Source organism: Cyanistes caeruleus, chromosome Z, assembly GCF_971803275.1.
Source record: "Cyanistes caeruleus chromosome Z, bCyaCae1.hap1.1, whole genome shotgun sequence".
Lineage (NCBI taxonomy): Eukaryota > Metazoa > Chordata > Aves > Passeriformes > Paridae > Cyanistes > Cyanistes caeruleus.
The window spans coordinates 39,768,137-40,001,816 of record NC_141732.1 but is presented as its reverse complement, the minus strand read 5'-3'; the positions used below and the strand labels follow the sequence as shown (position 1 = coordinate 40,001,816).

General features: G+C 40.8%; 4 protein-coding genes and 6 long non-coding RNA genes across 19 annotated transcripts; 7 read left to right on the top strand and 3 right to left on the bottom strand.

The window, feature by feature from the left end:
- Nucleotides 1-33,197: 33,197 nt before the first annotated feature.
- On the top strand, nucleotides 33,198-36,286 carry CKS2 (CDC28 protein kinase regulatory subunit 2). Its single transcript, XM_023944953.2, has 3 exons — nucleotides 33,198-33,738; nucleotides 34,543-34,670; nucleotides 35,839-36,286. Exons 1-3 carry the CDS (start codon nucleotides 33,680-33,682, stop codon nucleotides 35,889-35,891), a joined length of 240 nt encoding a protein of 79 aa, XP_023800721.1. The 5' UTR covers nucleotides 33,198-33,679; the 3' UTR covers nucleotides 35,892-36,286.
- Nucleotides 36,287-37,142: 856 nt separating this feature from the next.
- SECISBP2 (SECIS binding protein 2) lies at nucleotides 37,143-63,335 on the top strand. 2 transcript variants are annotated; one of them, XM_086869129.1, is made up of 18 exons: nucleotides 37,153-37,243; nucleotides 38,379-38,524; nucleotides 40,359-40,551; nucleotides 42,494-42,620; nucleotides 43,030-43,184; nucleotides 44,298-44,385; nucleotides 47,592-47,725; nucleotides 48,248-48,406; nucleotides 51,050-51,151; nucleotides 52,434-52,553; nucleotides 53,730-53,862; nucleotides 56,365-56,534; nucleotides 57,294-57,432; nucleotides 57,883-58,012; nucleotides 59,741-59,961; nucleotides 60,703-60,857; nucleotides 61,290-61,491; nucleotides 62,246-63,335. In XM_086869129.1, exons 1-18 carry the CDS (start codon nucleotides 37,202-37,204, stop codon nucleotides 62,353-62,355), a joined length of 2,526 nt encoding a protein of 841 aa, XP_086725255.1. In that variant the 5' UTR covers nucleotides 37,153-37,201; the 3' UTR covers nucleotides 62,356-63,335. The 2 variants fall into 2 exon arrangements, with proteins under 2 accessions (XP_086725256.1, XP_086725255.1); XM_086869130.1 differs by lacking the exons at nucleotides 38,379-38,524; nucleotides 40,359-40,551 and having other exon boundaries at nucleotides 37,143-37,243.
- Nucleotides 62,385-70,983, bottom strand: LOC147648376 (uncharacterized). Its single transcript, XR_015280974.1, has 4 exons — nucleotides 70,900-70,983; nucleotides 68,887-69,096; nucleotides 66,656-66,753; nucleotides 62,385-66,141 (listed from the first exon to the last, which is right to left on the bottom strand). It is a non-coding gene; the product is annotated as an uncharacterized LOC147648376 (long non-coding RNA).
- Nucleotides 70,984-70,993: 10 nt separating this feature from the next.
- LOC147648375 (uncharacterized) lies at nucleotides 70,994-74,852 on the bottom strand. The gene is made up of 3 exons (XR_015280976.1): nucleotides 74,814-74,852; nucleotides 71,269-71,290; nucleotides 70,994-71,054 (listed from the first exon to the last, which is right to left on the bottom strand). It is a non-coding gene; the product is annotated as an uncharacterized LOC147648375 (long non-coding RNA).
- A 374-nt stretch (nucleotides 74,853-75,226) lies between these two features.
- Nucleotides 75,227-76,934, top strand: LOC111941750 (uncharacterized). The gene is made up of 3 exons (XR_002870235.2): nucleotides 75,227-75,296; nucleotides 75,848-75,890; nucleotides 76,853-76,934. It is a non-coding gene; the product is annotated as an uncharacterized LOC111941750 (long non-coding RNA).
- Nucleotides 76,935-80,798: 3,864 nt separating this feature from the next.
- SEMA4D (semaphorin 4D) lies at nucleotides 80,799-164,360 on the bottom strand. Of its 9 annotated transcripts, none has more exons than XM_086869125.1 (17): nucleotides 164,270-164,360; nucleotides 109,507-109,569; nucleotides 102,061-102,169; nucleotides 101,778-101,925; nucleotides 99,396-99,541; nucleotides 98,120-98,182; nucleotides 95,622-95,720; nucleotides 94,449-94,542; nucleotides 93,392-93,505; nucleotides 92,336-92,487; nucleotides 90,434-90,609; nucleotides 90,146-90,302; nucleotides 89,158-89,380; nucleotides 88,624-88,739; nucleotides 84,639-84,811; nucleotides 84,360-84,403; nucleotides 80,799-83,248 (listed from the first exon to the last, which is right to left on the bottom strand). In XM_086869125.1, exons 4-17 carry the CDS (start codon nucleotides 101,869-101,871, stop codon nucleotides 82,332-82,334), a joined length of 2,568 nt encoding a protein of 855 aa, XP_086725251.1. In that variant the 5' UTR covers nucleotides 101,872-101,925; nucleotides 102,061-102,169; nucleotides 109,507-109,569; nucleotides 164,270-164,360; the 3' UTR covers nucleotides 80,799-82,331. The 9 variants fall into 9 exon arrangements, with proteins under 9 accessions (XP_086725251.1, XP_086725250.1, XP_086725249.1 ...); XM_086869124.1 differs by lacking the exon at nucleotides 164,270-164,360 and adding an exon at nucleotides 164,112-164,263; XM_086869123.1 differs by lacking the exon at nucleotides 164,270-164,360 and adding an exon at nucleotides 163,815-164,036.
- A 128-nt stretch (nucleotides 164,361-164,488) lies between these two features.
- Nucleotides 164,489-167,422, top strand: LOC111941745 (uncharacterized). Its single transcript, XR_002870232.2, has 2 exons — nucleotides 164,489-165,012; nucleotides 166,161-167,422. It is a non-coding gene; the product is annotated as an uncharacterized LOC111941745 (long non-coding RNA).
- Nucleotides 167,423-178,484: 11,062 nt separating this feature from the next.
- LOC111945900 (uncharacterized) lies at nucleotides 178,485-183,542 on the top strand. The gene is made up of 3 exons (XR_002871869.2): nucleotides 178,485-178,748; nucleotides 179,221-182,436; nucleotides 182,676-183,542. It is a non-coding gene; the product is annotated as an uncharacterized LOC111945900 (long non-coding RNA).
- A 766-nt stretch (nucleotides 183,543-184,308) lies between these two features.
- On the top strand, nucleotides 184,309-203,902 carry LOC147648374 (uncharacterized). Its single transcript, XR_015280975.1, has 4 exons — nucleotides 184,309-184,582; nucleotides 185,069-185,247; nucleotides 197,205-197,265; nucleotides 203,092-203,902. It is a non-coding gene; the product is annotated as an uncharacterized LOC147648374 (long non-coding RNA).
- Nucleotides 203,903-206,410: 2,508 nt separating this feature from the next.
- On the top strand, nucleotides 206,411-208,171 carry GADD45G (growth arrest and DNA damage inducible gamma). The gene is made up of 4 exons (XM_086868033.1): nucleotides 206,411-206,644; nucleotides 206,774-206,875; nucleotides 206,982-207,195; nucleotides 207,500-208,171. Exons 1-4 carry the CDS (start codon nucleotides 206,592-206,594, stop codon nucleotides 207,608-207,610), a joined length of 480 nt encoding a protein of 159 aa, XP_086724159.1. The 5' UTR covers nucleotides 206,411-206,591; the 3' UTR covers nucleotides 207,611-208,171.
- The last annotated feature ends 25,509 nt before the right edge of the window (nucleotides 208,172-233,680 follow it).

Sequence of the window (233,680 nt, the reverse complement as noted above, 5' to 3'; positions counted from 1 at the left end):
AACTTAAATGAAAAAAGCCTATGGAATTCTTTCCTTCTCCCACGACTAAAGGCTGCAGTATACGAACTGCAAATACAGTGAAACAGCCAGCTTAAATACAGGTATTTAATTAGTATATTCATGACATACTGAATTAAGTCAGCACCTCTTATCCCAGCAGTGATGAATAATGGCAATGTCCTAGTCAATGTAAAGCAGTTTTCTACTGATCTGCAGAGCAGCCTTTCATCACCACACTGCAAACCTGCTACAGCATCCTCACAGCATTCATTCCTCTCGTCATCCTCCTAGCACAGCAACAGCAAATATACACACCATAGCCTATTTTTACGTGTCTCTACTGCCCAGAAAACCCTACTGCTCCCGAACGGCTCTCCTCATTAGAAGCGGCCAGAAGGACTGCAAAATGTGAATGAGATGCCGCGCGTGTGAATGAAAGGGCTGGCTAGCATCCCCACATTTCTGTGAATGAAGCGAGGCCTCGCAGCCTCTGCCAGGCAATCCCTTGGGTGCTCACCAGCCCAGCCAATACCAGCCGGCTTTGATGACTCATTCAGCAAAGCCTTGCTAAATAGTGGAAGATCCCATTTCCAGCACAGGCGGCACCTTTTTTGCTGCAACACCAGAAAATGAAGCCGGCGTGTCAGCAGGCAGGAGTGGGTCGCGAAGCCCCCGTGGAAGACAGGGTGATGCCAGAGAAATGCCTGGGGTGTCTACAGGAGTAGCAGGTGAGAAAAGCGGTGGAGTTAGATCTGTGTTTCTCCCCGACTGTGTTCATTCAGCCAATTCATTTACATCCAGGATAGGAACATGAATGTGCACATTTCGTTTGATATTCGATTGCTCTCTGTGCGCCCGCAGATTCACAGATTTTGCGGGTTTGTCTTCAGAGACCTCTGAGAAAATCAAATCAAAACAAACAAACAAAAAACCCCGCAACAAACAAACAAACCAACCCCAAACAAAAACCTCAACCAACCAACAAAAACCCCCATAAAAATAACCACAAAAAAACCCCGAAGCTGTCCTTGAAAAAAAATTGCATATACTTATTTCTCCCTTATTTATCCTGTTAGCACAGTAGATATATAAAAAGCAGTATGATCTTCACTCCAGGGAATGGTAGGCAAAGGGAAAGCTAGAGGATAAAAGCTTCCCAGAGCACCACCAAAAGATTTTTCACTAATTTTTGAAACTTTCACTGGATAGAGAAATGCTTCCAAGGCATCCATTGGATGCAGAGCTCTCCTGCAAATCTGACATTAGACAATGCAGAGGGGTAGACACCACTGAATTGCCCAGTGCTTAAAATCCAGTGCCTATTCCAGTGTCTGATTAGGAAACTGCCTCCCTTACAACAAATCCAGTCCTCGGGCAGGAGACCTGAACATCTCAAAACCTTGCCTTTTATAGTTCCTGGGACTAGAAACAGTACATAATTTTGCCCTGCAGGCAGCAGGTTCAAATCCAACTCCAGGAAATAATGAATGAAATTAGGAGATTGTGTTATAGGCATAAACTGCAATTTAAATTAGGATCTAGCTCATTCTAGCTATTGCCAGAGCATTTATAATGTCTTCTGCATTTCCAGCACTGTGTCTGGAGTTTGCACACTGACTTTACCATGCCTGCCTTAAACAAGCTTGTTGCTGCTATTATCATAGCAAGACAGCAAGACATTCAGAGCATTATTTCTTTCTTACTTCTATTTGCAGCCCATGTTAAGTCAGCACGTAAAGTGGATCCAAGTTAAAAATGAGCTTTTGCTTCTTCTCCTCTTTTTTTCTTTTTGCAGGCCTGTGAGCCAGACACTACAACATGATTAATAAATGGCCATGGAACAATTAGTTCTTTGTCAACCCAGTAATAAAGTGGCAGGTGGAAATTCAATGTCAGTAAGTGAAAAATAATATATAATCCTAGAAATATATACACAGTGAGGGGTGTACACTGCCTCTGACAAAATACAGCATTTCTTACAAACTAGTGGTAATTTTGGCATCTTGGACCATTCTTCTTTTTTTTGATTTTTTTTTCTGTTGTTTTTTTCATCTCTGGATTTTTTCTCATGGATACCCTTCTCACCCTAATTCAGTTCTTGTTTCATGTTACTGTTCCTCCTTTTCTTCCTCCAAGCAGCTCTTAGGGGCTTATTCTTAGCTGCCATCTTATTCCTTCTGTATCTAAACTACCTCTGCAGCCTGTATTTCAGAAGCTACTAATTTTTATTAACCACAAAGGGTAAGAAGAGAAATTATGCTGGGGGCATGATCAGAGGGAGAAACTACATTTTGCTGAGATTTAAATGGTTTTAAATTGCTGCAAATGTAGGAGACATTGCCAATACAAAAGCCAGATCAGGTAGGATGATGTGATCACCATAAAGAGGAAACACAGGGAATACCACAATGTTCCCCAGCCTATAGTAAGAAACTCTCCAGAATGCAAGCCAGGTGACTTTCAGTGACCATATTCAGAGAAATATTAATTATATAATCAGGGTCAGCAAAAATACCTCATTCCAGTAACACACTGTGGTCAAGTATGTACTCTATACAAATAAGTGCTAGAAAATGTTGAAATTCTGCTGAAATATTTGAATTTATAGAGTTATTGCCTGGTAGCAGCAAAATTGCTTGTTGACTAAACTGAATATAAGACAAATGAGAAAGACATTGACTTTGGACCAAAAAACCCTTCAAACTGAATTTGGCTTAGCTAATTTATAAGAAACACTGAATTATGTCAGACAAACATAAATACAGATGTTGCTAAGTACAAAAGAATTAGCCATAGGGCATCACAGTTAACATTCCTCTTTATGACAAGTCCTAAACAATTTCTGTTACTGTGATGTAACATTAAGCCATCAGCAAATAGGATGCTATTCCTCACGTTGTAATATGATGGACACAAGTGTTAATGATCTGCTTTAGTAAATATTCTTGTTCAATCTTCAATATTAACAAATGGTCAATTTCTGAAATAAAAAGGTAGCATGTCTATAGTACAAAGATTTCTAATATCCTGTGGGGACATTTCTTCTTTTGATAATTAAGAAGGAAAAATATCAGCATTCTTTGCACAACACAAGATAAACATATATCAGAAATCCCTTACCCATGTATTTATTAATCAGGCTAATCCAGCTTTATATGAGGCAACCTCAGATGACGTAGTTAACTGAAAATCAAGATAACATCAGGGTAAGCTAAAAGGCATTACAATCTAATCTTCTTATGAAGCATGTAGCTTTTAATTAAAAAACAATGAATTCTAAACAATTCTGTATGTTCTGATGTATATATCATATTAGGTATTCCTCTGTTTCTCTGATCTACCTGCACACAAACCTCGGTTACATCCTATTGTGATTTCAAGGGTGGCTCATACCATAGCTTCTAAAATACAGCCACATAATAAAAGCACTGAACTTCCTCTCAGTTCCAGGACTATATACTTCTACTTCAAAACATTTTTCAAGAATCAAAGCATAGACTGGATTCACATCACTTGGAATTTTTTTTCCCTAAAGGGTGTTGGAGTCCAACCTCAGCTTACTGTCCTATGCAAAAAAACCTGAAGGCCTGTAGGTAAAGGGTGGTGTTTACCCATAGCAGAAAAACCAATCACACAACCAAAATCCAAGGAACGTTCCCTTCCTCCAAAAAACCCAACCTGAAACCAAAAGTATTCTAAAAACTTCTAGTTCATTTATTAAAAAAAAAATAAAATAAATTGCCCCCATCTCCCTTTCATCCTCACCCCTTTTCTTTCACTGGATCAGAGTTTTGCTGTTTCCGTGGCAACATTATTGCTAAGGGTGGGCTGCACCAGGAGATGGGAGCATAATCTGTGGTTTTGCAAATTACTTGTCTGGAAAACAGTACTGTTGAAAGTGTTACTATTCAAGATCAGTTATTATTAATCATTAATCATCAACTTTCAACTTAGATTACACCAGTGGAGTATAAAATTAAGTTCTAAAATATGCTTACAAATTTTTATGCAGATGCTTTTATTTTGAACCAGAAGCTGACCCTAAACAATATTCAGGATGCTGTTTTTTCTGTTAGTTGGAAATACTGAAACCATTTTTTCTTAAGACATGTTCACCAATTGAAATATGACATGAAATATTTGGAAGCAAATGAAACTTGTGATTCCTTCTGCTCCATTAGTAGTTCCTGAGAGCCTACTGTTAAAAGTCAACACACTACAAAAGTTCACAGAAAAGACGGATCTGAGATAATACCCAAATCTGAACATGACACTGAGTTTTGTGAGGAAGGATCAGACAAGGAAGTGCATTAAAATCTACAAACCAACACTAAATCAACTCTTGCAAACCCCCAAATTTTAATTAATTCTTTCTTTCAGCCAGACACTGAAATTAGCATCAGTGTGACAGAACTGTATATCCTAAAAACCAGACAGCCTAAAGCTCTGCCATGTCTGTTTGGCTGCCTGCATTCAATGCAGACCTTGGTATATAACAGGTCTTTTCCAACCTAAATGATCCTGGGTTTCTATGTTTTTTCTTCGTTCTCCCTGTCCCAAGCTTCCACTCTCTGCACCAGGAGTCACACTGCAGCTGGAGTCTGACCCTAGAGAGGGACTCTGCCCTAAGAAATAGGGCACATTTTCTTTTGTGGCATGGTGTACAAAATGTACCAGATTGTGAATAATGTAATGAAAGGCCCATAACATGGTCCCATGATTCATTCAAACTGATGGAAATGATGTTTCTCATGGGCATATATGCATTAATGTCCATGTGTCTCCAAGTGTTTCTATTTTAAGCAACCAGAAGAACCTGTGATTTGGAGGAGAAAGCAAATAGCAACCTAATTCACTGACAAATTATGCAACAATGTTTTTTGCTGCCTTCTTCAGATTGAAAGCCAGTCACTTACTTATTTGTTAACCTAGCATCTTTCTGGTTCTCATTCATTAAATGCATTTAATAATTCAATAGTGTTCTTTTCTACATTGTAATAAGGCATCTATTTTTTGGTTTTGATTGGTTTTTTGAGTATTTTATTTTTATTTTGTTCAGATCTTATTTTCCTAGGAATGGTTTGCAAAGTTGATTTTAAAAACCTCCCCATATATGAAATCTGACTTCACTAATTTCCTATTGATTCCAATAGAAGTCAAATTTCATTCTCCATTTCCAAATCCAAATGGAATCTGGGAATTTTAATTGTGTGTGACTTTTTGTACAAGATTCCTTAGGCTATTTGCCACTCAAAAAGTATGTTTACTTTTATGAAAATGTTAATGGCTTTATTTATACTTTACTTTTTAAAACCATGAAAAAAATATTTATTACTTATACAGTAAATACTTATATAGATACGTTCTTTGCCACCATAAGGAAATTTATGCTCTAGTATCTATTCGTTTGTTATGATAGCTAAATACTGGCAAGAAGAGCAGCAATGAAAAGGATATGTGAAAAAATGTATAGTGCACTTTGTTGTAACTCTTGGTATCAAGAAGGCCTAACTATACCTTGTCTGAGCAGACAGCAGTCCATTAAAAAAATCCAGACTTTCCCAAACCCATTAGTTTTCCCTCCCCTAATTAAAAGGTTATCATCAAAGCTGTAAGAACCAAACACCAACAGGGAATATAAATTACCATCTTAGTCTTATGTCACACATCAGGACAAAATTCTGGCAGTATGTGTAGAGATCTGAGGACAGCAGAGCCATTCAGGCTGCATCACCTTTGCCACGTTGCCATAAAGTACATGCTGTGTGTGGCACTTGGCTGAAGAATAACACAGAAAAAACTGTTGTGGGGGTTTTGCAGGTTACTTTCAGCTAGACCAGTTCTAGACTCCAAATTACTTCGGTCATGAACAGTGAAGAGGGAGAGGAAACTAATTGCATAGGCCAGGACAAGTGTCTAATACCCACTTGCATCCATCCTGAAACAGAACCCATTAACTTGTGTCACCGAATGATACAGATGCTCTTGGCAAACATGGAGCTACACGCAAAGCTGTTATTGATCAGCTTCAGTACTAAAAAATACTGGCAGTTCTGCAGTAGTGGATAACAGCACCAGTGGAGGGTTATTCATATCAGCACTCATAGCACTCATTCCCAGTGAATTAAAAATAAGGACTTCTCCATTATCAGTACATATAGCTGATATGAATCACCTTACCTGTTTATGCTAATGCTACTTGTTATCTGACCTGAAGTGATGGTTCATGTCTTTCTGGGTACAGTCAAATGAAAGAGGCATCTGCAGACAAGTTATGTGCAGGTATGCCCACATGCCTGCTTGTATTAAGGATGCATTCTTTTCTTAGCTGGGTTGCTTTTCTTCCTTGCACTTGGCCTACCTTAGATACAACAATACATATGGAAAACAGGATGGCAAATCTGTGAAAGACATGATAATGAGGCAGGGCTGGATGGAGGGATTTAAACATCTGTTTAAATGTTCACTTAACTGGATTGAAGTTTACAAATTACATTGCTAGCAATGTAAGGAAAGGCACTAAGTGAAACGGCTGCAGGTGTGAAGACTGAGAAATTCTGTTTTAAGCTCCATGAACTGAAGCAGAGAAGAAGGGAGGCAAGCACCCTTAACTCCAAAAGGGACTCCAAGAATAAAAAATGTTTAGAATGGCAGAGAAATGGAGATAACAATGTGTTTACCACCCTACTGTCATACACAGCAACATGAATTAGGTTGCTATTTGCGTTCTCCTCCAAATCACAGGTTCTTCTGGTTGCTTAAAATAGAAACACTTGGAGACACATGGACATTAATGTACAAGAATTTATTTCTTTGCTGTAGCAAAAATATACAGTAACTTTCTCTAGGTACCCTCAGAAAATGTGTTTTGTTTGCTCAAGCAAGGCAAGCTCCTGAGAAGCTTCAGTACAATTAAGGTTGAGTTAGCATAAAAACTATTGGTATTCTGAAGGTCAGTAGCTCTCCAAAGGACTTCGGGCATAGGCACTAGGACCAGACTTCAGTAAAAACAAAGACATGTAGCAAGGACGTACAGCAGAAAGGCTGGAGCAAAAACATGGTAAGTGCTTGAACAGACATGCAGATGCCAGATTACCATTATTGGCTTTGCCTGGCCAAGCACAGGTAATTGATGGGTATCCAGGTCAGAGGAGATATTGGAATGGGGAAAAATGGTCAGCTATGAGGGTCTGTGGGGAAATCATGCATCAACATCCCAATCTCAAAACTGCCCAGCTCTCACTTGAATGGGGTTTTAATGAAGCACTGGTGCCAGGATGAAGAGGTAGAAGATAAATTACACTGGCAGAGACAGATACAGCTCACAGCTCCAGAAAAGAGAGAGGAAAAAGGGATGCTGAAGCCACCATACAGCCTGAGAAGGTCTGCTATGGCAATAAGTAAGGCAGAAGGAAAAATCCTGCCAGGTGCACTGAAAACAGTCAGCCTTACTACCCAGTGGCAACAGTAGTGCTGTTGTGTCCAGTTAGCTCAAGTTTAAATGACAGCACATCTGAGACTGACTGAACACTATCATTACAGTCAACATGTTCACATTGCATGGATATTGTCTGCTGTTATTACTCACTTTGACTAGGATATGAAATAGTAAGGATCCACACTGTCATGAAATTATCACATGCCACTGAAGCAACCTGTCACGTCCTAACATTTATTATTGACCACCATGAACTGCAATAATCCTTTAACAAAGACTTTTTTTTTTTTAAAGACTAGCAGCACTTTATCTGTCTAGGACTACCAAGACAGTGTCATGGCAATGCTTTCTCCCATTAAAGCTGCTCCTCTAACCAAGAAACTTTTACCAGTTTTTACTAGTGAAAACTCAACTTTGCACCTAACAGTGTGCAAATACTAAGCCTGCTTTTGAACAGCACCTTACCAACATATGCTTGATTGGAATATCTAAACCAGAAGAAATCTGTTGTTTAGCTACAAGCATGAGGACAGCATGCAGCAACAAAATCCTTAAGTGCAATTAAATTGAAAACTCAGCAGTCAAGGCAAAAATAAGTCTAATACATAAGATTTTGTATCAGAATACATATACATGTCTGTAATGGAATACATATACTGACCACCATTATGAGAGTCAAATTAGAGAACAGGAATATAAGGTTTCAGTATAGTGATGCATAGGTCGATGGTAATGTTCCTGGACTGATATTCTTTCTTATCTTACCAATACCATTTAAATTTTGTGTTTACATTTTTTTGGCTAAAACAATAGTTGCATTTTTGTTTTTCTCAGAAAAAGCAAAAGAATATTCTGCTAGAAAAATACTTCCTACATACACAGAAAAGCATGATATTTATTTAATTGCTCTATACTCCATCTTCCTAACCCTTTCTAGTATGCAGATGGAAATGCGTATACACAACCATTCCACACAAGGTTTCAGATACACAAAACTAACACCTGCCCTCTGCTGTTGGAGATGCAAAGCTGGACGGAGCTCTTCCTTTCTACAGATCACATTAGTTCTCTCTAGAGCATTAGCATCTACAGGCAGCTACACAACCTTCCAGCAAATCACACTAACAAATGGAACAAGGAAAATTAAAAACTTGCAAGTTCCTGCAAGGCCACACGTGCTGGTTTTGGCTGGGGTAGTTAGTTTTCAACACAATGACTAATATAGGGCTGTGTTTTGGATTTAAACACAGGATTGATGATATAGACTTGTTATCGCTGAGCAGGGCTTACACAGGACCAAGGCCTTTTCTGTGTTTCCTGTGGCCATGCTGGTGAGAAGACTGGGGGTGCTTGGGAGGTTGGGAAGAGTCACAGCCAGGACAGGTGACCACAAATGACCAAGGGGATATTCCAAACCATATGACATCATGCTTAGGATAGAAAGTGAAAGAGAAGGAAAAAGAGGGGAGATGCTTGGGGTGATGGAGTCTGTCTTCTCAAGTAACCATTAAATGTAATGGGGTCCTGCTGTGCTGGAGATGGCTGAACACCTGCCTGCCTGTAGGAAGCACGGAATTAATTCCTTGTTTTGCTCTGCTTGTGTGCACAGTTTTTGCTTTCCCTGTTTAACTGTCTGTATCCCAATCCACAGGTTTCCTACCTTTTGCCTCTCCAATTCTCCCTGATCCCACTTCTGGGGGAGCAAGCAAGCAGCTGCGTAGTACTCAGTTGCTGTCTGGGGTTAAACCACACTACCATGTGTGTACCACACTACTACAAAGTGAGTGTAGTATCTCATGAAAAAATAAGACCACAGTTTAAGAGAGCAGAAATGTCCTGCCTGAGTATCTCATCTGTTCAGAAGCACACAGTAATGATGAGCAACCCAATTTCTATTGCTGCTTCAGCTTTTTGTGCTCATGAAAGAAAGCAATGCATAAAATGTCATCAGTAGGTAAACCATCTTGCTCAGCCTTGGGGTGTTCCTTTGCAACAGAAATTATCTCTCCATCACTTAAGGAAAAGAAGGGATATATACTGCCAGAAAAGGTGATGCAGATGACATATGAGCAGTGTAGGGAGGATCATATGGCTAGTCTTTCTGTAATTAAGCCTAAAAAAAATCTTGTAGTTATGAAACTGCAAATAGATCAAAAGGATGACTGAAGAAATCCCCAGGTAAATTCTTGTAACATAGATAATAAAAAATGAAGAGGCTGTTTCAAGTTTTCCCTTTTATCGTTAAATTTTTACTTCAAGACAAAAAAATTTGAAACTTCTCAGTACAGCAGATGCCCATAATCCTATTAATAAATAAGCACTGGGTTAAATCAGCAGAATATTCAGTTAGCATCACTAGAGATGTAACTGAACTTCACTAAATGAAAATACTTTTTAACAGCTGTTAAGTGTCTTTTTGGGAAAGATATTGATTTTCTAAACTATCATTAATTTGTTCATTTTGAATAGAACTTCGGTCTAAAATAAACTAAAATTAGTTCCTCCCATAAAAGCATCCTTTACATATACACTGTGACTATGAGATTCATGGTCCTTTATCCTGTTTTCCATTCCTTGGTAACCTCTGAAGCTGCTCAGTATCCTCTGTCTGCATATCATTGTCAGATCAACAACTAATGAAACCACTGACCAAATTCAGCCTGAAACTACAAAGAAGGGCGAGTTTGGAAGGTGTTAAATAACAATACACTCATGGAATATGGAGGAAGAGGAAAAGGTGAAATTATATCTCCAGAGAGGGAGACATCATAGTATTAGCCTGTATTTCTTAAAGCCTAATGTTTTTAATAAACATGCTTTACATATTATCTGAATCAAAAAACTTCACAGATAAATGTCAAGACACCGGCAGTATAATCCACATGGTTAGCAGGAGTTGTTTTGCTGTCATTTAGTTGGACCAAAAAGATTTTGTATACGCCACAGAGCAGTGTTTACATTTGTGATTAAGAATCATAGGCTCATTAATGATTTTCCAATAAAAGTTTGAAACTTAAGACTACATGTTCCTTTCTCTGAAATCCTAAGACTCTTCATAATGCCCTTAATCTATCTCACAAAATATGTGAATCTGCCTATCACCTATATCTTTGTGCAGACTGGGATAAACCTGTTAGAAATGCTTAAAACAGACACTTGATAGCACCTTGGTACATCACCACACTTCAGCACATTTGTTTTTATTGTGGTTATCTTATCTAATATCTGTCATGCTAACACTCAAAAATTTAAAATCTGAATTTTCCAAGTTCCATACAGAAAAGCAATTAGAACAGTTCAGTTCATCCTTCAGACATTCATCTCACAATGATTGTGATTACTGTCTCTCGATATACATCTCATGATTTCTCACTAGTTAGGCAAACCTCAACCACTGGTCCAGGTGTTCAGCTGCATATTCATTTCAATAAAATTAAATATGATACCGTGCAATTTGCAGTTTACCAACTGGTTTGAGGTAAGCTTAACAGTTAATAATTCCTAGAACAAAAGGTAAAAAGAAGCTGCTGTTAGTATCTTCTCAGTGCTTTTGTTTAACACAAGGAACATGTCTTCTGTGAGTGAATTCTTCATTAGACTAGTCAGTTACTTTCAAGGAAAATAGGTGGTGTTTATTTAAACTTCAGAGAGGCTGTCACAACTCTGGGTGAATTGCTGCTGTAATCAGTCACCCGATTGCTTACTGTTTGTAAGCAAAAGCACAAAATAAAACCACTGCACATTACACTTCCAAGTCTGTTCTTAGCATGGGGAGATAAGGTCAGTATTAGGTATAGTTTTTCTGGGTAATTCTTAAGGCTTAAATCAATCATTAGTAGCTACCAGTGCTGGGCATACTCCTACATTATGCAGTCTGATGATGCAGACAGATTTGCTCCCACCTGCTGTGATTCATGCGGTCCAGTCAGATAATACAGTAGCATTATTCAACAAGCTGCAGCAAGGTAGTCTAATACTGGCCTTTCTGACATTGTCTTCTAAAATACAGCCACATAATAAATATTTTTAGTATAAAAGAAAGTCACATGAAAAATTATCTTACTGTTTCTTTGGTGAACTTCTTGCACTCACAGCAAGTAGACAAATTGTTTGTAGATTTAATTATATACATACACATGCACACACATGCTTTTCTCCCTCTTGCTGTCTCAGTGTCTAGCCAATATAAAGAAGTTACAGTTTATTTCCAAGGCTGTTTCTCCTCTTAATGTATATAGCTATACTGACTCCTATAATCCCTGCAGTTTTGCTTTTATTTGAAGATACTTTGATCAAGTAGCAAACACTGCAGGTATCTTATGTAATTAATTTTTTTTTTCCTCATCACTATGCAATACTGCATGATGGGAAACCATGCACATATTTTGGTTTAATAATTAATTAATAAATTTGGTTTATTTATTAATTAATGTTGCTTCCCCCAATTCTCTCCTGAAAATGTATTTCCATTGCAGAATGCCTGTGTCAGTACTTAGAGCATATCACACACTCCAGACTACCTCTTGAAATTAGCAAGGATATTAAACCAACTTTAATTTCATTAAAGACAGTGTTAGATTAAAAAATATGCAGCAGTTAGGGATTCCTTTTTTTTCCCTCTTAATTTGGAGTCACATCACTTCAAAATCAACATTTGATTCCATGAGACATTTGAGTGTACTTGACATGGAGATTGGTTCTGGTGTTTGTATGGTTAATCTGCTGAGTCGTGACTACTTGTAACTGTCAAATTCTCTCCAAGGATAAATAATTAAAGCTTCTGGAAGAATAAGCACACAGGAAGCAGTGGAGATTGGATGTACGTAGGTGTTGAGGGCATTAATTTTTATCCAATCGCTGAATAAAAAGCACATTATTCATGCAACCTTGTTCATTCACTGCTACGTGACCTGCACCACAATAGCAGACTGCAGCATCCAGTGCTGAATTCAAGGCATTCAAGGCAATGAGGAAAGGACTCCAACAGTACCAGCACAGAAGAGCAAAATGCCACACTGTAGGTGTAGCATGCAGCCTTTGGTTAATGCTTTAGCTCTTATGACTAATGCTAGAGTGACACAAAAATACTTTTTCTCATTGAATAGTTTTCTTTAGGTACAGTAAAAATAGCGAATATTAGCCTTAAGGTAGAAGGACATTTTCACTTTCTTTTCAGCATGTATCTCCTGCATGTCAATGACAACTATCAGACAAAAAATCCAAACTCATAGCAAACAACAAATAAAATAATTCATTAATTGGTGAAGCAAAACAAATGCAATGTCTTGTAGTATCTCTGGCACAAAACTTTTGACACAAAGTATTTCAAAAAGTGAATAGTGAAAGGTGTAAAATCTACAAAGCAATTTTAGCTGTGAAGCTCAAAAAAAGCCTGTTTTAAGATCCTGAAGGTTTTAAAAGCACAAGAACAACTCCCTGTTCCAAAATAGATTCCTCCACCTTCACATTGCTATTCCTGTCCCATGTTAACTCACTAAAAATTCTATCTTTGCCTTGATGCCTCATATGCCTGTTAACAAACTACTTTTACATGTAGCTGTTTATTTACTTGAATATTTGTATACCACATACAAAGGTGAAACTCAAACAAGACTGGTGAAAAAATCAACCAATAAATGCTAAAACTTCGAGTATCTATGAACATACATTAAGGTCCATGGTTACTGGAAAGCAAGGCACCTGCTAAAAGTGTTCATATCATCTCCCACAGCTACCTACTCACTCTGGCATTTTTAAATACCAGATCAGTTACATCACTCTTAGTAGCAGATGTAACAGCTTCATATCTTCTATCCAAGCACAGGCACAAAAGATTTTAACTCTCATTTATAATGAAAAATAATGGTCTTTTAGAAAGGCTTGAAAGCTGCAGCATTCCCTAATGACAAATTCGGGTGTTTGAAATGTTATCAGAATAAAAACTCATTTTATTTTTACATAAAAACAGAACTCTCCACAGATTTCAAGCATGAGGGAAATTAATTAGTTTTCTTTATCACAAACCAAAAAAAAAATTGAAAAAGAACGAAAGGGGATTTAAAAACTAAAACCTCTGTCATTTAAATATATAAATAATGTAAATATTAAAATTATATATGTATAAAATACATATTTCTGCTACATCTGCAGAAAACAATGGAGGCATGTGTGGAAAAAAAATAAGGTCCTCACCGTAAGAAAAGAGAAAATCCTATCTAAGCAGTCAAGAAGAAAATGAAAACAGAAATTTGTACATATATTAATTAATAAAATACATGTATATATATTAATTCATATAATAAATATATTACTATATTGTTGTAATAGGACAAATTTAATTTAGAAATAATTGGTAAATTTGAAAATAGCAAAGTCCTCAAGGAAACACATTAAACAATTTTTTTGGAAAAACACAAAGTATTTTATCCTACTGCCAGATTTAGAGAGTTTGGATAAGCTCTTAGAGTTGAGAATAGTCTTTTGAAAAGCATTGCTATCAGACACACTGTGGACTCAGCATGGATGTTTGGATAACAGGTCACTCCTCCTCTCCTCCACCTGCATTAAAGCTAAGGAGAGCATTTCAGAGCACATGAAGTAGGAAATTGAAAATGGCAAAAATTGTCCTTTGTGCTCTTCACTGGTCACCCTCTTCACTGAAACCCTTAGTACAAAAATATATTGCTAGGACAGGACAACATGAGATGTAATTAATCAAAAGAACATAAAATTGCCCTGTGTTGCAATGATGTAGTACTAATGGTTACCATTGTTGTAAAACATTTGCCTTACATTTTGAAGGAAATTAATCAACATTGCGATAAATCATATTATATAATTAAACATTATTAATGCTGGGAATCAAGATTACTGAGCTCCTAGGTAACGTCACATTTGTGTGATGTTAAGAACTGTGTGACATTACTCAGGAGAAAATAGCTTTCCTAATGTCAATAAAGAATGTAATATAATCTCCCTCTGCCGTTTCAAAATTGAAAAATGATTAACTGAATAGAAGAGTAACACAGGACTAATTCTCCATTTATCATGACCAGGTCATAAAATGCTGGTCATATCCACGATAGGTTCAATATCAGGGCTTAGCTCAAGAAAGGTTAGTAACTTGGGAAAAGGGCACTCCTGATACTGCTGCAAGGCAGGTTTTTTGACTGTATATCTTATGGGAAAGAGGATATTCTCTCAATGTTCATGGCAAAGATAAAAAAAAAAAAAAAGAAAATAGAAGATTAAGATTTTCAATTTTTAAAAACTGGCTAAGATCATACGGCTTTTATAATTCACTATTGTAATTTGTGTTATTTGTGAAAATTCAGTTCCTAGTTATGAAGAGGTAGACCAACCTAAGTCTTTTCTGGGCAACAAATAAAGGTGATGAATGAAATCTATGAATGTTCGCCTGCAAAGTTCAGACATACCAATGAAAATTCAATGTGTTTAAAATAGCCACAGAAAGCTATCTCAAGTATAATTATGGAATCTCAGCAGAAATGCAACGTGTCCATAAACAGTACAACTGTTTTTATCCCGCCCATATATAGCACATGTTTCTGACACGTTAATATGCAGATTGCAGGTGGGAGTTTCCAGGTTCAAAGCTAATTTTTTCACTGAGTGGCATGTTCCCAAAATTCATTTTCAACCCACCTAATTTTAGGCACTTAGTGGAGGGGCTAAAGTTAGAAACCAAGTCATCCTAAACTCTCTCTACAGGCTGTGGAAAGATAGTGATAAAGGGCTGGTAAGATTTTACTGCAGCTGAATTACATCTAGTGAATGCCTGTTCAGCATTCAGACTGAACCTATCTGCTTATTAGCAGATCAAATGTTTGAATATTGTTCAGAATAAACAAATTCCATCTAATCATTAAATGAGCTGTATACTTTCTCCCCTTATTCAATCTCCTCAATAGCTACTTCTGTGAACAGCAACTTGCTGGCCTTTTAATCATCATTCTTTCTCTGTTTATTATTTTTCTAAACAGGTAATTCTTCCTCTTTTCTCCTCTTATTTCCTTAGGTAGCAAATAAGTAAAATCTTCTCTCTAAGATAGTAGCACAACAGAGTTGGGTTATTTTTATAACTACAGGTGAAATGAGAAACTCATCCACATAATGGCTTATATTACTTTAAAATTACCCATAGCTCCCTAATACTTTGATTAGTGTTCAATAATTTTCTATTCTCACAGCCAAAACCTCTGCTGGAAGCCTGCAAAGGTATCATTATTTATCAATTTCACTCAGAAAAGCAGGATCTCTGACAAAGAACGTGTTGACAGTCACAGTTAAACAATTTTACAGGATGAAACAGTAAGTATTGGAAAATGGTAATAGGAAAAATAAGGGTATTTATTGCCTTTCGCATTTCAACAACTTAAAAATATGAACACAGGAAACCATATAGTCAGTGTACATAATGTAGCGATACATTTTCCAAGCCAAATATAGATGACTAAATCAAGGCAGAAACATAGGCTGCAACTGCAAAAATAGAACAAAGGAAATGTGGGGGGGGAAAAAACCCAACAAACTCAAATGTACTTGAATTTTAAATATCTTTATATATAATTATCTTCTGATTACTAAGTTCCAATATATACTTATTAAAACATTTGTTTCAGGAAAAAAAAAAATGAAAAAAGGACACATATCCTGAGATTAAAAAAATATATTTCTACGGTTTCAACCTACTTGCCATTATAACCACTCAGAAATCTATCTGTAGAGCCTTACTCGTTGCCAGTTTCAATATTCTAGGAAGTCCATACATAAGATCCTCCAGGTATTTGCCTTGCATATTGAAATATTTGTCATATGTGCAATATACCGCTTTCGTTTGGGGGAGAAAGAAAACAATGAAACTTCTCCTTCTTTATTACATCCTATGACAATATGAGAGGAAACTCCACAATCAGCCAGGCAGCAGACCTTTTTTTTTAACCTGTGCAAGGCCCTACCACATTTACCAGGACTAACTGTGGGTCTATACAGCTACAATAAACACTATTGTAAACACTTCAGAAGATGTACTATATTTTCTTGCTTTCATTGTGAGAAGAAACCAAAGCTTTTGCACATGAACCAATACATACATCAATAAATTAATTAATAAAAATACATTTAATGCAATTATAAAATGGAATGATATTTTAATTCTCTTATGAAACTTTTACTGTTCACTATTCTCTAGGATAGGGTATGCTTTGTAGAATTATCTAAGAAAAAGATCACAATCAAGTAAATACATGCTTCTCTCATTTACAATATTTTTAAGGAGTAAGTTCAGTCAAGCAAATTAATTAATAGTATGGAATAAAGCAAGATTACAGGACTTCTTCTCACCTGCTTTATAAGGCTTGTTTTAAACTCTGCAAAATAAAACATCCAGATTCATTTAACACCAAACTGAAATCCTGTTACCATTATCTTCCTTCTAATTCTCATCATCTATGCTATTCATATTTCAGTGACATATGCCATGCACCATAATAACAGTATAAAAGACACTGCATGAAAACAGAAAAAAAAATAAAACACACACCCCCCCCCAAAACAAAACAAAAAACCCCAAAAACAACAACCCACAAATAAAAAAAAACACCATAGAAACTTTGCACTCAAAGAAAATCCCATGCAGCTAAACCCTCTTGAAAGTATACCTGAAATGTATGGAAAGTAGCAAGGAAGTAAATCCACGTTTTGACCTATAGGCTAAAACACGAACATGTTCTTATTCACCCTTATGATGTGTATACTCTTTAGCATAAAACTAAGAGAAATTCACTGACATCTAAGAATGCAAGGAATTTATGCATATAACCCCTCCCAAACATGAATCTTCTTTACACTAGGAAAAGTATGCTAATATTTCATACATGCACCAAAGCCAGGACTTAATACTCTCCTCAGTATTGTGTATAACAGAAGAACAGAGAGTATCTGCAGGAACAGCATGAAAGCTATGTTTTTCCTGATTTTAAAAGCAGGAGGAGAATTTAATTCAAAAAGCCTTTTCTGTCCCTGGCAATTACTTGCACTGGGAAAGTACTAGACAGTTGCCTTCCCAACTAATAGGTCCTGAGAATATGGTAGCATGTGTGATTGCACTGGAGCACTCCTGATTGAATGACTAAAGAGAACTTGACCTCCTCCCCACTCACATTTTGAAGCTGCAGAAAGAGCCATCCTCCAATTACAAGTAGGGCAGATTGAGATACAACAATTGAATGGTAAGGAACAATCAGCCATAGATCTCACTCAGAGTGCCACAAATATGACATTCAACCATCTCAAAGAAACTCTGCTCATGCTTACCAGATGCTAACACATCCATTTCATTTAGTTTTGCCTTCTGCACAGTGAAAAATATTGTAATTTTGTAGTAATTACTGTCAAACTCAGAGCTCTAATTATATTCTGCCATTTTAAAGTGCTTGCATATGCATTTAATGCTTCCAAAGATGTCACCCTAAATACTGACATTTTCTGCTCATTCACAGAAGATATGCTGCATTAATAGCCAATGGAACAGCACTTCAATGTAAAACAAATCACCAAGGAAAGTAAGGTTCAAGAAGACATTTTTGCATTTTAAAATGTGAGGTACACTTATGTATTTACATTAGCATTGTTGCAAAGTCCTAGCTTCCTCCTTTTAATCTGCTTCATGAAGCAGGAAGAACTCTGACAGCACCAAAATGCATGTTTAAGAACTGCTGAGTTTAGATTAAGCTTCAGGCTCTTCCTTTCTATCTTTATTTTGGTCACCATAAAAGTGAGCCAAACACAAGGGCGAAAAAAATTTGATCCTCTTATTGCCTAAATTCTCTTGTGCTTTGAATTGCCATAGTAGCATAGGTTCAACATTTGGTTGCTGGATTGTACAATCTGTACAGAAATTGATATTCTTTTTAAAAACTTCATCTTGAACAACAGTTGGAGCAAAACACATCCTTATCCTCTAACAAGTTGCAACTGGAATATACAAAACATTCCCTATTGATAAAACCATGTGTTCAATTAACACGTTGCATTTATAAAAGCTCAATCACATGATTAATTACAAAAAACAAACAAAACCAACATATTTAAACATACAAACATATATAAAACCTTCTACCAAACTTATCTCCTGGAAGTTTCACAAAACTCACATTTTGTAAGGTGCTCTGAAAGAGGGCAAAGTGCTGTATTTTGGCAGTTATGAGGAATACATGCTTCAGAAAATATGGGTAAACTATGGATTTTTAAGCACTTCTATCAGTCTTCAACAGGTTTGCAAGGAGCCTTGCAACCACTTAACACCTTCAGGAAAAGGTTCAGGAAGACCTTTTCCCTCTTGCACCCCACATCTTCAGGAAGGAGCTGACTGCACTGGCAAACCAGTTCTATGACAATGTTAAACTGTCACATTCCTAATTCCTACAATCCATCCAGTGGCTCCATTTTAATTTTACCTTTTGAAAAAGTACAATATTGAACACTCTTAAGGTTAATTATTTTCCACTTTTCCAGATATTGGGTTGAGGGCTTAAATAAGGGGATATAGCTTCGAGTTAATTAAAGGCTGTCATTTGTTGTTGCTAATTTGTAGTAATTGGCTTTGGTTATGTACTGATTAGATAAATGAGAGCACATGTTTAACTAACAGATGATACATTACAGGACTGTTTCCTTTAATTTATCATCAATCATATGGAGCATTTTTTATAACAGGTTTATTTTAGTATTATGCCATTCCAAAATTCTTCTCTCAAGTCTTTTTTCTCCCCTTGTGGCTCCATATGCTGATTGAAAAAATGTTAAAAGGTACCATGGTAACGCTTGCTATGCTATAAGACATATTGAAGAAAGTTTTCAGACTCCTCAGGCATAACTAAGACATTAAAAAATGCACAATAATGTCAGAAAAATACTCCAGAGATATAGTGCTAGTATCCAGAGATACAATTTTGAGATTTCATAGACTTGTTAATTATATATATATTTTGCATTCAGAAATTATAATACACAGAGAGTGGAAAAAGTGTCCCTCATGAGAAGAAATTGGGCATTTTACAGATGCAACATATTTTCTGGTTTAAAATACAGTTCAAGTGCTATCAAAGTATGAACTGGCAATTTTGGAGCCTAAACTTTACGTCTACTTCATGCATAGCACGCAATTACTGACGTCAATGATCAACGTCATTAAAAAACAAATGATACTCATAAGGACTAATTTTGAAGGACAACAGGTTGAAAATTCAAAAGCATATACTGGTTTTGTCTTTATGAAAATCCACCTCTATCATCAAAGACCTAGATGACCAGCTACACTGTTTAGACTCCTCTTGTTCCCTTAAAAATCAAACCAACCCTTATCTTCACTGGGGGCTTCCTTGCAGCACCACAGATTAGTAGCTGTTATCAAGCAGGAGAAAACAATATGATCAAGCCAGAGCACTAATTCCTTTCATGGGTGCAGCCTTTCATCTCACAAGAAAAAGCACACATCTAAATTCATACTCTGCTTACATATTTCTGCCAACTGGAGTGCACAGAGAAAGAACTCCATCTCCTGCATTCAGGCTGGATATTGAGTCTGAGTTCACACTTATTATTTAATTTTCTTTCAATCGCAAATCCATCCCAGATATGATAGCAATATATAATAGTAACAACACAGCAGTGTCTTTTGCATTTTTCCAAAGGGGCTCATTTCAGATTTGTTTTGCATTATGCGTAAGTACAAAATGGTAGACCTGAAAACACAAGGTCTGTGAAATCCACTTCTTAAATGAGATTAATTGTTTCCTATCTGTCAAGACTCAAACTCCAAGCAACACTGTCTACCCAAAGCAGAGTAATTTTTGTAAGCATGCTGTGTAACACTGAAAACACTGAACAAAAAATTAAAGTGACTTCATCTCGAGCAACAATTAGATAACTCAGTGCCCCAAAACACACCCCTCTTACTCCCATTTTCATTTCTTGCATCTTCCCAAAACAGATTTTTAAGTCCAAAACATTCTGAAAGCTGTATACATCATATGACTTCTTTAAAAAGTACTGTTCCAGACTTGTAGCCTTACCATACTGCAGTTGCAGACCAAGACCAGTTAAAACATCTAACCCAGCTCATTCTGCATACAGCTGTACGATTTGATAGTAAAGTTGTACTCCATTGGAAAGCTACATCAACCAAAGACTTAGCAATGATCTTAATATGTCAATTTATAAGGTAATTTATCTATCTTATGCGAGGTAAATAAATAAGGTAATTCATGAGGAACTTGAAAGGGGAAGCTCTGACTATGTTTTCGTGAGTACGATAACTGTTGCAAATCGCAGTTCAGTAAAAATGTGTCTGCCATTTCCACACCCACTGTCATTTCCACAGAAGATAAATTTATGACACATTTTGGCCAGTCCTTGGTCTGTACCATACAGGAATGTAGAGCCCAGGATGCATTCTGGCAGGCACATCCCACGGGCATAGATGTACATACAGTTCCACAGTGCAGATTCAGTTGAAAATGTGAATCAAGTTTACACATCCACACCCCTCCGCCTGTCAAACACTTGCACTGCAGTGGTTATGTTAACAAGCACCTCATTCCAGAAGACATGTAAAGAGACAAACTAACATATTTTTTTGGTGTCTTCACAAAGAATCAAGCCATTGTTTCCCACAGCCTTTAATGTTTCATCTAAAATTGAAATCAACAGGGCCAACAGCAACTAAAGGATTTTGGGCGCTTTTTTTTTTTTTTTTAAATAGACAATTCATGAAATCTGAACTAAAGTCTTTTGAGAATCAGTGCATCATATAACTTCTGTCCTGAGCCTGAAGTGAGAGTCATGAGGGTTCTAGCTCTGTGCTGAACAGATGGTGGAATGAGTGGGACCAGTGGGTTTTAAAGGAATTCTGGCACATGCTGTGCCAGAAATGCACGTGATTCCAGCATCTCAAAAGGGAGATTGAATTGGGAAAATGGTTGGGGGACAAAGGAAACAAAAATCCCTCTAGCACCCTCTGTAAGATGTTGGAAAGTTCTGGCAGAGATTGAATTTACAGTAAAAGACCAAAAAGGAGATATTACAGACATTACAGTTCTAAGATCCAGCTGAAAAACGTTAGTGTCAGAGAAAAACAAGGACCAATAGCTCCCTATGGGAAAGAGTGCTGGGAGTCCCATGTGGTGACACAGACAGCAGGTTTAGGGTCCTGGGCCAGTCACAGGCATGCCTGTGGCATAGAGGTAATCACAGCTCAGGCCTGACCAAGCTTAAAGCAGTTTCTGCAGGCTAGGCTTGACACCAGGACATTCTCCCCATGGTGCTGCCTGGGAGCCTCTTCCCACCACTGTCACCAGTGGGAAGGGGTCACCAGCAGCTGCACTCAGCCACCACAGCCAAGTCCACCCAAAGGGGGGCATATTCCCCCTACTCACAGACCATGATGGAAACACCAGCAAATACCACTGTATACAAGAATGGTTTCCAAACCTGCACTTGGTCCATATTTTGAACCTCTGACAAAAATATTATGCCCCAAAACAAAAGTTTTTAAAAAAATTTTCAAAAAAAGTGATGTCTTTTAATATTTAATGTATTTAATATTTGGAGCCTGCCTGCCTCACTTATGGGTTCGTGGGAGGAACACCAAGGTGCAGGAGCTGCACTACCACACTAAACCAGCAGAAGCTTGCAGTTTGGTGTGCTCCAGCATAAGGGAAAGCTCACAACATGCATCTAATTTTCCAACAGTGGAATAAGATGAAAAAATACTTGAAAAAAAATTATGAAATAAAGCACGTGCTGACATTCTATTGTTCACTTACATCTTAGTCCAACATCTGCTGAAATGTCTAAAGATTTTTCAATTATTTCAATCAAGTTCATATGAATAGTTAAGAGGTGGGATGGGAAAATCCCATTTTTAGCACATCTGCAAGATGGCAAAACAGAATATCCATGACAACACCACTAATATTCTGCTAAAAAACTAAAAATGCTAAAAAGCATTGAGTTTTAATACCTGTAAAGCAAGATGAATCAGTTTGCCTGTTTCTCTTCTGTGAATTGCCTGATTTTTTTCTTTTTTTAAAAAAGGTAAGCCTGCAAATGCATGGATGTAATCACCTAATATTCAAGTACAGCTGAGGAAGACTTCAGTCAAGGATATTCTTAGGAAAACTAAATAGTTTAGGACAGATGAAATCCATTCATTACATAAAGGGATATGGCTGTAAAAACAGGACAACATTTCAAACTGAGTATATTTCCAATATGCCATTTTTAGAGATGAAGTTACCTGAAAAGCTCGTTTTGTTTCAAATTTGTAAGATTTGCCCCATGAACACACGTCCTGAATGAAATGCAGAGGTAAATTTGATCACGGTTTCTAGTCTGAGAAGGAGGAAAGACAGATTCAGACAAAACGTATTTCCAGGTAGAATCTTCTTCCTATCTATGTTATAACTGTTAAATTATTTTCTGTATAGATACTATATGAAAATGTATAATGGAGGAGTTTAACTGATGGGTATTTTTCTTAACATGAATGATTAAGAAGCTGATGGAAGGTGGACGGAAGATGTGTTGAGAACTAAGAAACCAAAAATATGCATACTTAGTCATGAACAATAAACGACCCTGCCAACAACAAAAAAACTGCCAAGACAAAATCAAAATTTTGTGTATCCCCTGCAATAGATGAATTTTCAGTATCTAAAACAAAGGAAAAGGGGAGTTACGAGGAACACTCAAAGTGGACACATATAAGCAGGGAATAAAAAAAAAAATAGAATCTGCTTGCAAAATGCAGGATCCAAAATCATGGGAAAGAATTCAAATAGTTACTCAGTGCAAGGCAAATATTTTGAAATAGGTTGAGAGGTGAAAATGACCACTGGAGGGCAACAAATGAGATGAGTTTCCTCAAAGTAAAGCAGACCGAGTGAAGTTCTGGTATAACATATTCTCACAGGAACAGAAAGAATAAGATAACCACAAATGACTGGAAAAATCACTTCAGGAACAGTGTACTTCACAGAGCACATGCATATGCCACAGAACAGTCTAAGTACTGCTGTGAACTTAAGGAAGCCGTTCAGAGTAAATATAAATAATTTAGCTCCATTCATTTATCAGTGATAAGACAACCATCACATATCCAGGAAGGATAATTAAAACCCAAAAAGACAAAGGAAAGATTCAGGCTGGGGAAAATACAAAAATATTAGTGTATGAATTAATTGTTCCCAAAGTTTCTGAAAACTAAGTTCTGTTTAACTCCAATTAAATAAAGGCTTGATTCAAAATGCCAGGAGAAACTGACACTAATTAAATGTGTTGCATTTGATCCCAGTTCTCCCAGTGGTCCAAAAAGACCACAGCCCTAGGTCTGACTCATCACTGAAGCTTTGGTGCCACACACAACAGAGAAGGGAAGGGAAAATCAGTCACGTGTGTAGGTGGCTCCTCAAAATGGGGAAACCCTGCTGTCTGACAGGAAGACATTTTACATTTTTTTTGGTAATGGAGTGGGAACTCTGGTCCTTTATGTTCATTTTATGACATTTAGATCCTCCTGCATTCCAAACCTTTGTAAATGTTCCCACACTGTGACACAGGTAATAAGCACAAGAATTGTCATTCTTTGAGATTAAAATGTAGGTGTTCCCTGCGCATTATCTTCAAAAATTCTGTTATTTCTCCAGTCTTCTACAAGCGGGAGCATACCAATTAATACTGCCTTAACCAAAACCTGCAAGTACGGGCTCTGAAAGACAAGTTCGTCATTTACCATAAGATCAGTGAGCCCTCCAGTGGCTATTTTAAACTTTATATTGTAACAACAACCATAAGAAAAAATAGTTCTATGTATGTGATTGCATTTGATTTCATTTGTATTCTATCATCTTTTACCACTTTAACTAAACAACACAAGGTAACCTTTATAATACTTGCTAACAGATGTATTTTCAGCTCACAAACACTTTCAATCCTGTGTATGTACAAAATTTAGAAGTGATACATTTTAAACAATTGAGTAACTTCACAGAAGTCAATGAGCAATATTTATGTAATGGGGGTGGGGAAATATCAATGCATTGGGCTCAAAATCAAAATCTGAGCCTATAACCCTGTAGGATATATAGCCTATCTCTTGAAGCTACAAACATCTGGGACAATGAATAAACATTCACAGGCTTTTTCAATGTAAAACTCAGCATGTAGCAGATTAAACATAAATAAAAAAATACCACTTCCCATAAGGGAACTTGTTCAGCCATGGAACTCCTTGCAACAAGATACTGTGGAGAGAAGACATTTGGCCCAAAGACAACCTAAAAATTAATGAAGCAAAAATCCATATGGGCAAAGAAATCCCCCATCAGAATCTAGACCAAACTAGGAATGTGTCATCAAAATACTTTTCCAACTCTTACGCTCTTCCATTACAGAAGGCAACCACTAGAGAAAGCTGCAAAGATAAGTTTGGCTAAAAGGATCTTTTTTCAGGTCTAGCACTGATATATTGAAGTTTAAATACAACCTTACTTAAAGTATTTAAACACTGTATAAAAAATATCCAATAACTGAAGAACTCTCCACTACAGATTTTTTGCCCTAAGACACTGCCATGTTGCACAGCCTCCAGGAAGAATATGAGCAGGACTGTGCCTCATTTGACAGAATCTTCTTCTGCTTGATTTTCCAGATATTATACAGTATCATCCTGAATGTGTTATATGAGCTTTGGTTGCTATGGAAATCATCTGCTAAATTCTGCATTATTGATTTTGTTTAACATGGGAATTGAATCATAGAACCATTAAGGTTGGAAAAGACCTTAAGATCATTTAGTGTAACCTTTGACAGAATTTGATGTTGTCAACTAAACCACAGAACTAAGTGCCAAGTCCAGTTGTTTCTGTAACAGCTCCAGGGTTGGTAACTTCACCACCTCCCTGGACAGCCCACTCCAAAGGCTAAATAACCCTTTCCATGAAGAAATTCTTACTGAACCTCACCTGGAACACTCTGAACCTATGTCCTCTTGTCCTGTCGCTGGTTGCTTGGGAGAAGAGGGTGACCTTCATCTGGCTATAACCTCCTGTCAGGCAGTTCTAGAGAAGAATAAAGCCCCCCCTGAGCCTCCAGGCTACACAATCCCAGCTCCCTCAGCTGCTCCTCACAGGACTTGTGCTTCAGACCCTTCATTAGCTCTACTGCCCTTCTCTGAACATGCTGCAGCCCCTCAATGTCTTTCTTGTAGTCAGGGGCCCAACTGAACACACAACTTAAGGTGTGGTCTCATCAGTGCCAAGTTCAGGGGGACAATCACTGCCCTGGGTCTTCTTGGCCACTGTTGCTGATACAGGCCAGGATGCCATTGGCCTTCCTGGCCACCTGGGCACAGCTGGCTCATGTTCAGCCACTGTTGACCTGCACCCCCAGGTCCCTTTTTCACTGAGCTGCTTTCCAACCACTCTGACCACAGCCAGTAGTACTGCCTGGAGTTGTGACACAGAGACCCATAACCTCACCTTGTTGAACCTCACGGAATTGGCCTCTGCCTATCAATCCACCCTATCCAGATTGCTCTGCAGAGCCTTCTTACCCTCCAGAAGATCAACCCTTCTGCCCACGTTGGTGTCATCTACAAACTTACAATTCAATCCCCTCCTCCAGCTCATTGATAAAGATGTTGAACAGGAGTGGCACCAATACTGAAATCTGGGGAACCCCACTAAGTGACAGGTCACCAACTGGTGTAACTCCATTCACCACCACTTTCTGGGTTCAGTCTTTGCTTTAACTCAGCAAACACAGCCTTTGTCCAAGCCATGGGCTGCCAGATTCTCTAGGAGAATGCTCTGGGAGACAGTATCACAGGCTTTGCTGAAGTCCAGGTAGACAGCATCCAGAGTTTTTCCCTCATCTACTGGGTAGGTCATCTGGTCATAAAAGGAGATGAGGTTGATGAACCTCATCAGGACCTTCTTTTCCGAAAGCCACGCTGGGTGGGGCCAATTCCCTGGTTGTTCTCTATGTGCTCAAGATAATCTGTTTCATAAACTTCCCAGGCCTGTACTCTCTGGATCCTCCTTCTGAACCTTCCTGTAGATGGACACCACACTGCCCAGCCTCCATGCCCCACTAGGGCCTCCCTTGTTAACCAGGACTGATGATACTTACTGATGGTGAGCAGCTTGGTGAGCTCGTCCTCCACTCCCTCAGTATGCTTGGGTGAATCCCATCCAGCCCCACACACTTGTGATTGCCCAAGTGGCACAGCAGGTCATTAACTACTTCCTCCTGGACTGCATGGGGTCTGTTCTGCTCCTCATCCCTGTCTACTGGGGCTGGCTGCCCCGAGGATAGCTGGGCTTTCTGTTAATAACTGAGGCAAAGCAACCCAGCCTTTTCCTCATGCTTGGTGACAATCTTCCCCCTCTTCATCCAATACATAATGAAGAATTTTCTTGGGTCTCTCTTAGTTTTAATGTATTTATAAAAACAGTTTTTATTATCTTTCACAGCACTGGCCAGAATGAGTTTTAGCTGAGCTTTTGTCTTTCTAATTTTCCCTCTACATGACCTAACAACGTTGTTGCACTCTGAGTTGCCTGCCCCATCTTCCAAAGGTCATAAAACCTCTTTTATTCCATGAGTTCCCATGAAAGTTTCTTCTTCAGTCAGGCTGGTCTTCTTTGCCACTGTTACAGGGATGGCTTGCTCCTGCACCTTTAAGATTTCCTGCTTAAAGCATGTCTGGCCTTCCTGAACCCCTTTGTTTTTAAGGGCAGTTTCCTGAGAGGCTCTCTGAACTGATGTCCTGAATGGGCCAAACTCTGGAAGTCCAAGGCAGAGGTTCTGTTGATCCCCTTCCTTACCTCACCAAGAACAGAGACACTCTGTCATTCCATGCTCAGTGTGCCCAGGATGGCCTCTGACCACCACATCTCCCACTTCCCTCCTCTGTTTGGGAGCAGCAGGTGTGGCAGGGCATGCCCTGGTAGGCTCCCCTATCAGCTGTGAATGGAAGTTGCCTTCCACACTCTCCAGGATCCATACTGTCTCCTCTCACTGTGTTGAGTTTCCAGCAGGCTTTTGGCAAGTTAAAGTCTCCCACAAGAACAAGGGGTAGTCATCATGAAACATCCACTGATAGAAGATTTCACTTCATCCTGGCTGGGTGGTCTGTGACAGACTCCCAGCAGGATCTCTGCCTGGTTTGCCATCCCTCTGACTGTCACCCACAGGCACTCAGCCTTATCCCCACTGCCCCTGGGCTCTGCACAGCCAGAACCCTCCCCAGTGTACAGAGCCACCCACAGCCTCTCCTTCCTCACCTGTCCCTTCTGAAGAGCTTGTAGCCACCCACTGCAGCACTCCAGTCATCCCACCACATTTCCATGGTGATAGCTACATCACAGCTTCTTGCTGCCAATGGTTTCCATTGTTTGTAACCCATGCTGGGTGCACTGGTGCAGGTGCACTTCAGCTGGGCTGTCCATGTCACCCCCAACACTGGTGCGTCACCCCAGGCTCATCAGTGTCACTTTTTAGATCTAAGCTGTAGTCTTTTGAGGAGATTCTGATCACTGCTTCCAAAAGAAGATCCATAAAAGCAGAATGAGAGAACTGAATCTCAATGAAATGACAAGATCAACATCAGCCTCCAAGCTCTGCAACAATCTGAATAGATCACAGACTTTCTGTACTTATATACTCATCCTGAAAGCTGGGCACTTCTATGACTTGGGAATAATTTATTCAATAATCTATTCAAGAATGCCTTCAAAATGCAATTGTTGAACTGGCATAGGTACTGCATGGAGCATGCATCAAACTTGGCTCTATTTTTCAAGTGAGTTTATCCTCTCTCAGAGGGCAAACCCCAGCAATTCAACAGGATTATTTTCAATGCTCACATTGTGTTATTCATAGCCAGCTAGACCATCAAAACATAGCATCATTCTTTAGTCTCTCCACAATTCTGCATGAACCAAAATAAAACAAAAACAATCCATCTTCTGCATTTACTAAGGGGATGTTAATTAGCACACAACTCAACACTTATGATAAAGTCCTCCAAATTAAGTAAGGCACTAAACTCAAATTTAACTATCTAAATTGAGGTAAATTCTGAAGATCAAACCTTCAGAGACAAATACTGTTAATATTACACATACAAGCAGTCTGAGAGTGCTTTGGGGACCACTAGTGTTGTGGAATACTAGGCAAACACCATATAAAGCCAGCAAATAAAATCAGCAAATAGAAAGTTACCTTACTGAACATAAGAATTAGGTGAGACTGCTCTTCTACTGACTCATGGTTTGTGGCTCTACGGTCTCAGAAGGCATGTACACCAAATGCTGAAAGACATTTACTTCTAAAGAATTTATGCAAAGCTTTTTTTCCCCACGTAGATTCTCGGTCTAATAAGGTGCAAGTTTAACTGTAACATCATCCCCCATGAGAGTTCTTCTGCTCTATTGTCTGCCTGTTACCATGAAACGTGCAATCATTTATCAGCCTTTGTCTCAAATTTGAGCCAACAGGTTCAAAAGCTAGTTTAGGATCAAAACTGATGAGAAGTACAATTGTGTATGCTTACTTCCATAAGAAACACTGAAAATCTAAAACCACAGATAACAGTTCATCAATATCTGCTATGAAAGTGATTCACATTCAAATTACTCAAAACTTATTAACTGTGTATATGATTATGACTCATGAAGACAGTACAAAAGGTTCCTTGACTCTGATCTTGCTGTTCTATTCAGAAAAATACATTCAAGCATCTGACACTAGTGTTTTATAAGGACATGTTTGAAAACTGAAGCTCAGTAAAACTACATATAACTTATTAATTTTTTAAATGTCTCACAGAACTAAACAGGAAAAACTGCAGAAACTTTTAATCAGATACTGCTATGCACAACACAGATGGGAAATTTTTCATCTCCCCTTCTGACAAAAAGCACAGAAAATATTTTCTTGTGCCACAGCTTACATCCTGAACTCCGTATATGCAATAGTTAAGGTGCATATGGGCCCTTCATTGTAACAGATTCATCATAGCCCACATATCTCTGTGGATGGCCTTAGTCACAAGATAACAGGTTACACAGAGGATTTAAATCTGCTTCTGTCCAGATACACAAAATAAACCCCACAATAATGTTTATAGCCCATCTTTAGTTCTGAAGAGACTCTATGATGAAGAGACTACAGTCATGCTGTTCACATACCGAGTGTAGAATACCAGTGTTCAATTTTTTATGTGCCTGTGCTATAGCTACAGGAGACAGAAACGAAAGCTCAAGAATATTCTCTTTGTGTTCTGCCATTTCATCTTGTGTTTCAATAGCAACTTAATCACAGCTCCCCTAATCAGACAGGTCTCTGAGCAGGAGCTTACATCCCAGTTGCACAGCTCACTGAGATTTCTCCTAACAAACCTGTATCCCTAAAGCTATGGGGAATACCTTTTAGTCTGTCCTATGGTAAACTTCTTTGATAAATGCTTTAATACATGCCTTCAACATGCTGAGGCTCAAGTGTATGATAAAGCTTCTCAGCAGCTTTTCTCTTTAATAAACATGGGTGTTTGTGGTCTCACTCACTTCTGACCTGGTTCAGAAGCTTTGGAGTGAGGATTCAATTCACCACTTAATAACCTTAATTCCAGAAACTAATTTCTTTGAATATGAAAACATATAACAACTACAATTAAAAGGTTATTCTAGAGCACTGGAGAGAAAAAAATTACCTTTGTTCTGCATTCTGTATTTGCAAAAGTTAGAGGAAAGCATAACTGACACAACCATAAGAAAGCAGGCCTCAAAGAAACCACTGATCACAGACAGGATCAGCTTGACCTGAAATGTTACTGCAGAAAGCTTTTTTTTTTTTTTCTGAAATGTTCTAAAACATTTAAATTATGTACTGTCAGGAAATGTTTCCTAAGGTTTAGCATAAAGCTGCCTTGACAAAGTTCAAGCATTTTTGTTCTTTCCACACAGTACAGAACAGTTTATTTCCTTCTTTGCAATGTGACTAACAGCCTTTGTGAGTAACAGCAGCCTGAAGACAGTGATGAAGAGCCCTGTTTCACACAGTATCACACAGAGTGGCTGAGGCTGGACCTCTGGAGGTCACGTCTCACATCCCTACTATCCATTGCCCAGAATCGTGTCCAGATGGCTTTGGAGGTTCCCCAAAATTGGAGACCGCAGCAGCTCCCTGCCAATGCCCCATCTACCTCACAATAAAAAAGGCTTCCTGATGTTCATAAGGAATAACTCAGGTTTCAGTTTGTGCTTCCTGTCTCTGGTCCTGTCACTGGGCACCACTACAATGAGCCTGGTCTTCTGAGACCTGCCTTCTTTGCTCTGGTCTTCTTCGTATCCTGTCCAGATTTTCACAAACAGGTTTTCATCTATGTAGCCCTTCACTGAACTTTTCCTAGCAGCTCCACCTTTCTCTTGCACTCAGGAGTGAGCAGAGGCCTCATTTGTGCTGTAGGGGCAGGATCACGTCCCTCAATCTGCTGGCAGCACTTGTCCTACTGCAGCCCAGGGCACTGCTAGCCACCCTTACTGCAAGGACACACAGTGCTGTGTCACATTCATCTCAGTGTTCATCAGCATTCCCAAATCCTCTTTAAAAAAAAAAATACAATCTCCATCTGGGGCGTTCCCACCACATACTGGTGCCTGTGGTTGTTCCTCCACAGGTGCAGGACTTTGCTCTTCACCTTGTTCCAGTTGTTGCCCTCAACTTCATGAAGGTCCTCTCAGCCTATTTCTGCAGTTCCTTGACCTGGCAGCACAACCATTTGATTTCTCAGTTACTCCATGCAGCTAGGTGTCACCAGCAAACATACCAGGGGTACACTCTGCCCCACTGTGCACTGATGATTATTAGTTATTAATGAAGTTATTAATGAAGATGTTAAAAAGCCTTGGCCCAGTTTGACCCCTGCGACACACCTCTACTCACTGGTCTCCAACTAGACTTGTGTCATGTGTCACCATCCTCTGGGCCTGGCCACTCATCTGAGGTCATTGTCTGCACATTCAGTTCATACATCAACGGCTTCTCTTTGAAGGGATTACCTGGAGCCAAAAGCCTTGCTGAAGTCTATGTAAACAATGACTGCTCTCTCCCTGGCTTTTTAACAGGGTGGTGAAAAGCACGATGTCCCCATTCACTTCTGAACAAACTCAAAGCAGAAAGGCTTACACACAGCCTTACATAAAGATCAATTTTCTCTCATGTTCAGTAAAACAAACAGAAAGCTTATAAAAGACACGGCAAGGAAATGTATTTCATCCAGTAGAACCCACCATGGCCGTTTAATATTTTTTTCCCATTATTACACAGTGACATTCCTAACAAATCATTGTGCATGTTCTGCCTCAAGTATTTAAAAATAACTGTTGTGCTGCCTGAAATTAAGCTAAAAATCTCCAAACCTCTCTATTTTTTAATAATCTAACTAAAACTTTAGAAAACTTGCAGGTGGTTTGTACTTTCACAATTATACTGGAATATATATTCCTTTGTTATGTGAATTTCACACATTTAGCTACACCAGTTCAAAAACACTGACTTCATGTGGCCTTTAAATGACCTGTGCCCAACAAGCTCTAATATGCAGTCAAATTAAGAGAAAAATATTACTGCTAAATTATAAGCACTCCTTTTAATGGTTGCATAGTGAGACGGGCTTAAACTTTATTGTTTAAGACAAGCTGTAGCGCCAGTAGAAACAATGCTGCTAAAAAAAAATCATACCTATTACCCACGCATGTGTATCAGCTGTCATGCATCACATGGCTTTGGTTGTTTTTTTCCTCTGTTTTCAGACAGATGCATTACATAACCACGGGCAGTACCCACGTTTCTGGCAGCACCAGAGAAGCAGAAACTTCTTGAAAGACTTATCTCCTTTTTTCGGCAGAGGCCTAGCAAGGAGAGGAGCACACTACAGGCAGGCGGCGTGGAGCATGAGGGGACATTTAGGGTTGACATTAAGAAACTCTACTGCGAGAGCGTGAAGCACTGGACAGGCTGCCCGGGGAGGCTGCGGATGCCTCATCCCGGGGCGTGTTCAGGGCCAGGTTGGGGATGAGCAACCTCATCTGGTGAAAGGTGTCTATCCATGGTGGGTGGTTGCAACTACATCGTCTTTCAGACCCCTTCCAACCACTGTATGGTTCCACGATTCTATGAAAGCAACCGTGAAATCGCTCCTTCTGGTCACCTTCGCACCGTGCTCATCTCATCCCACAGGGCAGACACAGCACGCTTATGTGGGGAGCTGCAGCGCCTCGTAGCAAACCCTGGCGACCTGCTGCGCACGTATTCCCAGGGAAGCATTCGATGGTTTGTTTCGGTGGGTAAGGATGTTTGTAAACTGAAATCCTGTCCGCAGTTCCCACCCTGCTCTGGACACATCTGCAACCTGCCTTTTCTAAGTTTTCACCCTGAGCAAGTACGACTGACGGGGCGGCATTTCTGACAGCGCCACCCCAGGCCACCACGGGCTTACAGCAGCTACCCGACAGCCAGGGGACAGCACAATTTTGAAGTGAACACTACACTTAATTAGAAAGACGAAGGCATCACTTTCTCGCTGTCCTGAAAGAAGCAGGTCCCCCGGACACCGAGGACGGAGCCGACCCGGGCCCCGCCAAGCGAGGCAAGGCAAGGCCGGCTGAGGCCGGGCCGGGCCGGGCTGAGTCGAGCACTGCGAAGCAATGGCGGAGAACGCGGGGCCGAGCTGCGCATGTGCGAGCCCGGCACCGCCGCCCCTCACCCCGTGCTGTGAAGGCACGCGCCCGCCCCGGCCGCCGCTGACCAATCAGGCGCGCCCGCGCCTCTTTCCCACCCCCCAGCCAGCCCCGCCTCTCCGCTTCGTGTCGGCGCCGCCGCTCTGCCCGACCGCCACCGCCCGTTACGTAACGCTCCCCCACCCGCCGCGGCTGCCGGGGATTGGTTGGGAGCCGCGAGCGCGCGAGCTATGCGACGGCGGGCTCGGGTGGGGCGCGGCGGCGCGGCACGAGATTGGCTGGCCCTGGCGAGAGCCAATGGGAGCCGAGCCTCTGGATTCAAACGTTTCGGGGCGCGGAAGGGGGCAGTTAGTGCGCGAGGAGTCCGTGAGGGGGGAACCGGAGGTTACTGTCTGTGCCGCTTCTCCAGCTCACCATGGCCCACAAGCAGATCTATTATTCCGATAAGTACTTTGACGAGCAATACGAGTACCGGTAAGAAGCTGTAGGAGAGAGCGGGAGGGCCAGCTAGAGCCATTAGGAAGAGCCGTTCCGTAGGAGGGCGGCTCGTCCAGGTGCCTCGGCTGAGGTGTGCGGGCTGCTCTCAGGGAATGAGGAGGCTCCGCCGGGGGAACGGAGCCAGAGAGGGCGTAAGGCCAGCGGGGAGGGGCTCTGCCGAGCCTCCCCATGGGAGGTTTCCGCGTGGATTTGGACTGGTGGGGCGAAGGGAATGGATGACCGAATGCTGTTATCGGTTGGCCCAGGTTGCTCGGTGAGCGGCCAACACAAGCCCTGGCCACAGGGTGATGGCGGAGGGGCCGTACCGGCTGTGCTAACTCCAGGTTGTGGCAGAACCTAGAACCCCTAGGCCCCTGCTGATGGGCGACTGTTGAAGTTTAACTTTCCTAGGCTTAATTGAAAGCGGTACTACAAATACTTCACAAGTCCAAATTTCTTATCTTTCAAGTAGCTGGTATAGCAGCCTGTTGCCAGGAGCGCATGCTTCTCTGAGTGTACCGTCATTGGAATCTGGAGGGGTCTAAATACCTTCTAGAAGACAGTTTGGCTCCCAGTATGCGGGTGTTTTACAGATGTAACGTTTAATAGTCGCAAGTGATTTAAAACTGGATTCTGGCACGCGTTTCACAATCAAATTCATGCCAAGAATCAGTACTTTTGTTTTCTTTACAGGGAAAGTAAGTATTCACAACCGGCTTACTGTCTTTCAGTGCTGATCTGTTCGAATTGTCTAGTGTACAGTATTTTGTGTGTGTATGTTTAATAAGTACATCTCTACAGACATGTGATGCTACCACGAGAACTTTCAAAACAAGTGCCAAAATCTCATCTGATGTCTGAAGAAGAGTGGAGACGACTTGGTGTTCAGCAGAGTCTTGGCTGGGTTCACTATATGATCCATGAGCCAGGTGAGCACATTTGAACAGAATTAGACAAACAAAAAAGTCAAATATCAACTGCCTGGTGCTCACTTGAAGTATGTGATGTGCAGCTCCTCCTGTGGAATCCATCTGGAATTCACTACTGAATGTTACTCTCTCTTTGCTACTTTAGTCCTTTGCCAGCAAAGGTGACATAATCTTTATTTTCAACCTTCACATCCTGCTTCCAGACTTACAAAATGTGAGTCTTGTCCTAGATGTGTATGGTTTATCTATAGACAAAAAAAACCACACTGAAAGTGTTCCTGTCTCTGCCCATCGAAGCAGGTTTTTTTGTAAATTTTTCATGTGAGTATGCAGTGAGTGAACCTAAGTTAATGTAGTGTATCTCTAAATCATAAAGCTGACACACCTACTCTTTTGTACAACAACTTAATAGATGCTCATGTAGACAAGGTCTTGTATTAATCCTCTGAAAATTCTAGATAGTTTCAACTATAGCTGTAAAGCTTCTTGAAAGATCAGTAGTTCTTCAGTTAATGGGGTGCAAAGCCCTAAAACTCTTTACTAACTAGGATGTTGGTATTGGGGAAGCAGGTAATCTACCAATGTCATTCCATGTAATCTACCAATGACAGGCCTAACTAAAAAGTAACAGGTGGTTGATGAATTGCATCAGTATGAAGTTCCAAGTTTCTGAAGAAATTAGCATAGCCTTCCAGTGTTTCCCTTATGTGGGTACCTTTGATACTTAAGACTTTCCTGGAGGCATTTAGAATTAAGATGGTTGATAATGACATAAGCTGGCTGTGTTAACTAAAGTGAATTTTGTTGGTGTTTTATTTGTGCCTAACAGACAGTATAAGTTATAATAATATTTATGAGTTATAACTAAGTTACAGTAACAGTGTTTGTCAAATAGCCTAATGTAAAGAGACATTATAAAATACTCTATATTTTCCCAATAGTTTCCTCCTGTAAGGATCTTAAGTTTATGATACTGCCAGCATTGGGCATAAATACTTGACTGTTGTAAAGATACTGCAGACTTGATGTGTTAATATTACATGTGTGCGGCCATACTTAGGCTTCCTAATAATGTATTTGAAACTAAGCCTCAACTGTTCAAGATTAAAGAAATCCCTTTAATCAAGACTTGGACAGACTGACATTTTGTTCAATTTTTGTTCTGCAGAACCACATATTCTGCTCTTCAGAAGACCTCTTCCAAAGGATGAGCAGAAATAAGCCATGGCCTCTTGAATCTTCTGGAACTGTATATGAGTGTATATATGTTGGTGTAGTATTCAGTGAATACTTTAAAATTTACAAAACATACATCCAAACCTGTGCATGAGCTGTATTATTCACAGCAACAAAGCTCAGTCAAATGCAATTCCAAGCAGGCTGCTATGATGTTCTATGAGTGATGACTTTATCTTTTACTGTTAATGTAAGTGCCTCTCTGACTTAAATTGTGTTGATGTTTGTGTTGCATGTTCTGATTAGCTCATCACTTGTTAGCGTTCTGTAACTTTTGCACTCATATTTTCTGCTGTACTGTAGTATGCTTAAATTCAACAGTTCAACAGTTTAGTAGTAAGAAGACTTAAGAAATAAAGCATTTTTAATGTTCTATGAAATCTAAGTGTCTGGAGTTGTAATTTACTGGACAAAACAAATATTCATTCTCTAACATTTTTTAAGAGTACCTACTTCAGAAAAACAAATACTTCAGTGAACCTGGTATTACTTGGTATATGCTTAGGGTTGAGTAGTACTCAGAATTTCAAAGGTCTTTATAGGCTCCTTTGTCTAACAATAACAGTTAATTTTTAGGCTGGGGTTTTAGCCTGCTCCTCCTGACTTGCATCCAAATTGTCACTGGCTTCTTGGGACTCTGTAGCAGTAGCCATACAGACGTTTTTCGTAAGAAGGTGCTTCGGTATACTGAGTAACTCTTAAGAGTAGCAGGTTCATTTCAAAGACGAATTGCATTATGGTTGCGCACAACTCGTAAATGCCAACAAAAGCAGGGTTGAAGTACATGCTCTGCATGTGTAATGTGTGCTCTCATGGAGACAGACAAAGTAACCTGAAAAGTTTGGTGAGGAAAAGAACCCTTTTACTTTTTCCTCCAAAATCTGCCAGAGGTGTCTGTCTCAAGTGCTGGTCTGTACTAGGCCTGGTTAGAGCAGGACTCTCCAAGTTTTGAAGCAAGCACCTTCACTAAGAATCCCGCTGACCTCTGCTTTCGTCATGCTTTTCTCCAGCACCATCGGAGTTCTGGGTGGCTGTGACGGTGCATACCTGCCTTTATTCCGTGCCCTCCTTTCTCCTATGGGACAGGATCGGCCGCACCTGCGGGCAGGGCAGCTCGGCCGGGCCCGAGCCCCCGACACAGCCAGTGCCGCTTCTCCCGCGCCCTGGGCCCGCTCGGTGGCTCCGGGCCCGCCGGCCGCGCGCACAGCGCCCTCGAGCTGGGGCGGGGCCGTGCGTCATCGCGGCGCGCCCTGCGCCCGGCCCGGCGGCGGCAGCGGGGCCGCGCCCCCCGCGCCATGTCGGCCGAGAGGCGGCCGCGCTCCGGCCGCGGCGGCGAGGTAAGGGCGGCGGCAGCACCTGCAGTCCCCTGCCCCTCCCCGGCTCTTCCTGGCGTGGAGTCGCTCTCCAGGAGCCGCCTGGGGCGGGAGCTGTGGGCCTGAGTCCGCACCTCGGTGCCGCTCCCCGCCCCCGGGGGCCGCTCACCAGCCCGGGCCGAGCGCGGCGGCTGCTCAAACGCTTCCCCGGGCAGGGTTACTCCCACCGCGCCTTGGATCAGCCTTTGGTTCAGGGCTGGGGGAAGAGGCCTTCTGGAAGGTCAAAACCGGGCGGGAGGGGTCGCTCAGGTTGGAACATAGCGAGTCGCTTCCCACCGCTTGGGATGGGAAACTCCAAACAGTACCTTCCAGTGAGCTCTGGAAGTGTGGGAATCTATTAATTCAGAGTGGAGGGCCTGCTGCAAGGACTGGTGGTCATCCCAGACGTTTTAAGCCTGGGTGCCCAGATTCTAACCAGTAGTAGTAGTGTCACGCACATGGACCTATCACCTGGTCCGGTTCGGGGGTCTCAGTGATCAGGCTACAGTCACCTTTGCTTCCTGCGTGTTTTGATAACATGGCAGTAAATATCTTCAAGTCTCACTTCATTGTCCTTCCATATATCCAGTGTAAGTCGATGGTAATTCAGAACAAATGAAGAACTTAATAAATTTGTGTTGTGCTAGAAACAAAAAAATTATAAAATTAAATGTTCATTTCAGATTGACTGCCTTAAAATACAGATGTACAAAGTTATTATTGTCACGTACTTTCACAGTTTGATTAACAGCAGTGTTAGTATATTTATGAATTTTAGTTTGTACTGTTCAAATATAAAGTAAGAATTAATATATTTTCATTTACTGCATCTTGTTTTAAGCAGGCTTCTGTCCTTTACATTACTGACCTTTGTGTTTCATGATAAATGAGGGTTTTAAGTGACTTTACAGAGCAGTCAGATGTTTCTTCGAATTCCTTGGTTTTGTTTTCCCTTTATTTCTCCATTTCCTTTTGGTTGAGCTTCGTTGTTTTGCATGTTTTGTTAGAAGAGAGCAAACTAACACTTTCCAATGACAGTTAAGCTCACGAGACTGAGTGTTTTTCACTTAATAACATTAATCTCCAAATGCATGTAGCCAAAAAACGTTTTGTTTCTCAGGGCATCAAGTTGTCAGCAGAGGTCAAACCATTTGTTCCAAAGCATGCGGCGGTAACTGTGGCATGGTCAGAGCCCTCAGAAGCATGTGTCTTTCCTAGGTACTTAACTACATGCTACCCATTTGTTCAGGAACCATCTTTGGATAAGTATGTATATTTTCTGAATCTTATTTCATGGGGGATTTTATCCTTCGGGTTTTGGACATTGAGTGCTCTTACAAAGTCAAGGCTCCAATACGTTATTAGTCCAACTGTAGAAGTGCTTCTGCGTTATCTTTGTGATTTAGTTTTTTATATTTATGTTCATATATTAGGAACCTTGTCTTTTTCTCACGAGGGCCCTTATTATTAAGGAGGATTTGGTGGTCTGTAATGATTGGTCTGGTTTTTGCATGTTTTGGAAGGAGCTGAATCCAGTCCTTGGATGAATGGTTGTGTTGCAGCCATGCTGAGGTAGATATAGTTGTACACAAGGAAAAAGATTCTTCAAGGAGGTTTCTCATCCTGTAAAATATTTAGTATATGGGCCTCTCCTGGATCTCCTCTCCATAACGTGCATATCCGAAAAGGCAGTTTTACTAAAAATGCTACAGGTTTCCAAAAGTTTTAGGGCTCTTCTGTTAGAGCCCAGGAATGATATTTGTGGTAGACTTATCAAAGTATTTTTTTAACCAGAGCAAACTAGACAAAAGCCTACATAGTAGGATAGCAAGTAATTGAGTCTTGTTAGAATCTGATGTTGTTACATAGTTCTCTCATTGCTTCTCAGGACCCTAAGCATTGGATTGATTATACAATTACTGCAAAGTTATTGGTATTTCTTTAAGAATTCAGAGCCTTAGTGAACAAAATCATTATAGGCCATCATTTTATCCTACAGGAAATCTTAGTATTTTAAACCTATTTTCATTTGTACTAGAAATTTAGCACTGAGGCGAGTATGGCTTGTTCTGTGCATCAGAGAAAGCCCACAGCATTAGCATTAAATCAATTGCTATTAAAAAAGACCCAACCCAGACAACAGTAGTCTTCTAAGGAGTGTTTTGCCTTGTTGGGACCAAACATAGTTATATTTGAGTCTCATTTGGTATATTTCTTCTTTGTGTGCGAACTGATTATAAGCATTGTTTTGACTGCATTCTGTCAGAATTGCAACAGGTAGTGTGAAGTGTGTTAGCTGAAGTCTCTTGTACTAAGGGAAAGTTTTTCTGTCATTATCTACACAAAATTCTGAGGTTGGCAGCTTCATGGAGAACAGCTTTAAAAACTGAGTGCAACTTTCTGAAGCTGAGAAATTTGTATTCTCCCTCATCAAATCTGGACTCTATATATTTTCTGGACAAAGTGTAGAAGGAAACTGAAAGTGAATTTTTTGAGCATATGTTTGAAGGAAAGAAGCGTTCCCCAGTTATGTTGTGTTTTCGTAAATTTTCACATAATTGTGATGGTTACATGCAGGTCAGTTAATTATTATTTTATAATTCTACACTGTATTTCATACAGGTTTTATACTCCATAAAATACTCCCACTTTGTTATTGTCATTTTAAGACAGGTTTTAATATTTGGTTTTTTGCAGTCAAATATGTGATGCATGTCATGTCCTTACACTGTGCTTTTGATTTGTTTCATAAGAAAAAGCTTACTGAAAATAAGCATGAAGGATCCCAGTAACCTTAAACAGGCATGAAGCCTATTACTGCAAGGCAGACTAGCTTTGAAACTTGGAAATGGATAACATGTGTTTTAAGATGTTTGCTTAACTACATGTTTTCCCAAAACAAAATTAATTGTTTTTAGAGAAGTCTGTAGCAGTAAGTAAATACTTCATTGAAATAACATGGAATAGTTCTCTTTTGAAATAGAGCTTTCTTGTTAAACAAATTCTTTAGACAAGGAGTATGTTTGTCTAGGCAACAAGTAGGTGCTGAAGACTTTTCCCCAGGATGACTTTCATTTCTTTCTCAATGTTCATCACGTAGTGTTCTGGGAGATCCTGCCTTCCGTGAATACTCCAGCTGCTCTTACTCACCTGATGTTGTTGCAAATGTGTATCCAGTAGCTGGCTCACAGTATCAGTCTAACAACTCAACACACTATAATGGTTCAGGAATAGGCAGTGAATCTACTGAGCAAACATACCCAGTCAGACAAGAAAGTAGGAGTCTTTCAAAGGTGAGCAAATTTGTATTTTTTAAAAAATTAATATTAATTTTTACTTTAAGTCAATATTTATAAATGTTTGGTTCATACTTTTAAAGTGAATCTCTTTCTTCTCGTAGTGATCATGAATGACATTTAAAGAGGATAGTAGTAGAGTGTGCCCAGCTTCAGAATACCAAAAAGTTCATGGAATTAATTCAGATTAATACAATTTTTCAAGCATCTTTTTTGGAACATGAGAGGAAATAATTTATTTTTTTTCTCAGAAAGAAGCATCTAAAGTGAGAGGGGGAGGCTGTGTGGGGAAGGCCATTCATTTGTGAGCTGTGCTTTCTTTTTTCTCTCTTTGGACTTGGGGGAGGAGAGAAGGGCTTTTTTTTTTTAAGCCCAGTGGCAGCTTCCATTAACCTGACTTAATACAGGCCTGGTGTCTGTAATCATCTCTTTGATTGATAAGTGGTAAAACCACTTCTGTTGTTGAAGGATTTTCAAGACTTGCTACAGACTGAAGATGGTCCACAGGAAAGGAGGAACTTGGGCTGCTGGGGAGAGGGAAGAAAGGTTCATGTTAGAAATACACTCTTTTCAGTCAGTAGAACCGATGTTCAGTAAACGTCTTCAGTCATTTTTGTGTGTGTCTGTTTGGGGATAAATTTCCTGAAACTTGCAAAATATTTTCAGACAAAAAATACACAAACTTCTCAAAATGTAAAAGGTAAAAACCCTAATGTATTATAAACTCATTTTCCTCTGGGGTTAGATGTTGTGTTTCTTAGATTTGTAGCAGTTTCATCTGATCTATTCTGCAGTCACATCCTTCTGGTGGACCTTACTCCCTAGGCAGAGACCTGGTGACTTCACTGTGGGCAAGCCTAAGTAGAGGAGTTATGAGACTAGGCATTACTAGACATAAGATACAAAGTTTAGACATCTAAAATTATTTGTTTTCTTACTAAGAGGAGGATTAAGTATTGAAGCTGTCTGGGGCGAGGATGAGCTCAGCATTATAAGTGATGTAATACAAAGAAACTTAGTTAAGCTTCTGGGAGGAGTTCTGTGATCTTTGTAGGGGCCTTATACTATTTTATAGTGTTTTTATCATTTTTCCCCATATTTTTTTGTGAGCTTCAGAGAAGTGGTTGTTCTTGCAGCTTTACAGTAATTTGGTCATGTGTCATAACGCTTTAACAATTTGCCTTTGGAGATCAACAAATGCTTTGTCCTCCCACCTAAGAAAATAATTTTGCTGTCAGATATACTTTGAGTTTAGTTCAGTGTCCTGCAATCAGAGGTAATTCGTTTAAGCTGGTATAGTAGAGTTTGCATAGATGCAAACCTTGTGCTTGTTCCATGCTTTCTGGCTCCTAAGCCCTGCTCTGCCAAACTGTTTCATGGAAACATGGTAAGATTTTCATGACTGTGCAGTATAGGTGAGTGTGTATCCTTTACAGGGATCATGCAGGTGTATTAACTACTTTACTCCAAGTTTTTGGATGTTGTGACACCAGTCTTACACAGTTTGCCCATGATAAGTAATTTAGTCAGAAGATTGCATGTTTTTAAGATTTTAGCACTGTTCCAGAAGAAATTTTGTTTTGGAGAGTCAGACTAGATGATTTAATTCCAAATAATTTTAAACTATTGGAAATGCTCTGATTAATGAGATTGCAAAAATGCTGTTGTCTAGAAGCATATCCATCTTACTTGGGCTATAATATAGGCTAAAAATGTCACAGGGAATAAGGCAGATGAAATTAAATAGCATATCTCTAAATGGCTATTCCTATTTTTATTGGCTGCTTGTGTATATGCTTCACTAACTGTTTGTTTTGTATTAACTTGATGGTCAAACTCTAGAAACTTCGGAGGTGGTTAACTGTAACTCATGGCAAACTTGCTAGCTTTACAAAGTTTCACTAAAACGTACTAAATATGTCACAAATATTTGCTGCAGGGGAGATCAAAAGAAGGTGAAAAAAAACTGGACAAGAAAAGGCATGATGGAGGTGAAGCTTCTGTCAGAATTGTGAACAGGACTTCATTCCAGACTTCTACATGCAGGAGAGATTCCGTGAAGCCAGGTACAAATGTTATTTGGTTATAAGTGCATGTAATAGATGTGGAATGGGTGTCTGTGCAATGTACTGCAGTTTGTGCCTGTTTCTAAATCTAGAATAGTTAAGGAAAAAGATATCTCTTCTGTGTGACTCTCTTGAGAAGGAATGGTGACCTGTCTTTTCCTGATGGAATAAATCTCATAAAGCAATACAAAAAAATTTCTAAAAGGAACATCTGAGTTTATATTTGCTTGTTCAGTCAGTCGTGTTTGCATGCTGATTATAATTGCTAGTTTTTTTATTTAATATGAGCTGTGTAAAGCAACAGTCCTCACAATGATTGCTGTAGTTATGTTAACTAGTGTACTATATAATGTACCTAGAAATGAGCACAAACAAGTTTAATTACTTAGATTTTACATGCTTTATTTAGACGGGTTCAATAAAACTGCAAACAAGAAGTCAACTGAAACTCCAAAAGCAGAATCTCGTCCTGTACCCACATTTGAAGCTAGCGTTCTGGATTTCCAGAAGTCACAGAGTCTGGGAAACAGTGAGGTACTGAATGTACGCCAGAAAAGTACACCAGTAAGTTTGGTGGACAATAACACTATGTCCTTATTCAATCTCACATGTGTCTCTTCTGCTTAACATCAAGAATAAAACCCATGTTGCAGAATTTGTAAAAATAAAACTTGTCAAAAGTACAGGCATTATTAATGCAAGTATTTTGCATTCAGCATGGCAATTTAGGACCTATTTAGGTTCAGAGCTAGAGGTTTTAGGGCTCTTCTTCTAGGTGGTGGTGTCAGTGCTTGCTATATCCTACTCTTCCTTACTGTTCTTTCTTTGCCTATGCTGCCCATAGATAGAGGAAAGCCAGATACCACCAGAATGTAAATTTGTGCTGGTATGGTCTAGATTGGTCCTGTAGGAACCAGATATGTTCCTGTACTTAGCAGCTTACCATTTTCTCCTTCACCTGGAAATAATAAATAAGCAGTCAGTTAGTTTCAACACATTGGGGAAAAAAAAAACCCAAAAAAAACCCCAGTGTACATAGTTGTACTTGATTGCTTTCTGCCAAAGGTTAAAAGTAAACTGAATTCCAGGAGGAGAAAAAATTCAAAATTCAAAAATTGTTGAACGTTACTCTTTATTGTTTTGGCTCCCTTATTAGTAAATAAAGTACTTAAGTATTCAGTAGTATATCACATATATTGAATCAAAGTTTTCAGTAATGATTAATGATTAATAATTCTGAAGGATCCAAAAAGAGTAATGTTTCTGATACTTCTGAGTGGAAAACTGTCTGTAACGAAAAAAGATCTTTCTGCTAATCCTAGAGTGTCATTTTTCATTATTTGTTTGAGTTTGATGATAGATTTTGTTTTAAGCATATATGAAACATCAAAGTATTTTCCTGTTTGTTGTTAGATTATTGTTTTGATGCTTTTGTAAAATATAAGAAGGTATAATCTTGCTTGTACAGCAGTGAAGAGATACCTGCTCAACTTTTGTAATACCATAGGGCTGAAATGATGGTTCCACTAAGACAAGAAACAAAAAGGCTGAGAAGGTCCCTATGCCCTTATCTGTAGATGGATTGAGGATTTTTAGTTTATGGTGGTTTATTGTGTTTAGCTGTGTTTATGTCACTGATTTTAATCCTTTTATTATACCTGACCATCTATTTTGCAGGAAGATACTTCAGCAAAAATCAGTGTTTCACCAAAAGCTTCAGATGAAGCAGGAGCCAGCTTAATTCCCTCTTCACTTGATGGTAGGGGTAAGTTCTCTAAGCAAAAATTATTTGCCTGCGTTTTTAACTGCTTGTATCTCAGCCGTTTGGAAAATGAAAGTGTTCTGAGGAGCTGTTGATGTGTAAAGTAAAAAAAGAATTTAGGAACAAGCATATTATAAAAGAAAAAAAGAAACAAAAATAATGCTGTATCAATTTCTTTCAAATAAAATTACCACGTATTGCTCATTCTTCCTCATATACTTCATCAGCTGGGATTTTAGAATTGAAGAATTATTTAGTTTGGAAGAGGTCATAACCCTAACACTGCCAAATCCACCACTAAACCATTTCCTTAAGTGCCAAGTCTCTACATGTTTTAAATACTTCTAGGAACAGCAAATTAACTACTTCTTTTGGTGAAGAAATTTTTCCTAATGTGCAATCTAAAACTGCCTTGGTACAACTGGCAGCCGTTTCCCCTTATCTTTGTCTCTTGTTACCTGAGAGAAGAGGCCAACCACCACCTGGCTGCACCCTGCTTGCAGGTGGTTGTGGAGAGTGATAAAGTCTCTCCTTAGCCTCCTTTTCTCCTGGATAAGAGAGAACTCCCCCAGTTCCCTCAGCTGCTCCTCACAGGCCTTGTGCTCCACACCCTTCATCAGCTCCATTGCCCTTCTCTGGATATGCTCCAGCACCATAATGTCCTTTTTGTAGTGAGGGGACCAGAACTGGATGCAGGATTTGAGGTGTGGCCTCACCAGTGCCACATACAGGGGGGAAATCACTGCCCTGATTCCGCTGGTCACACTGTTGCTCATACAGGCCAGGATGACATCAGCCTTCCTGGACTCCTGGGTGCACTCTGAGTCATGTTCAGCTGCTGTTTACCAGCATCCCCAGGTTCTTTTCCTCTGGGCAGCTTTCCTGCTGCTCTTCCTGAAATCTGTAGCACTGCATGAGATAGTTGTGACAATCTGAAGGATGGAACGTATCATTTCAGCTTGCTGAACCTCATGCAATTGGTCTCTGCCCATAAATCCAGATCCCTCTGCAGAGCTTTCCTACCTTCCAACAGATAACACTCCTGCCCAGTTTGGTGTCATCTGTGAACTTGTTGACTTGATCCTGGTCATTGATAAATTACACAGGACTGGCCCCAATACCAAGCACAGGGGAAAGTGAAGAAAACTAGCTCCAGTATTAAGTCCTATTTTGTTATGTCATTGATGCTCAAAGGAAAATATTTCTGTATTTGCCTCTCATGTTGTTTCACGTGAGAAAAAGAGCATGTATTGGTTATTGGAAGTCTGTTGAGTCATATGCAGATTTTTTCCAAGAATAAATGATAGACAGATATTTGGTTCGTCTTTATATGCAGATTTGTTCTAAATAGCTGGCACTCCAGAGTTTAGTATGTACCTAAAATTATTTCTGTTAAGAGAAACATGATGCTGAAACACTTCCCTTTTTTTATGTTTGTTCATTTTGTTTGGAAATTTGTGGGGGGAAGAGGGGGCTTTGGGCTTTTTTTTTTGTTTACCCATTGTCTGGCTGTGGGGATGAAGAGCTTTTTTTTTAGGGTTTTTTGTTTGTTTTGGTTTTTTTTTTTAATTGCCACAAGCTCTCACATGGCTAGTTTAATGTGAAAAGAATTCTGTTCATCAGGACCCTGTCTTGGAGGCATCACATCCATTAAAATTGAATTGTCTGATTGCTTCTCACTGGATTTCTGTGCATGCACAGACACGCACCAGTCTGAACAGTTTGGTCCTTATCTTCCCAGTAACTTCAGTGAGGATTCAGAAAGGACAGGTTAATGTGCTGGAATGCACTGAAGGGCCTTCTAAAGATAAAGTTACTACAGAACTTTTAAAGTCATGTGATAATGAGGGGTTTTGGTTAAATACTATTGTCAATTCCTATCCCTGAGAAAAAAGTAGTAGTTTCTAATGGGTTGACTGTGGCAGGCAGTCAGATTCCCATAGAGCTGTTCTCTGGGTCTCCCTTCTCAGCAGGACAGGAGAAGAAAATAAGATAAAAAAGCTTGTCAAACAGAATAAGGACAGTGAGATTGCTTGTTTATCAAGCAAAATAGACTTAACTTGATGAAAATTGACAATTTATTGACGACAATTAAAATAGTATCATATGGTGAGAGGCAGAAACAAAACTAAAGCAACTTTCCTCCAATCCTCTCTTTTTCCTCATATCTCCTCCTTGCCCTGAGTGACACAGAGAAGCAGGTGCCACTCTGCCACTTCTTTCTGTGTACAGTTAAAAGGGCACAGCTGCCGCACCATGGTCGGCACCAAGGGCTGTCGGGAAACCTCTGCTCTGGTGCCTGAGCTCCTCCTTCCCTCTCTCTCCACTGATCTAGGTGTTTGCTGGGCTGCTGCATTCACAGTTTTTCTTTCCAATTTTTCTTTTCCAACTCTTGCCTGTGTTTTTCATTCTTTCTGAACATAGGCACCATCAGCATGGCTGATAGGCACAGCTTAGGCTGGTGATGGGTCTGTGTTGGAGCTGTCTGGGGTTGGCCATGTCCATCTCTTCACAGCAGCTACTGCAAAATCCCCCTGCTAGCAAAATTAACCATCTAAACCCATTATGCTGTTTTACTGTTCAAAGGAAGTTTTTTTCATTCTTAAGAAAAATCTACATTTGTGTTCTGTATTTGCTTCATGTTAGGAATATTTACAGAGTAATTATGTCTTTCAAAATACTTTTCAAAACACTGATATAACTCAGTGGTAGTGAGTGACATTCTTGTACACTGAGACACTGGGAAGTATTTAATCTGCTATGTTTGCCTAAAACACTGGGAAGTTCTCAGAATGTAAAAAAGACTGATGTGGCCTTGTGCATGAAAACTGCATGACTTCTAAAAGGAATATTAAAGGAATTTTGTATATAATCATAGCAGAATTTTCAGTATTTTGAAGATGATCATGGGAATATGGAATTAGTATGATACCGTATGGATTTCCAAATATCAGGTAATTGTGTTTTTATATATAATGTTGTATTGTGTTTATGTATATAGTGTTGCACAGTATATAGAATAGTTAAAATTCAGGAAAGCTTGCTGTAGAAATAAAATGTGTGTTTTATTTCAGTCCTTCCTCAGAAAGAATATGGCTCTGCTTTATTTACTAGGCCTTGTCTAATGAATTACGGATCCTTTTGAGTATTTGAGGACTGTTTTTGAGTCATCTTTGTGTTTACTTTTTTCTCAATGTAATTTCCTGAAGCACCAGCAGATGGCTCTGCACAGCCACATGTGTCTTGGGCCGTGGTACTATCGCAGCCCCCAAAGAAAATTGTTTCATCACCAGCATCTGAAGGTCTTTCCAGAGGCAGAGGGAAGCAGGATAGTGAACCAAAGGTACTTGAGAATTCTCTGCTCTCAATTAATACCTGTCACTGTGTTTGTGTCTCTTTATAGCCTTTTTTCCACTGGGCTTTGTACAGTATCCACTTTTTTAAAGAGATTATATGAAGTCAGCTTGTTCTTACTTAGAATTTTTCATGTCATGAAAAAGAATTATAGGATATCAAAAAGGCAGTGCTAGTCCAGGAATAAGAACTTTCAACTTTGAGGCTGGGTTTTTTTTCAAATTCCTGGCCCTCAGAATGCGACATGAAGCAGTGAACTCTTGTGTTATTTGGCTCAATATTTCCTAATTAAATCCCAGTGGTCCCAGTACATTCTGATAAAAATGCAGTGTGTTAAAACGGAAGAATTCTTGCTGTAGCTATGAATTTCAAAGAGAAACTGAATTTTCCTTGTCTGCTTAATGTCCCAGTCTGGATTAAGATACCCTTTAGTAGTGTAAGGCTAGTCACTTGCATGTATTTTGCATAAGAAGATTAGTTTTTAAAGGTCATGCCTCATGGTCTTTCGCAGCAGTCAGAAACAAAAAATACTGCGAGTGAAACTGAGCCTGAAGAAGGGTCAGAAAAGAAGAAAAAAAAGAAGAAAAAGAAGAAAAAACTAAAGTTACCTACTGATGTAGAAAGACCTCAGAGTGAATCTAACATAATACAGGAGCCACCGAAAATTGAGGTAAACTGAAGAAGTTTTTGTTGCTGTTCTTTGAAGTGTTATGAGTGTACTAGAAGACTGAATATTAGCACAGCTTTGTACAAATTTAAGTTCAATAATCCTAATTGTAGAGGATGTTAGTACAGTTTTTTTCAATTGACATGTTTGTCAGAGGTTACTGGTAGGAAACATGTAGTTTTTAAATTATCCTGTTTGGTGAGCACAGTTTCCTAAATTAGAAATATTCTGTAGCAGCTGTTGCTTGGGGTATGGGGAATATACTGGGTGCTACAGTGTGCCACAGTTTTAAATATTGTGGTACAGTATTGCAGTTCTAGTTGTCTCACAGATGGAAGCAATTTCTGTGTAACACAGTTGACAGTGCTTACATTTCTGATTTTTAATTTCAGTTTCCTTCCAAATTCATGTAACTATAATTGGCATATTAGTATTTTGATACTTCTGTGTGTCAGTATTGCAAAGGCATGAGCCTTTTCCACAATAGAGGAGTGTTGTCTGTTATGTGGTTGAACAGTGCTTCATTGAAGGCCTAATACTGTACAGCATGTGCATGTGTTGAATTACATGTTTGATCTAGTGTACAGAATACTCAGTCTCTGAAATGACAGCATAAAGAAGCCTTCCTGGCTGGTTTCTGTTCTGTACATTTTAATGTGGAACATGTGAAGCAGAACTGTGTTTACATGGTTTCATTGTGTGGTTCCTTGTCCAGTAATGGCACAAGAAATGAGTATTAACAGACCTCTTTGTTAGAGAATTATGGGTAAAATCAAAGATCTGCTATGCTACCATATATGGTGTATGCTATGAATAGATGTTGTCTAAACTACAAGACATTGTCTACTAAAAAAGAATGGCAGAAGTCATGGAAAATAGCAGAATGGTAATGGGACCATTGAAGTAAAAATTTGAAAAAAATTGCATAGAAGCGGGGAACAAGGCATACACATTGCACTGAAATCTGTGATGTGGATGCAGCATCCATTGTGGCAGTGGGGGAGAGCTTTCTGACCCTCCTGGTTTGCTGGGAATGCTTGTGTCCTCATCAGTTTGAAAAATGGGTGAGGTGCTTGTGTGATGCTCTTGAAATAATAAACTATGAAGAGATTACACACATGGAGCTTCTGGGCACCCAGGAGGTTTAAGAAGGTTCTGTTTAAGTGCAGCAGCTCAACAGAACAATATATTGGATGGCTCTCTTACACAGGTTAGTCATTTATATATTCTACTAATAAGCACAAATGGATACATCTGGAGAAAACCAATCCTGTCTTTTCATACACATTGGTAGGTCCTGACCTCAGTGTCTTACTTGAGTTAAATACTGAAGCTGCTATTGGCAGACATGTAAATAGTGCCGTGAAATACTAGGAAAATAACAAGGAAAATGGATTATGACAATTCAGGGCACATCTGATCTAAATATAGTGTGGATTTTGTTTTCCCACATTCCTCCCATTCTTTAAAAAATACACATATTTGAACTAAAAAAGATAGACAGAAGGCTCCAGAAATAATCAAAGGTATGAAGCAATTTCTGTGGGAGGCAAGACTGAACAAAATTAGGACTTCTTAGTATGTAAAAGAGATGGCTGAATAAGAATATAGCAGTAGCAAGAAAATAAAAAGGAAATCAATTGACCTTTCTCCTAATGTTTGATGTTCTTACAGATGGCAAGAACAAATACAGGGAGGTGTAACCTCACACTGAGTGCTGTATTTTAATTATTCAGTTTACTTCAGCATGTTGCAAATGTCAGAAATTGCATTTCAGGAGCAACTGGACAGACTTAAATCTTCTAAACTGAAAAGAGTGTATTTGTGAAATATTTTTTCACTTCCTTGCAGTTGCTTTTTTGGCTTACTTGCAAGCTTCTTTAAAATTTTCATTGGTTGAAGTGTGTCAGTCCCTGTGCTAGAGCTTCCTAGCTTGGGGTGCTTAAATAAAGCTTTTCAGGCTGGAAAAAGTCTTGGTGTGTTCAGTGCTACTGTACCACAATTAAAAAGGCCTCTCAGAAAGTTGGAGGAGAAGCAAAAACCTGGCTGGTGGATTGGAATCATTAGGATGGTGGCAGTAGGTATAGGGTGACAGGTACAGGGTAAACTTCAGCCTGCCTGCACTTGATTAATTAATATTCTGCAATGGATCCTCTGCTAGTAAAACTTACTCTTGTGTGTAAGCCATAATAATTTTGAGAAATTGCTGTGTTTACTTCTGTACTCTAGTAAATACTGCCTGTTTTGTTCTCTACCACTCACATGTTTAAGGCAGAATTGCACAGCTGGAGACTGTACTGGAAGAAGAGGGAAGTTGTTTGCAAGGCTTTTAAATAATTTAAAAAACACTCCTTTAGGAACCTCTAATGATTTCTATCAGCTGACAACCATAATAAGCTGCTTTTGGAAGCATTTCTGTTACAAGCTGTTTCAGCCCTGAATTAGCTGCTGTATAGAAGATTTAACCATTGTTATACTTGTCATAGCTGGTGGCACTACCCTTGGCTTCTGAATTTTCATACAGTGAAACATAGTATGATGAATGTTTGATAACCAGGGAGAAAATGTTTGGAGTGTAGGAAAAGGACTTTTGAAAATATGGACTTGATTGTTCTTATGAAATCATCGTCTGGCTTATTTGTTTAGGATGTTGAGGAGTTTCCTCATCTGGCAGCTGCCTCAGATAGGAGAAACAAGATAGGACCTCAGAAACCATCCTTTACTTCTGCAGTCAGAAAGCAGTCTGAAGTAAGTAGCCTTGTGATATTATGTGATTCACATGTCAGTTATGAATCCAAGTTGTTTGGGGTTTTTGGGGTGTTTTTTACATGAGTGAGATAAATCTCGGGAATTAATTTAGAAATGCATTCAATATGTGAATGAATCCTATGCATAAATCACAAGGATTAAAAACGTGATTGTTCTGTGAAAGCAAGTAAAGTAAATAAGGGTAAAATTCCAGTTTTCAGTTGCTTTGAAATTAGTTTTGCTACTGAAAATTTTGGTCCTTGGCTTTATTTCCCGGTGAATTTTAGTGGTTTAAAAACAATCCCAAAACACAAGAGAAGAAAACCATTGTTTACTTTGTTTGAGGGAGTAAATAGCTTTGACAGAGAGGGGTGAGTAGCAAAAGGCACGGCAATTGCTTAAAAAAGATTGATTACAAAAAAGGTGCTGTACACAAATGCAGCTGAGATAAAAGCAACCCCTTAGCTTTGTAGATGTAAGTGGGATTAGGCCATTCATATGCCTGTAACAAATATTTGAAAATCAAGCTGCCTTGCTAGTTTTTTCTTCTAAATCTGAAAAAAATCCCACGTGAATTTAAGTAGTGTGGCAGTCAGTAAATGGTTGCCCTTCTAGAAGGCCATGTATGGTCTTCCCAGAGCCTTCTCTTTTCAAGGCTGAACAACCTCCTCAACTCTCTCCACCTTTTATCATAAGAGAGGTGTTCCAGCCCTCTGACCATTTCTGTGACCCTCCTCTGGACCTGCTGTAGCATGTCCATGTCTTCCTTGTGCTGGGAATCCCAAAACTGGATGCAGTACTCCAGATAGGGGCACACAAGAGCAGAGTAGATGGAGAGGATCACTCTTCTCAATTCATGGGCCACACTTCTTTATACACAGTCCAGGGTATGTTTGGCTTTCTGGGCTGGGAGTGCCCATGGCTGGGTCATGTTCTCTCACCCACCAGCACCCCCAAGTTGTTTTCCCCAGAGCTGCTCTCCATCTGTTCATCCCCCAGCCTGTGTTGGTACTGGGGGTTGCTCCATTCAAGGTGCAGTACTTGAACTTGGCCTTGCTGAACTTCCTGAGTTTCACACAGTCACACCCTCAAGCCTCACCAATGCCATCATTTTGGATGGCATTCCCTTCCCTGAAGTGTACTGCTCAGCTTGGTGTCATTCACAGATATGCTGAAGGTACACTTGGTTTGAATTTAGTATCATCTTCACCATTTTCTTTGTGTCTTGTTTTAAAATATTTTTTTCTTCCTCCCTGTCACTTTTTGTCTTTACATTTCCAAGATCCATCTCTCTGAAGAGCCTTGTGATAGTCGGTCTCCCTCTCTGGATGAAATTCCCAAGGTGGATGGACTGTCAGGGAAACAAGCTTCATCTTCTGTTTTGGAAAGAAAGAAAACTCAGGTAAGTGAACTCATGTTTGAAGAGAAGATGACAACTCAAATGGATGAAAGAAATGAGCCTGTTTAAATATAAGACTTAAGTCCATGCTCATCTGGAATTCTGCATTCATACTTTGAGAGAAGTATGGTCCTCTTGATTAGAAGCAATCAGTGGTAGCAATTGCCGGCCTCCAGAGTTTGATACAGTGTTCAGGGGAAAATGCAAACTTTTCATTAATATCTGTGGGTTTCAGATATCAGGAATTTTTTTTCATCTGTTTTACTTGATCATGGCATAAATCCAGTCCAAACTGATTGTCATAAGGAGCTGGGAACCTCCTAAAAGTGGTTCTGATGGAACAGGGAGACAAGGAGATGCCCTTATCTTGGAGCAAGGAGGAGGAAGAATGCAGAGCAACAAGTGAGGTTAGGAAGTAGTTTTGTGTTGGTGTGTAGGTTCTGGCACAGCTCTGATGCAAGGTGAGATTGCAGTTGAAGACAGAGGGCATCATGTTCTGTAACCCTATTGTAACAGAAATTAAAATTATTTGGTAAGACCAGATCAGACTTCTAAAAGTGCCAAATCTGGCAGTCGTTTCCTTTGCATGTTTTGCTCCGGTAGTTTGTTTGTTCATAGTCTTTTCCACACTATTCATTTGTAGTCTTTTTATTTTCTGCGTTAAATATGGCTCATGGCTTTTTTCTTCCCTTCAAAGCACAGAGCAAGATGAGTGCTTATGAGAAGGTGGTGCAGAAATGATAACCTCTATTTATCAGAGACATTGGAGATAATGATTTATGTGTGTTGCAATCACATACCCTGGAAGAATCACGGTAGTTTTTCTATACCTTTAAGGAAACTTTAAATTTTCTTCTTTTAAATGAGCCTTTTATCTCTTTCAAAGATAGATGACATTTTGACCAAAGTGGGACCCTGACATAAAAGCCTTCTTGTATTGAAGACTTTGTACTTTTATGCTTTGTTGCAGTAGCATTTTCAAAAGTTGCCTGAACTGTTTCTGGGTTTTTTTTATATTTTTGACGTTAAAGTTGATGTTTATTTGAAGATCATTGAGTAGTATTAAAGATCAGAAGTATTGTGGATAAAGATGTTAAAAGAGTATATTACACCATAAAAAATAACAGCCTTTGTATTCTGAAGTGGAGGCCCTTACTAACTGGTGCTGAACTTGTTCAGGAATCATCCAGGAGCAGTGGTAAGAAGAGTCAAATTCCAGTGCAGTTGGATTTGGGTGGCATGCTTGCAGTCTTGGAGCAGAAGCAGCAAACAGAAAAGTCAAAACAGTCTCCTAAACCTGTGGTATTTTCAGGTATTGGTTACTATGAAATTTCCTTTCTTTTACCTTAAGCTGTTTTTAAGTATTCAGCAGGCATTAAATGTAGTCTGATTTCTGATCTGCAATGATCTCTGTGCAGGCAAGAGCACAATTCACCAGATACAACAGAAAATGAAGGTTCTTTAAAAAGAAATTTAAAAAGCACGGCAGTCTCAATTGTTTGACAGAAGACTTATGGAAAGAGATACCTTAAGGACACTGATTTGTGAAAGAGTGCCTTGTATAAATCTCAGGCATGACTGAAAATTTGCTTTGACAGAAATACCAATGTTTGGAGATTTTTGCTCTCTTGTTGAGTATATGTGTTAATGTTCTGATCTGAAAGGGCAGGAAGGGGCTACACAGTAACAAAGGCTTTCTTAATTTCCTCTGATGCTAGAAATCATGGAGCTGGGGCTTGATTGAAAACTTTTCAAGCCTTTTCTCATATATGAGAGTGAGGCAGCTCAAGCTAAAGGATGAGTTCTGACATACCTCTTAATTGAAATGTTTACAAAATGCTAGGTTTTGTTCATGGAGAGGATCTTTCAGTCCTTTATAGTTTATAACCAGGAAGCAGAAAAAAATAGCTCATTGCCTCTCTCATTATAGGTCAAAATTTAATCTTGATTATGCTGTTGTAGTATATTTGCTAGCATTGAATTTCTCTTATTTCAGCAGAGATTTTTTTAGAAATTATTTCAGAAAGAGAAGTAATCACAACAGATTTAATCTCGCAATACTTAATGTGATACCTGAGATTTTAAATACGAAGCTCAAGATGCTAAGCATTGATGAGATTTTCCTTCACTAAGCTGAGAGAACTTACAAGATGCTTTTTTAGAATATTTCTTTTTTTTCAGTTAATCTCCTTTTGTTTTCATTTGGGTCAATCAGGCTTAATGCTGCAGAGGTGCTAATAAGCAGTTTTGTTTCTATAAAATTATACAGTGCATAGATTGATGAGTAGATGGTGGGCCACAAAGGTATGGGTCAAAATACTTGTTGTCAAATACTAAGTTTCCTGTGCCTGAATCTGCTGTGGAAGAGAAATTGCTGTGTCATGTTGGTATCCTGGGAGCCATAAGGCAGATGCTACCTTAGCTTTGTACTTCTTTAATATTCAGTACACCATTGATTTGGTGTGTACCAAACTACAACTTCAGTTTGTGAAGTGGGATCATGCTGGCCTCTGTTACCAAGAGGACAGTGACCAAGATTGGAAAGGAGCGTGACCACAGACAGTTGTTTTTATTCCACTTCCTACTTTGCATGGTAGATAATATTGGTAAAGTCATCAAGCTTAGTAACATGAAAACTGTGAACTTGAAATGTTGATGTACACATGAAGGAAATATGTATCTGCAGGGTTATTAAATGCTTATTTTTTGCTGCAAATCCAGCTTCAGTTTTTGTAGCCACCTGTGCTGCACATTCTTGGTAGTGTTCTCAGTTTACCTTTGATATGCAGAGCCAAAGAGTAAACATAGAGTGTAGCAGTTTTATGATGTAAACTGTTTACAGTAAAAGTACTGCATGTCATGTGGGAGGATCTGCATATAAATACTGTGGAAGCATTAAATGAAGATGGCTTAAGACAACCTGCCAGAATACTTGACTATTCAGTATTCAGGGGAGAGAGGTTGCCTGAGTCACAGAGGGAGGTGTCAAGCTGGTTCCACTGATACTTACTTAGTCATCATCTCCATTGACTTGCTAATGTGAACTGCTTTATATTGCAGGAAACTGAAGTTTGACAAAGTGTTCCACAGAATACAGCAGTTCCTGCTGATAGTGAGAGAGCTTAGTTTGGTTGGTATGAGGTCATAGTGTGGAAGACCCAGGTTTAGTCATTTGTCCAGTCATTTAAAGCTTCTGTGCTCTGAGCCCTCTGAAAAGTGCAAGTGAAGTGGGCATTTTCAGCGATCTTTGCAGGTTAAGCAAAAGAGACTTTGCTGTAGCTTTGCATTACTCATGACCCATTTGCAAGTGAATTTCAGGAAGCTCCATTAAGGTGTAACAAAAAGTAGGCATAAGTGCTTAAGTTTATTTACAGAAAGTAAATCTAAAATCTGTAATACTGCTACTCAGTATTTATCTTAATGCAGTACGGAATCTGTGGAGGAGGAAATGCCACCACCATGAAACCTAGAAATTCCTGAAGCCATTCATTCGATGAACCAGCATGGCATGGTTTTGAAGGTAGCTTGGACTGCAGTGTTTGGTCAAGTTCTGCTTTCTTTTGAGGCAGAGATTGTGATTCCAGGGATAGTAGCAATTTCCAGTAAGGTTCCAGGTAATAGAAGTAGAGGACACAGCAGTCTTTTGTGAGGAGTAAATCTTTTAAAAATAACATTTTTCAGTGACACACAGTTGTCTTAATATTCTTAAAAGCAACACAACAAAATTTTAGTATGTGTATACCAGTTTTGAAATTGGATTCTAGTTCAGGTATTCATTTTACTCATCTGATGCAGTTTTCTGCTTAAATCTCAGTTGGTGGTGCCATACCATTGTTGTCTAAAGACCCTGCTACAGCCACAAGAAGTCACCGTTTAAACCAAGGAAAGATGCCTCATAATCCCTTGGATTCCAGTGCTCCTTTGGTAAAGAAAGGGAAACAGAGAGAAGTACCTAAACCAAAGAGACCAACACCTCTTAAAAAGGTCCTTTTTTTTTTATCTTAAATAGTAAAAGTATAGGGTAGTATATTACTCTGGGAGTCTGCTAAGCCCTCTCATCTGCATCCCAGTGTCCACTTGTCTGAAATCAGTTTTAGCTTTGCTTGGTTTCAGAGGGGAGGGGTAGAAGAGGGTAATTTGCTAAATGGTATACAAATTACCAAAAAATACACTTTCTCCATTGAATCAGTTGATAGCTGATGAAGTGCCACTGTGGAAGTGTCCACATGTAATTGGTACACAGGGTACCAGTATGCATGCAAAGAAACATTACTTGGTTTGGCAAAGATGACCTTATTTGCAGGACTGGGGAAAATGGATCAAACGGAGTTAATATTTAATGTTTTTGTGCTCTTACAAGCCGGAACTCCAGCTGATTCTTTAGCAACAAGTGTTAGGTACAGCTGATGATTTCTGTTGTATCTTCCCTCTTTTCCCATTGACATTGCTTCCTGTTACATCTTCTATACAGAGGATTTTTTTAATTTTAGTTCTGCCCATGTAGTTTATCCCTACTAAATATTTTCTCCACCCATACACTCACTGGTAATCATGGTGAAAGTCCTTTTCTATGAAAATTGAGGAATTATCTTTCCTTCTTTTAATGTGCAAATAAAATGTTGTAAACTTCAGATGCTAGTGCTGAACCTCTTTATAAATGTTTTTCGTGTAAATATGTAGCAAGAGTAATGCTTTGTTATCTGCATGACATCAAATTGGTTTGGTTTTGATATATATTTTTAGATAATTTTGAAAGAAAGAGAACAAAGAAAACAGCAGCACCTGTTAGAACAGAAAGCAGAACCAAAAGATGAAGATAACATTTGTCAGACAGCAGGAAATGCTACTGAAAATGCAACAGTTCTACAGGACAGTCAAGCAGGTATCTTTTGGGAGAATCTGTAATACAGTATGTAGCTGGAAATTCGAACACATTTAGCTCTTTAGAAAATAAGTACGAAATACTGCCAGGTGATAGCTGCAACCTTAGAGTTGTCTGAGATTCACCTCAGGCTTATCTTGACTGTAAAGCAGGCCAAAGCTGAAAGTCAGTAACAGGGATTCTGATTACTGTTCCAAACTTCTATGCCTGTTGGTTTTATGATACGTGGTGAGGAGAGTTCCCAGCTACCTCTGGCAATTAATGAGATTTGAAATGAGAAAAAAAACCTGTGAGATTAAAAGAAAAAAAAAAAGCTAGATGTATTTCCCTATTACCACAGACTGTTCTAATACTAAAGTAGTGACTCTTCCATACATGCTTGACAGATTAATGTCTTCACAATGCTTTTTGAGCTGTCTTTTCATTGAAATATCTTGGTTTACATGATAGTTGTTCCGGTAACACAAGTTGCTGAAGTGTTTCCAGAGCACACAGGGATCAAGGAATCTAAAGAAGGTCCTGTGACTTCAAAGCAGCTAACTGCCACTCTTCCAAAAATACACAGCAGGAATTTTAGAGAGTAAGTATTGATTTTATTGATGGCTCATTTTGCACAGTACCACCAATATGGCATTTTTCAAACAAGGTAATTCAGTTGCATTCTCTGCAAAAGTAACTGTAGTTTAGACTGAAGGCACTAAATGTTTTTCTTTTGGTCTTTCTGTAAACTGACACACAAAGAAACTATAAGCTTAGTGTGTTTTGTGATTCTCACTTGAAAATGCATGTTCCTTGAAGGGAAAAAAACAAAATTCACTAGAGGCTAAAGGAAGAAAAGAAGCTGCTGTTAAGGTACAAGTACTTCAAATGATGGGCTAACAGCTTAAATAAGATGTGTGCTACGTTATTTCTTAAAAAATATTTTTAGTTGTAGTTTGGTTTTATATTGCCAGACCAAATGGCAAAAATGTAAAGAAACCAGATGACATTTTCATGTTGTGGCCAGGCAAAGAAATAAAGGTAATATGTTTGAGCTATTGTGTGCAAACAGTTTCAGCTAAATGTTTAAGATGATGTGTGTACACGTTTCTTTATAAAAAAGAAACAGCCATTACTACATTTGAAGAAGTCCAGTAATGAGAGGTTAAAACAGTTTCCTGGGGAAAGCAGTGTTTTAACTTCTAGTTCTCCTCCCATAAAACAAATCCACAGCTGGTGGGTTTTTTGCAGTTCATGTCATAGTAATGGTTAATAGTGATACAAACATACTTTCTGTATTAACTCTTAATTTAACTTCTAATTGCAATAAAAATTGCTTAATTTGTGTCTATGCAACAGTGTTTTACTGAGAGCACACTTTGGGTTGAATACATGAAGGATGACTCAGTTTACAGGATGTAGAGCATTCAGCAAAGCTTAGATTATTTTCTTTAGATTAGGTTTTTTAGTGTTCCAGTAGATCTGTCTTCAAGACTTAGTGAAAGCAATAGGAAATAGTAAGTAAAAATGCTTGTAAGCTAAATAAATTTTGGAAATAATTGTATCTCTAAGATTCAGGATAGATGTTGTGATCTTTTCTCATTATCTTAAGTGAATTTGCCACTAGGAAATCCTTCTGTTGACAATGCAGATGATACATCTTTAGTTTTTCTCTTTGATACCTTTCTTCACGGAAAATTCTTTGTGTAAAAGTGGGGTGGGGTGAAATACTTTTAAATTCTGATCTTCCCCAGCCTGTACTAGAAGGATGAATTACATTGTTTTGTATCCTTTCCTTATGAACAACACAAAACCATAGTCAGAATATGTGAAAAAGGATACAGATGAATGGAGGGAGGAGGAATGTAATCCTGTTTTCCATGTTTTTTACACATAGCCTTGAATTTACAGAAATAAGTTAGAATTTTGTACTGTTGCTGTACTTTGATTTATATACATCAAAGTAAATGCCCTCAAAAATGCTTCAGAAGAAAAAGATATGCACATACCTATTTGTTGGGATAAAATATATATTTATATAGAGATATATAGATTTATTGTACATGTATCTATTTTTAATAGAGTTTGATTAGAAAGCCAGGTAGCACAAGGAAAGAAACTTCTTCCTCTTAAGTTCTCAGACACTGAAAAGAAATCCTAAGTAAATTTTTGTTTCATGTATATAACAAAGTGTGTTTGGAGTGGAAACAGAAAAAAATACAAAGACATAGAATAGAATTTAAAATGTATATTTAATGTATTACATATTTAAATGTTACATATTTGTAATTTTAATGAGTCTAACAATTTGATTGCTCCTTTCTTCCAGTTACTGCAGCCAGGTACTTAGTAAAGAAGTTGACAGTTGTGTGACAGATCTCTTAAAAGAATTGGTTCGTTTCCAAGATCGCTTGTATCAGAAAGACCCAGTAAAAGCCAAGATAAAACGCAGGCTTGTTATGGGTCTTAGAGAAGTTCTGAAACATCTGAAGCTGAAAAAACTGAAGTGTGTCATCATCTCTCCTAACTGTGAAAAGATTCAGTCAAAGGGTAAATAAGTTCTTAACGGGAAAAAAAAGTCTGTTTAATAAAAGAAATACAAAAGAGAAGGTTCAGTATATTGACAGCAATATTATTACTGGAGGAATTTATTTGAGTATCCTTTGAAATCCAGCCACATGTAGTTGCCTTCCTTGCTTAGATTGTTTACTGCTCTGCAGCTGAACTGTGAGCTGAGTCAAGACTATCTGGGGTGGGAGAAGTTACCTGAGATTAGGGTCTTTTTAGGTACTGATTGGCTGTGCTGCTGCATAAAAAATTGCACTGCACAGCTGAGACAATCCAAAGGCTTCTGATGCCAGATCTGCCATACTCACAGGGGGTCCCACTGTATCAATATCTTTAGGACACGGAATGACAATAAATCACTAGTGATAGTTTCCTAAAAGTTGTCATTATTGGCATTAATTTATTGTAATTGTTGTAATTATTGTAATTTAAATAATTCCTTAGCAGCTGGATCTTTTTTAGACTAGATTAGACTGTACTTCATATATAGTAAAATATAGTAAAATATGGAATAGTAGCAGTCTAAAATTAATGCTAAGAATTAAGAAAAAAATGTCAAGTTGTCCTTTAAAAATGGATATTCACTGGTATTATTGTGATCTCTTGTTTATTTTTTCTATAAGGTATAGTTTCAGAATGCACCCATAATCTGAGGATATTTTTTGCCTTGTGTTAAGTATGGCTCTTTAACTCCAGTCATCCTGATTGTATTGTCTGTTTCAGGTGGGCTGGATGAGACTCTACACAACATTATCGACTGTGCCTGTGAGCAGAATATCCCGTTTGTTTTCGCCCTTAATCGCAAGGCTCTGGGCCGCTGTGTGAACAAAGCAGTGCCTGTGAGTGTGGTGGGAATTTTCAGTTATGATGGGGCTCAGGTAAGCTGAAACAAGGCACTTCATGTTTTTGTTCAGCTTCACTTCTTACTTGGAAGAGAAGATGAAAATACTGTGATTTTAAGGGGTTTTTTGTTTGTTTTGCTTTTGCAGACTTAGATGCCATCACAGGTCATACACACAGCTTATGTGAAAAACAGATTTTAGAAGTACAGGCAGTTAGCACTGTTTAAAAAAATTACTCTTGCCTTCTCTTCCTGATATCCTCTTCATCTTTATCTCCCTCAATATTTCAAGAGAACTGCTGTTTTTATAAATGCTGATAAATGCTGCGTTTTTCATGTCGTCATACATACTAAGCTGCTCAACTTTTATATATGAACCTACACATTCTGAATAAGGAATATTCATTAGATTTTCAAGATGTTAAAATTTACTGTATGATTTAAATTCGATTATTTTATATTGCCATAGGACCATTTTCATAGAATGGTACAGCTGACAGCAGAGGCTAGGAAGGCCTACAGAGATATGATAGCAGCTTTAGAGGAAGAAGCTAAAGCAGGACTAAGAGAAACCCAACCCAGCATCTTAACTTCTGAACCTGAAAAAAGTAGCCTGTTAGAAACTTGTAAAACATCTTCCAAAGACTCAGATGAGGATGTACCAAATTACAGTAAGTATTTACTGACTTGTTTTTTGTTCCATTTTCATTCATTGTGCTTATTAGTTCTCTGATCTTTCACTGAAATGAATGACATCTGCTCTAGTCATTATTAAGGAAGGAAGGAGGGGGAAAATTCTTGTTTTTTTTATAAATCTGAAGTCAGGTTTTGCTGAGAAAGTGTTAAAGAAAGTTCCTCCCTGAAATCCAGAAATGGCATGGAATACTCATTGCTTTGATCAAGGAGGTTTAACAGAGCTCCTAATTATACTGCTGTTAGTTCAAAAAATCCTTTTAAGATTAATTGTAGATGTCCATCCTCTATGACTAGGGTAGACATACCTTTTGTATTGAAGCATATTTGAGATGCATCTTCCTATCCACAAGCACTCATTTCTAGAAACATTTTCCACCAGCTCTGTTCTTAAGTCACCAGACAGTGCAATGTATTGCAGATAGAAGGTTTTGAAAACTTAGAGGTTTTTTTTAAGTTGGAACCATCTTCAGCATTAGCCTTGCTTGAGTAGGATGTTGGGCACAAGGAGCTCGGTCACTCATGGGTTATTTTTTTGTGTGTCATCTAATGTTGCATAATGTAAATGCCAGCACGCCTGTGTCAGCTTATCTCAGCTCTTATTTTGAAGGGGAAGTAAAGAATCAGGGTTGACTTTTCATTTTAAATTTTTCCTCAAGTATTATATGGTAACATGTTGGGTTTTGTTTTTTCTTTGTTGTTTGCTTCTTTTTTTTCCCCAATATTCTGTAGTTAAAGTGTGGAGGAGAAAACTTGAAGAAGAATATAACCCATATGCACTGGAATTGGAAAAGAGTGCAACTGCTGACATGGCAATATTGAATTTGGAAGACCATCAGTAAATCCACATCCAGATCTGTTGGGCTTTTAATTTTTATTTTTTTTTTTTCTGTTAGATTCCTAGGAAGAAGGTAGCAAAATTACATTCTCTAAAGAAATACCTGAAGTTAGCTAAGCAACTTGTTCTGAATCCCTTTAAGCAAAATACACACTGGAGCACATGAGGCACTGGTTAATTTTTTTATGTTCTATTTGTTTATCTGATTATTATAGCAGATGACCACGAAATTGCTGTAGCCCCAAATCACTTCAACTGGTTTGGCATACTTTAATGCTTTTATGGACTAGCATTGATTTCTTGGGGTAGAATATACCAAAAGAATCTGATAGAAAAATAATTTTCTTCTGGAAGAGATTCCTTGAGCCAGAAGGGGCTAAAGGTGAATTGCCCTTAATTTTTAACTCCTGTATAAAAAACTTCAGTTCTTGTTTGATTATGGGTTTGTTCTTAAGTTTTTCTTCTAAATAAGCATGCTCAGAAGGGCAGGCTGCTATCAATGTCACTTTATTCTAGTCATCAACAAATTAATTTGGGTCAGGTAGCTTGATTTAAACTAATGAAGGAAGGCCTTGATGACAAAGTTCCTAGCTAGGAACTAGGAGTTAGGAACTTTTCTGTGTTGTTCTTTGGGGATCATACATCAGGTGTGAAGGAAATAGCACAGACTACAAGGGTCTGAAATTCCTGAAGTGAATGTGCTCTGTTTAGACTTTTTATAAATTTGATGTTTCTGTTGCTACTGAGAGTAGTTTGTCATACATCCTGCTTTGAAAGTTCGATGATACTGCAGGACAGCAAATGTGCTAGCCTGCTTCTTTGTACCTTCTCTTTGCTGAGACTTCATTCCTTCAGTTTGGGGTTGTGGTGGTATGTACATCTATGAGTTTTTGAGCAATCTCAGTTTGTATCTAAATAGAAAAAATTTATATCTTTTACGAAATGAAGTTTGTATCCTAGAGGAAATAAAATTTTAAAAATGAACTGTGCTTATAGTAGTGGTGGAGCACCTTAGTAGGAACGGACTATATAAACACTGTTTTTTGAGGACAAGCCTAAAGGAAGTAATTGGTGGGACGCACATAAAACTTGTGTCAGCTTTTCTGAAAGGTGATACAGATAGCATGTGTTGCTCAGCATCTCTGAGGTGTGTCTGCAAGTGCTTCACCATACTGAACATTTGTAGTGCAATACTTTGGAAAGTAGCTGCCTTGTGATGATAGAAGTGATATAAAAAAACTCTAATTTTGAAATTAAAACAATTTTGTAGAATATGGATTGTATAAAATCTGATACAATATATTGATTCTATAAAGAATGCTTGTGACTTAAGTAAGCTTGTCTTGTGGGAATTTAGTGATACTTGAAATGTCACTTTTGGGAAAGACCACTGATAAGGGGAGCTGGCCTTATGCTGAAATACACTAGTTATGATGATGATCTTTTTTGGATTAGGTCCTTCTAATATTAAATGGAAATTGGGGGTGAAAGGTCCCAGTAACAAAACATGCTTCTGGCCAGCATAGATCCTTGATGCAAAGGTAAGTTGTAATTTATTCATTTGCATCTGTGCCACTTGGATACAAAATTAAATTAATTTGGATATAAAATTCTGGAACTGCTAAACCCAGTCATTGCACAGAATGAGGACCAGTTGGTAAGGAAGTTTGGTTTTGACCATGTTTTCTATTTCGTCTTACTGTAGAAAAGCATAAAACTTCAGAAACATTATTCACAATCTTAGGAACTTATTTCCAGTTCTTAGAGAGTATAAAACAAAAAATTACTGTAAGGTGTCCCAGCCATGGTTACTAAGGCTGGTACACACAGATTTTTCTTCTTCTCCTTCTCCCACCCCCCGCCCCCCCAGAAAACTGAACTAAATCAAAAATTTGGCAACTTTTTATTACTCACAGTAATTTCCTGCAGAAACAAAGCAAAGCATAGCTATGCTAACCCTGACCCCTGTCTTTATATTCCCACTCATCTTCACAGAACAAAACCTAAGTGTGCTCCAAACTGGTTAACAAATGGAGGAGAGACAATTCAAGGAAAGTCTATTTACAGTTGTCTTGAGAACAAAAAGATGAGAACAAATGTGAAAAAAAAAATACCTCTGGTGGTGTCAGAAATCTGCATCAGCATTAATAAAATGCCTGTATGAAAAACTGAGAAAATGGTTAAGAAAAGTAGGGAAAAAGTTAATTTTGACCCTGCGTGTGTGACAAGGTGGTCTGATACTGGAAAAAAAAGGATCATTCAAGTCTTAGCATGGAGAGACTGCTTTCTTTAATGTGGGAAACACTAATTTACATCTTAGCAGTTGGGAGAGATGGGATGAGAACTTAGGGATGAGAATGAAGCTTTCTGATACTGCTCAAAGCAGATCTCTGCCTGGGCTGATTGATTATTTTAGGGAGCATCTTACTTGCTTCCAGATTGTTGAAATCCATTGAGCAGATAATAGAGAAAATTTAATTTATACCTCAGACTTATGTTTCTTAGATGCAGAAAGACAAAACTCTGAGCAGTAATGCAGTAGAACACTTTTACTGTGGATAGTGTAGGTCCTCACATTTTCAGTCTGCCCTTGATCATCATAAGGAATGGTCTTTGAATCATTCAGCATAGAATTTTTAATCTGCATTATCTCAAATATAGAAGAATTTGCAAAAATTAAAGAATCTTCTTGCATACTTTAAGTATTAGTCAGAACTTCTTTATTTGGTATAGAAACTTTATTACTGTCATGGTTTAAGCCCAGCCAGCAACCAAGTGCCACCCAGCCTCTCACAGTGAGAGCAGACTGGTAGGGTAAAAGCCAGAAAACGCGTGGGTTGAGATTACAGTTGAATAGGTAAAGCAAAAGCAATGCACAGAAGCAAAGCAAAACAATTAATTCAGAGCTTTCCATGGGCAGGCAGGTGTTCAGCTATCTCCAGGAGTGCAGGGCCCCATCACACGCAATGGTTTCTTGGGAAAACAAATTACATCACTCCATACATATCCCCCTGCCTTTACATCCTGTGCATGATGCCATGTGGTCTGGAATATCCCTTGGGTCAGCTGGGGTCACCTGTCCTGGCTGTGTCTCCTCCCAACCCCCCATACACCCCCAGATTTCTTGCCATTGTGGCAGTGCAAAAAGCAGAAAAGGCCTTGGCTCTGTGTGAGCCCTGCTCAGCAATAACAGAAACATCTCTCCATTATCAACCCTGTGTTCAGCACAAATTCATACCAGCCACTGTGAAGAAAATTAACTCAATCCCAGCACAATTACCAAAGGAAATGTGTTTCAACAAATGAGCTTGCTGACACTAGAAAGGAATGCTCTTCAAAACACTGGCAACATAAGGGTAAACATAGTAAAAGAAAGTGTACAAGTTGAAATGCCTTTAAATAAATGTGATGCCAAGATCCTCAAGTCCAAAATTACCTGGTTGGCTTAATAAACTCAAAACAGAAAACACCATGTTCTTTGAACAGCACAAGTCTTGCTGAGACTACTTTTTTCCTTTATTAAGCTGAAATAGCTGACATCAGAAAACCAGAGATAGTTGTGGCATGGGATGGGTGGCCTCTCTTGTACCATGTATCTCAGCTTAGTTATTCTTTGGTGCAGTAAGAATATCCCCTTCTACTTCATGCTTGAGGTGGTTCTCCTGAATATCAGTTTTAATGTCGGCACTAATGCTTGCAAAGACATCTCCAAATGCTGTAATATTAACAGTTACTCCTAACTTGCATACATATCTCCTTCTTAGAGGCCGTTTCTCTTGCTGCAGGTCTCCTGAAGAAAAATTTCAGAATGATGTGTTAATACCACCCTGAAAATGAAAATGGGGCTTAAGGTTGCCTATACTAACTGTTCCACAGGCAACAAGTGCATAATAGCTAAGGTTTTCAAAAGTTATCTTCGTTCTAACTGTTGGAGAAAAGTATTAATAGATGGGTATGGATTTCTTTTTTCTTTTTTAAAAAAAGTCAGCTTTCATGAACAGTATAATTTCTGAAGTCCAGTAGTCTCTGTAGTCCAGCTAGTCTACTGATGTGATGATCCTGATCTACTCTATTCACTGTACACAGGCTTACTGTTTTGAGCAGGAAGAGAACTACTGACCGCTGAGCACTTGGTTAGTAGACCGAAGGAACAAGCTGACATAACTGAAATGAATGTCATACATAGAACAGACTTTACTGCTGAGGGGGTCAACAGTGATGACACGGACAGGAACACCAATCATTTTGTTCTATTAATACATGCAGCTGCAGAAGTGCAAGAGGCAGTTTATAAAAGGTCTTACCCATGTTTTCCTCCAGTTTTGCATCATTTTGTCATGTTCACTGATGGCACTTCTCCAGCTATCAAATTCTTTGGTCCATGCATCCTGACCAGCATTATCTGAGAATGGAATGGGATGATTACATAAGCATGTAATGGCACAAGTCAGTGTGTGATCAGATTCGGGACTGCCTGTCCTGCAGGAAGGGGACTAGAAAGAATCCACGTCTTGTCCTTCATTTTGCTGTACATCCTTTAATGTTATTTGTCAGTAAGTTCTGGTGAAATGGTTATATCTCTTACACAATGCAGCAAACTTAATAGCCTCCAGAGGAAACAGGTTTAGTACCATTATCTGTGATTTGAGATCTAGAAGGCAGGACCTACAAATGAATAGTTCAAATCCATCTAACAAGCACAGGAATGCTCCAGGTAAATAACAAGCCTGGGGAGAAGGAGTTGACATGTTGGAGAGGACCGGTTAACATGAGGTACCAGTGACACAATGGACATGTCCAGCTGGTATTCCTTGTTTTTCAATAATCATAGGATCACAGAATCAGAAAAGGACCTCTGAGATCATTAAATCTAACCTATGATCAACCTATCTTGTCAACTGGAGCACCCAGCTCCACAACCAGTCAGTCTTTAAACACCTCCAGGGAGAGTGACTCCACCACTTCCCTGGGCAGCCCATTCTAATGTTTCATTATCCTTTCTGTGAAGAAATTCCACCTAATTAGTCCAGCCTAAACCTCCTCTACCACAGTTTAAGCCTGTGTCCTCTTGTCCTGGGAAAGAGGCTGACCCCCACCTGGCTACGCCCTCCTGTCAGGTGGTTGCAAAGTGTGATAAGGTCTCCCCTCATCCTCCTTTTCCTCCAGGCTAAACACCACCTGCTCAGTCAGCCTCTCCTCACAGGACTTGTGCTCCAGACCCTTCATCAGCCTTGTTGCCCTTCTCTGGACATGCTCCAGCATCTCAACCTCACACACCATCAATTTCCTAAAGTGAGGGGCCCAGAACTGCACATAAAACTCAAGCCTCACTAGTGCTGAATACCAGGTACCATCACTGCCCACCTCCTGCTGGCCACACTGTTGCTAATACAGGCCAGGATGCCATTGGCCTTCTTGGCCACCTGGGCAGAGCTGGCTCATGTTCACCCACTGTCACCAATACCCCCACATCCCTTTCTTCCTGGCCACTGTCCAGCCACTCTTAGCCCAGCCTGTAGCATGGTATGGGGTTGTTGCGGACAAAGTGCGGCCACAACACTTGGACTTGGTCCAAGACCCAGCACTTGGTCTTGTTGAACCTCATACTGCTGGATATGGTCCATCAATCCAGCCTGTCCATGCCCTTTGCAGAGCCCTCCTACCCTCCAGCAGATTAACACTCCCTCACAACTTGGTATCACCTGCAAATTTGCCAATGGTGGACTCAATCCTTTTGTTCAGATCATCAATGAAGATATTAATTAAAGAGTACAGACCCCAGCACAGACCCCAGAGGGGACTCCACCTGGTGCCCAGCCCCCAGTTAGGTGCAGCACCATTCACCACCACTCTCTGGGCCTGGCCATCCAGCCAGCTCCTAACCCAGCACAGAGTGCTCCTGCCCAAGCCAAGGGCTGCCAGCTGTTCCAGGAGTGTGCTGTGGGAGACAGTGTCAAAGCCTTGCTGAAATCCAGACAACATCCACAGCCCTTCCTGCATCCACCAGGTGGGTCACCTGGTCATAAAAGGAGATCAGGTTGGCCAAACACGACCTACCCCTCCTAAATCCATGCTGGCTGGGTCTGATCCTTCAGCCATCTGTAGATGGCACATAATTTAATTCAAGAGTTCCTTGTACTTCCTTACATTGATAATTTAAGAGGGGCTATGTTACTTGAGCTTGTTGTATTTGTCAGCTTTTTTTGCAGAATGCAAGACTGATGGTGACATATTTTCTATTTATCTTTTGCTAGCAACAGTCATATATTTTTAGAGCACAGTGAGAGCCCCTCTGTCTGTTTTACATTTACATTGGTTTGGTTGAGATGCTCTTAATTCTGCTTCTGAGATGGACTTCAAAGTAACTGGAGTGATGGCATAACTCCTGTGGCTTTTCTCTGTCATTGAAAAAAGCAGCATTGAGCATTCCTTAACAGACTCAGGTTACCATCTTTAGATATGCACATTTTATGGGTGGATATTGTAGAGCTTTACTCATATCGGGGTCAGCAGCATTCACTTGAAATAAGCCTACCTTTATCTTCCACTGTGATCAGCACTTCAGATGTTGTGTTCCCAACTTTTGAGATGAATGAACATCTGTATTCTGTGTTTTCTGATAGTGAATCTTTCACCCAGCTGAGAACATGCACTCTGCCATCAAGCAGCGTGTGAGATTGCTCTGTGATGCATGCCTTCATCTTTTGTCCGTTCTTCCTCCAGAGAAAGTAGGAGTTATCTGGACCTGTAAAAATGTCAGGTTATTCTGTAAGAAAACAGAAGATGAGTCTGAAAAGAAACCCCATCACGTCAAATTAAGGCTTAAAAACATAAATGGTTAATTGAAATGTTTCTTAGGTTTCTTCAGCTGAAATTCTGGGTACAAAAAGCCTGGGATAAAGAGGAGCTAGCACTGGAAGTTTAGGTTTAAGCCAAAGTTTTGGTTTTGTATTGAGGAATTCTGTGTTGAGGGTTCTTACAACGGGGGGCTTGGCACACGTAGTAAGAGCCAGTGATGAACACCAGCACCATCTGCCTGTGTGAATTCCTGTAGCCCTAGGACACATTGCCTACTGCTGCCCAACAGAGGTCCTGGTACAAAGCTGAAACCACCTCAGACGTGCCTTGCAGAAGCTGAAAAAAAGGCCAGGAGGGGAAAAGGTCAAGAACTCAGTGCGCTGAAGATGCTGGAACTAGTAATGAAAGAGGCAGAACTGGAAAAAGCACAGAACCAGTAGTCACAGCAGGCACTTAAGCAAGACAGAACTTGAAAGAAGCTTGGATCAACAACAAAGAGCAACCTAATTTTTTTAGCCTTGTTACTATTATTTGTCTTAACCTGCAAGGGCAACATTTGAATAAATCAGAGATTGACAGTAGCCTGGAGGACAGAACAGCTGTTCCCAGAAAACTAGCTAGCAAGGTTGGCTGAAGTGCACTTGGCAGCATCGGAGCCTTTCCATTTAAAATACAAACATCTGGGCCAAGCTAAGAACTTTGTAATTCTGATGTTTAAAACATGACTATTTCTCCCTCTGGGCCTAGGATCCAGACTCGCCTTAGCAAGAGAAGATGTGAAGAGAAATTGGAGGTAAAAAGAAAATGAACTGTTGTTGCAAATATGTCTTGACAGAACCTGCTACAGCTTTTACTGTGAGCACTTCATATTGCAAGTTGATATGGCATTCTTTCCCTAGAAAAATACAATTCTATCATTAAGTTTTAGATAGTCATATAGAAAAACAACTAGTTTTTACAGTTGTGTACATATTACAAATTTGTACATTGGCATTTTAACATTGTGTATCATATTAAGTTCTTAACTCCTAAGTTTTATTTCCAAATCTCCCACAAATATGGGCACATAAATTAGCAGTAAGGGTAAGGGTGAATGACAGAGGACATGATCTAGTTAAAGCATTGTAGAGTTTCTCTGAGGGAAGTGGCACAGTCTGAAGGGCTGACAGCAGCTCTAACAAAGTAGAAAGAGCAAGCATACACTGGATTGAAAACAGCTGGTCTAGCACTTTTTTATTTATTTTTTTTTTAAAGGTGTTTTATGAATGATTGTAATCATTCAAGTTAACAGCAGATAGGTTACATGTCACTAAGGTCATGGGAAGTCTGGAACCAGGGGCAAATTACTTCAGTAACATAAAGCTGAAGTTGGAATTTGGACAAATGGGAGGAATAGTAAGTGCAAGCACAACAAAAAAATCAAAATCCCTAAGTGCCATTTTAGAGCCACGCAAGGAAGTGGCATGTTTAGTGCAGGACACTGCCCTAAACTTCAGATGTACTCAGAGAACCTGCTCTACCTTTCAGTGTTGAAGATCCCAATTGTGCTGGAAATCCAAAATTTCAGCTTACATCCACATTTCACCAAGAGATTAAAATGCAGCAATTTCCTTATATATGAAATTTTGAAAGCTGTGTTGGTTCAGATTGGTCCCTTACCAAGTGCAACTAGGCAATTTTACCCTTCCATTGTTTTTGTGCAGTCAGAAGCACTGGAAATCCCCAGAGATACACACTCATCCCCACTTACACTGTTTGACAGCAAAATCTAGGTGCAAGCAGTACTCAGGGTTTTCCTGATCCTGTTGCAGTGCAGCTTGTTTCCAGTTTTCAGGTAATTACCTTCTCTGATTTGATTTTCAGGATGGATCAATAGAAAAAAAGGACACTGTGAAACAGTTTTATCTGCAAAAATTTTGAATCACATTTGTTAAATGCAATTTTTTTACAACTCTATGGTGAGAAATTCAGATTCAGATGTAATGGTTAGAGAGTTTTTGAAGACAAAAAAAATAATAGAAACATACTCTGCTTTTTTTTTTTACTGCCACAATAATACAGATGAATTCCATATCTAGTGCAATCTTTTAAACAAAAGTTTCTGACCTGATCTACTTACTTTGCCATCCATGTTAGGAATGCTTGAAAGATTTTAAAGAAATAATTTTATTAAAACATAATAATCAAGGAGAGAATTAAATAGCATACCAGGCTAGGTACTTAAGTAACTATGTCTAAGCAGCCATGAAATGCATTTCAAATAGTTAACTTCAAAAACATTGCTTCAATAAACTACATTAATTACATGACTAAATAAAATCAACTTCAACACCTTGATGATTTTAGAAGGGGAATTAACAGTTATCTAACAAAAATACAGGCAGCTTTGTGGCATTATCTGAACTACACCCTTTTCTCTGTGTAAGCCCTTCAAAATTCCCATTGTCTGTGGAAGTGTTTGCTTCTTTCCCACACAGATTTCAGTAATTTGGATGAAATTATAATGACCAGGTAGTAATGACCACAGTAGTAATGGCCCAGGTAGCTACTGCCAGCAGAATGGGTTCTCTAACCTATATCAAATCAGGCTGGGTTACAAAACTCACATATTTTATACCCAAGTGACTTTTTCTCAGTATTTTCCATGAGACAAAAAAACCTCAACTACCATTGTGAGCACAGAAACTCAAACCACTGCAATTTTTGTAATTTTCTACCCACAGTCTGACTGCATTCACTGGGCTACTGGTGTAAATTTGACCTTGAAAGAAGTAAATAAAACCATATAGATAAATATTTAAAATAAAGAACTGAAGTATGCACCTACAGATTTAGAGCAGCATGGGGATGCACCCTGCTAAGTTGGACCAAATTAAGCATTTGCCATACACACATCACAGCCTAACAGACAAACAGTTTTCAAGAGGGCGTGGAGACACTAATTTAAAAGGAGTAGATTATGGATTATAAGCAGAGCTCGGTGACATAAGGCAGGGGGAGCAAAAGGGAACACTGGCCAAGCTGGCTCCTCGTGCCAAACCCTGCCATGTGCAGAGAGCTGTGGGGACATTTCAAAAGCAGCCCAATGAAGCTGCACTGTAAAAGCTGAGCAGTGCTGACACTGGTGGTGATCCAGCACAGGGTCTCCCTCATTTCTAACCCAGTTCTTGAAGGGGGGGAGCATTTGACTAAGGCTTCCTTATATTCACAGAAACACTTCCAAGACAGGGGAGTTGGTACAAAAGCAGGAGCCATCAGAAAACCTACACCCCAGCTAATAATTTCTGCAAATTGATAGCAAATTGAAATCCAGTGAAGATACCAACAGGTGTACCAGAGAGAAATTCTACCAGGGTAACAAAATGTCTTTTACAGATATTCCTATAATCTAGACAAGGAACTGCTACCAGAGGCTATCCACAGGGATGGGAAGTTCAAGTTTATGGAAAAAAAAAACCTCCCTTGTAAACCCAATACACACCAAAACCTCTTTCAAAGCTCACCACGTGCATCAGATTAAGGACAACATCTGGATTTACTGCTTGTTATCAAGCTTGTGGCTTTGCTGAATGCTACTGAAGCAAACATCCCAGATTTCTGAAAACCAAGATCATACAGGAAGCTCATCTGGAGCAGGGATTAAGTTTTAAAAAGGCACTATAAACTGGATACAGGAAGGTTTTTTTAAAAATCAGACATCAAAGTTAGCCCAGGAAGAGGTTAGTCAATCATTAATATGAAACATTACCACCAGCACTACTCAGGATGGGAATGAAAGGTTTAGGGCTGGTCACAGTTTCTTGAGTTGTAATAGTCTGAGTCATTGCTGCTGGTAAGATACCACAACAATTAACCTGTATGAAATGAAGCCATCAGAGGGTAGCTGACTGGAAAAGTGGGGATTTTTTTTTTTTTGTAGTTTTCTGAACAATGTGCAAGTTACATAGCCTGTACCCCCTACAATTAATTACACCCCTACAACTGGGGTGCATTTTTTTGTAGTTTCGTTGGGTGGTGTTTTATTGTTGAACTAGGCCAATTCATTCTAGAAGACAAGCTTGACAGCAGTGGAAAAAAGTCCCCTTAAAAAGCCAAGAAAACAGACCTCTCTGAAATGCCAAATATTACTTCCAATAACAAGTATTTCATACTGAAGAAATTATGTCCTTCAGACACCTGGTGCTTCATTAAATTACCCATTCCCTTTGTGTATCATCAACACCACAAGCTGCTGCAGCCTTATTATGGCTGATGAAAAGCAGGATGTGCTTCCTGCGAAATGTGAACCACGTTAAGAGGTGGAAGCAGCAACCAGTCACTAGAGGTGATGCATAGCACATGTAGGTGCAAGCAGGACATGGCATCTGTCTTCTCCGAGTGGAATTTAAAAGCAGGTTGGGAAAGTGGCTGACTGACCCATTAAATAAAAATGCAACTGGTAACTCTTCATGCATTTATTCAGATGCTCTCTGAGGGTGTCCAGAAAAAGGTTTTGCAATTAGAACCTAAATAATTGTCTCTAAAAAAAACCCCCAAAACCCAAAACTATGAAGCACTAGTAAGACAGAACCTGGGACTGTCACAAAAAAAAAAAATTAAAAAATCAAAAAAATAAAAATTAGGTTTCACTTTCACAGTATCACAGAATTAACTAGGCTGGGAAAGGCCTTTGAGATCCTCAAGCCCAACCTACAACATAACTCCACCTTATGAACTAGAGCATAGCACTGAGTACCACATACAGTTTTTCCTTAAACACTTCTAGGGATGGTGACTCCACCACCTCCCAGGGCAGCCCATTCCAATGCCCACTCACTCCTTCTGTGAAGAACTTTTTCCTGATGTCCAGCCTAAATTCCCCCTAGCACTTTGTGTTTGCCCAATTATTTCTGGCCATTCTATCAGCTAACAAGTCTACTACGTTAAGTTTTAAAATAAAGTGAAGAGAATTGGAGAACATACTTTAAAGAATAACACTCCTGTTCTCCAGAGAAATGTACTACTACTACTGCATTTGCTTTGCTTGTCACGTAGAAGAGATGGAAATGAGATTTTCATCTCCACTCTGGGGACAATGCACACAACATGCTGAGATAGTTCTGGTAGCAGTTCCTGCTGAAATAGTTTAAAAAGGATGCTTTGGTCTAAATTAGTGCTCAGTTCATCAGCCACCACACCAATAGATACTAATTACAAGTCTATAGGCTGCAGCTCTCATGGGGCAGAAACACAAGTGTACAGTAGTCAGGTTGCAATCCTGGCTGCCGGGGGGGTAACAAGATGTTCTGAGAACGGTGTAAAATCGTGGCTATGGTCCAAATTCCAACACCAGTCCAAACCCATCACACTTCACTAGGCAGGGCTGGGAAATAGAGCTGCTCAACCATGGCTGGGGTGTAGCAGTTATTACCAGTATGCTGCTCAAGCTGAGGCATTACTGAATCAAGAGGTCCACGTTAGCAAGGAGAAAGAGTTTAAATATTTCTTCTGAATTGCAAAAAAGGAAAGACTAAACTGGGAGCAAGTAAAGTCTTGTGAGCAAATGGTACGGAGAAGAAAATACACGCATAAGTGAATCCCTCTCCCTCGTAAGAGAAGAAATCCCAAAAGGCATTCAGGTCTCAAAGACCCCAGTGTGAAGCAAACTTCTCCTTTTAAAGCTACCTAGTCACACTAAAAAAGCTGATGCAGGTTCTGTTCCCTCGTAGTCTCCCAGAACCGCGTACATTGAATTCAAATGGAGAATACTGCCCGCTTTGTGACGCAGGCAGTTAGTCTCTGCTGACAGCCCATGCAGCACCCAGTCCCCTAGCACACTGAAAAGCTGAACTAGACAACTAAACAGCAAAGCTGCTCCTGCACAGAGGTGCCAGTTCTTATCCTTGGCCTCAGCAGAATTTGTTACCTTCATGCCCTATTGAGGGTGTGAGGGTAGCAGTGGGAAGCTCTGGAAACCATGCAATTCATGGTCCGTTTCCCCAGTCCCTCTGCTGACACGAGCTGCAGCCTGTACGACTTTGTGGTGAGGGTACAAAACACCAACTGATGTGCATGGGACACGCTGCAGCACACCTGCAGCCTCCATTACAACAGCAGTAACTACTGCAGGCCACCGCCGCTAATCCTAAGTGCTCTGAATCTCCCAAGGTATTTTAGGTGCTTCTTTATGTTTTTATCGTTTATAAACTACCAAAAGCCACACGTTTCCCAACGGCATCTCATTATTCATCCCACGGGAAAACCTGTACGAGTGCCGTCAGCTGCACACTGTGAAATGTAGGGAAATGATAAATCAACAAAATCTTCTGAGGAAAAAATAACAAGACACTTTTGGTTCTACTTACTTTCCTTGCTCTCACCCCTTTTTTAACTGATGCTTTTTAATTTGCCTTATGCTTAAATTATTTTTACACTGAACTTATTCTAGTCTTTACTGGAAAACTAATGTAAAGTTAAAACAAAACCCCAAAAATCCCAAACCAACCAACCAAATAAAACAAAAAACACAACAGTAACACCACCACCCTGGAAAGGCATTCTCGTTGCACATCTTTGCACATGTAGCTTGACCACAGCCCTTACACATAAAACTGCACAGCAAAGGTAATCTCTACAGAAATCTTTCAAAATCTGCCACTGATGCTGGAATTTAAGAATGCATCATCCACATCACAGTCCTAATAAAAATTAATTTTCAGTTTTATTACAGAAGTCACTATGAAGGAAGCCACCACAGCTCAGGTAACTGCAGCACCTAACAAAAGTGTTAAATGCTGTTATTTTTGCATGCAGACTTAGCTATGAGGGTCTCAGCAAGGCCCCATGTCTGAGAAAAGAAATGCCAGCATTATGGTAAGAAAATTACACTCCTAAGATATTACAGTCTAAAGTAACAAGGGTATCTTTAATGTCTGCAAGTTTTATGTAAAGTAGATCTGGGATATTTGCTCAATTTTATAAAATTCCAAGTCCTTTTCTGTTATATACTGAAGGAACAATCTTAATTTTACAACTTGTCTTCTAGATGTATCCCAAATAACAATAAACAGGAGGCATGTCAGAGATCTGCAGACAGGAAAGATGTTATAGTGCCATGGTGCTGTTAAGCAGCGTTTAGTCAGTGCAGAAGTAATTGAAAAAAATGGTACAAAACCACAAAATGACAAATTAACAGCTACAAGATAACTGTATCCAAAGACAGTGAAATTAAGTCAAAGAGCATGTGATAAAACCACAGGTCTATTGAGAAGGCAGTTCATAAAGTGGGATATGAAACCGTTTAACAAGTTGCAAACTTACCATTCCCACAGGAAGGTAAATCGACCATTTATTAAGCATACAAATTACAGTCATGGGTATTGCTTCAGGAAAGCATCACTGTGTAAATATCAAAATATACTGCATAAAAATCTGAAAATTTTATAAAGTTTTGAAATATTTGTGCAGTGGATTCATTTGTCCTGGAAGATGCAGAGCTTTTCCTTTCAAGGCTTCCAATTAAGCCATTATCACATATCAAAGACCAACGCTGTATCTGTCCATTGCCATCATTAAGAGCCACTTCAACTGGTTACAAAACACAAGTGTATGAAAATTTGCTATTTGGTATTTGTGTTCTTCTAAGAACAGAAAATAACAACCCAAGTAAAATCCACTATAAGATACTGACAATGCTGTAATTTAAGTGCTGTCATTTTGTCCAGCACAAAGAACATGCCCAGGCGGTCTCATTTTGCTCCGGATGCTGCACACCTCCATGCCTCTCCTGGCTGAGCTCTACACCAGACCAGACCACCCCAGGGCACCGTGGCTGATGCAATCATGCAAATGATGCAAAAAAAACCTCACCCAAGAATGAACTACTCATCTCCATCGGTAAGTCAGTCTCTGACAGGCGACTTCCTCCTCCTGGGGGGAAAAAAGATCAGGCACAGCAAGGTATGTGGGCTTTTGAGCCCATCTGCAGAGAGAGACCTGCCATGCACCAGCACGTGCTGACACCCTCACAGGCAGCCCTCAGGCACCTGGACAAGCCTGGGGCTGGTCTCTTTCACACCTGCTCTGCAGGTGCCTAGTCAAGAGTTCTGGTCTGCAGCCGTCCTCCTGAAGTGCAGTGCACTGCATCTTGTACTTCCACTGCACTCTATTTTGTATTTTCCTACCCTTCTGCACATCTTTCAGTGCAACTTCAGGCTTCACCAAAGAGGAATCTCTAGTGAACCACCTGCAATTCTGATTCTTGCAATTTATGGATCTTTTCTTCCACAGATATGGGAAACTTTCTTGTATGCCTTCTAAAATAGCATAACCACAGGGAACAGGCATTGTATGTGGGTATCATCAGATCCCCGTATCAGTATCTCCACAAAATAGTAACTCCTTCAAAGTGTATTCCCAAGTCCACAGAACTCTCATGCTCACGTTGCTGGAGTTTTTTACCAAGACTATATGTAAAATCTCCAGCTGCTCATGAACTAAGGGAGGGAGTCATCTTGACACCACAGACACAGAGAAGCTCGACCTGCAGGTGAAGCACAGCGTTTTGCAGCACTTACGATTATAAAAGCATTTAAACTGCCGCAAAGCACACTCGACGTACTTTAAGTTTTGTCCCTGAAGTTATGGACGTGGATTCTAAAGCTGGGGGAGGAGGTGCCAGTAAAACATCTTCAAGCACAACCAAAACTCTAGGAAAAAACCTGTTCCTACTATACTTAATTTCCACAGAGCACACCAGAGAAATTAGCAGGTGTGTATATTACCAACTCACTGTCAATCTCCTGAACCACATGGTGTGGTATTTTGTTCAATTTACTTGAAGCTTGCCTGAACTGCCTCTAAAAGTTTTTAAAAATTCTGTAATGGGAGAGAAAATTTCTTTTAGAGAAAGTGCACAGGAAACCTAATGTTTGCTCATGAACATAGAGCACAGGCCTCTGGAGAAATGGGAAACTCTTTGGAAGAGTTGAGAGAGACAAGCTGGGAGAAAATTTGTGAAGGGAGATTTATTCCTCCCTTTTCCAAAAGGGCAGGGGTATTCTATGCTTGAAAAAAATTATTTTTTCAGAAAAAAAAGTAGCAGTTTGCCACAAGTGCTGTTTGTGTTGTATCCACTTAATTTTACCTTATGGAAATGAGCCAGTTATAAGGTTGTAAAGTCTTATCCTTAGGCGAGGTTTCAAGTTAAAACATGTAGGATGAGTAAGAGATGAGCAAAAGAACTCACCAACTCCTGCTGAGTTTCCAGACAGCTTGAAACAGATACTTACAATTAAAAAAAGGAAGAGATACAGCAATTCTGATAAAATAACAATTATGCTAGAAACTTAATTAAAAATAAGCTTTGAGGTTTTTACTGGATGATGTAGCAATCCATGTATTTGCATGATACATTTACTGATGCCATATCCTTTTTTGCAGACAACCAGGCACAACATTTAACCCTTTTGCTCCTTGGAAACACGTTTTACCTTATACTCATAGGTGAGAGAAATCAAGTTCCACTAAAGCTATGTTAATAAAAAAAAAAAATAGCGACAGATACTGAACAAATTTGAACAAATCCAAACAGCAACCTTCATTGCAAAAGCAATTTTTTAGCCACGCCCCCCACCCAAGATGAATGAATATATCCTCATATGCAGGACCCAGAAAGACACAATTATCTGCACCAGTTCAGTGTGCTGGTTTGCATTTGCTGGTTTGTTCATTTATTACATCAAGAGACTGAAATCATAATTCCGGGTAAGAGAAGAGTGTGAGGTGTCAGCCAACAGCCTTGCTTCCCAAAGGGAGCAAAAACTCTTCCCATACTACAAGTACCAGTCCTTCCCAGCTCTGAGAGGCATTACAAGTGCCTCCATAGCTGGGTCACCTTGGCCCCATTGTTGCCATTACTGCATCCCTTGGATGTCAGGAGGTTGTGAGAGTTTCTCCCACTATTCACCCCTACACCTCCTGAGGAATGGAGTGCACACACTGACTTTAGGGACACTGTGCCTTCCTTAAGTTCACTGACAAAGCAAGTACAATTACTGACAATTTTTAAGAGCAGCATCAGCATCATATTAAGATGGGCACTGCTGGATGAAAAGGAAGTAATTCTAAAATAAAGTCTAGGTCTGTAGCACAACTATCAAACTGTTAAAGTCTTTTGTGCTATTGTAACTTTTTTTTTTTTTTCATGGTGGACAACCAAGTTTCTGAACTGCCTATTGCAAAAGTGAACAGATTACCTCTGAAAAGTGCGTTCAAGTCTAAATTACTCTATTCTATGAGAGAACCTTCATCTCTCTGCTGTTCCTTTTAGCCATGGAAACATGAAGACTGCCTTTGTTAAGATCTATGCTAATAAAGACATGCATTTTGATCTGAATCCACAAAACACCAACAGGGATGCCAATATTGAACAATAATACTTTTAAAAATTATTCAGTCTATACAACTTGTTCTTTTAAAGAATAAGGTTACATATGAAGACCTGTTTCGATCCATTAAATCATTCTTAGTTTAAACCAGCAATTACAAATTGTACTTGGTAACAATCCAAACAAAAACCGGAAAAAAAAGCGCAGAACTGCTATGGAAAAAATAGCTTTTTCCTCCTGTACACATCAGAAAATGTATCTGTTAAAAATGGAAGCTGTTATCACTGTATGTACTTCACCATTTGAAGTAAGATGGAAAAAGGATTGACTGACCTGGTCCAGAAAATAGGCTAAGTTCAAATCCAATAAAAGTGTGTTTTTTAAACTGCACACACACTGGCAATGAAAATATCTACCTGCTAAACATCCGTATGCAACCCTGATTCATTTAATTCCTTCAGCATGCAAATGAGCCTAATAAAATCAACTACTAACACACTGAAGTGGGTTGCTGAATCAAAACCTCCACCATACAGTACAGGACTTGCAGTGACTTATTCTTGCTAAGAGCATGCTGGCATCCCGACACTGTCTCTCCGTGCTCTTGTTTTTCCCCCCGCAAACATCACAAAAATAAAATGTATACAGTACATGGTGACACAGCTAAACCTTTAATGCAGAAAGTGCTGGCTTATACAGGGGTCCTCCAACTTACCTGTGGCTTGGCAGAAGAGGTGGAAGGGTTCCCGGACACTAACATGCTGTGCCTGGTCACTTAGGAAAGGTGGCAACAACATGACCTTTATGGGGTCTTTGCTAGACCAAACATCAGGCTGGGTACTGGTGGGTGAAGGAGGTGAATCACTTCCCACACAGGACAAAAAGGAGGTACCAGTAGGAGGGAAAGGTATAGGAGATGAGGCTGTATGACAGAAGAGGACAGAAAAGAAAGTAAAAGGGTACTAAGGAAAGAAGTTGCAAGAAATACATCACACAATGAAGAAATACTACAAAAAGACAAATGAGTTTCAGAAAGGTAGTAAGACAAAGTGTCCCTAGGCCCCTAGAGGAGAGCACTTTTCTCCTTCACCCATGCTGTTTTCCTCCCATCCTTCCCATCTCCCCGCCTGGGTTATAACCCTTTCAATTGAAGCTGAGAGGCTGCTTCAAATTAATTAAAAAGTTTTTAGATTCCCCCCAAAGAAAATCACAAGGAACATTAGTGCCTTGCCAAATGGAAAGCACTGTCATTGTGTCACGTTTCAGAAAAGCCAAGATGTAATACAATTTATTTTAATATTTATTCTGTAATATGTACATAATTAAAAATAGAAAAATAAAACCAAACTGAATCTTATAAAATATAAACTGTTTACACTAAGATGGTCTAAATTATGTTTGCATGAAAGTTGAACACAGAAAAGCAGCCCAGGCATACTGCTGTTTACTGTTAAAATGTATTCTACTTCTACCAATATTTACAGAAAGAAGCAGTGAAAGGAACAATTCTTCAGGACTGTACTGCACACATAAAATGCTTTTACAGACAAACAGTGCTGCTGTGAACCAGGCTGAGAACAAATGCACACTTTCACGTTAGCAGGCATGATTCACATAAAAGAGTTCAAAGGACTGATTGTTTAAGCAGCTCCAGTTTCAGTCTCCAGTTGCATAGGAGAGTGAAGGTATCATCCAGAAAGGGTGACGCTGCAAGTATTTGTCACAAAAAGAAGCTGAGTTATTTCTGAATCTGAAAAGAAAAAAATCAGCAAAGTTTTCTCATCAGGCTGTGTCCTAACAGTCCATTCCAGTGAGTCACCAGCTGAATTGTTGGAGTTAATTCTTCTTGATTCCTGTTTTGCTTCCATAATGCAAGAAATCTCTTTCCGTGTCACTGCTAACTGACAGTTGCTTGCCTGTACTGTTCTATAAAACTAAAGAAAAAAAAAAAATAAATCCAGTTTTGTATAGAAAATAAAATGTGACTATGTCCAGCTGGCTGGCTGGTGGGGGGGAGGAAAAAAAAAATAAAAAAAAAAAAGCATTTGTTTCCTCCTTCCCCATTCCCCACTTACTCCATGTTTTGTACTGATATTGTCGTACCTACATTTCTAGAAAGCAGCAAAGAAAAGAGCCTTTAAACAAGATTATCCCTGAGTCTTACACAAATCAAGGCAATGCTATCCCCATTATACCTTAAAATCTAAGATACTTATAGAGTAGTTAAAATAATTAACTTTAACCAACTAAAGAGATCTAGTGTGCCAAAACACAAAGCATAAAACTAAAAACAATCACTAGAAGCAAAGAAAAAAAAAATGTCCCAATCTGGACAAAAGTCTATAATTTACCAATCTGATAAACTAAACTCAATTTCCAATTTGGAATTAAAATGAAACTAGATCTTTTTTTAATGGCAACTAAATATATGTGAAGACTGAAGTACTTTTTAAAGCCAACTGAATTATAAAGTTACTTTTACTCTATCGAAGAATATGGCCAAAGAACAAGCAAGTAGCTTCACTAGAGCAAAGTGCTCAGTGGGGGGAAAAACTGGGAACAAACAAGTGGTGATCTGAAACTGGCCATTTGAAAAAAACAGAAAAAAACACAGTACAACACAAGATGCTATGGTCTCCAGACAAGTACACCACTTCTCTAATCTGCTGAGATCCGAACGAAAATTGGCTTGCTGTACAGCTTAAGCGTGTAACCCCTGCTATGGCTTAGCTGTCACACCCAGGCTCTCCGTGCTCAAATAGCCAGCCGCAGGACCACAGCTCACTTCCGCCACTGAGAGGGACGGTGGGCTCCTTCAGTCCCCCTCCACGTCCGAGTCGGCGTACTTGAGCTCGCACTTGACGTCGAAGGGCTTGTCCTTGGCCTCACGGGACGCCTGCGAATCCCCAGCCTGCAGCTGGCTGTTCCCGCAGTCGGGCTCCGTCTCGTAGCCGGTGTCGTGCGCAGGCTTGGGCTGCTCCCCGCTCTGGTGGCTGACACTGCCCTGCTCCACCAGCGTCTCTTTCACGCTTTGCTCGCAATCAGAAAAATCTGACTTCGTTTTCTTCTTACCGAGCAGCATCACAGAGCGAAATTTCAAGCACTGCCCTGGCAAGTACCCTTTGTAACAGTTGTAGGAGAGCAGGCACAAAAAGAGAATGAAAAAGAAGAGGAAGAGGAACATCAACAGGAAGTTATCATTTGACTTGAGGAACATCGTCTTTTCAGGGACTGCGTCAGGAATTGAATTGAAGAGCTCTGTGTTGGAGGCTACACTCGTTAGGACAGGGCCAATGGGCTTAGTTAATATCCTTGCTGTTGTTACTGGTGCCGTGTGAGTGGTCGAGATGTGAGCAGTGGACCCCTCGGTTGACACAGCCGATACTTTTGGCACATCACTATTACCTTCTGTTGGTGCGGCTGCCGTGGTGGGGCCCACTGTGGTATGCTGCATTTTTTTCAGTTCCAAAACATGCTTAGCCAGCACTTGAGAAAACTTCTTATTTTTCACTTTTTCTTCTGACAAACACTGGTAAACACCACTGTCTCCTTCTGATAAATTGAAGATGAGCAGTGCCTTCTCCAGCAGACGGTACTTGGGGCTCTCCACTCTCAGCACATCATCTTTGAACTTCCAAACTACCTGTGCCAGATTGGACTTTTGAGAACACTTGAGTTCTGCTGTGCTCCCATGCTTGAATGTATGCTGTAGGGGATTCTCTCTTACTTTATCTGGAACATCAAAATAAACGTGCAGAGTATCAGCAATGATTCCAGTTTGCTCTAATCTGTACAGCTTCACCAGACTGTGTTACAGTCTAACTGGAAGCATGAAGACTTATGGCATTCACCTCACAAGACCGGGTGGACAGCATGCAAGAATCTCAGTGGAATACCAAGCTGCACGTGGAACATCAAGACAAACTAAGAGATAGGACACCTCAACTCTAAGATGAAGATAAAGGTGAAACCTCACTGATCCACAGCTGAGTGTGCACCTGACAAGTCACTGTTCAGGAAAGATACTGTACTTGGTCTCACTTTATAGCCAATTAGTGCATTTTATGTAAAGCAGCGGCTACAAAGTATCCAAGAGGAAACTGAACTTGGAAATCTCTTCTGAAAAAAAGGATATTTGCACTTATGGCATGCCCACAATTTATGGCACCCCATAAGTTAACAGAAAAATAACAAGCAAAGCTCTCATGGCGGTCCATGCTTGGCTTGGATTAGAAATAAAAAGCGAGTACATCAAACTCTTAAGAGCTTTTTTTACTGGAGCTAAAATCTCCTGTAACTCTACTCTACACTTTATGATCTCATTGATCTGGTGACAGCAGCACACTAGGTAAAGAAAGGACCTGTGGTTACTTGTTTTAAAGCACTATGGAAGGTACTTCAGAGCTGCTCTACATCATGTTCTGAGTTCCCCCTTCCCTCTCACCATAAAACCAGCTTTTTTTTTCAGAATAATTTAATCTGATCTAGCAGCTATAACCAAGCACTTGTCAAAGCTCACAGTAGAATGTCAAATGCTGCATCAAAGAGACAGAGGCCTCTGCAATAGAAGTACTTCTGGTATTGCTTTCATTCACAAGTCACTGTTGAGGTGCCCCCATTCATTTCAGGGGGTTGTGCACTGCACACTGAAATGCATACAAACACAGACAGTTTTTAAGACAACATGCAGGTTGTACAGATGCTCAAATATTCAAAGCAGAATCCCATACCTATTAAAATGTAAATGAATGTCTAGATAATCACAAAAGCAAAGCTGAACTAAATAGAATTCTTTCATCACTCCACCTAGGCATATGAAGGAGCTCTTCAAAGACTAACTCACCAGAACAAGAAGATGCATCTCCACCTATGTTTTGAATCCAGTTCCTGTAAAAGGAAATCCAATCATTACAATTTCAAATCTTTTGTTTCCTAAAATCTGCCCATCCCTTTGTACTAATAAGTCATGTAAGCAGCACTAGCAGACATAAATGGATAGGAAAAAGTCTGTATTTGAAATTTCAATTTTTAAAATAAAAAAAATACTCGATTTTTAAAATTCTAATCATCAGTAAGGGACAATATTGATTGTAACTGTAAGGTATTTAAAGGATACTATTACCTTTCCATTTCACCTTCTTTAAAAATATCAATGCAGGAAGCTTCAAGAGGTTTCCAAGCACAGTAAGGATCCCTTGCTAAAACACAGTCAACACAAGTGGTATACTTGTCACAGAATGCCACTGGAGACTGCACCACACCAGAATTTGAACCAGCAAAGAGGTATCTTCTGCCCTAAAGAAAACAAAGCACAAAAAAAAAAACCATCATAGCCAATCACTTTCTCAAACCCAAACTACCCAATTCATGGAAAAATTTAAATGTTATTAAAGAGCTGCATACATACAGCCTTTTTTGTAAAAAGTGGTGCCTCAGGAAAGTAAGCATTTGATTAACTCTTATTTCTAGAAAGTTATCTTGGAAATACTACAGCAATGCTGAAAGTGTAAAAAGACAACAAAAGACTAGAACAGGTATGTGGAAAGTAACCATGTCTCACTAAACTTTATCAATTTTTCCAGAAATATGAATGCAGTAATCCTTCTATGAGGCAAGGCAAGGCTGTGCTGACAACAAGGCTGCAGTTGGCACACTCAAGACTGAGTGGGCAGTAGGACTGCTCCTGTTAAGCCAAAGCAGCCCTACTGCCTTCAGCTCTTTAGCCAGCCTGTCTCTGCAGCCACATCAGCATCATCCTTATGAGAGTCAAATGCTTCTTAAGGAAGAACACTGTAGTATTCAAAGGAAACAGCACTAGCAAGACACCCTAAAAGAAGGGGGAAATAATCACAGTGGCTGTTGAACCATTGCTGCTGGGGATCCCAAAGTAGTCTCACTCTGAGCACAGGAGGAAAAGACCACACTCACCCTTATTATAAAAGGCAGCCAGCTGCCTGAGTATTTCACTCATCTGCTTTAGAACTCAGGGAAAATGATGGCTAAAGGTATAGTGTGACTTTATATATTATCAGGCAAAGCCTCAAGAAAGGGGCCTGTGCTGCAGCCCAAATCCACCATGACTGACTCACTACTCCTTTTGAGAGGCTCTGCATAGAAAGCTGAATGGCACACCCCACCTCAGCAGCGGGCTGGCTTCATCCTGAGCAGAATACTGAGCAGGTTTATCAGCACCCTGCTGCAGCTGACAGGCAAGCGAGCTGGATCCAAGCATGGAATGGCTTTTCCTGTACAACTGTACAGATCTCGGTGCACAGAAGTGTACTCTGTCATGCCTGCAGTGACTCCAGCAGTGTGAGTACAGTCACAAAGTGACGAGCAGACATCCAAGGAAAGATTTAAAGCACAGAAACATTCCTCAAAAATCTCATGTTCAGGTGCACACATTTGGTCCTGACATCACAAACACGCTCAAGAAAAGAACTGACAGAGCATCTAAAGGCTGCATTTAGGTTTTGGGGTTCAGTGATGCTCTGCTCTTTCAGCTAAGGATGTAAGGAGGTTCTGCCACAGGAACTCTGAACAGGTCAGTCTCTTTAATGCAATGATCATCAGGAAGTCTCTAGAGGAAGCTGCAAGACCCAGCACAAATTAGTTTGAATCCTTCTCGCATACATAAAGTGTGCAAACAGCTTTCAAGGGAACTCTTGACACTGGAAAATGTAAGATAAAACACAATCAAAAAGGAATCTGCTGGCACTGCTGGAAGTTACAGTCTGAATTACAGTCAAACAAACATTCAAATGCACTCTTCCATCCTGAAATTTAACACAGATTAGTGTTTGACTATGCTGCAGTACTCATAGAAGGAAGTCTACAGTGCTGGAGACTTACAACTTCCTAGGAAAAGCTTCCCATTCTGCTCAAAGGTCTCCACGTTGCACCAAGCACTGCTCATCCTTCTAGTGCTCTGCTGGGTAACTCTGCAACAGTGCAACACTCTGTATGGGTTGTAGTGTCCCGGCTCACACATCCAGGAGTTCAGAGAACATGCAGTGAGCAGAGCAAACCATTTGAATAAAACATCCAGACACACCTTCCAATCAAGCAGGAGTTAAGATGATCTACTGTAGGCTCTTCTCACTGCCCACCGCACCCCACACCACACTATGGGGAAGAACCTAGAGACCACTTAAAAATGAGCTCAGAAAGGACTCTGACTCCAGAGAGGTCTAAAGCCCACCATCAGGGCAATTACTACCCTTCTGTGGTAAGTACCACTACTGTGGGATGCCATGACACGTAACACAATGCCAGCTCTTCGTGGACTTCAGTAGCCACTGACTGTGGAGGCAGAAACTTGTGTTTTCAGGCTGGGAAGCAGCAGGAATCCCTGCCTGGGTGGTATTGTGACTGTACAGTTACCATGACTCTGGCAGCCAACCCAACCTCCTGCTCCCCCATCACTGAAAAGGACCTCTGGTTTTATGGGAATGTACTGGGCAGCATTATTTCAGCAAGTATGTGGCAAATGGACCCGGAGTGAATAAATTCAATGCCATTATTCCTACAGCAGCCTTTCAACTGCGTGTTTAAATTGCTACATGATGTGTATTTGGCATCAGGCTTAATGCCCATCTCTTTCCTTGCATTCTCCTGAAATACGCAAATCACAATCAAGCCAGTGTAGGAATGATCCCACAATTAGAGGAATGGCTATTAGCATATATATTAGAAGAGTTATCTATCATTATCGTCTATGAAAGGGCAAATTCCAGAACTTCCTGTCAAAGCAAGTAATTTGAAACTTATTTTGCTGATTAAGCAAATACTTTGTGTGTATGTATATATATATATACATATATACATATACGTGTATAAATATATATATACATATATGTATATATATGTATACACACACACATAATACACATCTGCACAGATAAGTAAGTGAGTTGTCAGTGTGATGAATCAGACAAAAATAATACAAACATGTTTATGGAAAACTAAGCACAGACGTTCTTCATCCTGATTTTTGTCTGTCTAGCAAAAATATATTCTGTCCTGTCCTTCTATTATAAACATGAAAGGACAAATAAGCATGCAGGATGAGCTTGTAAAAATTATGGCATAAAGCTCTGAGCTGATCATGTTGACATGCAAAATTTTATTAAATATCACACAAAAACAAAAGCTGTTTCAAAGTATTCCTAAGTCCCTAAGCTGCAGAACACTTATTGATCACTAGGGTAGCTACTGAATGCCGGTAGTACTACTAGGTACTTCAAAAGAGGCACTCATTCTTTATGAAACACAGAAAATCTCACTGATGCTGCAAGTGACTTCAGGCATACACAGATATATTCACAGATGTGAAGGTCTGAGTTACTAGGGGCAGAAACCTAAGTCATACACAAACTACAGTGACTATCCTCCTACTGTCACAAAAGCACTCTAGGATTGAATTAAGCAACTGATAAACAGTGCAGGAAAGCTGCCAGGTTTGGAGCGTGCAGCAGCTCTCATTCCACCCAGCTGGAGCTGCAGCTGGTGCTCCACTGGGCAGACAAGACCTCACCAGAGGTCTTCACCCACAGCTGCAGCAACTGCAGTGGCTGCTCTCACAACACAACCAGCATGCAGGAGCCTGCGAGATTTGGGTCTGCAGAAATCAATCAACTACACAGTTATGAGACCCTGTGCTAGAAGACTGTTCTCTCCTCTTAGGTCTATTTCCCCAGAACCACACACCACTCCTCTGCTAACCTCAAACCCGGAGATTTTTCCTCACCCATCTGCAGTGGCCACAAGGGGTCAGGTTTTTTACATCACGCTAAACCTGAAATTGGTTTCTTAAAACACTTTGCAGTTCCCTGCTTCTGCACATGGAAACCAAGTGAAGACCTGCATACCTGTGCTCCCACAGCCATTCCCCGTGAAGATCTAAATGCCTTCACAAGTTTTCCATCTACCAAACATACTGAAATGCAGCAGGCGATATGTGAGGCAAACGCAGCATGGTGAGTTACAAATGCAGCCTCTGCTCCACGCACAGCAACAATCTCTTGTCACAAGGTCACAAAGTGGTATAGAGAAAGTTTTGTCAAAGAACAAAAGGAGATGAATGCTGCGATGCTTGTACCACTTACTGTTTTGGATGAAAGCAAGAGAGTTTGGACTGGTTCAAAATTTGGAAAAAGCTGCGTTTCTTCAATAATATGCATTCCATTTTCATAGCTGATAGCTTTGTGCAGGGCTCCTTGATCTGAAACAACAGAGGAATATGCTTAAGTAAGATCCTTTAAATAAAAAGGCAGGAAAAAAGCCTTCACAATTGCTAAAAATTGTCTTAATAATCTGCTTGCTGTTCACCAGAACAACTCCACGTTAAAGGTAACCATTGAACTTGCCATCATCAGGACCTCTGAGCAAGAACATTTTGGTACACAGAATGACTAGTTGGGGATTGTATTGTGTGGTTTTGCTGAACTCACTGAAGCTTTGCAGTTCTTTTTCTGCAATACTTTTTCAAATCACCTAAGACTGTACACTTACTGTGGCACTTTACATTTTTTTTACACCAGCTGGTCTAAAAGCAATGCAAATATAGAAATCTCAGGAGTTTCTCTAAGAAAACTAGAGAATCAGTGCATAACCAAAAACAGGTGTTTTGCAGAACTCACCTGTACCAATGAACATAACATCATAGATGGTGCCGTTGAGTGCTCTGACTCTGTCAACTACAATCTGTGTATACTTCACATCTCGCTTTACTAGCCGAGGTCTGTCTCCCATTGGGGTCACTGAGTCATCCATTAGAGGATGATCTTTAACAAACTGCAACGTTTTGTCTGGTAAATTCAGAGAACTCATGTAGTTTGATGCTCTGGCTTCATTGTTTATACACTAGAAGTGGGGACAGGGAGAGGGTGAAAAAGAAAAAGGACAATCAAATTGTATCATATACTTGTACAAAATGAAGACAATTAAGAGCAGCTGCCTCCATTTTCTTCTTCACATTATTCTGGCCAGTAACCACACCTGTACACCATACTCATTGTACCCAGGAAGGTCCTCAGGTCTTATAGCACTTCGGCTTCAGAGATGTACTAATCCCTGAGCTTTGGACTACATTTTTGTTTGGGTCCAAAATACGTTCTAGGAAAAAAATTCCTTCTCTGGTCTCATGCACCCTCAATACTTTTAACCATCACCTCCTTCAGTACTAGCAGTAGTATGACTATAAGGAACATAAGGAAGTAAAAAAAAGTCTGAAAGAGACCTCGTACTAGGACAGTTTTGATTTGCAGAGCAGTGCACTACATTAGAAAGACACGCTGATTCTACTGAGACAATGCAACGCTTGCTATACTCCTTTCCATCTGAACTAAAAAGTGTATGTTCTATTTCACAATGAGAAAGTTATTAACAAAATAATGAATTACAAACTCAGCAAATAACTTCAAAATTAAAAAAACTCAAAGCCCAAAGACTTTGATTCCCAGATAAAACGTTCAGAACGTATCACTTGAACGCTTTTCTAGCAAGTTTTTACAAGAAGTAACCACGTGAAGGCGGACAAATGAATCGTTAGTAGGTTACCAGTACTCCCTAGTCTGTTTCCTCCGGAGCATTAAGGAAGTCATCAGATCCAAGACTAGAGAAACTCACCGCACCAGGTCGAGGATTAGGAATTTCCCCATTGTATCGCACCCACTTTGTATGAGACTGTTCCACTGTAGCACTCTGCATGTATTTTCCTTTTGAGAAAACCTCTTCTACAGTAGACAGATTGTATGCACACACTGCTGACAGTCCCACATTATTCCTATGAATTCAGGAAGATATTAGGGGAAAAAAAAATAAAACCCAGCAAAACATATGAGCAATTATCACTTTCTTCTAGCAACCAATTGAGATGAAAGGTATTTATCCAGGAAAAGGCTGTACCACACTTACAGTTGTGGGGTGAAGACTCCGTATATCACTGGTTCCTTCAAAGTCGGAGATTTGAGAATAAAAACATCATTGATAACATTGAAAATTAAATTCTTATCAGGGATGGTACAAATCAGTCTGGCCTTGAGAAATGAAGTCCATTTTTTCTGCAAGGTCCTTAATCCTCCTTGGTCCCTCTTATGGCATTTAAAAAAAAAAAAAAAGAAAAAAGTGTTTGTGAGGAGAACTAGCAGCGTTTTTGCATTTCAGAAGCACTGCTATATAGCATGCAATTACTAAACCCTGGTGTTTTATATTATTTCATCTACAACAACATCAGTAAATGCTAACACACTCACAAACACAACAGTATGAAAGCCACAGGAAAATCAGTTTAACAAAAATAATGCAAAATTGTTTCTGTCACACATACAGGGAAGATGAGAGTTAATGAAGAATCATACTTCAGCATCACTCGGAAAAATTGAGATGGGCAATGTATCATTAGGAAAAAAGTAAAACGAGTATGGAAGTACTATACTGTCCTTTAAGAGAAGTGTGTTGCTGCATTTGTTCTGTGACACCAAAACTGATTCTAACTGATTTAAATTCTAACACTGCAGTATGCCTTAAGACTTGCCTGACACTGATAATTTCATCAGAAGAAATCCAGCAATGGTTTAACCCTTCCAGCAGTTACTACCTTTGTTAAGGCTTTGCAGGTACCAGGGTTTAAGATATATTGACTAGAAATGTATTTCAAAATATTTGATAATTGAGCTGTAGCTTTGCTACTTCTCTTATAAAAGAGCATATTGAAACAATATTAACATTTCCATTTATTACCTAATGGTGTATGCAATGTATTAAAGGAAATCTGCAAAATTATTATTAAAACAATTAAGTATAAATGCTTATTAGATTTGCAACCCACCACTGATTTCTATTTCAAACAACAGTCTGAAATATATAATAATGTAATAGATGAAGCTCTCATATTCCACAATACTCCCCTTTTGAAGTGTGCATGAGCTGTCAGTGGGCAGAGTGCCATAATAGTAAGCCCCATCTAAACCTGCCTCCAGCTCCTTGTTTAATGGAAATCGCAAGGGCACTAACTTGTTATTGATATTTTGACTTCCCTCTTTAAATACAAAAACAGTAAAGTCAAAATAAAACTTTCAACCTCATAAAAATGAAACAGACAGGTAAACTTCCTGCTGGAAAAAAAAGGAAATTGATACATTCCACTGAAAAAGTTTTTGTTAAATAAACATTTTCTGCTGAAAAAACATCCATCAGGCAAGACTTTTAACCAGCACTCCTGAGGATGTGTTTGAACCAGCTTAACACACTGGGGTTTAAGCACAGTGAGTGTGACAGAATCAGGCTGCTGGTGACCATTTCCCTTCAGGCTCTGGCAGCTGTAGCAGCTTCACAGAAGTCCCATCTGCTACACCACAGTCAAGAGCTATTTTGCTGTGGACACAGCTACAGTTTTGCTTGCATACAGCTAATTCAAAGTCCCTTGATATACATCCTATCTGCTCAGCTCCAACAAAAGTCACTTCCTCACAGGGGGCTGTACTTTTTAAAAAAATGAACAATGAAAACTGGAGCAACACTTTTTCTACTGCTGGATTTTGTCATGGTTGTTTTGTTTCCTCCCAGACAAAAAAAGCAGAACCCCCAGATATACAGAAATTTTACAACAGTGCAAAATTAAATCAAGTATTTATTTACAAAGCAACCATTAGGCCTTCTCAGTTCCGACTAACTGACTGGAACTGCTTATTCATTACGGTTTACTAAACTCAACCACCTCCATTTACCTGGCAGTAAGTCCAGAGAAATCAATGTTTTTTAACATGCACACACAAGATTCTATGAGATACAGTAAAAGTAAACCGAACCATCTCCCACCTTGCATACTCTAGCTATTCTTGGAATCATCAATTTTCCAACAAATTCATACTCCACAGACACCTCAGTGAAAAAGAAGTATATCTTGTCGTCTTCTCCATCTGTGCTGTTTGGATCTGCTCTTATCACATCAGCAAAAACAAAGTTGGGCTCTACAGACACAAACAGAAGAATTTTCCATTATATATGTGACTACTAACTTGACTCCCTCAAAGACCCTCAGACACTGTCCTTCACCCCAGCTCCCCACTGCATTTACCTCCTCTCCGCTTGCTGACCTACTTACCCAGTTGGCTGCTCATAATATGAACAGGATTTCTAAAAAAAACCCCAAACCACAAAACACTGACCAGAAACAGAAAAAAACCCAAACAGAACCCCACAAAACTTACGTTAAAGCACTATGATACCCGAGAGATCTCTATGATCTGACGGCTCACCAGTCCACACTCAAATGTGGTTTTCTAATGGGCCTGGAGAGGTAAATCCCTCTTGCCTGCCTCTCCTCCATTTCAGCTGTGTGCTAAAGCACTAAAATGACAGTCCCATTATAACACGTATTACAAATTCAGAATCCTGTACTTTTCGGACAATGGTCATGATATTGGTCCTTTTCGGCACAAATCCTCAAACCTCTGGGAATTCACGAAATTCAGTGAATTTTGAAATTCACAAACTTAAAGTGTCAATAATGGTGATCAGCTCAATTTAAGAACCAATTCACGACCAAAACCATTCCATTCCTTGCCATTTCATAATTAAGCTGCATTACTGCAAGGATGAACTAGCAGACAAGAAATAAACCATTAATGTCAAGTTGAAACATGAATATTCTGAAGCTGTTTTCATCATCAGTGCTGATGAAAATCCTGAAATTTCCAAATGCAATCTCTTTATGACACGCATGAGGGCACACACTCACAGAGTATGCCGGTATAACGAAATCCAACTGTTTGAGATATCAGACAATTGCTCCACACCCAGGTATGACACCCAAACTCAAACCCTGTACGTGTGATGGTGGAGAAAAATGGGCCAGCTTTCATGCCCACTTACCATTAAGCCAAGGTATTGCATACTCTGTTCTCAGAGGGCTCTGATGAGAGTGCCGTGAAATAATAGGCTCACTTCCCAAAAAATTGTAGGAAGTCCCAGAATAAAGCTCCTCATCTTCAACACAAAACCAGATATATTAGAACTTATGGACTGGATACCAAGAAGGGTACATAAATACTTAGTGAATCTATAAGTTTTAACTTCCCACAAGAAAAAGTAAACACAGATTTCCTCTGAATTGCCCTGGACATGTCTTTTATGTTTACATTTCTGTCAATCATTCTCAAGCTAACACTTCCACACTTGGGTTTATTATTACTATTGTTCCTCTAACATGAGAGCTGACAAAAGTAACATCAATTTTGTGCCATTTTAACATTTAACATGAAAATCTACAGTTTATCTTAAAACATGCAAATTTACTTAAATGCACCAGAAGTCTGGAATTATTTTCTTCTCTTTCTATGCCACCATTACTCAAACTCGATTTGCACAGATTTAGGCACAATGCAGGGACCGTTTTTTTTTTTTTTCTCATTTCCTGTTTCATATGATGTTAAGCTTCTCTTTTATGATCTTGAGACACGCAGGTAGAAGTCACAAATTTTGGCTTCCCCAAATTAAGACTGGGTGGTGTGTTTCCATGCAGTAAGTACACTTGCAATAAGTATCTTGCTTCCCTATTCTCGCTTCCCCCACTGTCTTCGGGACAGCTAACAATACTGCTTTTTATATTTACTGAAATTACAGTAATTGATAGTACAAGGGCAGTCTGAGCACATTTACACTATCCAGACTACATATGTTTAACATTTAGAAATACAGTTTGAAAATTGGTATTTTAGAAATTACTTCCAAAAGAAACTAGTTTGAAGTTCTCCATTTAAGAAGCATGCTTAGGTTGACTATGTAACTATTTTAACAACTATATGGATACACAATACAGACAAAATATGGATGCAAACCAACATTTTGATTATGACAGACTGGAGGGTGACAGTGGAAAAAACAGAACATTTTTAAACATAAGAACGAGGAATGCAAAGTCTGAACTTACCAACCATAACGGATGTGTAGCTTTGAGCAGGATCAAATGGACATCTGCCCTTACCATCTTCATTTTTACCCCCAAGTTCAAATGAAATTAAATTCTGTTGAAAGCCACAAAACCACTATTAGCACTTTTTCCTTCCAGCCACTCAACCTGTGCAAAGTTGGCTAAAAACTAAACACTAAATAATGGGCTACATCATCAACTTCCAGGATCAAAGGCATTTTGTATAAAATTATAGAAGGCGTATGTGTTTTCAGAAAATCTTGAGTCCCAAAGACAGAGAAAAAAAGGGATCCTATAATTTGTGAGGGTGGAAGCAGAAAAGAGCAAAAGATGAAAAGTTAAATCCAGACAGACCTCAAGAAAGAACACCCAAAAAAGCAAGAAAGGCAGGGATGTTAACTGATACATAGAAAGAACTGTCAATTATTCAACTGTCTTAGAAATCAAGAAGGCCTTCTGAGGTGGATTAAGCAATTTTTGAGATGATGGCAAATTTGTGAGATAGGGCATAATCCAACTAGCAACAGAGTACTTTGGCTGCTACTTTATAAATCCCTTACCAACCAAGAGAATGAGGGTCAGAAAGATGAAATGTTGTCACAGTACTGGAGAAGTAATCAGTTATACTATGTAATGAAAGCACTGGAAGCTAAAGGCATAGAGAATTACAAGATTTCTCAATTTTCAGTTTGCTAAGAGCTGCAGTAAGGAAAATTATACAAGAGTCGGTGGCAAGAAAAAGGAGTTTTAATTCTGTGCCAAGACTTCACTCTGAAGGGTTCAGCACTACACATCTTTGGCACAGCCAGGAGCAGAGACAAGCACAGACAGGAATCTGAGAAATTTCAGGAGATTCAGTAATGAGTGCAAGTTTCAAACAATGTAATTTCAGTTTTAGTCACTGGTTTCATGCTAACACACAATACATGGAGAAGTATAAAAGCCAAGAAAAAGTAAATCTGCAGTTAGTGATCTGTGCAAATCTGCAAATGTGCTCTGAAAAAGGAGCAGTATACTCTGCCATTATGATGGGACAGTGCCACAAATGCTCATAAACCTTAAAGCCAGGAGGGAAGATGCAACTGTTTTGGGAAAGGAGAGTAACTCATTGTTTACCTGAGCTGCCCTTAAGTTACAGCTGTTTTTGCATCAAAGCATGTGAACATATCTTACCAGGTAATCACAGGTTGGCTGAAATGCATTAGTTCCGCACACATAGAGGAAAGTATCATTCAGCTGTTGCAAGACGCGCACGTAGTTACGACATTCTGTCTGTAACAGAGGATGAGGAAAGGACTAGTCTGATCAACCATAGCTTCTACATTCCAACATAAACAAACAACATTGTCCACTGCCACTACTTATGCCACATCACACTGGCAAGCCCGGGAAACGCGTGTGACACTGGGACACCATCTCCCTGCAGCCTCCAGGAGCTCCAATCAATCCTGCAGCAGCTGGTTTCCTACGGCCAGTACTGCACAGCTGCCTCAGTGTCCTAGCAGGACAGCATGCTCAGCAAGGCCCATCCCAAGCGGTTTTATGGAAGGACAAACCCCAAACACACCTCCAGTCCATGGGAACAACTAGTTAAACATGAAGTGAGTTTTAGACCTTATCATCCCTCGTACATCTGTACGAAACAGTGACAGCCCAGGTTGTTAAGTGCAAAACCTCTAATACCCTCAAAATAGCTACAAAGCTTTACCGCTTATAGCCATCATTTTTGGTTTTTTTCCAGTCCTTGATACTGTCCAAGGAAGCTCCATAACATTTTTAAGCTCTGAAACAGAACAAGGAGTTTGACCAAAATCCTTAATAAAGGATACAGTGAAAACTCAAAATAATAATCAAGTAAAACAACTCTAAACAACCACTTAGAGAGGGAGAAAACCAGTATCAGTAAGACTCCTTAATTCTTGCTGGTACACTGCCAGATCCCTCCACTGAACTGCTGTTCTGTGAACTTCTTAGGCGAGTTTAAGCACTTGCACTACTATTCCTTCTTACAAGACAAATTAGATATTTCTGAGACTGTATGGGAGGAAAAAAGCAAGGGGGAAGAGTGTAAAACCAGTTTTCTGCCAGGCAAGGCCCTGGAACAGCTGCATGAATGCTTTCTGCTGGCATTATAAAAGTTGTTATAAAAAAGTTATAAAAGTATCACCACATTGCTGATGGGTGGGGGACAGAACTGCCCATTTACATGTAAGAAATAGAAGTAGCAGTTAATACATTAACCCTTTTGAAACTACTGCGCTGTGCAGAACATCATAGCTACAACGTATATGTGACTAGTAGAAGGTTAGAAGTAAAGTGAGGAAAAAGTGTGGCTGGCAGTAACTATGAGTTTACTCATAATACTTTAATAATGCTTTACAATAAGTTAAGCAATGAGTTGCTAAACTGGGAGTAAGAGATAATATAAGAAAAATTCAGAGGTCAATCAATGTACATATTAATGGGGTCTAATATACCCCACCAGTAATTTTTGAGAGGACTTGCAGAGACTCACACACAAGTCTGCTAAACACATGCTAATGCACAAGGGAAACTTATATCACATATTCATCATGGCTGTATATCAGTATTATTAGCAGCAATCCCAACTGACCAAAAATAATATTCTCTGATCCTGTCCTGCAGAGGTAGACATGGACAACACACACCTTAAATATCTGTCACACCTCACGTTCAAATAATGCACTGATGATCATCAGTGGTCAGTCAAGGGAAAGAAGCAGCTAGTCAAATGGAGACAGCCCACTCCCATCCTGATTAACCACACAAATGCAGGGTAACTATCAGCCCTGGATGCAGCATTTGGGGTTTTTAACTGTGCAAACTAAAGAGGCTGCACATTCAAGGATCCAAGTGCAGAGTAGATCTGCTTTCTGTGTGCACAGGACTTCTACTTTCAAACCTGTGTTAAAGGCCTGATCAGTCTTGCCTAGCAAACCCCTGCTTTACTGCATCATTAAATGAAGTGGTGTTACACAAATGGAAAGGTACAGCCACATACAGTCAACTACCTCAAGTAAACATTCTCCCCAGAGGGACAAGAGGAGCAGGCCAGCCTGTGCCCTGGCAGCCATGAGGAGTGGTGGCTCCCAAAAGCACCAGGGGACCCTGCCCAAGCTTACAGGAGGTCTGGCTGCCTGGGTGCTGTCTGAGCTCTCCGAGTCACACAAGGGGCACACTCATCGAGCAACACAATACACATATACAGAGTTCGAGAAAAAAATACACTGGCCTAATAAAAAACCCCCATGCCCCAAAGCAAAGCACACAAAATTAATCATTCACTCTGTTAAAATCAAATGCTGTGAATGAATCATTACAATAACAAAACACAACAGTTGCTATCAATTACTTCAGTGAAAGCAATATTGGTTTATCATCCTAATGGAAAACCATTAACATTAAGCACACGTCAAGACTGTGTTCAGATTTTCAAACATTCAAATAATATTCAACAACAAAAATAATGAGCTAAGAAAAAAAAAAGACTGAGCACGCTGCAGCTTCTAATGCTCAAGTTAATGAAAAAGAAATTAGGTGATGGTTTTGGAATTTTAATTTCAAACAGTTGGAGACTTTCTTCTTTTAATGTCACTCCTCTTTAAGTAAAATGCAGAAGATCTTTCTCGAAATTCAATAAAAGTACATACCTGTTCTGATTTGCCCTTGACTGCACATTTAGTCCTTTTATCTTCTGTGACCTTCCAGTGTAACTAAGTGAAAAAACGTGCAGCAAAAAAGCACATTGAAATATGAAACACTATAATTCAATGCAAGGTCTAAAAATCTTGCAGTAACACACACAAGAAAAGGCAATCCTATCTAGAGCAAATGCAAGACATTTTGCAACTACCATTCAAAGGTTCGAAAACATTTTTTTCTCAGGGAGAAAAATCTGACATTTTCAAATCCACGTGCCTTAAGCAGAACTAAACTACCATCTTCTGCGTTCATAATGATGATTCCCCACAAATGACTAATGAACTTTTCATTACCACAAGCATTAGGGAAATGCAACTGTGACTGGCTTAAGTATTTTTTCAATCTGAAGTACTTCTCAATTTCATTAGCACTTGAATAAAAAACAATTGGGGGAAAGGAATCAAAGAAAATTTACTGGACTAATTTACACTATACTGAGTAGAACTTTACAACTATGTTTCATATGCTGGTAGAAATGCCCATTACCACCACCCATGAACATGTTCTTCACATTAGAAATCATATAAGCATCTTCTAAAGCACCCTGGGTGGTAGTTCACACTGCACATCTACACGTCAGCTGGTGTGGCTGATGGGATGAAAAGCAGGAGCCTGGGAAGAACCTGGAAGCAGTATAACATTAGCAGACTTCTGTCTGGGCTAATCTACTCTGAGAAACCAGCACAAACATATTTAAAGTACTTCTCTGAGCAAGCTGATCAGACCTGTCTGCAGCACCACTTGTGTCTGCTGTGCAGACACACCTAGACACAAAATAGAAGATGAGACTGACAGGACAGTGCCTTCATTTGCAGCACATCTGCAGCCTGCTGCAAGCAAGCCCCAGCTTTGCCTCTGTTTCAGATTACTTATTGACTCAGACTAACAGAAAATGGCCCACTCCTGATATTAGGAAAACGTGGAAGAACTACAACTACAGATGATACCCACACAGTCCCTCTCATCCAGCATCCTGCCCCCAAGAACAAAACACCCAAGGAGATCTCTAATTACTTGTTTATATACCCAGCTTCTCCTTTCTCATTCTCTTTTACTCTGTAAAATCTTCCAGAAATAGTACTGGAGTAGACCATACAGAGTAATTTCTCTTTTAGGTACCTTTTCAGGTATTTTTTACTAAAATGAAATGCTGCTGGTATCAGGAAATTAAGTCAAATTTGGAGTAAAATTTTTACATGGAGGATGATGTACCAAAAGGCATACCTCGTGCTGCTTCTCAGCAATATTCACGGCATTTAAGGCAAAGATCACTTCCCTGGCTCCTACATAGAGAATGTTCTTGTCTTCACTTAACAGCAAGGTTGAATAGTTTGACACTTTTGATTCATTAAAATGTATTAGCTGGACCTCTGTTGAAAAAAAAAAATAGCACCTCATGAAGATACACAATCACTTAGGGTCAAGCTCATAAGTAATTTTTTTTGAAGTTGACTAACAGCTGCTGGAAAACTTGAAAACAACAAAGGTTAGTTCAGAGAACCTGTGTAAAAGACAAGGGACCCTTTAGAAGCTCGATTCAGCAGAAACAGAAGCTTCCACCAACACTGAAATCACTTGTCCCGACTTTCTCATTGAATTTCAAATGCTTGAGTACTTCCTCTTGTGGTGATCCCTGTAACTCACTTATTCCTTCAATCTTTTTTTTGTACTTGCTTTTTCTAAACTTCTATTTTCCACATCCATGGTCAGACTGTTCCTCACCTTTTCCTTTCCATATACCAATCTACTGTGGAAAATCAGGCCAGTCAGCACATCCCTTGCAACTACCCTGAACAAATCTTACAGAATATCCTGAAGACAACTTTTCAGCATATTGACATAAGACAAAAAAGCAAGTAACAAACAATTTACAGCTGACTGTGAAGTGAAGACCAGAGATGATATACACAACATACACACAAAATAACAGCATGAGGGAAAAAATCAGGAAGAATATAAATAAGATAATAAGAAGAGGGAGATACAAGAGAGCAGGCAGTGGAATGAGGAAGTGTGTAGAATGGACCGGATTAGCTTGAAGAAAAATGACAAAAACTATAACAAGAGTATTTTTTCTGAATGTATAATGTAAAAATGACTGAAAGCTTTTGTACATGAAGACACAAGATTAATTAAACATGGCTTTTTACGATACAGATGAAAACAATATACTATTACTTCCAATTCTCTCATTAGTAATTACACATTTTCAACTATAACACTCCAGAAACACTAATTTTAAACTAGATTCTCGAGCATGTAATTTTGCAATCTTTTACTTGGCAGGAAAATTTTCCCAAAATGGATGAACTGGTTCATACAACTCCACTGAACTAAACTCCCTCTCCTATTCAAAGTAGGTTTCCAGCATTTAAATGCAACAATCTTTAGCAGACAGAGAGAGAAACAGCAGGAATAATAAACTCCATTTATTTTGACTAATTTGGATGTGAGTGGGCAGTACCTTACCATACCATTAAATTGCAACTTGCCAAATTTCCACTACAAGATAGAAGCATCAAGGAGTCTAAGCAGGAACTACAAGCCTTGTCTAGGCTGCCCTTCCTGAAAGCCTGTATCAGCAGCTCACTAATTGCTATACCAATAATCAGGAAAAACACTTCTACACTCATCTCATAATCTGCTTATTCCTACTACATTCTTAATCTCCATTTATCTTTTCCTTCAGAATATCTGCTCAGAATTTAACATCCTTATTTAAGATTGCTTCATTATGCAGCCAGTGTATTTGTTTGGGTTTGTTCAGTTACTGCACATTTGGGTAAGGACTCCACTGCTGCTTACTAATGTTAAAGGACCCAAAGACAAAATCTCTTAAAACATCCATGCCACATGGGTAATGGGGGGGTAGCAACAGAAAAAAGGAAAAAAAGTGCTTATATTCACAAAAAAACTACTCTATAGACACGGCTCTAAAGTTCTCTTCAGAGCCAGGCTAAGTTATTAAACCAAAAGCCAGAGGATCCTCTGATTTCTGTTACTTCTTTTTGCACTTTTATTTGCAGACTCCTGATTATTGTATTGGGAGATTAGGAATATGTGCTGCAATTTCAAATTGCAGATTCAAATGCAAGAAAAGCAGTGTTCTGTGAAAGACTTTCATCTCTAGACACCATAAAATGCTGTTGGAAGAAGGCCAAATCCTTATTTTTCATTTGCCTGTTGATTTATTTAATGCTCAGGATGGCTCAGCGTCAAAATAGATTATTAGCTGGAGAGGTGCATTTTGCTAGCGTATTCAGACTCCAGGTAAAAGTAATTTGATTAAAATAAAATACACCTACTGGGGTTTTCTCTTGAAACAAGTTTCAGTTGCAATATCCTTCAGCTGAGAAAGCCAAATTTGGAATTTCTCCTCTGCTTTCAAAGCTGCTTGAAGAAACCAAAATCACTTAACCAATGCCCGAATGATTTTTGCATATTCTGGTCCTAAGCATTTCATAAGCTGAGCCAAGTAGCAATACCTGACCAAATTCACAGCAAATTGGCTGAAAGAACCTAAAGCCTCAGTGAGTTTCAAAACCCACAGAAACCCTGAGGATGAGGTAATGTCCCATATTACAAAACTTAAATTTCTGTTCTTACCTTTGTGTTCCCAAGTGATCCTCGGTACTGGGCCAAATGCTATTGCCACTTCTAGCAACAAGCCCCAAACTGCATAAAAAGCAGACAGGGCCATCTTCAGTGTCCTTGCTCTTCAGGGTTCAATGGGTAACTGCAGCAGGTAGCGTTTCTTTGGCAGATGAAATAGAGACCCCAGAGAGTATTAGAGACCAGGCATTTCAGCCTTTGAGGGCAATGCAACAAGGGAGGCTGGAACAACTGTACAAGTACGTGCTTTTCAGCAGATCACTTCAAGAGAACGCACATTTTCCAGGATGCTGCATACAGAGACTGCCCACACGCTCCACAGGCTGCAGAGCTGCTGAGAAGTGTGACTGAGTGCATTCTTCTGTTTGCCGGAGAAATAAATGAGGCTGTGGAGAGAGGAGGGAAGTAAGAAGTAGAAGAGAAAGCAAACCAAATACTGCCAAAAATAGCACTGATCTTGCAGTACTTCTATAGCTGTCTGCATATCTTTTGGATATACAATACATTAACTGGTAGAAGTCACATTCTTAAAAACAAGACACACATTACGTGGCAAATGGGAAATAACTGAAAGCAATCCTTTAAATCTAGAATTCCAAGTGTAAACATTTTGAATTGTCAATTATGCTTAATGCACATAACTTGACTCTAGTCTATTCTTTCAACAGCGTGGCAAAGAAAACCCCACCTCTCTAACAAGCAACAAAGATCACAAGATCACTATAACTAAGATCACAGACCAAAGAACACGAGAAATACAGCATTAATAGTAAGTATGGTTACACAAATCTGCTGTAGCTCCCATACTTGGGATCTCACAGAAGTGTCTTTTTTTAGTGAAGTTTCCTATAATGCTACTAACTCACCCAAAGTGTGGAGTGTGCAGGGGATAGAAATACAGCTACAGAAACCAAGAGCTAATGGACTGCATAAAAAAATTAAGGGAGTAAACACTTCAATAGTGAAACTGCTAGATAGACAGTCTCATGAAAGTCATTGTGTCTCTGAGTCAACTATTACTCTCAGACCCAGAAAGACCTGTCCTAATAAACAAAACTGTTCACTGCTTTCTACACCATCTTCCAGAAGTCTCCACTCCTCCCACCTTCCTACAACCACTCCTAGGTGAAGACTCCAGAAGCAGTGAGTACATTCATCAATTACCCGATCGTAAATACCCATCACATTTGGGGTGGTGATGAAAAAAACACATCACCCTTTGCAGCAGGGCACAAGATGCCAGATAATCACTGTGCCACCACTGCCTGAGACACTGTAACTCTAGTAAGAGACACGCAACAGTACAAGATAGCGTCATACCTAGAGGTCATCCATTAGGAGGGCAAGTGAAGCTGTATTGATTTTGCACGGTCTGGTTTTGGTAGCAAGTGGGCTACAGGGGTGGCTTGAGGAAGAAGATGCTAGAAGCTTCCATCACATCCAGCAGAGCCAACCACTGGCAGCTCCAAAGACAAATGTGCTGTTGGCCAAGGCTGGCCCGATTACAAATGGTGCTAAAGCCTCTGTGATAATGAATTTAGGAAGAAATCAAACCACGGGTGGTGCCACAGTTTTAGCTGTGAGCAGAAAGAGCAGGGTGAGAACAGCCCTGCAGACAGAGGTCAGTGCAGAAGGAGAGGCAGGAGGTGCTCCAGGCACCAGAGCTGAGACTCCCCTGCAGCCCCTGGTGCAGATCGTAGCGAGGCAGCCGTGCCCCTGCAGCCCGTGGAGGTTCGTGGGGATGCAGAGATCCACCTGCAGCATGTGGAGGAGCCCCGTGCCAGCAGGTGGATGCTGTAGGAAGCTGTGACCCTGTGAGAGAACTGTGGAGAGAGCAGCTCTGCTCCCATGCTGGAGCCATCTCTCCTTGAAGGACTGCACCCCATGGAAGAGTGACCCAGGCTGCAGCAGCTTTGGGAGGACTGCTGCCCGAGGGGTGGACTCACACTGCAGCAGGTCACACGGAGCTGGTGCTCCTGAGAGGGACTGACATCAGAGAAGTTCATGGAGAGCTGTCTGCCAGGGGAGAGACCCCACAGTGCAGCTGGGGAATGACTCCTCTCCCAGCCTTGGATAAACCAAGGCTGAGGAATTGACCATAATCCCCATTCCCTGTCAATCTGCACCACTGGGACAGGAGGTAGAGCTTGGGAAGGATAGAGGGGTGGGGTTGAAGTTGTTTTGAGGGCTTTTTTTATCCTGCTCTGACTGCATTAGTAATGTTTACAATTCAGATCTCTAATTAGAGCCTGTTTTGCCCATGGTGGTATTTGATGAGTGATCTCTCCCAGTCTTTATCTCTACCCATGAACCCTTTGTTAAATTTTCTCTCCCCTGTCCAGCTGCACATGAGAGTGTGTGAGCAGTTTTTGTGGGTTCCTGGCATGCAGTCAGAGTCAATCCATGACAGAAGGTTATAAAATCATTAGAAACATTAAAAGGAAGAGGCCAGAAAAACTCAGAGGTAAAAAGACTAAGGTGAAGCTGCAGCAAGATCACCTCTAACCACAAGCAAGATGCCTCTGGGAGGACCTGGGTTTAAGCAGGAAAAGGCAAGGAATCTCTAGTAAGTGTAGCCAGTGGATCTTAAGTAAGGCGGCCGAGTAGAAGACAGGCAACTACATTCTAAGTGTTTACACCTGCTTTACTAAATGTTCACAGGCAAGATTAAAAGATTTAGACATCTCATTTATTTCTATAAATCTTTTATCTAATAAGAAACAAATCCACACGACTGTAACTTGCTTAAGCTGAACCTGTAACTTTATTTGTTTTTCTATTTTTTTTTTGTCTTAGTAAGTAGTTTGGATCAAATTCAACTCTTTGCAGAAGATCATAAAAATAATTTTGGTTTATAAGGCATCATATTTTCAGTTAAGCTTATTAAGCTTTTTTGTCTTTCATCCTTCCTATTTATCATCATATACAAGCAATTCCAGGTTTTGCTCTCCAATACATTAAAGGTGCCCACTCATCCAAGTTACAAGGCATGACATATTCTGAGGCAAGCAAACAGCTTTACAGGTCAGTGTTCAAAAAGGTAACAACAGTTAATTATTAAAGTTCCAAGCAAATTAGCTATTTTATTTTAAGATAAATGTAAGGAGGAAAACAGCAGTATGAAGAAACATCTTTGACTCATCGTTTATACACACAGCTAATCCTTTTCTTAATGCTACGTCTTATTACTTAAAAGACTGCATATAAAAATCAATTCCCTGTTAATTCTTGATTTTATTTTTTTAAAATTTCTTTTTTTTTATTTCATTTTAAAGAGACAGCCAGGACAACTTCAAGCTATCAGTTATGTACAATACCATATAGCAGAGATGACTCCAGAAGAGACTTCTGAAGTCCTGTGCATTTTTTGAACTTTCAAATAGGATTAGCAAATATAAGCCCTAGTAAAGGAAAATTCTGAGTTTTCCTACATTCACATTACATTCCTAGTCTAGCTCACCTATCTTGGCAAATGCAAAATGACAGTGAAACTTGAAACAAATTACATTACCTTTTGAAGGAAACAAAGAGTCTAGCTGGATCCTTTAGTGCCTGTTTTGCTTTGTAGACTGAGAACTGCCCTGGCTATACAAAATGGAAACCTGTGATTTCACTCCTATTGTACAGCGTTGCAAGAAAGGTCCTTTTTTCACACTGATAGGTTTGACTTGCGTGACATTACTTGATAATCTAAGGCAAAATTTTGGATGTTACAAAAAGGAATTAAACAGTCTACAGTGAACATTACATACCCAATTGTGCAAGATCCACTTTGTTCTCATTTTTATAACTTTAAATAGAGATGAAAATGCACTCAGAACCTTGTCCTCTAATTTAGCCTTCAATTTAATTACTCTCCCCTGCCCCTCCCTTCTCTGTGCTGAAAATTATCTGGAGTAAATCCTTCACTGACATCCACTGCGAGGTCATTCATAAGATAATATGAACCTCTTTTTATATAACACAAGGGGTAAAGAAGAAAGAAAGAAAAGAAAAAAAAAAAATTAAAAGGCCCAGACAATGGCCTGATTTCCAGATTAACTTCAATTTCATCAGTGTTCACTAGCTTTGATTAGATCTGAGTGCTTTGAATTTCTGGAAAGTTAGGTCTCCTAATACTTTGAGCATTACTCCCAAAAAATAAGCCGCAGCTTGCTTGGAAACAAGCAAAGTACACTAAAGAAGTAAATTTGAAAGAAACCTGAAATATTTGGTTACGTGATTAAATTCTGATTAAAGTGACCACTGGTCATCTTTTCTGTAAAACTGTTAAAAATTTTCTGAGGTAAGTAATCAGTTCATCAATGATTTAGGAACTCTGATGATAATTTTGCATCACTGTATAATGACAAAATGGAATAAACTTGAGTTTTCTGTAATGCCTATTATTTATGGTGACTAAAACCAGGGCAACTGGAGAAGCAATCAATGCAACTCCTGTCAATTTGGCAGAGCACAGCTGGAAGCTCAAAGCTGTGAACATTCCCCTTCACATGTATAATTGTAACGCATGGACAGAGAAACGGGTAGAAACAATTGTCTGCTCTCTTGAAGGACAGAAATTCAAAGTTATTAGAAAAGAGGCTGCATAACTGCTAGTAAGGAATACAAGTTCTGAAACCAGGGAATTGCAATGGCATATACTGACTGCTACCAAGATCAGAAACCATCTGTCTCTCGTGTCACCTGTGTCACTGGGCAGCAAAGAAGCAGTGTTTTCGTCCACCTTCTGGAAAAATGCAAAATCCTAGTCATGCCATGTGAGAAGCTGGAAAACCAGCCATGGGAAGGGGACTGTCACCTTTCTCATCCTCCAGGACACGAAGGCAAAGTATGCACAAAGAAGTACTTGTGAACACCAAGTTTCATCTTTCAGATACGTCAATTCCACAACCCTTGCCAGTACCCAGGTTTTTTCTAAGTAATGCAACCCAGAGGAGAGTGTCATCTTCCCCAGTCAGCATGGTACGGCTGGATCCAAGTGTGTGCATCTCATATGAGCAAATGCCGCCTAAGTTAGCCAAGTTCTGGAATTTTAAAGCTAGGAAATGGCCAATTTTGCAACATGTGCTTTTGAAATATCTTTTCTTCTGAGAAACACTTAGTTGAATTGTGCAGCCTAGTTTGGCTCAGTACTACATAAACTGCTAAGTGGATCTAGTTTTATTTTGTATATGAAGGTCAAAACCAGGAGAATTTACTAACACACCAGAAACGGTCAGCATCATAGCTGGGACTCTTGTCATTCCCAAGAAATTATCACTACCATCACAGAGGATCCAGCATCTCCCTGAAGAAAGCCAAAGAAGCACTGGCCATGCTGGCCTAATTCCATCACTCTTTTCATGATTCCCCAGCCGTACTAAGTGCCCCCATAATTTTCTTCCCTTTTTGTATTGCACTTTACTCTCCTCCACAGGGTGTATCTTTCCTTGCAATCCCTCATCTAGTCTGTACTTATCCTCCCACCCACAATGTCACCCACTTTTCTTGCCCAACAAAAGCAATGCATAGCTCCATGACCACGGGGTGATGCCAGCCCCGCCACTGAGGCTGCCAGACAAAAGAACACTTTTCTTTAGGCTTAAAGGCCCTTTAAAATACATACTTCCCTATCTCTCTGTCAAATCACTGTCTCATCACTCGCTGTCCAGGGACAGAAAAACGAGGACGTCACAGTAAGGAACAACTAACTGCAAGACACCCTTCCTTCCCACTGCCAGGAGCAAAACCACCATGGCAGGTTCAGCAGGCAGTCTACCGTGCTATTTTTAGATAATGATAATAATAATTTAAAAAAACAACTAACCCACACAGCAAAAAACCCAAACACATTTGCAAAACTTGCAAGGAGTAACTTGTAAGTCACTGTGATAAGGGATATGAAGCTCAATATGTGGAGACAGGCAAATTTATGAGTGAATTGCTTCCACCAGCAGAAAAGGGTGAGTTAAAGGATTCAACTGTCAGAGGGCATAAATTCCAAGTTCTCCCTAAATAACTTCCTTTTGAAGCTTTAGCAGAACACAAGCCTGCTTTAATATTTATTGATGCCTATTTTAAAACAGATTCTAAGGTTCCATGCATGGAAAAAAAAACAAAACAGAGAAGTAGAACTGTGAGAGATTTTGCTTAAACCTCTTATTTTTCAACTTTGTTTCCAAAACTGAAAGGCAAAGTTAGCAACGTTTGTATTTTAAGTAATTAAAATTACACAGTGAGAAATGTACAAATTACCTTCAACAGCTTGAGTTTTGATTACAAAGTTTGTGAGTTTCAGAACATTAAAGACAGACTGGTTATACCTTTACTTTAGTTCTCAGCCTTTTAAAAACCTCGGGCACAGTACCATTTTTATACAGTCTCATGAAAAACATCATTATTTACTATGTTTTTATTATAAAATACATATGGATTAATTTTCTCCTGAGATAAGGTACAGCCTCAAACTAGCAGACCAACAGCCCTTTATGATTAATATACATGTAGAGCATGGGACTATTTGCATTTCAAACTATAACCAAAATACTTTGTAGTTGCTAGATGATTACAAATTAGATGAAGATTCTTAAGATAATTTGGTGTGGTCTTTATCTCTACCACAAAACCTGCTAGAGGATGTGCACTAGTGCTAAAAGAGGATATACAAGCCGAGAAAACAAATTCCCAGTTTTAGGCCAGAAATCAGTATTTTCTGTTTCTGCCTGATAAATAAGCCATCAAGCAGTCCTCAGAAAACTAATTTTTGTGCTTAAATAAGAGAATTTATCCTCAGACAGGTACTGCTAAAGACCCTTTATTTTTTTAAGCTTGTATTCCTGTTTCTTTTACTACTACATTCTTTTTCTGTGGGCAAAGATGAAGTGTTATGCAAAACAAAAGATACGTACAAGACAGATAAAAATCCTTATTTTTAAGATTATTGTGGGTAGATCACAATAGTCCCTAACCTAAACTTCAACTTCAAAGAGCAATAGGAAAGAGCTAACTTGGATGCTGAGCTATCAGAATACAGAATTCAAGAGCTACCCTGATCAAAGACCCTTTTCTGCCTGACTGGGCACTCCCAGATATTAAACCTGGGTTGTGACAGTGACAGAGCTGCAGTCAAAACCAAGCAAGAATGGAAGTCCCTGAAATTTGTCTTCTCTTACCTGTTAAAACATATTGTCACAATCAAAAATAGCACTCAGTTTCTTTCTCATTTCCTCTTGGGCTCATAGGACTGAATGAGTCATTTGAACATGCCTCTTGGCAATTAATGGCACATGTGAAAGTACCTATGTGTCTAAATTAACAGGTATGTGTGCTTTAGGAAAAAAATTAAAAACCTTAGGTGTCCAGCAACACTTCCAGAGTCAAACATCTCCAAATGCAAGCCCAGTACCCTTTCATGCACATAAACCAAGTAACAGGGAAGGTGACACTCTGAACAGGACCTTTTAGAGACAACTGAAGAACAGGTAAATACAGAGTATGTTCCTGAATAAAGAAAGTCCTTTCCTGGTAAGTTTCCTGAGTGTTTAGTCTTGAAGCAAAAGAATGCAATAAATCAAATCGTAGTTCAATCCTGACTGACATTTTTCAATACGCACCAAGTCCCTAGTATTCCTACGGTATATTTATTTGTTTTGCTAACAAGGACACCTGTAACAGAGTCACCACAAATCCAACAAAGCCCCCCCTTGCTGTGGGGATGTACCTCAGGTTTCAATGTACGTACCTGCCACCCTTCGGAGCCTCCTGCACACGCCAGAGCTGGGAAGCCGTCAGAAACGCGTCCTTTCTGAAAAGGGATAAGAAACAAGCTTTGGCACCAGTACCACATAATCCTGAAGGGCAAGTTCTGATATGGGAATTATAATAAATCCTCCCCCAAAAGTCTGACTTTTATTTTCCAGATTACCAGGGAAGAACATTCCTGACAAAATACAGAACTGCTACATTTGCATCCAATGAGCCAAGATCCTGACATTGCACTTAACACAAAAAATATTAAGCAGACCTGATAAAAAGCAGACACATCAGCCCTTCTAAAACTCAGTTTGTTTCTCCTATCCCAAACTGGCTGATACCTACCCAGTTCAAAATTATTCCGCACTTGCATTGCAGCAGGAATTACCGATACTGGTAAGAGTCTGGGACCCCTCACACGCTGGTATGGGATGTACTAGAGAGAGGTTAGACACCAGCCAGCCCCACAAACAGCTACCTTTACTAAATTCATATCAAGCAGTTCCAACACTTTCTTGCATTATTAAAGAACTGCACTATGCACAAGCTTAGGAAAGAGGAGCTGGACACAGTGAAACCCTGCATGCTTGTATTTGATTTGCTGTAATCACAGGGGAAGAGCGGGTCACTCTGAAACAACCACAGCTGGGCACAACAAAGCATTTATCCCAAGACTGCTGCACCTAACACGCTTCCAATATGCAGACTCAAAACACTTTTGCAATAGATCGTATTTAGCACAGGTACTTCCTAATGCTCGTCAAAGCACTTTTAGAAGGGTCTGAGCCATGTGAAAAGATAGTGTTTCTTAAATGCAAGTCACTGAGCGTCTGAAGTAGATTTCACATCAGTCAGTGGGAAAGGGGTTCCCACAGATGCAAGTGGTAAGATGGTGCACCTAACATTGCACTTCTCAAGGCTTCCTTCTTGTTCCAGAAGATTATAATGAGTCAGAAGATGGAGGCCTCATAAGAAACAAGCTAGAGAAAATTAGAAGACGCAGCTCATTACTGCAGGTCTCTAAGGGAGAGTCTTTACAGAGTCTTTTCCAGAGATCTTCAACAGTGCATGTTTTGTGGCTACCAGTATTGTAAAAGGCATCAAACAGCTAAATCAAACTCACTTTTGCTAACAAAACAGTATTTTCAGTATCTTTTGGGTATTTTGGGCTGTATAAAGAGGGCAAGGTAGTCTGATTCTCCCCACAATCATTTTTCAACAAGATACCCCATGAAAATCCATTACCCATCTATTTTATTACTAGACAGCTGCTTTTCACAAAACAGTAGCCGAATGCAACTGAATTTTGATGTAAAAAACCCCATCCACCTTTAATTCTGTTGAAAACAAACCAGAGCAGGCAAACCGCAAATCACCTGATCAATTATGAATTTCTCCACAAGGCATCTGAACACCAGATCATCTCTATGGCTGTAGCTACTCAGTATTTAAATGAATGGGTAAAATTTACAAAATATTCCAGACCAAATGATAATAATCTAATTTAGCTGCAGGTACCTTAAGAAAATTTTCTTTTGCCTCTCTTGAGAAAAGAGCTTCCAGCAGCCTATAGTTTGTACAAGCACTTTCACTGTAACAAAGCACTTGCATCTAAATTAATATCTACAGTAGGTATGAAACTCCTCTGAAAAGCCTAGCAGCGAATCAGCTGACCTTTATACTTTCCTGGCTTACTTTAAACAGCCTGACATGGAGGTTTTCAAGTCTCTGCAAATAGCTGTGTTTCTGAACTATGATCTCAGGTCACTGGGAACTGAAAGACAGATGGCAGATGGCTGGAGGTCAGGCCACCCCTCCGCCAGCCTCTGGATCTCTATGGAGATGGTAAGAGGCAGATGAGCTGCTAGGACTTCCAAGCTCTGCTCCCAAGAGCAGTCCATCTCTCCTCAGTGTGGTCCTTGGGAAGGGGCCACTAACCATCATTGTTTCTGGCAGAGAAGCCCAGGGGCTGGGTGAGAGGGTGGCTGGGCTAAGGTGCAGTGTGGTTTGCAAGGAGGGGCTCATTCTTCTCCTGTGGTCATACCGCCACTGGCTGCCTGTCAAGACACCACCTGTAGTCATGCTACACACATGAGTAACTGCTCCCAGCTTGCCAGAAGCAGTGACATAATTAAGCCTTTTAATCCAGCTAGGATTTGAGTATGAAATTAAACATCCATGTAAGCACTGCAGGTTGGCAGACATCCTTCAGGTGCTCTTGTTTGACCCAAACCTCACAGGTGATCCTTTACAGCAGGCACTGCAGGAGCTCCTTAACAAACCTTACACCCTGTCAGGTTTTATGAGTACTTAAGTTTAAACTTATGGGGAAAAAAAACCTCTAATTGTTTCTTCTGGCAACAATTACTTAAGCTTGGGGAGAAAAATTACACCATGAACAGCTCATTATTTTGACAACTGTGACTAAGTCTTCAAAGATTAAAGAAAACACCTACTGGATTATAAATGAAAGACAGCCTGGAATACATTATGTAGAATAAAAGGATAGTCACCTTAACAAAATTTTTCATAAAAGATCCACAGTCCTTCACATATGTGTCTTTGTATACACTTTATTTATTTGAAGACCTTCTAATCTGTCAAATTCCAAACCACATTAATGTATTATAAGGTACTTCTGGCTGTCACATCCTACTTGCTTTTAAAAAACAAAAAACAAAACAAACAAAAAAAAAATCCAAAGAACAACTAACATACTACTTTTCCTTCTGCACATCAATTTCCATCCAGATGAGAAGCATTTCTTTCATTTTCTATTCAAGCACACACCTGCTGTAATCAGGTCCTAGTGATTCTAAATGAAGAGAAGAAGAAAGGAAATTCGAGAGAACTAGATTATAAACAAATTTACTTGGAAGTCTTTTTGGGAGCCCATGGAGCCAAATTATAAGTTCGGGAACATTTCTAGTGTTACAGCACTATACAGCAGCCTTAGTGAAATACCATTTCCAGGTAAATACCTTGAAGATCACAACTAGAGCTGTATTTGCTACCTCTGTCTCAAGTCAGCCGCAACCTATACATACTGTCTTAGAAAAACTATTTTAAAACATGGAAGCCGCAATAAAGCCAACATATAGCTATGAGTAAGACTGCACAGACAGTTGGCCACAGACAGGGTCTGTCACTAAGAACTTTCCTGTAAATGCTATGTGTGTTTTTAGAGTTTTCAATTACATGAAAAGGTAGGCCAGACTACAAACTTCAAGAACAGTGCATATTACCATCACTATATTTAAATAATTGATCTGAGACACTAAAATAACTGCTGCTGACACTGCCTCCACCCACTCTGGATGGGGCTGGTGATTATACCTGCTAACCACCTATGCAAGATACAGCGGGTGAAAAATTAAGTAACAAATGGGATAAAATACTTGAGAGCAAAGCTCTTATGTTTTTTGCTCTTTCCTGCCTTCAAAGTTTATTTTTCATAAAAACATCTTTATTTCACAGACCCACCCACTGGCCTATCAACACCCCTCTACTTTTTCTAAACATTACAGGAAAAATAAGAACATGAGCTTCAAACTGAAGTAGAAGCCAGTGCTAAACCTTGTTCTGAAATAATGAAGTAAAAAAAGCTCTGTTAGGTCTTGAAAAAAACATCTCTATCTAGCCCAAACTCTGCTGGGATCTTCCATTTTAATTCCTGTCACCTCAGCACTCCTCAGATCTCACAAGCATCTTCAAAAAAGCCAAGAAAAATGTAGAGACTAAACTGGTGGCAGAGAGCTACAAATGCCTCCTGTATCCCAATGGCAAAATAAAAATATCAAGGCTGGGCCCAGCTACTGCCATGATGAGAGCTTCTCTGTTTTTAAGGATATTGAGAAAATCTGTAGCTGAGCAACTTAGCGTCCATAAAACTCAGCAGGAGCTTTCATGATAGTATCTGTGCATCCCAGCCCTTTTTCAGGAAAGGGTTTGAGTGGGTTTCACAATTTCAGCCTTCTTCCAGTTACAATACTCAACAGTATTACAATGTACAAATTACTGTACAGTCACAATACCGTACAAATATCAACACAAGAGTATTTTAATTTAAAAAAATGGTAGTGATTCTAAATCAAATTCCAATAAAGCAAGAGAACACCAACACAACTTTGTGAAACCAACAGCCACATGTGAGAAGAAACAAGGATGCACAAATTCAAAGAGAAAGTAACAAGTAACCAGTACTTTTGCTTCAGATTAATCTTTTTAAGCCACCACTTCAAGGATACGTAGAAATCTTTATGTATTCACACAGCCTTTGCTTAGGGAAGAAAATGCAAAAGCAACACTAGAATATTCTGGTCAATGAACAAACGTAAGTCTTGGGAGAGCAGAGATCACTGCAACCCACCTCCACATTCAGTAATTTTTCTACTTCAACAAGATCAATATTAAGGAGACAATTACTGCTCCTCTTGTTATAAAATCCCATGTAATCCATGTCTCCTTTTCCTTCCATAAGAAAAGGAGCAATCCCGGAAATTATTTGCTGGTTAAAAAACCTGCACATGAAGAAACAGCAGATAAGCCTCCAAATCTTACTCTTGGTATTCAATGAAAAGTAACAGAAAATGAAAGTCTAGCTTCTGAATTAATGTTCTTTTTCATTAATGTTCTTTATCAGATGTTCTTTAAGGTCCCTAAAAGAAAATCAAGGGCTAAAAAGCCCTCAAAAACCCACAAAAACACATCTTACCCGAAAGACCATCAGCTGCCAATTATGGGGAAACTCCTCCTAATATTAATAAGTTACCTATTTCCGTATTCATTCTGACAACACGCCAACCCAGGAAAGCTAAAACTAAGACCAACATGCTGTATTATACCACCTGCTTTCTTAATAGCTTAAATCAAATATTTTGTCACTTTCAGAGAACTTTAGTTGCTTTTCAACTATTTAATACTACAGTATTTCCTGGTTTTACTTTTCTGGATTCTTTACATAAACTGAATTAGCAGTGTTTACAGGTGACAGTCTGAACATGTTTAAGAGTTATCTGAACACAGATTACAAAACACCTACATTTCACAATGTTTCATATTTACTGTTTTTCAATGCTGCCCTGATATTTTTCTCTCTTGCCTTGGGAAAGAAGGGAAAAAGGGGAAAATGGCCCTTTCTCAAACAAAACAACAACAATGAAACAAAAAACAACAACAAAAAAAACACCAAACAAACAACAGCTACAAAAAAAAACAGGCAAGGAAAGGACATGAAGACTCTTGCACATTCTTTAGAAATTACAGTTTAGATTATTTAAATTTAGAAAACAGTGCAGAAAAACCCAGTTATTCAGTATCAGATTCTAGTTTTTAAGGCTTTCAAGCCAGTTTTTAACAAAATATGCTAGCTACTGGCAGGTTCTATACCCTGAAGTTTCATGACTCTCAGAGGAGGCAAATACAACAACTACCTTTTCCACACAGCAGCAGTTTTCAGTACCAAAGCATCTTTGGGCCAAGCTTGCCCACTGAGAACACTGTCAACGCCATGCACTGCTGAGGGACACTAACAATGAGAAAACACCATACAAAAACAGCTTTAAACTAGCTTTAAATAAAAACATGTTCAAAACACTGCCTTCCTTTTTTTTTTTTTTATTTACCATTAAGTGGAAGAGAAGGAAGAAGGGGAGAAATTTTCACCTCAACACATAAAATTACAAACCAGTATTTCTTCAACTGCTCAGCAAAACATTTTTTGCCCTAAAGAGAAGCCTTGGAAGAGGTTACCTGTCCATCATAAGAATATGTTCTTATAAGAATATTCTGTGCTGGAAGAAACAGGCAACTTCAGTTCAAGGAGGCAGAGCTAGCTCCCTAGTTGTGTAAGACAGCACACAGCCTCCCTGAGGGAGCTGCACAAGGTTGCTGAAGTAGGGAATTTGAACCAAGTTATTCAAAACAGTGAAGAAGTAACAAAAACAAAACTTTACTGTCTTTGGCTATATAAAAATCAGAAATTGAACCTTGCAGCAGTATTTACTATTAAAAAAATTCCAATTAAAATTCACAGGTGGAATGCAGCCATTTTTTGTTAAACCAAAACAAAACTGTTCATGTCCAAAAAAAACCCCTAAAACGCTATAAAAAGGGATTTCCTCAAGCATCACAAGTTATGCAAGGGCATTTCTGACTTATGAACAGGTAAAATTTGTTCTAGTTCTGAGTATATTTATCTTGCTATAATGCATTACAACTCTGAAACATTACACATGCCACTTTGAAACTATCTTCCCATCTTTCCCATCAGGAGAGTGTCATTAGAACTGGTTAGGACAACACTTGATAGCGTGACAAAAACATGCCCATTCAATACAGCAAGAAGACCAGAATGGATCACAAGAAATTCATACATTTTTGAATCTACCCACACCACATTCCCAGTTGCATTTGGGATGAAGAACTACAGAAACAAAATGCCAAACGGGTCTGTGATAATAATTTTGAGTTCTTAGTTTTGGATGCAGTGAGGGGATGGAAGCATCACCACTCCCAGTGCTTTACCTGTCCCTCCACAGAGCTGCTTCTACTGCCAAAAACACACATCCAGCACTGCATTTGTCATGAATCATGCTGCCTGAACAGTAAAACCTGTACAATTTTCTCTCCATCTGGCATTACATGCGTTGAAGGTGGTGCAGTAAAAACATCCTTCAAAATGCTTTTTCCTCAATTAATTGTATTTCTATGGCAGTTAGCTGAAGAGTCACTATCAAATGCTCTCCATTCTCTTTCCACAGCTCCAAGCTGAAGCCAGTGCCTCTGTGCATGTGCTGCTTGTTTTATTAGATGCTTTTTCAGCAGCAAGTTTCACTGTTCAGGTTTCCATATGACAGAGACCGGGATGTTAAGACTAACACAAAATATCAATTCCTTTTTTCCTGTCACTTATTTATGAGACAAAGTCATATAGGGAATCTTTTCAAAGCAAACAAAGTCTTGGCTTCTAAACTTATTTCTACTGAAAACCTGATACAGAAGAAAGAATTAACAACAACATACTATAAAACTGGTAATTTCCCTCAGGTCTCCTTACCCTTGCATTAATGAAAAAAACAGAAACATTTTTACTTTCCATACCCATTCTTTCTTAGTGACTTTCAGACAACAAATGTGAAGCTCTACTTTCAGATACCACATCAACAGCATAAAGAAGCAATGCAGTTTTTCAAGTTCCATTGCACTGACACAAGTAGAGTCTGACATTCTCAGCTCTCCAATCTGGTCTACCACAAGGTAACAATTTTTTTCCTCTTTCTCCAGCAGTATCCCACTTGCAGGATGAGGTAACTCACACTTGTTTAAACAGCTATTTAGGCTCTCTAGGTCCTAGACACCAGCTGATGAATTACATGAATGTCTGAGTTTTAAGACACTTATGTCTGAGTTTTAAGACACTCATCATAAATTTAGCAATGTGCCAGGATGAATGGCTTAAAACAATCATCCTCTGGGTCCCCAAAATGGGGCTGGGGAAAACAAGCAAGAAAAGTGCTCTTCTTCCTCACAGATTCAAGGCGTCCAGCCTGCTCACTTAAACCATCCTGCCTCTGGCCACTTGTGTCCTCTGGTCTCCATCTGCAACTCCCCACCCAGACCTACACCACTGGGAGGTCAACTGACCAACTTCCACAGGCTAAAAATCCACTTTGGGGAGGTGCTGGATCAAGGGAGTTTAAATCTACACATAGTGTCCCTTTCAGCAGCCATGCTAGCTGGTGGCAGATGGAATGTAAGCACAATACTAAGGGAGACATTAAGTCTGGGCCTTCCTGGGGCAGAGGAAAAGAAAATGGGAGTGGCAAGTGTTTGACTCACTCCAAGTCCTCCTTGCTTTATTTCAGGACCAAAATTTAAAAAAAAAAAAAAAAAAAAAAAAAAAGTGAGGAAGAGATGATGGACATCTTGGTCCATAAAAGAAAACCCTGAAAGTCTGAGGGCTGTGTAAGACCAGGCCTGTGACAAACACCGTAGCTCTCCCCTCTAATGCTGTACAGCACCCACCAGGTACAAAGCTTTCTGCAGGACTGCCTGCTGGAAAAGATGTTGAGAAGACAAAAGTCCACCCAAGGGTAACACCACTTCCCCTAGAGTACATACTGCTCTTCTGCTGCAAACGTCATTATGAACACAACTTTATTCTGCCAGTGGTAAGCACCCGCAATTCCTTCTCATCAGCTTAAGCCCTGGCCACAAGCATGCTGCTGTTACATTTGCTTGCATATTTACCAAACTCCACTCTCGCTAAGGACTGGCAAAGATCACATATCATGGCACTGTCGTTCCGATTGGGAACGGCTAGAAAGAACGACACAAACTCTCAAGGGAGTCTCAACAGGAGAATTCCTCTAGTTTATTGCTTCAGCCTGTCTTATAGACAGATACGTGGAAAGTACAGAAAGGAAACTCCTATTGGTTAGCAAAGTGCTACATCACCATCATTGGTCAGGGCCACTCTGCCCCCCTGACTCCCTCCTGCAAGGAGAAACAAGGAACAGACAAACAGCACCTGGCAGTTGTTTTCTGTCTCTGAGGATTGTTTTGAAATCCTCCTTTGAATTCTCAGGCTAGCTTCTCAGGCAGGACTGAGAGGCCATGGGCCTGCAGTTTCTGCAGCTCCCTGCAGCCTGTTCCAAAGCTAGCATCCACATGGCACAACTGCATGTCCCAGCCTATCTCACTCAAAACAGGACATATGAGGTCTAGGATCAAAATTCAGAATTCACCACACACAGCAAAAGTAATTTTAAATAGCTGAGATCTCGTCAAGAGATGATCTCTTGCAAAATCCAATGCTTGTTTTCTTGTCAGCACCACAGAAATACAGTAAAATAGCCTTGAAATTTAAGAAATCAGCATTTCACTCTAACAGATATAGCTAATACAGGCAGCTTCAGTAGCAAGCATTTTAAAAGGTTTGGGATTTAGCTGTATTTGAGATTCTGCTAGGTCAGAAATGAATTATCATTTTTACTGTGTTAAAACCCCTGCATCATTTTTTATGCTGAAAAGTAACAGAACCATTCTTCTGAAATAAGTTGCTAGTGCTTTTCACACACAGCACAGACATGGATTTTACAAATCATCCTTAGATTATTTCACCATTGCTCACTACTAACCTTTGCTGTTTTTTCAGCTATAAGATATACAAAGAAATTATAGATACCAGCAAATACAAAAATATTTGCTCAGAACAGAACTTGTTAAACATAAGCAAAATTCAGTCAGCAACAACTCAACAATGACTGACTCTGGAGTTTGAAAAAAAAAAAACCCCAAACCAAAACAACTAAATCCTCTGACTTTGGGATGTCTTTCACAAATGCAGTGGTTAATCACGTGCTGTTACATCTATTCTGTGGGGTTATAGAGCATCAATCATAACTGCTCCTGCCTCAATACAACCCTTGTGTTGATATTAATAATGCAAAGGTCATTTTGACCTTTACCTAGTAACTGGGTTATCAGTTTGTGCCCGTATTACTGCTTTCTGTACATCTTAAAACACAGGTGCAGATCTTTCAGTGCAAGTGCTTCAGGTTTCACATCAAATTATGGGTGAGCATGTCAGGAACAGGATTAATAGAAGCTTTGCTTGCAAAACATTCTCATGAGCATTACTGGGATTTTAACTCCTGCAAAGCCTAAAATGAGCTTTTTCTTATGCCAAATGAAATGCTGCAGAGAGAGTCATTATAATACTCGATGATTAACTTTGGAAACCTTGTTTGCACTATCATTATAGATATTTTAACAGGAAAGATAGAAGATATGTACACCACAGAGGTTCTGCCTCAAACTTCGTTGACGAAACAGGTAATTACACGTTTCTAGCCATTGAAAGCTAAATTTTGAGGGGTTTTAGTATTACAGAAAAGCAGAACTGGAAAATTACAGGGAGGCATTATGGGCAAGATTAGATTTATGTGCTTCCTCCAAGGTTTAGGGCTCAACAGAGAAACAAAGCCTTCCTTGGCAACGCTGACCTCCAAATTCCACAGCAACCACCATTCATGTCTTATCTCAAACCAGAGATTCTCACCCTAGAACACTCAGAGCTTTCACATTTCAAATGTCAGAGTGGAAAAATTAGGTTAAGCTAAACCAAATGCAAAAGTTAATCCCAAACAAGATAGATATGTCAGAGAATTCAGTGGCAATTAATGTTACTTGTGAACCAGATTCTGCAGAGGTGTTCAAGCTGTTAGCTGCTTCTCTGTATCCTTTTCCAACTTTCTGAGGTCATCAAGATATTGGTAACACATTGCCAGAAAGTGTGCAAAGAAGAATATCCTTGAGACTTCTATATCCCTTTTCTTTGCTGCACCACCCAGAACAAGCAGAGACAGTACTCAAGAGATACCTTGTCTATATTCCCAGTGTCATCCTACACTGCAAAATATCCTTTTCTTCTAAAGTGTGCTTAATAAAGCAAGAAACAAACAAAAGCCTCTATACAGCCTATAAAATCAATGGGCCCTTTCTACAAAGAAAAAAAAAATCATCCTTCTACATAAATTCAAATCAATTAAACTTTCAAGGTTAAAGTTCCTTACAGATGTATTAATTTTCTAAATTTAAAGTTTGATTGTTATGCAGCTCATTTGCTAAAAGTCTAGTGGTTTGTTTTGGGTCTGCTGGTTTTGATTTTTATTTTTGTTTGATAAGAGAAGACTTAATACAGAAAACAAACAAATGATTCTTACTAACCACTGGCTTCCTTCTCCTTCTCCCAAGACATTTTCCCCAATTTTCTACAATTGGAATATTAGATTTCAAGTATTGCAAGACTTTGTAACAAAAAAAACCAAAACAATGTCCCATTATCAAAATGTGAACCCAGCCAGGTAATGTTATTTATTTGTGGAGTGACTTCTGATATACAGTTTTCTTTCCAGCAAATTATTATCTAGGCTTCTTTGAATTCAAAAAACATTTTTTAGAAATTGGAAATCACTAATCTTCAAGTTTCCTACAGGATGTGCACACTTGCACTGAGAATGTGTATCTACTAACAATCAGCTTGCTCTTCATAAGTAGCTTTTGCAGATGTATTAGGAGTCATCCAAGGTAACCACAAGTATACACACTGACTGAAATCAGTACTCCAGATTAACATCCATGTATTAGCTGCTTTGCTACCGCTCCTCTACAATTTAGGCCAGAATGACAGTTCTCATTATTCTTGTTGCTAAGAATTCTGTCTCCTGCTGGACTGTTTGCTAGCAAGCTTCATTTAAGCTTCCTTATTCTTACAGGCTGCAGACATATTTCTGCTTGGCAAAACACTGTCTTTAACAACAGATTTGTTGTTCAGTGACACATGAGAAACTGCGCTAGTCTGCATGCAGTAGCCTAAGCTGCTCACAAAGCAAGGTCAGCCAACTGCACACCTCGAGGCACAACACAAGATGCTCCTTATTGATCACAAAACTTCCCCTGAGTGCTCTCTGAGAAAGCCTAAAACTAGCACTCTGCAGAAAAAATATAGGTACCAGAGTATCTATGCTCAAACAGCTTCTCTATCTTTCTAACACAATGGGCATTATGCACTTCACCAGTAGCTCTTTTGAGCCATGGCACTTTAAAAGTATCAGAATATGCTAAAGTTTTTTGAATTCTAACATGCTCTGAAAAGCTGGTGACATATCCGACGTTTAAGTGACAGAAAATGGTAATGCAATTTCACGACAGCTGACCCCTCCCTCAAGACTGCTGGCAAAACACTTGTCATGCTGTGTCACCTCAGATGATGTTAAACGGCATCAACCCCTCAGCAGGAAAGAAAGCCCTCCCTTACTTACCCCCTTTGTGTTAGAATGAAACAAAAAAATTAAAATGTTAACATTTGAAAGTACAGCTCAAAATGAACCTTCAAGACAATGAGAAACTTACGACAAACTAAAGAATTAGGCTTATTTGATATATGTTTCAGCAGTGATATAGAAGTTTCATCTTGCAGACAGTCATGTAAATTCTCCTAATTACTAGTGGTGCACAGGGGACCAAAGGTGCATCTCCTGCTGCTTCTCAGAGTATGGTTGTTTCATTCTACCTACTACAGGATTTTTTGTAAGATTTCCTAAAGGAATCCTTCCTGTCTAAGGAGAGAGAGGCTTCATAGGATAGTTCCTGAGAAAACATGTCCTGAAAACAATCTGACCAAGATGAGCTGCTGACTAGAAATTGGTCAGACCAGTCCATGGGTGATGGGTCTTTTTTCATCCATGGCCCAGAGCTCGTCAATGGCATTTATCTACTCCCCAGGGCTCTGGGACATTTCCAGCTCTCAGAGACATGCACTGTGTTCAAGCTTCACTGATACATGACAGTGCAGTTGCCAGTTCCACGTCGGAGTACAAGAACCTGGGATCAACTGCTTCATTTCTGAAGGACACGGTAACTGCAAAAACAGAAGGTGACCATGCCTAGGAAAACAGCTATTGAGCGGAGCACTCCACCAGCTGCTGTGGCACACTAAGGCTGGTGCTGAAAGCCTGGCTCAGGAGGCATACTGAAATGTCACAGTGGACTCAAGGAAAGCGTCTTCTTGGTGGGGTACTTCAACAACAGCTCAAAAAACCCCAAATTTTACTAATCGGAAAGACTTGAAGACTTCAGTATCCCCAGCAGAGAGAAGGTGAGAAGCCTGTCTAGTGAGGATTTTCACGTCGCTTGTAAAAGTTAGAATTTCAACAATTCAGTGAAAGTTTGCACTACTTTCAGCTTACACATCTTAATGCTCATGTCACTTGCCAAATAATTCTCTCCTGCTGAGCCACTTCATAAGGTTCCAGGGGGAAAACAAATTTAATAAACATCCCATTAACAATCTTAAACTATCCCATTAACAATCTGAGGAGCTGGTAGCATAGCTTGTGAGCACTTCCCACCACTTTCCAACCACCTCTGTGAGGATCTCCCAGACACTCACCACACTCCTTTCACAGACACCTTGACACGTACCAAAGCCATGTCATTCTAGCAGCCATTCCTTCACCACCACAAGACTCTTCCAGCTGCACCGAACGACCCACACCTGCCACGGGGGTCGTACAACCACACTTTCAGTACTTACACTCAAGCTTAGAAAACACCCACCAGCAGAGACAATCTCATGCATATGAATGCAGACAGACTTGGAAAAAGTGCCTACTCTCTCAGCAGCATTCTATCTGTTCTTCTAGCAGCCATACTCTGTGCCCTGCATAAACCCATTTCCATGAGCTGCTGATGAGAGATGCGAGCGCAAGCAAAGACCCCATGCCAGACCATCCACTCTCTTCTGTGCTGCCAGAAAAGGCAAGGGTCAGGTAGACTTCTCTCTCCCATTGCTATGCAGGGTCCTGCTTCACAGTTTTGCCTCCAGGACAACTGCTAAATTTTCAGACCAACAAGCATCAAGAAGCACTCTCTTAGCAGCAAAGCACATATCCTGTTCTTGGGATACCAGCAGCAAAGATGCATGATTTCAAGGAATAAATGTGCCATTATTTGGATCACCTCAGGGAGACTAAACAACCTAGAGGTGAATGGTATTTTTCAGGTGAAATGCTCATCCAATACAAAGCCTGCTGTCCTCCAATCCTTGCCCTCCCAGCTTGAAATTGAGACAAATAAGATTACAAGATTTTAAAGTGATCTATTAAAGCAGATAAAGCGAACACTTCGGTGTGTTACTGCAGCACACTGGAAGAATTAACCAAAACAAAAACTCAAAGGAAGAGGTTTACATAGCAGCAAGGCTATGGAAGAACATGGAGTTGTTTCTGCTGCTAGCTTCCCGAATTTAAACAGAAAATAGCAAATAAGAATGCTTAGAGAATATAAAATATTGTCAAACCCCATTTCAATAATGTCAATTGTTCGTAGTCCAAAGATTAAACTCTATTGGATTAAAAAGGATAACATGTCACTTTTAGAAGGCTATCTATGACAATTTTATCCGTGAGACTGCAGAAGGCTGATCACCACCAGAGGGAGGACAAGGCAAGTCTATAGGCCTGAAAGTCAAGTTACCAGTCCACTCTGCAGACAATACAATAGTCAGGCCAGGGTTTACACAGCTTTCAGACTCAATCTACGCAGTGGATGCTGCCAGTCAACCAGGACTTGAGGAAGCTAGTGTAACAATGACTCAGTGTTTTGTACCTGAAACAGAAACAACCACCACTGATTAGCAGGATTTGCATTAAGCACTACAGAGAACAATACAAGAACAGAACAGGCACAGCTTGTTTGGGCAAGTAACACCCCACATAGTACAGCAGAAACAAAAAGTAAAAATGAAAATCAAATTTAAAGATCAGACAGCTGTTTTAGAAGAAAGCTGTCTCAGGGGAATATGAATAAATTTTTAACCAGGACACTCTACAGTCCCATCATCATAAAGATCTCACTCAAGAGAAGCTGCACCAGTAGCACAAGAGGTCAAGGAAGGGAGCAAAAGGACAAGGAACAGGCCACTGCAGCTATTCAATTACACACAACCCAAAGCCATGACTTAAGGCTGCATCCTTGGAGTACTGGCCTTCCTCCCACCCTGCTCCTGGGCAACTTTCTGCAGCAGCTCGAGTAGTGTGAAGCTGTTCACACCTATGAACCGCAGCACTGACAACTAGATCAAAGTTCCAGGAGCGCATACAGGAAAACCATATTCATTCTTCTCTGCTGCACATTAGGAAAAATCTGGAAACAAGGCAGACTCCAACTAAGAATTATTTGCACTCTAGTCTTAGCAGATGTTTTATCCTCTTAACATACAGATCATTATTACATCTTCAGTTTCAAGGAAGCTGCAAATCGACTCCACCAGCAGAGAAAAACATTACCAAACTAGCAAAAACGTTTTCAGATGTGTACTATTTGGCTCAAACCAAAGCTGACCAGACACTAGAAGCATCTGATATGCATGCAATATGTCTGCAGACACCCTTTCCTTTGCTTATTCTTATACAGGGTCTGTAGTTGAAAGAAGCTAAACAGAGCAAGAGCAAATGCAGATAATTTCCATGGGTCATAAGATTTAAACCTAGACTGCAAAGTGACAATCATTTCTGCCCTTATGAGGAAAAGGCCACAGTTAGAACAAGCTGAATGAATTTAGTTAAATCGTAACAACATACAGCCATTCATCTCTGTGCAGAATATCCCAGGCTTTGCAGCTTACGTTTCACTACGTGAATGGGTAGAAACATTTGCTCACATAAGCTGGTTAAATGTGATTCAGCCCAGATGTTCAAATGGCTTAGCAGCCTTTGTTTGCAAAATATCAATAAAGACAGACACAAATATAGGACTGAGTTCCTGTCCAGAGGATGTGCAAGGCCTGACATTTAACAAGACTACTTTTCATTTAGCACATATTGCTAACACTCAGTGATGTACCAGAACTATGGTTATACAACATTCAGCTCTTGTTCAAATGAAAGGTGAAAATGGGTACAATCCAGAATCTGAAACACCTGTTCATTAGGGTCCCCACAACCTTATGAAGCATCATTGCACCTCTCAGCAACAAAGAGACAGAGAGGAAAAAAGAGGTAAGAAAAATGCTGCCAATCTTGGCAAATACCTGATACACCATGGGCTAGGGTGAAGTGCTCCACTTACAGCCATGGCTGTTTTCATAAACACGTAAGGTTAAGTCCAAAAGCTTTGTCTTATGGACAGTGGCAGGCATGAGATAGCCAGGGCCACAATTGCATTTACAGTGGATCTGCTCAGATACTTCTATCACAATAGCAGCACTGTCCAGCTCTCCTACTACTGCATAGAGTTCTGGAAAACACACACATAAAAAGATAACATTTTAAAAGCATGTATCATAGATACACAAAGCTTAACAGGAGAATCCAGGGTGCAAAATAACACACTTCAAACAAGGCAAATAACATGCCAGTAATTCATCCTCCCAAATTCAAGGTCATTTTCTACTCTCGTTGTGGAATGTATTGATTCTAATTAAGCACAAAATTTCCTCCAGCAATATGATGTCTGGCTCAGTCAGTTTCCACAATGCATGTGTACTTTACAAATTTACCCTTAAAAAAGCAACCTGGTAAAAACCATGGATTTGATCTATTATGCAAGTATGTGTACACATTCACAACAAACTTCCACACAACTACCACACTGAGGTATTTGGTTCAGTATGGTGAAACAAAACAGTGCAGAAGCTTCTTCATAAATAAAGGCATTTTGTGCGCTTTCCCTGACTCAATCACAAACAACAAATTAATCCCAACACTACCATTCCAGATTATCTGCCAGCAGCATTTTAACAGAGCTGAAACCAACAAAGAAGCTGTTCAGAGCTCAAGTCTTCCCCAGAATATACCATGTACCAAAAGAGAAGACAAGACAAGGAGTTCAGACCTACAAGAAGCAGGTGTACCAGTCCTCCTTCACTACATAAAACAAGCTAATATCTAATTTCTAATAAAGAGGCATTTCACAGGTAAAAGAATGGATATGCTACAATCAATACCAATAAATTCAGCATTACATCAGGATAGTGTCTTCCCAGATACCAGGTTTATTGCCTTTAAATTTAAAGACAACAAATTAAAGGAAACACTCAGTTCTGAAAGGACCTAACAGTCCTTCAAATCCTCCTCCTTAAATCTATCCCCATCTTTGAAGCTCAGTAGACAATCTGCTTGTAGGAGGGTATTCAGATATTGTGAGTTGGGAGTATTTGTCTTGACCAAACTTTATAAGTTTTTTTAACACTGGGGCTGGAAGGATTGGGCGAAAATTGAGCATCAAGTACCTAATTACAGCTTAGATGTAAGGAAAGCAAAAATTTGTTCACACTGTACACACAAAACTTTGATCAACACAAGAACATTGAAACCCTTAGCAACCATGCTCTTGATATATTTCTGCCAGAAGTCTTTGCATTCTAAAAGAAGAAAATTACCTTTCAGGTATCACTCTCCTTTGAAAGCCATTTATAATTCTATTTTGTTAATTTAGTTATAAATGTAGTTTTCCACTGTGTCCTCCAGAAAGCAAGTAAAAAAAAAAGGTAAAACAAAGGATTTTGTGGTGAAGAACAGAATCCTGGGGTCAAGGAGCAAAAAATCAACTAGAAGAGATCCCCCCCGCTCAATATTTTAAACATGCACAGAAAGTTTACTGAGGAGACATTCAGTCTCTTGTTCTAATTCGTATCTATCATTTCAAAGAACAGAGGCACCACTCTCCTGCATCTGTATTTTGAAGGACCAATTGTTTTACACCAAACTGTACAAATATTCTACCTGCCACACACTTACGATGGCAATGTACAAGCAGTTGCTCCAGCCAATTTTGTTCCAAAAGCAGCAACCACTTTCCTTGCCTAAAAAGAATTTAATGAAGCCATCTGCTCACAGTTCAGTCTATTCTAAAAACATACTGCATTCTTTATGCTCTCTTTTACAGTTCAGAGTCTGGGTAGCATCCCATGGCTACAACCTCTGCAAAAAGCAAAACAAGATGCATAAAAAAAGTCCCAAAAATATTTTGTTCATATTTACATTAAAATACTGCAGTATCTGCATATCTCATACATTAAATATTTAAATGAGGAATATTCCAATCGAGGAATCTAACTGATCGACGGTATAAAAATACCCCAGTGTTACAGCCTCATAAGCACAGCAGAGAAATTAAGAACTTTCGTTCATTTAAACTCTATCCAGCACAGCTGTAAAACAGCTATCAGGAAATACAAATTTAAAACAACTGCTGTAGGGGCTGCAGGAAAGTGCCATGTTTAACTGTCACACACCTGTGACAGCTGGTTTCAGCTGTCAGGACATTGCCTGTCCATGCGGGATGTACAGGATAAGAGCACAGGAAGTGGCACAGCTAGGCAACAACGAACTTGAGGTCGGTTTCCTATGTGAAGTTACTGCTTTTACACATAGTACAGATAGGGAACATAATATATTGACTTTTAACACTACAAACTTACAGGCACATTTCTCCAGTTTCCCATCTGTTAGCATGCCTCTGGCAGCAGCTTAAAACATTATTTTTCAAGGAGATATATTGCAGCAAAGGATTAACTTCCGCTGCATCTGGCAGTTCAAATAAGAATAAGCATGGTTTTCCAACTGGAAAATATTCCCTTTACCCACAAATTCAAAATCTCTTTCATTGGGCATCCAACACAATTCTGAAATTAACAGTGCTGCAAATCCATCAGGAAACAGAAAATACATTCATCATGGTACCAAGTACAACAGAACCTTCAGTTTTGCCTGGCTCTTCTAAATCACTTGCAAACACAACTAATGGTTATGCTGAATTACAAACAAAACACCACAAGGAAAAAAAAACCCACCAAAACCTGTAAATGGCACAATAAAAACACCTTTGTTTGCAGGGAAACAGAACCTTCAGACACCAAGAGCAATAGCCTAAATATACAACAACATGCATGTTTTGAGTTTTATTGTTTCCACAGCAAGACTTTCTGGAAGGCTGGGGACAAGAAAGGGAAAATAATCTCTTTCAAATGCTTTTTATACCAGTTTCCAAAAAGCACGTTTTTTCTGTGGAACTCACATTTAATGTACTAAGACTGCATATCCAAAATTTCAGTTATCATCTGGTGCCCAGGTGAGTTATGGCCGCAACACAGGCAAAAATCAGACCAATGCTGGTGTTTAAAATGAAATAAAAAAAATCAGCAAAATTCCACACCAAAACCTGAGTGTGAACATTTGCTGTGTTCTCACAGCACTGAGTGTCAAAATTCCATGCGCACAGTTCAGAACATATTGTCAAAGAGCTGCTTCTTCAAAGAGCCAAGGCTGTTATAGCATGAAGAGGAAAAAAAAAACCAAAAAGCCTTCATTTACAGTTTCTTCCCCCAGATTTCTCTGTAATAAAACCAGAATTGCACCTTCCAAACTTGGCCTTCTGATGATCATAAGAACAAGGAAATCAAGGTTATCATTTTGGGGTTTTATACATGGAGAAATTGGAGTAGAACTCCAATGTTCTGTAATAATTAGGCAGGTTTGTTTTTGGTTTTTTTCCAGTGCTGGGATTCTTCAAAAGCAATCACATGCCTACTGTCACAGCCATAGGTAACTCATCTGAAATAACATGTGGCTGACAGAGACAGCTTCCAAACTAGGCCAAAGCTATCAAAGGGCCTCCATAAGGCCTCTTCTAAACTTCTCTTAGAAGCCAGATCTCCTGTTTCAAATGGTGCCATTCCTCATTCTGCATGTGTTAAGTGACTGAAGCGTAAGATTCATGAAAATCAAATCAGACAGCAATAAGACAGTGCCCTGAGTGTTGACACAATCTCCTGTTCTAAGAAGCAAAACCAGACCATAATTCAAAGGAAAATGGTGTAAGTAGGGTGTTTGCTACACTCACTGATTTAAAACACACAAATATACCTCTCGTCCTCTGCTCTGGTCTGACAATTTCTGTCATGACAGCAAAATCTTTACTAACTGAACGGCATCAGCTTCACCCTCTGTGCGATAAAAGAGGGCACATCAAAATGGGCCTTATTGTGAACAGACTCAGAATAGTGTACCCTCCATCTCTACACACCCCTGATCTCAGGCCAGAAGACAGGCACCCAAAAACACATCACTGAGCAAAGGGAAAACAAAAGACCTCCCCACCAAAGGTGGCATCACTTGGCTGTCAGTGGCTACTTTGTAAGACTGCTCGAACAGCACCATCATCCAGTTCCTTCTCACAGTCAATGAAAATTCCCAGCATCGTTCCCCACTACATACTGAACCAGCCTCGGCCATATGGAGAGAAGACTGGCATTCCCTACCAACACGGCAAGCACAGAAACAGCATCCCCCCACACACCATTCCCTTGACCAGGGATCCTAGCTGGAAGAACTAAGGCAGGGATCCATACTGCTGCTTGTTTCAGCGCTTCTCAGACCTGACATGCTCTGGAGACTATACTTCTGGGACATACAATAAAAAGTTCAGCAAAAATATATTTTTTAGGTTATTGCTAGAGACATACCTGCACATACGCCTTTTTTCTCTCCCCTGTTGTCTGGTGTCTGATTAGTGTTACTTACCGCAGATTAAAGAGAATGTAAACTACCAAATGTTTGAAATTTGCTCCATTGGAAAAGCCCCCCAGTTCACTTGTTTGAAGAATATCAGGCACAAGATGGAATATAATTTCAATAAATATTAGTAGTGCATTAATGGAGACAGAGATGTGCAACAAACACAATCTTCTCTCCACCTCCACCAACCAGAAACAGGTGGGGACCCAAGGGACAAAATTACCCAAGGGACAAAAAGAATAGCCAGAAAAAAAGAATAGGACCAAGCACTCAAGCAGAAAAATTCAGACTTTATACAACCACCAGACTGACAGTGCTTGAAACGACACCTTAACAGCAGTATATATGCAACATATCTATTAAAGTCAGAGATGCAGAAAGCTCCACATGCATAGGTTTCTTCCCCTTGTTCTTACAGATAAATGAAAACACTAAATTTGAAGTTTCAAAAAACTTATCCAGCAAAAAGACTACACCATTTGCTTTTATGGGGAGAAATGGAGGTGTGACATCACTTTCCAGTCAGATCAGTTTCTAAATGCAGCACAGTATAGAGCCGGACAAGTTTCAGTAGTAATGCAAGGAAACAAGCAAAAGCTCATTTAACTGCAGATTTTCAGGAAGAATATGCTCTCTTTCACAGTGCAGAGCTACAGTTATGGAAAGTGTTAAGGTTTTGACTGAAATTCTGCCAACCAGAGAAAACACATTGGAAGCTACCAGACCAGCTGCTGACATGGAACCAAAGCATCTTGAATGTGTTCCTCACAAGTTCGGGTTTCCACTGATCCACCTGTCTCTTCAATTTCTAATTGCATGTGTGTATCTTTTGAATCTCATTTATGTAATTTTCCTTCTGGCATCTCCACCAGAGACTCGACAAACTGTGATGCATGCCTCTTCAGCTCACAGCACACACAGGGTTAACGCTCTTGTTAACCAAGTGAGAAAACACTGTACAATACCAACGTGTTTTATTTGAAGTGTGTGTTAACTTGTGTTTGAGCTACAGTGAAGGTGAGAAGCATACAGAGAGGCCAGACCTCTGAGGCTCTGAAAACCCTGTGCTGATACCAGAGGACTGAGAAAGCGTAAGTGCAAGTGCACAAGCTGTGCTTCCGTCACACACACACACAGGAGAGCACTTCTCGCTGAAACACACAGCCACAAGACAGGATTCTGATCTACAATAGTATTAACAACATGTCAAAGCTTGTAATGCAAGTACACTAAAAAGTTGAAGATCTAAAGTTCAGAATAGCAGGACTCAATGCAGATCCCACCACCTTTGCTCTCTTCCTATCCTAGACCTTGTTTAAGTTCCTTAAGCAGACAGATAATGTGGGCTTCAGCTGCCTCCAAAGCTTCTCTCTACAGCAGCATATGGGGGATGCCAAGCCCACATTACTCTGTTCTCACTCTCAGCCAAAACATGAACTGCTCCCAGAAGATTAATAAATAAATAAATAAATAAATAAATAAGTCACTGAATGACAGTGGTCCCACAGTCCTCTTCGGTTCCCATGCTGATGAAAACTAGCAGACTGTGGCAAGGACATAATGATTTAGCATTATGAGAGTATAACGATGCATCACAAATGGTCAGCAGCAGGACCCAAAAAACAACAACTGAGGAAGAACAGAAAGGGACAAGTCACCTATGCTGAAGCCTGTTTATTTACTTTTATTTGTCTTCCAACTTCACTAACTGCAGAATGCCAAAAGCCATTTTGAGTGTTGTGAGATAGAGCAGATAAATGCCCAATGACAAGTTCAGCAAGTCTAATTTGTACCACAAGCTGGTTTCACTACATGGATAGCACAAAAAAAAAGTATGAACAAGCACTGTGAGCACATTTCAAATTTACTTGCCACATGCTGAAGATTGAAAATGTCACATAAAAGTTCACTTAGAAAACCAATGCAATCGGGTATAGCAAGCACAAACCAACGACATTCACAGTTCTAACACAAACTAGCACAACCCTGAGCTTGATGCAACTTCGGGCAGCAAACAAAGGCTGCAAGAACAACAAAAAAAACCTATCTGAAAGACACAGTAGAAACAATATGAAGTAATCTAATTTGAAATACACTGATGTTTAACTAAATTCTGCCCTCTCACTCTATCAAAGTTTGAGTGGTAATCTCATGAGAAGATCTTAAAAGCAACACTGCTACTGCTAGAGAAGCAGGTAGTGGAGTGAGTAATTAATGGCTACCCCCCTCCAGATCAATGAACAGTGACAGACTGATCATGACACACGGTATAGTCACAACAGCTGCAGCAGACAGAAAATGCTTTGTACAAAAGCTGTAATCAGGATAGTTGAGAGCTGCCAAAGAAAAAGTTAACATACAACTAAGACTTTCACACGCTGGCACTTCATTAACCTTTGCTTTCCATTCTGTTACTTTTCATACCCTTGAGTAACGGGTATGTGAAACTTTGTTTTAAAGGGTTTGTCTACCTTACTGTAAATGCAAGGGGGTCCCAAGGAGAAAGCACTGCAGTTATTAAATCAGCTTGGATGGGTAATGCCATCTTGAGAAACAGAATCAGGTCTGTGATTAAAGCCCTGCCTAAGCATGATGGCATCCACTTGCTTCCCTGTCTGAAGAATGGGACACTAAGCCTGTCACTCTCAGAAGCAGAACTTCAAAACAGATAAATCACAATTCACAGCTACTGGCTCAAGTCTAACTTTTCTGCCAATCAGCGAGTTTTAGATGCTGCAATTCATACGCCAGTCTGAAAGGTTTCCAAGGCAGACAATTAAACGTTCCTGTAGGTTAGTGTACCACTGAGCAATGGGCCTCCTAGCACAGTTCTAACAAACAAACTGTACTAACAGACTGTCCATTAATTAAAGCTGACGCTTCCTTGCCCATCAGGCAACAGCATTCAGGAGGCATCACATAACGAAACCATTGTTACTCAGTCTTTTCTATATTCAACTGGAGAACAAAAGGTGACTGTTGTACAGTCAACAACGACTTGAACTTCTGCAGGTAGCTCCACTTCTCATCTCTCAACAAACTCAATAGTGAAAAAAGATTTTTCTGAAAGAAGGGGTGAAAACTCTCAGCAAAAATAAAACAAAATGTTTAATTTTCACTAAACAACCGTTTCATAACAGGTTTTCACTGAACAGCACCTTTTCATAACAGCCATCAGATTTTAAGTTCAACAACAAGCCACTTAACTACTGCCAGAAGAAGCTAGAAAAGATAGTACAAACCCCTCCCCCAGGACGGACAGTTTATCATCCTTCCATCCTCCTTGGTCACCATATTTAGCACTCTTCCGAAACTTTTTAAACCTATGAAAAAAATACAACATTTTGATACTCAAATATGAGACAATTTTCAGAAGAAAGGTGTCTCAGGGGAGTAAGACAAAAAGAATAAAAATCAGATACTCACTTCTTCCGAAACATTTGTGATATGACACTTATTATGTCTATAAAAATGTGACATAAGAAATTGCATAAAGAAAGGGTATGGAGATGATTCCATAAGGAAAGGGTAAAGAGAAAATTCCTTTAATAAAGGAAGGTAAGAAAGATCTTGAGCTTCTGGTGGTGTTCCATGAATACACACAATACACTTAAAAATCCATCACATCAATATTATTTCTAAATTGTGATGTTTGATCAACCACACTAACCACAAGCAGCAATCACAGGTGGCACAACGTGAGGACCAGCTGAAAAGAATAAATACTTTCACCCCAATTTTCATGAGAAGAGAAAAATTATGAAACAACATACAAAGCTTCAGAAACAAGTGAAGAAAAATCTCAGAATAAAATGAAATAGCAGACTGAGACATATAAAATACCTCTAATGGTAGTGATTTATTCTATCACAGCCTGTTAGTGTCAGGTTATGTAATGAACCCACATGATTTAGGAATTCACATAGGGAGAAAATGTTTTTCAATTAAGAATATGGATCTGAGTTGGCTGATGTCAAGTGCCTGTAAGTGATAATCTCGTGAAAATGATAGATAAACACTTTAAACAAAGTCTTAAAATTCATTACTTTTTACGACCTTAAGTTTATGAAGACATGCTTAATGCTATCTTCAAAATTAACCAAAAGAAATTAGATAGTAGATATAAACTGTAATCCTCCCAACTACCACATTTCTCTTGTTTTCAGGTATCTCTGCTTCCACACCAGGATACAGATGAAACAATGCATGAAGTCAATATACAAAAGCCAGTAAACACAGCACTGTGAATTAGATTAGGTGAAGCCTGTAAGAAATGAACAAACTCACAAAGAAAATTACTACATGACAAGCATTTACAGAAAGGAAGATATGGATGGGGGTAAAAAAACACACAGCTAACAAAGTCAAAGCTGCCACTGAAAATTGGTTTGCCCTTCCACTTAACAGAGGCTGCTAAACACCTCCACAAGGCACCTGGGGTAAAAATCTGCTTCTAGAAAAGCATTTCCCAATATACAGCCTCCTGCAGAGGTAGAACCTATTGCCACTTTTCTTTTATGGAAGTGTGCTTTATTGCTGCTCTGAAATACCCACCTTCAGTTTCCAAACACTCGGGTTTCACATACATAAGCCTAAGGAGTCAGCTAAATTTTTCTTCCTCATCATTTGTACTTACCCATTTACGCCCATTACCTTTTCTTTGACACGCCACAAAGGTGGTGCTTCTTGAATTTATCCCACTGTAAACATTTTTCTAGTACTTATCAAATCTCTACAACTGAGATAATATCTTGTACTCCCTCACAGGCAAACAAGATTATGGAAGAAGACAAAACCAAGCTTTTGTGAGCTTTGCTAAACTGTTATGCATTATAAGCATCACAAATTAAAAACATATATGGAATCTGTTCACAGTTGCTAAGACTTTTACAATAAAGCTCCAAACTTTCAAACGAATCCTTGCAAGTGTCTTTTAAAACGGTTTTTCAAGACATTCAAACAAGGTCTGTCCAAAACCCTGCATTTTCAAAGCAACCAAGTTCAGAGCCAAAAGTCATGACTGAGACCAGCAGCCTCTGGGGGCTGTCAGCACTGGAGTCCTCAGATGTCAATTTACATAGCTCTAGAGCTACTGAACAGAGAAGCCTACAGCAAGCATTTACTCTCCAGAATCTCTAAGACACAGACACTCTTTACAACATAAAGGGCATAGGTGAAGCCATTTCTTGGTGTTTGTTTTGGTTTTGCTTTTTTTCCTTTTTAAAACAGTTACTTTTCAGTACACCAAGGTCTTTCATTAAGTCACACAACTTCAGTCAGCGCAGTTTCAGGACACAACTTTCAGCACAGTTCCTAAGGTTAAGAAGCAAAAAGTTAAGCTTTAGTGCACTTCTGCAGTCCTCTTCCACTGTAGCTACATCACTTCATTGGGGTAAAGGAGGTGTGTCAGGTAGAAACCCTTCTAATCAAGTAGGGAGCAAAGATAAGCTGCTAAAACACAACAGATTTGTCTTGTGGCATAACTTTGGTCATGCCATGAATACATGCATTTCTCTTCAATATGAGTCCAATTTCTAAATTGCTATTAGACACAAAATCCCCTTCATCCTCTTATTCCCATCAACTAAAACCTACATAAAAGTTTGCAAGAGGAAAGGAAACAAATGGGATTATAGAAACAAAATTAGCCCTTTTGACTTATTTCCTTCTTCCCCTTTCATTCACTACAAACCAAAAAAACCTCTTGCCTTCATGTTTTAGCAGTAATCATTCAGTTTAATCAGCATCTAAACTTACCTTCTTCAGGCAATGAGAATCCCAATGTCTTCCTCTCAGCTGAGCTTAAACCTTACATGGATGGGAGAAGAACAATTTCAGGGTGGGTACAAAGAAGCAGCAAGGGGAGGGCCACCCAGCTGCACTGCCAGAGAAGACAAGAGCTCCCTCACACTATAATATCCAGTGCAGTCCGTGCCCCACAACACAGCTTTGCTTCCCCATGTCCTGCAGCCAGCCTGGCCACCACTGCCTGGCTCCTGTCCTCTCAGACGTGAGTGCCCTGCTCAGCTACAGGGAGGAAAACAATGGGGAAAAGCAAGGCCAGAGAAAGGGTCCTGTGTTTTCCACCAGCTGGCTTTCTGGTGTAGGGGCCCATTTTTGTTGAGAATTTGACTTAAGTGGGAAGCAACTGATGTAATCTCGGTTCAGTACTCACCAGGACAGCAGTGGCCATGGGAATTTAAGGTAGTGGCTACCACATCTGCTCTAGAAAGCTCTTCAACAAACAGACAAAAATACTTTAAAAATTGATACCTACAGAATGGAGAGAATTACAGAGAAGAGTTCAGCAACACCAAAACAGGAAAAGAAGGGAAAAAAAAAAAATACAATCAAATAGTGTGTTGTGAGCCCTGGAAATCTCAGAAACCTGATGACCCAGATGGCAAGAGTTAGCATCCAGACAAAACAGACCAGTTTGGACAAAGAATACACCCAGATTACACATTAGAAAACTTATTAAAAGCATCACTACCCAGAAGAGACAGAGACCAACCCTGACAATAGGCCCTGTTGTCATCACCAAATACAAAAACCCTAGAAAGGCATCTTACTTGTTGAACCTGCCATTTTTGCTGAATCCAACATCTACAGATACAAAGAGACAATTCACAGCTCTTTACCAACATCAGCTGGGGCATGGAGCTGGTGTGGCAGGCGAGTTTCACCTCCCAGGGTCCACAGGAAAGCAAGTCCTGTGCCTGAGTGTTTTGGTTTGCCCTCCCTCTCTCTGGTGCTGGATAAGAAGCCAGTCTGGACCCATATCCTCACAAACCACCATTTCAACTGTCTGCAACATAAGCCAAACCATGCCACACAGCGCTGCTCCCCAAAAACCACAGGGAAGGTAAAAGTTGGAGGATGCTCTTCACAGAGGTTCAGAACCTGCTCTCTCTGGCCGGCACTGGGAGGCAGGGAAGGGAGCAGCCAGGCAGACAGAGCTGGGCAAGAAGCTGACAGAGGCAGTGATCACCACGGAAAACAGTGACTGGACAAACCTGGTTAAGAGGCATAAATTAGTTACTAGAAACAGAGGCCATTTTTGTAGCGCTGCCGACAGGAGCTGTGGCACTGAACCTTTCTCAATCATTAACTGAGGGCAAAGCAAAACAATGTGCTTCCAACCCATCCTTCAGAGCGGGTTCCTCCTGGCCCCATTCAGCAGCCCTTCCTAGAGTCTGGTGCTGGACAGGGATGGCTCTCCTGTCACATTACTTAAAAGCAAGGAAGGGCTTGGCAGCTGCTCCTCCTTTTCCCCTATCCTTGCCCCATGCCTTCAAGAAAGGCATTAAAGGCCTCCAAGGACAGCCCTGCTGACACCAGGGCTGATCTTGCTATGCCAGACTCCACATACTTACAACAAAGGGGTAACAAAAAAGTTAACATAAAGATACTCAAAATAAGAACCACTGTCAAACACAAGAAAGATAAACTCCACACCTGATTTAGAAAGAAAATTTACACTCTTAACAATCTTCAGATGACATAAACTTGAAGAGCCTGACACCCCAGCAGTAACTACCCCTCCTTAATTGATGCCCAGCGGTGTTTCTGTTTGGTGAAAAGTTTGGGTCAGAGCCTCCCTGGATCCCTACCACATCTCACATTCCCCATCAGCCTTCGGCTGCCCCAGAAGACTCTGGTCTCACCAAACTGGCAGCTGCTGGCCAACACGGCTGCAACAGCCAGAGGGCCCCTACACAACAGACACACTAAGAAAGTCTTTGTTCAATGTTAAAGCACACAAATGATTTATCAGATCCTTAAAATGCATATTAACCATTCTGAAAAACATCAGCTGATCAGTCTGTTTCATATTATGGGTCAACCTTCTTTCCTAAGGCATACAAAGACAGATTTCACCAATTCTTATTTTATACCTTGAAAGTCTTGCCCAAGTTTTCCACCTAGAACCTGACTGTCAAATGATCTGTATTTTAACTAGACATTTTAAAAAAATCCCAAACACTAAACTCCAAACTTTTACCTATTTCTTGCTTTGAAGAAACTCTGTTGACATGTAGTATTCTAACCCATGAGCACAAAACACCACCATATCACCCTTGTAAAGGGAGAAAATAGCTTCTCCATGCCTAAACCCTATTCCATAGTCAAATGTGTTATCTGAAATAAATGCAGTTGAAACAATATGGAAAATTAGGAGTTTGGAGTGTTAGATAAACACACACAGCATGACTACGTACATTTTTTTCTCCAGGCACCCCTCAGCAAATAGACTAAAGATTCTTCATGTCTGTAGTAACCGTTCTTTCAGGAAGATGATTAAAAAGGAGCAGCACAATATACTGTCCCTATGATGCAAGTTTTTATACAGAAAGATTTCTGCATATTTAAAAATTTAAACATCAAATCAATGAGTAAATTAAGACCTGTCATTAAACAGCTGTGTTTTCTAACACACTTTTCTTAGAATTTTCCCACCATTCAAAAGCAAACAATACTCCCATAAAAGATTAACCACATGCTATATTTATGTACTGTGTGATTCTCTGCAAAGTGTATCAAGCTACACAAAGTTAACAGTTTCTAAATTAAACAAAAATGTCTGGTTTCAGCCTTCTTACCTAGTAAGTAGTCTGCTGTTAAGACAACTGGACCAGCAAACTTAATGGCAACTGTCACATACGGGTAAGCTCAAGTGAACCAGTTTTGTAGCAAAACATCGCCTACAGCCTGAGAAGTCATTACTAAATGAAGATTCCATATTAAAATCAGCATCTTGCTCAACGTAATTAAAAAATATAAGTTGGAAGCAGCATATTAAATCATAGGGAACCTACTTAAGCAGAATGCAAGCTGTGAAAGAACACCAATCACTGACAATAACAAAAATGCAGAAAACATCCCCCAATTCATTAGTAGCCAAGTAATTAATCACAGTGAGCTGGTCAGTGCTGGAAAGTGTCCCCAAAAGCCTACAAAGCCAGATTACACCACCCTTACACACTTTTAAGGAGAGGTCTCCCTCTACACTGAAAGTCTGGGCTTAAACTAAGCCCACAGAACAAAGTATCAGTTATGAAGAGTGAACAACATGGTGAAAATCTGTGCCTGCACAAACAAGATCAACTACTAACCTGAATTAAAATCAGAGAGGGAAAAAAAAATGCAGCCTGGTCAAAGAAACTGGTAAAATTAGAATGCCAGATGCTCTTATTAAACTGACACAGTCACACAGAAGTCAAGGTGAAGAAAGCACTGAAACATGAGGCAAAGGCATCAGCATCAAAAGAAGAGGACATTGTGCAACAGGTCCCCAACATTCCATCCTCTGCAATTCTATCCTAAAACTTGGGGGGGAGAAGAGACAGCCTAACAACCCATCATCACAGAGATCATAATCTCTTGCGTAAGTGAAAAGCATAGAATTAAAATAATTCCCTCCTTTGGTGGCTGCCAACAAACATGACCTACAATTCCACACTAAATAGTAAGTGAAAGAAAGCCAAAACTTATGAAATATTTTTGTCAGCTGAAAGAAACTGTCACTTCAGTCAAGTCAGATTCACCCTTAATTTGTTGATGCCCACTTTCATGCTCCAGCTCACCACAGCACATATCACACCACGGTTTCACCAACACTCCTCTTGCTGGCAAAACCAGCTGAGGCAGCTCCTGGTCCCGCAGCAGTGCTGCTTTGTCACTGGAGGAGACACACCATCAGCAAGCAGCACTGATGTGGCACAGCATCAGGCCTCTAAGCAGCAGCACTACCACTTCTGAGGAAACTGCATGGGAGCAAAGAGAGAGAGTGAGAACTAGCAGAAGTAGCTCTGCCTGGATTTTCTGGCATATGCAATGGTCGTGGCACAACAACACGGAGAGGCACAAGCCTCCATGAATGCCATGAACCATGAGAAACACAAAGCACCATTAATGCTGCTGCATTTGAGTTGATCTTAATGAGCAAGTGGCGACACTGGATATTTGCATTTGTATTCATAATAAGGAGTTTTATTGTGCAATTTTCAGGCTACATTAAAACAATAAATATAATCATGGAGGAGAAAGAGGCAACTTTGGTTTTGTCCATAGTAAAGATGAACCCACAGGCAAGTCTATGCTGGGAACAGCCACACTGTCCTGCCCATAAGGACTTGCATTTGTGCATCACATATCTCCAATCACACTGACTCTTCTTTCAGGCAGGAGGACTGCAGCACGGACACATCATCATGCCCAATGACATGGATAGGGAACAACACCACTCCATACTCTATGCCCTGTGTGCCCTGGCAGCACCATCATACCTCCACAGCTAACTAACCCCCAGATCAGCTAGCTCCTCAAAGAGTCTTTCTTGTAAAGGTGCAGCACCTGTGTGCCCTAAGGGCCACTGCCATACATCAGCAGCTCAAAACTCAGGGTCCTTTGCTACATGAAAGCCAACTCATCCCAAGGTGCAGGCTTTCCTATACAACTAAACACTCCACCAACCTCAGCATGGCTTTTCTGCCCATAGTGCACTACAGATATCAATTACCAACACAGCAGCACCATGTAAAAACCTGCAGTCACCTTTCTTGTGGGCTTTCATGCATGTGTAATCAGAATGCACAAATAACTATCTCAAGGCAAGGGACCCGATTCTTGCAACAGTTAAGGTAAAATGTCTGAGTACCACTGCTAGTTGAGAAACTACACCATACCTGAGTAATCTTTGCAAACAAAACAAGCCTCTTCAATGCATACAGTCTGGGTAGACACTGTTAATGAAGATGAAGGACAAACAAAGCTCACAAAGCTAGGAGAGTTTTAAATACCTGCTTTACAGGAAAAATCTCAGCAAAACACACAGGTCTAAAAAAAAAAACCAACCAAATGTATTCTTTATTTGCAAAGTACCGTGAGATCTTCTGAGCTTCTATACCTTTACCTCAGTTTGTAATTAGGACTCTCTCAGTAACATGTGCATGGGATTATAGATTTCCTTCCCTCCCCCCCAATCAAGTTTCAAGTTTGTGGACCAGATCCAAGGAGCTAGTTTCTATGCATTCCTGAGGGAGAAAGGGCTATAGAAAAGTCTTTTATTTCTGCATGTATTTCCCAGAAGGCCCAACTAATGCAAAAGGAAATGTATCAGGCTTCTTCAATGGGGGGAGGGCAGGAGGGGATTAACATGTTTCACGGGCAGAGTGTGTGCAAGCCAGGAGGGTTGAGTACTTCAGTCTGAGCAATTAGATGAAACTCTTTTGTAAACCTTACGGTATGATAGCTGAAATACCCTTTTCAACAGAAAAACCTACTCAAGTAAACGTCAAAGTAAATTGTGCTGAAAAACAGACCACGTCACAAAAGGCTACTGGAAAGGGACACGCTTGGGACCGAGTATGTACACCTCGTGAGAATCACCACTGAAGCACATCAGCATCGTGAAGTTAAGGGTATCAGCTCGGGAGTGTATATTTCCATTGCAAGTCAGCATCAGCTGCATGGTTTCATGTAACTGCTAGCAACTGTTTCCTCCTCCTAAACTGATTTTGTACATACTTCTCTACAAAGCTTTTAAAGAACTTACCTAGTTTGGGTCCAGTTTCAGAAAGATGAACCAAGATTAAAAAAAAACCCACAAAAAACAAGCAAAAAAAAAAACCACAACAACCAGGAGCTGAGCAACTGTTCCCTATACAAAATAAGTATTACAGGAAACTAGATAAAAGGTTCTTTCTCCAGGATTGTGACTCCAGCTGCTATTTCCCTGGAAAAGCCAGATCGGCAATGTAGAGAGCAGCTTCTGCCCCACCCCACACCTCCAAGGACTCAAACTGTGACTCCAACCACCAGGTACACAGCTGCAGTGTTCCCCAAGCCTCTGCTGTTCCCCTTAGGACTGTTTTTTCTTTAAAACGGCCCCCTTCCACTTGCTCGCAAAAGTAGGACTTAAGGCAGACATAGCCTAAATTTGATGAAGGTAGATACTGCTTTCATTTTTACAGAGGACAGGGAGCAGACCATGCCACTCAGGTTAACTTACTAACATGCAACTAATTGAACAAGAAGCTCAGTTCAAATTTTACTGCATTTGCTGGTCCAAAAATCCCTATTCCACCTGTATTTAAAAGCTATTTGCAGTTCAATATAGCATGCTACTATTATAGCTGTCTACTCAAAGTAAAAACAAATTCACTCCCAGAGTTAATCAGCATTTTTGGTTACAGTGTAAACAGCATAGGATATTTAACTATTTGTACTACTATATTGTACATTCAATAACATAATCACTAATCCTCCTCTTCAACTCTCACATAGAAAAGTAAAAGCAGTCAAATTATTTGTTTACTTAAAAGCAAATTATCAGGTTGATTGTTCCAGGACTGTGCTTTTAGACGGTGAACTATCCAGAACTGTATTCATGATATTTAGTAAATCAGTTGGGATGAGGGGGGGTGGGGGGTGGAAAGTGACAAGATTCAGTACTGATTTTGCTCAGTAACTTCTTCTCTATGATCTCATTTTACAGTATTTGAAGGCTTTCACTTTTGCAAAACTATACTCTGGAATTTTAGCACTACAAATGACAGCCTCTCTGTCCACAAAGACCAACACTTCCAACAGTAACCCATTTGCCTATGAAACACCTACTACTAAAAAGTATGCAAGCAATTTAAGACTTTATCATGTTGATAGAAGGTGATATTGAATAGCATGATGATTCACTTAACAAGGTATGAAAATATCCAGCAGCCAGAAACTGATGATCAACAAAAAAATGTGCAGGGTCTCACAGAGGAGAGTAATTAATGCTTGGAAATAAGATGACATAGGGGATTTGCAATCATTAGAATCAAAATGAGGAGAGATCCATTTTGTGCAGAGGGAACATGAGAGTAGCAGACAAGGCTCACTACAAAATTTCACACAGTCATTCCAGAGGTCTGTGCTGCACTCAGGAGCTATGGCAACACCTTTAATTTGCTTTACTTCAGGGAAGCACAGGCACACTTTTTTCATCAGGTTATCTTTTCAGTTTTAGCTGAGCTCGCCAACCTACCCACTCCCCCCCACTCCTCTCTCCTGTCTCAGGCAAGAGAGAGGGCATTGAAAGGGTAGGCAGAACCAGATGCTGTAATTCTGGGGTGATACAAGAAAAATGATTTTGTGGCTCTATCAAGAATTTTACTATCTTTTACATTTTTTACATAGTTCTGCAACGCAGCCAAGCCACAAAGCTGCAGAAGCAATGAAGGACAGAGCACAGCTGCAGCAGTAGCACGCACAGCTCTGTAGCACAGCCCCTTTTCAGTGCAAAACCCACTGAGCAGTCTGCTGCTATATATGCAGCTGCCTCATCAGAAAGACTTCATGTGCATATCTCTGAGAGAGACAACAAAGACCAAGGCAGCAATCAGTCTTATGGCTCTTATAAATAAATTTCTTTCTTCTTTCACCCAAAATCAAAACAAAACACAAAACAAAAAAACCCCACGCCACACCAAAAAAACAGTAATTCATAATTACAGCATAGATTTTTTTCCATTATGAATATGCCCATGTGGATGTTAAATGCAAAAAGAAGGGAACAGAGCCTGTGTGAAACTAAGTCACAGGCTTCTCATTCTGGCCTGAGAAAGCATGAGAAAGAATCCAAACAGTCCTTGGTAAAGGACAACAAGCTTTGCAGGTGGTGTTTAAGAAAACAGTCAAGGGGTGATGTTACACTTAACCAATTATGGTAGATGTGTTGCTTTAATGACCAATGAGAGTTTTACGTCTTGGACTTTCTCAAACATGTCTATAAAAGAAGATCAAAAATAATAAACTTTGCTCTCCTGTTCAACACACAAGAGAGTCTGTGTCGTTCTTCTCACCATTCCCAAGAGGGCAACATGCCCAACCCATTATCAAGGTAGAAGTGAAACCCTAGCATCAGGACTTGTGCAGACCAAAGCTCTACTCAGTGACCTACCTGAAAATTATTCCTTATTTCTCTTTGGCTGTATACATAGGTTTGAAAAATCCCACCTAAATTTTTAGAATGTTTCTGTCACAGCCACACTTCTCTAAGTCTGTTCTTATTTGCCATGAATCATTGCAATGCAAATTCTTCATATTAACTTCTTCAACCTTGCATGGCATAATTACAAATGTTCTCTCTGTGTATGTTTACATATTTAACCGAGAGATTTCATACCATGCAAAGGAAATGTCTCAGTACACATTTATTTCGTGTTATGCTTACACAGTGCTACATCATTTACTTCTCCATTTCTATATAAACTCTAGCACAGCGCAGTTCATAAGCAGCTATTATAACACTAAATAAAATACAATGTAACAACCAAATGGAACTCCCCAAATTGCACACAATAATTAAATGCCTTAATGAGAATCCCACGTGAAGAAAAATTTTATTTTAGAACTGGAAAGTGACAGACCGTAAAATCAAATAATGGGAAAGTAGGTTTCAGCCTCAAGATACTGTGCATTCCACATATATGCCAGACCCCAGGAAACTCTCTTGAAAGCTGACATGGGACCTGAAGCTGTCTGGGACAGACCAGGGCAAAAGCAAAGCAGCATTATGTCAAGTTTTGCCTATGTTAGCAACACTGTTTGGAGAAACTCTTTCATCCCTCTCAGTATCACACATCTTATCCAAATTATCATTTGACCAAAGCCATTTGTGCTTCTACTGTTACTACCCTGAAGAAGGCATATAGCCTGAAGGGTTTAGCAGAACACCTTACTCGGCCTATCATCTGCCAAAACTGAAGTCAACAGCAGGTGCCAGCACAACTGGGGATCTTTCCTCCTACAGCAATCTTTCCCTTCACAAGACTGCCAAGTTCTCAAGCAGAGGAGGACCACCGATCTAGAGCCTGGAGTTTAAGACACAGAGTTAAACATACTCCCTTTCCCAGAAGCCCTGTATATCTGGAGCCTCTGAAAGCACGGGTGGTCCCTTCAGGAAGTAATGAATCCCTACAACCCAGAAAGATGGACAAAACAGCCAGCTGACACCAAGCTCAAGCAGCCTCCCTTCTCCATTCTTGACTACTTCCTGAAATATCTCACCTGCTTCTGTCACCCACAAATCCAAATCAAGAAGGCAGATTCTATAGTAAGAGCAGTAAACACTCCTGAGCTTGTAACTAGTAGCTTTTCAATCAAAGAAATAGGTATAACTTGTTTTTTCTTCCCAAAGTTCCTCATCCACCCTCAGAATAACAGTGAACTTCAAGCAAATAGGGCCCTTCGGGATCCTGACCGGCACTAGATTTCCAGACAAGAAAATCTGTATTTACATGATTAATAATGTAATTACTATAATTACTTATAATAATATATTAGTATGTATTATAGGTTAGGTACTACAACACATATTACTACAATACTATAATTACTTATATGTAGTAGAAGAATTTTGAGGAATACAGACTTCTTTCATTGACTGATGTCTTTAAAGTTTAAAGCAACATTTAATATAAAAGGAAGAAACAGTCATGAAAACTGGGCTATGCATTCATTTTACTTTGGTCTCTCAAGCAAATTCAAGCACCTTACTTTACTGAGCTTTTTGAAATCCTCCCAGTTGTAAAATTCAAACAGCAAATTTATACTGCCCATATAAAGTAATTTCAAGATCATGAGGCCTTCACCCAAAGTCACTTACAACATTTTAGAACTAACTACTTTTTAAAACAAACTTCTTTCAGTTACAATTCATACAGTGACTTTCCCAGAGGGCAAACAAAGCATGGCAACTCAGTTGCTGCAGCTCTCCCAAACCTCTTGACTGTCTGCGTCCCTGGTAGCTCATGCAATGGGGTGACTTTGTCAGCATTATTTCTGCAAACCATTTTCACTGCAAAAGCCAGCATGCACCACTGGCTTCTGCTCTGGCACGCTATGCTACATACCCCCAGTCTGGTCCTTGGTCACGCTGCTGAAGCAGCCGCACTAATCCCAAACATTTGTGATTTTTTTCAAAAGAAATCATTAGTTTCACAGCAGTTTTTGTGGACCTTATTTTACACTGATGAAGGCTAACAGCAACAACCAGAACAGCCACAGCTACTTTGTTCACACAGAAAACAATGTGAAACTGCCAGCATCATTCTGAATTGCCAAAATTGCTGAGTTTTACTGCACTATGTTAAATAGCTGGTCTACAAAGCAAAGTCACAAAACTGATGGTTGGTAATTTCCCTCTCCCATTCACCCTCCCTCACAGCAGATGCCAACTAATCAGCTACATTTCTTTAAGAATAAAAACATATCAGTCAGCTGATACAAACATGGTAACCTGAAACCTCTCATTGTTCTAAGTATTTAATTCTTGACAGAATGAGAAAGAAAACCTGAACACTGTCAACTTCTAATCTGCAACTACACTTCTTCAGCCGATTCTGCAGCACAATTCTGCAAGTAAAAAGCAGTAATTCTCAGCACATGAATACAAACTGCATTATGAAAAGTGATTGGCAAATCCATAGTTTTTTGGGCTAAAAAGGAACTGAAACAACGCCAAAATGTGATTTGTGTAAAATGAGGGAAGCAGTGAAGAGGGACACAACTTTCATGTGAGGAAGGCTCTCAGTTCTGCTTGCTAGTACCAGCTGTAGTTTATGCCCTGACACCTTGGGCAGCCCAGAAGCTCCCTCTATGAAGGTTCTGTAACAGCCTGTTCCAATGCTTTTATTCCTGGAGAGGGCAGCCCATGGCCAGGCTGCAGTGGAGCCCCAGTGAGGCTCCCACAGCAGCAGACACCACTGCCAGGTCAGCAGAGGACCTCCCGACCTGCCCCTCAGCACTGACACCTCTGCCCCTGTCTGCTAGCACCTGCACAACTCAGGGGAAAACTAACTACCACATAAGCAACAGGAACAAAAGCAAAGACCAATTCAGTCAGTACTGAAGTGCATCCTAACAAAGCTGTAGAGAACTATGCAAGACAGCAGTCTTGGGACATTAGCTTATTAAAAAGGGAAAGCGACATGAAAAAGCAGACACAGCTACACACCCAGGCAGAAAATGGAGAGAGCAAAACACCAGTGATAGCTACTGCAGACCAGAAGTATCAGCTTACCATTGCCCAAAGAAAGTTATGCCATGTGCCAGGTTTCAGCCATTCAGGAGAGAAGCAGGTCTGTATCACACACATCTGCCACTGATAGATGGGACCACCCTCTCAAATCACTCCAACTGACTGCAAAGAAAAACCACCTGCACCCACAAAAACAATCCTCATCTCCCAGCAGCCTCCAAAACTAAACCAGAACCAGGAAAACCTGCTGTGGCAAACTCTTCCTGAAGGACCTACCACCACAAGGCCAAACTCTACTCCTATGCCTGCAGCCATCCATTAGTGTGCTCCCTGCACACTAATCTATGCACACCATCTACCCGGCCACATACCTCAGGAAAGTCTCCCCTCCCAACAAAGATGGGCTTCCTCAAGAGAAGTACCTAATTCCTTGTGTTTACCACCCTCTCACTCGCTGCAAAATCCTTCCCCATTTTGCACACTATGTCACCATCTCTATTTAGTCTGCTATCTGCTGATCTCCCTGGGAATAAACACACACACCTTTTCTGTCATAGAAGGGGAAAAAATTTCAACATGCCAAACTTCAGATAGCACTGCACACCCAACCACCACAGGACAACTCAGTGACAAGCATTCCTTCCTCTGAATCTGCTTTTTTGTCATTTTTACAATTTTGGTCTTTTTCTGACCAAATTAAAAAAAAAACCTAATTGGCAATTCATAGGTTCAGTGAGACCTTGACTAAAGGTCATATTAAAACATATTAAAGCAAAAATTTACATATTAAAGAAAAAATTAACGTATTAAAAAAATATTGAAGAAAATATACATGCAAAGTGAGTACCAGGTAAGTTTCTTCTCAAATTATTAGCTTCTCAAATGCACAGATTCACTCCCACATACTTTGTTTTGTTTTTTTTTTATTAGACAAAGCATCAATGTCGTTAAAATGTAACAGCATCTTTTCGGTAATTAATAGATTCTTGTTATTAAAGAAAAGAGATCCTTTAGAAGCATAAAAGATTATTTGGATGTCTTCTAAAAGGCAGATTTTATTCTTGGTTTTCCTTTTGTTTTGCACGTATTTCCAAACAACACCCCACTGATTTTGCATTTGTGTGGAATGCATCCTGTTCCTTTATTTAAGTGTGTTTCACTGATGATGATGATGATCAAGGTACAGTTAGACTTTCAAAATCACAAAACCAGAAAAAGCAGATGCTAGTTACGCAATACATACCAAAAGTTTTAATAAAAAAGCAAAAGCACTGGCATGATTCAGAAGCAATAACCAGAAAATGCAATAATACATTCTAGAGAACAAGCACAACTGATGTGTCTGTCATTCCATGCCCCATTTATTCATCTAACTTCAGCATGTCTTTGGGCAAAAAATACTGATATGCAACTGCCATTCACTTTTGTAAACAAAGAGTATTCTGTATATGTTTCTACAAATCACATCGAAGCCTGATGTCTTCAAAATAAATCCCAAAATTCAAGTTTAAGTTTTGCACACTTATAGTGTAAACAAAGCAGCCAGTTGTTCAGCTACAATTTACACAAAATAGGCACCTTCACATTTAAGCTGTATGGCAGTAGAAAACATGCAGAATGTATAAACAATGTACCAAAAAAAAGGAAAAAAAAAAAAAAAGAAAACAGCTTTTCCCAGTAGTTTCTACTAGACCACACTGAGGCACTTACTCAGCCATTGCTATTCTTTGGGGCTACACCTACATATGTCTCCAGCTGAACCTGAAAGCTATTACAGAAATTATGAAAACTAGTCACAGAAAGAGATCCCAATGCACACATACACGTAAGAAAACTTACAGTTAATCTCCACACAGGCAACATGACTCAGTTCGACTTGAAGTTTAGGAAACTTCAACCTGCTAAGAAATTCAGCTTCATTGTTAGTTAACGTTAATGTAATGACACTGACCAGTCAACAGTGACAACACTATGTAAACCTCTCCCATTTGGAGCCTAGATTACACCATTTTACAAGTTAAAAAATTCTTTTCTGCTGCCACTAAATTATTCCCTATTGTGACAACTTATTTACTAGAAGCATCTTTAAATGAGCTTTCAGTTTACTGAATCTAATGAAGTATCTAAAATTTAATTTCTTACCTGCAACTGAAGCTGCATGGCTGTTCTCAGAGCCCTATTAGAAGGGCCGTAGCAAAAGTTTCCCTTGAGCACTTGGCAATGCCCTGAATTTTGTCATCAAGTAATGAGTCTGCCACAAAAACAATGACTACATGGCAGCAGCCTGCTGGATATAAATCACTTTGCTGCTTAAAACTAGATTTGGGATCAATATTAAAATAAAACCAAAACAAACCCCCTAATACTATCTGAAATGAGTAGAAAGAAAAAAGCATCATCTGTGCTGGTCTCACTGACAGGATGCAAATTAGCATTAGGTTGTTCCACATTTGAGCAAGTGTAAAGATAAAGAGTATGAAACAGAAGACATTTAGCTCTTCACAGTCATCTCACAAGTGCTAAATGCTTCACCATGCAAATGGAAACCCTTTCTAAAGGGAGACGTACTAAGAAGCAGCAAAATAAATGTTTTACAAGTAGCCTCTCCCCTCTCCAGCCCTGCTTACCCTTTGTTCCCATAAGGCTTCAGTTCTTGGTTAACATCTCTCAGTCTGAAAATAATTGCCTGCCTCCTAAAGGCATCTTGGACAGTGTCACTCCTTAATCAGCAGGAGGACAGCTGAGTGATATGAGGCATTTCCATCTTCTCCCTGGAGCAATTGCACCATCTCCACAAGGCACTACTGCAACATCAAGAACTAAAATGACTTTAGATGTGGTACTCTTCCATAATGAGAGCCATATGCCAATAAGGCTGCCCTCTAAAAACCCAGTTCTATTAGGCTGCCTATTAGGACTTACTCTATTGATACGGCCATGCCAAGGATCAATCAGTGCAGCCTGAATTCAAACCTCAGGGAAAATCCATCTGTAGAAATGAACTCCCAACATGTCTGGTATACCTAGATTCAAAAGCAATAATCAATTGCATAATCTTTAAATTTTTATCATGGTGTGAACATGGTAATCAGTAGCAGTAGGTTTGCAAGTTCTAATGCTCTGGTATAGGAAGGATACCAGTAAAATTCTCCTAGATTTACAAAATGAATGAATTTACTTCTCTGCACAAACACCTCGGAAAATAAAACTAGTATCTATTTCTCAGTAAATTGGAGAGATAGAGAAGAAAAACGTGATCATGGGCTTTGTTACTATACTTGCATTGGGTGTACCAAGAAGGTAATGAGCAAATCAGAATAATATGTATTTCAGCTTTCATCAGATCAGTAGCACACGCTATAGTTTCACCCCACAATGAAACAGCAACATCTAGAAACTGCATGGATGCATTTCTTCAGAGCAAGTCACCTTCTTTCTTCACACGACACATTCGCTTGAAAATCTAGACAGGATCCTCCACATCTTCCTTCTCAAAGAGACACCAAAATCACCTTTTCTGTAAGAACACATACATCTTTCTTTTTATCCAGTTTTCTATCCTTCCCAACTCCACACTCTTCCTAACTATCCACTCTTGATGTCCGTCCCACACAGCTCCGATATGTGGCTGATGCTCATATCCCCTGCCCCACACTCCTTAATTTTGCTGTATATTCAATAAACTAACAGCTACTGCCACCTTTCCCTCCTCCAAGCATTTGGGATTCACTTCCGCAGAAAGACTTACTTGGAAAGCATTTTCAGATAAAACAGCCAAAGGCAAAGTTGAGTAACTCAAAGGAGCAGGACCTCTCAAAATCCAAAATTCTGCTTCCCCTCCTTCCATGAGGCTCACTTTCTTCTTGTTTCAAACTATGCTGTCAACTGCACATGGCAGTGACCACTGGTGTTTAGACACCATAAAGTTTTAACACACCTGCCTGTTTGGGGCCCTCAAATGCCACCAGAATATGACAGCCCTGGAAGCACTATAAAACCATCAATTACACTTGGGCCTGAAGTCTTTAGATTTTTGCAGAAAATGGAACTTATTAATTGTGAAAGTGACAAACACCATCCTTTCACAATCTCCAAGTCCCTCTTTTTTACATAAAGGAAACTACCTAATTTGGTTTTCTCAGGCACAGTTTGACTCCTGGAAGAGAGTTTCCGAAACTTCCATAATCACTTCCCCAACCTCTCAAAAGAATCACTTATATTTCTTCTGTTTCTTGAATGTTTTTTAAAGCTCACATTTTCATCAGCTACAAAATATTAAGCTGTCCTTGCTTCATGTAACACAGAAAACTTTCAACATTTTCACACAAACTCCAAAACTCAAACAAATAAAATTAGGAATTAAAATTAAAGCAAAGTTCTGAAAATGGAGAAAGAAACCTTTGCTGTGGGAGATCCAAAAGTAAAATACTTTTACTTTTTAAGTAAAATTGATTAAAAAATTATTACAATCTGCTTTATATACATATGATGATATATATGATATATATGATCATTTATATAAATGATCAAGGCATCCTGAGAAACTTGAAGAAACATGGCAGCACTGTAAGCAGATAAAGAAACCTTGTGTACAAGAAAGTTTTGCCAAATGTTTAAGGCATTCAAGTCCAAAAGTAAGTAACTCCCTGTATTTCATCATACAGACACTAGACAGGGAAGGGGAAGTGCTAATGAAAACCTCAGGTTTTAAAGTGCTTCCTGTTCACACTAGAAACACTTCCTTGATTAATCAGTGTATTCAACTATGATGCATGTCTACATGAGCCCCAAGTACAAAGCCATTACACAATGAACACTGAACCTCACCAACACGTTTTCAACTCTGCAGATGGCCACAAGAAGAAGCATTAAGCTTCATTACTGATCCTCCCCGCTAAAACAGCTTCTCCCCCTTTAGAATTTTCAGAGCTAGGCTGTTCCACATGCCTCTCAGAGATGTAAAAGCCTGAGTAGCTGACCTCAGGCTTTGGACCGGATCACACTGTCCTCCTGCCAAAGAGCTGAGCAGGGGGTTACAGCCAAAGTCCAGACACATGCCACAATTACCACAGCACACACTCAGCTGTTTTAGTCAACTCCAATTGCCACCTGCCACAAAGCTGAACCCCAAAATAAGCACAAGTACTTTACTCCTAGGGGTAACTCACTGGCTGACAGGCTGCAACAGAGCATCTCATGAATTCTGCATCTTGCTGTGCATTTTATGAAAAGTTAACAGCTTTTACCTTCCTACTCCTTGCCTCTGTCACAAATGCATGCATACCAAGTACTAACACAAATACAAGCTTTTGAACAATTGCTACACAGACTGTACAAATCACAACAGAGCCCCAGAAAATACCATCATCACATTGCTGGTGCTGTCCTGGACATTGCATGCCTTGCTTCTTATTCTATACACTTAACCCTTTGGCACAAATCCCACTACTGGTTCAGCATGATGAGTCTGGAAAATCTGTGCCAATGTGCAAAGAGAACAAACAGCTATGTGTGTAATTCATTGTACATGATAGTATTAGGAATTTTAGGCAACTGAAAAACAAGCTTTATATACAATATGTCTTTGTCCTAGGTACTAGAAATACCTACATACGTAACCTGATTTATATAACCAGATAAATTTACCAGTCACTAAAAACACACTACAGCAACTGTAACTCCCTATGCAGTCTTAATCTAAAATTTAGATTAAAACAATTTCTAACCAGGTAGATATTAAAATTTAGACTAAAGTGATCTTAATTTTTAATGAAGCCTGACTTCTAAGTCCCATGGAATATATTTGTCTCCAAATTCAAAGTATCCGCTATTGTTTTTATGAACTCCTTTGGAGTAAAGGAAATTAAAGAATTTAAACTAAACTGAATTTTAGCTACAGCTTCTCTTTCAGTGAAAAGCAATAATCATCCGTTTTTATTACAGTTTTGTCCTTCACATTCCTCTACTCAGGATGATTCAGGAAACACTAAAGTTGCTTGTTCCAGTACAGTCAGTACCCACCTGACATTGTTCTGGCTCACGACAGTACAAACAGTTCCATCAATGCATTTAAAAAAAATGGCTTGCCAAAACAAACACAGTGGCTCAAGACTGTAGTTTCCCTCTCTGAATGCTAAAATTGATATCCATCATTATTGTCAGGATCTCAGCAATAAAACTTCATTTTTCTTGCTTTCCACAAGAATCTTATTATATGACACCTTCAGATAGTATGGCCTATAAAAAAATGTTTGTGGCTTTACTGTTAATATTTGATTAATTTTAACCCTAACCAAAGGTTCACCTGTCTAAACAGAGGGCATTCTCAGGGGCAATGTATAAAGAAAAATACTAATAGCATGTTGCCTAAGTAACCAAATACAGAATCTCAGCTACATTTACAATTTTCAACTCTATAAAGTCTTAAATCTCAAGGCTTGAACATCTTGAACTCATGCAACCACAAAGGATTTTCACCACCTCAGGAAGAGTCTCAAAAGAGCCTGCTGAAGTCATTTGATCACATCTGAAGAAGTTTTGAAGTTACAGCAGCAATCCTGCAAGGACATCTAACCAAACATTTTTATGGTGCTACTGGCTGTCATGTGAGTACTACATTAAAAATCCACACTGCTCCTCCTAGTGAGATCATTAAAACATTTTTCAGAAGCCCACATAAAAACCTGCAAATCCTGAACAAAGGCTGCAGTACTACCTTCTATTCCTTCTATCCTTCCTGAACAAAGGATACAGTATTATCTTATCTATTATCTTCTGGCATATCTATTCCAGTGGAGCTTTATCCAGGCAGACATTTCAAGATCAGGGTGAACTGTTCAAAGACTGCCCAAACATCATGGTCTGAATACTCAAGTTCAGAGCTGCCACAGCACCTCTCTAACCAGAAGCACATGCTCAGATCATCAGTCTGTTCTGCATTTTATATACCCATCTTCAAACTCTAACAAAGGCTTTCAGTATCCTTTAGACCACTTGATTCTCACCTCTACACATCTCTGTCTCACTTTTATGCAGTTTCAAACAATGTTATTTATTTGGATATTGCTTGGTTTTATTATCTCTTAGTGACACAGGACATAAACTCTCACAAAGCTTGCAAACAAGTTTTCAGGACCCTAAAATAGTGGTTAGAATCTTAGCTGAAACTGACAGAAAAGCTAGCTAGCAAATAATGTATTCTGTTCTCGAGCATTACCCCAATTGACTCCTGGCACTGTAACACTGCTATGGGAATGTTCTGCCACACTGTAGAAGCTGACAAAAACAGCACAACTTTCTTCCCATGTGGTTACTGCCAGAACAAAACCTCAGAGAGGGGGGTTGTGATTTTGGTGTTTCACTGACAGCACTCTTCTCTCAGAAGACAAATGATCATGCTTCTTCATGGATGTAACTATATTCACTTGCATAATGTCTTGAATTCAGGTGGTAGAGTAACTTGACCCAAAAGTTATTTTGGCCTTGAAATGCATCTGTTTAACTCTGGTTAAAACCAAAATTTGCCAAACCAATGCCTAATCCTCTGTCTACTAAAAGAAGACCAATCCACACTGACTAGTGCTAAACCTCACATTTCCAATTCATGAAAATGGATGGAAATGCTCTAACTATGCTGCCATGTCCATCTGATATGCAGTCCTGATATCCCAGAAACCTGTTTTCTGCTTTTACTTGGATCCCAAGCAGACAACAGTTATCTCTTATTTCAGAGTGACCAGAACTACTTTCTCATATCACAACAGTCACTGTAAACCATTCCCACTACACAGGAATTAATAAAAAATTACACAGATTAGTAACAGTATCAATATCCTTTGCAGCCTAAATGAAAAAAAGTAGTTTGCAATACCTTCGAATTTTTCCTCCAAGTTTTCTTTTTCTTATCTCTTTCGTAATGGAAACTTCTAAATTTCCCAGCATCATGAACTTTCCAGTCCTTTTTGCATAGTCACTATGACCTTTCCACAGTAACCAACTTTCAGTACCAAAAGCTCTCTCAATGAATGTTAGGGATCTGTACAAGAGCAGCATGAAAGGTGCTTTGCTGCATGGTCAAGGCAGAAGCAGTACATGAGGCTCTCAGTAACCACAGAGTCTGCTGAGCCTTAGCAATTCGGACGGAACAACACATCTGTAGCACTAAAACTCCCTGTTTTGGAACCCTAGGCAATTCTGTCCATTTAAACTATCAAACACTAAGCTTAGTAGCAGCTATGCTATACACTTCTTCCTTCCAAAAGGAGTGACGGCAAAATGCTGGAGAGACTCTGCATGCAGTCCCAGCAAAATATCTGTCATTTTCCCTCACCAAGACAGCAATGGCCTCACATAGAGTCAGCCCTGATTAGTCCAAAGCAAAAAGAAAGCCTAACAGTATCTCAAAGTAAAAGCACAGAAGAAACAGTTTTATTTCATCCCTCTGCAAATGTCCCACTGCATCAGTCCAGGTATTATAGCTCAACTTCTAGCACAAACATGAAATCCAAAAGCAATTCACTGTTTCTTCACAAGGATGATCTAAGAAAAGTGGCAAAATTCTTTTGCTTTTCAGTAAAAAAATATTCTCAGGAAGTGCAACATGCTGCACCTGGGAATTACAAGTGGACAGAGAATACTCCATTCGCAGTCCTGATACCTGGCCACGAAGGTATCATGAAGAAAAGTACTGTTAAGAACACAGGGGTGGGTAAAGGAGGGAGGGATGTGAAGACGCAGCAAGCATAAATATGCCCTTCCGCACAGCTTGCAAACCAAGAGCAAGCCTAAGTTTCTGCAGGAACAGTTTGCTCTCCCCACCAGTGTTAGGTTTTTGTGCATCAGCCGCTATACTGCTTAAGAAACTACAATTTAGGGTATCTCATGTTCCTCCTCTTTGAAAATAAGTCTTATTCAATAGAGAATTAGGGCTTTTGTTTCCTCAAACACTTTTATCAAAGTAACAAATCCCCTTGCATAGTAAACTTAAGAGTACAATTTTGGAACAAAACATACATGGATGTAAATAAATAGCAACTAAATCGGTGCATGATGTTAGTGCATCTATGATCCAAGTCAGATAGCCATCTCCAGAACATCACATATGCCCCCAAATGTCATCTCGAAGTCTACCAAATGGGGAAAGGACAGCTGTGTTCCTTATAAAATCTCCACACTCCAAGGAATGTAAATAAGGAATACTGTTAAAATGAAAGATCTAGTTAAAGCTATACATTTATAACTTTTAAAAGGTTTTCCCCTCCTTTCTGTATCTTTAATCAAAGGTTATAAATGTGTAAGGGATGGCTGTTGCCATGGAAATATTCAGGCCAACATCTCTCTGTGGGAACCTCAAAGCTCCCTTCACTGTCGGGCGCCTTGTAATGACAGGGCCACATCAGCACCTTTGACTCTCAAAGCCCATTTACTGCATAGAAATTAGCACAGCTGACTCCATTCACCTTCCACAGACAAACAGTAACTACTCCTGCTCAACTGACTTTCTGCTGCACTCGCCCATTCTCCTAGGACATGCTCCCAAACCTGTTTCAGCACCATCCCTCACACTACAGCAAATTCATCTTCAAAGTATACTGCCTTCTCAGCTAAAACTAAGCAGAAACCAGAGGTTACACAGACCATCAGATGCTTCACCTGATCAAGAGCATCATTTCATAATCTGCTGAGAAATTTCTTTTTCCAAAGCAATTGACATATAATAAATCTGCATCCTATTCCAGAAGATGGAAAGCAGAGCTATGAAGAAAAACAGAGGCAGACATGCAGCGACAGGAACTGAACTCTCATAAAAACCAACAATTAAATTAGAGAACAGAAGACAGCTTCTGAATAATGGTTACTTCTACCTCTGGTGATTGTCAGTGGTAAAGAGAGGTAAAAAGGGGTCTTAAAAACCACAGTGGAATTCCTGGATATCAGCATGTACCATTTGATGCACAATCAATTTATGCACATAGGAGGCCCATTTCAATGCAAATGCAAACTGATGCCTTTTTTTATTATTTTAAATCCATTCCAAAGAGGCAAGTCCCACCATCTGAGAGTGTGTTCTTACCAACAAATGCACACAAGCCAATATACACATTTAATTTATGCAGTCACATGTTTGCATGAAATAGATTTGTGTCACATACCATCTGATATTGCAGTAATAAATCCCTTAGACACATAAAATGTAAGATTCAACATACATTTAGAACAAAGTTATCTACAAATTTGAGGAAAGAAACTATTTCAGTAGAATCCACCCTCATTAAAAATAGCCAGTCAAGTATTTTAAACAGGTAATATACTGTGAATGTATACCTATGGGCTGGTTCTTTTATTTTTCAATTCTTTAGAGAGAGAAAATTGCAGAGATAAAAGCTCTTAAGCCTATGGAAAGGTCTCACATATTTATCATACAATCCTTCACAACTAGTTCCAATACAAAGGAAGTGAAATGACTTCTTAAGTCTCACCTAGAAGATAACCAGGGTGACCTTTCAAAGAAGTTTATCAATTTCATTGATGGTGAGTAAAACCTAAATCAGATTCAACTGAGCAGTAAATTTATTTCCACAGGGGCAAGCACCTAAATATTTAATTGTACATTTTTCAACAACCCAAATAATTTAATGAAGAAAAAGGCAGTCATTCTCTCATCTAAATCAAGAAAGAAAAACTTAACTCCTACCACTGAGCAAAACACAGACACTTTTTAATGGCTTTGCAGTGTTTTTGTTGTTTTGCTTTTTTGCTGGGGATACTACTTCCATCAAAGGTACTTATTTTCTTTACACCTACAGCTCTGATCAACGAATAATTTTCTGACAAAGGGACCCTTCAGGTGGGGTACATCTACAACCACACACAGATGGGGATTTGTGCACGCACATATATCTCTTGCAAATCCTTAGTAATTATATGCAATTGCTGAGTGGAAACAGGAATGCCTGAATTTCTTGCCTCTGGCCATTTTAGACACATTTTGTGAAAAGAAACAACAGATATATGGGAGGGGAAAAAAAAACCAAAAAACTGAGCACAGCATTTGTCTAGCAGACTCCTAGAGCTTGTTACTGGGAGCTTTTGTTTTTTGGGGATTGTGTGTGTGTTTCTGGTTGGATAGTTTTGCTGTTATTGTTGGTTTGGGGGGTGGGGGGGGGGTGGATTTGTTTGGTTTGGATTTTTGTCGTTCTTGTTCTTTTGAGAGATCAGGAGAGTATACTTGTGCATGTCCCTGTACAAGAGGGCAACCTCGGCAGGCATACGCCCACCCTCAGCTACGTTCCAGCCACACAAACCTGACAGGTTTCAGACCAGGGCCCTGATTATTGACTTCTTTGTGCAGACTACTCTTCTCTTCTTAAATGCCTTGCAGACAATTCTTACCATACAGATTAGACACAGCAGTATCTCGTGGCCCACACTGCAGTGGCTTGAATTACAGAGTCTACTGAGAACATCCAAGATGGGGCTCAGAAAGAAGGGCAATTTTGTAAGATTAGGTTGAGAGAATATTGATTGTCCCAAAGCCTGTCATTGGATCAGCTGGTCCAATGATCCCCCTTCCACAAACTGTCTTCCTTACATCTGCAGACAAACAAAAGGAGTCTCATCTGATTTTATTGAACAGTCAGATGTTCTGCTTGCATTAACAACTGGATTTTATTTCTTAAGTGTGACTTAATAAATGTCTTCCAAATAAATTCAAGCATTACTAGATGAGGTGAAAGCACAGAGAAGAATTATCTGTAAAATACTGTACTGACATACATTCTTACAAGTTACTGTAACTCTAGAAAACAAACCAGTGATATCCATGTGCAAATGACAGTCCCAAACACCACAATGTATTGCCAGTTTAGTCCTTCCTACTGTCACAAGAAACGATCTGCAAACCAGAAAGGTAAGGTAATGCATTTTCTGGAGATACATTACAGAATTAACTGTGTCCTCACACAAACTTTAACCAGACCACATCAGGCACGGCAAAACAAACAACAGCTCCTTTTCAAGTATTCCAGAATTATGAGTTTAATTACAATAAACCTAACCAATGTCAAGCACAACTTCAATGACCTGATTTAAGACATCGATTGAATGTTCATTTTGTTTTTTAAAGTCTGTATTGCTCCATTCTCCCCAGAACATATAAAATTTACACAGAGAGAGAATTCAAATCCAAGAGCTTCCACATCTCTAGGTCTCTTCCCCACATCCTGCATTGTTCTTCCAGTAACACACAATCATAACTCATTATCATTTTCAGTGGAAATGAGAACAAAGACATTCTATAAAAAAACAAAAAGCCTCCACATTTTTGTACATCTCTTTGTATATTCAATGACAAAGTTCATACATTATCATTTGTTTATTAAAAAAAACCAAGCAACTGAGCATACACTTATAAATCAATTATTTGGGGCAAGAAGAAAGCCTGCTTTACATTGGGAGAAGGAAGAAAACTCAGAAATACTGTTAAAGCCTGGCTTTAAAGTGAAAAAAAAAAAGTGGTTTAAAGTAGTGAAAACTACTCTTCAACAAAGCAAGAACTATAACCACATTTCATGCATTTTTCCCCCCAACTGCTTGGCTTTGCCATTTGCAAGGCATGCAAATCTTTGTGGACCTTGAGGTTTTACTCAGGCACAGGGAACACCAGCCGCCCCCACTTGTCTCGCCTTGCTGCGGTTCTGTCAGACCTGCTTTAGCTTCCAGACAACCTTTGGTCTCTCTGCTGCACACCAGCAAAGAGCTAACCAAGTCTGTAAAAGTTTTTCCTCTCCTCCTTGCTTTCCCAGTAGAACTGGCCATTTCCATAACCTTCCCCTGCTTTGCCTGTTCTTTTCTGTCTCCCAGCTAAGCAATCAGATGCACTAAGATATCACAATTTTCCAGTCTGCTAATTCCATATATTTCCAAGTCACTTCCATACCAGTGCTCTATCACCTACACATCTGCTCAGCCTGTACAACCCTGCAGAGAAACACACAACCAGGCTCTGTGCAAGAAACAGGGAACCTGCCTGTCCTTGCAATGAGGCCAACAGGTACTAATTTTGCAGCAGTGTTCAATCCTCTTTAGCCTGCCTCATATATAGGCTAATACTAATTTTTTAAGAGGATCAATGCAGAAAATGCCTAGTGGATTATGAGCTCACTGCTGTACATGAACAGAGAAAAAAAGAAATAGGCAGAAGAGCAGAGAAAGACAAAAAACGTGTGTCCACTATTTCTTGTACCAACAAACTTGGTTCTAAACTTCATACACTGTCTTCAATTAACTATATGTACAGTCTTTACAAAGATTCCTAAGTTCCTTATCTGCTTACATCTACAGATTATTATTATTTATCTGTTTACAGGTTTTTTTTTTTTTATTTTACCATCTGTTTTGTTTCCCCCCACAGGCCACAAGAACCAGCCACCTCAGTACAGAACAACGAAGTCTTGAAGTAAAGGCTGCTGTTTGGTGCTTTAAAAGACTTACGTGTCTAAAGTCTCAAGAGTTACAGTACTGAAAACAACATTCATGCTCCTCCATTAAATACAAGTCTTTTTTTCATCCTCCATCCCACCATAAAAAAAAAGAGAAAGCCCTACACCCAGTAAAAGGAAGTTCTGGTGTATTTATTAATTTTGTTTTCAGAAACACTAACATACCCAGAAGCTTGCTGCACTACAGCTGGGTGTTACAGGGAGCAGGAGGAAACAGAGCAGCTCTTGCACACTCTTGGCTAGAAGCAGAGCTCAACACACTTACTGCAATATCCTCCCTCCTCATGGTGAAGGCAAGCTACAGCAACACCTCCAGAAGCTAAACAGGACTTTGCATTCCTGGAACTTTACGGGCAAATAAAAGACTATAAAAGCTTTTTGGCCAAAATACAATTAAATGTAAGACCTCATTAATCCAGTTCTGGACAGCAAGATCTGTAACTTCCCAATCCAAGATGACAGCACACATTAGTCTGAAATAGGAAGTTCTGCTTTGTTCTTTATAGCTGAACAGCTATGGGAACATAAGTAATTTTTGGATCCTTTCATTAATTCATCTGAGAAACAAGGACAAAACCCTCGTATCAGAAGGGAAACAAAACAGCTTCTACATCTAGCCTGCACAGCTATATACAAGTTAACTGCAAACGGAAACTGCAGCAGTGCCTTTTGGTTTTCCCAAGCTCTTTTTGGTACTCAACCAGTTGTATGCTTCACTGAAAAGCTACTCTTCAGCCACTTCAGCTTCCAAAACTCAAGACACAAGTAAGGTTAAGTGGGACTTTTATCATTCTTTTCAATACGCTTCTTTTATCTATCTACCTAGACACTCAAGCACAAGACTGCTATGCAAAGCCAGATGAAGAAGGCCTTATAAAACACTGCTTTATCATCAGAGAAATGACTAGTTAGAAAAAAGGAGACAGAAAACTTCAGAGAAAGAACAACCAAACAAAAAGCCAAAAGCACTTCCCAGCTCCTTGTTTATTATGCAGGTTCCCAATTGAGCATACCTTTCTTCAGTTAATTAACATGGCAAACAGCAACTGAGTACATGGCATAACAGAGAACACTCTCCCACCAAACTGTTTAATATTATCACAATGAAAGTTTACTATCTGCTTTACTTGTTTTTGTTGTCATCTTTAAATCTTCAACATTATTCTCACATGCTACCCAGAATTTAAAGCACTGTGAAACACTGTCTCAGTCACGCCTACAAGTACTTGATTTTTAGTTTAATAAGAAACAACAGATCACCACCCATTCATGAATGCTTTCATGGTCATATACATTAAGAAACTGCTTTTCAACTAATTTATATTTTTAAAAATCAGATTATGGCACAACCACCTATCAACTTATCCAACACCTTTTGCAAACTAGGTGGCGTATGCAAGTATTACATCTAATGCTAGCAGCTCAGCACAAGAATTAATTTTGACATGATTGAAAGAGACCTCCCACTTGCCTTACTGCAAGAGAACAGCTAAGAAAATGTATTTTAAAACTAAAAGATTCATTTGGCACACACCCCCTAAGACAGCTGGGAGAGAGGGCAGGAGTGCACTGCAGAGCAAGCACAGTGCAGATTTCAACTCCACCCAAGTGGCCTTCAGCAGATGACAGATCCTCTCAAGTTCTCCAGCTCCTCCCCAGAAAAAGGCTGCGTGAAGCAGAGAACTCTGAATCTCAGCTACTCATGAGGCAGGCCAATATGGGATGTGCCAGGACAACCAAAGGTGCTTCCTGCAGGATCTTTAAGTGATATAAATCCACATATTTTGGCAGGGTATTGCTGTATCCACACAAGGTTAACAAAAAAGGTTATCAAGTGTTCAGTGTAATAGCTGTTTATGCAGGGACTGGGATGGGGGGAGGAGAGGGGACTGAATCATTATACTAGCAAAGAGATGGCAACACAATGTATTAAATCTGTGGGCACACCTGTACTTAGAGTGTCCAGAAAAACCTATGAATCAGTGTTAGTTTTGAAATAGAACAGTTAACATCTAACACTTCATTTGTTGTGGAAGTAGCTACCTCCCTCCCCATTAGCTACAATGGCTTTTGTTTCTTACAAAAAAAAAAAAAAAAGAAAAATTTTAAAAAGTAAGAAATTTAAAGAATAACTATAGACATATTTTGGTAGGTATGAATGCAAGCAGCTTTTGTCAGCAGACTGTAGCAATTCTTGACCATCGAGAAAGGTGTATAAAGTAATTGCTTCAGGCGAGGAGGGAGAGATGGTAAACTACTTCCTCTGCAAGCTAAGAGATCATAGTAAAGACAGACTTCATCAGTCAAACCAGCTCCCCATTTACAAAGCCTTTTTTTTTTTTTTCTCCCTCTAAGAATATACATGCAGTAACACATTCCCATGCCACTCATTTGCTTCCAGTGGAAAAAAGTCACCTATACCTCATCTCTGCTACCGGAAAGAATGATGAGTGGCCATCCATACATAGCCTGCTCACCCCAGGCAGCACACTGTACTAAGGCTCTTCCCCGCGCAGCAGGGAACATGGTACGTACAGTGTTTCACCCGACAGGAGCCACTCGGGTCTCTCTTACAATGCCCCTTTCTAACTCAGTTTGTAAATGATACTCCCACTCCGGCTCGGCCTCCACATTCGCCATCCATGAAGCCAGCACAGCTTCCTTTAGGCGCACTTGCGTAACTGCCTGAGCTCGCACTCTTTCTAATAAAAGAAGTCATTAAACAGTTCTCTAACAAAACCTCCATACAGGTATCCAAAAGGGAGTATGACATCAGTAGCTATTTCTGAGCCTGATGGGCACAAAGCAGCCAACAGCCGTGTGCTAATTACTGTAGGAATTTTCGTAAAAAAATAGGCTTTATTATCACACTGATTTCCAGAGCTACTAGAAACACCTGGGCGCTATAAACTTAAAAGGTGATGCTTCACATTTTTCAGCCGAACTAACTCCCCACAAGAGGTACATGATAATAAAGACATAAACGAAGATAGGAAAATGCTTCAGCATTAAACCAAAAAGCAGACTTGAAAAATCCCTTCAACCAACAGATCCATCAGGTTCCCTCCCACACCAGGGCAGCGATCAAGCTCCTGTTCCCCTCCCTGCTAAAGGCAGTCACGTAATAGAAAGGAGCTGCAACAAAGAAGTTACCACGGCTGCATTCATCCACTCAATCCTTCTCCCTTAAACGCCCATGATGCGTAGTTTTTTGTATACGCGGAAAATACCATGCAACAGCCCACACCTCCGGGAAGCGGTGAAGATATCCCCTCAGAATTAGCTGAGGGGCAAACGGGGACAGAAAACTCTCTCTTCACCAGCACCCTGTAAACTCGCACCTCTCTGGAGACCTGATTTAAACTCTCCTGACAGCTGAAAAATAAGGCAGCACTTAACAGCTCTTCAGAACACATGCAGCCGGTCACCCGGCAGCAAACACCCAGCACCGCGTCCTGCTCTTCGCTGAACGCGCGACGCCGGCTCCCAGCAGACAGCGGCCTCCCCGAAGCGCCCGGACACGCTCCTGGCAACCTGGGCTGCTGGCCCTTGGAAACCGACCGCTTCTCAACCGGGCGAAAGCGCCTCCCATCCGTCCTCAGCACCCTCGGGCGCGCCCCCAGCCCCCGTCTGCCCGGCAGGTGCGGTCAGCACGGGCGGCAGGGGCCCGACCGCCGCCCCGGGCACGCACCTGGCGGAGCCGCAGCCGGCGGCCGGGCGCTCGCTCCCGCCGGACTCAGCGGGGCTCGGTAGCGGTGGGAGGAAAATCAGATTTATAAACCTGGCAGCCCTCGCTCATTTGCTGCTGCTGCAGGCTCCTCCTCTCCGTCTCGCTCCGGCCGCGTCGCGGGCGGGGGCTGCCAGCGCCCTCGCCCCCCACCCGAACCCAGCGGCGGCCCGGGCCCCGTCAGGCGGCAGGACCGGCTGCGCTCCGTAGGTGCGGCCCAGCCGCCCACCCCCACGCCGGGTCCCCCAGCCCCGCACCCACCTCGGCGGGAGAAGGCGCGGCGGGCACGGACGGTCGCTGCCCCGGTGCCGACCGATCCCTCGCCGCCGCCTCCTGCTCCCTCCGCCCGCTGCCCGCCCCCCGCCGCCGTCTCCTCCTCCCCCGACCGGCGCACAGCCCGCCCCGCCGGGCGCTCCTACCTGCGGGGGGCTGGGGGGCTGCGGCGCTCCCCTCGCACGGCCCCCGCCCGCCTCGGCGCCGTCCCCGCGGCTGGGGTTGGGCCGGCGCAGCCCCCTCCTCCCGCGGCGGCGGGGGCAGGGCGGCGGGAAGGGCAGGCGTAGGAGGAGGAGTTGGTGCCCGTGTGTAACAAGTTTGGGTTGCCCCGCAGTATGGCGGCCGAGCGGCGCTGGGGGGCGGACCCGGCTCTGGCTCCCGGCGGTCCGGCAGGGGGGCTGAGCCGCCCTCTCCTCGGTGATGCTCGTCCCTTTCCCCGCACCCGCCGCAGCTCCGTTAACGGCAGCGGCCCCGTGGGGCGGCCGGAGCAGCAACGGCGCCGGGTGACATTAGCCCGGTCGCGGCGCCGGCGGAGCGGCTCCTCCCGCGCCACCTGGCGCTGCGTGGCTTGGCAAGGCAGCGAGGCGCCTCTGCCGAAAGCAGGTGCGGTGTCCCGCAGTTGAGCCGGGCCGTGCGAGAGCCGCCGCAGCTCCTCGCACCTAGTGCCACTTGTCGCGTTCCGCTGCTCCTCCTCCGCCTCTGTTCGTCTCGGCCAGGATGCATCCGCTCGCCGCAGACCACAGGGAAAACCGCACCTGGGATCCCGCTTCTCGGCATCATGGGACTGGAATAACGCGTGTCGAAAGCAAACGTTACTGGAATTATTGCACCTTAAAGCATAGGTTGGCTTAGGTGACTGCTTGGCGGTATATAGAAGGAGAGAAAATAGGTCAGTAAATGCCCAGATCTCACCCGCGATCCTTCTGCTGAGTCACTGATGAGTTATTGATTACCATCATGTCCGTGCACGCTGGTGTGACTGTTCAGACGAATGACACGGACCAACACATGGCTGTCGGGGTTTGGATTGGGGTTTGCTTTGGGTTTTTTTATTGCTGTGGAACAGGTGATACCAGTGTCATGAGATTGCCGTAGCTTGGTTAGCAACAGTCATTGAAGCAAGACCGAACAAAACGTTTAGTTCGTTAGATACTGGCACTTGCTTTACTGTCTGACCTTTAAATTCCAGCATTACACAACATTGTATTTTTACAATAACATGCTAGTCAATCTCTAATAATTCACGTTAGCCGTAGGCAAGGAGTACTGTCAAAAAGAAATGATAGAGGAAATCGAGCCTCTTAAAGACATAGAGACATAATGATAACCTCAGAGGAAGGAAGTTTAGATGCAAAGCATCCTTGATATTTCAGGGTCTATGAAATGGTAGAGTGTGAAGGAGGGTATTAGCATAGCCAGCAAACAGTCTGTTGTGTGGAAAACAGTGGGAAATCAGTTTTCCTGCATTACATTTTCAGAATGGTGGTTTAACTCAGTCTAGCTTGACATGGGGTAACCAGTGTTCATCACACCATTGACATCAAATAAGGTCATAATGCTATCAAAACACTGGGGAAGAAAGTCATACCCAGCTCTGGGGGGACAACAGCAGTGGGGAGCAGGAGGGGCTGAGAAGCCATGGTCTGCCAGGAAGGAAGGTGGAAAACCAGCTCTGATGATTAACCTAAGTCTTACAGGGCCATAAAAAAGGATCAGATGAGCCCATGCCAGAAAATTCTTGCTGCAAATACAGCAGCATGATAAAAAATCCTTACCATATTTTATTTGTGCAGTTGCTATAATTTATACTATCAGAAGATTAGCCTGCATCTCCACTGGGGCTGACTACTGGTATTAATATGCTAGCAAAACCCTCTGGTATAGACAAAACTAAACATCTCCTGAGGGATATGACTATGAAATGATATTCCAAGGGAAGAAACAAAGATTTTTTTTTAATCATTAACAAAATCTAGGGCTTGGGCAGTTCTTAGCTCTGAGTACGAAAATCACAGGAATTTTGTCATGTTTCCCCAGCGAGCCTGCAGTTTGCACACATTTCCAAAAACCTGGAGTGGCACAAGGGAACTGGACCAAAGACTAGCACCAAGATAAAATTTCCATTCTTTCTGACTCTATCCAGGTTAGATGTCTTGACCTCTTAAGAATTAAATTGTTAATTTGTATAATGTAGTTTTCAATCTCCATTCTCAGCAAAACTTGGAGAGTCTTGCAGACTTGAAGGAATTGATATTTGTACCTTTTCACATGGCAGACTCTCAGTCACATTTAGAACCTTCTTTCAAGTATAATATATTACCAAATGGGATTTGATGTCAAAAAGAAAACACTAGTAATAATAGTGTTGGGGACATACAGCTAGTACCATAAATTACACCACTGAAAATTCCTTTTGGTTCCAGTTACAAGTCATGTCTTTCACAGGACTGTAAAACAAATGGCCTCTGACACAAATTTGAGAAGTTTTCCAGAGGCCTGTAATATTAGTCTAGGTTGTATGTGAGCTAGTGGTGTAGGGCTGAAGACACTGGTCCTCACAGTAATTATAACTGATTTTGTTTTTCTAAAAAAGATAATAATCTTCCAAATACTGCATGCTGTGGCAATGAGATCATATAATGAACGGTTATTAATACATGTCCACATCAATTCCATAGTGGGTATTCCAAGGACATGGAGGAAACATGCTTTTAAAAACCTCTACTATAAGCATAATAAAGTCTAATCTTCAAAAGGACTTGTAATGCTTTCTGCAAAGTAGCAATATGTAAAGGCTGCCTCAGTCCTAGTACACTTGCTTCAGACAATGTGTTGAGGTTGAATATACACACGGGTATTTTAAGTCTAGGCAAGCTGTATCAAATCTCTGGCAGGAAAAAAAAAAAAAAAAGAGCAATTAAGCAAGAAAAAGGGGTTAAAGAAAGCTGTAACAACTGACGGTCTCTTAAACCCTCAGTCCTTAACTAACCTCAGGAACAAATTAGCTACAGGGTAGAAGATACAGGAGCAGAGTAAGGAATGAGAGGAGACCAAAACTGTCTCAGAAGCCAGGTCTGAGACCGAGGGCAGATCTGTCCAAGAGTGAGTGAGTGAACAGGTGGTAGGTTTTTACTAAGTCAGTGAAAAGGGCAGTGAACATGCCCACAGGTTTGCAAACCAATTTATAATGCAGGAAATAAGTCAGTAGCAGAGTGCATGAAAGAGAATAAAAGAATAAATAGTTGGGTTGAATGAATGCAGCTGTGGACAATTCTGAATAAAGTCAAAGTTTCAAGCTATACCTTTATATTGTTGTAATGGCATGATTTTCAGTCATTGACTTAAACCAGCTTTAGAGGAAAACAGCACACATTGCTGAAAAAAAAAAATCTCTTTTCACTACCAGCTGTGGGAAAATAACATAATAAAAATAAGGATTTAAAGTACATTTTACAATCATGACAATAAAAACAGTTTTGGAAACATTAATACAGAAAAATAAGCACACAGAAGGCATTTAAAAGCATTGCTCAATAAATTAACATTGATTAATGTTATTAAGCTACTAGAATAGACATAGACCTAAAACTATTTGCAGAGCAGGAAGATGCCATTAACTATCCTGGTTAGGACCTGATACACAACAGCTCAAAGTGATTTGTGCAAGATTATACACTAAGTCAGTGGCAGAACCACAGATGGATAAAGCCTTGACCTTTTACTTTTGTATCTTCCCCATCAGGCAGAGAAAATGCATTGACTTCACTTTTGCAATTACAGAGGCAGTGAAACTAAATTATAATATTCAAAGGGTTTTATCTCCTAACCTTGGGCTTTTCTGGGTTTTTTGGACTGAACACTTCCTATATCATTATGGATAAACATGGCAATTATGTAGAGGATACACTCAGGGACTTTAAAATTGTCCCTGTATTTACCATGTTTGTATGCCTAAAACAGAAGAAGAGAGAGCTTAGTAAATGCTACATAGACATCTGCATTTAAATGATGTAGCATAGGGGAAGTGCATGTCTGGATGACGTGGCAGAGGAAGGTCTTTTTCTCTGTCTTTGGTGGATCTGTGTGCCTGAGAACACTGTAAAGGTCACAGAGAATATTTTCATTTTCTAATCTGGAATAACAGATTTAGTGGAGTTACACTGTAGGTTGGTGTCTAACCATGGAGTTACCCATAATCTAGTGTCCATTAAATCTCACAGCACAGCCTGTTAGAGAGTTTGATAAAGGGAAAAAGAACACGGTGAATTTAGGGAAGGATAGGGATTCCCCTCATCCTGGTGCTGTGTCAGCATTCGTATTTTAAAATGAAATATTACTATCAAATTACACTAATAACATACTTTCCTCCTAGGCAAAACAGCAACAACAAATATTTTGTGTTTTCACTTATCAGTGTCCACATACAGAGCCTGTAATCTTTACACAAACAGCTAATATATGTGCATGGGAACAAAATTAAGAAACTATCCACTCCAATGGCCTTTTCATAGGAAGATGGCATGGAAAGACTTAGAATCAACAGTCAATGAATGATAAATGAATGATAAAAGACACTTTATCCACTCTACATGGTGGAAGTAGTACATGGGCTAGTGAAGGAGGCACATGTTTATTAATGAGAAAAATAATAAAAAAGGTGTCAGCAGTGCTTACCTCAGGGGACAAGGTCAATGAGGCAACATCAATAATATAGTACATTAAGAATAATGAAGAAACTAAAACTCAATATATTGTTTTCATATTTTTTGAAAATGCAATTATATTTCCAAAGAGATCAAATTAATGAAAATTGTTTAAGGTAGTCATCACCAGTCACAAGAATTATTTCTGATTACATGTTTTTCTCATGTAAAATATCCATCAAACTATTGGTGTGGGGTAACATATGCTAGTCATGAATAAATATGACACCAGAGAGGTGACAAAGGTGTTCTGTTGTTAACACTGGAAAAGCAAATGTAGGGTTTGACAGTAGTGGATTGAAACATTTAAAAACTTTATACTAAGCTTGCATTCTTCCTATATGAACCCTACGTTTTTATTGCCTGCACTATTACAATATTTTAGGATGTTTTCTTATTTCTCTTGCTTCTTTTTATAGACTAATAACTTCATATGATGCTTTACAAAAACAAATTAAGAAGTGGAATTATAGGCGATCTTTCTGGTGACAAACTTGATTGTAAAAGATAGTAACCACAGATCTGTTTCCTTTATGTGCGCATGTCTCAGATCATAGTGTGGCCTGGGAAGAAGGAAATGCATTACCACAGTATTGAGTGAAGAGTCTGCCTTTTCATCATTCAGCATAGCATTTTAATTCCATTACTTTCCATGCACACAGTTTACTCAGAGAGGATCACAATACTAGGGAGATTGTTTGACATCTACCAGTGCCTGTAACTACCTTTGACTGTAAGTTCTGCTGAATTACCCAGCTAAAACCTGTAGGCTCCCAACTTTGAACCTTGATAGAAAAACAGTGTTAAAGCATGTATGTCATAGTTGCTCCTGTTCTTGTACAGGAACATTATTTCTCAAATAATGACGATCCAATTGATTCCTGTCAACATGCAGAAAACCATGAATCCACAAAATGAGAAGTCAGCAGTGGAAATATACTGTGAATAAAAGGTGAAAGCAGACTGCTTTCCTCTCCTTGTGTAACCTTTTTTTTTTTTTTCCTTTTCTTTTTTTGTGCTGGCATCCCTTGTCCTTCTCACTCCCAAAGAATGCAAAAGCCTGATGTAACTTGCTTCTTGAACTAAGTTGCCCTAATAACCACCTCTTTGGTTGAAGCTAAACCAGGTCATGATTTCCCAGTGTGATGTCTGTCACAGGGACATTTTTTTTCCTGCCCTAGAGTAAGGTTTTCCTTTCCACCAGTTGCTCCTATTAGATTTCTGTTACTTTATATGGAGAACAAAGCAAAGGATCCAATTGCCTCACTATTATAAATTAAATAAAAGGACATACAGTACAGGAGAGGATGGGTTTTTCTAAGCTGATATGAGCAATTTGCTACTATCAAAACCCTCTTGGGAACAGAACTCTGTTCCAGGGAGTAACAAAAGGAAAAATGAATAGATTGGAAGGGACCAAGGCTAGTCTGACAAGAGACTCACAAAGATCATTTTAAAAGGTCATTTTAAGCCTGCAGAAATTTGGAACATTTTATAGCTTCTCTAAGACTTGTGTAACAATATAAGCGAGTAGTTGTGCACAATATCAGAACTCATATCTGTATCTTGCAGTCCTCCCTGAAAGGGAAAGAAAAGTGCGAAGACTGATGATTACTGCCTTTAATGTGCATCGAGCAGTTCGGCTATCAGGAAAAGATGCCTTTTATCTCTCTAAAGCAGTCCCCTCCTTAGAAATGATTTGTGTTTCTGCCAAACTGCCAGACCATACAGGAAAATTAAAAAAAAAAAAGAAAAGAAAGAAGTTTGGGAAGTAGAGGAAGCAAAAGTTTTATAGTAGAGCAAGTTTGAATTATTTTTATATAATCCTGAAAATTCTCCATCGCTTAAACAAACATTATTTATAAGGAAAGAGATTCAATCTCTGTGATTAAACACTCTGTGATTTTGTAACTAAAATTATCATGTTGATGAAAATTTTTATCCATTTGCAAAAAGTTTTTATCCTGAAGGTCTTCTCATTTTGGAAATTAATGTTTGTTAACTAACACTGAAAATACATATATATTCAATTACAGATAAAGCAATTTGATTAAGCATTTCTCTGGGAACAATTTATCGGTATTTTGGCATAAATTTGCAATGTTTTAATATCAAGGAAAATTCTAAGGCAAGAAACGAGGTATCCAAAATTCTTGGTAGTCTTCAGGGAAACAGGACATGGTAAATAATGACAGCAGTAGAAGTCTGTTGGTCACTCAGGTTTACATCTCATGACCTCCTTGCATCAGAGATGTGGGCTGTGGTCACCCTTGCAAGCTGCCGTCCTGCAGCTGCATCCTGGTAACTTAATTTACCTGTGCTGAGCCTGGCAGAACTCTTAAGGAAAACCTATTAGCTCAGATTTTGGTTCTGCATTCTTTTGTGTGACACTGAAGTGATTTGTTACCCAAACAGCTGTCTGTCTTCCCTCTGCCACAGCATGGTCACTGGCAAAAAAAGGAGGCAAGGAAGGTGCATGGGAGGGCTGAACTGCACATTTGGGCTTACGTCCTGGACAAAAGTGAAACCTCTTCCTTGCACCTTGTTGCTGAGGAACCGACTCTGCTACATTCAATTAAGTATAGCTGATATAGCTACTAACCTTAGGAGTAAACTAGGAGAACTGGGAAAACATAACGTACCCTTTGTTTTTCCTTTGATTAAGGCTTAACATTTCTATTTTAGGTTAAGAGAGGTAAAAAGAAGACTAAGAAAAATGTCAGCAAAGGAATTATGAAGGACCTTAGCTGATAGCCACTGCTCTTTGTTTTGGCTTTAGGAATGAAAATAGAGAAAGGAAAGTCAAGTAGAAAGCAAGTATCTTTAGTAAGAAATAGCCAAGATAAAGAAAAAAAAAAAGAAGTAGAGAAAAAAAGGTCAGAGAAAAATATCAGAAAAATGTAATGACCCGGCTGAGCCTGTTATTTATATGTTTCTCACATTTAAAATATGTTTTTCCACTGAGATAAGGAGAAAGATAAGAAATATTCTGTAATTAGGAGCAATAAAGAAAGTCCACTCCCAGACTTCCTAGGGTTTTGAAGTTGCTTTCAAGGCCTGTTGTTTCTGGTTGTTATGTATCTTCAGTGTTAGGGCAGGTCTGGAGTTTCCAGCTTCTGGGATTCGTTGAGTGATATGCCTAGGGGCAGACATTTTAAAGCAATGCTTTTGAGACTCACTGGAAGTCTACTTCCATTGTGTAGTCAGTCTATATCTATTGTGTACACTCCTTTACTGGAAAAAAATACCCTACAAAAATACCCTACAACAAAAAATTACTACAACAAAGGATAAGGAAATGATATTTACTTCTTTCTGTGCCCACTTCTTTGACCTTGCAGCTGCACAAATAGCTCAGTCAAAGACTGTCTGAATAGATTTCAGGGATCAGAATCATATCAGCACCTTCTGCTCACTGTCACACTTCATACAGATCCTCCTGCCTTTTTTCCGCATGAAGTCCCATTATTTTAAGGCAAAGACAAACACAGTGCCAGACTCCCTGGCTGGTGCTCCCTTACCTGGTCCAGAGCCCAACCTCATTTGTTTGTCTGCAAGTTAGTCACTTGGAAATCATTTTATACATAACAGCCAAGGAAGTCTGGTAGTATGAAATTAATAGATAGAATATAATGTCAAAAAAGCCAACAGCATCAAAAGAGCCGCTCATGAGTCTCTGTATGAAGCAAAGAAACAAGTAAGCCTAGCCCAAATCCAAACATGTTAAGCTACCTACTATTTTTGCAAAAATAACAGATACTTTCACAAACGGTAAGTGATAGATCTTCCAGTGTCTAAATACAGATACAAAATACAGATACAAAATGCAGGCTAGGATTGCCCATTTGTGCAGGAAATTACCAGTGGTAGGAGCTGAGGAAAGCAGTGCCGGTGGTACAGTAGGCTGAGTTGAGAAGCCAAACTGTTCCCAATCTCAATGCAATGGACTGGTGGCACAGCATGCGCTTATACCATGTATCATTAAAGTTTCATGCACTGACTTATTTAACACATTTAAAAATGGGATAAGCAAGTGCTCTTCCGAGGTTTTTACAGCCTATTAAGACCATGTCCTAGTTGTGAGGCATTATTGTCTTGTGTCCTTGCTGAATCTTGCTAATTACTTTGTTTTCAATTAAATGGAGAAGGCAAATAGTAGCATTTACGCAAGGCCCCTTTCTGGACCTTTAATCTCTTCAGAAGTGAAAGACTGTCCTCTTCAAACCTTAGTCTGAGCAAAAATTTCTGTGGGATGTTCTCAACTGTTCCCAGCTGTCTGATCACCAACTGAATTTGATCAGAGGGTGGTGCAAGGCAACTTGCCCCTTCCATGCTACATTCTGTGGGTGTAGACACGGCTACACGTGTCTACTACTACTAGAGACACGGCTGCCCCTCTGTGTCATCACCTCTCTCCCCTTTTCCCTGGGTTTTATAGCACCACAGCCCCTCTCCTCTTTTCCCAAGTGTCAAAAGTGTGATGTCAGCTCAGCTTGGCACCAGAGCAAGTTGAGCAAAATCCTGACCTGATGGGGAGGAACAAAGTTTCAGGGCAAATTGCTTCACCTCTAGCAAAAAGTACAGATGTGGAGGACAGCATGTTCTTCCCAATAACACCTCCCTTCTCAGAAGGATTTGTGAAAATCCCTGCAAACACAGTCCTCGTCACAGAGCTTTCCCACAAAAGGAATGACACTAGCAAATGCCACTATTTAGAATGCTCACTGTTTTTTTTTTCCTTAATTTTGCCAATTCTACCTCTATCTGGGCTTTACTGGTAATTCTTGCCCAGTTTCCAGTCACTTTATGATAAACCAGATGTAGCCGGCACTCAAGCAGGAATTGTTCTTCTAATGGCCAGCTGAAAATATAGTTAGGGTAAAAGGCGTATAGTGATTTAAAAACATGTATTTAGGTCCTGATAAAACAGAATAGGATATTTGTCCACGTAGTTAACACTCCTTTTGATGTTTCAGACCAAGAAAATTAAATCGCACAAGATTTTTTTCCCTGTGTTCTGCCATATGTCTGGCTGACTGGCTTACAGCAACGAGTGCATGAAGACTTCAGGGTAGTTTTGGAGTGCTGATTAATGATAATTTGAAGCTGACTGAGCACAGGTCAGTTTAACTCAAGTTTTAACTTGAGTTTAAAAAAAGGTAAACACATTTCTGTCAGTAGTGTGTGAAATAGCAGGTTTTATGGGGGTGCAAAAGAGCCTGTCCACAGCTCATGTAGCTTGACAGCCCTTGTGCAATGTATGGGACTCTACACTTACACCTCCCTTCCTCCTGTCCTCAGGCATCCAAGTGACCTTTATGGTGACACATTTCTCAAATGACCAAATGCAGTACAGATACCCAGTCAATAGGCATGTTTGCTGTGCTTGTTTCATAATGTGACTGGAGGTAGGACCTGCTCTCAGATTCACAAAACACCTAAATGTATCCACCAACCAGAACTAATTCACAGTATGAATTAATTAACGAGAAGTAAAAGTTCAAAAAAGGTGAAAACTGATGATTTTCACCCTTTATTGTGTATTGCTCCTCCCTGTTCTAAGAACAGCTCAAAATGAGTTGCAGGAACTGTGATTTGCATTGCTTGGTCATGTTTATACATGTTGTTAAACCACTCTCCATGCTGGTTTAGTTACACCCAGTACTGACACCCGTGATAAATGTAGGATTTTATGAGGCAGTTTATAAAGCTCAGATCCTCATGTACTAGGGATTCTGCTACAGATAACAGAACAGCTCATATCGGAGGGAGCTGTGTACTTTTCTGTTGGTAGGTTTTAAGGATTGCAGATGATTGATCATTCAGTCCTAACCTGTGTAGCACAGAGGTCAGTGAATTCAGCCAGCTTTTTCTGCAGCTAGTGCAAATGATAAGCATCATGGTTTTTTTCCTGGAGCACAGTGCAGTAATCTTATTTGAAGACGAAGTAAAGATGGCAGGATGCAACTCCTCCAGGTTCAAAATTAAATATGGTGTTTTATGGTGTGGGAAGCTTGTCCAGCTGGTATTCAAAGTGTATGTAATTGCTTCTCACAGTTCTGCTTTGAAGGAGAGACTGTCAAGTTTTCATGATTATCTGCCCAGCACAATTCACAGACATGAAAGTCACATATAAATGTTTACAGACAGATATACATACCCACCATGCAAGATTGTTATTCATCCTACTCTCTTACTTTCAAAGAGCCAGGAAGGAGAAGAAATGCTGTACTGGTATATATAGCCTCATGAAGAACAAAGGATTGCATACAGTAAAATAATGCAGCACAGATCTCAAGGGAATTAATGATGGTTTGGTTGTTGGTTTTCCCCCTACCCCACCATGGAGCCTGTAAGTCTGAAAACCAAACACATGTGGGAATAAAACAGATTTCCTGTGTGCGTGGTAATCCTTCAAGAGCAAGTCTGTAACAGCAATGCTGCCTAACCAGTGTGTTTTCAGATCGCAGCAGTGTGTGATCTGTTTGAACCAAGAGGTGATCAGTTAATGACCGCTTGGACACTTTTTAGGCACTTGAGAAAATTGTAGCAACCCTCAAGCCTTTTACATCCTCCACTGCAGCTGCAAGCCGACATGCTCCCTTGTTGCTGAAGGCAGCAATAAGCTTAGGCAGCTTAGCCCAGCCAAAGTAATGAAATTACATGTCGCAGTTCAGTTCGCCGTGGTCAGTGCCCTCAGCCTCCATTTGGAGAATAATTTTACTGATAGCAACTGTTCTCAAAGCTTGGTAATACCAGCTCTTGCCTCCTGCTAGTCTTTGTGGAAATAAAATCCCTTATTTTCCTTTTTGATTAAATAAAGTATCTCACAAAGCCAAAATGACAAAGCTTTAATGGTATTACGAAGAAAAAACAATAAATTTGTCTGTAACCTCGGAGAAAGAAATACCAATCAGACTGGAGAGTGCAGAATAAAAAGGAGCACTGATTGATAACTCTCTGGGCATAAAGCTGAACACAGATGCAAACACATCTTCCCTAATGGAAATATTATCACATTTGGTAGCAATTTTATTGCTGGCCATGGCTGTCTCCTGGCATACAAAATACAGTAAGTTCCTCTGGGAACAGAAATCTCCCTGAACATTCATGTGTATGAGGCTACCAAGTGTTTGGTGATGATCCAAGCTTGAGGCTTGCTTCTGTGTCTCTCCCCTGAAATCAGCTTTCATTCCTAATCTCTGCTCTGCACATGCATGGATCTGTTTCAGGTGTGGTGTCTGTTTGTTTGCAGCTATCTTTTTTTTTTTTGAAGCTGAGCATTTCCTCAAGCAGCTTGCAGCAAGGCTGCTGGAGTGGTCTCCCAGAAAGCAGGCAAGGGTAACAGGAACACCTTCATGCAGTCTTGCTACCAAATGCTCCATACTATAAAACAGCAGCCCAAGTAATTACACTTTTGTCAGCACTTCTCTTGATTCCCTGGATTAGTACAAGGAAGACAGGCCATACTAGAAAGATCAAGGGCTGCGATGACTAAGGAGTTAATTAGGGAGGTCTGTACTTTCCTGGCTCTTGCTAGACCTACTGCTGCTGTAGAGATGTGAGTAGGGCCATACAGAGAAGGCCAGAAGGAGAAGGCCAGGTGTGAAATCAATGACCTGCTGATGTGGCATTCAGGGCTCGGGGAAGCTGTTCCTTGAGGAGCCTTTCCTAGGAAAGTCGAAGTGTTGCTCTGACAGCCCTCCCGCTTTAGTCTGCCGACTCAGCCGTCCTGTTTATGCATTCCTCCTGGATGCCTTTATCCTGCTCTGCAAGGTTTTGGGTGGCTTCTTATCAAATTAATTTCCCATCTTTCAGAAGTTGTTATTCATTAGTAATGCAGAAAAGCTTCCCATGCACTACAACCTTGTAAATGGAATTGGCGCTGACAGCAGTAAATGCCTTATAACGTTCCCTTGCCAGGAAGGCGGTATGTTGCCCCACTGCCAGTTTTCAAAAACATTTTAATTTCTCAAGTGAAATGTAAGAGTAGGAAGATGCAGTCTGAGCTCAGAAATCAATATCTGCTGCTAACAAAGCTGCTCCTTTGGGATCTTATCGGTATGAGCCAGCATGATAAATTGAGAGAAATTATGTGTGATCAGGTTTTGTAGAAAGCAGTTACATTATGATATTATTTACCATTTCTGCAGCACCATAAAATGGTAAGAATGACTTGTCCCCACACAAAGTATTTTGGTGCAATTTAATTTTCCTCAGCATGCATACAGTTACTGCTTAAACCAGAATTAATATTACAGAAATCCCTTGTTTATTGTTAGCCTGTGGAGTCTAAAGTATTTGCACTCAATGGTTTATTTATAAACATTCTTGATCCTTTTTGCTCAAATGGGATAAAATCCTTACTTAAAATAAGTATTCTGCAATACTCCATCTTTGTTTACTTTACACAATGTCAGGCTTCCATCCTTGATGTAGACTGGAATATGTTCCCAGCCTGACTCCTCAGTCCCCACTGGGTTAACTATGAAAATTGATAGTAGGTGGTAAGCAGCCAAAAAGCACTTTAACCCTTTCAGAGGAGGTCTATGACTGTGTTTCTTATGAATGAAGATGTCCATTCATTAGTAATGTAATTTTAATTTATTGCATGCTTAGTGAGTCCCGAGTCAGTTACAGAAGGAGAAAACATGAAGCTTAGACTATAAAAAAAGGAGTCATTGCAGCATGCAGAAAATACTGCTCTTGGTTTTGCCATATTCATGAAGGAAGTATGTGGCAAAAAAGTAGCTTTTTCGATCAAAGAGTATAACATTTTGGTTTTGGGAGTTTTCTCTTTGAAACAAGGGTTCCACATAAAAACTTTGAATTTCCTCCGAGATGTGCTGGGAGCCTGGTAAAGTGCCCTTTCATTTGTGAATCATGTTTCCTTGTGAGCCAAAATGAGAAAGAAAGATCTCCAAGGTAGATGTGCACTATGTTGTGCTGTTGTTGGCTGGCTGCCCTGCAGAGGTGTATGTACTCTCTGGAGAAAGGTAGAGAGATTTCTTTTTTCAAGAGCTTAATCTGTGTAAGAGGTCAAGCTGCAGGGATAAATGAGGTCTGTGGCACCTCCAGCTTGTGGATTGCCCAGAAGGCCCCTCGGAACAGCTTCTGGGTCGTCCGAATGTCGGCAATTCTGCGCCACATCCCCGAGCCCCAAATATATTTTGTGGTATCTGTTATTTTCTGAATTTCGGTGCTTCTGCGCTGGTCTTGGCCACTTTCCAAAAAGGCAGCGTGGAAACTATCGCATGTGACAGGGATTGCCACCTGCCCGAGTCTTGTCAGACCTCCTGCGGATCGCTGCTGGAATAATCAGGTAGGAGTGGAAGTCTGAATTTTAATGAAGCTTTTAGACTAGACAACAGTGCTGTGAGGGATCCGATGGAAAAAGAATCTTCCGCTATGGCTGGCATTTATGGAAGCATCAGGGCTTAACCTTCAGCTATAAAAAAGAAAAGGAGAGGCTGATAACAGAGACATTGTCCTCCCTTTAGGAGGGCATTGGCAGTCCTGCCGGCTTGCATGAGAACAGGCAGTCTGCCCTGGCATTTTAGGTTAATGGTTATGCATACTCCACACCGAATTCTTTCCTTTGAGATTAGGCATTCTCAGCTCCAGCCTGAATTCCCGGAGCCCGCTGCGGAGCAGGGACGGCTGTGCCCGTCGGTGCCCTCCCTCAGGCCGCGGGCGGGTCGGGGAGCTGCGGCCCGCGGCCTCCGCTCGGCGCGCAGGCCGCCCGCCCGCCGGCAGCGGGACACCGCGGCACCAGCTGCCGGGGCCTGCTGGCCTCCGATGGATCTGTGCTCGCAGCCTGCCTCTCTTGTGCAGCCAGACAGACCGCACCGGCAGAAGCTTGGCAAAAGCGTGGGCCGCGCTCGTTCTCGTTTTGGAAGAATTAACTGAAAAGCCTCCCTAGGTATATAAACGCCACGTTGAGGAGGAGGGGTGGTGAAACACGGTATTACAGGAAGTATCGGCTCAGTATCAGTTGTGTTTTGACTAAAATGAAAAAAGAAAACAGGACCTACCAGATAACCAGATGTAAATCCACAAGAATTGGCAAAGATAGTTATGCTTAGGATGATTTTAACGGGTCACAGTGAGGCCCAGAGTCAATGACACCTAGCTAACACATGAGTTCTTCTATTTGGAAGAACTGTTAGAAGAATAAGGCTGTCAAAGTGCAAGGAAGAAAAAATTATGCATATATGTATACACCTACATCTGTATATACATATACAGATACATGTTACATCCTTAACACTTCGTTCTCCTGAAAAAAAAAAAAAATCAGATGCAGATTTTTTTCTCAAGGTAAGCCTGTCACAGGTGTAGGTCACATACTAGCTGGAAGCTTTTTGATCTCACAGGTTCCTTTTGTTTCCCAGCTGCCCTTTGAGTGTTATGGAGCGGAGCCATGAGAACATATCAAAAGCAAAGACGGGTTTGAACTGAAGACACAGCCATCAATAAAACTAACTCTGTACAAAACCTGGGAAAATCCAGAGAGATTTCCTGAAACGAATTGCACAAACCAAACACCCTGCGGCTGAGGAAGTTTCTGCTGTACCCATGCGTTATGAATCCACAAATATCACGGCAAAGATGGTGCATTAACTGCTGCTAATGAGTGCAAACATGAGTATAAACACTGGGAAATACTGATGGTGTTTAAAAACAAACAAAAACCAGAGTGAAACAGAAAAACTCTCTCCCTTCGCAGGACCTGTCTGGACAGGCTGCCAAATCCCTGCCTGCAGCAGCTCCCTATGGGAGCCTGATCCCTCTTTGTCCCATCCCTCTCCAAGGCAGGAGCTCAGACACCCTGCCTGACTTCACTGATTCCCTCTCTGCCACCACTTGAGATGCAAGTGAGTGGCAGAGGGAGGATTGGGGGTCCTTTTTATTTCCCTTGTGTCTGCTAGCTGGGTGATTCAGTACATTCACTTTTTTTTTAGTCCCTGGATGTTAGCCCTGCTGTTCTCAATAGGATATTCTTCATTTCTACTTGCAACTGGTTTTTTTCCTCCTTCATGTTATTACTATTATCTCAACTGGGTTAGATGAAAAACTGTTTTCGTACACTGAGGAAATATCTCTTTCCCAACAGTTTAGTTGCTACCCCCACAACAGACTGGAGTTTGCTCTTGTGGATTTTAGTTGTCTTTTCTCCCCAGAGTCATCCTGTAGATGCTTGCATTGTCCCTAAAGGGCATTGTGACTTTCCTTTATTTTTTTTCTTTTCTCCTTACTGTCCCCATGATATGGCAATAAGTTTAAGGGACACTATTTTTTTTTTTTTTTTCCCTTCTACATCTGCCATAATGACTCATACAGCTCCTGAATCTATAGATGGTGCATTTTTCACCCCCTAAGTAGGACATTCACGACAACCTTTCTCCTGACAGCAGACCACTGTGCTAAGCAGCAATCTGTCATCTGCTGCTTTGGGCAGCCATCCTGAAGAAGTGCTCTTGTACACGCTGGGAGCAAGGACAGTGATGTGCAACTGTTGGGATGTATCCTACATGGGGTTTGTCCTGTGGAGAGCTCTTCTGTGTGCCCATGTTTCTGAGCACTCTGGGATGTGCTGGCCTTGCTGGGAGATGCAGCTGCTCAGGTGTGGGGCTGCCCTCAGACTTGGCCAGCATGGATGCATCTGTCAGGATGATGCAGTTGATAAGGACAGAAATAAACCCATGAATCAAGTGGTGTTGGGAAGTCTGCAACAGGCTCTGGGAAGGAAACTCACCCCATAGCACTGCAGTAATGGCTTAAACCAGGTGTGAGTAAAAATCAGATGTGACCTCACCTGAAAACGTGTAAGGTACAAAGAACTCTGGTTCTTTCGTCATCCTTTAGTCTCCATTGCCTCTACTAGGACTGGCCCAAAATCTGTCTGAAAACTCTCTTTCTTTGAGTCTCTTTCTGAAAACTACACAGCTGCCCAATTACATGATGGGACACCTATGGACATGCCTATTTTCATGTACTTCTAGGTCTTTGCAGGACCAAAATTCTCTCTAGCACTTTCTTACCATAAAGTTGTTGCACAGTTTTGGTAGATTGTAAACCATTAATCTAATGAGGTCTAATTACAAAAGGAAGTAATTTTAATATGTGTTGAGTGAAATCCCCCTCCCCTATGTTACACATTTCTAGATTTACTGCACCCAGTTTTCAAGTTTCTCTGATTTCTTCTTTTTTTTTTTTTTTACTATGTGACAATTTAACCAAGAATGCAATGCACTTCAGATTGCCTACCCTTATTAAAAATCAGTAGATTTTTCACCCACACTTTTTTTCCCTTGCTTATCTGCAGAGCAAATGCAGACCTATTTGCTTAAATCAAGGCTTGCAATTCACCAGAACATCAAAAGAGCAGCCCCTATCAGTTCAGTTGCTTTTATTATTGCAGCTTGTCTCCATGATCTCCACTGCGTTCTTGCTGCAAAAGGAGGTCTCTTTATCACTTTCCTTCTGCTCTTAGTGGAATCTGCCTTAGCAATCAGAATAATAATGATTTATCTCCAAGGGAATGTGAATGCAAGCCAAGTTCCCTTGGTATAGGGAAATCAGTTTGGTATTGTTTACTCATCCCCTGTGGATTCACCAGATGGCATCAGACAGCATAATTTGGATTCTGTGCTCAAAAGAGAGGGAAGGCTGGAGCTGCAGGAATTGGTAATGTGAAATTACCAGGAACAGTTCTGATCTTTTTTTTTGAGGATATGGCATGTCTTTCATCTTTGTTATAGAACATTCAAGGAACCAAATTGTAGCACACCTGGACTCTTAACATCTTAAGTAAACCATTTTTAGCATGGTCATTTATGAATTATTTTGGCTGCTCTTCCAATAACTGCTTCCTCTGGAGAGGATGCTTTTCCAGGGCTGGGTTGAAGGTCCTGAGCAGGTCAGCAGAGAAGAGGCAGTGGGAAATGAGGTGTTGCAGCTGTTTTCTTCTAGGCCAGCACTGCTTCAGTTCTGTAAATAGAGGATTTAGGTTTCTGTTCTTTAAATATCCCAAGCATAAATTATTCACTCAAAATACATTTGTCAAAGAAGAAGCACTAGGAAAACAGAAGTGGAAAGCCTTAGCAGAGTCTGAATGAGCTACAGCTTTACTGACCACAGCACAAAGCACTCAGTGTAGCCTGACGTCCCAGCCCTGAGGGATGGAGAAGATGATCTAATCATTCTTGTCCATCTTGTTTCTACAGTTTTATTATTTGAATTATTTTCAAGCCAGATACTAAACGGACATAAGCTTTTCTGTAGTGAATCTTGCTGCACTGATTTATAGCTGCTGAGTGTCTGGCCTTTGCGGACTGTTTTAACCTCTAGAATATTGATTTCTCCTTTTATTTTCCCTGGTGCTGCAAGCAAGCCCCTTGGTCAGGATCCTGGGTTGTGCAATATACAAAAGTGTGATGGTGCCATGATTTGTAAGAATGTGCAACCAAAAGGGTGAAAAGTTCAGCAGTCTTAGCTGCAGCGCAGCGTAATCACCGTAAAAGGGGCCACGGCCTCCAAAAATCACTTGACAGCAGTGTTTGCTGTGTGGAACCCATTCTGCTGCAGATGAAGGACCAGAACCAGAGGTGAGTAGCGGGTACAGGGAGCCCAGAGGAGTGGGTCAGAGGACCCAGTACAGGGTCAGGACATTGAGGGGAAGGACATGAGGACATTTTTGGTAGCTGTCCACTCAGGAGAGCAGCTTTTTTGGAGCTGTTCACTCCCTGACAGGTCTCATTGCCTCTGACCCTTCCTTCCTGGAATCACTGCTCACCACATCCATTCTCTCTTTCTCCCCTTCTCCCTGCTGCTGTCCTCCTTTCAGAGCAGGGCTTCAGCTCAGCCTCAGCTGTCAAGACTCTGAAGGCCCCTGGTAAGATCAGAAACTCTAGCTGAAAGGATTGCTTGTAGCAGAGGACAGTCTATGAAGGCAGAAGAAGTGTGAAGTTTGGGAGCATAAAAATAGTTTGCAAAGCACCAGTGGTGCGGATCTGCCAGCCAGATCACTTACCAGAAGGCATCTGAGAGGGTGGTGGATGCTGATACCCCAAAGGTGAATTTTGGTTCTTGAAGGATAGTTCTTCCTCGTTCTCAGAGGGACAGTGCCAAGCTGCATCCTTGCTCCTGAGATACCCCGGAAGAGCCACTGAAGGGAAAGAAGAAGGTGAGGGGCAGACCACCCACTGCACCTTCATGCCAGCAGCTACAGAAGGTGTTGAAAACTTCTGGAGACCCAAATGATACATGGGCTTATCATGTGACAGAGCCACCAGTATGAAAGAGTCCAGACCAGGAGCTTCAGTCAGTCCCCAGTCCTTCTTGTGACTTCAAAGATGGCTGGGCCAGTCAAAGGGGTGTCTGTCAGGATAAAATATGCTCCCAGTTTTAGCTAGGCCTGATACAGATATGCCTTTCTTGAGGAGGCTAATTAAAGTGATAGAGTATCTATCATCTTCGCCCACACACATGCTCTGTCACGAGTGGTTTGCTTCCTAAAAGGAATATACACCTGCCTATGATACAGCATCCCAGAGGAGACTGTTGCAGGAGCAAGTATTACCTTGTGCTGTCCCTCCTATGGTTATCTGTGTTAATGACAGTGGAATTCAGAGCTAGGAGTCTGCCTGCTGTCTGTACCCTTCTGTATCTTTATTTTGTAACTGATGAATAAAAAAAGTGAGCTTTTGCTTGATTTTAGTGCTGAATTACTGTTCATTAAAAGCTTATAAAGGAGAAAAAAAACCCTGGAAGATCTCATACATTCCAAACAGTTTTTGAAATATTCATTAGGCATACGGTGACATACATATTTATATGTAAGCACAGTACATATTTGGGTATTTAGCTGCCAGGGAAAGGGTGTGATTTTATTCACATGCAGTGGTTGCCCCGCATGTTAATATTCAGATTTAAGTAATGGAATATCATGATGACTTTGAAAGACTTGTATGGTATCTACAGCTTGGTTAACCATCACAGAAAAACTGCTCTTCTCCCTGTGGGGAGAGTGTGCCAAGGGTGCAGGGCTCATACAACCTTCAGACATCTTTTCACTGTGTTTTTTTCAGCTTTTTATATCCTGGTGGTCTTGCAGGAGCAGGGTTTGCCGTTCTAAAGCCAATGCAGTGGTTATTGCCATGGTCTGGATCAGGTTCCTGCTGCAGATGGCCAAAAAGGGGGCAGTGGCGTGGCAGGTCCTTCCTCAGTGCTGTGCTGACTCACAGTCCGTGGCAGTGGGGCTTTCCGTGGCTGGCAGGCTGGTGTGGCGTTCCTGCTTTTGCAGGGCACAGGGTAGTGAGGCTGCCTGGCAGCACTGCAGCTGCAGCAGGCTGGGGCTTGGTGGTCTGAGTCAGCAGCTGCCAGCCAGCCTGACAGTGGGAGCCTGGGAGGGCAGTCTGCCTCCAGCCTGGGATGCAGGCACCCATTCAGGCAGTCTTCCATCCTGTACTGCTTTTTAGGTCTTAGTGCTTTCACCAGCGTTTCCTGTCCCCTCACTGCGGCCTCCAGTGTCTGGATGCACTCAGCTACATCTTTTTTATGGCCTTTCATCTGCAGGGTAGAGCAATGCCCCACTCATTCTGGCCCACTTGTGCTCTTGACATTTAAGCGTGTGAGTGATGAGGCAAGTGAAGCACTGCATCAGGGTGAGCTCTGACTGAACTGTGGCAGTGCAGGTCTGACTCATAACTGCAGGGAAGACGGTCCTTACCACCTGGAGCTCTTCCCAGCACGGTGGGTACCAGTTTGCAGTGGGCTCTCAGGGTTTAGGAGTAACCTGGGGGATGCTGTGAAATAATCACACTCTGGCACTTCCTTTCAGCACTTTGAGATACCCAGTTCTCACAGAAGCCAATTGCCTTTAATGAAATGCAGCTGGGAATCTGGAAATACCTCCTCTAATCTTCTCCCCTATTCTAATGTGCCCCCTAGCAGAAGAAAGTCCAGAGAGGCGGGTAGCCCAGAGTGTTGCGCCAGTTATACACTCCCCAGAAATTCCCCACTGCTTCTTGTATGGCAGCCTTCCAAGCTACTAGTTCCATGAGACTAATGCAAAATGATCCTCTTTCCTGTTTGTTTTGAAGTTAGGGGTGGATTGGTTGGTTTTTTGGGTTGATTTTTGGGGGGAGTGGTGGGGGGAATGGGTTTGTTTTGATTTGTTTTGTTTTTCATATTTGTCTGTATATTAACCTGAAGCAAATCTCACGTTAATTTATCCAGATTCCTCATATGGATATAAAAAGAACCCCAGCTGCTTTTTCCCACCCTCTGTTACTCTTGATACCTACAGTAGTGTCCTGTTGGCATCAGCTGCAGCTTGCTTGATGTACTGTTTACACCCAGGAACTGCAGACTGTCAGACAAGTAGAGGGAAAAGTATTGGCCAGCTATTTGTTCAGGTATGTCGTTACCACCCAACCGTTGCATGAAAATCATGTTACATAGTACAAAATATAATACATTTAATATTCCTGTTACTCCCCATTAAATTGTCTTTCCACCAAAGCTAAGCACTTATCAGTAGACTTGCTTTTTTCCTGCCTTGGTATTAGCTGGTGCCCTCTCAGGAAAGCTGTTATCCTCAAAATGTGCCAAAGCATATTGGTTCCTATCACAGGTACATTGTTATACCACCACTTCAATGCAGCCAACATGAAATAAGCAAATGTGTTGGGAAAGACAGCTTGACATCTTGACAGATAGACTACTATCTTATAGATACATTCTATTCTGTAAGTATGTCCACATTTCAAACATTTTAGACAAGAGAATGAATACAAACACAGACAGGTGTGGATTGCACTCAGAATTGCATTATTACAAGACCTCTTTCCTATAATTAAATCTTTTCTATAACATTACCCACAAGAAAAAAAAAATACTATATACTTATTTCATTTATGTCTAAAATGCAAAGATTTATAGCAGCTGTGACAACCTTAAATTATGTCTTCCAAAAGCATAACTGATTTTTATACCCAGTACTTTGGAAAGTCTTACTAACATAGTCAATAATCCTATCAGCAAGAAGTTCATACCCAAGCCTGAAATCAGGAGGAGAAAATCTACTCATCGGCTTGTGTTGGTGGTTTCAAGATTGCCTTAATTATTTTAAGTTCAGTCCTAGAAAAGGCTGAGAATTTTCAGCTTGCATTAAAATCTGAGAAGTCAGTGCTCAAGGCTGTGCAAGAGCAGGCCTGAGAAAAGAACAATTACAAATGTTGAATGCCAAATCCCTCGCTGCAATAGCTGATCTGGGATTGAACCTGCTTGCACCACACTTCGGTTTGGCTACAACACAGTAAAGCAAAAGAGCTTGTCAAGACAAATGTGCAGCAATATGCCATGTGAGAGAGGCCAAAGTACGTGTTAAAACACATCTTTCTGGCTGCCAGGAGCACAGCATAATTATTTGACTGTGCTGTAAAAGTCTCGCTAAACAGGTCTCTCTGATTTTACCCATTAAATACAGTGAGTCCCATGACTGGGCTCTTTGCTGCTTTGTAAAATGCAAGGGTCTGTTAGTGAAATCTGATTTATCCTCTCCTTCTTGGCTCCAGACCATGTCTTTTACATGCTCTGAAGCAAAAAGACACAACTAATTCTGTATTATTTGTAATTACTGAGGGCTCTGCTTCTGTGAAATCAGCTCCTCTGATTACAATTCTCCCTTCAGCTGCTGTCCTGGGTATTTCATGGGATGTGTCAGCAGTCAGGGCTACCTGGCTCTTTGAGGCATCCCTTGTGTCTGCACAGCAGCAGTTGCATACACCTGAAGAACAGTCTTCAGCTTTACAGCCAAGAGCAGGTTGCAGCTCCTCCCATAATCATGTCTAGGTCAGCCACAGGTCTGGAGTTTCTCTACAGGGAGTGGCTTTCCCCCACACTTTGCCTGAGTTTTGTCTCTTGCAAAAAATTGACTTGACTGGGATAAAAAAGTGATTTTCTTTACTGAAAGTCCTTTGACATTAATATCTAATCCAAAACAAGAATGAGAAGAAGGGAATTCAGGAGGTGACATAATACAGACCTACCTGTAAGGGAACCAGGCAGCTCTGTATCCTGGTCTTGTGATTAATGTCTCTTGTATCACACACAGAAACATCCTCTGGAGTGAGGTCTGCCGCTCAGGCCTCCCAGATTTCTAAGCTTAGGTCTTGCATTTCTTTCTGTACTGTCACTAGTCACAACATTGCACCAAGAGACGCTAAGTTGAACTGTTTTTCAGAGTAGGATTGAGGATGGTGGATTCTGGCAGCCCTGACCAAGATTTAGCCCCTTGAGTGGGGTGACATTTCATACGTATTCAGTGCTCAGTGCTTGCTTTGGTGCCTCTGTGAAGTGGGTGTTTTGCATTGCCAGTCTGAGGCACTGAGCACTTCCAGTAAGCTGTTTCAGCAGTCGTAGGACGTAACATAAAGCTATTGATCTTCTTTCAAGGTTCGAGTATTTAAAAATCATTGAAGCACTTCAGTTCTGCATGTCTTTGCTGCATTTGGCCCACAGCCTTGTCTTTGCAAACTTACCGTTTTCACAGAATGATTTCATTTGCTATGTAAATTATTAAGTAAAACAATTAATGATTTCTACAGTAACAGTCACTGGGTAAACAACCCTGAATTGAAATGCGCTGGGGAAAGCTCTCATGTTTCTGTAGGTTCCAGTTTTCTAGTTTTTCATAAGATTAGGTGACCACAAAGCACATAGATTAGGTGCATGATGGGCAGTTCAGCTCTGCTGGGGTTCAGGGCCGAGCATCCATGCCATGGGGAAAATAATATGGCCCGTTCAGATGTTTTCAACCAAAACATGTGTTTTTAAATTCTGATATGTAATTCTTAATAGTCAACTAAGTTTGCTTGTAGTTTCATCACTGAAGCATGAACTGATACCAAGAACATAATTTTCACTTTACATCAAATGGAGAATTTGCCCTCAAAGCAACAAATTCATCTACAAAAGTGTTTGTAGTTCTGTGTCCTGCTTAAATGTCTCTGCTGTTTGGAGGAAACTTTTATTTCCCATCACCTAATTTCTGGTGTTTTCTAGCAAAGTCTGATCTCTGTGTAGAATTGGAAGGTTTCCTTAATCCATGTTTCTTGGCCACAAGGAGACTGATTTCTGGTCAACTCACTAACAGTTTCACACCTGGAGGGCTAGGTATGTTCACTACTACCATCCTTAGGGACTGCAGAGATAGGTAGCAAGCAGAGCTGGAGTGCTCCATCTGCTTTGTGAGAAGAAGCAAAGCGTGATGCTGATGGACATCCCACCATCAGGAGTCTCAGCAACAAGAACCCTTTCCTAACCAGCTCTCGTGCCCTAAGGACAATGTGCAGTCTTCAAGCTGCTCTGTGGAAATGAATGCATTTTGCCACCATCGGTGCCTCACACTGTGTATTAGAAAGCTTCTGTCATTCTCTTAACAGAACCAGCCTGCTACAGCATTGAAAATGTGTGTCAGCAGGCCTGAAATTAGTGTAACTAACAGTAAAAGCTTATCTCTGTTTCACAAGGAAGCTGAATTAAATGGATAGTCAGGCACTATTGGAAAATCCCTAGATCTCTGTGGGGTTCTTTGATGGCTGCTTGAGTCCTCTCTGTTGTACTGTCTGAGTTCAGAAACACAGATCTCATAGATCTCTGCAGAGAGAGAAGGGCAGAAATAGACTGCATTTAAAAATAAAGTAGTGATTTCCACTGTCTGTTGGTTATCCATTGTGTGACCTGTCACACAAGCACAAGTTTCTGTAAATAACCTACTTCTGTAGGCAGGTTACTGGCCACAAGATCTGACTGGAAACCAAATGACTATCTACCTTCATCAGAAGCCAAATGAGTGACCTCTTGGCCTTTCTGTAGGGTAGTTCATCATTTTGTAACATAGGAATAATGATGATGATCATGATCATGATGATGATGATGATGATGATGATACTTGTCTCCTTTGTAAAACGCCTTTTAGATCCAGTGATGAAAAACATATTATCCAAAATTACAGATGATTGTTTCTTAATGTCTGAAAGCAATCATATTTCTTCATAGCTTTGGACAATCAGAATATTTGTAGCTTTAGTGAATTACTTTCAAGCAGAAATCCCCTTATTTATGACACTGTTTTTGAAAATGTGTCTACATCTGGTTGACAGAAGCCAGGATGTATTTGAGACCACAGCCAGTTTAATCCAGGGTCTAATCCAAGTTCACTTTTTATAAAAAATGGTGGTTTGGGGCATTGGTCATTTAGAAGAAGCAGAGACCTCAGACACACAAGAAAGGAGGAGGAAGTACTGAATACACGTTCAGACTGTTTATAGAGACCACTTCCCTGTGTGCCATGTGATTCTGACTTTCCCCTTTCTGGCAGTGTCCTGGTATTGTACTTTGCTGTCCTCAGATCTAAGGTACCTGCAGCAAGGTGAGATTAGATGAGTTCCTTGGGACTGCTCCTCTTGTCTGTGGAGGACTATGCCAATGACACTGCTCAATCAGACCCAGCTAGGATCTACTGCTCTCCTCTGGGGCTAGGTCCATATGACTCTCTTAATCCAGTGTTTAGTACAATGCTTCCTGGATCCGTAAGTGGACTACTGGAGGACCTTGCAAGGAAATTGGGCAAATCCCATCCAAGGGTGAAAGCCTGTGGGGGCATTGGCTTGCTCCCTGGTGGTACCAGCAAAGGCAGGGCTTCTTTCCGTGCAGCTGCAGAGAGGGATACATGCATCTCTCCTTGGATAACAAGGAAGGCCTGGACAAAGATAGGGGATGCAGGAAACAGTACAAGAAACCATGAAATAAGTAAGTTTGGAGCTTAAGGGCTCTCCTTATACAGGACTTCAAGGTGTCAGTTTGGCATGGCTCCAGCCCTGCCTTCATGCTGCCTCAGGCACCTGGCTGTAATGGGGAGGGCCACCAACACAGGCAAGGGATTTGAAATGGCTTCTCTGTGGAAGAGACATTTTAGTCTTTGATGGATGTGTGAAAGGTATGAGGATACGGTGATGATTACCTTCTGTTCCATTAGTGAGTGACTAGGGAGGATATTAAATGGCAGATATTAAGCTTAAACATTTAAATGTCTTCAAAATTGGATAACTTCCAGGAATTGGCCAAAGAGCTTTCTGAACCATTAGTGTCGACACAATGAGAAATAAAATATGGAACAGTGAAGACTTTGAAAAGGGTTGGAAAAAAGCCAATCTTTTAAAAGAGTAAATGGAATGAGTGGGGCAGTAAATGCTCCTGAACCTGACATCCATCACAGGAGGGAATGGAGTGGCTGGTACAGGATGCAATTGACAAAGTGAGGGGTCCTAGCCTCAATCACAGGTTGATTATAAACCAATAGTAATTGGTACTATACAAAATGACTGCAGCCCCCTGCTGAATGAATTAAGAACTGGGGAACCGTGGATTGCAAAGGTAACCGTACACGGGAAACTGTGGTTTATTTGCAGCTAAACCTGAAAGATTTTGCTGTACATGTGGCACTTTTCAACACAGTGTTTCTCTGAAAGAAAACCCTGAAATTGTCACAATTCAAGTGTGGGACTGACTTAGTTGCTTGGTGTAACACTAAGTGGTATGAACAGGTTAGCTAAATGTGTTGAGCTAGGCTGTTTGTTTGTCACTGAAAAAGCCACCAACTGCCAGATCTTGAAATAAGAATATAGGCCAGCAGGGAGGCTGATCATTATGGAGTGAGTGGTTCCTAGAAGAACAGGAGCGCTCTATGAATATGCCTAACTGAATGTAGGCTCCCTGTGCCATGCTCTGCTTGGGATACCAAATATGTTTCTCAGAGACAGAAGGCTATATATTTAAATGTACAAGTCTGTCTGATCTCACTCATAAAGCAGAAAACTAGTGCAGCCGAATTCTGCCTCCCACACATAAGTGTGCCTCCATACCTAAGTGTGTCATGCATTTTTAGAAATAGATAGCTGCTACTATATGTTAAATACTACCCTATAGATGGCGTGAATCAGCCAAAACTCTTTTAAACTGGGTTAAGACAGTAATTTGTTTATTCCCATGACGCTATTCCTGCTGTAGATTCAAGAGCTATGGCAAATTAAAAATCAAAGCCGAACAGCCCTTCCTGTTATGCCTTGGACAAACTACAACTGAGGCTGCTAGTGGCTTACTTTTTATTTGCCTTTTGCTATTGCATAAAAAGATGAATGCTCTTTTCAAGGGGTAGTGCTGAGTTTGAGTTCTAGGTGGTTTGGTTACATGTCTTCCTCGTAAGCTATCTTTCTTTGTTTAAACTGGTCCAAACAGCTACAAAATGGTTAAGTCAGACTCTTGCAAATTATTTAGTGTATGTCCTTGGGCTGTCTGCAATTCTAGTTTAACAAAATTATCTGAATTCATTACAAGAAGATGAGTTCTAATGTTCTGTGAAGGCTGTTACATCTGAGAGACTGTGAGCAGTGCACTTTGTTAAGTAACACAAGGGACTTGACTTCCAGGCTCAGGTTGCCTAAAATAAACTCAACATCTCATACATTCCCATCTAATGCTCCCCCAAACTCTGCCTCTAGACAGAGTCAGTCTGTGTATATGCAGTGTCCGTTTTGTGCAATCCAGCAGCAGACCTCATGTTAGATGGGTGAGCAAGGAGTTGGCTCTCACTATTTGCTTGCCAGCAGTGGACTCTGCTGTACTTACAGAGCAGAGCCTGTGAGGCCCAGGTGTCACAGGGACATAAAGCAGGGCACAGCTAGCCCAGGTCTTCTCCCCCAACAACTTTCTTGTGGCCAGCATTGACTGGGATTGTGGCAAGAGGAATGAATTCAGATGAACTCCTTGCAAGCCTTCAGCTTGGCATCGCAATGGGCATTTTGAGGTCACAAATATTCTTGAAAAGCACACAAGTAATTGTGAGGTTTTATTCCTTTTGCACTAGAAATGGGATGTAAAAGCAGTACAGCTTTTGGTGTGGCAACAAACTTGATCTGAAGAATCAGTGCAGATTTCTCACAGCTTTCTGAAGGTTTTTTTTTTTGTGAAACAATATTGTTATATTTTGAAGCATATCAGTGCATTAATGTTATTTTTTGGTCACAAGCCATATGCCAGAGATCTTCCATAGGACCAGCGTGCAGCCAGCAGAGCTGTGTATGGACTCCGGGTTATACTGTACATTAAAATATATGACAGGGTCGAGACCATATTCTGTCATGAAGAACATGCTGCCAAAGGGTGGCCTCAAGTTTGCAAAAAGAGAGCCTAAAATACTTTGTTTCTGTTTTGCTGCTTCAGGGCCCTGAATGAGAAAGCTGAAGTCTTGACATTATTCACTTCCAGTGTGATTTCCACCCCCGCCTCCCCTTCCCCATTTCTTTTCTTTTGGTCAAGCCGCAAACTTCATTCTCAATTTCCTGAACGCTGATGCAAGGTCGGTGCTTCGCAAATGGTGCATTTACAGTGTGTCAGCCAGCTGTGCAGGCAGGAGTAGGGACATGCAGATGATGAGTTTACCACGGAAATTAGGGGGAAGGGTATTAGAGTGTTTCTCTGGGGAGCGGAGAGACTCCAGTGAGAGCCTAATGACCCCTGGAAGAGGCTGGTGCCTCTGTGCTTGCCAGGGGAATTGGTGCGAGCAGAGGCGGAAGGAAGAGTGGGAGACTCAAGGGAGTGCGTGTCTTGCAGGGGGGAGGGTGCACAAATGCGAAACTTGTTTTTTCTGCCTTCGAGTGCTGCAGATGTTCCTTTCCTAGGAATAGGCGCTGGGAAAAGGAGCAGTGTGTTAAACCTTCAGCTTTATTAATTATTACTATTATTATTATTATCATCATAGTCATCTAACTGTTGTGTAAAATTGCAAATATTTATTCAGTTTTACTCTAGTATAATTTTAACCAGACTTGTGGGTTTGCAAATTAGTGAAATCATAGGATCAGTCAGACATTTTACAAGCACAAATGCAGTGATAACATCTAATTGCAGGGATCTGAGACTGTCTGACTGCAGATGGGATGCTATTAACCTCTTTCTGTCTGTTACGGATGTGTCAGGAAATTGTCAGGACGGTGCTAAAGACACTCCAAATCTGTGTGAATGTAGCAAACCCTTAGGTCCTGACTCAGCAAGAATTTAATCCACACTTAGGCCGATGCATTTGCAAACAACAGCGCTTTCAAGTCACTTTTGTGTGTAATCTAAACCAGGCACAGAAATGGTTGAAGGAACAGCATCCTGAAAAGTAGCAATTACCTTATTACACCTCTTCACAACATATGGAAGGCTTCAGGTACTGGAATACTATGTTTGGCTCTAAACTGTGACAGTCAGACTGACGTTGTTGGATGGCTGATTTGCTTCCATTGTGGTTGTTTGTTCGTTCATTCCCAGGCATGGCCACTTTCTTGCTTCCAAAGTCCTGGGTACTTTCAGCTTTCAATGGTAATACTTCCTGTATTCCAGAGGAATCCTCAGCACAGGCTTTGCTCTCTGAAAGTCCAAGTGCTTTATAGGTGAAACGGGGAACCTGTTTTCCTTATTTCCTACTGGTTCTGCGAAGCATTGTTTAGGCTCAGGTATGCAAAACCATTGTATTTTGACTACTTTTTATGCAGACAATAAATTAATAAGAGTAAAAAAGAAAGCTATATAATTAATTCCGAAAAGTGACGTCAGTGGAAACTTTTTATGTGCTCTTAGTGAAGCAGTGACCAGTAAGCACACGTTCAGTCTGGTTTCACCGTGAGACATGAATGACCTGCCCGTCCGTGCCTGTAAGAGAAAACCCAGCGCTAATGGAAGTCTTCCCACCGCTTTCCAAGAGTCACCGAAGGAGCTGCGCTCAGCAAATCTACAGGAGTGTAACCCGTGGGTGACACCTTGTGAGCAGAGATGGTGAAGTCTCTGCTGCCAGCTTCCTTACTCGGGCAGAACTGCAGGTGCGCGGAGCAAACCCTGCGGGAGCAGGACTGCCTCTTCCTCTTATCTGCCCCCCGCCACGAGTGTGGGGAGAGCAGCACTGGTGAAAACGAGGGCATGTGCACGCCGACCCTGAGCCGTGGGCACATGAACTGGAAGAAAACGCTGCCGTGACACCCAGTGGCACCCAGCGGCAGAGAGAGCCTGCGGTGGCACTGCCTGGTCGCGGTCATCAGTATCCACTGATGAAAAACCAGGAGCCTGACTTTGCTTAGAGCCATCCTCAGCTTTTCTCATGAGTTGCCTGGCAGTTTAGGGTTAGAGCAGACTTTTTTCAGGGTGGTCTTTCCCAGTCATTCGGTGACGATATTTGTCACCCTTCCTCTACAAGGCTGAAAATGTCAATTCTCTGCTCTGTTTTACTAAATACCAAGCCCCCCCCCCCCCCAAAGAAATTTGGTTTAAAGATGATGATGATTGATTGATTGATTGATTGATTTAAAAATTTTACTGTCAGTCTATATATTTCATTCACTTCCAAGATGTGAGGGTCAAAAAACCTTAATTCAAAATACGAAAAGCTTCTATTCACTAGCATGAATCCCGGAACTGAGAGATTTAAAATTGCAGAAAACATGCGGGGTTTCAGCCAGTCTGCTAATCCTGTTTTGCACATGTAGAACTAGGCCAGGCACAGAAATGTACCATTTTGTCCAGGGTTACATATACTTTTTAAACAGTTGTATGTGCTGATATCCAGATTACTAAACGAGTCTTCCTCTCCTGAAAAACAGAGATGACTAAATTCTCTCAGCATATTCCCTATTTCAAGCTACTATATGAGGTTACTTAGCCACCACTCTCTTTAATCCTTTCTAGCAAACACTAAGCTATATGTATGATTTCTGGACTTTCCTCAGCAATTGTCTTACTGTTTTGTGGTTGCTTCTGTGTTCTGAATGACAACTACTCATTGCAAAATGATGCACAATGGAAAAGATCTCTGTAACAAATATCGTATAAATGCTATATAAATGTCATTGCCAGACTTTCTTAATTATCTGGGAGTGGGCTACTTCTCCAAATCTGTGTGTCTTGAACACAAAATGGAAACAGTTAAGTTGAATAACGGGTAAGTGAGGTTCACATCTTCCTCCTCTTGTATCCACAGAAGCTGGAGCTAAGGCAATCTGTATTTCTAAAAAAGTGATGTCATTCTTAGATTTTGAAGTACACATTCAGGATCCCGGATGGGGGATTTGCCCAGAAAGGTGGGAGCCACCTCGTGGGTACTGAGGATTTGAAGACATACCCATTTTAACCACTAGAGGTCTGCTTCACACAGGTCCTTTTCGGAATACAGACAGTATTTTGTATTGCTAGCAAAATTTTAAACTATTGCATACTATAACAAATATTTAAATAGATATTTAAACTATTTCGCTTTAAGTAGTAGGAAAATGTCACCTGAAAAGATAACATGTATTTTTTGTTTTCTAGTGTTTCTTGCAGTAACAGGTAGATCTTTTGTTCTTTTAAACACTCATCTATTCAGCAGATTACTGAAGGAAACTAAACAAGAAGATACAATAGTGTGTATCTGCTGGTAATTTGACAGATTTCTCACTCCTAAATATGGACAATGAAGTCCCTGTGCAAGATAAGTCACAAAAGCCTGCTTTGGCATCCTTATCTTTTTCTCAGAATGTTTGGAGGCAGAAGTCAAAGGAGTTTGCTAAAGATCCCTCTTATCTATATTAGACAAATTACAGAGACAGAGTACCATACTGGGAAATGAAACACTGTGCCCTAAAATGAATTATCAAATGAAGAGCTGTGAGGAGAGGAGTCACTATTCAATAAGTTTGTCTGTGACTCCAAAGAAGCCTTTCCAGTCAAAGATATTGTGCTTGGCAACTACAGAAAGAGTCTGAAGGGCGCAAGTTAAAGGGCAAAGATCTAATTCCTCCAGCATGTCCATATGTGTGCCTCAGCTTCCACTAGGCACTTAACCCAAACTGAATTCTTGCCAGTGTGAGTGCCTAGAGCAATCTCAGAATTTCAGTACTGCTTTTCTACAGCTCAGCCAAATCTGCCTCCTGTAACTAAGCCCTGAGAGTCCAGAGTGCACAGTCTGCATCTTTAAAGCTGGATTGAGCACCAAATGCAGCTGTTCTGCCTGGACAAACCCAGAACCAGGGGCAGAGCTATTGCTTCTGCCCCTGTTTATTCAGCTGGGCAGAAAAAAAACATGCTCAGTGTTGTCCTACATCCCAGTTTCCATTCCCAGGGCTATCAGAAGCTCTCCCTGGGCATATCTTTGGTTGAAACTACATGCCACTGCCACAGGCCATGCTTGACACCCTCTCTCTTCAGGCATTACAAGTAGGGAGCTCCACTCCCCACCAAACCCCAGTCTGTGTTGCACTTGAGAGAGTCCTGCTCAGACACTCGGCCTCTACTGCATGTGGGAGGTAACTGCGACTGGGGAAGCTGCACACTGGTTTCATGTGGAGGACTGTTGCATCTTTGACGTAAGGCTTGTTGATGCCAAACAACATCAGGTGTGAGGGGCTGGGCATAAGTCACAGCTGGCAGAGCTTCTGCTATGTTGGTATGGATACTGAATTTTTAATTTAGTCAATAAGAATGTCTACCTGATGTCCAGGGTCATATACAAGCTGTCTGGAATCAGAGAAGTTTTAGATGTTTACACTTTCTGGAAACAGTGTCATACCTATGGCCCAGACAGTAACTGATCATAGCACATGCCTCAAGAGTAGAGTATCTGCCACCCCACTTCTTATGTACACCATCTGTGCCCCTGCCTGCCACACCCACATCAGATGAACAACTAAGGTCTAGGAAACCTTTGATTTAGGTTTGAACTAAAATCCCATACTCAGTAACTGAGGTATTGGGCTATATGGGAAAATGACTAGGAATTAAACATAACAACATGAGAAAGTAAAAAGCAACAGAGCAACCACAACAACTTGTTAGGTGGCACACACATAATTTAATTAAATTAGTTAAAGCCATCTCAGTGAATTTCAAGATGGCAATTAACTCGTAAAATGTGAGAGCAAGGAATAATAGTCCTGCAGTTTGTACTCAATAGCTCTCCACTGGCCTTTTGTTCTATACAGTGTTAAACTGCATCTGAATGTTATGTTATATTTCTGCACATTCATCAACTGTCACCACTTGCTTTTTGTAACCTTATCCATCAATGAGTGCAACTGGATTTCACTTTATGGGGTCATTCATGGCTCACTTCTCACTATGATATTTGGAGCATTTGATTAACAAGATCTTGAAGAGGAAGTCTGAACTTTTAGACCATTACATAGTAGTTTAATTAATGTGCTTCTTTGTATCTAAAGAAAATATCTCTGCTTACCTTTGTGGGTGAAAAGGAAAGAGAAAAGTTGTCTGTTTTCTAAGTTTAAACTTTTTCTATTTTTAGGATTGTAAGATAGTTGGATTGTTGGAATGGCAGTGAACAGATGTCTCAGCAAATAACTGAGGTCAGTAAAGATTTTTGATGTTCTTTCCTTTCATCTGTTTTAAAGAAAAGGGTGAAGGGAAGGTAACCCTGCCCCTATCAGATGTCATTTCGTACCTTTTTAGACATAAGCCAGTTTCGTAGATTTTCTTTTTAAAGGCAAGAAAAAGTGTATGAAAAAATTCAGAGTTACACATTCAAGGGTCTAGGCCGACCATCTGAACTTTCATTCTCTGGTTGCCCATTCTGTTACATGTACAACAGAAGACATCAAAGGATTAACAAAGGATCAGAGTATTTTGCTCAGATAGGCACATCTCCGCTGAGATATGAGAGGCTCTTGACATAGCGTAACATATCTTCAATTTACAGAATCACAGAATCACACAGAATCAATTAGGCTGGAAAAGGCATCCACAACCATCGAGTCTAACCTTTGACTGATCACCACCCTCTCAACTAGACCATAGCATTAAGTGCTACATCTAGTAATTTCTTGAACACCTCCATGGTGATTCCACCATCACCCTGGGCAGCGAATTTCAATGTTTAACAACTCTTTCTACCCTGAGTTTAGCTCAGCTGGTTAGACCGTAGCACTAATAACACTAAGATCAATCCCAATATGGACAATTAGGCGTTGGAACTGATGTTCTTTGAGGGTCCCTTCCAACTCAGCATATTCTGTGAACAAATTTCTCCTGATGTCCAACCTGAACTTTCCCTAATGCATCTTGAGACCATTTCTGCTCATGGTTGCCTTGTAAAGAGGCTGATCCCCAACTTGCTAGCACTTCTCAAGCAGTTGTAGAGAGCAACAACATCTCCCATGAGCCTCCTTTTCTCCAGACTAAAGTCACCTGAAAGGTTGGGCAGAGAAGGGACTGAGAGCAGCCCTGTGAGAAGGCCCTGGGGGTGTTGGTGAGTGAGAGGCTGGACATGACCCAGCCATGGGCACTCCCAGCCCAGAGAGCCAAACGTGTCCTGGGCTGCATCCAAAGCAGTGTGGGCAGCAGGGGAGAGAGGGGATTCTGTCCCTCTGCTCTGCTCTGCTCTGGTGAGACCCCACCTGGAGCCCTGCATCCAGCTCTGGGGTCCCAGCACAGGAAGGACAGGGAACTGGGTGAGTGAGTCCAAGAGAGGGCCACTAAATTGATCAGAGGACAGAAGCACCTCCCCTATGAAGACAGGATGAGGAAGTTTGGGCTGTTCATCATGGAGAAGGTTATATGGAGGCTCCATAGGAACCTTTCAGTACATAAAGGGGGATACTGGAGAAGTGATCCTTTGTCAGGAGCTGCACGGGTAGGACAGACAGTAATGGGTTTGGACTCAAAGAGGGGAAATTTAGAATTTAGGTTAGATATATGGAAGAAACTATTTACTGTGAGGGTGGTGAAGCACTGGAACAGGTTTCCCTGTACAAGACCAGCTTGGACGGAGCTTTCAACAAATTGGTCTGATGGAAGGTGCCCCTGCCCATGGCATGGGGAGGTGGGGATGGAACTAGATGGTCTTTCAAGCCAAACCATTCTATGATTCTATGATCTGCATTCTTTGAGAATTACATTTCTTCATTCTGTAGAACTACCCAGTGAAATGTATAATTCTGACAGTACCTGGGCTAAGGGAAGATTTTGCTCTTTTTTCCTTTTAGCAAACAGACACCTCTTCAGCGGTCTTCTTAAGCAGTTGAATTTTAACTTTTCTGGGCATCTCTACAAAATATCAGTACACAACAAAAAATTGTTGATCAAGTTATGTTCAGCTGTTAAAAAATTCACTTTGGCATTGTATGGAGCCATTCACTGGGAAAACCAACATCATCATTCAAATCTCTCTTTAATGTCAACTGGTTGGATCAGAGAGATAGAAAAACAAGGCTGTTTCTCAGCAGTTTTATTCTGCTGAAGGACAGGGGCACATATGCAGGCATACAGCAGAAAAAAATTAAGAAACTAAGGTAACTGGGGATGAAAAACAGCTACATTATGATAAACTCCCATTTTTATTTGCAACTGAGCCTTACTTGAGATTATTATTGGCAGCATCTGGAAGACTGTGAATTGGCAGCATCTGGAAGACACTGTTCAGTGAATGGAGAGGTGGAATCTGTGATTTTTTATTTTTCCCCCTTTCTTCTGGCTTGAATTATTAATAAGTATAATCTTCTGTGTCACTTATGTAATTTTCTAACCTTCCATCTGAAGCCATCCTATTAAGTAAGATTTCCAGGCAAGGTGTGTGCTCAAGAATAGTAAATCTGACACTGCAGACTTCCTGGCACAGAGGCTTCAATTGAACATGCGTGCACAATCTGTCCAATTTGGCCAGAAAACATAGGATTTACTGAGCTGGGTGTTATGCAGCCGTAGTGCATATGGGCTGTGAATGTGTCTAGGATTACCAGTCACACAGCAGTCAGCCAGAGCTGCTGTGAATGCAAAATGAGGTTTCAATTGCTGGACTTATAAGACACGCAGAAATCCCTGGAGAAAATCCTGAAAAATCTACCCTGATAAAATTCTGATCTGATAGAAAGAAAGCATTGCCAAGAAAACCTAGCTTTCAGCAGTTATTAATGAGAAACCAAAAGAAAAGAGATCATCGTGCCTTGCAGTGTTTCTGAGAGATTTCTGAACTGGGGTGTTGCAGAAGGTTCCCTGATGTGTTATCAGCTATCCCCCACAAACTGCTTTACTGCTTTGGACTGCCCTTCTTACCTCCAGTAGGATGTGAATTTTGCAGATTTTAGCACAGGGCTGAGGAGGGAGCTCTCTCAGACACTTGCAGCTCACTGTAGTCTGTCTTTTTTTTTTTTTCTTTCAAATGCACACTAGAGTGCGTCTCTCAGGAGTGTAACAGTGGAGATAAGCACGAAAAAACTCCATCTCTTCTCTGTAACTCCATTAGTTACTCCTGGTGGAGACGGTCTTGTTTAAAATATGAAACCCAAATATGCAGTGCTACAGCAAAAATTATATTGCGGTGCTGGAGGGTGTCCGAGGAAGGACAATGGAGCTGGTGAAAGGTATGGAGCACAAGTCCTGTGAGGAGCAGATGAGAGAGCTGAGGATGTTCAGCCTGGAGAAAAGGACTGCCTAAAAGGAGGCTGTAGCCAGGTGGGGGTCTGTCTCTTCTCCCAGGTAACAAGAGATAGGACAAAGAAGAAACAGCCTCAAGTTGTGCCAAAGGAGGTTTAGATTGCATATTAGGAGACATTTGTTGATCAGAAGGGTTGTTAAGCACTGGAATAGGCTGCCCAAGGGAGTGGTCAAGTCACCATCTCTGGAAGCATTTAGAAGATGTGTGGATGTGGAACTTAGGGATGTGGTTTAGTGATGAACATGACAGTGCTGGGTAAACTTGATGATCTTAAAGGTCTTCCCAACCTAAATGATTCTAAGATTCTATATGTGACTGTTGAGGGATCACATAGCTAGATGAATGCTGTACAGGAATCTAAACAGTAAATAGATTATTTATATAGAGGAAAAAGGCTTAAAGTTGCTAAATATCTCCATTTAATTATTGCAATGAAAGTAAACCTGCTAGGGAAGATAGCACTGTGTTTTGAGGTACAAAAACTCAAACACTCAAAATTAGTGCAAGGAGTACTGTTGCCCTTTTTAGTGCAAAGCCTGAAAAGATGACAGAAATGAGGGCTCTGTGCTCTGCACAACATGCTGTAATAATCAGGCCTATGCAAAAAATTAAGTGCTCTCCATTCTATAGCATTTCACTTGTATTTGTGAGAATACTCAAAATTTTTAACTAAACAGTAGAACACTTAATTGAAAAGACGGCTGCTTCTATTACCACAGCTTTTTTATTAACCAAGACTTGTGATATGCAAGGATTTTTTTGTTTGGTTGGTTTGGTTTAGTTTTGTTTTCCTTTGTTATCTTGGGGTGGGGTTTGTTTTCTTTTTTTCTTGTTTTGGTTTTGTTTTTTTTTAAGAAGAAGCTATGAAAAGCCTAGCTTCACTGCTTTCTCAGTAAGTTAAATATCCCTGTTGCCTGCGTATTGTGGATGTTTGGTCTTGGCTGGTGTCACTTCTGTGTCAAAGTGTCACAGAACAAAGTTTATGTACAGAGAACGCTACCTGGTTTAGGAGGTGTGGGGATCGACAGTATCTGTCAGGTTGAGTGGGAAGAAATTATATGAGGATTACATAGCTGACCTGTTGATCTGCTGGAAACTTGAAATCAGCTTGAATTTAACCAGAGGATTTGTAGACCCTCCTAAAACTTTTGTTCAGTAGAAAGGTTTTAAATTAGGTTTTTATTTTGTGAGATGCTCTACCTGGAAAAAGAAGCTTGCTGGGTGATTACAATAGGTCTGCAAGGGAAGAGAACTGGATGTAGCACTGGAGTGGGAGAGGGAGGTAACCAGTCTCTAATGGATTTGGAAAGACATTGAGGGGGGAATACTCCGTCTGAGCCAAAAGGACTGATCTATCTTGGTAAAGAGAGTATTTCTGATGGAAAGTCTGGATGTGCAGCACAAGCCAGGGGAGCACTAGGCAGGTGAGCGCAGTGTGGGAGCCCCACAGCTGTGATCTATTACCAGGGCCTGCAAGCCTTTTCTGATGTGGAATGTTTGAGTCTCCTCTCACTTCGGCCAAGAGGTAATGTCTGTGACTGCTGCACTTCAGCCAGAGACATGCTGTTATTTTCTCTGCAAAATGACAAAACTTATGTTTATTATCAGCTATACAGGTTTGTCATCTTTTTGCACTTTCATCTGTTAAATTCTGCTGGGTTCCTTGCCTTTGTTGGGATTGAATATGCTATTATTTCCTCCTTAATCTGTCTCTCACTTTTTATACTAGGGGACTGGTTTAGAAGCATATAATCATCAAAGTTGGAAGGGGGTCTCTAAGATCATCCAGTACAACAGCCAACCCTAGCGCTGTAACTCCTAAATCACTAAACCACATTACCCAGCACCAGATCCAGACGCCTCCTAAGGACCTCCATGGATGGTGACTCCACCACCCCCCTGGCCAGCTTATTCAAATGCTTGACCACCCTAATAATGATATTTTTTCTCTAATATCTAATCTGATTCTCCTGTCTCAGATGAAAGCCATTTCCTCTGGTCCTATCACTGCAGGCACAGTAGAAGAGACTGACCCCCACCTCACTTCAGCCTCCTTTCAGGGAGTTGTAGAGGTCTGCCCTGGGCCTCCTCTTCTAGTGATGAAACAAACACAACTCCCTGAGCCATTTCTCTTAAGACATGTTTTCTAGTCCTTTCATAAGCCTTGCTGACTTTCACTGGACAAGCCCCAGCACCTCAATGTCCTGGAGATGTGAGGGGGCCAACACTGGACCTGAGGTGCAGCCTCAGCAGCTCCACGTACAGGAGGATGATCACCTCCCTTGTCCTGCTGGCCACACTATCCTTGGTTCAGGCCAAGATGCCATTGGCCTTCTTGGCCACCTGGGCACATGCTGGCTCACTCTGAGCTGGCTCTCAGTGAGCACCCCCAAGACCCTTTTTGCCAAGCATCTCTCTCCCCCAGCCTGTAGGGCTGATGGGTTTGCTGAGACTAAAATTCAGAAGCTGGCACCTTTCCTTATTGAGCCTCATGCAGTTTGTACTTGGCCCACTGATCGAGTCTGTCCAGGTCTCTGTAGAGCCTTCCTACCCGGAGCACATCCATGGATCTATTAACACACTTAAGGGGATCTCTTTGTGTAGGATGCGTCAAGGTCTCATTTTTGTTTGGTTGGGTGGCTGTTGTTTGCGGTTTTTATTTTTTGGGTTTTTTTTTTTTTTTTTTCTTTAAAAAAGTTATTTTATTTTAGTATTTTATTTTTTCCTGTATCTCCGTGGGAAGCGTTCCGGCCACGGGAGCAGGAGGTGTCCCGCGGGTGGCTGTCTGCTCGGGGAGCCAGCAGCGATCCGGCGGCTGACCACGAGAGGTCAGCGCCGGCTTTGCTGCCAGCGCAGCGCCGAGCGGCAGCGGCACCTCGCCCGTCCGCAGAGCAAGGGACCGAATCGAGCCTCGCCGTGCTGCGGGAGCACCGGGAGCTGACACTGGCCTCGCACCAGGGCTGTCAGCAAGGACGGCAGAAACCACTCACTCACCTCTGAGTGCTGTTGCCATGTCATTTTCACCGCCGTCCACCGTCTCCCCCTTGACCTACAGGGTGATATGAAGCACTCGAGAGCTGATCCACCATAGGTCTGTGCCCAGCAGTTAAATGTGTTAAAAGCATGGAAGGAGAAAGACCAAGAAAGCAAGCAGTGGACACCGACCTTCACTAAAGTTCAGTTTGCTTATTAGTGCCAAAGGTATCACATCTGCAGAGCTGATGCCTTCAAACCAGGGACGAGACCTTGGGCTTGCACAGCTTTCCTTTCTACAACTCCTCTTCTGCGTCAGAGGCCCGGTGTTGATTCTGTGGTTTGAAATAAGCTGGATCAAGTATCTAGTAATAAATGCTTCACAGCCTTCAGCACCATCTGTGCTAGGAGACCCAGGAATAATGAGGCAAACTGAAAAGTGTCATGTCAAGAAGCCCTAATTCCAGGGTGCTGCATCACTAAGCTGCAACTGGAAGCTTGCATGTTGAAGGATTAATGTATTAATATGGTTCCATATATCACTTTATTATCTAAACAATTATATATCTTTTACTGTTACATATGCACTGTTCTCCACTGTAATTTTACTTTGGGTTACTAATTCAGATCTTCTTTAAGTAACTTACACTTTATTGTCATGAGAAAGTCATCAAAGCCATAGCTGATATCAGCGTCTTTCAAAGCTGTGAGTCAGTTCTAGATTTTCTACCTATTTCATCAGAAATACGCCTTTGAATACTTATAAAAGACATACCATTTAATGTGTCTAACCATTCAAGCTATTCCTCTGCATTCATCCCCATTTATATGCTTAGAGGAAAAAAAAAAAAAAAAAAAAAGGAAAAAAAAAAATGCAGATATATGAAGGGTTTTTATCTTTTGAGAATGAAAGGTACATGCTATGTACATAATGCTAATTCCAGCAAGTGGAGACAATTGCACTTGCCTGAATACAGGCCAGGAGATAATTTTCTAGGAACTCCTCACATCTCTTTTAAAGAAAGCAAACTAAGAATTTTTGCCCTTCTCAAGCAAATTCAGATTGACAGGTCACTGCTTTGGTTTCCAAAGCAAGAATGCCTTTGAATGTTAGTAAGGGTAAAAAAGATTTTTAGGCTTGAGAATTGGTATTTACAGCAAAGAGTTTTCTCCCCAGTACTGACAGCTCTGTAGACATCAGAGAAGTATTCTTAGAGAGGCTGGATGTATCTGGCAAATATCATGCCTATGCTGTCATTAGTTTAAAATGGAAACTCACCAAGTGACTACTGCCGGGTCGAATGCTGTCACCTGTAGTGTCACCAGGGCACTAACTAGAAACAACTGGAAGTAGAAACAGGGCAGCTCATTAGAGTGGCTCAGTTTGAGAGGCATTTTGGGAGCTGTGTTGCTGAAAGAGACTGAAACTACAGAGCAGAGTGTAGCATATACAGTCACAGAAAAGACGTGGTTCCTCCAGGACTCCCAGTGAGGTACTGGAAAGGGCATCCCCGGGTTTCGGCGTATTCGAACGGGGACAATGCGGCTGCAGGCTAGGGTACAGCAAGGCTGACAAGTTAGAGAGATCCATCTGTGCAACTCGCTGGAGTCGGTGTGGACAGGTCGCAGTAGCACAAGTTACCCCAAGGTGGCTCTCCACAACCTCTGTGAAACTGCTTGGGGCTGCTCTGAAGCACTTGTCTCTCGGTGGAGACAGTGCTAACTGGGAGTTCCAACCTATGCGTGTCAGACGCTGGAGGGACGTGAAAAATTGCCTTTTAATATTTAGACTGTGCTCATTCACAGCGGGGATATGTGTTTTATTATTGCTTGGTTCGCTGACAAAAAGGTTCAAATCTGAGTTCAGCAATCACACTCGTTTCACTCTGAATTAATTATGAAGGATACACTGTCCAAATTACAACTACTTATAGTAAAGCCCAAAGCCCGATTGAAAATAAAATCTGTTCGCCCACCACACACTTCTCTCCCCCCCCCCCCCCCCCCCCCCAGTCCCACAAGGATTACAGGCCAGTACAGGCTGCAGAAAGATTATCAGTGACCTCAGAACAGGTCTGCATCGGGGCTTGCAATCCTGCACGGATGAAATCTACACAGCCTCCCTGGACAGGGAGAGAGAGCCTGCTCCGCTGCTCGACTGTTCTCAGGGAGAAAGGATTTTTTTACATCCCATCTGAGACCCTTGATTCGCCTTAGGCTCATTGTCTCCTGCCTCCCACTTGGCATTATTGTGGAGACCCTGGTGTTAATCGCTCCACAGGTTTTGGGGACTGCAGTTTGCCGTCCAAACTTTGCCTTGCCCTGGCCCTGGTCCCCCAGGCTGCAGAGCAGGGCAGCGCCGCAGCTTTGGACACCTCGGTGCCCTCATCTGCACTTGCTCCAGTTTATCGATGAGTTTCCCCTGCTGGGGCTGCCCAAACCGGACAGGCGGCATTGCTGCTGTGCCGTGAGTGCTGAGCACAGGGGGATTATCACCTCCCTCGGCCGGCTGGCCATGCTGCTGCTCACACACACCGGGGGGCTCTGCTGCAGCTGAACATCACCAGGTGACTGACCAGCACCTTCTCTACCGAGCTGCCCTCTGCCCTGCTGGTTACAGGAGCTGTCCCTTCGCGGCGTTCACGTTTGCAGGAACCATATTAACAGAACCAATTATTTATTTATCTATTTATTTAATAAATTTCCCCTGCACTGTTCAGATTTTCCGTTCCAAGTATTGGACACAAATCACGCTACTAAATGCCAGTGCCTACCGGCGGGCGGTGTGCAGGCAGAGGCCGCGCGTGCAGGCGCACGGCGGTACCCCTGGCTCGGGTCGGTACCACCGGCACCGCGGCACCCCTGGCTCGGGTCGGTACCACCGGCACCGCGGCACCCCTGGCTCGGGCCGGCACCCCTGGCTCGGGCCGGCACCCCTGGCTCGGGCCGGCACCCCTGGCTCGGGCCGGCACCCCTGGCTCGGGCCGGCGCGTGCCTGCGCGCGCCCCCCCTCCTAGCCCCACGTGGCCTCCCGGCACGAGCCGCTCTTTCCCGGCCCCCTCTTCTCCCCCCCGAGCTTCCTCTCCGGCGCGCGCCGATTAGCATAATAAAGCCGCCCCTTTCTCCCCCGCCGACCAATGGGAAGCCGGGAGGCGCTCGCGAGGGCTATAAGTAGCGCACGCCTGGCAGCTGCTGCTTCAGAGCGCTCACGGGGTGCCCAGAGCGAGGGCTGGGGGAGCAGCCGCTACTGCGCTGTGGGGAGTAACTGCTATGACTCTGGAGGAGATCCACGGACAGCAGCCCATGCCTGCGGGCAACGACTGGTACGTGCGGGTGGGCACTGGGGAACCGAGGAAAGCGGATAGCGGGCGGTTTCGGGGTGGCGGCGGCGGCGGTGGTGGTGGTGGCGGCGGCAGCACCGCGCTGACCCTGTGTCTTCTCCCGGCCCGCAGGATGCAGGGCGCCGGCTCGGCCCTCCACGAGCTGCTGGTGTCGGCGCAGCGCCGAGGCTGTCTCACCGCCGGCGTCTACGAGTCGGCCAAGCTCATGAATGTGTAAGTAGAGCGGCGGGGACAGGGGGAGTGTGTTAAGTCAGCCCGGCGGGGCTGCGGGGCGGCCGGCGCCGACCGCGGGACTCATCATGCTGCTCCCCTCTTGCAGCGACCCCGACAACGTCGCGTTCTGCGTGCTGGCCGCGGACCACGAGGACGAGGGGGACATCGCCCTGCAGATCCACTTCACTCTGATCCAAGCCTTCTGCTGCGAGAACGACATCGACATTGTGCGTGTGAACGACGTGGCCAAGTTGGCGGCCATCGTGGGGCCCAGCGAGGACTCCGGGGAGCCGCGGGATCTCCACTGCATCCTCATCACGGTGGGTGTCCCGCGGGCGGCCCGTTCTTCCGTCTGCGGGTGGTCGAGTCTGCTCTGGGCACAGAGAAAGCGCTTGGCGCACGGAAAGTCAGCTGAGTAGTTGTAGTAGGAGGAGGCAGAACTTCTCGTAACTGGATTTCCTCTGCTGTCCACAAGGGCAGCATCTCTGCTTCCTGTCTTGTCTGTGTCAGAACAGTAACTTTCTGGAAGTGCCTCCAGTCTTAAGCTAATGCTTCTGTAAATATTACGATGACCTCAGCTGGCGGGCAGTACTCACCGTGTGCAACTTTTTTTCTTTCTTGCAGAACCCGAATGAAGAAGGCTGGAAGGACCCAGCTCTGGAGAAGCTGAACTTGTTTTGCGAAGAGAGCCGAAATCTCAATGACTGGGTGCCGACTATCCCCCTGCCTGAGTGATGGTCACCTGGTGCACTGGGGAGGCTGAAACCTTTGTTGCATTCTCAACGTGCTGTGCATTCACCAAAATGTGCAACAAGCTGCTGATTCCATGGATTAGCCTGGTCAAGAGACTGGATTAAAGTCGCTCAGACTGGCATGCAGTGGGCTCTTACAGAGGAGAAAGAGGAAAACAGCTCATCTCACCAGTGAGCCTCAGTAGGCTGCAACCGTGGAGAGGCTGACATACCATGGAACTGAAAGAAGTATTGCAAGTTTGGCTATGTGGAGCTGTTTCAGAAGGGAGAGGGGAAGTTGAGGGAAGTGGGCCAAAACTTTCCAGAAGGACTGGATAGAGTACTGTAACTGGGAACTGTTGGTGCTGTCTGCAAAACACAGGAGAAAGTATCAATATTTATGGAGTATTGGGGATTGGTTATTAAGACAAATGCAGATATTCCAAAGCAGACAGACTTCAACAGGCCTCTTGGGTCACTCTGCAGATCTGTTTTAATACCGCAATAACTTTTATTGAAATACTTGCTGCTATTGAAGCTTTCATAATAAATTTTTGACAATTAATTTCTGGGAGTGTCTTGCTTGCTGGGTGTGGGGAAGCATGTCACTGAAATACCACTGATGTTTTGCTTGTGTGCTGTAGTCAAAGATCTACTCCACAGTAATGGAGTTATTACTCAAAATACTTTCCTGGGCTGGCTGAATGAAGTGCTGCTCTGTCCAAGTTGATAATTCAACCTTTTACCCTCTTGCAACAGCTGCTTATCGCAACAGCTTGCAAGACTAAGGAGTTGCATGGCTAATGAGCTCACTTATTGTAATAGGAGGTCTTTGTAGTCTGCTGGAGGAACACAATGCATGTTAGAAACATGGATTTTTAGAATACAGACCTCCAGTAAATTGCATCATTGGTTCTTAAATATGACTTAGATGCATTCAGAGCTGGCATGTTTCCACTTGACAGAAGCGGCTCAAACATGATGAGGGGGGTGCAAAACTCCTTAGATGTCAAACACATCTAACATTTGCTTTGATTAGAATGACATCATTAAATCTAAAACTAGCAAATGGTGAATAAACATCACATCTGCCACAAGCTGCTCTCTGATTGCCATATGCTGTAACAATAGAAGCTGTCAGTCCAGAAGCCAATTTTGTGAAACCTAATTGCATGACAACACCAAATTAAGTCCAAAACAATTTTAGGATGGTGTGGCCTTTTTTAGAGATCTTGTCATGAAAAGTTAATATGGGTGGGTTGATTTGGCCCTATGTTAAAAGGGAAAACATCACCCCATTTTTGTGCACAAACTGTGCATGTGCTCCAGGACTTGACATAAAATGGCACAGTAATAACCCCTTCTCCACAGAGCAAGAAAGCTAAACTACTCACTTCCTTTATAGGCACTAAAACCACTCAGTTATCACAATTGCATTTCCTCTGGGCTGTCTTGCAGTGATTGACAGTAGCACTTGCTGAAAAGTGGTCATTTCCACTTGAGCAAGGAAGCTGCTTGCTCTCAGTTTCATTGTTCCTGATAAGGGAAGTTCAAATTCAGCTCCAGCATTCCTGGAATATGCTTCCTTGTACAGGAGGTATCTAGCAGTGCTTGGCCTTTGTTACTGTGTCATAAGAGGCTGCAGGCTGGCAGCATGACCAGAGCTTAGACTGAAGTAAACACTGCAGGGGCCTCAGACTGCTGAAAGTATTCGTTTTTGCACTTAAGATACTGGAGTTTCTGCACAGCCTGTTTTTCTACTTAACCTGCTCTCAGCAACTGGTGTCTGTCTATGAGTTTAAGAGAAGTCACATGGAAAAGTAAGAGAATAAACAGCCCTGGCAGCTGTGATAACAGAAACTGCCTTTAAGGCAGTTGCCTTGATAGAACATATCAAGTGTGGGTGCTTTATTAGACATTTTTATGTTTTTCTCTTAGCATATGCAGGTTTCTTCATTTTACAGCCAACAAACATATTTCTGCTCTTTGCTTGGGGCCTAATCAGTACTCAGAGCCAAGAACAGATTAAAGTGGACTGTCCTGAAATCAACTTTCATGTGAGGTGTAAGCAGTACTTTGCAGCCTTGAGTGGTTTTAAACAAGCCTGAGAAGACAAAAGGAAGTTCTCACGCATATAGACAACTACATAAATCATTGAAGTATAGCAGAGAGTAAGTGTAACTGGTCTATCTACTGAGGCAGTAGTCATAGTGGTACTGGTGGGAAGTTTTAACTTTCCAGCTTTTATGGAAGGAGTACACTCTGCAGCAAGCAATGAAATTAGTGGAACAACACCAAAATACCCTTGTAAGGATGTTTCCTCTCGTCTCATAAAAGATGGGAGGACGACCTTCAGCCTTGTGAAAATATAAGCTGTGCCCCATGAGAGGTACACAATTTCTTATTTTAGTGATCTATACAATTCTCCTCAAATACCTTCTTGACCATTGCAAATTATACAAAAGTGAGTTAGCCTGCAAATGTTATTAATACAGCGCTGCAACCAAAGGCAGCTCTGACGTGCAAGTTATGTGCTGCTGCAAGTATCTGTAATGATCAACGCTACTTAATGTAGCAAAAATTCAGCAGCTGGTATCTACATCTTTACATTCTCAGATATATAATTGCGCAAAGAGCAACTATACGTTTGTTAAAGATAGAGAGTAGACTTGGGTATTATTGACTGTAGTGGGGACAGCTGGTCGGGAGATGGTTGGCTCACCAGATGTCCAGGATGTTTTGTCAAGTACCTGGGAGATCTGGAGGCTGGAACACTAGTCTCTTGTGTCTGTGATCAGTATGCCTGGAGTACTTTGCCTTCCCAGAAAACAGAAGTACCCAGGAGAGAGGCACTAGGGGTTTCCAGAACCACTGGGAGCTCTGCCAAGGTACACCCCCTCCCAGCTGTGTCACATAGTCTGCACAGGCTGGCTTGTGCTGTGCCATGGTGGCCACGTCAAGGGGCTCTTGTGGGGGGAGACATAAATTAATAGATGTTAATAATAAAGGTGATTCTTTAGGACATGACCAGCTGAGGGACATGGCACAAAGTGCACAACATGGCGTGTAGTTACAGAGTGCTGGTGCTTCTGGCTTTGCTTTTCATCAGACTCTTCACTCATGTGCTACTAGGTGATAAAAACTGTGTTTTTCAATATTGTCATCATCAGCTTTGGTATTGTGCTGACTCTATTTCTAGGTGTATTTTTTAATGAAGTGATGCGTAAAGTCTAATTTCAAATATTTTTGAGCAACAGCTTTGCATTTTTTCTACGTATCTATTTTACCACCTAATGGTAATGACTGACAGGAATTTCCCTTCATATGTGGTTTCCTTCTCTTAATGGTGTTTTCTTCCTGTTACTCTTCTGTGCATCACTTTACCTTTCTCTCTTTGTGGTTATAGATAGTCATCTCTTCTGATGCCTGACAGTTTTACTTTGCACTATATTAACTGCATTATCATCCTATCAGGATATATGTATGAATACCAGCACACAGTTTTGTAAACAATGTTTCCTCTTCTCCTTTTCTTTTTTGAGAAGAAAATACAAAAAGGAAGATAATAAATGGAATATTATGAAGAGGAAAGCAAACTATTGCACAAAATAAAGTTTGCATAAAATCTGTGCATATGCTAGATGATATAAACAGTGTTTATAGCTCTGGATGCTCAGGAAAGGAGCTTGGATTTCTGCAGACTGGTAGAGTTTTAGTTATAGGTGGAGGCTGTTTAAATTAATGTTTCTTCTGTAAGGAGAAGGTCTTTGCAAAATTGCTAGTGTCAGAAACATGCCATGGCACTGCTGTCTGACATGCAAGGGAGACCTGGCTCATCTCACCAAACCTATTTATGCCAGCTCTCAGATTCCCTGACATCAGGAGGAAAGAGCAGTGTGTGCCCATGTTAAAACATGGTAAATATGCAGACAGTATCTTACAAGTGGAAGCAAATGCCATTGCATGCGTGTCCAAGAGAGATGCATGGAGAAGGATGTGTGACCATTGTATTCCTTGTAGGGGCACACGTTGTGGACAGCTGAGCTCATGACTGCATCCACAAGACTTCATTCACTGCAAAGCAGCAGTGGCAGGATCCAAGGCTGGCAGAGGGATGGAACTGTACAGACAGTACATGCACCCCACCAGAGCCATTCTTTCTACAGGATTTTTATGAAACTTGCTTTTCATTCCTGCTTATTCCTTGTCTATCTCATGATGGCAGCTACGATTTACTCAGTAAAATCTGAACATGCAACAATAGGATATTGAAAAAGCTGTGTTCTTGTATAATTATTTCATACTGAATGAGTGAATGCTTGTATCCTGCATCATTCTGCAATAAGATAGTGTTATACACAGCATCGTGACTATTGGAATGTATGTGAAATATCGATTTGAATCCATCGATGTCTTTAAAACTATCATCAAATCTCATACATCGCAGTTACAGTGGTTAAAATATTTCCTCCAGTTTTCCACTGCACTGGCGTATGATTATTTTGCCATGCTTATTTTCTTTTTATGCCAGAAAATAATATAAAGTTATTTCCTTCTGTATGTATAATCCTCTCTGTAAAGCTGACTTTACTTTGAAATCATGACCTTGCAATGTTAGTATCAACACACGCTGCTAATTCAAAATTAGTTTGTTAAACTATTTTTTTTTCTTTGTTTCGGTTTGGGTTTTTTTTTGACTTGGTTTGGTTGATTGCTTGCTTGCTTGCTTTTTTCCCCTGGATTTGAGAGATAGCTATAGAAAATAACATGAAGTTTAGTTTCTGTTTTCATATTGCCTCTGTGCTACAACTGGCAAGAAAAATAGCTATTTAAAAAAAAATATTATTTTGACAAAAGCTGTTATAACCCTGGTAGGAAGTACCATGTATTATAATCAATTGCATAATAGTGACAAAGTTTAACAAAGAACATGTAATATGAATTTTAATATAACAAGGAGTTTCTCTCCCACTAGACCTTGAATTAAAGAATTTTCAGTGGGGAATTTGAGTTTTGCTTCCTATTCCCTTTTGGGGAATTCTTATTCCTATTCCCCTTTGGGGGTATCTAAGCTGTAGCACTGCAACAGCTTTCACATCCTATTGAAGCCAGCACAAAGCAATGGTGTTTAGTAACCTCTATTTAAATGCACAAATAGCTAAATTTCAAATTTGTATTGCAGAAACAAGACATGTACTAAGTGCATTTAGATACAAACATACTGAACTGTGAGTCCAGAGCCAAAACTCTCCAGTCAATCAACTTATTTAGCTGCATAGCCATAAACTTGCTTACCAGATTGAGGCCTTGCTTGTCTGTTTAAGAATGTGTATGGCAAGGGTGCAGCTGCATTAAATGTTTTAGCTTGGATAAGTCAAGTGGCTGGAATGAATCTGTGCATCTTCTCCTGCTAGCCTGCTTTGGTTCATACAGCAGAACAGAGCTGGCCCATGCAAACAGGATTTCTCTCGGAAGAAACCAAGCCAGAAGATATAGTCTAAGGGACCATCTAATGCTTTCCAGCTGCCATTGAGCATTCAGTTCACGGGACCACACTTGAGGTACATACAGTACAATTATTTGCTGATTAAGAGTAAATAGGCAAGCCTTGGCAGTCAAAGAAGAGAAGTACGTTGGCCTACTTTTCACAAAAGGAGTGATTTTAGTGTAATACACATACCAATTTGTTTTAAACAATTGCATGCTCTTGAATTAACAGGGTTAAAAATCTGCTTTGGCAGCAGCTTGCTGAATTTAATTGTTTCTGAGGCAAGAACGATGAATGGGACTATTTCTAGAAGTGGTTGCCAAAGGTAGTTTTTGTAATAGGCCAGCACTGCCCAACTGGCAGCGTCAGGACAGCTTTTCCTGGCCTGACGCCTTTGTGCCCGAGGAGCAGGTGGCTTGATGAGCCACAAGCTCCCGCCCCACTGCTATGCCACCCCATAGGACAGAAAGCCACGGCATGAATCTGTGCTGGCCAAAGCAGGGGCTGGCCCCTGTGTGGAACCTGTCCACCCCAGTTGCCACTCATTATGCAGCTGGACTTTCTACACAGGTGCAATGCTGCAAAATGCTTGCAGATGATTTCCAGATGACATGAGGATGAATAGGACCATACGCCAAGAGAAAACCTTACATTAAGATCTGAATCCCTGAATTAAGTTGTAGCAATGCCACAAACAATTTTTAAAATATAGTAAGTGCAAGGTGATGCATCTTATTGCATGGTAAGAGATTGTGGCTACCAAGTGAGAGAGTATGGGATGTTACACCAGTGTGGTCTTGTCTTTGGTCCTGTATAACATTTCTGTGCTTTACGTCTGCCTATGTTTAAAGCAACCTGCTTACTCTAAGCTGTTTTCCCAGATATAGGGGTTAATGCAACAAAAATGCATTAATGTCAGTCAGTGCTTCTGTGCTGTTGAAGGTATGTTTATGGTATGTGAGGAATTAAGCTGTTTGTGGTTAAAAATTGAAGGATACTTTTTCCAAAGTATCAGTTGCATTTTTCCCCAATGCAGAGATTCTCTCTGTCTCACTTTTCTGCTCTGTTTCTGTAGTGTTATAAAAAAAAAAAAAGTTCTGTAGTTTTTCAAACAAACAGAATTAGAGGATGAAGAAAGCAGTAACAAGCAATGCATGGTTTGTACTAAATGACCATCTTGTCTGGAAGCTACATCTCCTGCAGAGGAATGATAGAAGGGCTATACACAGCCTACCTTGTCTGGGATTGGAATCACTCAGTCCCGCTGACAACAGGCTCAGCCTTGCATAGGTCACTGCCTCATGAAGTCAGACTGTATTGTACAAGTGTAAAAGCAGGTGCTTTTGATTGTGTTATGTGGCCACAGGTAATAGAAGCATGCTTTCTGCCTATTAAAAGTGGTGACAGAAATTGTTCCAGGTCTCTCCAACCATCTGGCCATCAAGTCTAATTTACAGCAAAGGTAGATTGCATGGCTCTCTGGAAAGAGATGTTTTCCATTTCTGAATCTGGTTTCTTGATTTTAATAACTTTATAAAAAGTGCTGCTTTGCTTTTATAACATCTAAATCAGCTTTCAGGCATATAGCCATTCTCCATGGCCTGTAAAACATGTGAAAGTATTGTTTAATTGGGAAATATGTTGTGTTTTTATCCCCATGCTAAGGTAGATCTAGAATTCTATATTTTTCTTCTCTTCAAGATATATATATAATATGTAAAATAATTCATAATTTAGAGCTAAGCCCTGAGAAGCACTGGGGGAGCTGGCTGGCTAAATAAAAAAAGTAGATAAATAACACTAGCACTGAATCATGGTAGTTGTACTTGTAAAATAATTTGGACATTTTTCCAGAAAAGAAGCATTGCATTTGACTAACATAGTACACATATCCTTGTAGGGTGTATGCAAATATCTTCTCACCCATAAGCATTGGCTCTTATAAACGTAGGAAGAAGATGCAGAATGATTCAAATCTGACACTATATAAATAGGCTTGTATTTTGTCTCTGTGTGCTCTGCTCTGTCTTCTGTCAGAAGAAAATTTACCACTAGAACACCGCTGCAGAATGGAATTCCCTGGTTTGCCTCTCTCAGCAAGCCTGAGTGTTTCAATAGAGGAAACAAACCAACAAACTCGATACTGTGCTATGAAGGTCTGCCTGTGTTGCACAGTTCCCATAGGGCAGGTCATTTAGTGGAAAAACAATAGCGACCCTCAGAAAACCATGCAAAGGGTTTCTCAACTCTTGTACCTCCTCTGCACGTACTTCTAGACTGCATTTTCAAACAACTATTTCTGTTGTGCTGTGTTTTCAACAGTTGTCAGTTCACTTGGTGTCAAGGGCTCATGGTTTGGCATCTGACATGCAGGAGTCAATGAGGTAGCAATGAATTTATTCGAGCAAGAAAGGAAGGGGTTGAGCAAGAGCAGCTTACCAAGCAGGTAAAAGTAACACAGCAAGGAGTTTTACAAAGCAATGGTATAATAAAATTTTGGTGCCCTAAATATTCCATATCTAGCCACTAAGAAATGCATGTTGCTCTGTTTCTGGTTTGCCAGAGGAGCTTAGTGGTGCTCTACCTAGCCTGAATGCAGGAGCAGTGAAACTCCCTTTTAGGGAAGAACAACTGTAGATAGATGTGTGAGTGGGAGCCATTCAGGTATTAAAATGGTCACTGGAGTTTGGTGACAAAAAGAGACATCCCATGCCTATGACTGCAGGACTGAATACTTTATATGAGGCTCCACAATGAATGTTTGGGCCAGCTGGACCAGAACTCTTGAGAATAACCAAGTCCTAGAAGATCTGTAAAAGCTGTTATCCAGATAGATGAGAACACCCGTGTCCTGTCTGGTGCCAAGCCGGCTGCATGTACTCATAACTTATTCCACATTCCAGAAAATCATCTTTGGAGAAAGGATTTCTGAATGATTCAACTTCAGAAACAGAATCTGGCAGCGTGCACAATCAGTCTTTAAGTAGGCATCTCGGAGAAAACAGGCACAGAGCTTGTGGATGTTATAACAGCATCACACTGCATCACGCCAGTTACACGAGAGCATCCACATGGATCCGAATGCTTTGTTGCACTGATGCTTTGTTTACAAGGTAAATATTTGACTGGCCCTTCTGTACCTTCACCTGAATAACTAATAACTTACTGTGGTATGTCATTGAAGCAAATTGCAGTGTAATTATAGTAATAAACCCATGCAGGCCAGATCCAGGAGGACCCTGTGGAGAAGATGCTGGAGCATGCTCTGTTCCCAGAAGTGCTGACGTTACCCTACAAGCCTTGGCTGGTTGAGGACATTTTGCAAGAACTGGTTCCCCACCTCCCAAACCTGCATTTCTCCTCCTTAGGCCCACATCCTGTATTGCAGTCGCTGCAGAGCCCACAGCTTCAGACACATCTGTGCAGCTTCCCTGTCCAGGAGCAGGTAGCTGCAGGCTTTCTAGGGGCCTGCCCGTAAGATTTGGTTGTCCTCTTGAGGTTTCTGCAGTGCCTTTTTGGCAGGGGCTGAAGTGGAAGCAGGATGGGGTCACTGCTGTCACTGCTGTCACACTCTGAGAAGCCAAAGGTGTAGTGGCCTCAGGGGTGTTTCAGCCCCAGGAGCCCCAACGTGGCCAAACCACCCAGTCCACCCACTGTACAGCCCCACGGGAGGGGAGTGGGTTTCCTCTCTGCCCCAGCCTCACAGAGCTCCCCATTGCCCAGATGATTTATCTACACTGAGCCAATTGCTTGTCTGCTAAAAAGTGTAACATGGACAAGTTCCCCATTACTCCCTGAAGCTATGAAGAATATCAGAACACTAGTGGGAAACTTCAGAAGCAGCAGTTCCTTCCACAAGCTGGAGATAAAATTACCATTAATGATAAGTGCAGAAGAAAGCAGCCACCTGATTCAGCTTCTGGAGTAACATTCTAATCTGCCACAAGCATATGGTTTACTGAAATGAAAACTGAATATAACCCACAATTGAGATTACCAAACATACTTACATAAAGCCTTTCACAGCAGCAGCATATCAGCTGGAAGGGGCTGTTACTAGAAACTAAGGTTTCTTTGTTTCTTAGCAGCAGATGATTTCCTCTCTTGGGGCAATTATGCAGCCTAATTGCCTGTAATAATCACCCCTGCTAGAAGTGCCTTAATTCCCTCCCTTCTCCTTTTTTACACTCCTTACTGACTTTCTGCTTCCAAGTAGCAGAGATTGACTTTACACAGTTAGAAAGCACAGGAAATATTTAAGAATATATGTTTTTATTTAATCTAGTGATCCTTTCTGATTCAGTTATTGGTACCTAAACTGTTATTAAAAGAAAAAAAGAAAAAAAAACCAAAAGAGAAAAGTTATAGTGTTAATTTTGAGATGTGAGATATTCCTGGAAGATAAAATGTCCTTCCAGTTTGTCTGGGGTGTATTTTTATTTTAATACTTCTTTGTATTTATTCTTTTTTTAAGATACCAATTAGATGAGATGTACCAATGAGGGACTCTGCTAGGCTGCATTACAACAAGTTTTAAAAGTAAACCAGAAAAATCCCTAAAAAAAGTCATAGGGTATACTGGGCATTGGCAGGATGGATTAGGTAATATATCTTTGTCACTACTGACTTTCCTGGTTCCATTTAGATGTTACCAGTGTTTTCTTTCTTACAGATAATGTTGTAGCAATACCTGATTCTTCATAAATACATTTTCCAATATTTACATGGATTTTGAACAGTGAGCAATAGCTTGATTTTTGGATGAAGTTCAGCAAAACATATAACCATACAGGTTCAAAACAAAGGTCCATCCTGCCTAATTTTATTTTTCTCTTGCTGACAAAGGTCAGATGTCTAGAGAAAGGTATCAGAAAAGGGAAAGCCCATAGGGATCCTTCCAACATGTGAAGCTCCTAAAAAAATTGCAGCCCTGAGAATTTCTGTGTCTAGCACAGCAGTAACAGGATATGTTTTCAACATAACTTATTTAGAGGCTGAATGCCTGAAATTCAAGTGCCGGAGATAGATACATGGCAAGCATGTGGTCAGAATAATAGTAAAAATGTTCCAGAAATACAGAAAAATAGAGTTCCCAGGTGGAATGCATAAAGATACCTTACAAGGAGATTGCACATCTCCCTGCAATTTGTTTCTGTAGATCCTTTCTTCCTCAGTAGAGTGAAAGGGGGAGATGCATATTCTTTGCTCTAAAAGGCAGAGGTATCATTGCAAGGGTCCAATAATCATGCCAGTGAGTATGAATTTTCCAAAAGAGGATTTCAGCCTTCACTATTAATTTAGTCTGGAAGAAGGGCCTTTTATTCTGCTGATAACTCAAGCAGAGCTATGCTGCCTACTAGGGAAAAAATTATTGCTGTTCAATGTATGCTTTTGATAGTAGAATTTTGATAATTATTTAATGCCTGCTATTGCCACTCATGAAAGAAAAAGAGCAACCATAACCAACTTATAATTGCCAAAGATGAGTAATAAGGTTAAGTGGTATCTGAATAAAGCAGGCACACTTAAACTACAGGAAGGGAGACAATTAAACTTTATTTGGAGAAATGAAAGAAAAAAAAAAGTATAATCAGAAATCTTTAGAGGGCATGGGAAGTGAAGTTCTATCTGTGTGTCAGAAAAAAGTTGGTTTTGGTGTGATTGGAAAGGGACTGCTCTCTGTGCAAAGCTGGATGCTTGGATGCATCCAAGATGAGGATGTACCATTCAAAGAAGAGGTATAAATATCTTACAGCTTAGAAGTTTAACAAAAATACAAATGTCAATTCTTGAGATCCAGTGTGTCAAGGTGTTTTCCAGTGTCATTGAGTTTCACCAACTAGAGGGTTTTACTATACAAGTAACTACTGATATTTATACAAGCTGAAGAGACCCTAAGGATGCAGGCTTTACGCTACCTAAAAGTCACTTTGGCAAGGTGATCAAGCTGGTTTGCCTACTGACCCATCTGAATATACAGGGCTGTATTCAGACAGGCATTAGGCTCTCTGGTAGTGGTGAGACTGAGGTCAGAGGAGACTTTGGAGGCAAAGACTGTAACTTGTTTCCTGGATTCAGAATTCAGCCTGTGGACCTGAGCAAAGATGCAGGAAGACAGCTGCTGTCTGAAACCAAAATTAGGTTTTATCTACAGCAAAATGCCATCTCTATTAGTTTTCAAGAAACATTTTCATCTTTAGGTGTTTGCCTGAAACAGTATAGATACAGCATCAATAGACCTCTGGTACTGTAAGTAAGCAGTGAACCCTGAGCAATCAGGAATCACAAGTTTAGGAACAGCTGACAAAATTCTGTCAAATAAAGCTGAGTAAAACCCTGAAGGGCTTTTTCCTCCCACCCAAATCATACAACAGAAGCAATGTTGGTTTAGGCCCTATCACTTTACCTGTACAGGATCACTAGTCGTATTAGTCATTGCTGTGTGGCTTGAAGAGAGATGTGAATGAAACTGTACAAGATTTAATTCTAAGCTCATCCTTTTGTGAGGAGTATCAGCCTGTTGTTGTCACAAGTTCCCCCAAACAGAAAAACTCTTGCCCTTTCTCTGGGAGTATCTAATTTCTTGGCCTTTATTTTTCAGACATAAGCAGAACAGGTCTGGACATTTGAAATTGCTGCATTTTGCATCCCCCTGAGAGAACCAGAAAACCCAGTATGGATTAGGAGAACCTCTCCTCTGCATATGATGTTATTGCATCAGGAACATGCAATAACTCTGGAGAAATATTAAAGTTTTAGAAGCTTATGGACTCATGAGGCCTCTGTTTGTGAATGTATTTATACAGTAGGAGATTGTTACAGAGTAGAAAGTCAGAGAGAAAGAGAAGCCATTGAAAGCAGTTTTGCAAACTGCCACCCTTACATAATTCACAGAGATTGTGCTGCTGCTGGAAAAGGAGGGATGTTACGCTTATGCTTAATAGGAAAGTAGAAACATTGGACCAAACTGTTGTGGTGGTAGCTCTGTCCAATTCAGTGTGATGAGATGAGAACTAAATTTGACATTTTGTGACTGTGTCCCTTGGGAGGCTGCATTAATGCTTTGGAGTCCTTTGGGATTTATCCCACCCTTGACTTTCCCTGGTATTTGCATGATAATGAGAACTGTGGCCTTGAGACTTTGTAAGCATCATGCAGTGTAGCTCCTGTTGCTGAAGGATCTGAAACACACAGTACCTGTGCTGGATTCCCTTTTGGAAGGTGTGGGCATGGTGCAGCCAAGATAAATCCCTCTTTGCTGGGTATATCTCCCTTATGGTTTAACCGTCTTCAGCTTTGCTTAGCTTCTGCTCTTCCTGAAGAATGTTTCTGTGTTTACTTTTAGCATGTACTTTTAATTAGAGCAGCACATAGATTTTCATGTTGAAGTATTAGATTCCTTTACAGAGGCATTGTGTGCAGCTCCCTTCAAAAAACACAGGAGCAAAAGAAAACCCACCTTCAAAGACACCTACTGATTTTTCTACAACTACTACTATAACTATACTTTAATGTGTGAAAGAGGAAGCAGGGAAGTGGGTTTTGGATTCTACAGTCGAACTTGAACATATCTTTTTGTAGGAAAGGGAATACTGCTCTTCCAAGACTTACAGTCTACCTTTTCTACCTTAGTGGTGATTGTAATATGCAGTTTTACTTTTTTGAGTGTATGTAGGGGACTGAAACTCAGCATGGCATCAGCTCTGGGTACTCTGCATTCCTGCACAGTTACCTCAGCTGCTGCTCTCTCTCTCCCCAGCCAGAATGATTAGCCAACAAGTCTGTCTATCTTGTAAGCATGTGGGTTGTTGCTCCAGCTATGCACACTCACCCACACTCACAGTCATGCAGGCTGAAAAAGACAAAGGCATGTTTTCCTGGCATGGCAGTAATGCAGTCAAAATTAAAAATGAATCAGGGAAGAAACATAAAACTGAAATGTAGCCATTGTGCATGTGATTGTGATTCACCATTTTCATCAAAGAGCCTGCAAGGTCTTTGACAGATGTGACCCTCTTCAAGAAAAAACAACCATGAAGTTTGGGAAGCTATTCATATATAAATTTAGGGACTGTTTACCCTTCACAAAAGATAAGTGTAGGGCAGACCTGCTCCTGGTGCTGCATGCAATAAGACATCCAAGGGCTGAAATGAGCTGTGAGTTGGTAAGTAAGCAGGAAACCCCAAATATTCAGGAATGCTGCCTTGAGGAGCCAAGAGCTGACAAAATTATGTCAAATAAAGCTGAATAAACATCATGAGTTTTTTCCTCTGACCAAAATCACACAGAAGAGGCAATGTTACTTTGATGATTTTATCATTTTTTATGTACAGAAACACTCAGCTGGAACTAGTCTAGTCTATATTTGCAATGGGTGCTAAGGGTGATCTGTGGAGACCAGCAGCCAGGGTAAGTCACTTGGCTGTAAGGTGATACTCCTTTGTTTAGAACTCTTTATACCAGAGCATGGTCAAAACGTTAGCAAAGCTGGTTGTTGTTTTTGTTGTTGTTATTATTTTTATTATTCTAATTATATCCCTCCTGACCAGAATCTGACCCTCGTGTTTCTCACTAGCTGTGTATAGAGGGATATTTTACCCACAATGAGAGGACCTTTCCCCCAAAGGTTTTGGAGGACCTAGCAAGGGGACAATGTCCTGGCAAGTCTCAGTAAAACATAAATAATTTTAATTTCACTGTTGTGTTTCCTAAGGCTATTGCTGTACTTCTTTCTTTCCTGTGAAGTACTGGATATTTCTTTCTCTAGTATCTTGGAAGAGAACTGTATTGGACGACACTTATATATAGCTTGCCTTAAGAACGTGGATGCTCTGAAGAGAACTGTGAAGAGAATTCTAAGCAAGAACCTGGGTCACTACAATCTTTCTGCAGAAAAAGAGTTCTGTGAGCCACGACCACCAGCCTTATTGTCTTTAGGGTGAGCTGAAGGCAAAGACAAAATGACCTTTCCTAAAAAATCAGCTGCTCAGTGGATGATGTCTGCAGGTCAAGGTCTGGAGCTCATGATAATTTTTTTGTCTCTGTTTCTGAAGCCTTCCATCAGCTAAACTAGAGGCAGCATTTCAGAGAAAAGGCATACTTGCATATTCTGATATCCTTCTGTAACTACACTCTATGAAAAGGAATTAAACTCTTGACCTAAAGTAGAGAGTAGGGGGTCCACAGGTATTTTTACTATGGGCCTGGTTCATTATCTCACCTTAAGAAAGGAGAAATGAGGAAAGTACCTTCTTTGTGTTGTGTCTTTTGACACAGTGAGAGGCATGTCATCTTAATATTTTAAGCTAGTTTGTGATGGGGAAATATCTGTACTAGTTATGTTTAGAAATTAGTTTTTCCTATGTGTTATTTCACCTTAGAAAGAAAGCCAAACTGAGATCCAGAACACTTTTCTCAAATATCACAGGCCTACAGTTTCTATACTTTTTCTTTGAAATTTCATTGTAAAAACATACTGAAACTATGAGGGGACTGCTAAAGTGAAACTAATTGCTAAAAAATGAGAAAAATGATAAATCTAACTGTGCAACACTGAAAGAAATCAGCCAGCAGAAAACAACTTCTGCTCTAGGAATGTTGTGCCTCAAAGGAAAAGAAGAGCTATGGGCAGCTAATATGCATTTTACTAAGGAGGAGTTTTTGAAAAGGAAGATATTAATTCTGTGTATAGCAAAAATCTTCAGGGAATATGAAGTAAATTTCTAAAACTGACAACAAATATTTTATAGGAATATTTTATTTGTAAGACTACATTAAAAAAGAAATATATATATATATATATATATATATATATATATATATATACTTACAATGACTGTTGAAAGCATTGTGAACTTACCAGTAATGGATCTGAATATGTTCACCTGGGACATGTGAAATGTTCACCCTGCTCCCCCACTTCCTTCCTCCCCTCCATCCCACTTAGGAAAAGACTCCATCAAGCATTTCTTGTAAGAAAAGCAGCATTATTGAGGAAAAAAACTACTCTGTCCTCTTCCTTTGGAGGAGGGGCTGGTTCACAGTTACCAGGTGTGGAAGGCACATATGAAGCCAGTGGGAAAAGTCTGGTGGGGTCTCATTTCCACCATCCAAAGCTCTGGACATTTGTCCCAGTCTTGGTAACATGCAGCATGCTGGGATGAGAGCAGCCTGAGTCTGAGGATGCACAGGGTCACCTCAACAAACTGGAGCTCATGGCAACCCCTGAGGACAATAAATGTAAAACCTGGCAGTGAGGATGGTGTGACCCCATGCAATGTTCTGAGTTTGGGGCTGATAGTCCAGAGTAGTTTCTGTGCAGAAAAGGTTGTGAAGGTCCTGCTGGCTGGCACATTGAGTGAGCCATCCAGCAAGAAAATTGGATGTGTTTTTGTTTCCTCTCTTCTCAGAACTGCTGAGGCTGCAGCTGGAGACCCATGTCCTGCACATGAAAGATACCGATAACTTGGAGCAAGTCCAGGTAATGAGGGGACTGGAGTGCTTGATCAATTGCTGCTGTCAACTCCCTAATAGGTGGCTGTGGAGAAGAAGGGAGTCAAACTCTGCTGGTCCCTGCACAGCAGAAAGATGAGAGGCAAACTACCACAAATTTCAGCAAAGGGAAATTGGAGCAAGCTATAAAGAAAAATGTTTTTTTTCCTGGTGGGTATTGAACACTGGGCAGGCTGGATGTTCCCATCCCAGGAGATATTCAGAGCTTGACAAAAAATGGTCCTAGTCTCACTTCAGAGTTCACTTGCCTTGCCTTGAGAAGAATGGTGGACTGGATGTCTTCCAGTAGATTTTTCATATCTAAATTCTGCTCTTTCTTTTTACCCATGAATTACCCATTAGCCTTCCTATTCTGCAGGTGCTCTTACGACATACTTATTTCTGATACTCAGGGGGAATTCTTGATGCTGCTTGATCACTATTCAGAATGGACAGAGGAGGAAAACTTTGTTAGATCACATCCTCCTTCACCAATCTCCTGGAGCTGCCATGAGTTAATCCACCCTTTCATCTTTGCTCCCAAATGTCTTGTAAAGACAGATTTAAGGCCAGAGAAACACAAATCAGCTCTCATTGTCACTGAGGATCAGGTAATAGAGCCTGCTAATAGAAGGGGCTGCCCAAGCACTTGAAAATTTGTTTCAGGTGTGCAGCAATGAAGGATTCACTTCTCTTGGCTTATGCTGCTCCCACCCACTGGATGACTGGAGAGTATTTCTGGTGAAGAGCAGTGACTGGTCTGCAGATGTTCAGAGAGCTTCCCACACTGTGCTTGTCTCCTACTGCAGCCAGTGTGTGGGTCTGCATGTGCAAAAACCATTAAAAGTCTTTTGTGCCTTAAGCATTCCCTTCTGGTTAAAGACATCTTGGCCTCAGATGTAACTCATATGCACTCTACTCTATTTTGATCGGTGCTTGCTCCTCCCTTCCTCGACATTGATCCCCTGATGCTGGCTCCTGCCAATGCTTGTTTGGCTCCAGGACCTACTTCACTTGGCAGAGCCCATGTGTATGTAGACACGGAGCTTTGGCAAAGCCTGTGCCCCACCCTTCTTTCTCTTTCTCTTTCTCCTCTTGCATGCCTTACGCTTAAATAGTTTCACATTTCCATGGATGTTGTCAGTCCCAGACAGTGCAATGATGTTCTGGGGTTTCCAAAATGTACTCAAAAAGCTCTTCTGTGTACTGCCTTCTGTAGGAAAACACATGTTGCCCTTCTTGAGCCATACAGGTCCATTACACCAGTTTTTATTTGGCTTATTACAATGCTAGACAAAATTACACTGATCTGCACTTATTTGCAGGTAGCAAATTAGCTGAGGTTGTTGACTTTTTCAGCAGCAAAGCATGCCCAGGACAAATCACAAAAAGTGACTTGTATTTTTTTTATTTGTGAATAAACTCACAAATTCAGTATTTTGACATAGTTCAAAAAAATCTCTGTAGTTCTCAAATGTCAGCAGATGCAGAAGTTTCTTGCAGTGTTCTCCCTGAGCCAGTGAATCTTTGGTCAGGTGCTGGATCACTCTGGCTGTGTTACTCTTCTTTAAAAATTGGCAATCATGTAATCACAGAACAAAGCCCACACATTGAAGTTGAGTGTTTGCTAAAGTAAATTGTTGATGTAAATAATCTGTGAGTCAATTAAAGGCTAGGGCTTTGTCATGTGAACCATTTACCATGTACTTGTGAATTACTAAGATGTAGCCAGAAGATAAGTTCAATTCACAAACAGGGCACACTGCTAAGCTTGCAATATGTTTTACTGAGGGCAAAATGCAAGCTTGGTGAAGAAGATGTGTCTGAGGGAGAAAAAAACCACAGCAAAATCATGGATTAATATTTTTCCTATGTGGCAGGTCACTGAATTTTGCTCACTGCCATTTGCCTTTTCCTTTACAATAACTGATTGAAGTTCAGGTTATATACCCTCCTGTAATCCATCTTCCCCACATTTCCAAACATGCCCCTATTTCCTTGTTATAAAAAAAAAATCTTTCAGGTTTCTGGAGTAACATGTCATGCTGGAAACTCTGCATCTTTGATCTTCAGTTCTACAGCACTGTGTGGGTCTTTTTATCTATCCCTGCTCACAGATTTACAAGTGAGAATGACACACAGAGAAGTATGATGTGACAGTGCTTTCATGCAACCAGGCATGCTAGAAACTCCCTGCTGGCAGGAGGATCAAGAAAACAGATCTCTTTGCAGCTCTGGCCTAGGCTCTCTGCATCCTACTTATACAGCATGAACCTATGCAGAAATATCAGTCATGTTGTGCTGCTGAGGCTGGGAGGTTTATGACTTAATAAAGGATTGCATCTTGAAAGTGAGATTTACTCCGTTCAGATTGCCAGTAGAAACCTATTTGTGATATGCATTCTGCTCAAACACTTAACAAATATTCTAATTGCCATTAGAGTGGTGCACAGACATGCTGATTCTCTGGAAGTTGTAAGTATGAAGAAGGGGAGGGGCAAGGAAAGACATCTGGCGTAATGTTGAACTGGCTTTTCCGTCTCGCTGTTGTGTCATTGCTGACCCATCTTTGGGTCAGAGGTGAAAATATGTGGGATGTGGAAAGTGATACTCTGGAGTAGGCTCCCTCCGGTTTCCTGCTGGGATTTTCTGCGGGACAAGTAGGTGCATGTTTCCACACTCAGGCTGACTTCTCTGAGCATGCAGGCTGCTGTGGAGTGCAGAAGTGCTCCACTGCCCAAGGGGAGCTGCCCCAAAGGCAGCACAGCCAGGGCTCTCTCTCCATGCAGCTGCAGCAGCAGCAGCAGCAGCCTCCTGCACAGGCAGGCATGTATCTCAGCAGCAGCTACTGCCCTGAGAGCACAATGGTTCAGGAGTAAAAAGGCTGGATCCAGGCAGTCGCACGAACAGAACAATGCATAAACAAGGTCTGCAATTACTTAGCTGACTCCCTTCCCCAAAGCTGAGCATAAATACATATTAGAGCGAAGCCGGACTGGTAGCTCGGTTATTTTTTCCATCCTTTGGCCAAAGAGTCTGTGGTGGCTCCATGTGGATCACGCATCCTCAGCATTCCTGTCATCAGTCATCAGGACAGCGTCTTGAAACAAGTGGTAAGCTGAAGCAAGCTTTATGGAGAGCTTCCAGTTTCTCTTCCTTGATGTTGTTATTTCAGCCCTGGATACTTTTCCTGAGGAACTTTCCCTTCAAATGAGTGTCTGAGATGTGATGGGTAAATGTATCAACAGTAAAGCACATATACATGCCTAGTATTTGAGTCAGAGATGTGTAGTAATTGTTTCACAACCATTTTGGGTTTGTATTAGAATTGTCAGGACACAAATTTTTCTCTTCTCACTGATAAATTTGCTTTTATGAAAGTAACTATATGTCCTATCTGTTTTATCTTGTTTAGTGATTTCCTCGGCCTCGTTTGTAAGCAACACCTCCCATAACTTGAATTTCAAAAATTTACATTTCAGAAACTGTCCATCAGGAACCAGAGTGTAACCTGGTATTTCCAGAAAAGATACACTTGTTGCCTAGCTTTCAGTGAGACCATCTTATTTTGCAAAAAGAAAGTTGCTGGTTTTTTTTTAAATGTCCCAAATCCTTTCCTCTCCCCTTTGAAATTTATCCAGAGCACCGTGTCACGATGTGCACTGCAGTCAGTGTGTGCACTGCAGTCAGGCTCGTGGCTGTGAAACATTGCTCAATGGGACAGTGGAGCAGAGAGATTTTGGAAGCATTGTGCAGGCAGATGGCAATTCTGGGGATGGGCTGGCCCAGGGACCCAGACACACTGGTGTACCAGCTGGACCAAAGGTGACAGGGAGCTGAGCTGTGGTCAGCTGTGTGGGGCCTAAGCTAGCCCCAGTAAGGAGAGCTGGCTGCCCCACACCACTGGCCCTCCCACCAAGGCCTGCCCAGGCTCCCTGGTTGATGCCAGACACCTCAAAGCTCTCTGGCTTGGCACTGCACGCTCCTTAATGAGATCTAAGTTTGCTTGTATCTAAGAATGTCTATTCAGCAGATTTTGAAAACGGGCTGCAAAATATATATTTTTTTTATATCAAGTGAGGACACAAAACAAGGCAAGGCTAGGCTCAGTGTGATGGGATTACTGCCCTGTTTGCAGAAGGTCTCAGGTCCCTGTGCAGCTGCTGGAGTCAGGGCACCCCGAGTGTCCTCTGCTCTGCCCCTGAGCCATGGCTGCACCAACATGAGGTTGTCAGGACACCACAGCTGTGAGGGAGGTTGTTCCAGGCAAGTTTCAGAACCTTCCATGTATTTCTCTTCTCTACTGTCAGCTCCTCATGTTGTCCCTATTGTCAGGTAACTCAGGAAGCCACTCAGCATCCTTCATGGATGCTCAGGACTGTCCTTTCCATCACCTGCAAGGGCAGGCCTTTTCCCTGGGCAAACAGTGTCACGGTGCCACAAAGTATCTCAGGGATAAGGCCAAGGAGATGCCCACCAAGGACTTCACCAGCAGACACACTACAGCCTGTCTGCCAGGGCACAGACTCTCCTGTTCTACTATAAGTGTGCCTTCTGCTAAATGCAAGATCTTGTACATATCCCAGACATTAATTAGTACCTTTACTTGCAACCACGGAGCATGACACACCTGACCTCTTTGCAGCTCCTCATAACGCAGCAGAGTGGCTGGGGCACACTGCTGGGGCAGGGGGGAAGGCTGTCCTTGCCACCAGCCAGCCCTGCTGCTGCGCGCTCACACCAGGACCTCTGCTTGCCTGGCTGCTCCTGTGGAGAATGCAGCACTGTCATCACCACACTGCTGGCACAGCAGCAGGCCCAGGAGACACAGACAAAACCTCCAGGAATACCCCTGCCTTGAGGAGGTCCGGTGAGGTGTGAGGAGGAGCCTGGCAGCGCGTGCTGCCTGTCTGTGGGTTTTCACCTTCTGAGTCAATGGAAACTTGCCCACCAGTTAGTTTTGGACCCATCTAGATTCACTTGTGGTGGCTTACTGAGGATATACTGTCTGGAAAATTGTCTTAAAGCCTAATCCCCATAGAAGGCAAAGCTCCTGATGACTCGTAGCAGGCATTGAGTCATACCTATAAGTCATCTCCTTTTCCAGACATCCTGACCATGCTGAAAGCCTGCTGAAGGGAACCTTCATAATCTGTTTGAGTGGCCTGTAAAGCCAAGTACCAGGGGCAAAACCCTGGCCAACCAGTGGAGCTAGGAGTGTGCTAGTAGTCCAGGCTTCCTTTTCTGCGTTTTGTCTGTGGCAGAGCAGAAAGTGGGTACAACTCCAGTAGTGTGCAAATCAGTCCCTATAGATGGTGCATTTACAGAAGGTCAGCTTGGCCATGAGGAGGGAAAGGTGGTCTTTGGAAGTCAGGTTTTGGTAGAAGTAAATGCAACAAGGGTAGGGGGCAGGGGGGAAGAAAAGTGTGGATAGAATGGGTCTTTTTTTCATTGCAGTGTGAAGAAGAAGCACAATGAGTGAGACAGTTCATAAGTCAATATGATACCTACATGGCTATTCAGATTTTATTTTGCAGAAGCTTAACTATTTGTACCCTGGACCTGAGACTTTGTGCTGGTGGGAACAGCAAGCATCCCAATTTTACTATTCTGCAAAAACATAAAAAGGAGATTAATCACATATTTTATGAGAACATAATGGCATCTAAGTAGATATTCAGTAAACTTTCTTAAAGCAGAAATATTTATCACTTATCTTCTATCTGCTGGACACCAGTAGTATTCTAGTAAAAGCTTGTGTCTGAACATTTAATTTTTAATTTGGTTATAAAACTGTCGGAGAAATTCAAGACTGATTCAAAGTGTAATTTCATTTTACTTTCCTTGCAGAAATTATAATCCAAGGAATGTCTCTTCTAGGTCATGCAAAAAGCGATTTCTGACACCAGATATATGTTTCATCCCCACTTGGGAAATTTCTAATGAGACCACACAAATGAATGTCTAGAAATTATTCACAAAAGAGCATGGAGTTATATTTCTCTTGCCCCCAGTGAATACTCTATTCAGTGTTGTTATTCACTGTTCTTTATCAGGCTTTTTCAGTCTCTTCTGTCAAATTCAATTTTTCTTGCATGCAGCTCTTATGTGTGTGTTTTGCTGGCTAGACCTTCAAAGCCTTAGTTGCTAAGGTACAGTGTGTTTCATGATAACAACACAGGGCTGGTTAAAAATCAGCAGTCTCCTCATGCTGTGTACTTTTGGTTATCCATTTCATCCAGTGATAATTGAAACATTTTAGGAAGACAGTATGATGAAAGGCTGATATTATTGCAGCCACTTGCAAATGAACAGGTCAGTCTGCAAAGCTGAGAAACTTGTGAGGTGCAGGTACCCAAATTTTCAGTAACTGAGCTCAGTCAGCACAGCAAGAAGTCTGTCAGCAGCTATGTATGATCAACCTAGAGAGCACTTTATTTCCCTACAATACAGCAAAAGCATATATTTTATTTAGCTCTTCAGCTTGAGGAGTATGAGGAGTGTCACTGGTTTCACCATGTTTTCACATGCTGGATTAGGACTTTAAACCCCAGTCTTAAGACAGTACATGTCTGTATCAGGCAGCATCACAAACCCCCAGTGGCTCTCATTGCTCAAAGTGAGAGGGGGTAAATGTCTGCTCACTTATATGACAGATCAAAGCCTTTCTTTGTAAACTGTTTGAGGTGAGAGGTGCATCGTATTCTGTATTTCATAAAGAGCTGATCTCTTTTGGAGCACTAGCAGCGTTGTCTGGTTTTGACTGGGATAGCACCGTCACCTCTTTCTATCAAGAGAGCTGCTGTAACTTGCAATTTGGTTTTCAGTCTAAATGGTTATCTTTACAATCTCTGAATGTGTGTTTTGCTGATATGCACTTCAAAAATTTACAGATTCTGAAAATGTCCAAAATGTAGTAGTAGTAGTAGTAGTAGCAGCCAAGTAGTTTGCTGGCATAGTCTTGAGAAACAAAGTGCAAAGAAGAGGGAATTCCTTCCCTTCCTTGCGTGGGTGTTGTGGGCACTGTTGGGAGTTGCTCTTCAGCTTCTGCTGCAAACTGATACTAGCATCCTAGTTCATGTTTTCTGGTTTCTTTAGTGCCAAAACAAGGCCTGGATCATTAAATATTTTGTACTCTGGCCCTGCTGCAAGGTTTGTTTGGCTCACTAAATGCCACCACAGCTTGACACCCTCCAGCTCACCTGATATACCCGGGAGTGTGCTTTATCTCAGCCGCTCTGGGTTCCTTCTTTGGCTGCCAGCTGAAGAGAAACACATTTCCTCAGTGCATCTCAGGTCTGAGTTCAAGCTCACAAGCTGCCTAACATTTTCTGTTCGCTTTAGAGATAGATGAGTATGTTGGGGCAATCATCTGTTGCCTAAGACTGGATCATCCCTTCATTTCAGCAATTAACTAAGATACTTTAAATTTTACCTAGTTCCAGCACAAAAAGATCCCTGTAGGTCAGCCAGGTTATGCACATTAACATTAATTCACTCCCTCATAAATGGCTTTGATTAAAACTATCAGATCCTTCTTTGCTTGCACATCTTAGCCACCAGAACCAGGCAATGCTTTCAGTGAGTATACAGCCTTTTATATTTTATGCATATATCACACATATATGGAAGTTAGGCTGGTTATTCTGAGACACTCACAGAGCAGCACACATCTCATTTGATAAAGTTCCCTACTATACAAGAGTATTTCCCCAAATATATTTCATTGAGAAGAATATCCACATACATGGAATTAGTGCTCCACTATAAGCAACCTTTTGTGAACCAACATAGAGTAATGTGGTAGCTCTTATTTTGTTCTGTAGAGACAATGCTTGTACAAGTCTAACATGGGGTGGTTTCAATTGTACATGTCTGACAATTGTCTGATTATTCAGACTGGGTATAATTTGTTATCTTTATTTTCCTTCCTTCCTTTCTATTGGCACTGTAATCGTTGCTTTTGCAATTTTATATTCTGAAGCAAAGGGTGGTAAAGGCTAACTAAAATAGTTACAAGTTCTAAATAAAGCATTTCACAGCTATCTAAGTATCTAGTATCACTGGAAATTCACAGCATGTTTCAGCAGGAGTCTGTCAGTCCAGAAGAGGCCATGGCACTGCAATGACCATGCTGACCTTAAGTTTGTTTGACTGTGTTTTGGGGCAACTGTTGATGTTCCCTAAATATCATGGCAAGCCAAAAATCTTGTAGAAGATGTACAAGCAGAAAAATTTCTGTATGTATGTAAGGGAAGCCATGTTTTATGTGGAAACAATGTCTGTTTCCCAGGTTGCATTTTCAGGATTTCTGGTTATCTTACAGAGTGTTGCAGGTGGAGTGTTGAACTCCGTTGATGTGGTGATTTAACTGTGCATTATTCTGGTGAATTATGCTAAAAGCAGTCTGGCTAACTGACCCTGAACTAACATCCTGATAGTGAGACAAAGACTTGGCAGATAATCTGCTATGATGACTCAAAGACATTAGACTGGGAGTAGCACCTCTTTACACTGTAGAAGTCCAGCCCACTGTCATACAGTTAGGTTCTTCTAATGTATTCCTTCTTGGAGTGTGTTTATGAAGTTTCCTCCCTTGGATAAGGCGGGGGGGGGCACCAAAGATACTCCTCAAGGCCAGGAGAAAGAGACCTGCCCACAAGTGCTCATATTGGTTAGTTACATCAATTTCTAGATAATAATTACTTATTTTAGCCAGCTTTAATATAATTTTATAAAAAACTTTATTATCTTAATATTTAATTTTAGTATTATTTTATAAAAAACTTTAATACAATTGCATTGATATAGTGCACTATTCCATCCTATCTTTCTAGTAGTTTTAGCTTTCATACCGTGTAATAAATAATTCTGATGAAGATCTTTTGTCTAATCATAAATAATTCATATTATATAAATACATCTGATTTGCCATCTTTAAATCCTGCTGGACAAAATTTCTTAAACTCTGACAAAGTCTAGGGGTAAGTCTAGACTGGTTCTAACCACACCCAGGCTCCTCTCTGAGCATGAGTTTAGAATGCAAGAGGGTCCTTGTGGCACAGCAGCACAGCTTCTCTAATAAACTTTGTCAGAAGCTCCCACTCCACCTTGACAATGCTATGCAAGCTTTGAGTGATGTGAAAGTCTGTAAAAGCACTTGGAAGAGAAAGTGAAGGGCCTTTGAAAAGGGATCTTGCACCTACCATGGGAGGTAGTGATTTTTCTTAAATCCCTTTACTGTGCAGGAAACAAAAAACTGCTGGAGCAAGGAGAATGTCAAGGCAGTAGAGCCTGGTGCATGATTTTCTGGTGTAGACTGAGTGGCAATATTTGCAGGGTAGGCAACAAGACACACTGCTGTCTCATTCAAGCTAGCCTCTATCTCATTTTGAGTTGCTTCCAAGAGCAACTCTTCTTTTAACCTGCATGTATAAGCCCGTTAATTAGTACACCCCGTCACCTACTCTCGGTTTCTAACTACTACCTCAAATATCTGCCTTTACAAATGACCTAGAGTATAGGTTGTTAACAAAGTCTTTGCCACATATCCAGCTACACAGATGCCTTATCCGTCTTGTCTGCATATGAATTCCATGGGTAAATGCAATAAAAACATTATTAAGTTCTCCTCAAGGTCTGGGACAAAGGCTCATTTCTCCGTCATGCAACTATTTCTGTGGTCTCTGTGGCTGTTACCTGACTATTTATGGAGGCAGTATTGCATTTGTTATGTGTACAGCTTGTTCTCTGTCTGATAAACAGCAAGATGCCAACTTTTGCTGACAGTATTTTTCTTTTGAGGCCTTTTTGATTGTTGCTGATGAATAGATCGTTACTATGATTTACATCTTCTACACTTAAGGTGTGTTTTTAAGGGACAGAATAGTAAGCCAGTTCACCCGCTCTCTGGGCCAAGAAAGATTCACTTAGCCATGCCCATTTGAAGAGGTGCAAGAATATTTGCCACTGACACAAAAGTTTTCTTATAGGTCATGAGAACCCTGGTGAATAACAAAGTTAGATTGATATTTTTTTGCAAGGAAGACCACAAATCTGATGGCATTTCTAGAAACAGACAGGTGACTGTTCCC

Bases quoted from the DNA above. Each gene is read 5' to 3' on its own strand.
- SEMA4D (XM_086869125.1), bottom strand. From the start codon at position 101,871: ATGGCCCTGTCTGCTTTTTATGCAGTTTGGGGCTTGTTGCTAGAAGTG. The intron at 92,488-93,391 runs GTAAGTGGGCAT...TTGTGTCTGTAG, and splicing joins TGCAATACCTTGGCTTAATG to AGCCCAACTTTGTTTTTGCT. The intron at 83,249-84,359 runs GTGAGTTAGTCT...TTGATGTTCCAG, and splicing joins AGATGCATCTTCTTGTTCTG to ATAAAGTAAGAGAGAATCCC.
- SECISBP2 (XM_086869129.1), top strand. From the start codon at position 37,202: ATGTCGGCCGAGAGGCGGCCGCGCTCCGGCCGCGGCGGCGAG. The intron at 38,525-40,358 runs GTATGTATATTT...TTCATCACGTAG, and splicing joins CAGGAACCATCTTTGGATAA to TGTTCTGGGAGATCCTGCCT. The intron at 43,185-44,297 runs GTAAGTTTGGTG...TCTATTTTGCAG, and splicing joins TACGCCAGAAAAGTACACCA to GAAGATACTTCAGCAAAAAT.
- GADD45G (XM_086868033.1), top strand. From the start codon at position 206,592: ATGACTCTGGAGGAGATCCACGGACAGCAGCCCATGCCTGCGGGCAAC. The intron at 206,645-206,773 runs GTACGTGCGGGT...CCCGGCCCGCAG, and splicing joins ATGCCTGCGGGCAACGACTG to GATGCAGGGCGCCGGCTCGG. The intron at 206,876-206,981 runs GTAAGTAGAGCG...CCCCTCTTGCAG, and splicing joins TCGGCCAAGCTCATGAATGT to CGACCCCGACAACGTCGCGT.
- CKS2 (XM_023944953.2), top strand. From the start codon at position 33,680: ATGGCCCACAAGCAGATCTATTATTCCGATAAGTACTTTGACGAGCAA. The intron at 33,739-34,542 runs GTAAGAAGCTGT...ACATCTCTACAG, and splicing joins GACGAGCAATACGAGTACCG to ACATGTGATGCTACCACGAG. The intron at 34,671-35,838 runs GTGAGCACATTT...TTTGTTCTGCAG, and splicing joins CTATATGATCCATGAGCCAG to AACCACATATTCTGCTCTTC.